The sequence below is a fragment of the Seriola aureovittata genome, chromosome 5, assembly GCF_021018895.1.
Source record: "Seriola aureovittata isolate HTS-2021-v1 ecotype China chromosome 5, ASM2101889v1, whole genome shotgun sequence".
In the NCBI taxonomy this organism is placed as follows: Eukaryota; Metazoa; Chordata; class Actinopteri; order Carangiformes; family Carangidae; genus Seriola; species Seriola aureovittata.
The window spans coordinates 25,041,528-25,329,885 of record NC_079368.1 but is presented as its reverse complement, the minus strand read 5'-3'; the positions used below and the strand labels follow the sequence as shown (position 1 = coordinate 25,329,885).

At 38.4% G+C, this 288,358-nt stretch overlaps 7 protein-coding genes and 1 long non-coding RNA gene across 11 annotated transcripts in view; 4 read left to right on the top strand and 4 right to left on the bottom strand.

The window, feature by feature from the left end:
- The first annotated feature begins 886 nt into the window (after positions 1 to 886).
- On the top strand, positions 887 to 31,691 carry c7a (complement component 7a). The gene is made up of 18 exons (XM_056377445.1): positions 887 to 1,033; positions 1,239 to 1,300; positions 1,433 to 1,511; positions 1,744 to 1,885; positions 1,978 to 2,122; positions 2,231 to 2,369; positions 3,169 to 3,312; positions 3,447 to 3,690; positions 28,309 to 28,422; positions 28,525 to 28,691; positions 28,848 to 29,076; positions 29,319 to 29,490; positions 29,652 to 29,739; positions 30,233 to 30,365; positions 30,447 to 30,635; positions 30,818 to 30,911; positions 31,027 to 31,214; positions 31,302 to 31,691. Exons 1-18 carry the CDS (start codon positions 1,028 to 1,030, stop codon positions 31,484 to 31,486), a joined length of 2,520 nt encoding a protein of 839 aa, XP_056233420.1. The 5' UTR covers positions 887 to 1,027; the 3' UTR covers positions 31,487 to 31,691.
- Positions 31,692 to 32,897: 1,206 nt separating this feature from the next.
- On the bottom strand, positions 32,898 to 41,820 carry rgs7bpa (regulator of G protein signaling 7 binding protein a). The gene is made up of 6 exons (XM_056375271.1): positions 40,682 to 41,820; positions 39,429 to 39,595; positions 35,477 to 35,607; positions 34,918 to 35,062; positions 34,132 to 34,202; positions 32,898 to 33,959 (listed from the first exon to the last, which is right to left on the bottom strand). Exons 1-6 carry the CDS (start codon positions 40,829 to 40,831, stop codon positions 33,868 to 33,870), a joined length of 756 nt encoding a protein of 251 aa, XP_056231246.1. The 5' UTR covers positions 40,832 to 41,820; the 3' UTR covers positions 32,898 to 33,867.
- A 12,216-nt stretch (positions 41,821 to 54,036) lies between these two features.
- htr1aa (5-hydroxytryptamine (serotonin) receptor 1A a) lies at positions 54,037 to 56,496 on the top strand. Its single transcript, XM_056375371.1, has one exon. The coding sequence runs from the start codon at positions 54,424 to 54,426 to the stop codon at positions 55,705 to 55,707; it is 1,284 nt and encodes a 427-aa protein (XP_056231346.1). The 5' UTR covers positions 54,037 to 54,423; the 3' UTR covers positions 55,708 to 56,496.
- Positions 56,497 to 56,759: 263 nt separating this feature from the next.
- Positions 56,760 to 106,079, bottom strand: LOC130168990 (uncharacterized). Of its 2 annotated transcripts, none has more exons than XR_008827765.1 (6): positions 105,569 to 106,079; positions 67,924 to 68,047; positions 67,028 to 67,131; positions 66,412 to 66,473; positions 57,717 to 57,760; positions 56,760 to 57,316 (listed from the first exon to the last, which is right to left on the bottom strand). It is a non-coding gene; the product is annotated as an uncharacterized LOC130168990 (long non-coding RNA). The 2 variants fall into 2 exon arrangements; XR_008827766.1 differs by lacking the exon at positions 105,569 to 106,079 and adding an exon at positions 68,715 to 68,792.
- A 4,581-nt stretch (positions 106,080 to 110,660) lies between these two features.
- ipo11 (importin 11) lies at positions 110,661 to 225,570 on the bottom strand. Of its 2 annotated transcripts, XM_056376128.1 has the most exons (31): positions 225,456 to 225,570; positions 221,388 to 221,537; positions 219,177 to 219,277; positions 215,728 to 215,800; positions 212,750 to 212,953; positions 206,914 to 207,046; positions 206,513 to 206,571; positions 202,618 to 202,666; positions 198,965 to 199,035; positions 198,606 to 198,798; positions 197,320 to 197,472; positions 196,553 to 196,596; positions 194,246 to 194,336; positions 193,128 to 193,175; positions 190,714 to 190,819; positions 181,270 to 181,396; positions 175,083 to 175,116; positions 174,824 to 174,864; positions 174,604 to 174,720; positions 171,596 to 171,709; positions 166,644 to 166,759; positions 164,492 to 164,568; positions 152,332 to 152,411; positions 152,150 to 152,230; positions 150,257 to 150,352; positions 149,721 to 149,834; positions 149,102 to 149,223; positions 141,383 to 141,478; positions 138,917 to 139,001; positions 115,807 to 115,827; positions 110,661 to 112,895 (listed from the first exon to the last, which is right to left on the bottom strand). In XM_056376128.1, exons 2-31 carry the CDS (start codon positions 221,523 to 221,525, stop codon positions 112,731 to 112,733), a joined length of 2,949 nt encoding a protein of 982 aa, XP_056232103.1. In that variant the 5' UTR covers positions 221,526 to 221,537; positions 225,456 to 225,570; the 3' UTR covers positions 110,661 to 112,730. The 2 variants fall into 2 exon arrangements, with proteins under 2 accessions (XP_056232103.1, XP_056232104.1); XM_056376129.1 differs by lacking the exon at positions 115,807 to 115,827.
- A 2,898-nt stretch (positions 225,571 to 228,468) lies between these two features.
- On the top strand, positions 228,469 to 237,569 carry hsd17b3 (hydroxysteroid (17-beta) dehydrogenase 3). The gene is made up of 11 exons (XM_056376376.1): positions 228,469 to 228,702; positions 233,841 to 233,887; positions 234,159 to 234,234; positions 234,342 to 234,449; positions 234,605 to 234,672; positions 234,844 to 234,888; positions 235,205 to 235,239; positions 235,360 to 235,441; positions 235,522 to 235,587; positions 235,740 to 235,889; positions 236,069 to 237,569. The coding sequence occupies exons 1-11, from the start codon at positions 228,552 to 228,554 to the stop codon at positions 236,168 to 236,170; spliced, it is 930 nt and encodes a 309-aa protein (XP_056232351.1). The 5' UTR covers positions 228,469 to 228,551; the 3' UTR covers positions 236,171 to 237,569.
- Positions 237,570 to 244,233: 6,664 nt separating this feature from the next.
- On the bottom strand, positions 244,234 to 256,912 carry ercc6l2 (excision repair cross-complementation group 6-like 2). Of its 2 annotated transcripts, XM_056376373.1 has the most exons (20): positions 256,638 to 256,912; positions 255,521 to 255,942; positions 255,290 to 255,406; positions 254,916 to 255,109; positions 254,654 to 254,747; positions 254,444 to 254,511; positions 254,074 to 254,281; positions 253,766 to 253,906; positions 253,149 to 253,265; positions 252,890 to 253,009; positions 252,735 to 252,806; positions 251,809 to 251,954; positions 251,557 to 251,652; positions 251,261 to 251,360; positions 250,859 to 251,011; positions 250,456 to 250,539; positions 247,858 to 248,821; positions 247,619 to 247,773; positions 247,030 to 247,187; positions 244,234 to 245,655 (listed from the first exon to the last, which is right to left on the bottom strand). In XM_056376373.1, exons 1-20 carry the CDS (start codon positions 256,663 to 256,665, stop codon positions 244,398 to 244,400), a joined length of 4,695 nt encoding a protein of 1,564 aa, XP_056232348.1. In that variant the 5' UTR covers positions 256,666 to 256,912; the 3' UTR covers positions 244,234 to 244,397. The 2 variants fall into 2 exon arrangements, with proteins under 2 accessions (XP_056232348.1, XP_056232349.1); XM_056376374.1 differs by lacking the exons at positions 254,916 to 255,109; positions 255,290 to 255,406; positions 255,521 to 255,942; positions 256,638 to 256,912 and having other exon boundaries at positions 254,659 to 254,704.
- A 27,824-nt stretch (positions 256,913 to 284,736) lies between these two features.
- ptch1 (patched 1) overlaps positions 284,737 to 288,358 on the top strand; it is a 51,910-nt gene continuing 48,288 nt past the window's right edge. The window contains exons 1-2 of the mRNA XM_056377069.1: positions 284,737 to 285,275; positions 286,884 to 287,076. Coding sequence (XP_056233044.1) covers positions 285,105 to 285,275; positions 286,884 to 287,076 — 364 coding nt within the window. The 5' untranslated portion in view covers positions 284,737 to 285,104. The remainder of the gene's footprint in view (positions 285,276 to 286,883; positions 287,077 to 288,358) is intronic.

Below are 288,358 nucleotides of genomic sequence, written 5' to 3'. Positions count from 1 at the left end.
TTCGTGTTTTTATGTCTCCTCTGTGTGTCATCCAAGCGATCCCCCGCAGGAGATCTATCTCTGAACAACTCCGATCTATAGCACTCAGTTGTCATTTAGACAAAATAAACTGTTAGTACTATGTGTTATTGAAAAAGATAAACTGAAATCATACATAATTATACAGAGCTAAAGTGTGGTGCAAGAATAGTAACTGTTAAGATGATGTTAACCTCAGGTCATTATTTTGATGTGTAATGTGAGTTTAGGGGGATGAATATTAGACAGTTGAACATGTCAGTACAGCATTTGAGCTTGACCTTGGAAACAATCTCAACTCAAGGTCCAATTACACACATGCTCTTGGCCTTTAGGCTTTTTCACTCGACCTTTTCTTTGCTCAGTTGTCGTGATTGATCAAACTGAGCAATAAGGAGTGAGAGTTCATTCGTGACCTTGGTAACAGCCTCAATTTTTAAGCCAAGGAAGTACTCCACAACAGGTGAATAAGTGGACCTTGAGTTGAGTTTGTTTGCCAGTTTATTGGGCAGAGGTTATATCTGAGGATAGCTGCAAAATATAGCCCTGCCCTAGCATCCAACTTGCTGTGTGAGGTACCAGTCCAAACATGAAGTTTCCTTCATCTTGTTCAGGAGTATCTCACAGCAGATATTTTCGACTTGTCAAGTTCAGGTGTACGGTAACAAATTACAATGACTGCATTCCATTTACATGTTATAGTGACTGGGTCATGATATTATGAACACTGGCTTTCTGGCACACCTAAATGGAAAACAGTCTAAGCTAGCAGATTACTCACTCCAAGAGGAATCTAATATTACAGTTTCATAATGATACCCAGGAGGAGTTTTTTGAGAGGAGTTACTCAAGATTTTTTTTTTTTCTTCCCCTTTTTCCCACTGAGTTCTGTGGAATTATCCTCTGAGAATTTTACTCCCTGAAAAGAACAAAACTTAACATAAATAACTGTGAAACTGTGCATCAGCGCCTGTTCAAGACGTTTCTTCTTTGCTGCTCTTCACTCACCATGAAGGTAAGTAGATTTTACACTCAGTAATGGGGAAATTACAAACACATTTCTCAGACTTTTGCAAAACATTTGATATGTAGTTTTGTGCAACTGAGATCTGACTTCAGAGCAAGAGTATTTTTACATTTACTGTGTTAGCTGTTGCTATGTCATCCTTACTTTTTTACCCATTTTTCTCCTCTCGTCTTTTTTTCTGTGACTTCTTTAGAACATTGCACAACTCTTTTTAGCAGTCTTGCCATGGCTGCTATTCCTGTTCACTCCCAAAGGGTAAATCTGTTTTTGCTTTACTGTTTTACATTGAAAGCATCATAACATCATAAATATGCAATGATCATTTGGTTCCTTTGGATGTGTTGGGTTTCATTTATTGAATTATTTCATTTAAATTTTATTTCCAAGGTTTTGCTACCAGAGTGTTCATTGCCAGTGGGGACCTTTTGGTGATTGGTCAGAGTGTAATCCCTGCACCAAACTACAGGTTAGGAGGATTAATTGATCAGTTTAAGATAATTTGTTGTTCACCCATATAATCTTGTTTAAAATTAAATCAACTCTAGTAATGATTAGTGCATCTCTCTCTTAAATGCACGATCTACCAGCAAAACTGCTGTTCATTATAATATTTTTAATTGCTTAAGACATTTCATACTGAAATCTTTTCATGTTAGTATTTTTTTCATATATCTTTGTTGCAATATGGTATGTTACAGACAAGAAGCAGAGCCATGGCTGTCTATGCACAGTTTGGAGGGAGCCCCTGTTATGGAGCACGAACTGAGACCAGGGCCTGCGAAACCACACAAGGATGCCCTCTAGAGGAAGGATGTGGAGACAGGTTTCGCTGTGTTTCAGGTTAGAAATAAAACTGTTCACTCCAATAGTCATATAGAATTGAGTAACAATTACTCAGCTTTCTGGTTTTCTTACTGTCTTTTGACCCTCAGGGAAGTGCATTAGCCGGTCCCTGATGTGTAATGGAGATCAGGATTGCGAGGAAGATGGGCTCGACGAACGTGTCTGTGATCTTGGACGCAATATTGTATGTCATAACTCAGTTCCTCTACCTGGCATTGAACTCCTAGGACTTGGGTAAGGGTTAAATCTTCATATAGTTCTATTTGCATTTGTGTAATCGAGCAAGCACACACAAGCAGGTACTATATGCTTACCACTGAGATTATGTTATTGCTTCTGCAGGATTGATGTGACATCAGGGGCGTGGAGGGGCAGTGTCATCAATACAAAGAGCTTTGGGGGTCAATGTCGCACCATCTTCAGCGGACTCCACAAGGCTGAGTATCGACTACCCCTTAGTACTCTCCACTACAGCTATATGGTTGGTCACTCTGAAAACACCTACATTTACAATTAATACCATTAATTCTGTTAGTCACTTATTTGAGGTACCCTTTGGCATTCATTCTCAGTTGTGTTTCTGCAAACCTGGCAAATGTAAGTCCAAAATTGACTCTCCATCTAGCTCTGCTTTGGTCTCCACCAACTTCTGAAGGAAGTCTGAGGTAAGTTTAGGGATTTGTGAGAATGGTGAGACTAGACCAAAACCATAACAATGAGCTGAAAGACATTAAACTTCTCCATAGAGCTGAGGGGGCCTTCAGAGTTGGGTGATCGTTTTCTGTGGGTTTGTCAATATGAATGAGCCCTATCACATTACACATAGTAATTTGATCCATTGTTAAAATTCCGATCAGTGCAGCTTTAATAAAACCTTGCCCTCATGGTTTAAAGACACCATTTTTGGCTGGTGGGACAAGACAGGACAGGACAACGCTATGTCTGCATTTGCTAATTCAAGAGAAAAGTATTCTGTGTCACTGCCACATGAGGTCATTTGTGAGTAAGGCATTAACATAGGTTATTTTTGTGTTTAACCAAACAACCAATGATGTTTTTTCTGGTGCAATTGTTGGAATATTTAAAATACACTATATTCAAAACATTACTCTGGAGAACCACTAGTGGTCACAATTGGTACTTGTTTTTAAATTTCATCTCCATTTGTTGATATACATTTAATCTGTCTGATTTGTTCACTCAGTTGGGTATTCTGCATTTCTTAATTATAGCAAATGAATTATTGAATGATATGAAATACCAGACACCTTTGTCCTCAGGTTAAAGCTGAGAATGATTTCAGTGATGAAATGTACAAAAGTGAATGGCACTATTCAAAGGAGATTACCAAAAGACATACAGCGTCTGGGACAACAACAGGATTTCAAAACTATGACTACCTACAGAGTCGTGACTGGACTCAGGTATGTATGAACCTGCAATTTTGTCACTGTATCTTTAACATCAAGGCCCAGTGACAAAGCATCTTATTTTGAAAAGGAAAAGTCAAAGTAGAAAATTGAATGTACTTTTTTTTTATTATTATTATTCCTTACAGGAACACAGGCTTTTGGTTTTAAAGAATAACATAGAGGTAGCTCAATTCCAGAGTAACTCTCCTCAGTACCTCCCAATATCTGAGGAGCTGTGGAGGGCATTGGCCAAACTTCCATCTGTGTACGACTACTCCGCCTACAGGAAGGTTCTGGAGAGGTTTGGAACACACTACCTGTCTGAAGGAAGCCTCGGGGGCTCCCTCAGAATAATCGCCAGGATTGATAGTGAGACTACAAAATACCTAGGTAGGATTCATAAGTTATCAGCAGTTTCATCACAGACTTAAACCAACCACTGATTGATTCAGCTTGTCACGTTGGTAAGATACTATACAATAATATTCATGATATGAAACCTGTTAGAAATTGGAACAATATAATATATTGACATAGATGTCTAATAATAGATAATGGAATAATAATAATAATAATAATAATAATAATAATAATAATAATGATGATAATAGAATTTCAATATGTCTGTTTATATTATAGTAATGTTATATAAATGTATATCTATCCCAAAGTCTTTCAGTATATGTTCATATTATATATGTAAATGTAAAAGATAGAAATATATATTTAAATTTAATGAGAAATTATTGAGAAAATCAGATAGCAACATATAGAATTTTAAAAAGCATGTTGTTTTTAATAAGGTTTAGTATTTCTTATATGTAATAAAATTATACCCTCATATATCCAAACGATTAATATATCCTCTTATAGGTGAAACAAACGGTGACATCACTCTTGATATAAGGACATATATGTCATATATATGTCATAAGCCCCAGGATACTAAGGCATAAAAGCGTCATAATATAGTTAAGCATAAAAACTCATAGTATAGTAAGGCATAAAAAAGTTGTAGTATAGAAAGACATACAAGAAGTCATTGTATAGCAAGTCATAAAAAAACACGATAGTAGAAAAATGTCATGAAAATGTCATAGTATAGTAAGGCAGAAAAAAGTAATTGGACAGTGAGGCAAAAGAAGTCATAGTATAGTAAGGCATAAAAAGTCATAGTATAGTAAGGTATAAAAAGTCATAAAACGACATAGTATAGTGAGGCATGAAAATGTTATAGTATAGTAAGACATAAAAAGTCATAGTATAGTAAGGCATGAAAAGTCTTAAAAACATCATAGTATAGTAAGGCATAAAAAGTCATAGTATAGTAAGGTATGAAAAGTCTTAAACACTTCATAATATAGTAAGACATAAAAAGTCGTAAATGTCATTGTATAGTAAGGTATAAAAAGGTCATAGTATAGTAAGGCATAAAAATTCATAAAAAGCCATAGTATAGTAAGGCATAAAAGGTCATAGCATATAGTAAGGCATAAAAAATCATAAAAACGTCATATTATAGTAAGGCATAAAAGGTCATAATATAGTGAGGCATAAAAAGTCATAAAAACTTCATAGTATAGTAAGGCATAAAAATTCATTAAAACAACATAGTATAATAAGGCATAAAAAGTCATAGTATAGTAAGGCATAAAAAGGCATAAAAAATCATAGTATAATAAGACATAAAAAGTCATAAACACGTCATTGTATAGTAAGGCATGAAAAGTCATATTATAGTAAGGTATAAAAAGTCATAAAAACGTTATAGTATGATAAGTTATAAGAAGTTATAGTATAGTAAGGCATAAAAAGTCATAGTATAGTAAGGCATACAAAGTCATAGTATAGCAAAACATAAAAACTCATTTTTTAGTAAGGCATGTAAAGTCTTAAAAACATCATAGAATAGTAAGGCATAAAAACTTCATAAAAATGTCATAGTATAGTAAGACATAAAAAGTCATTTTTTAGTAAGGCATGTAAAGTCTTAAAAACGTCATAGAATAGTAAGGCATAAAAACTTCTTAAAAATGTCATAGTATAGTAAGGCATAAAAAGTCATAGTATAGTAAGGTATAAAAAGTCATAAAAAGTCATAATATAGTAAGGCATATAAAGTCATTAAAACAACATAGTATAATAAGGCATAAAAAGTCATAATATAGTAAGGCATAAAAAGTCATTGTATAGTCAGGCATAAAAAGTCATTAAAACAACATAGTATGATAAGGCATAAAAAGTCATAAGGCATGAAAAGTCAAAGTATAGTAAGGTATAAAAACTCATTAAGACGACATAGTATAATAAGGCATAAAATGTCATAGTATAATAAGGCATAAAGAGTCATAAAAACGTCATTGTATAGTAAGGCATGAAAAGTCATATTATAGTGAGGTATAAAAAGTCATAAAAACGTCATAGTATGATAAGTTATAATAAGTTATAGTATAGTAAGGCATAAAAAGTCATAGTATAGCAAGGCATAAAAAGTCATTTTTTAGCAAGGCAAGAAAAATCTTTAAAACCTCATAGTATAGTAAGACATAAAAAGTCATATTATAGTAAGGCATAAAAAGTCATAAAAACGTCATAGTATAGCAAGGCATAAAAGTTCATAGTATAGTAAAGCATAAAAAGTCATAAGGCATAAAAAGTCACAGTATAGTAAGGTATAAAAAGTCATAAAAACATCTACGGAGGCATACAAACGTCATAGTATAGTGAGGCATAAAAAGTCATTAAAACGACAGAGTATAAAAAGTCATAAAAACCACATAGTATAGTAAGGCATAAAAAGACATAGTATAGTGAGGCACAAAAAGCCATAAAAACGTCATAGTATAGTAAGGCATAAAAACCCATTGTACAGTCAGGCATAAAAAAGTCATAAAAACGTCATAGTATAGTAAGGCATAAAAAGTCATTGTGCAGTCAGGCATAAAAAGTCATTAAAACAACAAAGAATAATAAAGCATAAAATGTCATAGCATAGTAAGGCATAAAAAGTCATTAAAACGTCATAGTATATTAAGGCATAAAAAGTCATAAAAATGTCATAGTATAGTAAGACACAAAAAGTCATAAAAACGTCATAGTATAGTAAGGCATAAAAAGTCATTACAACGACAGAGTATAAAAAGTCATAAAAACGTCATAGTATAGTAAGGCATAAAAAGACATAGTATAGTGAGGCACAAAAAGTCATTAAAACGTCATAGTATAATAAGGCATAAAATGTCATAGTATAGTGAGCCATAAAAAGTCATTAAAGCAACATAGTATAATAAGGCCTAAAAAGTCATAGTTTAGTAAGGCATAAGTAGTCATGAAAACGTCATAGTATAGTAAAACATAAAAACGTCATAAAAACGTCATAGTATATTAAGGCATAAAAAGTCATAAAAAGTCATAGTATAATAAGGCATGAAAAGTAATAGTATAGGAAGGCACAAAATGTCAAAAGAAACGACATAGTATAGTGAGGCTTAAAAAGTCATTAAAACGTCATAGTATAATAAGGCATAAAAAGTCATAGTATAGTAAGGCATAAAAACTAATTAAAAATGTCATAGTATAGTAAGGCATAAAAAATCAGAAAAATGACACAGTATAGTGAGGCATAAAAATGTCATAGTATAGTAATGCATAAAAAGTCATATTATAGTAAGGCGTAAAAACGTCATAGTATAATAAGTCATAGTATATTAAGGCCGAAAAAGTCATAAAAACTTCATAGTATAGTAAGGCATTAAAATTCATTAAAACAACATAGTTTAATAAGGCATAAAAAGTCATAGTATAGTAAGGCATAAAAAGTCATTAAAACGACATAGTATAATTAGGCATAAAAAGTCATAGTATAGTAAGGCATAAAAAGTCAGAAAAACAACATAGTATAATAAGGCATAAAAAGTCATAGTATAGTAAGGTATAAAAAGTCATAAAAACGTCATAGTATAATGAACCATAAAAAGTCATAGTATAGTAAAGGATAAAAACGTCATAAAAACATAATAGTATAGTAAGGCATAAAAAGTCATAAAAACGTCATAGTATAATAAGGCACAAAAAGTCATAGTATGGTAAGGCATAAAAAGTCATAAAAACATAATAGTATAGTAAGGCATAAAAAGTCATAAAAACGACATAGTATAGTCAGGCATGAAAAGTTATAGGATAGTAATGCATAAAAAGTCATAAAAACTTCATAGTATAGTAAGGCATTAAAATTCATTGAAACAACATAGTATAATAAGGCATAAAAAGTCATAGTATAGTAAGGTATAAAAAGTCATAATATAGTAAGGCATATAAAGTCATTAAAACAACATAGTATAATAAGGCATAAAAAGTCATAATATAGTAAGGCATGAAATGTCAGAAAAACGACATAGTATACTTAGGCATAGAAACGTCATTGTATAGTCAGGCATAAAAAGTCATTAAAACAAAATAGTATAGTAAGGCATAAAAAGTCATAGTATAATGATGCGTAAAAAGTCATAAAAACTTCATAGTATAGTAATGCATAAAAAGTCATTAAAACGACGTGGTATAATAAGGCATAAAAAGTCATAGTATAGTAAGTCATAAAAAGTCATAAAAACGACATAGTATAATAAGGCATAAAAAGTCATAGGAAAGTAAGGTATAAAAAGTCATAAAAACGTCATAGTGTAGTAAGGCATAAAAAGTCATTGTATAGTCAGGCATAAAAAGTCATGAAAACAACATAGCATAGTAAGGCATAAAAAGTTATAGTATAGTTAGGCATAAAAAGTCATAGTATATTAAAGCATAAAAACGTCACAAAAACGTCATAGTATAATAAGGCACAAAAAGTCATAGTATGGTAAGGCATAAAAAGTCATAAAAACATAATGGTATAGTAAGGCATAAAAAGTCATTAAAAAACATAGTATAATAAGTCATAAAAACTTCATAGTATAGTAAGGCATTAAAATTCATTAAAACAACATAGTATAGTAGGGCATAAAAAGTCATAGTATAAGAAGGCATAAAAAGTAATTAAAACAACAAAGTATATTAAGGCATAAAAAGTCATAGTATAGTAAGGTATTAAAAATCATAAAAACGACATAGTATAGTAAGACATAAAAAGTCATAGTATAGTAAGGCATAAAAAGTCATTGTATAGTCAGGCATAAAAAGTCATTAAAACTTCATAGTACAGTAAGTCATAAAAAGTCATAAAAACTTCATAGTACAGTAAGTCATTAAAGTCATAAAAACTTTATAGTACAGTAAGGCATAAAAAGTCATTAAAATGACATAGTATAATAAGGCATAAAAAGTTATAGTATAGTAAGGTATAAAAAGTCAGAAAAACGACATAGTATAATAAGGCATAAAAAGTCATAAAAAACGTCATAGTATAGTGAGGCAGAAAAAGTCATTAAAACGACAAAGTATAATAAGGCATAAAACGCCATAGGATAGTAAGGCATAAAAAGTCATAAATACATTATAGTATAGTAAGGCATAAAAAGTCATTAAAACAACATAGTATAATAAGGCATAAAAAGTCATAGTATAGTAAGGTATAAAAAGTCATAAAAAGTCATAATATAGAAAGGCATATAAAGTCATTAAAACAACATAGTATAATAAGGCATAAAAAGTCATAATATAGTAAGGCATAAAAAGTCATTGTATAGTCAGGCATAAAAAGTCATTAAAACAACATAGCATAGCAAGGCATAAAAAGTTATAGTATAGTAAGGCATAAAAAGTCATAAAAAACATCATAGTATAGTAAGGCAGAAAAAGTCATTAAAACGACAAAGTATAATAAGGCATAAAACGTCATAGTATAGTAAGGCAGAAAAAGTCATAAAAACAACATAGTATAATAAGGCATAAAATGTCATAGTAAAGTAAGGTATAAAAAGTCAGAAAAACAACATAGTATAGTGAGGCATAAAAACGTCATAGTATAGTGAGGCATAAAAAGTCATAGTATAGTAAAGCATAAAAACGTCATAAAAACGTCATAGTATAATAAGGCACAAAAAGTCATAGTATGGTAAGGCATAAAAAGTCATAAAAACATAATGGTATAGTAAGGCATAAAACGTCATTAAAAAACATAGTATAATAAGTCATAAAAACGTCATAGTATAGTAAGGTATGAAAAGTCATATAAACGTCATAGTATAGTAAGGCATAAAAAGTCGTTGTATAGTCAGGCATAAAAAGTCATTAAAACAACATAGCATAGTAAGGCATAAAAAGTTATAGTATAGTAGGGCATAAAAAGTCATAAAAACGTCATAGTATAGCAAGGCATAAAAATTCATTAAAACGTCATAGTATAGTAAGGTATAAAAAGTCATAGTATGGTAAGGCATGAAAAGTCATAAAAACGTAATAGTATAGTAAGGCATAAAAAAGACATTTTATAGTAAGGCATAAAAAGTCATAGTATAAGAAGGCATAAAAAGTCATTAAAACAATATAGTATATTAAGGCATAAAATGTCATAGTATAGTAAGGTATTAAAAGTCATAAAAACGACATAGTATAGTAAGACATAAAAAGTCATAGTATAGTAAGGCATAAAAAGTCATTGTATAGTCAGGCATAAAAAGTCATTAAAACAACATAGTAGAGTACGTCATAAAAAGTCATAAAAACTTCATAGTACAGTAAGTCATAAAAGTCATAAAAACGACATAGTATAGTAAGGCATAAAAAGTCATAAAAAACGTCATAGTATTGTAAGGCAGAAAAAGTCATTAAAACGACAGAGTATAAAAAGTCATAAAAACCACATAGTATAGTAAGGCATAAAAAGACATAGTATAGTAAGGCACAAAAAGTCATTAAAACGTCATAGTATAATAAGGCATAAAATGTCATAGTATAGTGAGCCATAAAAAGTCATTAAAGCAACATAGTATAATAAGGCCTAAAAAGTCATAGTTTAGTAAGGCATAAGTAGTCATGAAAACGTCATAGTATAGTAAGGCATAAAAAGTCATAGTATAGTAAGGCATAGAAAGTAATTGTATAGTAAGGCAGAAAAAGTCATAAAAACAACATAGTATAATAAGGCATAAAAAGTCATAGTATAATAAGGCATAAAAAGTCAGAAAAACGACATAGTATACTGAGGCATAAAAACGTCATAGTATAGTAAGGCATAAAAAGTCATAGTATAGTAAGGCACTAAAAGTCATAAAAGCGTCATAGTATAGTAAGGCATAAAAAGTCATTAAAACGACATAGTATAATAAGGCATAAAAAGTCATAGTATAGTAAGGTATTAAAAGTCATAAAAACGTCATAGTGTAGTAAGGCATAAAAAGTCATTAAAACAACAAAGTATAATAAAGCATAAAAAGTCATAGTATAGTAAGGCATAAAAAGTCATAAAAACGTCATAGTTTACTGAGAAATAAAAACGTCATAGTATAGTAAGGCATAAAAAGTCATAGTATAGTAAGGTATTAAAAGTCATAAAAACGACATAGTATAGTAAGGCATAAAAAGTCATTGTATAGTAAGGCATAAAAAGTCATAAAAACTTCATAGTACAGTAAGGCATAAAAAGTCATTAAAACAACAAAGTATAATAAAGCATAAAAAGTCATAGTATAGTAAGGCATAAAAAGTCATAAAAACGTCATAGTATAACAAGGCATAAAAAGTCATAAAAATGTCATAGTATAGTAAGGCATGAAAAGTCATAAAAACATCATAGTACAGTGAGTCATAAAAAGTCATAAAAACGACATAGTATAGTAAGGCATAAAAAGTCATAATATAGTAAGGCATAAAAAGTCATTGTATAGTAAGGCATAAAAAGTCATAAAAACAACATAGTATAATAAGGCATAAAAAGTCATAGTATAATAAGGCATAAAAAGTCAGAAAAACGACATAGTATAGCAAGGCATAAAAAGTCATAGTATAGTAAGGCATAAAAAGTCATAGTATAGTAAGGCATAAAAAGTCATTGTATAGTAAGGCATAAAAAGTCATAAAAACAACATAGTATAATAAGGCATAAAAAGTCATAGTATAATACGGCATAAAAAGTCAGAAAAATTACAGTATACTGCGGCATAAAAACGTCATAGTATAGTAAGGCATAAAACGTCACAGTATAGTAAGGCAGAAAAAGTCATTAAAACGACAAAGTATAATAAGGCATAAAACGCCATAGGATAGTAAGGCATAAAAAGTCATAAATACATCATAGTATAGTAAGGCATAAAAAGTCATTAAAACAACATAGTATAATAAGGCATAAAAAGTCAAAAAAACAACATAGTATACTGAGGCATAAAAACGTCATAGTATAGTAAGGCATAAAAAGTCATAGTATAGTAAGGTATAAAAAGTCATAAAAACGTCATAGTATAGTAAGTCATAGAAAGTCATAAAAACGACATAGTACACTGAGGCAAAAAAAAGGTCATAGTATAGTAAGGCATAAAAAGTCATAGTATAGTAAGGCATAAAAAGTCATAAAAACGTCATAGTTTAGTAAGGCATAAAAAGTCATAAAAACGTCATAGTATAACAAGGCATAATAAGGCATAAAAAGTCATAGTATAATACGGCATAAAAAGTCAGAAAAATGACATAGTATACTGCGGCATAAAAACGTCATAGTATAGTAAGGTATAAAAAGTCATAAAAACGTCATAGTATAGTAAGTCATAGAAAGTCATAAAAACGACATAGTACACTGAGGAAAAAAAACGTCATAGTATAGTAAGGCATAAAAAGTCATAGTATAGTAAGGCATAAAAAGTCATAGTATAGTAAGGTATTAAAAGTCATAAAAACGACATATTATAATAAGGCATAAAAAGTCATAAAAAACGTCATAGTATAGTAAGGCAAAAAAAGTCATCAAAACGACAAAGTATAATATAGCATAAAACGCCATAGGATAGTAAGGCATAAAAAGTCTTAAATACATCATAGTATAGTAAGGCATAAAAAGTAATTAAAACGACATAGTATAATAAGGCATAAAAAGTCAGAAAAACGACATAGTATACTGAGAAATAAAAACGTCATAGTATAGTAAGTCATAGAAAGTCATAAAAACGACATAGTACACTGAGGCAAATAAAACGTCATAGTATAGTAAGGCATAAAAAGTCATAGTATAGTAAGGCATAAAAATGTCATAGTATAATAAGGCATAAAAAGTCATAAAAATGACAAAGTATAGTAATGCATAAAAAATAATAGTATAGTAAGGCATAAAAAGTCATTAAAACAACAAAGTATAATAAGGCATAAAAAGTCATAGTATAGTAAGGCATAAAAAGTCATAAAAACGTCATAGTATAGTAAGGCATAAAAAGTCATAATATTGTAAGGTATTAAAAGTCATAAAAATAACATAGTACAGTAAGGCATAAAAAGTCATAGTATAGTAAGGCATAAAAAGTCATTGTATAGTCAGGCATAAAAAGTAATTAAAACAACATAGTATAGTACGTCATAAAAAGTCATAGTATAGTAAGGCATAAAGAGTCTTAAAAACTTCATAGTACAATAAATCATAAAAAGTCATAAAAACGACATACTATAGTTAGGCATAAAAAGTCATAGTATAGTAAGGTATAAAAAGTCATAAAAACATCATAGTATAGTAAGGCATAATAAGCCATTAAAACAACATTGTATAATAAGGCATAAAAAGTCATCGTATTGTAAGGCATAAAAAGTGATAGTATAGTAAGGCATAAAAAGTCATAAAAACTTCATAGTACAGAAAGGCATAAAAAGTCATTAAAACAACAAAGTATAATAAATCATAAAAAGTCATAGTATAGTAAGGCATAAAAAGTCATAAAAACTTCATAGTTTAGTAAGGCATAAAAAGTCATTAAAAAGACATAGTATAATAAGGCATAAAAAGTCATAGCATAGTAAGGCATAAAAAGTCATAAAAACGTCATATTATAGTAAAGCATAAAAACGTCAGAGTATAATAAGGCATAAAAAGTCATAGGATAGTAGGGCACAAAAAGTCATAAAAAGTTCATAGTATAGTAAGGCATAATAAGCCATTAAAACAACATCGTATAATAAGGCAAAAAAAGTCATCGTATTGTAAGGCATAAAAAGTGATAGTATAGTAAGGCATAAAAAGTCATAAAAACTTCATAGTGCAGTCAGGCATAAAAAGTCATTAAAACAACAAAGTATAATAAATCATAAAAAGTCATAGTATAGTAAGGCATAAAAAGTCATAAAAACTTCATAGTTTAGTAAGGCATAAAAAGTCATTAAAAAGACATAGTATAATAAGGCATAAAAAGTCATAGCATAGTAAGGCATAAAAAGTCATAAAAACGTCATATTATAGTAAAGCATAAAAACGTCACAGTATAATAAGGCATAAAAAGTCATAGGATAGTAGGGCACAAAAAGTCATAAAAAGTTCATAGTACAGTAAGTCATAAAAAGTCATTAAAACGACTTATTATAGTCAGGCATAAAAAGTCATAGTATAGTAAGGCATAAAAACGTCATAGTATAATAAGGCATAAAAAGTCATAAAAATGACAAAGTATAGTAATGCATAAAAAATAATAGTATAGTAAGGCATAAAAAGTCATTAAAACAACAAAGTATAATAAGGCATAAAAAGTCATAGTATAGTAAGGCATAAAAAGTCATAAAAACGTCATAGTATAGTAAGTCATAAAAAGTCATAAAAACGACATAGTACACTGAGGCATAAAAACGTCATAGTATAGTAAGGCATAAAAAGTCATAGTATAGTGATGCATAAAAAGTCATAAAAACATCATAGTATAGTAAGGCATAAAAAGTCATAAAAACGTCATAGTACAGTAATTTTAAAAAAGTCATAAAAACGACATAGTATAGTAAGGCATAAAAAGTCATAGGATAGTAAGGCATAAAAAGTCATAAAAACTTCATAGTATAGTAAGGCATTAGAATTTATTAAAACATAGTATAATAAAGCATAAAAAGTCATTGTATAGTAAGGCATAAAAAGTCATTAAAACGACATAGTATAACAGGGCATAAAAAGTCATAGTATAGTAAGGTATAAAAAGTCATAAAAACATCATATTATAGTCAGGCATAATAAGTCATTAAAACAACATAGTATAATAAGGCATAAAAAGTCATAGTATAGTAAAGTATAAAAACGTCATAAAAACGTCATAGTATAGTAAGGCATAAAAAGTCATTAAAACGACAAAGTATAATAAGGCATAAAAAGTCATAGTATAGTAAGGCATAAAAAGTCATAAAAGCATCATAGTATAATAAGGCATAAAAAGTCATAAAAACGACATAGTATACTCAGGCATAAAAAGTCATAGTATAGTAAGGCATAAAAAGTCATAGGATAGTAAGGCATAAAAAGTCATAAAAACTTCATAGTATAGTAAGGCATTAGAATTCATTAAAACAACATAGTATAATAAAGCATAAAAAGTCATTGTATAGTAAGGCATAAAAAGTCATTAAAACGACATAGTATAACAGGGCATAAAAAGTCATAGTATAGTAAGGTATAAAAAGTCATAAAAACATCATATTATAGTAAGGCATAATAAGTCATTAAAACAACATAGTATAATAAGGCATAAAAAGTCATAGTATAGTAAAGTATAAAAACGTCATAAAAACGTCATAGTATAGTAAGGCATAAAAAGTCATTAAAACGACAAAGTATAATAAGGCATAAAAAGTCATAGTATAGTAAGGCATAAAAAGTCATAAAAGCATCATAGTATAATAAGGCATAAAAAGTCAGAAAAACGACATAGTATACTCAGGCATAAAAAGTCATAGTATAGTAAGGCATAAAAAGTCATTGTATAGTCAGGCATAAAAAGTCATAAAAACTTCATAGTATAGTAAGGCATTAGAATTCATTAAAACAACATAGTATAATAAAGCATAAAAAGTCATTGTATAGTAAGGCATAAAAAGTCATTAAAACGACATAGTATAACAGGGCATAAAAAGTCATAGTATAGTAAGGTATAAAAAGTCATAAAAACATCATATTATAGTAAGGCATAATAAGTCATTAAAACAACATAGTATAATAAGGCATAAAAAGTCATAGTATAGTAAAGTATAAAAACGTCATAAAAACGTCATAGTATAGTAAGGCATAAAAAGTCATTAAAACGACAAAGTATAATAAGGCATAAAAAGTCATAGTATAGTAAGGCATAAAAAGTCATAAAAGCATCATAGTATAATAAGGCATAAAAAGTCAGAAAAACGACATAGTATACTCAGGCATAAAAAGTCATAGTATAGTAAGGCATAAAAAGTCATTGTATAGTCAGGCATAAAAAGTCATTAAAACAACATAGTATAATACGTCATAAAAAGTCATAGTATAGTAAGGCATAAAAAGTCATAAAAACTTCATAGTACAGTACGGCATAAAAGGTCATAAAAACTTCATAGTACAGTAAGGCATAAAAAGTCATAAAAACTTCATAGTACAGTAAGTCATAAAAAGTCATAAAAACGACATAGTATAGTAAGGCATAAAAAGTCATAGTATAGTAAGGTATAAAAAGTCATAAAAAGTCATAATATAGAAAGGCATATAAAGTCATTAAAACAACATAGTATAATAAGGCATAAAAAGTCATAATATAGTAAGGCATAAAAAGTCATTGTATAGTCAGGCATAAAAAGTCATTAAAACAACATAGCATAGTAAGGCATAAAAACGTCATAGTATAGTGAGGCATAAAAAGTCATAGTATAGTAAAGCATAAAAACGTCATAAAAACGTCATAGTATAATAAGGCACAAAAAGTCATAGTATGGTAAGGCATAAAAAGTCATAAAAACATAATGGTATAGTAAGGCATAAAAAGTCATTAAAAAACATAGTATAATAAGTCATAAAAAACGTCATAGTATAGCAAGGCATAAAAATTCATTAAAACGTCATAGTATAGTAAGGTATAAAAAGTCATAGTATGGTAAGGCATGAAAAGTCATAAAAACGTAATAGTATAGCAAGGCATAAAAAAGACATTTTATAGTAAGGCATAAAAAGTCATAGTATAAGATGGCATAAAAAGTCATTAAAACAACATAGTATATTAAGGCATAAAAAGTCATTAAAACAACATAGTATATTAAGGCATAAAAAGTCATAGTATAGTGAGGTATTAAAAGTCATAAAAACGACATAGTATAGTAAGACATAAAAAGTCATAGTATAGTAAGGCATAAAAAGTCATTGTATAGTCAGGCATAAAAAGTCATTAAAACAACATAGTAGAGTACGTCATAAAAAGTCATAAAAACTTCATAGTACAGTAAGTCATAAAAGTCATGAAAACGTCATAGTATAGTAAGGCATAAAAAGTCATAAAAAACGTCATAGTATAGTAAGGCAGAAAAAGTCATTAAAACGACAGAGTATAAAAAGTCATAAAAACCACATAGTATAGTAAGGCATAAAAAGACATAGTATAGTGAGGCACAAAAAGTCATTAAAACGTCATAGTATAATAAGGCATAAAATGTCATAGTATAGTGAGCCATAAAAAGTCATTAAAGCAACATAATATAATAAGGCCTAAAAAGTCATAGTTTAGTAAGGCAAAAGTAGTCATGAAAACGTCATAGTATAGTAAGGCATAAAAAGTCATAGTATAGTAAGGCATAAAAAGTCATTGTATAGTAAGGCATAAAAAGTCATAAAAACAACATAGTATAATAAGGCATAAAAAGTCATAGTATAGTAAGGCATAAAAAGTCATTGTATAGTAAGGCATAAAAAGTCATAAAAACAACATAGTATAATAAGGCATAAAAAGTCATAGTATATTAAGGCATAAAAAGTCATTGTATAGTAAGGCAGAAAAAGTCATAAAAACAACATAGTATAATAAGGCATAAAAAGTCATAGTATAATAAGGCATAAAAAATCAGAAAAACGACATAGTATACTGAGAAATAAAAACGTCATAGTATAATAAGGCATAAAAAGTCATAGTATAGTAAGGTATAAAAAGTCATAAAAACGACATAGTATAGTAAGGCATGAAAAGTCATTGTATAGTCAGGCATAAAAAGTCATAAAAACTTCATAGTAAAGTAAGGCATAAAAAGTCATTAAAACAACAAAGTATAATAAAGCATAAAAAGTCATAGTATAGTAAGGCATAAAAAGTCATTGTATAGTAAGGCATAAAAAGTCATAAAAACAACATAGTATAATAAGGCATAAAAAGTCATAGTATAGTAAGGCATAAAAAGTCAGAAAAACGACATAGCATACTGAGGTATAAAAACGTCATAGTATAGTAAGGCATAAAAAGTCATAGTATAGTAAGGCATAAAAAGTCATAAAAGCGTCATAGTATAGTAAGGCATAAAAAGTCATTAAAACGACATAGTATAATAATAAGGCATAAAAAGTCATAGTATAGTAAGGCATAAAAAGTCAGAAAAACGACATAGCATACTGAGGCATAAAAACGTCATAGTATAGTAAGGCATAAAAAGTCATAGTATAGTAAGGCATAAAAAGTCATAAAAGCGTCATAGTATAGTAAGGCATAAAAAGTCATTAAAACGACATAGTATAATAAGGCATAAAAAGTCATAGTATAGTAAGGTATTAAAAGTCATAAAAACGTCATAGTGTAGTAAGGCATAAAAAGTCATTAAAACGACATAGTATACTGAGAAATAAAAACGTCATAGTATAGTAAGGCATAAAAAGTCATAGTATAGTAAGGTATTAAAAGTCATAAAAACGACATAGTATAGTAAGGCATAAAAAGTCATTGTATAGTCAGGCATAAAAAGTCATAAAAACTTCATAGTACAGTAAGGCATAAAAAGTCATTAAAACAACAAAGTATAATAAAGCATAAAAAGTCATAGTATAGTAAGGCATAAAAAGTCATAAAAAGTCATAAAAACCACATAGTATAGTAAGGCATAAAAAGACATAGTATAGTGAGGCACAAAAAGTCATTAAAACGTCATAGTATAGTAAGGCATAAAAAGTCATAGTATAGTAAGACATAAAAAGTCATAAAAACATCATAGTATAGTAAGGCATAAAAAGTCATAGTTTAGTAAGGCAAAAGTAGTCATGAAAACGTCATAGTATAGTAAGGCATAAAAAGTCATAGTATAGTAAGGCATAAAAAGTCATTGTATAGTAAGGCATAAAAAGTCATAAAAACAACATAGTATAATAAGGCATAAAAAGTCATAGTATAGTAAGGCATAAAAAGTCATTGTATAGTAAGGCATAAAAAGTCATAAAAACAACATAGTATAATAAGGCATAAAAAGTCATAGTATATTAAGGCATAAAAAGTCATTGTATAGTAAGGCAGAAAAAGTCATAAAAACAACATAGTATAATAAGGCATAAAAAGTCATAGTATAATAAGGCATAAAAAATCAGAAAAACGACATAGTATACTGAGAAATAAAAACGTCATAGTATAGTAAGGCATAAAAAGTCATAGTATAGTAAGGTATTAAAAGTCATAAAAACGACATAGTATAGTAAGGCATGAAAAGTCATTGTATAGTCAGGCATAAAAAGTCATAAAAACTTCATAGTAAAGTAAGGCATAAAAAGTCATTAAAACAACAAAGTATAATAAAGCATAAAAAGTCATAGTATAGTAAGGCATAAAAAGTCATTGTATAGTAAGGCATAAAAAGTCATAAAAACAACATAGTATAATAAGGCATAAAAAGTCATAGTATAGTAAGGCATAAAAAGTCAGAAAAACGACATAGCATACTGAGGTATAAAAACGTCATAGTATAGTAAGGCATAAAAAGTCATAGTATAGTAAGGCATAAAAAGTCATAAAAGCGTCATAGTATAGTAAGGCATAAAAAGTCATTAAAACGACATAGTATAATAAGGCATAAAAAGTCATAGTATAGTAAGGCATAAAAAGTCAGAAAAACGACATAGCATACTGAGGCATAAAAACGTCATAGTATAGTAAGGCATAAAAAGTCATAGTATAGTAAGGCATAAAAAGTCATAAAAGCGTCATAGTATAGTAAGGCATAAAAAGTCATTAAAACGACATAGTATAATAAGGCATAAAAAGTCATAGTATAGTAAGGTATTAAAAGTCATAAAAACGTCATAGTGTAGTAAGGCATAAAAAGTCATTAAAACGACATAGTATACTGAGAAATAAAAACGTCATAGTATAGTAAGGCATAAAAAGTCATAGTATAGTAAGGTATTAAAAGTCATAAAAACGACATAGTATAGTAAGGCATAAAAAGTCATTGTATAGTAAGGCATAAAAAGTCATTGTATAGTAAGGCATAAAAAGTCATAAAAACAACATAGTATAATAAGGCATAAAAAGTCATAGTATAGTAAGGCATAAAAAGTCATTGTATAGTAAGGCATAAAAAGTCATAAAAACAACATAGTATAATAAGGCATAAAAAGTCATAGTATATTAAGGCATAAAAAGTCATTGTATAGTAAGGCAGAAAAAGTCATAAAAACAACATAGTATAATAAGGCATAAAAAGTCATAGTATAATAAGGCATAAAAAATCAGAAAAACGACATAGTATACTGAGAAATAAAAACGTCATAGTATAGTAAGGCATAAAAAGTCATAGTATAGTCAGGCATAAAAAGTCATAAAAACTTCATAGTACAGTAAGGCATAAAAAGTCATTAAAACAACAAAGTATAATAAAGCATAAAAAGTCATAGTATAGTAAGGCATGAAAAGTCATTGTATAGTCAGGCATAAAAAGTCATAAAAACTTCATAGTACAGTAAGGCATAAAAAGTCATTAAAACAACAAAGTATAATAAAGCATAAAAAGTCATAGTATAGTAAGGCATAAAAAGTCATTGTATAGTAAGGCATAAAAAGTCATAAAAACAACATAGTATAATAAGGCATAAAAAGTCATAGTATAGTAAGGCATAAAAAGTCAGAAAAACGACATAGCATACTGAGGCATAAAAACGTCATGGTATAGTAAGGCATAAAAAGTCATAATATAGTAAGGCATAAAAAGTCATAGTATAGTAAGGCATAAAAAGTCATTGTATAGTAAGGCATAAAAAGTCATTAAAACGACATAGTATAATAAGGCATAAAAAGTCATAGTATAGTAAGGCATAAAAAGTCAGAAAAACGACATAGCATACTGAGGCATAAAAACGTCATAGTATAGTAAGGCATAAAAAGTCATAGTATAGTAAGGCATAAAAAGTCATAAAAGCGTCATAGTATAGTAAGGCATAAAAAGTCATTAAAACGACATAGTATAATAAGGCATAAAAAGTCATAGTATAGTAAGGTATTAAAAGTCATAAAAACGTCATAGTGTAGTAAGGCATAAAAAGTCATTAAAACGACATAGTATACTGAGAAATAAAAACGTCATAGTATAGTAAGGCATAAAAAGTCATAGTATAGTAAGGTATTAAAAGTCATAAAAACGACATAGTATAGTAAGGCATAAAAAGTCATTGTATAGTCAGGCATAAAAAGTCATAAAAACTTCATAGTACAGTAAGGCATAAAAAGTCATTAAAACAACAAAGTATAATAAAGCATAAAAAGTCATAGTATAGTAAGGCATAAAAAGTCATAAAAAGTCATAGTATAGTAAGGCATAAAAAGTCATAAAAACGTCATAGTTTAGTAAGGCATAAGAAGTCATAAAAACGTCATAGTATAACAAGGCATAAAAAGTCATAAAAATGTCATAGTATAGTAAGGCATAAAAAGTCATAAAAACATCATAGTACAGTAAGTCATAAAAAGTCATAAAAACGACATAGTATAGTAAGGCATAAAAAGTCATAATATAGTAAGGCATAAAAAGTCATAGTATAGTAAGGCATAAAAAGTCATTGTATAGTAAGGCATAAAAAGTCATAAAAACAACATAGTATAATAAGGCATAAAAAGTCATAGTATAAAAAGGCATAAAAAGTCAGAAAAACGACATAGTATAGCAAGGCATAAAAAGTCATAAAAAACGTCACAGTATAGTAAGGCAGAAAAAGTCATTAAAACGACAAATTATAATAAGGCATAAAACGCCATAGGATAGTAAGGCATAAAAAGTCATAAATACATCATAGTATAGTAAGGCATAAAAAGTCATTAAAACAACATAGTATAATAAGGCATAAAAAGTCAAAAAAAAGACATAGTATACTGAGGCATAAAAACGTCATAGTATAGTAAGGCATAAAAAGTCATAGTATAGCAAGGCATAAAAAGTCATAAAAAACGTCACAGTATAGTAAGGCAGAAAAAGTCATTAAAACGACAAAGTATAATAAGGCATAAAACGCCATAGGATAGTAAGGCATAAAAAGTCTTCAATACATCATAGTATAGTAAGGCATAAAAAGTAATTAAAACGACATAGTATAATAAGGCATAAAAAGTCAGAAAAACGACATAGTATACTGAGAAATAAAAACGTCATAGTATAGTAAGTCGAAGAAAGTCATAAAAACGACATAGTACACTGAGGCAAAAAAAACGTCATAGTATAGTAAGGCATAAAAAGTCATAGTATAGTAAAGTATTAAAAGTCATAAAAACGACATATTATAATAAGGCATAAAAAGTCATAAAAAACGTCATAGTATAGTAAGGCAAAAAAAGTCATTAAAACGACAAAGTATAATAAGGCATAAAACGCCATAGGATAGTAAGGCATAAAAAGTCTTAAATACATCATAGTATAGTAAGGCATAAAAAGTAATTAAAACAACATAGTATAATAAGGCATAAAAAGTCAGAAAAACGACATAGTATACTGAGAAATAAAAACGTCATAGTATAGTAAGTCGAAGAAAGTCATAAAAACGACATAGTACACTGAGGCAAAAAAAACATCATAGTATAGTAAGGCATAAAAAGTCATTAAAACGACATAGTATAATAAGGCATAAAAAGTCATAGTATAGTAAGGTATTAAAAGTCATAAAAACGTCACAGTGTAGTAAGGCATAAAAAGTCATTAAAACGACATAGTATAATAAGGCATAAAAAGTCAGAAAAACGACATAGTATACTGAGGCATTAAAAACGTCATAGTATAGTAAGGCATAAAAAGTCATAAAACCGTCATAGTATAGTAAGGCATAAAAAGTCATAAATACATCATAGTATAGTAAGGCATAAAAAGTCATTAAAACAACATAGTATAATAAGGCATAAAAAGTCAAAAAAAAGACATAGTATACTGAGGCATAAAAACGTCATAGTATAGTAAGGCATAAAAAGTCATAGTATAGTAAGGTATAAAAAGTCATAAAAACGTCATAGTGTAGTAAGGCATAAAAAGTCATTAAAACAACAAAGTATAATAAAGCATAAAAAGTCATAGTATAGTAAGGCATAAAAAGTCATAAAAACGTCATAGTTTAGTAAGGCATAAAAATCATAAAAACGTCATAGTATAGTAAGGCATAAAAAGTCATAGTATAGTAAGGTATTAAAAGTCATAAAAACAACATAGTATAATAAGGCATAAAAAGTCATTGTATAGTCAGGCATAAAAAGTCATAAAAACTTCATAGTACAGTAAGGCATAAAAAGTCATTAAAACAACAAAGTATAATAAAGCATAAAAAGTCATAGTATAGTAAGGCATAAAAAGTCATAAAAAGTCATAGTTTAGTAAGGCATAAGAAGTCATAAAAACGTCATAGTATAACAAGGCATAAAAAGTCATAAAAATGTCATAGTATAGTAAGGCATAAAAAGTCATAAAAACATCATAGTACAGTAAGTCATAAAAAGTCATAAAAACGACATAGTATAGTAAGGCATAAAAAGTCATAATATAGTAAGGCATAAAAAGTCATAGTATAGTAAGGCATAAAAAGTCATTGTATAGTAAGGCATAAAAAGTCATAAAAACGTCATAGTATAACAAGGCATAAAAAGTCATAAAAATGTCATAGTATAGTAAGGCATAAAAAGTCATAAAAACATCATAGTACAGTAAGTCATAAAAAGTCATAAAAACGACATAGTATAGTAAGGCATAAAAAGTCATAAAAAACGTCACAGTATAGTAAGGCAGAAAAAGTCATTAAAACGACAAAGTATAATAAGGCATAAAACGCCATAGGATAGTAAGGCATAAAAAGTCATAAATACATCATAGTATAGTAAGGCATAAAAAGTCATTAAAACAACATAGTATAATAAGGCATAAAAAGTCAAAAAAAAGACATAGTATACTGAGGCATAAAAACGTCATAGTATAGTAAGGCATAAAAAGTCATAGTATAGTAAGGTATAAAAAGTCATAAAAACGTCATAGTATATTAAGTCATAGAAAGTCATGAAAACGACATAGTACACTGAGGCAAAAAAACGTCATAGTATAGTAAGGCATAAAAAGTCATAGTATAGTAAGGCATAAAAAGTCATTGTATAGTAAGGCATAAAAAGTCATAAAAACAACATAGTATAATAAGGCATAAAAAGTCATAGTATAGTAAGGCATAAAAAGTCAGAAAAACGACATAGTATACTGAGGCATAAAAACGTCATAGTATAGTAAGGCATAAAAAGTCATAGTATAGTAAGGCATAAAAAGTCATAAAAGCGTCATAGTATAGTAAGGCATAAAAAGTCATTAAAACGACATAGTATAATAAGGCATAAAAAGTCATAGTATAGTAAGGTATTAAAAGTCATAAAAACGTCATAGTGTAGTAAGGCATAAAAAGTCATTAAAACGACATAGTATAATGAGAAATAAAACCGTCATAGTATAGTAAGGCATAAAAAGTCATAGTATAGTAAGGTATTAAAAGTCATAAAAACGACATAGTATAGTAAGGCATAAAAAGTCATTGTATAGTCAGGCATAAAAAGTCATAAAAACTTCATAGTACAGTAAGGCATAAAAAGTCATTAAAACAACAAAGTATAATAAAGCATAAAAAGTCATAGTATAGTAAGGCATAAAAAGTCATAAAAAGTCATAGTATAGTAAGGCATAAAAAGTCATAAAAACGTCATAGTTTAGTAAGGCATAAAAAGTCATAAAAACGTCATAGTATAACAAGGCATAAAAAGTCATAAAAATGTCATAGTATAGTAAGGCATAAAAAGTCATAAAAACATCATAGTACAGTAAGTCATAAAAAGTCATAAAAACGACATAGTATAGTAAGGCATAAAAAGTCATAATATAGTAAGGCATAAAAAGTCATAGTATAGTAAGGCATAAAAAGTCATTGTATAGTAAGGCATAAAAAGTCATAAAAACAACATAGTATAATAAGGCATAAAAAGTCATTGTATAGTAAGGCATAAAAAGTCATTAAAACGACATAGTATAACAGGGCATAAAAAGTCATAGTATAGTAAGGTATAAAAAGTCTTAAAAACATCATATTATAGTAAGGCATAATAAGTCATTAAAACAACATAGTATAATAAGGCATAAAAAGTCATAGTACAGTAAAGTATAAAAACGTCATAAAAACGTCATAGTATAGTAAGGCATAAAAAGTCATTAAAACGACAAAGTATAATAAGGCATAAAAAGTCATAAAAGCATCATAGTATAATAAGGCATAAAAAGTCAGAAAAACGACATAGTATACTCAGGCATAAAAAGTCATTGTATAGTCAGGCATAAAAAGTCATTAAAACAACATAGTATAATACGTCATAAAAAGTCATAGTATAGTAAGGCATAAAAAGTCATAAAAACTTCATAGTACAGTAAGTCATAAAAAGTCATAAAAACGACATAGTATAGTAAGGCATAAAAAGTCATAAAAACTTCATAGTACAGTAAGGCATAAAAAGTCATAAAAACGTCATAGTATAGTAAGGCATAAAAAGTCATAGTATAGTGATGCATAAAAATTCATAAAAACATCATAGTATAGTAAGGCATAAAAAGTCATAAAAACGTCATAGTACAGTAATTTAAAAAAAGTCATAAAAACGACATAGTATAGTAAGGCATAAAAAGTCATAGGATAGTAAGGCATAAAAAGTCATAAAAACTTCATAGTATAGTAAGGCATTAGAATTCATTAAAACAACATAGTATAATAAAGCATAAAAAGTCATTGTATAGTAAGGCATAAAAAGTCATTAAAACGACATAGTATAACAGGGCATAAAAAGTCATAGTATAGTAAGGTATAAAAAGTCTTAAAAACATCATATTATAGTAAGGCATAATAAGTCATTAAAACAACATAGTATAATAAGGCATAAAAAGTCATAGTACAGTAAAGTATAAAAACGTCATAAAAACGTCATAGTATAGTAAGGCATAAAAAGTCATTAAAACGACAAAGTATAATAAGGCATAAAAAGTCATAGTATAGTAAGGCATAAAAAGTCATAAAAACTTCATAGTACAGTAAGTCATAAAAAGTCATAAAAACGACATAGTATACTCAGGCATAAAAAGTCATAAAAACTTCATAGTACAGTAAGGCAGAAAAAGTCATAAAAACTTCATAGTACAGTAAGTCATAATAAGCCATTAAAACAATATAGTATAATAAGGCATAAAAAGTCATCGTATAGTAAGGCATAAAAAGTCATAGTATAGTAAGGCATAAAAAGTCATAAAAACGACATAGTATACTCAGGCATAAAAAGTCATAAAAACTTCATAGTACAGTAAGGCAGAAAAAGTCATAAAAACTTCATAGTACAGTAAGTCATAATAAGCCATTAAAACAATATAGTATAATAAGGCATAAAAAGTCATCGTATAGTAAGGCATAAAAAGTCATAGTATAGTAAGGCATAAAAAGTCATAAAAACTTCATAGTACAGTAAGGCATAAAAAGTCATAAAAACTTCATAGTACAGTAAGGCATAAAAAGTTATTAAAACAACAAAGTATAATAAAGCATAAAAAGTCATAGTATAGTGAGGCATCCAAAATTTCATAAAAAAAAAGTCATACTATAGTAAGTCATGATGTCCTAAAAACATCCTTGTATCATGAAGGAATAAAAATGTCATAGCATAGTAAGGTATCAAAAATGTCATAAAAACATCATCGTATAGTATGTCATTAAAAATGTCCTAAAAACGTCATAGTGTAGCAAGGCATCAATAATGTAAAAAAAAAAAAAGTCATAGTATAGAAAGGCATCCGAAATTTCATAGAAAACGTCTAGTAAGTCGTCAAAAATGTCCTAAAAACATCATAATATAGTCTGGCGTCAAAAATGTTATAAAATCATTATCATATATTAAGTCATTAAATATGTAATTAAGATATCATAGTGTAATAAGGAATCAAAAACTTCATAAAAACGTCATACCATATTAAGTCATCAAAAATGTCATTAAACCATCACAGTAGGGTATGGTGTCACAAATGTCAAAAAAATGTCATTGTATAGTAAGGCATCAAAGATGTCATAAAAACATCATAGTATATTAAGTCACTAAATATGTCATTAAGATATCATACTTATAGGAAGTCATTAAAAATGTACTAAAGACGTCATAATATAGTAAAAATGTCATAAATATGTCATTAAGATACAGTATCATAGTTATAGGAAGTTATTGAAAATTTTACAAAAACATTATAGTATCAAAAATGTAAGGTATCAAATAGTAAGGTGTCATATGCACAGTAAGGTATCAAAAATGTCATGAAAACGCCATAGTAAGGTGTCAAAAATGTCATAAAAAGATCAGAGTATATTAAGTCATTAAATATGTCATTAAGATATATCATAGTATAAATAAGCATCAAATGCCAGAAAAACATCACAGTTAAAGTAAGTCATCAAAAATGTCATCAAAACGACATGGTATAATAAGACATCAAAAATGTCATCAAAACGTCATAGTAAGTATCAAAAATGTAAGGTATCAAATAGTAAGGTGTCATAGGCATGGTAAGGTATCAAAAATGCCATAAAAACGTCACTTCATAATAAGGCTTCAAAAATGTCATAAAAATGTCATAGTATATTAAAGCATAAAAAATCATAATATAGTAAGTTATAAAAAGTGATAGTATTGTTAGGTGTAAAAGTCATTGTATAATAAGCATAAAAACGTCATAGCGTAGTAAGGCATTAAAAAGTCATAGTATTGTAAGGCATAAAAACGTCATAGTATAGTAAGGCATAAAAACGTCATAGTATAGTAAGGCATAAAAAAGAAGAATTGCCAATTGACCTAATGTGCATGTCTTTGGACTGTGTTAGGAAGTCATAATTCCCAGAGAGAACCCACACAGGCACAGGGAGAGTATGCAAACTCCCAAACCCGTGAAGTCATAGGCATGATTTTTCTCCAAACATATTGTGCATTCGTTTGCTCAAATATTGCTAGGGGCAATTCTGTCCTCCTAAAATATTGGTAGGGACATGACCCTACTGTCCATATGCAAACCTATGCTATTGTTTATAATGGAACATGTGGTGAACAAAGTACCTTTTAATTAATGTTCTGGTCCTTAACATCAAGCCATTCTTTCTCCCTATTCCATATCTCTTCTAATGGTTTTGTCTAATGTCTTTCCTAGTAATATACTGCATAAAATAGTGTGTTTCTCACCATTTACCAATTGCAATAAACATGGAATCATTTGGAAATGAATATCAATATATTTTCTTATATATTTAGGAAAGAAAATGCATCATATTTCAGAAAATATATTCTGGATCATTTTTTTAATGCAATATGGCACCACTTGTTTCACACTTTCTATGAATTTTCAAATCAACACTGGATCTTTTTTATTGGATTTTTTATAATGTTCAATATGTCAGTGAAACTGTAGCTACTGTAGTTGGAGGCAACTGTACTGTATTAAAATAATTAGTAGTAGTAGTTTTCTAATGTCAAACCAAACCTCAGCTTGATATAAATTACTTCTCCATCCATAAAGCATTGCCTCAATCCTGCTGTTCATTTCTGCATCTAACTTTTGTTTTACATTTGTCTTTCCTTTGTTTTCAAGAGTCTGTGAGCACTGCATATCACGAATGTGATAAAAGTGTACGTTGGTATTTATTTATCCCCGTCCGAAAAAACGATTGCAAAAGTGGGAATAGCCATACATCTACAACTAGAGGTAAAATTTGATGTTAATTCTACAAACATACTAGAGCTTTTAAAAGCTCTTGAAATTCTGGATCTTTGACCTTGATTATCTCTGCTTACCTTTTTAAAATAGGTGATTCAAGACACAATGAAAAGCCGAATGTGCGAGTGGAGGGAGGAGACCCCCAATATGGCATACCACTGGAAGCAATGCGGCCCTATGATCAAAACAGGAACCAGGAACTGTACTCAAACTGGGCTGACTCTATCAGGTCATTTCCAAAGGTCACAAAAAAAAAGGTAAAGGAAAGTAAAATAAGCTCTTTGAACTTAAGAACCTTGAACATAATGTTAGATTTACTTTATGTGCATTTTAGTATATCATCCTAAAAAATTATACAACCTTTCGATCTCTCTTCAGTTTGACTCTCTCACCCCAACTCTTGTTTTCGGCAGCTGCGGCCACTGTCAGAGCTGGTGAAGGAAGTTCAGTGTGCTGGGGTAAAGAGGCTCTACCTTCGCAGAGCCATAGAGGAGTATCTTGCTGAGAGCGACCCCTGCCACTGCCGTCCCTGCAGCAACAATGGCCTGGCTTTCATGGATGGAAATGAATGCAAATGCATCTGTAAACCTGGTACAGAAGGACTGGCCTGTGAGAGGGGAACTGAAGACGAGGGTCAGCCAGGTGGGTGGTGCATATCAGACAGATTCTTCACTACTGCAGCCAGTTTGATCTCAGTGAATATGGTCTGATATGTTTAAAAGAATTATCTGACAGTTCGGGAAATATAGTATATAGTATATAATAAGTATATAATAAACTGTCTCCATGATGTCCCCTTAAGTCACTTGTCTCACTCTTGATTGAATAATGATATGATTCTTAAGATCTTACGATCTTAACCTTGTTTATTTCATAAATCTAAGGAGTGATCCATGGTAGTTGGTCGTGCTGGTCTGCCTGGTCATTGTGCTCTGGGGGTCGAAGGTCACGAAGTCGTTCCTGCTCTAATCCCATTCCTCAGAATGGAGGACAAGCCTGTATTGGAGAACCCACTGAAACGTCTGAATGTGAAGACCAAGATCTGCAACACTTAAAGTCAGAGCGAGTTGAAATGTTATTATGTAGTATGAATTTTGTAACATCAGTGTAACAGGCATCACCAGTCATTGCAATTGAATTCAACAGGAGGAAGTTTCACACTGATTTTTGTCAATACGCAGTTATATAACATCCTGTTTTTAACAACTTTTCTTCAGAACCATGGAGCCTCAGTGCTTTGATCGAACTCTCCCAGCAAGACAGAATTGTGGAACCCCGCCTGCTCTCATCAATGGCTACATCCTGGTAAAGATGAGGCCAAACTTGAGTTTACCGTACATTGTGAAACAAACTTTTAATATGTTCATAATCACACTAAATGCAACTTTTCTGGTATTCAATATTACCCAGAAGGCAGTACACAGTAGAGTGTAATTCATAATGTAATTTAATTACTTTTAATACACAGAAATTAAGTCATTTCGTGAACCTAACAATCTAGTCTCCAAACCACATTTGAGACCTAACATGGAAAAACAGGCACCATTGTAGGAGATGTTTTAGTGTGGGTTCCATGGAGGATTTATATTTACATTCAGATATTTAAAAGGATATTTTTACATAATAAGGCTATGAAATTAAATAATTAAGGTGTCTACTTTAAAGTGAAATGAACCTGGTTAAGTGACAGGGTCACATTTGATATTTATATTTTAGTATCTTAATTTTGAATGATTTTTACACAAACTTTCAGAACTAATTATGATGAACTGAACCACATTTTTACCATGTTCCAAAGGACCCTAAGGACATTTACCTTGTGGGTAGTAGGATTCAGTACACCTGCACTGAAGGTTACCATTTTGTTGGTCTCAACACCTTGGAATGCACTGCTGGTCAAACCTGGTCTTCCAGACCTGGACTGTGTGTGGGTGAGTGCCCATAACCAAAGTTTAACATTCACCACATTGAATGTAACACATAACCCTGTTAAACTCCAACTTTTGTCACAGTTTCAAGGTGCAGGATCGAGTCCCTCGCTAATGATGTCATAGCCTCTCCATTAAAGCAGGCCTATAGCATAGGGGAGACAGTCACCTTGTCCTGTCCAGAGGGTAGACAGCTACAAGGAGAAGCAACAACTATTTGTGACTCCAGTCTGAATTTTTCACCAAACCCAGCAGACGTTAAATGCAGCCCAGGTAAGTGTTACCCAGGTAAAGGTTTATATAATAGACAAGGGACTGCCGAGTAACAAGATTTGAGTGCAGTATATTCATTTATACTAAGACTTTATTGTTCTATATACACTATATTTTTATTTTGCATTCATGGATATTGGTCAGTCAGCAATGTGGAACAATGATTTCTTTGTATTCCACAGTCAGCATACAACAAGAACATATTCCTACCCAATGTAAACTGTGGGAGAAGGCTTCCAGAGGAAAATGTGTTTGCAAAATGCCCTTTGAGTGCGGGTATGTTTATTAAGCTTAAATTTTGACGTGAATTTTTGCAAATTGATCTGATTTATCAGATTTTCTTGCTGTTGTTGTCATATTTATATAAAGATAATGTTGTTTTTGTCACCAGTTCTTCTTTGGAGTTGTGTGCCACTGCTGCTGAGGGTAGCAGAAAAACATCCCTTCTGACTGTGTGCAAAGTGCACGCACTGCAGTGTGTGGGAAAGCAATTCACGGCAGCCGAAGACAGCAACTGCAACTGGCCACAGCGCAACACGGCAGGCTGCACCAACTGTCACATGTGGGAGACCTGTGACGGTAGGGACGTCCAAGGTTACATACAATCCATACTCATGTGCAGTATTGTGGTCATTCATTTCCTATTTCTTTACACCATTCTTACAGATCAAACCGATGAGTGCCGCTGCAAGGACTCTGCACTTTGCTTGACCCCAGGATTTAATGTGTGTGTCCGTATTGGGGAGGATGCAACTGCGGCCACTCAGACCATGAGTGAGTGTGAAGCAGGATTACGTCGATGTAAAGGAGAAAAGGTGTCAGTTGTCAGTATCCAGCCCTGCACTTCCTAAGGATGCAGGATGTGGGCTGAGCTTATGACCACTAATTTTCATCTTCCTTTACACATGCATCATCAGTTATATTTTTTGACTGAATTAATTTTTTTTCAAGTATAACTACTTAAATCACTGTAATGTCACGCTATTATGCATGTATGAAACAAAATGTAACAGTATCAACACAACAAAAAAATAGTAAAGTAATAGTAAAGCTCAATTCCTTCTCATGGTTGTACTTTTTTGTCAAATGCAGTATATTGAGAACTAGAGAATGGCCCAGAAAACATAATTATGGATGTACTATCATTATAGACTCAGCAGTGTTATAAAACACCTTAATTTCTTAAAATGTTATATACCATTCGAGTTGCATGCACAAAAGACTGCAAAAAGTAGGTCTTGGTTTTGAGGAAAATAGTTTTGTAATGTCTCTTGAGATAATGTTTGAATATATGTGTTCTGTACTGAGATGGACTATTTCAGAAGATCTCCTCTGCTTACTAAACGAGACAGCTCTCGCCAAGCAAAGCCCTGCTGACAGTCTATTCCTGCCTCTGGCTCGCTGCCCTCTCACGGTGCGAGTACATGTGTGTGTGCATGTGTGCTTGAACTTGCCTGTTAGAATGTGTGAATACACCAGCTATTTAATGTCTCCCCATCACACCAAAATGCTTTGTGCGGCAGATGTGCAGTTGCACCATGTTGCACACAAAGGCTGGTGTGTGAGAGGTAGGTATGTACAGGCAGGCTGTCACCCCCAGAGGGTGGACAAAACAGAGGGAAAAAACATCATTGGTAATATGTTTGGCCACCAAAAGATGCCAAAACAGCTTCATTGCACCTTATATCACACTCTATTGAAGGGATTCACGCCGCTCCTCTCTCCTTTGGTGTTTTGATGATGGTGGCGTAAGGTTGGCCCATAATCTACCAGGGGGTGTTCAGTTGGGTTGAGATCTACTGACTGAGGAGACCATAGCATACTGTATGCTTCAGACCATTTTTCATACTCATCAAACCATTCAGTGACCTCTTGCAAACTGTATGGAAGCATTCAGGTTAAAAGCTTTAGAAATATAGACAAATGATTACTAAAGTAGTTTTAACATATATAACTATATTTATATCCATCTATCTATCTTCAATACTGATTATGATGTTTGGGGTTGTGGGGGGCTTATGCCTATCCCAGCTAGGCTGAATTTTTTAATTCACCTAACCTGTATGTGTAAATTATAATAAGTAGAGTACATTTACAATTTGGAGGTTATTGAGGATTTACAAAGGAAACCATGTCAAACAATTTCTTGCAGAGCCAAAACACCAATATGGGTCAGACAAGTTTGTCTTATGGTAGTTTGTCTCCACCCAGTGGACATTTTAGGAGCTTACATGTAAAAAAAAAATCAAAGAGACACATCGATTAGTTTCAATAACAAAAGTTTTATTAACAATGTAAAATGACCTATATCAGCTTTGACTACTGTACCTTCACCGTGCCCTAAACATTGATCACTATCATTACTAAGCAAGACCCATGCTGCCTGCCCTCTATCTGCACTGATTGCCTCAGACAGAGGGAGACCCTCCCTGCTCATACCAACCGACAGATTCTTTGCTAACGAACTCCAACTTTTAAAATAATTCAGAGAGCATTGCGTAAAGAGTATGTGTATATACAAGTCTAATGTTTCAATTTATAGATAGATATTGTGTGCAAAGAAGTTTTCTTTTTGAGTATTGTATCATATATTCCATTTCGAAGCTGGAAAGTTAAAGTTGGGTACAGGTTCTTGGTTTATGGAAGACTAAATTAAGTACATTGAGAAGAAAAAACAGCAAGAAACAGAAAACAGAGACTGTAATACACAACAAACTTACTCTGCACAAACTTGTCATCTCAGCTTAGACTGACGAAGGTATAGCTTTGTCTTTGCAAGTGCCATCCTCAAATATTCAGATGGCGTCTATTTATAAGTTATCACATTATTTCTGACAAAAACTGACAATTATATTCCCTTTTTTTAAACATGAATCCTCACTTCATTCACTCAGGTTTGTGGAAGTGATTGAACATTGACATTATTTCAAATGACCTCTCATTCTCTTTTACATTGGACAAGCAGATATCTGACTTCATTTACCAAAACAAGGGAAAATCTGTTGCAAAATATCTTAAAATATATGTTCATGACTTTTGTTTTCATTACATTGCAGTTACAATTCTTCTTTGTATTACAAAATAAAATTATAAAATGGGCAGCCGTTAAAAAAAAGAGAAAGAGACAATTTATTTGAAAATGGCAGTAATAGATTGGTGGGAGACACAAGTGGTGAAGGACAGTGGGTAATGGTGTCTTTGTTGCGGCCTCCTACCCACGAAGGCGGGGCCCTTAGCTGGTTACCAGGCAACAGAGCCCAAAGAACCGCCTCTTCCTCTGTCGGACCAGTGGGTAGGGAGTCAGGTTCAGCAAACTGCTGTCATCTGGGCACAAGAACACACAGACACCATTGCCAAGTCAGGCATTTTTGCTAGTTTTAGCTGTGAAACAGTGTTTTTTCAAGCTATTTTGACTATAAAAAATCTGTCTGTGATCTATAGGGTTGAGGTGTGTGTGGAGGATGAAGGTAAATAAAGTATTTGCCTTATATCTTACCTTGGTTCTTCAATGGTAAAGGCATTGTCTCCCTGAGTTTACTGAGAAGGTTCTTCATCTCCCGCATATCTCTGCAATAACACAAATAAGGCCTTTTTTGTAGTTTTCCTACAGCATCTATAACATTGCACTATTGACACACACATAAACACAAACTTAGAGACAGACAAACTACACTGTAGCATCATAAGTAAAAACTAGTTTATATATAATTTTTTTTATAAATATAAAATGTTCCACACAATTATGAAAAACAACCACAAACACTACATTACATTGCATTATATTACATTGTTGTCTGCTCTTGTGTCTGATTTGTGTTTATAGAATGTCCTATAAAAATAAATATTCAGAATTAGAATCAGAATTTTATAATTCTAATGCAAAAACTCTTATGCAATTATATCTCCATAAAAAAAATCCATCTGTAAATGTATCAACTGCTACAACTATTTATCAACTATTACCTTATTGATGATGTTGAAAGGGCAAAGATGTTTTAATGTATATTTATATTTTAAATGAAGCTGATAATGTTGAAAATGTAAATAACAGAATGAATGGTATAATACAACATGTTAATGTGTTAATAATGTGATCTTTTCAATCCTGCAAAGTGTCATTATAATGTTACAAAAATTTAAGAACTTCCTAACACATGTGCTTTGACTGACAAAGACATGTACATTTCATCACACCATAATAAATAAACACAAACAACACAACAATTACTCACACATGAAAGGACACAACACACACTGCAATGCATTTTTTTTGTCCACTTACTTTTCTATGTTTTCTATGTCAGTGGCCACCAGCCAGCAGAGCTGAGGACAGTCAGTGGGGGAGGAAGAGGTGTCCTCCAGGATGGGGATGTCTGAGCTCTCCTCGGTCTTAGTGTCGACCCCGGGAGGGCCACAGGAATCCTTACCTAAAGCGCAGAGAGAGTAGCTAATCTTGTGTCACCACAACATCCATCAAAACATAAAGAAAAGGAGGGGGAAAAAAACAAAACAAGAGCTGGCCTAATACTATCCATCAGATCACATGATCATTGTAAACTTCATTAAATGTACAAAGTAGGCTACTGGTTTGTATTTGCACACATATATTCAGGTTTGTTGATTAGGCTGCTTGTGATGACATTCATCCGTTAAAATGTTTGTGATTGTTTGGTTGTTTATTTTACACCAATTAAAATCAAAAAGTAAAAAACAAAGTATGCGGTGTATAAATCAGCACACTTGCATATGCTCACAACCAAACACACGCTGATACATGCACAAACTCTATAGGGAAGCTAGTTTAAAGCAATAGTTCCAATGAGGCGTCTTCATGTAATAACCTTTCCTGTGGAGCTGCAGGGAGCCCAGCAAGCAGACAGATTTGAGCATCTCGGTGATGTACATCTCCAGACAGCACTGCAGCTGGATGAAGAGCCTACAGATCTCAGGGTGGATCTCCCCATCCTCTGGCCTGAAATGACACATAGTGGGAACACAGCGAGGTTATTGGAACTAGATGAACTCTGGATGCAATGACCAACTTCCTGACTCAAGATTAAAATGACAAAATCTGGAAATGGTTCAGTTTTTAGTTAGCAGCAAACAACTTTCTATTTACTATTAACACGTTTTCTATGTAAAGGTATAGTGGAGTGATGGTGTACACAGGACAACTTCATTCAGTTGTGCTTTTTCCTGTGAGTTTAGTGGCCGCTTTCACTGGGCTTCGTAACACTTTGCTGACTGAGACTGTGAGGAGGGGGTTGTAGACAAACAGAGGCCGCAAGTGTCCCCGAAGAAGCATTTGTTTTGGTCTGTATTTCAGAAAGATATTGTTTCTCTTCCATATGTTATGTCATACTGGAACCACTATGTTCATTATATCAATTGGAAGAAGGTCTGGATGATTCCTCATAACTACTTGATTGTAAATAAGGTGAAAGAGGTTTCTTTTATGGCATTGTTTGTACACACAAAAATTCTGGAGAGCCTTCAGTAGATTTGTCATTGTCATTGTCATTTATGGAAAATGTGGTGCTTTGTTTCTTTAGAAACCAAAAAAAGAATGATGAATACATTTTTATAATAAATGTATTAATCTTATTAAAATGTTGTATCCATAAATGTGGATTCAGTAATAAAAAAAATAATTTACATGTTTTTGTTGAAGATGTGGAACAATATATTGAATCAATATCTATATCCAATTAAAAAAAAAAGGCTTGCAAAACTTTGGACATATGTACCTTTATGTATTTTTGTATAATCCCACAATTAATTCCCCTGGTTGCTTTGTATGTTGCATGCTCTTTTGTATACTCTGACTGTTTGTTTGATTGTATACACTGAATGTATACTTTGTTCTTGCTTCTCTACAATAAATAATAATAATTTTGTTTTGGTCTGAGATGCTGGTGGTCTAGTGCGACATCTAGTGGCAGTGAGGATCGTTTACAGAACCTTTGATTGATGACATGATTTTGTCTTGTCTAGAGCGGTTATTGTGGTTTGAGTTGCCAAAGCTTGAGTGCAGCATGTGTTTGAGGAATATGATCACTTACATGTGTAAATAAGATTGCCAGAGAATTTTCAGCATGCACATCGTCTATGTCACAACATAAACAGCCAACCACAAAGGTCACTAAGATGTTTTTACTTTAAATTATCTTTACAAATAAGAAGAATAGCTATGGTCATACTGACAGTTTTGTCCACTTGTGTTTACATGAATATGATCAATAACCTGAATAACGATTACAAATCCTTAATAGTATTAGCTATGTAGAAGGTGTTGTAAATTCAAATATATAGAAAAAAGGTTGTCTAAACTTTACTGAATGAATGAGAGATAAGCTGTGCATTAAAGTTTGCATTAATGATGAGTAAATAAGAGTGATCTTCTTCTTCATACTTGTTTCTGTTACTTTATATCGAGAGCTGATAAGGTCAGCCACTGCATTACTCTTGATTATGTTATTGTACGAGCAGTGTGTTCATATTTTTAGTTTGTTTAACTGTCTGAGAATATATAAATAAAATGCACTGAGGTAGATCAAAGGTAGATTTCTTTTATTTACCCAGAGCCGATCGCTAGCTTTTATGAGACACCACAGTAGCTTCACAACCACATAAATCTGGTGTTCAAGGGGGAAACTACAGCAGGTGATATTCAGTGGGTGTGATATCGCATGGGAAAGTGACAGCAATGAAAGGTGTGAAACTTGCACCTGGTACAAATATTTCGCGCACAAATCATGCTGTTGTGCTCTCCCCTCTTCCAACAGCAAGCTTCTCCTTCCCATCCTTGTTTTGTCACAGTGCTGCCTTCTACAGTACTGTTGCTAAAGCACAGCTGTCATCAATGCTATCCTGCTTATCAGCTTTCCTCTAGCACATTGGCAAGGCCCTGCATCACTCAAACCATTCAGACACACGGGGTTTATTTGATTAAAAGGGAATGATCTGTTCTGTCTAATTCAAGCTCTGTGTCTCTAGTAGTGGAGACAGACATGGAAATGGCCTGTACAGCTTTTAGAGAGGGAGGTTTAGACTGTGTGCTTGTGATGATTATGACAGTGATGTTGATGCTGATATCAGTAGGAACTTAGAGTTCTCACTAAAGCTGCTGCACCATCTCTATTACTCTAGCAGCAGCAGCAGCAGAAAATTCAAGCACAGGGCCATAATGGATAGTACTCATTGTCTTGAAGGGACAGGTATAAGTACATCTAGTTGTGTAATTACAAGCTATATATTGGAAAGAGAGTCATGCAGAGCATAAGGGTGCTGCACAGTAAACTGCAGTTTCTCCACAGACTTAAATAAGATGTCATTAAAGCCTTGTTATAAAAAACAACTGAGATGCTCCTGTTCAATGGATCTTGCATGATTCATGCCTCTTCATGATAGGAAACATGCAAAAGACATATTTACTTGCTAACCATATGAATGTGTCATGCACATGCAGTTCAAAGCCTCTATAGATTAAATGGAAAGATTTTGCCATGCATGTAACAGACAGTGAAGGACATGCATTCTTAAATCACTGTACAATATAGCAAGTGAATTAATTATTGAGGCAGGAAATAGGTTACAGAGCAGAGCAGAGTACAGCCTAATACATTTTAAATTCATCTTTATAAAAGTGACTAGTGAGGGAACATTAAATGATTTCACAGGTCTCCAGCAAATAGTTTAAATATGCCATTTATAATGAGGAATATGGGCTATAGCTAGAGTAAACCTGAGGCTGTTATTGTTCCAACAGTGCCAGGGCTTTGGCACGCAGCTAGCACTGCAGACATCCTCCAAATCTCTCTCACCACTGGCTTCAGTCTGTCCGATTGTTATTTAAGTAAGTTTGAGGGTGCCAAGTCAGCTGGCATCTTAGCCTCACTGAGGACCTTCAAATCCCAAGCCTCACTTTGCCCTTCCTTCAAACTGGCACCAATGTAGAGGAGATGTTGCGTTCAAAGGAGAACACACTTGGATGTGACAAGTCAACGACATTGTTGTTTTCCCCCATATATTTAACCAAAAACAGAAGTCTTAAACAAACCACTTGTAATCAATTTCAGCATGAAAATCTTCTCTGATTTAGCAAAACTTCCAAACTAATCACTTCGCATCGACTCTTTCATCATGGAATATTTTCCTATTGATAAAAGAAAAATCCAAGGATTCAGATTCTTCTCAGCATTCTGCACACTAAAAAACAACAACATCCACTGTTGCTGCAGTGTTGAAGTATTCTAGTATGGAAATGTTCAAATATACACAACAGCGACACAACCCACAAAATACACACACACACACACACACACACACACACACACACACACACACAGAGCAACTCTCACAATACAAGTCATTGACTCCACATTATTGATACTATTATCTCAGATATTCTTATGCATTCCACTCCCATTCCACTTTATGCATTAACGCTTTATAGGACCAGCTAATGGGAAGTGGCCAGTTAGGCCACAGTATGTTGTTGTGATTGCTTCCTTGTAAGGTTGCCCCCCGTCCTCCCCCAACCCCCGTACCCACCCCCACCACTCAGCGGTTTCACGCTAATGGAGCAGACACTTGGATGATTTCTTTGAAGTGTAGAGGAGCGGGCTTAAGTTTACATGTGCCTAAAACGGGGATGCTTATGCAAATCATGCAGAGATGTACTTTGGTAAAATTAGCTCCTTTACAACTTCAGGCGCAGCAGTGTTGCAGAGCGGCCCCAGCTGGTGCGGTTTTACACTTTCAGCACCATGGACAGCGTCTGTGCCAACTCACCCCGATATCAAGGAGAGACTGTGGTGTGCCGCTCTCGCCATTTCGCAGCCTTTAGTTCGAGTCTTCAGCATTTCGGCCCGTAAGGAAGGGCAGTCGACAGTGATTTCGCCGATGGAGATGACCAGCTCACGGTACAAAGCCACAAGTGTATTGAATTCTTGGACGATCTGTGTTACAATGAGATGATAAAATCACAGAAAAAGAAGTTATTTCCTAAATAACCTAGTCATGTAAACACCATGCACACACATATATATATATATATAAATATATATAACCCTATAACAACTTTTTCTTGAATATGGTTTACTTATTTGGTCATTGCAGTGGAATAGCCGTTATACTGACTTGTCAGCCAAGAAGGAAATGCTGAGCATCACTATATCCAGCATTACTATTCTTTTCTTTCTTTCTTTTTTTCTTTTTTCCCAACACTAGGGACAAATAATCTGTTTGCGCAACTGCATTGAGGTATGCCTTCAGTAGAAGTAGTATTTCAAAAATTGCAACCTTGCACATATGCGGTCACAAAAGCCCATTGATGTCTGCGAGAAACGTGTGATTAAGCAAAAACGTGAAGCATTGCCATTAAATCGCTAGTCCGCAAAGTCAGAGTGCATGGTGAATGAATTGATTTATTATTGGCGCGGAGGTGGGGGGTTGGTGGGATCCCATTATGCTAACTTTGGTTGTTTGCACAGCCTCAGATCTTGAGATCTGGGCACAAATATTTCGTTCATTTTGTGCAATTTCTGCATAGCATCCTGCTATACCTACTCCTGAATACGAACAGCGAGTCTCCATGACGTTCACTGATGTATGAAAGGGAGAAGCACATATGATCATTCCTGCCAGCATCTTTCAAAACACAGGACATCTGTGCCATAATCACGAATACCCCCCACCACCCCCCTCCCCCCATAGATAATCTTGTAATTCAAGCAATTTTGAAATCTTGCCCAAATCACCAGCAGCTTTCCACACTCCACATGCAAATCACACAGACAATCTGCAAACCGAGATGATCTGTTTGGCTTCACTGTCGACAAAGCAATGCAAATGCATATAGCTATTTTTAGGCTTCCCACACCGAGTTACAATCTTTCTTTTTTTTTGCAGCTATTAACAGCTGTCGGCTGTGCATCCTGCATCCACGGGATAGCCGAGTGTCCTAGAACAAAGAAAGGTTGGGATAATAACATAACACTCCTTATCAGAGGCAACATGCAGGTATTGACGTGTCGCAAACCTACCATTCTGCAGTCGGCCACGGCGCGCTGGGCTTTGCGGGTACTCTCGGTGCTCTCCCTCCTTTGTGGGTCTCGATAAGGAGGCTTGCCGATCTGGAAGATGTTCCCGGCGGATCTGGGGCGGTTTTTGCGCCCATTCGATGCAGAACTCATGCATACACATCCACTAATAAAACAGCCCTAATACAGAACGGTTTGGTCTTATTCCCTCCCCCCCCAAAACTCCACCACTTTCTCTCTTTATGCCTTACAACCCTGCACCTTACTGTTCACCTTATTCTCTACTCCTTTACGCTCAATTCACCTTTGCCAACTACTGGCTGGGTTGAACCTCGATTATTGTTATTGCTCTGTTCACCTCTCCTCTCTACTGTGGGAGAGGGAGCGAATAATTTCCCAGACGAGCCTCAGAGCGCAAGAGAAGTACCGGATGAGCGCCTGCGACTCCTCTCCGCATTGCCTTGACTGCGACGGGGCGCAAGTCACCTTCACTCCAGCAGCACACGGTGCACAGTGAAGACTTCACACCCAACCCGGAGTCCAGCTAGCTGAGGTGTCTTCTCTGACGCACCGATGTCGGAAGAAGACGATGGCATTCACGGATATTTTCCAAATGCAACCATTTTTTATGATTGTGCGTTTCCATTAAGCACAAATAAGACGGGCGATAACGATCTTTTCTTATAGCAGCACAACCTCCTTACAGAGACGAAACAACGCTGCCAACGTCCCCGCTGACGATTTCACAGCGCGCAGCCGACACTTTAAGTCTCTGTGCCGTAGCTGAACGTTCAAAAAAAAAAAAAAAAAAAAAAAAAAAAAAAAACTTAACTCCCGGTGTCGCGGTCTCAATTCCAGCTTGTGTTTCTTCGAGTGTTTCCAGCTGGTCGTGCGGGCCTGTTTCTAACCTTGGAGAGGCAGAAGAAGACGAGCAGTTGCTACAGGCCTGACGTGGCTCTGTGGCTGCGCATCCAAAGGACAGAATACTAATAGGGCCCATCAAGTCAGACCCCCGCCCTGAGCTGTGTATGAGCTCCTAAACGTCTGAAATTCGGGCTACTGACCACTTTGTCTCCACCCAGTAAAGAAGTACAATAAAATTAATTTAACTTAAGCGTTGAATACCACAGTTCAAATTGACCCAATTGGAACCGTCAACTATGGTATATTTATAATGCTTATATGCAAGAGGGGGTATTTTCCTTTCCTTGCTTCTCGCAAGCACAGGGAGGAAAATGTGGTAGATATTCTGTATACATTAAGAGTCCATTTCTGTGTATGAGTGCTCTTTTAAAATCTGCATTACTATTTCATTGTGAACTCAAAGGAATGCTTTAAAAATCCATCTATGTATGTGTTGTAGACATGCATATTACATATAACACACAGAGACACACAGCACAGAGTGGTACAGGAAAGTCAGAAAATTACAGTGTAATTTCATATGATTATGTCTCTGACTTTGGAGTTGATCTCTTAGCAGCTATGGCACTGTAACCAAACTCCTAGTTTCTTAAAAAAGCCAGTCAATTCTTCTTAAATGGCTTAAAGTCCAATATTTTCATTCCATTTTAAATAAACACAATAAAACTTGGCCAAGAGTTAAATGCTACTGCCTTACTGACTTGCCTACCTAAAGTACAAACTCTGGGGCATTGTACATCTCATCATTGAAACTCCAGGAGTCCAGTCCTTATCCAGAACCTGTCCTTTCCATATAGTAAATCCAAATAGTATATTAGGAGTGCTTTATGTCCTGCACAAGCTCTGCTCTATAGCTCTGGGTGCTTCCCAACCACAGGGGAGATATTGTATGTCCCAGGTGCCAGTTTAATAGGCAGAGGTCATTCCACCATGGGCAACATATCTAACTCATTAGCTCACATGACTAAACACACAGCAACACATTATATACCACATTTGAACACAGGAAAGAAATGTTAATTATAGAAATTAAAAATATAATCAATAACTGATTATTATATTTTTTATTAATTTACCAATCATTTGATAATACCCACTTAAAATGATAAATATTTTACCACAGGTTCATCATATCAATAAATATTCAGAATATGTAAAAAAAAAAAAAAAAAAAAAAGGGAAATTATTAGCATATTTTATTCCAAAGTGTATAAAGATTGTTTTCATTTATAATAACTTTATCGTCATTATCAACTAATGGGCTATAGATGACTTGTTATACTAAACTGGGAACAACATATGCATTATTTTGACTATAACATATGCTTTCATATACCTGAAATGGAAATCACTTGTAATTTACAAATTCATTTTAAAGCTACATACTTGTATGTATGTGTTTCTATGTAAACTATTACATTTATCTTCTATAAAACACGGTGACTTAGTCAAACCAAACATGAATTTCCTCCAGGAGGTGCTTAGGAACAAAGAAAACACAAAATTAATTTTCACTGGAAAAAAGACATTCCATATAGTATACAGTAACTCAAGAGTCAATAAAAAGGTTTTAGTTGCAAGGATAAAGTGTATGGTGGCAAATTGGAACACAGAGGTTCGTAAAACCATAAACAAATGATGCAAACTCATATCAAAGAGCAAATTGTTAATTTAGTTTTCTGATGTCATAGCAACATGGAAATCCACCCAAAAAGTGCTCACTCCTGTTATTCCTTTATTTTTATTTGTTTGGTTTATTATGGTTTAGATAGCACTAGTTTCTATTAAACTATGATTTACATTTCAGTATTATCATAGGAATATTCAGTAACGGTTTTACTACTGAAATGTTATATTCTAGATTTTGGGCAAAAGTATGAACAAGCACTATAGAAATCTTCAAAATCTCTACTTTATTACCAGAAATCAGATTTTGAAAATGCTGTTTGAATGTTTAAAATTATTTTAGGACTCAGTATTGTTATACGTCATAGAGAATGTTTTACCATCACTTTGTACATCTCGAAATGAGGCCATGTTTTGGGTTATTAAGTATACAATTGAAGAAAAGTAAATTGGATTTTGCCATTCAAATAGTTATTTTATAAAAAATTCTCATTATTAATACATCATTGAAAGTAGTGTGAGTACGAATAGTCCAGTTGTCTGTGCTCCTAATCAAAATGTGAAGCACTAATAGATTGTAATGGGATTATGTTGATGGTAAAGTACTAGTACGTAGAAGCTGTTATATTAACTCCCATCCATACAGGAGCAGGACATGTTGTGCAACCCACATTACATCTGCATCATGTGGAGACAGAGAACAGAGAACACTGGATTCCCAAACATCCCCCTACACCATTTCCCCATTTCAATCATTTATTAATGAGAGACAACAAGCTGGCACACCGTTGTTTTCCCGCCACCACACCATCCCACCTGCTTGAAATTCACTCATTGTCTTCTCATTAAACTCTACAGCTCAGGTTCCCCCTGTATGTACTTCCCTGGCTTTTGCCTCATCTTATATTCCTCACTTTAGCCTCATCCTCGAGTGTCTTCAACCTTCCCTCATTCAGTGTTGCTGTCAAAATGAAGGGAAGAAGAGGTAGCAAAGGAAGCAGAATATGAAGAAGCCGATAACCCAGTTGACCGAGTAGATGTAGATGATGACCATGTCCATGTCAAAGCGCCAGCCTCGAGAGTCATCCTCAAAGTCCATAGCGTCCAGACGGTAGCCTCCTCCATGGGGGAACTGGCGTCTAGCAATGGGACTGGACTGCCTCTGGAAGCCTGGTTTGATTGAAACAAGTGAGACATCTCATCTGGCGGTTTTCATTAAAATGACACAAATTTCCACTGTAGTTAGTTTTCTTCTTACTGTACTGTGCTGTACCATGGATTCCAATATTGACAACATTTTCACAGTGAAAAAATGGCAGGCTGCTTTTAAGGACACCAAGGGCATGTGCTCAGTAACATTTCTGGGAATTTGGGCTTGTTAATGACATGAAGGGGAGTTACACATTTGTTTTTTGTTTGTTCAAGGCTGTTTCTGATGCTTTTTTCAAGTAAATGTCATAAAATCAGATTGTTTTAGGCAATGAACAAAATAAATTAAAATTTTGTTTTCTCCACTGGAATTGCATAGTTGACACTGTAGAAAAGGCTGTGAAACAACATGCATATCCTTATGTAGGAAGACAACAGCTACAGAAACTATTATTGAAAAGTTTTATGAATACATAAAATGTGAAACTTTTTGATTTATTTTCATTTGGTTGCTGGCCAGTCAAACATGTATTAGGTGGGTGCAAATCTGCTGAGAGAACCAGGACTCATAACCTCAGCATTTTGCCAAAATGTCAAACAGAAATATTTAATTCCACTACTGCAGCATAATCAACTTTTCAACTGTCCATCTGTATGTTCACTATGTTTCAGATAACTAGTATTTTGCCAAAGTATGGCTATATATAGTTCCTCCATGTCGTGGTACTGCCTCCCTCAAAGCTGTGAACCTTAAGTTGAATACAATGAGCCACTTATTTTTTGAAGTATTTGGAGTAAATGATACTACAAGATTTTGGATCTTCTATTTCATCAATTAATAGTACAATATCTGTGGTTGTACATAGGTAAGATACTAATTTTGGGAGATGGTAGATCACTGCTTAATCTTGTTAACTGATCCCCAGCAGAGAGTTTCCCTGTATGGGGGAATCAAAAAACTTGCCTCCAAAGATACGGAAGAGTTTTCTGCAGCTCGGGAGAGGCCACTTTGCACAACTTGCTTTCTGAAAATTCTGTTTCCGGGAAAGGTATTCCTTTGGGAAGAATGTTCTTGCTGTTTGGTTCAGCTCTGTAAGAAAGACAAAGAGACAAACATAATATTATCAAAAGGGAACATCTTATTCACACCTCTGCTTCTTGATAGCCTGGATAGATAATGTTTGATTTATTCAATATATTAAAAAAAAAAAAAACCAAAGCAGCAGACGCAGCATTAGTACTAGACTCCCTCATTTTCTCCTCGTTCTGTTTCAGTGTGACCTTGGCTTTGGTAATCAACACAAGAATCTAATCTACAATCCGTGCCACCTAATCACTAACAAGGGTCCTTAGTGCGTCTGCAGTCCTCATAACCATGGCCACTCTGCCTTTTCATGGCCACAGCAGTGTCCCTGCCGCTCACTTTCTCCTACATGCATCTAGAAGTAGGCCAACGCGAATCAGAGAACCTCATTACTTATTCATGGATTTGTCCAAATCAGACTACGTCCTATGTAATCAGTGTGCAGTGATTATGAGGTTACATAAAATATGAATATCAGTATATAGCATAGAGGTGCAAAAGCTCATTATTACAGTATACTGTGTAACATTGTTGTGTGAAGGCATTACAAACAGCATTAGGGTTTCATTTTCATCTGTTCTTATCATATCGCAATGCATTTTCCAGGGATAGTTCTTCTTATTTCTGTCAGAAAGCAGTAAATAAAAGTGTTCAGGTTGTGTTTGATTTTTGTCTTCACTGTCTGGGTGACTCATCTGGTCAGAGCTGAACTAAAGGTCTACCCTGCTCCCTATGGGACATCTGCAGCTGGGCCCTCTGAACACTCTGCAGCTTAGATCTCATCTGTGTAACAACCAACACACATAAGAATACACGTATAACTGCAAATATACATGTAATTCTGTGTGTTAACCATCATTGCATTTATATTAATGCGCTGTTACTGAGTCATGATGCTATTTTAAAATACACTTTTACTGGCAAATTTTTAAAATGCGTTTTATCTACCTCATATTATTGAATGTAGAACACTGAGCAGAGTCATAAGTAGAGATGTGACAAGTATTTCAAATCATGTGTTTAGTACAGCAAGTGCTTTTTGCCCATTAGCTCACCCTTCTGGAAGAAGACATGTGTGATGATTGTTCTGCAGAGGGGGCAGGGGGTGTTGGTGGGGCTGTTCTTAGCCAGCGTCCTCAGACAGGGTTCACAGAAGATGTGGTTGCAGGGGTGGCACATGTAAGGGCTGAAGTACACATCCAAACACACGGCGCAGATGTAACCTTCCCTGTCCCCGGCGCTCACGTCCTCATCATCCTCACTGCTGCTGCTGGATGGGTTCCCTGTTGAACTCTGAGTGTGGAGGAAAGGCAGAGGGAGGAAAGAGAGTTTTAAACAATGAAAGATCAAACGGATTGTCGAAGGTTGTTAGATATACAGTATCAGCACCCTTGTATGTTTGTATGCAAGCAAATATCTTCTTGCATGACTGCAGACCTCCTCGTCATGCACGTATATATTTATGTGCATACATTCAAACATGCGAGCAGATGTAGTTCTGATAAAGTGCTTGTTTTTTCCATGTTGTGGATCGGATTCAGGAATTTCTAATACTATTTTAAATGAATTGTGAAACCCATCTCTACATAACAGTGAGCTCTTTAGACAGATAGATTACGATCTGACCCTCATATGCGGTTTGAAGCATATATTATCACTGCAACATGTCATTGCAACAGATTGTAATAGATATATGTGAAAATGTCTTCTTTTGTGGTCCTCTTGAGATTCCATCTTTAATACACCCGATTTTGATGAGTGTAAATGTCTTTGACAAGCACCTGTCCAGCATAATAATATGTGTGAGACACAAGGGTGTCAGGTGTGAGCAGAGTGAGACGTCTATCTACATTTTCTCACATCTTACTGTACAGCATAAACATAGCAAGAGCAATCTGACCCTGAGGTTGGCCTTAATTCTAACTCCATTCACTTCACAGAAAACAGAGCAGTGGTGTATCTCAGGGTATTGTTGTTCTTGAGCAATCTATTGTAGGTTTTCCATAAGGCCCAGTATGAGTCATGCATACACAACTCTGTAAGATAAACATTAAACATTTTGTTTATGCTGCAGATGGCCAGTCCTTTGCTATTGTAATCTAGTTAACATCCTTTTATTTCATACAGCACAATACACTGCCACGCCCACTGCTCAAATCCCTCTCCTCTCCTCAGCAGTCAACTTGCCCTCCCTCCCAAGTACCTCTGCACCTAAATCCAAATCCCCAACTGTAACTCATAAGAGAGGATGTACCAAAACCGGTTTGGAGTCTGGGGCCCCTTAAGTCCCCCGAATCACCCTCAGACCTGTGTAACCTGACCCCCAGGGAATGGTGTCTGAAGCTTCATTCTTGAGAAAGCCTGGGGCTGAATCCAGAGTAATTACCACTTTCTCACCCAGGGGGAGCTCCAGGGACTTCCTCGTCGCACCAGCCCTGCCTCCCAAGGTGTGTCATTAACACAGAGTAGAGAACACAGAGCACACGGCTCCCAAGTAGTCATGAACACTGAGGTTCTCCCCTGGCAACATGCACACTAACATGGCAGCTTTGTCATGGTAAGTGTGTCCATAAATGAATACATACACCTACTCTATATCACAGAGAAGTACATGTTTAAACTAATAAATCAAAAACATCTTTTAGTATACATGGAGCAAACTTCCAATTCACTTGAAAGAATTATATTTCTTTAACTACTAAACAACTAACAACTAAAACCACATTTCTGCTTCTGTACAGCAGATATTGGAGCAGCTGGGAAAAGGTTCCAACACTCATTTCCTCTCCCTCACACAGGATGAAGCCACTTCCTGTGGGAAACTGGATGACAATAACACCCGCGCTGACCTTCGGGCTACTGCATACTGTATGCACAATGTACCGCTGCATATTGTACTCAGAAGTAGAGTTACATGACTAGCAGAGAACCTAAAACTAAAAAATCACATAGATGCAGTAATATGGACGATTTAGGAGGGGGGAGATAAATAAATATAACATTGTACTTGTTCAAACAAACTGTGAAATACACATCTGAAATCTAAACCAGGCTTTGTGACCAGAGGGTTGAAGGCTGAGAAAATATGAGAAGGTGAATTAGAAAAACTATTATTGACCTGCCAGAAGCAGTCCCAAGCGTTGCAGTGTTGCTCAGTGGTTAATAGCAGAAATGCTGTGGGTGTACTGACCTGCTCCCAACTGGGAATGAATGTAACAGTGCAAGTGCAAAGTTGGATAGAAGTGAGAAAAGACATATTCAATAAACCTTGATAATGATAAATGAGCATACAAGCTCATTCAATATCCCTTAATAAATCAAAGTTTACAGGAATAGTTAATTGGAAAAATGCACCTATTCTCTTTTCACCTTAGAGTTGGGTGAGAAAATCAATACCACTGTTTGCATTTGTGTAAAATATGGAGCTGGAGCTTGGCCACCATTAGCGTAGCTTAGCATAAAGACCGGCAGCAAGGAAACAGCTAGCCTGGGTTTCTCCAAAGTTCAAATATATGACTACAAGCAGTGTTAAAGCAGACTAATTATTATGTTGAATTTTGTTTGGTTAATAAACATACCAGACTATAACAATGACAAGCTGAAGTTGCCAAGAAGCACATAACAGCAGCACATAACTCCCAGTAAAACCATAACTTACATTACATGCTTTACATTTCTGTTTGTGTACCCATTAAAAAAAAAACAAAACAAGATATAACATGTTGATTAGTGAGCTTTAGATGTGATGATATTTTTGAACCTTGAAGAGAGCCAAGCTAGCACACAAACAAAAAACATCACTAACCACACATCTAGCTGATGCTGAACTCATCTGTGGCGGATGATGCAGTTTCATAGTGGGGGTGCTCAGAATAAGAAACTTGAGTTTCCGACATTTGGCTCTTGACCCTTAACTTACAATTGTGATAATTATGGGGCAAGTTGGGAAAAATTTAAAAACAATTCATGCGTTTTCCTCATGGTGGCATCTGTTCTCTCCCACAGTAATAATCCATCGCATAATAATAGACACAATTATATCTGCTAAAGCCAGATGGTATGTGTATTGTGCATCTACATCGTGGTTGAACATTAACACGCCAACTCCAATGAACGAGAGAGGGGAATATCTTAACTAAAAACAATATAATCAGCAGGGGGAACCAGAATTAGAAAATGGATATTCTCAGTTTCAAAGCAACAATTCTATTCAGCTTTCTCTAATACAGCAGTTAGAATAATTTCAATCCACCAACGTGACTGCAGATCTGCAGCAGCCAATCAAAACAGAATCTGCTCTTTTGTCTGCTTGGTTTTGAAGGGCTCTCTGCCCAAGCCTCATCATGCAACTAATTCAGATGTAACCCCACTTTAAACCACACAGACAATGGCTATTGAGATGAGCTGGGTGCTGATAGGGCTGTCGAGAGTCAGAGTCTAGATGAAATGAACACACGCACAAATACTCTATCTAGCCACACACTGACATATAAAGTGCCATAAATAAAATACAGTGAAAAGTAATGCAGCGCAGCTATATTTAAATGTGATTTTTGTTTTTGTATCTATTGTACACGTACACACACACACACACACACACACACACACACACACACAACTGAACTGCTCGACTATAAATCTCAGGATGTCACTTGAGAAACTTTAGAATTTGCTTCATCCACTTATTCCCTAAAAGTCATGATATTACCAAAATAAAATACCCACTGTAGGTTGTCTTTTCTTTTTTACTTATTCAATGTGAACTATACTGCTAATGCAAACTGATAAAGATTGCATTTGAAAATGGAGACATGTCATTCAGCATTAGGTAATTGTCCCATGTCTCCAGGTGTTTTTCATAAGACACCTAAAAAATTCACATAGCTTCACTGTTTAATAAATGATTTGCACTGTATTATCGAATCAATTGGTAAATGGGGGGAAAAAAATTCAATAATTTAATCACCACTTCACTGGCAAAATATTTAGCAAAAGAACAGTGACTTCACTGTCAGACCGAAGGCTCTGTTCATTGTGTCATTCACCTGTCTGCTCTCCTGCAGCTGACTTTGTCTCCACCTCTCTCTTCTCCTCTGCCTCCTCCTCAGACACTTAATCCTGTTCTTCTCTCTTTTACTCATCCTCCTCTCCCCGAAAGGAACACAAGGCGGCACCACTGCCGGGGTCATGGTTTGACTCATCACCTCCATCACACCGCTGCCTTCTTCCTCGCCATCTTCCACATCTTCCTCTTCTTCTTCCTCCTCCTCTTCATCCTCCTCCTCCTCCTCCTCTTCTCCTAACTCTGAGCTGGTGAGGGATGGGATGCGCGTCTGAGTATGATGGCTTTGCGATGGACGTCCAGTTGCTGCCCCTGTTCGCACCTCCATCCAGAATGGATCCAGCTCTCTGGGTGAACTAAATGGATAGCGGTCTCCTGCAGCTGTCCTGGATGAAAGTCTCTGAGGTGACAGAGGTGTGGATCTGGATTGGATAGGAGGCTGAGGGAGAGGGGAAGACATGGACCTCATTGCGGGCCGAGGGGACTGAGCATTTAAATTGGTGGTGTTGGTCCGGGAGAAGCCAATACTGTGTGGTCTAGGACATGTGTGTCCTCTCTGCAAGTTGTTTGATCCTTCTCCAACTTCCAAAGCACTGTTTAACTGGATGTCAGAATTACTGCTAGACAAACTTTCAGTGCTTCCTCTTCCCTGACTTTCCTGGGCTCCATCTCCACATGTCTCAGTTCTTCCAGTCTTTCTCTGCCTTTGTTTTCCTCTTTCCTTGCCTCCCACATGTTCCGCATATTGTCTTTCCTCATCCCTTTCTTCGTTTCCGTCTCTCCATCTTCCTCTGTTGTCCTCGCTGCAGGTCTTTCTATGGGCTTTCCTCCCTGGCAAGGCAGGTCTCACCAGATGCTCCACAGTGCTGGACCTTCCCTCTCCGGCTGGATCTGCACTCCGCAGCATAGGTCTCACAGCCTTGAAACACGGGGTGTAAGTCTCACCGTTGCTGTTTTCTTCACTGGCATCCTCAGTTCCACGACCTCCAACTCTGCTTGAGACGTTTACCCCAGAGGCTCCCACATGGGAGCTCATGACGGCGCGTTCGAGCCCCTCGGTCACCAGCAGAGCGTATCTGATGCAGCTTCAAACAGCTAGCCCGGTCTTTCCCCTGTCATCCTTCCTTCAGTCTTGTTTCTGCTTCCCACTTCTTCTGGATGTATAGAAATAAGCTTTTTTTTTTTTTTTTTTTTTTTAAGAGTTTGAGGGACTGTTCCAGGGCAGAGGAGGTGAGCAGTGTAGCTCTCTGGCCTGGCCTATCCTGCCCCTGTTAGCCCCCTGGGACATTCCACACTGTTGACAAAGACAAAGTCCCTCTGGTGAGCCCCATCACAATAGGTGCACTGTTCATGGCCTCACTATTGTCCTGTGTGACCTATAGAAAACACATTGCTATGCAACCACTGAACACACAAAAATAAGGTGAAAAAGCCAGAGCCACCTTTTTTCCCCTCATGTCCATTACCATGGTGTCAGCTTTTTTTTTCACTCTCCTGTTGATAAGCAGAGAGTGTGTACTTGTGGTTGTTTGTTTGTGTGTGTGTGTGTGTGTGTGTGTGTGTGTGTGTGTGTAGATGTCATAGAAATTTTATTCCTCAGACTCCTCCTTTATTTGATGTCTGATTTTTGTTTCTACTGGCGCCTCTGTGTTCTCGCACCTGTAAGTAACCTCTAGACCCTGAGAAAATGTAAATGTTCTTGATGAAAACGTGTCAGCATAACTTGGTCAACTGCGATTTTTTCCAACAGGGTGCTTTGTTGTTTCTAAATAGAGAATCTACAGGTGAAGAAGGGGAGGATCCTTTATCAGAATAAAAAAAAAAAAAGAAGGGGAAGGGAAAGTAGGGGAAAAAAAGTGTGACATCCAATATTATTTAGGGTTTATGTTAGGTTAGATTAAGGTAATATAAACATGGGATGTGCTAAATAAAGTCCAAAATTTTGATTACTGCAATGTCTAATTGTTTCAAAGCAGAATGACATGGATGGGTATTTTTGTACATCTTGGTCTTTGATAAAATGTGAATGTTCAGTCTTATTTACACAGACACTATGTACAAATACCTACAAAATATTAATTGTGAATAACACAATAACTCACTCATAGGCATAATCTGTGAGCTGTAGTTTATTGCTGGTCTCTTTGTCCACCACAGCCAGCAAAGGCTACATGACCAACAAAACAAAGTGGCCCTCTGCCCAGGAGCCCCAAAAGCCCCAGATCGGTTTTCAGACAGACTCTCCATGGTTGTAGCTATTGACTTTATACTTATAGGAAGGTGCAACTTAGCTGGAGTTTATTGACCAGCACAACTTACTGTCCACATATGGAAACTAAAATTAAAATATAACTTTATGGCTCAATAGTTAATTTTTTCTGTTTCCTGTTTTTACAGTTGTTAATATAAAGTTTTAAAGGTTGATTTTAGCATTTATATATCAGCTTTTTGATTTTACAGTTCTCTGGTTTAAATTTGACTTTTAATTCTATATTCCCTTTTCAAATGGCCATGCCACAATATCCATTTATCTTTTCAATATCCGCTCTCCTTTTTCTTTTTCCCTATTAATTTAAACAATTATGACTTAATTTCCCCTTTTTTAATACTGAGTTCAATTATGCTCAACAACATGCTCCAATATGAAGCATAAGCGATAACTGCCCCCCCCCCCCACACACACACATCCTAACCTCCCCTTCTCTCTCACTCAGACACACACACAGAAATTGCTTCTCACCGCTTCTACCCCCACCCCCCTCTGTCTCACATGACTCTCTCTCTCTCTCTCTCACAAACACACACGCACACACACACACACAGAAACTGCTTCTCATCTCCTCTACCGTCCCAACATTTCTCTCTGCAGCCCAACCCCTCATCCATCCGTTCCTCATCCTTCCTACAGTATCTGATTCACCCTATAACTCTAGTACTGAAAGAACAGTGTCCCTCGTGTGTTGCAATACCGGCTGTGGACAGCAGATGGCAGCAGCCTTCCTCTGTGCACTGTTGTGGCGCTGTCCCTGGTCCTGATACTACCTTTTCGCTCTTAGTGCTCTGGACATAGGCTGTTACCTTTCTCTCCATCCCGGTTCAAAATACAGAGTTGCATACTTAAACATTCTGTCTGTACTTGTTTCTCAGCTCCTCTTTGAGCTCGTTTTCCTGATTAAAAAAAACCCCGCTTCTTTCAGATGAAGTTGGGATTAAAGGAAAAGTTCATTGACGTGATGAAAGATCAAGTTAGGCCTGTTTGCCCGGTTAATATCACCACCTCGTTCACTCCGCCGAAAGATGTGCCTTGTTTTCTATTTTATTATTTTGTAATAAATCAATTAATAATTCTTTGTCCTGGCTGACACCTCACCTTTAAGATGTAAACTAAAAAAGTAATCCGCAAAGTGCTATACTCGGTGAGTCCAGAGAGTAAAATAGAGGAGATGGAGCAGGAAAGAAGAGCTCTGCGCCCTCATCGGCTGTCTGCAGTGGAAAACGGAGCAACAAGCAGAGCAGGGGCACAGAACTCCAGGGCGACCTCCTCGCGGTCTGACGTACCCAAAGCTGCTGGTATAAATGAATTCACGGCGTCACCAAGCTCAGATGTTTCGCAGTACCAGTGAGCGCACCCGACTGTCAACACTCACCGGCTACAACACGCACAACACCCCTCTCTCACTCTCTCTCACAAACACACACACACACACACACACACACACTCACAAACACGCCTGCGTCATGCGTCCTGGGAGCGACGGCACGAACTCGGTAACTCCGATGGACCCCGGTAAAACGCCCAGCAGCAGCAGCAGTTTGAGAGGCTGACTGTGTCGAGTTTGTGCGTCCAGTAGCGTGTCCCCCCACTGCACTGGGAAAAGTTGCGCTGAGTGTGGTTGCATTATGGATGTTATAACAACAAGCAGCAACGACAGCAACGCGACCAACGGTTACCCTCACGGGGTGGACGTGGTTACCGACTGGGACGGGGGTGAGAATGGCACCGGTTCTGGGTCTCTGCCTGATCTGGAGCTGAGTTACCAGATTATCACCTCTCTTCTCCTGGCGTCCCTCATCCTCTGCTCCATATTTGGCAACGCGTGCGTCGTGGCAGCCATCGCCCTGGAGAGATCTCTCCAGAATGTGGCTAACTATCTAATCGGATCCCTGGCCGTGACAGACCTCATGGTATCAGTGCTGGTTCTTCCAATGGCCGCCCTCTACCAAGTTTTGAACAAGTGGACACTGGGACAAGAGATCTGTGATTTATTCATCTCCCTGGATGTACTGTGTTGCACATCATCCATCCTGCATCTGTGCGCAATTGCCTTGGACAGGTACTGGGCCATAACAGACCCCATTGACTATGTAAATAAACGGACACCAAGGCGAGCTGCACTCTTGATTAGTGTGACTTGGCTGGTTGGTTTCTCCATCTCTATTCCGCCTATGTTAGGCTGGAGAAGCGCCGAAGACAGGGCGAACCCCGACGCATGCAGCATCAGCCAGGACCCGGGCTACACCATCTACTCCACATTTGGGGCTTTTTACATCCCCCTTATCCTCATGTTGGTCCTATACGGGCGAATATTCAAGGCTGCTCGGTTTCGGATTCGAAAGACGGTAAAGAAAACTGAGAAGACAAAAACAGTGCCAGATAAGTGCTTGACTGTGTCACCGGCCATCTTCCACAAGAAAACCAACGGGGAGGCCGGGGGCAAAGGCTGGAAGCGCTGCGACGAGTCTAAACCCAGCTCTCCGTGCGTAAACGGCGCGGTGAAGCATGGAGAGGAGGGCGAGTCGCTGGAGATCATAGAAGTTATCAGCAACTCAAAGACGCACCTGCCTCTGCCCAACACCCCTCAGTCCTCGCAGGGCTACGAAAACATGAATGAAAAGAACTCGGGGGCGAAGAGAAAGATCGCGCTGGCCAGAGAACGTAAAACGGTGAAAACGCTGGGGATAATCATGGGAACTTTCATCTTCTGCTGGCTGCCCTTTTTCATCGTCGCTCTGGTGTTGCCTTTCTGTGCAGAGAGCTGCTACATGCCCGACTGGCTGGGCGCAGTCATAAACTGGCTGGGCTACTCCAACTCTCTCCTCAACCCCATCATATATGCCTACTTCAACAAAGACTTCCAAAGTGCTTTCAAGAAGATTATAAAATGCAAATTCCACAGACCGTAACCACACACAGCGAAAACATTTGTTTACTTAAATGTGGAGTAAATAAACGGACTGTATGAAACTGCAAAAAAAAAAAAAAAAGTAATACAGACTTTCATTCAGGGACATTCTCTTTTCGGTGTGTGTTTGAGAACCGTGTAAAAAAAAAGAAAACCCGGGGTCACTGGCCGCTGATGAAATGAGACAAGACAGGAACTCTCGCTCTTAATGTACGAGCTCATGTTTATTCAGTGTTGTAGCTACAGTATATAGCCTATGTGAGACGGCAGCCATTGTTGTATTGCCATGCAAGACGTGTCATGTGCTGATTCCATCCATTTTATCATGAGACACGCGGGGTTTGCGTCCTACATCATGAGCTTTGTAGCCACTGAAACAATAAAAGCAATCAAAGTTTGTCCTTAAGAAATATGAGTCTATTTTTATTTAGAAAAAGAGGAAAGTAATGAGCCAAGGGGAGATTAGGGCCTACTATGAACAATGACAGTCTCACTTGGGACCCCTCTGGTCATACATCTTCATATGGATCATGAGGAATGAATCATTTACCCTGTTGTTGAGAAAACAAAGCAGCCTGCAATCTGCAATTTATCAATCAATGTGACAGGCCACACTGATGATGGGGGGTAGGGGGTGGAGGGTGATCAGGTTGTCAGTGCATGGTGTGTTTGAGGTATGACCACGCTGTCTATCCATCAAATCCATCTCATAGTCGAAAGCAAGAAGAGATGGTTAATTTGTTCTAAAATGGGGGCATGGAGGCTGGTATTACATTTATAATGTAATATGTTCACCCCCCCCCCACACCCCCACCCCCTTCTTACTCCAGCTCCCCACCACCCATTCTTTCTATTTATGACTGCCAGATTGCCCTGTGTGTGTGTGTGTGTGTGTGTGTGTGTGTGTGTGTGTGTGTGTGAGTGAGTGAGTGAGTGAGTGGGAGAGAGAGAGAGAGAGAGAGAGAGGGAGAGAGAGAGAGAGAGAGAGAGAGAGAGAGAGAAACAACAGACTGTGCAAGGATTGCTCCAGAGAAAAATCAAGGGAGAGCGTCAAACATTTTGTTGTCTGTATTAGATTATTGTACAATACCATTCTCCATATAGTCCTAATGTGCATTGAGTGTTTGAGAGGATGGCTTGTTACATCATTAACATCAAGAAAAATCTGTGCTAAATTTAGTAAACAGACTCACAAAAGCACATAATGTCAAAGTTTCAACAGAAAAATAGGCCACACAATACAAAGAGTTGCAGGAAACCTCCTCACTGTGAAACTGCTCTCATCTATCAAACGAATCCCAGACACAAATCCACTTACACATGATACAAAGATAAAGACTGTCAGACATTAAAAGGGGAAGGAGGAAAACAACTATCAGTAAGAAGGCCCAGCGAGGCCTGCATGCTTCACAAGATGGGTGGCTATTTGGCTCGTTGTCGTGGCAACGCGTCAAGCCCAAGGCATCATGGGTCAGTCACAGTGCCGGGCGGGCAGCCTGGCTGAGCACAGGAACAAAACCGCGAGACACAGTGAGACACAGAGATGACACCTGTAGCATGCAAACATGCTCCGGTGAGGTGGTGTCATACTCGGCCGGGTGCATGGAGGCCTGTGTCACAGAAAACACAATTAACAACTTGTTTGTTGTTTCATAATGAATCCATGGCAGCAGCACTGTTCATTTAGGGCTAAGCATTCATAAGCTGTAGACTTTATAAACCATTAAAAATGATTTATATCAGTACAATTTAGTTCTAGTTAAATTTGTCAACAACCATAACTCCTCCTGTGCAGCATCTGTAACCACTGTTCAAACAGTTAATGACTGATTGATAATACAGTGTAACACAGATATACGTGATTACGTATGTAAACAAATCCTTAATGTATGTTTTGAGTCATTATTGACATGCAGGTTTAAAACTGTTTGGCTCAAGACTCATGAGTGTGAAGCTTCAGTATAGTTTGACAAAAAAAAAGAAAGAAAAAGTAACTCAAGGTCCACTTACTAGATTAGATTTCTGGCCAGATTTCAACCATATCTTTTGCTCAGCTGTGATGGGGGATGAAGGAGAGGTTTTTATCAATCAATTGATTATCAATAAAAAATAATGATAAAAACTTATTTATTAATGATTACAATAAATAACTATAATATCATTAAATTGTTGTTGTAAATGTAAATAAAATAAATACATCATATTCATTTATTAATTATATTTATCATTAACAAAGACCTATCTAATATTACTACAACTGCATTATATCGTATCATATCAGAGTGATGGTGACGTCTCAGTATGAGCAGAAATGATGAGGCACTTAATTGATAGTCAATCAACATTTGGATCGAATCCAAATTACTCTTCAACTATTCTGACAATTAAACATTTCCTTGTTCCTTCTCAATTGAGAGGTTTTAATGTTTTTCTCTTGGACTGTTGATCAGGTAAAAAGACTGACTTCAAATAACATTTCATATTTTCTGACAAAATGCACTTAATGACACTGTGCACCTGGTTTTCTTGCCAAATGTTAAAGATAATCAAACATAGGCATTCATACAAAACCACAACCAGCACTGATTTTAGTTACAGGACCTTAACCTTAACCCAAATGCAAGTTCAAAAAACGCACAAGTCATAAAAAAAGTTTGAGCTTGTGTGTGGGGAAAATTGAGCTGGAAGGAGATAGTCATGAAAAACCCCTCGATTTCTCCAAGGGTGCCACGTGTTTTCTTTCTCCATCTGATCACTTTATCTCTGTGGTGCAGCATCAGTGCGACATCAATGCCATCAAAATGCTTTTGGGAAAATTAATCTCATACCTGTGACTTGTAGGTCAAGTTCTGGGCTTATGACGGGCTCAGAGAGGCCCATAGCGAATGTGGTGGGAGCTGATGAGCAGGGTAGAGTATATTTCTCAATTGTGAGTCAGACTGTGTTAAGACCATTAAAATCATTACATTTTGGTCGTGATAGATAGATATGGGATTACAAAGCAGCTGACCCATTTTGAACTATGTCGTAATATCAAAGGCTTGGATTGTAAAACTGCATTAATCCCACTCACTCTGGGACTCTTAAATGTAGTATAAGTAGGTGGGTGCAGTGTGACCATGCAGGAGATTTTCCTTCAACCATAGGAGAGGAGAGGAGAGGAGAGGAGAGGAGAGGAGAGGAGAGGAGAGGAGAGGAAGATTATATAAAATGGTACTACTAACATGGGGATTACAGGGTTATTGCATGTGTGCCAATGCCCTCTGGCCTAAAACTGGGGTAAAAACTGTATCAGATTCTGCCCATATACAGTGAGCTGTTACTGGTCCTATAGAAGCATCTTAGGATGGATGAACAGAGGGTTAAAGAACAGCCAAGTACAAATGCAGAGCTCTTGTTTCAACACATTTGTAGACACTGAAAAGTGGCGTCAACGTCGTCGTCTGACAACACACGAGATATTAAACAGATACAGATGTCGGGTTAGAAAAGTAGCACACAAGAAATAACAGATGTTATTCCAAAGGCAGCCCTGTTCATTTTAAAGTGACATTTAATTTGGCTACATAATTGTTTTCACTGTGATTGATTCAACAGATCAATATCAAAACAACAGCTGCCACCTGAAAATGTGGCAACTGTTAATCAGTCATTACCGGCATTGTGGCTGTCATGTAAATGTGTAAAAGTGACAAAAGTGATAACATATAATCTGCACAGGCACTCAAAAAAGTACATGTACTTAATATCAATTACTTTATTAATGTACTTTATTTTATATGTATTTATTTTATTATTAAACTTGCATGATCAGGCCTTTTTGAGATGGAACAGCAAAACAGTTGTGAACTAACCAAGGGATCCAATACTATAGATTTTAGGTGATCAGATAAGCTGTACTTGACTGTAGTGACCATTTCAAAAATTTAGGGAACCTGAAAGGAAATAGGCTCAGGTAGCATATGCTGTAAACTGACTCAATACGAATATTTATCTCCATTTCAAAATTAACATCACTAATTAAAATAGGCCAGTTGAGTAACTGAAGCCTGTCATAGTGAAGGGGCTCAAAAGGGAGTCTTAAAATAAACCTACAAATCTAGGCTGCTTTCAAAGGAAGGAGGACTGCTTTGGTGATATTTTCATAAATGATAAGCATAGTCTAAAAATACAGTATTTGTTGCATAAGGATTTCTTTCTGACACAGATGATGAAATCCACTGGAAAACATTTTTACAGTAAACAACAGTAGAATAAGAAGTTTGAGACTGTATCTGGTACCCAACAACATGATGTGTTTTTTAGGTGTTCCATTAAAAGTACACACGACACATTTACAGAAGTTATTTGATGCTAGCAAAGGACACACACATAAATGTGTAGATATGCATATAGTTTTTAAAAGCTTGCTTATATCATTGTCATTTGTTCAATGTATGTAATATATGACTTGACAACAAATCAATCTCAAACACCCTTCGTCCTGAAGCTGTATTCACTACTAACATTAGGACTTTGATTTATGCAGGTTTGTTCTTTTGAAAACAATCCTATAAAATACAGAAAGTTTGGGAAAACTGGGGAAGGGAAAAAAAGGTTTTAAAAGACAATGGGAAGAGGAAAGGGGCAAAGAAAAGGAGAAGGGATGAGAGAAACATGACTGAACACTCAACACAACACATGTTTCTGCTTTCCCTCCTACTTCAGGGTCTTTTTGATCTGTCAGAGTTTTTTTTTTTTTTTTTTTAAGGATCTCACAGCCCACGGCCTGTCACACGCTGGAGGCTCTCTCTCTCTCTCTCTCTCTCTCTTCTCTCTCTCTGTCTCTCTCTCTTTCTGTCTATGTCTGAGAGAGAGGAAGGAAGGGAAAAGCACCGGAAAACTCCTTTTGACGTGGAGAAATGAGGCTTTAGGGCACTCTCAGATATGGTGATTTTTTTTTTTTATTTTTTTTTTTTATTTTTTTTTTTTAACTACAGAGGTTAGTTTTCCTCATTTAGAAAAGCATGCATCCTTTCTGTTTTACAGTATTGTCCAAACATTGATGGATGATATTGCCTCTTTTTTTCTTGCACACACAAAAACTCATCCCTGTGATGGAGGGCAGGCATCATGTGCTCAAGGACAACAGCTAACAGAAAAAAAGGTAAGAGTTAACAATATCAAATGATCTCTGCCACTTGCTGTTTTAACAAACAATTCAAAAGCATAAGAGAATCGTGCTACAATGCCTATTGCTATTTTTTATTACAGCCAGTGAGGAACACTTCACCTCAGCTTTTGAAATTTGAAAGAACTCTGCATCTGCTTCAACAAGACTCAAACAATCACTGCAGCTTTGCCTATTCTCCTTTTTCTGCACTCCTCTTTTCCCAGAGGACCGCTTGGTGCTTTTTAGTAAGTGCCATTGAGCTAAACTTTGATGAGGTAAAGTATGTGAATAGACACAGAGTGGATGAGGTGAAGTACCAAACACCAACTGTGTGTCACAAACAGTGACTGTGTACCAGTGTCTAAATTAAGGCCACAAGCCCCTCTCAGTATGACTACTTTGCAGTTGCTCATCCATCCATATGTGTGTGTGTGTGTGTGTGTGTGTGTGTGTTAGGAAGGGTAGAGGGAAGTGGAGAGAACATGGGCTGCATGCAAACAACTAGGGCTGTGTATTGACAAGAATCTGGCAGTACGGGGCGCCTCGGCGGCTCACCTGGTGGAGTATGTGCCACATGGACTTAGTCCTAACCGCAGCGGCCATGGGTTTGAATCTGACCCATGGCCCTTTGCTTCATGTCAACCCCTCAGTCTCTCTCCCTGACTTTCCTGTCTATCTCACACTGTACTATCAAAAATAAAGGCAAAAATGCCCATAAAACAAAAAGAATCTGGCGATACGATACATATCACAATACATGGGTTACAATTCAATATATTGCGATACTTTAACCTCCTAGGACCTGGCGTCCACATATGTGGACCTCACATTTTGGGTTCCCTAGACCACAATACTAACTTTTTCTCAACAAGGGCCTGGTGACCACATATGAGGATATTATACTGCCACTCAGTAATCGAAATTTAAAACTAATGTCCTCATATGTGGACATTATTTTTCTCAGGTCCCAATCGGCCTTAATAGCAAAGAGAAATTAAAAATGCACGCCACGCAAGAGTTCGGGTCTTAGGAGGTTAAGGAAGACAATATATTACAATTTTTTCATTTGTCATAGTATAAAGAACACATATATGTACATATAAAGAAAAATGAACTTTAAATGCACAAAGAACAGATGGCTCTTGTCGATCTGCTTAGAGCCTTCTTCATTGTGGAAGCCAATACGAGGCCACATTTCAGCTCTGTACGCCGCAGGAGAGTTTGACCGGCCATCCGAGCCAGAGATGGGCGCTCAAGTTTGCGACTCTCAAGCCATACGTAAGTCGTTACACACAGTGACTTGAAATGTTCGGTTTGGTCCAATGTGGCAACGGACAGGAGCAGAGAAGCTATTTTACAGACTGAGTCCAGTTTTACACGGTAATGTAGCCTGAGTTTATTTTGCAGGATAATGTATAGTTTCATTTCCTGCTGTTGTTTCAGTAGAATTCCTAATACACTAATTAAGGTACCCGGATGAAGGGAGAATAACTACTAAAATTAAAATATGTCGGGTTTTGTGTTTACTGCTGTACTGTCCAGTCTGAACTCTAATCTCACACTCTTTATAGCTACTAACTTATACAGAGGAAAGTGAAAAAAAGAATTACAGTTTAATGCACATTATCTATTTTTTTAAAATGTTTTTTGGTTCAATAACATTAAGGAAATGTCTGACAAGCTGAATGTCTTTCCATCCCTTATTATCTTGTGTAACTTTACAGATAAAGGAATGATGACAATGTAGTACATGCTTTGAATTACCATGGCAGTGCAGAGTTCTAAGCCGACTGGATGACAAGCAGCAGATAATAAAACACTCACCACAACCATAAAAGACTTGAAACCTGACTTGGACTTGTGAACAAAGACTTGAGACTTGACTTGGACTCTATCTCAAAGACTTGAGACTTGACATCTCTAGCTGACTCATCAGTGGTAATGTTACCACTGATGAGTCAGCTAGGTTTACTAATGCTACCAATAGTGGTGCACCCTTATGCTACCTTCTGTCTCAGTTTACGTTGTTATAAAGGGTCAAATGGCTGAGGATAGATAACAACACTGCCATCTAGCAGCCAGGCATTTAAACATCACAAAATATACCACTGTCTGCCACAAAGATATTTTCTTACACCCACTACACACAACCTGGAAAGGCTATTTGAGTCCAGCTATCAGAAATAAGAGTCCAAATAATATTAAAAAACTTTGTTATTATTTACTATGCCAAATGACAGTCAAAATGTGGTGAACTGTGTGTGTTAGTGTGTCGGTGTCGGTGTGGTGACAGCCCACCTTCAGCAATCGATTCGACTTTAACCTTAACTTTATTGTCTTCTCTGGGAAATTTTCAAATCTCATATTCAAGTGGAACATAAAACTGACAGCTAAACCTACGATTCATGAAACATAATAAAATTCAAATAAAAATATAGCGTACATCCAGCCATCATCATCCAACCCAATCAACAGTGGTTACAGCAATACCATCATCATCATCTTCATTAGCCTGATAATCAGCTGACTCATCGATAGCATGAAAGATAAAACCATGGCTGACCTACCATTTGGTATTCTGGTATTCTTTCTCATCATCATCGGAAGGTTTTGATATTGATTTACTGCTCACCCTTAACTTGCCACCTGTCTGTATAGAAATGACATATATAGTACATACGCTACTAATTCTGTTGTCTGGACCCAGATAATCCAGATATGAGCAACAGTGTGAAGCAGGGGAGGGCCCATAACGAAATTGAGAGACCTGTAAAGCAAATGCAGCCTCATACATACCGTTTCACAAGTTCAGTATTTTCATAAAAGAATCATTTTCAAATATCCACCAACATACACTTTAGAAAATGTGATTTGAGCTACTGTGACTCCAAACTCTAAAGGCAAAATTTATAGTCTTTTTGAGATAAAGTTGGATGGTTCTCATAACTGCATCTTAAGGCACTTGTCATCTGCCATCATCACACTGCTGTAGTGGCTGCCGGGTCATTATTTCACATTACTAAATTTGCTTTATCATCTACTGACTTTCAGAAGGGAAGATAATTCCAGCAGCCATCTATTATTTTAACAAATTAAATACTTAAGTGCTGGCACTGGAACAACTTCACTCATTTTAAATAAATTCACAAAATGAAACAGAATGCTTGATGGCACACAAAAATGAAAGGGTCGGACAAACAAGCAGAATGACAAACCATCACGGTGCATAAAGCTACAACAACAGCAACACTCACTCTAACAACTAGAAACACGAAGAAATTAGCGTCTTGTCTCTCCTCTGCCTCCTCTCCTATCTGCAAAACACTTAACATATTTTCAACAAAAAAAACATTAATTACCATTTTTTTTGTGTGATTTTGCTAACATTTAAACTCTGCATTTGATGTTACTGGCATTTGCATGTTATACTCTTACTGTTCCAGCATAAATAAATACGATGTTGGTTTTAATCTGCATCTGCACTGTCATCCCAGCACACAAGGCAATTGCACTGCAGACTCTACACCTTTGCCGTTTCCTGTTGGTGGAACAAGCTACCAAATGCTATCAGAGCAGGGGCATCTCCCTCTCTCTTCAAGACTCATGTCTTCTGAGAGCACCTTCTGTCCTAACACCTTTAACACCCTGACATGCCTAACTAGCACTTACTATGCATTTTCAGTGCACTTCTTTACCTGATCCTCCTTGCACTTGTCGATTTGACAGCTTCATAATACAATGTTCTGACATGATCCATTATGCTGCATGAGACGTACTTTTACTTTTGATTTTAAGTAAATTTTGTGCTAATACTTTTGTCTTAAATTGTAGAATTAAGTATGTAATTATGTAAATTGTGACTTTAACTTGTAATGGAGTATTTTTAGAGTGTGGTATAGCTAGATGACAATACTTCTTCCACCACAAAATTTCAGCAACTTCATACCTCACACTAATAGATTAGGAATATTTACAGCACAACCTCTGAGTGTAATTAGGCTTTTTAGAGAGTTAAAAATGCCATTTGGGTCCACACATCCAATATTTACTTCATCATTCCCCAGATTTTCAGGGTCTTAATGGAACGTAACAAAATGGACTTTGTGTGTGGTAGTGTGTTCCTCCCAGTGACAGGATGTAGCTGTGAGTCTCACACAAGATGTCAACACAGGTTTTTAATTTGGACCTTACTGCCTCTGGCACCTTGTTGATGCTGTCAGGAGACAGAGTCGGAGACAGAGTGATAGAAAGAGATCTTGGAGAGGAAACATCACTTGGCTTATTGCATCATTTCCAGTGTGCCTGTCAGCGAGCAAAATACGTTGCCAAGAGTAAGATCTATTGCCTTAAAATGAACTCTTTAACACCCCCCCACCCACCCCCCGCCCCAGCTACTGTCTTCGTTTCATCTGCTGCCAATTCTTGCTCAACATGCGTCCTGTAAATATGTTCACAGAGAAGTATAAATAAAGTAAGTATAAATAACTTAACATGTCAGTTTTTTGCTTCAGGGACAACATCTAATTTTATTTATTTATTTATATTTTTTATTTTAAATTTCCTCCCTGTGTCTCTGTAGCTTAAAATTTACCAGTAAGTCTGCATGCTTTTTGGCAGTTAAGTGTCTGTGCCCATGGTTACGATGGCTTTATTGCTGGCTCATAGATAATAACAACATGATCTTCATGCTCGCCTTTTTATGTGCTCAGAGGCAAACTCTTTGCTTTCAGTCATGTTATCTCAATTGCCAACAGGATACGGACGCTGGCAGAAGATATGCACATTAATTGGGCACTTATAAACACACACACTCTAATGTTCCAACAGAAACAAATGCTGTTATTTCCACAAGCCCCACTGATAGTCAGCATGAGCATTTTGCAGAGCAACATTCACTACTGACTCTTACAACTGCAAGAAACATTAGGACTTCATCTTTTACACGGTGAGATACTCAGACTACATCTTAATCTGCTTTGTTTGTCTGCTTGTGTGTATTGTTTTTTTTCTTTTAATGTGGAACCAACCTACAGCAGATGAAAATAAGACCCCAGGCTAAATCTGACTAATTTTACAGAACATCATATACATCTTAATTAGGCTAATGTATATTGTTCCTGATGAATCAAATAATAAAGTAATCTAGATGAAGCAGAGGGAGGGGCTGATATTAGAAATATTTGATCATTTGCATTTCTTTGTTGTCAAATACTTGAGGAGCAATAAAATGGTGAATAAACAATTTTGATTCTTAAAAAAAAATCCCTCATTATATAACGCTCAAATATATCTCTGTCACCCAACATGAAAAAAACCATGTGGCTTAACAAATTTGTACGGCCCACTTTCATATGCATTGGCTTCATGTCTAAAATAACCCTCCTCCTTATATAGCTGACGGGTTCCTTACTGAGATAGTTTTAAGGTTTGTCTTATCAGTGGGGAGAGATTTAAAGATTTGTGTGGGTGAGATGGTTGGCTGACTAATGTTTGGTGAGTGCTACATTTACCATCACCACTGTTTGTCTCAGCTAATACAGTTGCTTCACTTACTTAATACTTTGTGATGGATGGGCCCACAAATTAAAGCAGGAAGACGGTGAGCAGGCTGTGTACTACATGTGAATGAATTAGAGAAAGAGAGAGAGAGAGAGAGAGAGAGAGAGAGAGAGAGAGAGAGAGAGAGAAAAAGAAAGAGTTAATTTTGATGTCAAAATACTGTTTTTGGCCTAGTGCCAAGAAATTAGGCACTACTACTGTACACTACTCCTCTCAGAAAGCATTTGTTACCAAAGAGAGAAATCCTCAGTATGGGGTATTTATAAGGATAATCAGAGTCCAGGCTCACAGATAAGCTGACAGCCTTGGGGCTTCAGATGAGGAAGCTGCCACTGTTTGCACATGTGTATGTGAAGTCAGTTCTCTTTCAAGCATAAGAATACATACTGCATGTTCCTATTTACAGCAGCGTGAACTATTTATTTTTGATCACATGTGAATGTGTAAACGGTACCTTGGTCATCTGAATGTGTCTGGACATGAGCAGACACCTTCAGGGTGTTTATATGCCTATATGGGATTGCAAGGCCTTGGTGTGTAGTTTAGTATAGCATGCTCTCATTTGTATTTTGCGTGTATGCAGTATTTGTGTATATGTGTGTACACTCACGCAAGTTTTGAGCTGTTGACTAATGATAGTGGACAGCAGCAGCAGTCCCCATGGCAAAGTCTGACCATTAGTCTCTGTCACAGCCCAGCTGCAGCTCCACGTATCTAAAGGATAAGAGCTCACTGACACTTAATCATTCGCAAACTGAGACTCTAAAGGAGGCCAATTAGATACATGCAGTGCTAACAGCAGCCAGGGGGCTTACATTATGATCCTCTGACCATGTCATTTAACAGAGAGAAATAGTATATGAGAGTGCATGCACAGTGTGGAGTCCTGTGGGGAGTCAAGCATGGTAGTTTGTGCAAAGAGGAACACATGTACTTGCACCCTGACATCAGAACATTAAGGATCCATAGATGAGGAACAATAAACATACACAGTGATTCTTTGCCTGTCCTATTAATAATGATACTGTGATGTGATTGAATCAGGCACTTGATCCTGCAGGGGTTCCAAGGTAGGATATGTAATTACTCCAGTGTGTTCTGGGTCTGCCCTGAGGTCTCTTCCCTGTGGGCAGAAATCCCAGAAAACTTCCATGGGTATCATCTTGTAGGCTTTCTGATCGATATCTATTTTTCAGTATTAACAAATTTCTGCTGTCAATTAAAATGCTTTAAAAGCAAAATGTTTGTCTCGGATGCAAGCATGCTAACAACTGCTAACCCCCCCTTATTTCCTTATGCATCTTTGCACCTCATCTCCCTTCCCTACCTCCCTCTCCCTTTTCTTTTTTGTGCACCTCCCATGCTCTTCAATTTTCACCTTTTTGCTCCTCTCTTACTATTCCCGTAGCAGCTCTCCTCTCCTCTTTCCACTGTGTCTAGTCTCATAGACTTACCACTTAACGTCAACAGAAAAAAAAAAACAGGTCAGAGAAGAGCAGCACCCACTTGCTGTCTGGCTGGCAGAAATCGTTGACCTTTCGCTCATGTTCCGTTTTTCTGAGCAGTGGAGTCTGTCAGATGACCTCTCGTCTTGAATGTTGAGAGACCCTTTAAGTGTTGTTGAGAGAGACTGAAATAGAAATTGACAGAGGAAGAGAGAAGTCATGATGGGAGCCATTTGATACAGACGTATCCAATGATCTAACACACTAGTAAAGAATCAAAACTGATTCAGTTCAGTTTAGCAGTTTTAATATTCATAATGATGTGGACTGAGGATTGTTGCAGCGTGTAATTTATGGCTTTGGATTTTGTTTTGTCAGGGAAGTATTTTGCATTTGAGGTAACTCAATTTGGTTCTTTGCATTCAGAGTTTTGCCTAAACTCTGTTGGGAAAGTTGAGCCATAACAACCATAAAATACTGTAATTATTACTGTAACTTCTAAAATACAAAGTAAATGTAAAAATTACCAAATATGCTTAGAAAAGTACCCTATAGGGGAAAGAAAGGAATATTATATAAAAAAATGGAATGGATACTGTATATACAGTATATCAATAATATATGCCCGCCTCAGCTCCTATTAATTATGTAGACTCGGGAAATACAGTATACTGCCAAACTTTGCAGACTCAGTGCAAATTCTGTATACCATTATGGTGATCTCTACTCTTAAACTGCCCCAAAACAGTTTCCAATCGTCTCCATCTGAGAAGATTCACATGAGATGTTTTGCGGACACAGCAGTTTGTGCATTCACATGTATGCATGCATAAGTGATGCATAAATACACACATAAATATGCTGATCGAATCCAGCCCAGGGCCCCTTGCTGCATATGTCATCCCCTCTCTATCTCTCTCTCTCTCTCTGCTTTTCCTGTATGTCCCTGAAAAAAAATTCAGTCATGATTTAGATTTCATAGTATCAGCTGGTCTGACAGCTTGCATGCTAATGCTTGTGTTACTTCTTTCATCTCCAGGGTGTTGCGTTAAAATTAACAGGCAGCAGGTGAATAACTCTGTTAGATCTACCACTCAATCACACATATGTACTGGTGCAAGACTCTCTGATCTCTTTCCAGTATGAAAAATGGTTTAGCCTGGCTCCATGGACTTGCTTGTGGATATAGTATCCTGCAAACAGCACAGTGTGGCATTGGGTTACATAAAGGGGAAAAGCTCATCTACACAAGAGTGTAATATGTGGTGCTATATTGTTGATGCAAAAGGCCTAAGAAAACAGCAGTGGGTGGAAGAAAGAAGAAGCAGAAGAACACAACTGAAGCTGTCAATAAGCGTGGAGAAAAGGGTCACAACAACATTTAATGAGAAATGGCAAAATTGTCACAGCTAGTTAACATATGAAGACGAAAACAACAAAAAGCTTTTGGCAAGACCACTTAATTTCAACTGCAGAAAAGTCTTTAACATTATTCAGACAAGGAACCCACACTGGAGGATATTTTACTCTGCAGAGTCTGGACTCACACATTCTGATGTTTTTGTTTTTTACCTTTCTCAAGTTGTTGTTGAAGTAATGTTTGCATTTAAAACTACAATGGCACTCAGTAGAGCACATACCTCCACCAAGGCCAAACAAATCTACACACAATAATTATCTGGATCCAGATAATTACCTGGATCTGCACCATATTGTACAATGTCATAGATCCCAACACCATAAATATGTTTGGGTTTTTTTGGGTTTTTTTTCACAGAGATCCTTACATTATTTCCTGAGAAACCGGTGAAAATGTCCTTATCCCACAATGTTTAGGAAAACCGACAGACGGACGGACGGACAGACGGACGGACGGACAGACAGACAGACAGATAGACAGACAGACAGACAGACAGAAAGTAAAAACATAACCTCCTTGGCAGAGGTAACAAAAGGAATACATTTATTTAATATATATGACAAAGGGTTAAGGTGATGGTTTATCAAATTTCACTCACCGAGCACCTATTTATTAATGAAGTTATCCCATCAATGTCATGTGGCAGCAGAGCAATGTATTAAGTAACGCAGATTCAGGTCGGGGGGTTAATGCTCACATCAAACATTAACCTCATGCGTCAAATAGTTTGTTATACAGTGTGCTACTTGACATGGACAAGCAACCAAAAGTTGTGGTTGTTTTGATGTCGATATCTGGTGGATCCACTCTACCACAGTCTACTCCCTCTGCAGTGTTTAAATCAGCCTAAGCAAGTGACAAGGACACTCTGGATCGACAAGGCCCCAGGGAATCTCCTCAGTGTTGAAAATATATCAACCCCAACTTCAGTAGCAGGTAAGCAAGTCCCATAGCAATGACAAAAAACTGTGTCTCTATGGAGACTATGAGAGAGATGATGTAACATCAGAGGTTATTCTATGTGGGAATGCTTACCAGACAAGAGGCGACTTTATGTCCATAACCAGGATGATCCTGGAACCTACAACCACTGGAATTTCTGGAGTTATGAAAGAGGCACAGGAGTTCAAATCCGGTCTTCAATTCTCTCAAGCCCAAATTGATGAGTTGAGAGAAACAGAGAAGAAAGTTGGTTCATTTGAATCACAACTGCAGTCTCTGTCCTCTCAGTGTATGAACTCTGAAAGCAAAGATAACATATCCAAAATTGATTATTTAGAAAATCTGAGTTGATATAAACAATGTAATTATTGATGGTCCGATACAGGACAGAGCTTGAGCAACAAACTGACAACTGACCCAAAGTTTATTGAAATTGAAAGAGCCTACCGCACTGGAAATATGAAAAAGAACTCTGGAAAAGCAAGACCGATTGTAATGAAACTCTTGTACAGAGACAAAGAACTCATACTTGCCAAGGTGAGAGTTCAACTCCAGAACACTACAATTTATGGAAAAAAGAGAGCGGACCTCATTCCTCCAATGAAACAGGCCAGGGTACGACGAAACCGGGCTGTCATTAAATATGACAGACTGGTAGTTAAATCAGGAAAGCCTGACAGAAACCACACGGCATGAGTGAATCTTTCTTTGTTTTTTCTCGATACCAAACTACCCTGACATTATCTCCACACAAGCAATCTGACACTCTTTTACCAAAACTTCCTCTTCCTCTATGCTGTCTTAATGTATGCAAACAAAGACCTACGTGATCAGGCTAATGGACTGATTATTTTTCCAATATTTTTTATCAAACATTTTATGACCCGAAGACAAACTGTTTTGCTCAAATGAAACAAGTCTCTTTTGGAATATCTCAAAATGAATTTACATCCTCTGTTAACCTCCAAAATTGAAGAGTGACTTTTTCCCTTATTTCTATCAATGTTTCCAGCCTATCAAAAAACTGTGATTCTTTGTGCCTTCCAAACTCGAATTCTCTTTTCATGTTACAAAAACCTGGCTGAAAAGTCTGAGACCACTTCCACGTTCACTTGGGTGGGGAATTCCAGCTTGGTCTGTGAAGAAAGACATGTCACTGCTGAGGCTGTTGTGTTGAAACTTACCAGACCATTATTGCATGTATTTATAGACCACCTACCTCTGTCTATATTCAATGCTGACTTAGCATTTATGACTTAGGTTCTTGTATTATCTCTGAAGAAGGGAGGGGATATTGCTGATCTTTGTCCGATCTTTCTAATAACATTGAAAAAGTATAAGTCATGATACATGTACACTGCATCCTAAATGTAAGTGAACTTTTAATGATGCAAATATAGCAAAGTTCATATTACTCGTCAGCTAGTCACTTCTGGTCAGTCAGAATGTATTTCCCAAGGCTTATCATCTGTCCTTTCAGTTTGGATTGGTGTCTCTCTAACCTCATCATAAACTGACCATATTGTGGATAACTTCAACCAACATTTTCCACATGGGCTGCCTATATGAGCTGGTTCAATCCAATATTTTCTAAATTTTTTTATAGATACATTCAAATTGTGTATTCTCCATTGCTGTAATTACTTCCTGCCAGGAGAATGCCACTTTTCAAGCCCCTGGAGGGGTTTTTAAGCAATGCTCCTTCACATTCACTTGCAAATTATGTATTGTTTTATCTTTTTTCTTAAAATGTGTAAAAAAAAAGAAACAAAACAAAATCTGAGCTTGACAAACAACCGCTTCCCTTGCAGAGCCTGAGTTACACGTTTGGTGAAGATGAAGAGATATTTAACACGACCAAAAGTTTATAGTACAGCAACACTAGTGGCTCTTTGAGGTTGTACTTTGCCACAATGGTGCTTCGAGCTAAATGCTCAAATAAAGTTTTATTTTCATTATTCCCGTTAATGATATGTAGTGTTTTATGTGTGTGTGAATGTGTGTGCTTTTGATAGCTTAGACCATGGAGATTAACAGCGATTCCATTTAATGCAAGAAAATATATTCAAATAATGCGTAATGACATGTGGTTGAACTCTTCGGGTTAAAGGCAGCGGGGATGAGGAGGGTCATTCATAGTTTATTATGTAACGAAAGCTTGCGGGGCCACATATGAATAACCATACTGTAAATCCACTTCAGCCATACACATCACATAATGCAACACAAAAAGAATGACGGGGTTATAAGATGCTGGGTTATACAGTGTATGCACCATTTTTTCTTTTTTATTCATGTGACCAAAAAAAAAACTGACTTATACCCTCGATCGTATCCACAGCAGCCTGGATCAAATGGATGAATATATTCTACTCAAAATCACTTACAGGAGATACAAAATTTCAGTAAATCTGAACAGTGACACTTTTATATTTGGAGGTCACGTTCCACTCGGCAGAAGGATGAATGTTCATTCCTGACAGTGTAATAAAGTGCCTAACGCAAAGATCTCCTTGCTATATGACACAAGAAGGGAAACTATAGACAGGAAGAAAATAAAACATTGATGAAATATGCTGTTTGACAAAATATGAATAATGTAGACTAGCTTCCTGACTGACAATCTGTCATGAATTATGCTTATGCATACCACACAACTACTTTGACTGGTTTACTTTGATGTAAAGCTGCAGACATCTTCCTTTACATATTGTCCTGCTTCAAAAAGACCAAGATCTGACATTTATCATGTCATCACATAACTGAATTGATCGGTATGTTTAAGAAAAGTTGGAATATGTCAACTGGGATGACAGGCAGTGCAAAGTTAGAAGAAAAATGGATTGAGGCAGTAGACAGTGAAATAATAATCAGATCACATTCCCCTCCCGCTAAGTCAGAACGTTTTCTCTCCTCCCAAACAACATCGAGTATCAACAAAGTTGAGACTCGAGTCCCCAGTGGAATCTCCTGCTCTAATCCATGAGGACAAGACCAGGATTATCAGAGATATGTAAACAAATACAATTCACTGATTGCCAAACTCAGCCACATACAATGACAAGATTTCACAGTGTCAAACTCCACAGGGAGAGTGAGACTTCTGTGAATCAGAAACCAAAGAGGTTTGGCTCTTAAAATGCTTGCAGGCTTTCTTACTGCACATTATGCAAGCACACATATACACTCTTAGAAAAAAAACATGTGGGAAAACACTAACACTGGAGGCTTAATTCGCTTTTTCAGGAATTTTTTTTTTTTTTTATCATTCCTGCTTTTCTATATTCTAGCTCCCTTACCTTCTAATCATTATTTTTCACTTACTCTCTTTCACCCTCTTGTATTCTCTTTTCAGGCAATGGTTATAGTTTGCAGTAGCTCATTTCAGGACTTATTTTCGCCCTATCACCAATTCTATCCTATTTTCCTCCCCTCTCCGTGTCTCTTCTACTTCTTGGTTCTCAATTTAAGCCAAATTATATGGTCCAAAATCACAAAAATGCCTCAAAGAGCTTTACAATATGCATAGCATATGACACCCTCTATCCCAGACCCTCAGTTTGGAATGAGAAAAAAAGTTTTTTCAGAACTGACACCCCTATTGGCAGCACGACTTCCTTTGCCTCGTGTCTACAAAAACTGTCACAAATTCATGTTGAAAAATAAATCAATTTTATGATTTTAAGGAAGCTTTAAAGGCGGAGAAAAGAGACATGCAGTATTTGTATGTGCAGAGTAGATAAATAGAAATAACAGAAATGTAAAGTTTGCCAGTTACTGGCAAAAGACAAATTTTAACCCCCCCTATTGTTTCCACTGCTAATTTTATAAAGGCCAAAGCCAGAAAATGTGCTCTTTGTTTAGATTATCAAAAACAGACAATCAAATGTTTGTTTCCGGATGCTAGCAGTAGTGTTAGCAACATGGCTAACTGCTATCAGCGTGACTACTGCTCAAAGCAAGAAACAACCATAAGAATCCCAATTTGAACTACTAAACCGAGATCTCAGTGCTATGATAAGAGTAAACTATTATTGCTTACTTTTACATTTGTTTCTTTGTTACTTAAGTCCAGGGATGCATTTCTGTTCCAGTCCGACCATGGCGCCCTGTTTTTATTTTGGCGGATGTTTCCACAGTTACTCTGGCCGTTCGACCATCCACCATTTCCACTGCTTGGGGAAAATGACTGATATCTTTTTGTCTTGGTTGCGCAGTGGCACACACACTTCTTTTGTGCTTAATTTTTCTGCAGAGCGAGACAGAACAACAGTGAAAGCAAGGCCTATAGGGAACCAATCTAAATGCAGATTGTGCCATTATTCTAGTCATACATTACAATCAACATTTATTTCATAATGATTAGCTACAACAAAAAAGTTGTCTAGTAGCACTTTAAAATGGTATTTTAAAGGCACTGAGAGCCACCACATGATCGCTACTCTCCTCTCCTATTTTTTCAGTTATAATAATCTCCACCTTCCTACTTTACTGTCCTCCTCAACTTGACACATTCCTTTCCTCTGCTATCCATCCCTCTGGTAACTCTCATCTCTCTCCACTGAACTCTATTTTACCCTAATCCTTTCTCCCTTCCCCTTACCAACTCCTTGGAGAGCCACAATCTTTCTCCTCTCCTCTGCTCTCCTCTCCTTTCCTCTCCTCTCGTCTCTTCTCCTCTCCTCTCCTCTCCTCTCCTCTCCTCTCCTCTCTCATTGAGATGCAGTGCAGGGAAGTGATTGCTGCTCCAGACCCCAGAGATATCTTTGAGGATCCACTGAAATAAGTGCTGCTGGTAATGGTTCAGCATACACAACAAGAAGCATGATGTGGGCAGATCTTTTGCAGATGACTGTAGACAGGGAGCAATTTCAAATGATATGGTTTCCAACTTGTTTAATGAAAATGTATGTTTCTGTGAGTATTTTTTTTCCTTTAACAAATACATCACCATCCAACTCTTCCTTAAATCTGAACCCGCTGTGAACTGCATTCTTTCAAATAACTGTAGACATTGCAATACAGGTGTAATATCAGTTTTCATTGTGTACAAAAAAAGAGTATCACCAAATACATGAAGCAGTCTCATAGTTCTGTAAATTCCTAGCTCTTGGCTAACTAGTTAAACTGTGAACTATGTGCTTCCTAAATCAATCAAGCACTTTACTATGCCTGACCCTCATCACCTTGTAGAGATACAACATAGTTGATGAGGCAGCTAAAGTCAAACCGAAGCTGGAAGTCATTCATTTTCTGCCATAATTACATTTGGCAATATCCAGTGGTGGTAACTGTAAAATGGGAGATAGCCAATTTCATCATTACACTGGAGTGTGAAGAGGATTGTAATTCAAAGTGCTCTGATGTATAGTAAAGTTTAGCTCAGTCATCAGGTCTAATACAGGAAAAGATGAGGGGGATTGATGGGGCTGAGGCATGCCACAGAATGACAGCCTCACAAATGCCTGAGCTCAAATCATTCACATTGTGGGTGTGTGCATTCATTAATAATAATATATGAGGAAAAGGGTTGATAAAGCAGGAGAGCACTGGAAGCAGTGCAGGAGAATAGTGGTGGATAATGTAAATAATATTGCATGTTTATTTTAATAGACATGTGACAACAATTTGTATCTGCCACCTACAGGTAGCATCTCTCTATCCATCCGTCTATCTAGTGTATCAATATCTCTCCTGCCGGGTTATGATCAATGCTCTTCACATAAAGATCCTTTTTGAATACAGGGCTGATGATCTCCAGCTCTTTTCTCTCTCTGAACAGTTCCAATCTACTCTAAGTACCTGTCTCTATATCTCTCTCTCACTAAATCACATGCACAAACGATATTTCTAGTTTGTCTCTCATCTCTTCCCTTCATCTCTTCTGCCTCACATTTCTCTCTCGCTTTATTTTATCTGTTTCTCTCTGGCTTCCTCTCTCCTCAGCCCCAGATGTGCAGTGTCTCTACTCAAAAGCGTTTTCCTCTTCCAGGATACAATAAACAGTTGTTTGCAGTGTGGAATAACAAAGATTGTCACCATGGATACTCTTCCATCCCGTGAGCGCTGAGTGGCCCTTTCCGAGTTCTAAAAGGAGCAATTATCTGATGACATCAAAGACAGGCGACGACATAAAAAAGCAAAGCGAGGGAATTGGGCCCAAGCCATTTATCAGACAGGTGGAGAAGGGGTTCAGTTCACCTTATTCAGACAGGATGGCAGCTTCAGGCAGCCAGCATTCACCTGAAGGGGTCGAGGCAGTTATATAAACACAGTCATTCTGCTTGAAATTACCTGGCATTTAATAAAATACAATAAGAAAGGCCCACAGGATTCAGAAAGTATTCAGACCCCTTCACAGATATGACTATTCAGACACTTGGCTATGACTCTCAATGAAAACCTGGTCCAGAGCTCTAAGGATCTCAGACTGGGCCGAAGGTTAAACTTCCAATAGGACAATGACCGTAGGCACACATCCAACACAAGGATGGCTTAGAGACAACCCTGTGAAAGTCCTTGAGTACCCCAGCCAGAGCTCTTTGTAGAGACCTGAAAATGTCCCCAACGGTCCCCACCCAACCTAACAGAGCTTGAGAGGATCTGCAGAAAACACGGCAGAAAATCCCCAAATCCAGGTGTGCAAAGCTTATCACGTCATACCCAAGAAGACTCGAGGCTGTATTTGCTGCCAAAGCTGCTTCGACTTAGAACTGAGTAAATGGTGTGAATACTTATGTCAATGTGGTATTTCAGTTTTTCCATTTGATAAATTTGCACTCTGTTTAAGGGTAAGGGCAATTGCACAATCACAAGAAATGGTTACAGGTATTACAGGGAGAACTTCTTATGTTAAGATACACTCAGCTAATCCAAGTAGACAACAAATCTCATAATTAATTCATTTCAACACAAATAACATCATTCAGTTTATTTTTAGACAATGTGTTAGAGGGATATAAAGTATGGTTCGTTTATCATGCAATAAATATGGAATGAGTTGCACTGTTCACGCTGGGGATGTACCAGTACAGATTCGGTTGTTCAATACGAAGATTCAAATGCTCCCTCTTTTTTTCATATAGGAATAAAGTTGCCATTTTGGTCATATCTCAGTTATGAAATCCTACCGCACTGCAGTATGTCTCTCCTGCCGGGCTGCTCAAATCATTGCCATAGACATTCGGGTTTATAGGGCTGGCCCCACTGTTGTGCAGTCCAGCCAAAACTATAAAATAATTATTGAACACAAAAGACTTCTATATTATATCATTAAGGATTTATGTTAAACATCATCTTTCATGTTTATTGAGACAATACCTGTTGCACTTTAGCCAAAGCCTAAAATTCACCTCAATCTAATATGCTGTTGTGTAAAGCTAGAGCTTGTGGAAGACCAATGTTTTCATTTTTTGAATAAAGGAAGAAAATTCTTTCAAAGAGATCACAGACTAGTGTTAGACACAGTATAGTTTTACAATATAAACACACTATAATGAGCTTCAAGTGAACTACAAGGGTCTATGGGCAAATCAACAATGAATGTTCTTGATATTCACTTTAGAATCAGGAAATTGATTGCAATGTTGCTCCCTTAAGAGCTAGGCTGGCATTTACATATATTAGGAGCTGAAAACTCCCAGAAATAATTCATATTCCGCGGAGATGCTATCTCATTATAACCACGAGATGTTAATCTTCGGCAAAGTTCAACATGAAAAATGAATTGCAATCCAGTTCCTTAAGGAGTTTTCCACAATAGGAATCTTTTTCATGTGTGACAAATCCATTGAAAAGTGACTCAGTGACACTAGTGCACAGAATTATTGATAACCAAATCGTTATTGCAGTTGAGGTACACCTGAGAGAACCAAAGAAAACCAGAATTACAGTATGAAGGCGTGATGCATGATATGCTATGGAAAGCAGTTTGTCAGCAGAAGCAGGTCAGCACTCAGGCGAAGTAACAGAGTGAGATCCTAAAACTGAATAAAGAGCGAAATATTTCCCCAGCTGGAATATCAGAGGACAGATGAGTCAGGGCTGGGCTGAGCAAAGCGGTTATGAGGAACTTAAACGTCAAACCGAGGCAGGCAAGGTGCAATGTCGTAGCACTGTAAAATGCTTTTGGAGGAGGTCAGGGTGGAAAGTTGTCTGTGCAAATTGATGGACACTGACATCCGAGTCCATAGTTCAGGTCTCATCTCCTACTAAAGGCCTCAGTATACTTCAAAAGAAATGCTCTCAACAATATCTGAAACCCTGAATCACTGGTGCAAAATGTATAACTTTCCAAATCAGATAGTAAAACCCACTCATTACACCGCAATTATTACAGAGCTACGTGTGCAGAGGTGTGAAAGAAGGCATGGTTAGAACTCAAGCTTGCTTTTTTTTTTTCATTCTTCACATTACTTTGCAACACTGTAAATGCCTTCAAGGACGTTTTACCCGTTTGTGTGATTTTTCCTATTTCCCACATGTTGGTTGAATCGTGGCTTTGAGGTATGGATGCTTTGGCCTTGGTCACTTTGTAAGCTATTGTGAAATGAATGCAGACAGGTGCTGAGAGTCTGGGAGTAAATATGTGCAAATGTAAAGCCCAGGCAACACTTCGTGTACAGCACCACTTCAGTCCAATGGTTTAGAGTCTACATGGTTTGCATTCCAACAACTGCCCAGTGCAGTAGAGCATACACAGTAAATATTCATATGCAGAGTCCATTCAATCCAAGCAACAAAAATAAAAAGCACTTACAGCTGGCCAACCTGTAATTGATAAAAACTAAGTAGAAGATACAATCAATCAAGTCTGAATCGGGATCTGATTGATTGAACAGATGTTGAAGAGCGCAGTTTTAGTAGAGGGAGCAATAGCTGCAAAGTGAGGCTTGTGGAACAGTTAACAACAAAGTTTTGGCATATGTTGAATATTCACATTCGAAATTTGATATCAGTGAGTAAGTAGCAGGACATGTATTATATTGCAAGCTGTAAATGGATGCGTAGAGTGTAATATATTGTCCAATGGCCCAGTGGACTGTGATGACACTTCTCTGAGTGGAATAAGACCGGTGGAATAAATTCGGAGGATTGGGTATCACGTATTTTTGGGGATGAAGTGTCATATAGAGCAGGGTCTGAAGTTCACAGGGTTTCACAGACACCTTCGCATTTCGAGTATGGGCTCAAGTCATGATAAACAGCGTGGTAATAAATGGTGACAGTATTAAGGTTTATTACTGGGTAAAAAGGAGGAGTCCATAGATTCTGGGGGTGTACAGGGTGTGAATCTGAGGAGAGCTTCGATGGGATCAAGACAGGCTCTGAAGGATTCTCAGCTGGTGAAATGATCATGGCTGAGCTTAATTTCACCAGCTCAGAAATCATGTTCAGACATCATTTCACCATCTTCGTCTTCTGTCAGCCTGTGTAAGAGAAATGGAAGATGTGGGTGTGTTGGAAAAAGATTTGTGCATAGATGAAATTCACAGTTGTGTGAAAGACCTGAAGTTGCACTATCACTCTGAAAATTTGTAAATACAATTTTGAACAAATTATTTATAAATAAGTCATAGTAAATACATTCCTCATCTCAGAAAACAAAAAAAAAAAGTTTTGATATCATTACTCAGTGCATATGATTACAACTCATGGGACAATAAAATCATTGCAAATTAAGTGATCACTGTTATTTGTGCAAAATTGAAATATTAAAATATAATTCAAAAACAAATTATGTTTAGAGTTATTCATCTTTATAGTTCAAAAGATTTCAAAATGAAGCATTCTGCTTCAGTGCGCAGCAGCAGTGATTTACATCTGTTCTCAAAGGGCTGCTGTGTTTGATCAAGCAAACCAGTCTATCTTGTGCTGCTTAAAATTGTTTGTTATTCATCTGTGATTGCTTTTTTTGTATCATTTAGGTGTTGGCTCTCTGGCAAACACTTCTCAAAATGTTATTAACAAAAAGAAAGATTTATTTATTCTGCACTCCTACAAAGGATAAAGGCTAAGAATATCAATTGTAAAGGAGATCAACTTAATAGTCACAGTGTGCACACAAAGGCGAAGTGTATTACTGAAGATGAAGATCAGTTCATCTGGCCTCAAGTACAGGCCTGACAGGCATGACTTCTGCGCAGAGGTCCGGTTTCTCTTTGAGTTTGAGATCTTACACCATAACATGCACGCTGCCTGCGGTGAGTCAAAGACTGACAGAGTAGGACTGTGGACTGTGGTAGAGAAGACTGTAGATGGACACAAAAGACTGACATGTTGTAGATGTACAGATACATCTACATATACAGGATAATTATATCTAGTCTGACAGATGATTTTCTTTCTCTGCATCTCATTTCAGTTCTTCTTACAATTCTAGCTTTTGTCTATCATCATCACCACCACCACCACCACCATCATTATCATCATCATCACCCTTTGACCTGGTTCTTTCTCTTCTTGCTTCTTGCTCTCTTCTTTGTGTCTGTCTGAGCTTCTCTTCTGATTAGCTGACTGCTTTATGAGTGATACACAGCTAGGCCAATCACAGGTAACAGATTGTAGCCTTGTACTATAGTGTGATAAAAATAATCAGTAAATGCTTATGGTGATGGTCAGTCAGTGCTGAAATGAGATGCAAAGACGGTCAAATTTGGACTAAAACTATCCGGTATTTCAGAAAAAAAAGAAACTTTCACCACTGGTCTCTGATATTACTATCCTTGGGAAGGCTGTCCAATGATATAATGGCTTGCTGACATCAAATGATTCCGCAGCACTTTCTCTGCTTTTTTTTCCTGTCTTGTAGCGACGGACTACGGACTAACTTAAAACAATTAACAACAGAAGGTGGGTCTGGGTGGGCCGTGCTGGGGCATGGCTGAAGGCGGTGACTGTATAGTTATGACATCACAAAATTATGCAAGCCCTGACAGCTCGTATAAAGGCAAAGTTTCCCAAATCATGCTGAGTGCATGTCTGTGTGTTTTGATACCTTCATAGTATTGATATAGCACATAGACCTGCTTTATAATCAAGAAAGACATGGAAATATCACTTTATACAATATGGGACCTTTAAAAACATACTGACATATAACATAAGAAAGACTAGCTAAACATATCTGAAGACAAGATAGATCCTATTATTATGCTGTTAGGATTGAAAACAGAGTAGCATTGCATTACATGAATCATTTTTAAATTATTTTCACACTGCATGTTTGTAGGCTTTTTTTCAAAAAGATTAATTTACCCCTGTTTCCTCCCAGTTAGAAACCATGTCTAATTAATGACTAATACACATGACCCCCCCCACACACACACACACACACACACACACACACACCCCACTCACCAATATAGGCAACAATAATGCAAGTATAACATGTAAAAAAAATTATATTAGTATGTACCATGGAGTGTTGGCTGCACTGATTGCTGTGTGAATGGACTGATGTTCTGTGTGCTAATCCTGCCACTCTTTGATGTTTAATCCATGGCCTCTTCATGTACTTATATTACACACTTTTGTATTATACATGTATTTGCACACACAAACTAACCATCTGCTACTGTGCAGCAACTTCATCTGGACCCCTGCTGTGCATTAAACCTCCTTGTTGACAAAAACCTCATCCTATCACCTTCATGTTTATATGACTTGCTGCAAACATTAATGCGTGAAAAATTTGGTGTCCTAAGAATGTTTGCGTGGGATGTGTCCAGATTACTTAATTTAAATGTGATGAAATTTTTTCTGCTTTGGTTTTGTATGATGTTTTTTCCATTTTACCCTAAACCTCAGGGTTAGCATTAAGATATGCATATGAAACACATATGAAAGAATATCATTTGACAGATGACCAGTTTTGTATCCTCAGATATAGTCTGGGGAAGATGAAGCCTCAGCATGCACACACATGCAAACACACACATGCACGCACATTTAAAAATACACTTGCTGTGCAAATTCTGCACACTTCATATTCACAGAGGAGTACACCTGCAGATCATTGTGTATTTAGAAACAGATTCATAAATAACTGAAGGGAAATGATCCATGTCTATGGCTTACATAAACCTCAACCTTCCTTTGATATGAAACTGTACTGCAGAAAACAGGAAGCTCAGACCTTCAGAGAGCCCTTAGGGATTTTTCACTTCATGTTCTATACATTTTAAGTACACACAGTTTCAGCCTAGATAGCATCTGCCCACTTTCACATACTCTAATGCATTCATAGTTCATGTACTGTTGATGTGAAAAAAGAAAAAAAAACTGTGGATTAAAAAAAAAAAAAAACATCATAAAAAAAAAAAAGTAATTTTTGCTCAATTTTTTCCCCCAGCTACTTCACACTCTACTCCCTGATGAGCATTATTCAGTAAATATTCTCCATCTTGATCCTTCAGTCTATGAATATATCTCGCTGACTCTCTTTGCATGCATGCCTCAGTTTTCAGAAGGACTTTAAGTTTGAAGGTGCAATCAAGTAAAATCTGTTTTCATAAGGTAGATATAAGGGCTGGCAATAAGAAAATAAATGAGTGGAAAAATAATGGCATTGGATACGGAAACCAATGTGTTCTGTTCAAACACACACACACACACACACACAAAATTGTGTCATCCATTCAGATATATTTAGGTCCTAAAAAGCCACATGCACACATGAAGCACATGCATATACTGCACAGTACAAATATTGTATGTACAGTAACGTCTCACACCCACACAAAATATAAGCTGACATGTACAGAACATATTCAGTATACAATACCCAGACATTATCACAGCGATTCAAGCTCTTTTGCCAGAGGACATCATTCATTACTTCATCAGCTCGTTTCTCATTCTAATCACTCTTCCTACAGTATTCCTCTCCCTGCATATCCCCCATGAGAATATGTCTTTAACAATTCTTTCATCTTATCCATGAGTCAGTCATCTTCTCCTTTTACTGTCATCTGTAATCTTGGATTACCTTTATTTTCTTGGCTCCATTCGCATGTCACATTGTATTCCTTCCTCTCTTCCTCACCAGCTCAGCAAGAGAAAGAGAGAAGAATAACCAGAGATCACATGCTCACGCTGCATTTGTCTCACATATGTGGATGGATGAACGTTAACGCAAACACACTGAACAGTTAACAGAAAAAGTCCACTTGGACAATGTGTTCAATCTATAGTTATCCAAGTGCATCAACCAATATCAGACAATACAAACACGGAGGGTAATATCAAAGTGTGTCTCAAAATTGTCTTTTAAATGCCCATGCCACCGAATACCCAGCAAAGTTGGATCCTTTAGGTTCTAGGTTAAATTCATCACAGTATAAATGTATCTTCACCGTCATACCATGACACTGACACTAGATGTGGGTTACAGTAGCTATATGTAAGTTTGGCTATTGCTACATAGCCCACACTAGCATTAACAAATTCGGCATCTAACTTCATTCCTTTACTCGTCAAGAGCTGTCTGCAACAGTAGAAAGCAACTCTCTTGTTCTGCTTCCATCATCCCTCTTCACAGCCGTGTTAAAATTATTTACTGGATCAATTGGCATAGCCTCATTTCAAGGCTGGCTCACAGGCCCAGCTGATCTGATTATTCAGATTATCAAAGTCCTGCCAAAATCAGAGGGGACTTAGTGGAGGAAAGTGAGCGGAGACAGTCTTGAAAGACGCAAGAGGTATAAAGTATTTTTAAACTGACTCCCTAGAAAAGCGAGCAAAGAGGTTGACAGGTATGAGAAGAAGTTGAAGTTCTATCAAAAATAGATTCTTTGGTCTAAAAATGTAGGTTTTATTTCAAACTGATATCTTATGGAATAATAATGGCTACAATTAGTTTTCAATACTGTCTTTCTAACTTCATATATTTTTTTGTCACTGCAATGGTTGATTCTTAATTGCTGTTGTGCTTGTCCTTTTCACAACCTATTGCTAAAGGCAAAGGCAGTAAGAATACCCATACAAAAACACCAGCAGAAAGAAGAAAGAAAAGCATAGTAAAACTGACCATCAGGACTACCGGGACAAATCCCGATGGGCCGTTGCATTGGTGCCCGGCCGACCGTCAAAGAATCCAGCACGTTTTTACTGGCCCTGTCAGTCTCTCAATTTTTTTTACCGGCCTTTTCTGTGTCCCTGTCATTCAGGGTGTGCTGAATTTATTTCCCAATCCGACCTTGAATAAAAATATAGTGGGCCATTTTGGGGGGTGTTACTGGGGATGTTTGGTCATTCACAGTATGAGCACGACTGCATTGGCAAGGATATGATTTACACAACTGTAAACATCTGTAAATGTCAAAATATCCCTCGACAAACAATTTGACCTCCCACCCCACCAAGGGTCACTAGCATTTCTGGCACAAGGTCAAGAGAGGAATACCTTTGAGGGTTGAATGACGTTTGTCACATCGATTGGTTTTGATTGCAGGAAAATATTATCATGGCCAAGCTTTGCAGTCAGATTTAAGGTCACCTCAATGCCACTTGCCATGTCCAAAGACGACTTTATGCCTATAGTTACAGATATGATTATTGTGCCTATTGAAAGGAGTAGAGTGATTAGATATGTTCTCTCACCATTGCTATGGTAAATTGCTGAGGTCATGACAGAGTTATCTTATCTCCAATCTGTATCTATGACAGCATAAAATTTAAACAAATACAAATGATTATTACTTTGATAAATACATCTCAGAAGATAATGTTAGTTGTATCATTAATGTCACCACAAACAAGCCTATACTGTGTACTGTCCCCTACACTGTGTGCACAAATAGGACACAATAGGATAGAAATCGTTTATCTCAACCAACTACAGAATTGTCACTTCTTCCTCCGCTCTTATTTAGTTATTGTAATCTCTAACACATGTAATTAAAACATAACATTTCAAATTGCATCTGAGAAATGCCATTTACTTTTTGATGATTTAGAGAGCAGAGTGAATAACAATAGCAGTTTGATTACTATAAAGGTCAATATCAAAATAGAACCAGCAGTCTTTCTTTATTGCTTTCTTTTAAAAGTGAATTAGCCTTTTGACACATGTACCATGTATCTGTCAGGGTTAAAGAACGCATCTGTCCTCTCTCATATGTCACTTTGGTGTGTGTGTGTGGCAGAGATAGATATCCATACATTGTTAACAACCGAGCACAGAAACTGCCAAAAATTGTAAAATTCATGTCCAATTCATTAATTTGGTTCTCAGACCTCAAGCAGCTGTATTGATTAGCTTCGCACACACAACAGGTGGCGAGCTTGGAACTAGAATCTGGCTGGTTTACACTACTTTTGCTTGGATTTTGCTGCCATCCGTCATTATTCACATCCTATGACTTTGACAGCAATTTATATCAATATTTATTACTGCACTGGAGGAAAATGTTTCTCCTTAAAATCCAATTACTTCTCCTAGTTATCATTTTAGTCAGGAGGGTAAACCAATTTGAAAATGGAGAGAGGCATTGATGGAATTGTTGATGTGTGTGTGCATGCAAGGATAACTCCATGCCAAGTTTGTGTGTGCGTGCTCATGCAATGCTCTCTACAGTCTTTATCAAGCATTCTCAGTCAGATGTGTGGCCTACTGTACGGGTGACTCCTCCAGCTGTCTGGATGGTTGGTTTGATTGTGATCAATAACCAACCAGTCCATGGCCCCCATGTCACTGCAGAATTATTTGTGACTGATGAACTGAGTTGTGTGAGTGTATGTGTCACAATGAGAGGTAGAGGTTGGAGAGAGTGGAGGGGCTGGGCATTTGGAGGTGGACTGGCCTGTTAAGATCATTCTCCTGTGACAGACCACTTGCTCTCATCCTCTCTGCTCTCAAAGTCAACTCATTGCGCTCTCATTTCACACTTGATGGCAAATGGGGGGGGGGGGGGGGCTAGGAGTGGGATGGAATGAGAAAGAGTGGAAGAAAAGAAGCTCTTGGACAGCAAGGAGGAGGGATGGGATGGAGAAAAGGGGTCAAGAGAGGTCAGATGAGGGCAAATGAGAAAAGCTATTATGGGCTGTAGAGATGAGGAAGATAAAAACAAAGAGATGACGAAATGGACCGAAACAGAGAAAATACTTATATCAGAGCAGCAGTTATTTTGTGTTGTTCTTTAAAGATGTGTGTGTGTGTGTGTGTTCATTTTAACACTCTGCCAACTTGTAGGTATGCCAATATGTAAGTACCTTGGTTTAAAACGTTAAAAAAATATTAACTAAGATCATCAACAAGAAATTACAGTTTTGATGTTAAAGATGTCTATGTATTGTAGAATATCTACTGAAGTTAGCATGCTAACCAGCTAGCCCTGACCCATCCAGTATCATAATAACACTCTGTACTTCAAGTGGCAATAGTGAGTCACTGTAATATGTAGTCTAATAATGAAGTAAAAACTCAGAGGTTCAGTTTTGATTTCTCACTGCTTTACTTATTTTAAATGTTGACAACTACCCCTACTACAACTGCTACTAATGTTAACAGTAGTGACTGACAACCAAATTTTACGCAGTTTTAGCAGTTCACCCAAACTCCAGCTTTAAATGAGCAATTTGGAAGTTTTGCTATTGCTACAAAGCCAAAGTTAGCATTAACAGCTGTTTACTTACCAATTTAGAGGAAACATTGAAGAAATGAAAGAGGAAACTTCATTCCTTTCACTCGCCAACAGTTGTCTACACCAGTGGAAAGCAACACCAATGTTAACTCTTTTCTCATACTGAACTTAGCATGCTAACCAGCTAGCCCTGGCCCATCCCCCTTCCGATAGCGATTCACTGTAGCGCCCAGTCTGCCCTGAAGACATAGCACTAATCAGATGGCCTATTATAACTACTTGTCTTGTAAACGCAATAATGGCCGAAGCTCATCAATAGGCAATTACCACCACCTGCTCCTGGCAAGAAACCACGTTTGGTGTCAGAGAAAACTTACAAATAGCCTCCTTAAAGGGCACTATAACAGTAGAGGTGCCAAACACTCAAAGGCTAATGTGAAACGCTGCTTTTGACATACTGTATATCAAAAAAAAACACCCTGTCTTAAACTACACTTTTCGATTCCAAAATACAAAAAGTTCACAAAATATTAAACAACACTATTACTAACTAATATATACAAGTAATCAGCCTCAGAACTTCATGGTCCACCAATTATATTAAAATACTGCTTGCGCGTTAACTTATCAACAATGTCACACCTGGAATGGGGCCAAGCTTCACAGTTGTTGTTGTTTTTTTTTCTTTAGATGCTTAAGTACATTTTTCTGCTAAAATGAATGTTTAAGAACAAGCCACTTACTTGTAATTGAGTATTTCTAGGTCATGGTATTGCTGACTTTGATTAAAGTGGCTCTTCAGTACAAACACAGTCTTCTCTTGTTGGCCACTTGAGAAATTTGGGGTTAAATACATTGATCAAGGGCGTTTCTACTAAAGTTGAAGCACTATCTGAATACTGCAGATTTGATCAACTTGTCCAGACTTCAGATCAACAGCCCTCCCGGAGCATTTTGTAACCTTTCAACATCACTCTGTTTGCATAAATAACTCTGCTTCTTTGGATATCTTCAGAAGGTGATGGCCAATATCTACAAAGGATGAATTTCCTTTTACTCACAAAATAAAAATTGTGTACTCTCTCTGGGGCTTTAATTAAACATCCAACAAAATAATTCAACTATAAAGTCAAAACTTTTGCTCACTGCAGACTGGCCTGTATTGATAAGAAAACTGCAGTCTCAGCATGTTCACTTAAGAGTTGCTGAACCCGAAACTTTAGGTATCACATCACACATTTATCATATATAGAAAATATGATTAAAGTAAAGAAAGTAATTATAGTAGCGCATACAATGTAATTCGCAATTGTTTTTAATCTCTGGTGACCAGTTTTATTTTCCATAACTGCATGCATAATAAAATAACATCTGTTGGCTGGAGTGGATCTCTACTTACATCAGAGCTTTATTCTATTACATCCATCTTTATGTATAACAGTAGCTACAGTTGGTCTGATAAGCAGCCACTGTTATTGCTAATGAGGCATCTTTACATGGCAATCAATATCAAGATCTAAACAAATGCTGTTTTTGCACCTTTTATAATGACCTCTTCATCCATATTTACAGCATACATAACTTGAGGAAGATGAGGCAGCACAATATTTTAACTACATCACCATCACTCATATTCAAACACCACACCACAAACCATGTTTACATATAAAAGATGTGCGACTGAATAGGGTATTCAAAAATGATACTTTCATCTATTTACTATGAAATCAAAATTCATACAGCTTACGATTAGTTGACTTTGGTTTTTTTAACAATGTATGGGGTTAATATTAATAATATTAATATATACAAATATATGTAATAATTTAAGCCATGGGGCTCAGACCTCAATTTATCTGCCTTAACTGCTGTAGCACTTCAAAAATATGTTGCTGATTTGGTCTAAAATCCTGAAACACTTCGTTAATTGCAGTATATTTTAAGAACATACACGGCACAGTGTGTGATTTAAAACATGCAGTAAGCAACATGCACTGTGCAGTTTTTCAAAGCTGATATCTAATTTGCCTCAAATTATCAATGCATTTGAGCCCATATAGCTCTCAAGATGGCTCAAGTTTCCCTCCAGCTGTCATTTCCTAATCTCCAAAAGAGTAAGTCTTTGAGAGGGGATCATCAGTCAGTGTGTGGGACACAGACTGGGGCCAAAGTCTCTGAGATTTATTCCTGTGTTCCCTCCATGCACATGCCACTGCCCTTCAAACTGCTTTAGACTTAGAGCTATACTGCCTACAAAATAGCAGTGACAATGGGTTAAATGCAGAGATTAAAGGATCTTTTTAGCATGTACTTTGTGAAAGTAATGTCATGCAAGTCATTGTCATGAAAGTCATGCATTTTATTTAACCTGCTGAAGCATTTTCACCTGTTTTTCATCCCAAGTAGAAGGGTGAGGCATGTCAGAGATGCTTTTGTATTTAGACATGGAGACACATTGAAAGGACAAGGCTGTTGTCTCATCTTAAGCTACCTCCTTTTATTTTGAAAAAGTGCATGTTAGTAAACTGTAATACATCTTGTCTTGTTCATAGTGAAGCTCTTTTTTTTATAATGAACATTTGTATCTGTGGAGAAAGTAAGACATGAGACAAAGAAAAAGGGACAATGGGAATAAGAGGTGTGTTTGTGTGTGCGTGTGCATGTTCATTTGTGTGTGTGTGTGTGTGTGTGTGTGTGTGTGTGTGTGTGTATAATTTTCTAAAAAACCGGAAGAGGGACTGTGCCAAGCTTCAAACGACAGGGTCTGCTCTTTGTTCTGTACCACATGCGTTTGCCCTGGAAGCTTTTTATGAAAAGTCTCTATGACTCAAGAGCTCCCACTCTGCTGTGTGCCTCCATCCCATTCGATTTATTTCAGGGTAGACTGACGGTGATGGCACTCTACTTGATCAAGGGATTCAAACCAAAACCGAACAAATCAAAGAAATTAAAAATTCTGCTAATTTTGAGGAGTATTAACTTCAAACTACGTCATCCACAAATGCCACTTTACTTCTCGCACACCTCCGGGTGGAAGTGTGAGATAGGAAAGCTGCGTCTTTGTTGTTAAGAGATACACACACAGACAGACATTTAGACAGAGATGCAGAGAGGGACGGTGATGAGGAGGGGGCACTGCTGCTGCTTTCCTCAGCCAATGCTTTTAGTGAGAGTGTGCTATAATTTTCTAAAACAGGAAGAGTGACTGCATCAAGCTTCAAAGTGCAGGACCTGCTCTTTGATCCATATCTTTTCATGAAAAATACTTCTCTATCTGTGACTTAAGAGTTTCCAATCTGCTTTATGCCTTTATTAAGAGAATTTGAATGAATAGACTAAAAGAAAAAACACTAAAGATTCTGTGTTTTTAAAGCGCACAATTACATTTCATGCTGTGCAATTAGAAACTCATTTGCATATTTGCCTGAGGCACAAATAAAAAATTGAGAGTACCTGAAAGTGTTGAACCCAAAAGGTTCAGAGGACAGGATGAGTCATTTGCAAATCAGGGATCAGGGATGCAAGTGATAAGGATGGACTCAAAGGGATGACTGAGGCTGGAATAAAACTCCCTGCTTTATAGTCCCATAAAAGCTACAGTCTGGGGGTTACCATTCGTAAAATTGCCAGTCATTGGCCTTTTCTTGTACAATGTAAAGAAAAACAGCAGTGCACACCAATAAAGTTCACCTCACAGTGATTAATAAGCAAGCCAGGGCTCATCTGCATATCCCACCAACTGTGAGAGGTAAGATATGTGAGCAGTAATAAACTACCACTCAATAAAAAGTAAACAACACTGTTCCAAACGTATTGAGAGATATAAGAGGAGAATCAACCTACAGAAATACAGGAAAGGTGTATCCTATCATTCTCCTTTTTTCTTCTTGTGGCTAAAAATGTTGTTTCTTGGATGACTCTGTGTGCTTTTAGCATTTTGCAAACATGTAATGTCAAAAAATGTTCATATCACTAGACACAGGTAACTGGAACATCTTTTATATAATCATCCCTTTAATGTATGAAGAGCATATTTTCTTTTTGCCCTCTCTTAAAGGAACTATTCTATTTGCTGTAGTAATAAGTAAAGATTAAAGTATTTACGCACTATTGTTTTTCTCTGCAGTAATAAATTCAGCATTTCAAATTGCAAAATAAGCAGTTGAAGGATGTTGTTCTTTATACATTCATAAATGTTTTGTGGATATGTTTTCACCTGTTACTTGGTGCAGATAGTTGTCGGAAGAAATTACATTTGGCCATAAATAACTGAACTCAAACCAAACACAAATCCACTAAAACAAATATAATTAGCATTTTTAAGACTTTATAGTGTTGAAATGACATGTTCTTTTACAAGGTCTACAACTTCTGGCTCTTCCCTCCAATGTATGATATATGAGAGATATTAAAGTGAGAATGATGAGGAATCAGAAGTGTAATTTTCGTGGTCAGAGTGTGCTGGACTCATAAAGTATCTGATTGATTATTAGATGACAGTCAAGGGCCTGGGACTAATACACAGCCTTAATCATTCTGAATTACCCCCAAGAGTCAGGTTGTAAATCTGAGAGTAGAACAGAAGGGTAAAAAATCACACCATGCTGCAGGAGTGTTCGGTTTGCCAATTGCCGATGGTCTATAATTTAGAGGCAGCCAGGCCACGCAACACATTAGTAATGGCACCATGTCAATGCTCAAGCATATGTGCTTGAAATGCAGTCTTAAATTGAGATTTAATGTCTTGGCTGAGGAGACGTGAGAATCTGGAGGAAGGGGATTAATTATCACTTTGGTTAAATGTCATTTGTGTTTGAGGTTTATCAATTCTGTAAGATGATGAGTGTTTTTCTTTCTTTATATGAAGATGACAATTTTGCCTGACTGAAAATTAGTGTATTATATTTCTAGAATTCTTCTATACAGTAAAAGGGATAGAGCTAGAAACTACACACTCAAATACTACTACAGACAAATCTTTGTGTTTCTCAAATTTTGCTTGTGAAATTCCTTTAAATAATGTACCTGACAAAAGTCTGCTGCTGAGTATATGAAAACACAAAAGATGCTGTGTGTTCTTAATAGAGTGGACCTTCACTTCAAGTCAGCAGCATCCAGCAGTCCCCGACAGCTGATTGCCTATCATGGTGCATCATCTTGTGATGGAGGTGGGCAAGGCAATTTTCATCACATCATTTCTGTCTGTCAGTCTGTCATGCAAAGCCTCCAGGTTCACCACTGCAACTGAATGGCACTGCCTCCAACCAGCAGCAGTACACATACACATCAAAAGAGACAGGTATAATGGGCATACATGTAGAAATACACACACACACACACACGCACGCACACACACACGCACACGCGCACACACACGCGCACACACACGCGCACACACGCGCACACACACACGCACACACACGCGCACACACGCACACACGCACACGCGACAGATGTGCCGAGCTCAGCATGTGAGAACTCAGACAATCATCCAGTAGGAGAAACAGCACCTAGGGAGTGAAATGACTGACAGGTTTGGTTCTCTCACTGACCCACACAGCAAATCATTTCACGCATAGTTCACTAAGCTCCACGGGGGCCCTTATCGAAATCTCATCCACCCTACCTCAGACTCGTAATAACAATTTTGACAATAAATCTGTCTGGAAAAGAGGATCATATCGTACAAGAGGCCTTGGCAAAAAATCAATAGGGATCAATTGCAGTCCAGTGTGGAGGCACTGTGTGATTCCACAGTACCTGAGCCCAACTTTTGGAAAAAGATGTTCCCTTTCCTGAATACAAATGAAATGCCTACCACAAAATTTAATGTGTCCCTTTGGCGGCCTGCCGGACACAGGAGCAGCGAACATTAGATAACTCAGTACTTCTGGCTTAAAGCCTCAATTTATAGTTTGGGTGAGCAAAGGTGAAACAGTTCCAAAAAAAAAAAAAAAAAAGTTCAAAAGGAGTTCATTTTAGATTTTACTGACAGAAAGATGTCCCCAAGATTAGGAAAGAATTCATGGTGCATTAATTAATAATAAAAAGCTCCTCAGAAGCATAGTCTTAACAGTAAAGGCCTGGTCAGCCTCACCTGATGATTAAGACTACATTTAGGCTCAGAGAGGTAGCTGGGGGCCTCTAGAGCGCTTTCACACCTATAACCCAAACAAAGCGAAACTACAGTAGAATTATCGCCTTGCAGTTGTATGCCTCCGCCAGTTCGTGCAGTTGCAAGGAAATATGGTCGCAATCTCCCCTTCTGTTTCTGAGTTACAGTGTTGAATAATGGCCAGAAGTGTTTTTGCAGAACAGTGAAGTTACCCTTTGACCGTTTGGATATAAAATGTCGCCACTTCATCATTTTATCCCATTAAACACTTTGTGGTTTAAATGGTTCATAATTAGCATATGAATTATTGAGTTATGGTCAAAAACATGTTTTGTGAGGCCAGTGACCTTGACCTTGACCTTTGACCTTTGAGCACCAAAACAGACAGACATACGTAGATACAGACGGGAAGACATCCCCTGTCACTGGCGCGGACGCATAAAAATGATACATTATGATGTTTTAGTTCTTGTTTAGTTCATGTTCATTCTAGATTTTTACAAATTAACCAAGAGAGGTAAACATGAACATGAAGTCATACACACTGAGAGTAACTTATTGATTGATCAGCTTTGGCAGTTGTCATCCAACATCATCAGCTCATCATCAGCTTATCATCAGCACCCGCTTGGGGAAATCAAATCCCTGTGACTGACAGTAGTTTATGCAACACTTTAATGCCTCTGTTTTCTCTGGTGTCACAAAGAAATAACTTTTTATGAGTAATACTGGTATTTTTAAACTGCAAATCAGGGAAAGATGAAAAAAAAGATATCTTGTACAGCTATGTTCTAGGGGGTATTACTGTAGGATTACTGTGTCTCACACTTTTTAATGGACTTCATGAACTGCCAAAGTGCACAGAGTACGATACAAGCACACCGCAGTTGTAGCTGCTTTTGAGAGAAAAACAAAAAATTATTAAAAAAATGCTCATAAAGATCTATCATAGGATCACTTCCTGAACAGTTCACGATCAACAGATGGATTCTTTCTGTTTGCTACCACAAACCACACCAGAGTCTGCTTGGAAAAGATCCCTCTTTTCAAGCAGTTTTGGTTAGTCTGTTTGGTCTGCAGCACACAAAAAATTGTACTAAGCAAATACATAAGGAACCATTTTAACAGAACCAAACAGGTAAGGTGTGAAAGCATTCCAGACCTCATATATAGCCAATGAAGGAACACAAGAATATATCTAATATAGGAAGTTGGAACCTGTAGAAAGTTCTGTGATATTCAGCTCTTAAAATTATGATAAACAGGAAAACATGTTGCCATGTTTTATGGATTTAATCTGAAATTCCGACCCATTTTTGCAGTTAACTGATTAAACTAATGTGATCTACTGTGCTACAAACTGAGATCAGATCACGAATCAATATGTAGTAGACGTAATCTTGATAAGGGAGGTTTCAGTGTTGTGAAATGCTTGGGAGCAGAATTGTAATTCCTCAAAAACATTATTAAAAATATAATTGGGCAAAATTGATCTATTTGATGCTACCTTAGTTATATTTCCCATAGAAGGCAATGAAAATACAGACAAATGGAAAATGATCGAAGTGAAGAGAAAAAAAACAGGTAATTGCATCAATACTTTGGCCAGTCGATGTAGCTGGCTTACTCATCTGCATTTAAAATTCACTTTAAATTCTGAGGCAATGGAATAAGTTAACGATCCAAACCTTAACTGTTAAAGCTTTTTATTCTCTTGCCCCAATGTCAGCAGTGAAGTCACAAAGGTCTTTTGGTTTTAATCACTTACTCAGATTTACTGAAAACTTGAATTGTTTTACGTTACCTGAAACCAGCAATTCACCACACTGTAGGCTCTGACAAGTGTCATTATATTGCTCAGCAGGCTGGGTATATTGAAATGGGGAGCATACTGCAGTGGTCCTAAACCCTCTAACCTCACAAGCTCAAAAATGAAGACAAAAAGATATGCTACATAAAAATGTAAATATTCATTACTGTAAAATAGAAACACATATGGCTAAAATAAAAGCATGGAGGACCTTACTGTCCATTTACTGTATATATGTAAGAGTTTTGTAACTCTATTGGTATTTCAGTCTGTTTCTCTCTCTCACACACACTCTCTCTCTCAGGCTTTGTTCTTGCTTTAACCATTTATTATGGAAACTCTTTCCTGCATTCGGGATCAGTTGGGGTAAATCTAGCAGGTCATGCTGCAAAGAGGGACAAGGGAGGAACAGCAGGGGTCAGCTGCTGTCCGATGGCGACAGGCACTGGATCAACAGGATGCTATAGATTCAACAATAAACTGCAGACAGCATTAATAGTAAGACATGCCAATCTACACAATTGTAATGAAAGTGACGAAAATCAAAACAGGAAGAGGTTTGTGTTATTTTGGAGAGATGCATGTGCACCTTCACCATTTGAAGCTACAAAATCTGTGCCTAAGGGATGGTTTGTCCAATACCATTTACCAAAACAAGAACCAAACTGATCTCCATAAAAACATCCTGAACTGTGCGACTCCACTCAACTCAACACAAGGAGGTTTGGTTTGAACCAAGAAATTATCTAAGAGCTGCAATACTGAACACATCAATGATAATGGTGGCTTTAAAATCTGTGTCTTTAAATCAAAAGCCCCCATTGTCACACATGAAAAAATAGAGCTGAACGATAAAAAAAATAAAATTCACATCATATCATATTCATAATCATCCTCATATTACTTTGACATTTCTATTGCGATATGTCACAATTTTAATGCGAATGGTAATTTCTGGGTTTCATTTTACATCTGGAGAATATGATTTGTAGACTGGGTCTCTGTAGCACCACAATGCTTCATTTATAGTGGTATGTTGTGCCAGATTTCACCTTTATCAAAAAATTGCAGCTCCTACGAATTGCATATTGCACTTGGCCATTTTGGGATTTTGATAATATTCCGATTAATTCTGCAGCCCTACCTACAAACAAACACACAACACACACAGACCTTGCAGCATTGCTTGGGTTAAAAGCTATCACACTGGGGGAAACCGTTTAATGTTGTGTGTTCATGAGCTTGACCCACGGTTCCTATTTCTCTTACTAAGAGTATTAGACTGTTCATTTATTTTAAAATAGCTCGGCAGCATGGCTGCAGGTGTAGACATCTGCGCGCACACACACACCATATAGAAAGGCTGGAACCTGATTCATCACTATTGATTGATATTGAGTCTCACGCACACTGGAATAGGATTTTTCTAATGTATATGATGTGTGTGTGTGTGTGTGTGTGTGTGTGTGTGTGTGTGTTTGCGTGAATGACTTAGATGGATTTGCACCCAGTGTCTGAAATCTGAAAGTAACAGTTTCACACACACATACAAACACCAAGCATCACAGAAAATAAATGGCTGCAAGTTTCCTACATCAGAAGAGATAGATGAGCACCATAAGCATGTTTATGCTGGAAAGTTCCTGAGACTGTCCATCACTATGTGGCTCAACTGAGTTCAAGAAAATGTCTTGAATCTACGGAAAATGTCCTTATTACCATCACATTCACTGATGTTGCCTAGATTCACAAACATCATTGGTATTCCATGACGCTTTTTTTTTTATTTTTACCAGCCCAGCTCTCTGTTTGACAGAAGGAAGTGACACATCACTTCATCATTCCGGGAGCTGCACATAGCCACACAAGCATAACCATGAAACATAAAGAAACCATTTACTATGTGCAGGTGATTGGACCTTTCCTGTGATGTACAGCTGTTTGTCACCATCTATCAGACAGTACTTACAGTGTGGCACAGCATCTGACAGCACCGATTGTGAAAAAACTCTTCAATCATCTCAGCAAGGTAAGATGCTTTATGTCTCTGCCGCCATCACTGAAGGTCAACTTGAGGTATTAGGCTTTTCCTGTCTAAAATATTGTAAGATTTTCCCTTTGATAATGACACCACGCTCGCAGCAACCTAGAGGATGTGCAGATGGAGAATGGTCTGTGGGGATACCAGGTGGATTCACACCTCAGTTTTTATCCTGGTAATGATAATGACGGGGGCCAGCTTCCCCATTACCATGAGTCACGACGACTGTGATGGTAATAGATGTCCATGTGTTCCTCTCGTGGCCTCTTCAGACCGGACAAAAAAGACAAGAAGTACACACAGGCTGCTATCATGATGCAGTATGCACCTGCTGCTACAAAGGGCTACACCTTACTAAAGTGAGAGTTCGATCCATTCTCATGGATCAACCAACAAGAGAACTGAGATTAGCAAAGCAAAGTCGATATTGATCTGCTTATTTGAAATTTTAATTTGCACTGTTCATTGTTACAGGACAAGATTATCTGATCCTTATCCTCCGGTCTGTCAAAGGCATCAGATGCTGCAATATGCCTTGACTCCAGGGACATAATTCAGCCAAGTGAAGAGTGTACAAGCCTAACTTGATTATCGTGACTCCCTGTGTGTCTAAGAAGTAAAGGAGTTACTGTACAGGGAGATTGACTGCACAAGGTCAGAGATCTTCTAAGCAAAATAGAGATTTTAGTCCCAAAGGACAGTCTTTTGGAAACTTCAGGCTTCCAACAATTGAGGAACAGAAAAGTTAAAAAGTTAGATAAGGCTTTTAGACTACCCTGAATTACTCCATGTGAGGGCTGTGTCATCAAGAGTGCTAAGGAATCAATACTCTGTTTGCAACCTGCAGGTATGCTTTTCTGGCATGTCAGCAAGTACTGCGAGTTTTGAGGAGAAAAGACCAGGGTTTCATCTGTGTAATCCCTAAGACACCAATATATAAGGCAGTGCCCTGCAGCCATCTTTGGAGAGGGACTTTTTTTCAGCTGCTGAAATTCAAGACACAGCCGTGTCAAACACGAGACAGCAAGACCTCACAGGACACAAGGAGTGTTTTGTTACAGTGGTAGACATTCCACTGCCTGAGGTCGCTAATCTAAATCTGATAAAGACAGGAGGAGTATGATTCAGAAGAAACATCCACCTGTGGTGATCACCACTGAAAAAAGCTTGAAAATACCCCCTATGTAGTCGCTACTGCGCTTTGACAATGTTTGTGTGTGTGTGATCTAGTATTTGTCTGTTTTGCTCCTTTTGCTCAGTCACAGGACGTACGACCTACTGTATTTCTGTGCTTTTTCAAATGAATGAAGATCTTGTTATAACCCGTAGTGTTCCTGCCACAGTACTCCTGTAATAGTCACACAGGCTTGTTGTCCAAATGTATTTCTCTATAAAAGCTTATCAAACAGGCTACACACAAACATCTCCTTTATCGAAACATATTAAAAACCAATGTCCTATACTGTTACAAAATATGGCCACTCATAACATGTTGTGTGCTCGTCCATAAAAGAATGGGGTGACAGTCACTGTAACATTAAATATGAACATCTTATAACTCATGGACACACTTTAAAGAGCCTAGATATGAGCAGTATTACTTTCATTGACAGGTACAGAGACTAGTGACTGGAATGCAATTAATGTGGAAAACCTAAAAAGGCCTTATGAAAGGAACACATCATGAGACGGAGCATTTCTGCCAAACAGTCAATATTCATTACTGGGGAACAGTACCTATTTATCCCAGCATTAATACAGCCAGTGTTGGTGGAGAGCCGGAAACTGTCATTCTAATAATTTCATCTGTATCCTTTGAAAGAACAAGGGATTATTGTCACAGGAAAATCCAGAGGGAGAAATAATGCATCTAGAAGAAAGCAGCAAATACCAAGCAAACTAATATTGGCCAATAATTCACCTCAAATCCCTCGATGATGTGTGCATCATTTCTCTTCCCAGCCCTGAGCTTATTCTATTGCCAGGTTTGGTACACTAGACACAGCTAAACACATACAGCATCCAAACTCTGGGACACACAAATAAAGTCCACATGTACCGCATGCGGAAACAAATATATATTACTTATATATATTTTCAAAGTAAGGCTTATTGTGAGATCAAAACAAAGCAGTAGCAGAAAAAAACTACAGATGAATTTGAAAAGGTTAGAAAATAAGTGATGATACTGTAGCCATGGGCAGAATCCAAGCTGCTGACTAAACGTGCAACAAAGATAAAACAGAAAATTTGCAGAACTTCACTGTTGTAACAACAGCGCAACCACTTGTAATCTCACACCTGGAAGTAACTGTGAACGTGAAATGCTAAATGAAAGCTTAAATCCCCGCTGTCGGCTTCAATTCTTTGTCCTAATGGCCATATGGTTGTGGAATCACTGTGATGTAGGCAGTGGAAACATGGGGAGAGTCAAATCTGGCTGAGTCAAATTCATGAGTCAGCCTTGCCATAGCGACATGGTAAGTATGATGTGTGCAATTTCTTTATTGTGTGGAGTACTGAGGGAAATTTAAAACGTATTGTACCATTCAACTGTAGTGGGTTTGATGTTACAGTAGTGTGTGGCTCTCAATGTCAAATGGATTGTTCTGACAGTTCGTCTACCTACAAATCATTCTATTGTCTCCTGCTGCGGCCTGTGCTGTGCACATCTGAGCACTTTAACACCATGTTAGAAATCCTAGATTTGTGATTTCAGTGTATTTGTACCCGGTGTGCGAGAGTGTGTGTGTGTGACTCTCTTTATAGGTATAGCTAATATTAAAGCATGACAAACACCTATTTCCACCCCTGTGAAGCATGGTGATGGAAAATTTCACTTCCCCTTGATGCTTACAACCCCAGAACAAGCTCAGCTCAATATCAATATCAAATTTCACACCAGGTTTAGAGGGCATGCACGCACACACGCATGCGCACGCATGCGCGCGCACGCGCACACGCACACACGCACACACACACACACACACACACACACACACACACACCAACAAAAGTGAGTTTGGATGTAGTTCACAGAGTGGCAAATACTTTGTCAACCTTTGTAGGTTGAGCTATATTCAACTGAAAATGGAGGTAAGACTTAAAAGAGACATCCACTTCCCTTTCTATCCTGTAATTCATAGAACATACACTTTCTTGAAGAAGGTATAAGTTAAAGTAAACTCCCAAAAAAAGAAAACAAGAAATAGATGAAAAGCAGCTCGCGCATGTCTGTGAATTGAAGTCTTGTTTTCCTCAAAGGCTTAGTTTGTGATTGTTCCTTAAATCCTCTAAAGCTGATTTGACCCCATGCTGCCCAAGAAAGACCAACTGCTGTTAACCTTCCACTGTGCATGAGTGTTTATGTAAGTATCTAAGGAGGACGTTGATGCGAGGGGATTATGTGTGTTGCCTGAGCAAACGTTGCAAGACAGGAAGAGAGGAAGAAGAAAAAAAAAAAGGACAGACGGAGGAAGCTGTGTGTGAGTTTAGGAGTCTAGATCCCTTGTGCACTCTTCGTATAGTTTACTGCATCACTGAGACTAATACCATCTGTTACATGGCTTTAAACTGTTGAGCTTGCATCCATATGCCTGCAGTTCGATGAAAAGGAGTTTTAGTGTACAGTATCTGTAACCAGCAAAAATATGCTTATCGTTTCACTCCAAATTGCAGCAAGGTGTCAACGACATCACTCCAAAAGTAAAGAAATCACTCAGCAGGAATATATATATGTTATGATAAGCGGAACAAAGATTTGCAACTGCCGAGCTATTCGTTGTTATGTATTTCATAGCTTCAGACAACTTTCATCAAAGTGCTCCAGCTTTTAATGTAGTCACTTCTGAGATTGCCTCTCCTCTTATCTCAGCCCTCCTTCTTCTTCCTCCGCCCCGCATCTTACCACAGAATCACAGATGATCAATGATCTTCCTGCTAACAACTTTCTTTGCCTTCTTGGCCTCGCCTCACAGAGCACTGTCAAATCTTTTTAGCATTTTCTTTTACCTGTCAGTTAGTAAAAGAGGATGGGAAAGCAAAACGGGGTAAAAGGTGTGGTGGTGAATTCTTCCATAGACAATGTAATCAGGGCAAGGATTTATAGCTTCTAATTGAGTAGCATGAAAGCTGAAAGGTCACTCGGCGTGTCATTTCATACCTTTCTGCAAGAAACTCTGCCGCAGTAATCCTCCACACATGTCACGCACACTCTTCTGGCAGGTGGGTGGCCAGAAGCTGTGTGCAGAATTAACATTTCTGCTATCAAAAGGCTTCAAAATAAGAGACAGTTACACAGAGGGAGAGGGGGAAGACAATGAAAGGGAGGGCAAATGAGTGCAGAAGGGAGGTGGGAGGAACAGAAGAAAAATGGTATCAGTATTCAATATGTAGAGAAGCATGCACACGCATATTTAAAACAAAATTAAGTAGAGGTGATTGTGACTAGATTAAGTAGTAGTATTAGTGTAACAACAGTTTTTCTCCAAGATCTGTTACAATATATTTGATGTCAAAGTGCTCCATTAGTTGTAGTTTCAAGTTTGATCTGCCCTTAACCCCTTTGCATCTTGTTAAAAAAAACAGCTTTGTTTCATTATGCCATCACGCTTTTAAACAAACTTGAAAAGAGCAGGGTTAAGAGGATCAGGTCATGACGGTCTGCGTTGTAAATCTGAGATGGAGAGAAAGTCTCTCCAGGATGATGAAGTGAGAGGAATAGCTGAATATTTTCTAAAACCGCTTCCTATTTTCTCCTCAGTGCTTCCATAAGTACATAGGTATGGTTTCATTTGCACAGTCATTCATCCCTCTAGTCATACTGGACACGCAGCCCTGCTTGCCATTGCAACTTTAACGTGCTTAATAGGGGGACAAATCCACAATCCTACAACAAAGCTGACTCCACAGTTCAAGTTTTTCCTGAGATAAATCACACCATTTATTCTTAAATTTGGCTGTCTTCTGTTAACCTCTTAAAATCAATCTTTCGCACTTCCTCATCCATATATTTTCGTTGGTTACAGCATAACAAATGACACAAACTTTTTAAAATTACCACTCCAATGCACCATGACACAATGTTGTAGCAGTTATTTGCATTGAACAGCGACTGCAGAGTTGTAGCCCATAAACTACTTTGAAATTTAGATAGACAGCCTTTGGCAAGCTGGTCTGGATGATGAATAAAAATAAAACCTACCAACATGCTTAAGGAGAAAAATCTGAATTTAAAAAATAGTTATAAACGATTAGATTTCTACAAAAGAATGACCAAGGACAGACAGTGGTTCAAAACTGCTTTGGCTTACACACCCTTAAAAATGTCGTTGGGAAACACTGACAAAGGATTTCTAATGCAGCGCAGCGCAGAAACCTACATGTCTCTATTTTAAACATAATCCACCGCCATGTGTGAAACACAGTGATAAGGAGTTCATACTGAAGTAATCATTTGCAAAGAAATTACGACAGAGCAAATACATTCAAGCATAATGACATCCCTGCTGTGTGACATGTATATCAAACAGGCAGCACGCAGAGCCATAGTATCACAAGCAAATGCTGCCGCTGATCAAATCCTTTCCTTAACTTATAAATCCCCTATAACGCAAAATTGAAACCACAGGCAATCAGGTCATCCAACAAGGTGTCTGGACCTCCAGGGCACCCATAAATCTCTCACTGTGGATTCCTCCCTGTTGTGGGAGTCTGACAACTGATGTGTGGGAGCTGGAGGCAGCCAACAACTTTTGGAGTGCTGATCACTTTACTGAAGAGAAAACTAGAAGGTTACCATGCTGTTCTTGATATTTTAAAAAAGAAAAAAAAGGGTGACAATGTGAGCTGTTCCTCCACAGTGAATTTCTCTTTTGAAGCTGCAGTGATTAGACAGGAATTACAATGCATGAGTTCTGCCATGTTATTAGTTCCATTGTGGATTGAGATGTGGCTTTGTACATGCAGCCTTTGTAGGGAAATGCATGCATAATATTCATATATGCAACCTTATAATCTCTTTCCCTCGGTAGGAAAAATGATGATAGCTTTGCCATCCAATATTAATCAGCCACCAGCAGAGAGACAGAGATGGAGCACGATAGAAGGGTCGAACAGAGATTTGGGGGGGGGGGGGAGTGAGGACACAGTAAGAGCATGTTTGTGTGTGTGTGTGTGCGCGTACGTGATGGTGTGTGGGTGATGGAGATTTTACACTCCACATACTCTGCTCTCTCTCTGATCACGCGCTCCAGTTATAGGTACTTCTGTGAACCTGTAACCACACTGTCAAACATGTGTCAAGAGACTGACAGCGTGATTATCAACAGTCATATCAAACAAAAACTCACAGTCATCATCGCTGCTATGCCACGGTTAAACTGGCAGCCTATTAGGTATGAACCGAATTAACCGATGACAATTTTATCCTAGGCTTTAATGAACGACAGTCAGCTAATTATCGTCAACGCATACAGCACATGGATAATGGAGTGAAGCCACATTTTGACTATGAACACTCTTTCAGCTATGATGGAACTGTGCCAGTAAACAGCTACAGCAGCTGAGTGAAACTAGAAAGCAGAGTATCCCTCTGCTGACCTGCTGTTTTCTACTCAGGGTGGACACAGTAGCTGGTACACCTCTGTAGTATAATTGAATCCAGTACAAGAGTGCTGCAGATAATCCTTATAATTCCTTTGCCAGGCTTATAATGTTAAATTTTTGGGGAGAGAGGTATCGATTCAGCTTTATGGGGACAGTTATATTGCAAAGTTTTCATATTATCCTGTTGTGTGAGGTGCTCCACAACCAAATGCTTGAGGGAAATTTCCCTGATGCCGTAAACATGAAGAGAGATGTTTTCCACATTTTGAAAGTGCTGTTATATAAACTCATGCAGAGCATATATGTACAGTATGTCTGCCACTCTACTTGACTGCACCTGTGTACAGCTAGAGCTGAACAGACCGGATAGTGGGATCGGGGACTGTGTGTGTGTTTATGGGGGGGACGACACACACGTACATGTCCACTAAATGGACTGATCAGAGTCTTTCTGTGTCCTTCCTTCACATGCAGGAACAGGGCTGCTCTATCTTCTCTGTGCATTATTTTCCCTCTTTTTTCACCTTGCACTGCACTGAGTGCCATTAAACAGTGAATAACTGATAAGAGGACATTTTAGTTTTATAATACCACTGATAAGAGGCTGTGTCAGTCTTTTTAGATACAGGGCCCTTATCTACTTTCCTTTATGGCTACCGCTTATCACTGATTCCTTTCCAGACATTTCAGGGGATTAGTCCAGATTGACTTTAGGATTATTTCTCTTCCGGAATTCCATCCGTTTACACTATCATGTCAGGGACAATATGATAACACTGACATTCTGAAACATCTATTTTTGGGAAAAGGAATTTAAATGAATTTTACTCAAGGGAAGCACTCGTCCATTCAATTTCCCATGTACAGAACAACTGATTTAACCCTACAGCAGAGACTATAATGGTCAGTTTCTCCATCTTTGACGTCAGTGAGCATGAGCCTTGGGGCCAGTGGTAACGTCATCTCTTTAACTGCACTCTAAACATGATTTTAGTTGTTTGTATGAAGAAGATGCACATCCAGTTTTTGATATCTAGCCTTTGCTCACATTCAATTTGAATGTATTTTCTTTTCTTTCTTCTAAGTCATTTTAGATGAATGCATCAGCTAAATATCTTTTAATGAACACCATCTTTGCTTTGCTTTTCATCTGCAAAAGTTTGAGGAAGAGTAGGTGTTCAAATTCTTATCCATCAGGCAATACCATCAGGGACGCATCTGATCAGTCCCAGCTTCATTCTGCAGCATTACAACAATCCCAAACACACTATCCTCAGTAACAATAATAACAAGGAGTCATGCAACAGATGGTATGGTCCCCACAGAGCCCTGATCTCAACAGCATAGAGTCAGTCTGAAGAGATAGAAAACACTGAGACAGCCTAGATCCACAGAATTGTGGCAAGTTCTCCAAAATGCTTGTAACAACCTACCTACCAAGTACCTTGAAAAACTTTACACTGGTGTACCTAGAGGAGAACTGATGCCATTTTCAAGGCAAATGGTGCACACACCAAATATCGATTTGAGTTTGTTTGTTTTTTCCTGTTTGCTGTATTTTGTATGAAGTTACTCAACAAATAAAACCCTCGCTTTACTTTTAGTTCCTAAATTTTTAACACAGGGCCATACATAAAAGATAGTGGCGACAGGCATCCAGTAAAGGATAGTCTGCATAAGGAAATTAAGGTTGCAGAGGCTTCATCCATAACTAATGTTTTAATCAAATTAGCATCAACTGAATATTACACTTCACTGTTTGAGACAGTGTATCCTTGATCCTCACTCCTACAACAACTGGCAGTGTCTTTAAATGGGCACTCCACTAATCATACACATCCAGGCCAGTTTACTCCAGATAGCAACAGCTCATATTGCGGTTATCACATAGAAAATCAGGTGGGCCTTGCTCCAAGAAGCTAAGGTACGAAATCAGGCAACTATCACCACATGATGGAGGGCATGGCAACAAGGCTTGGCACTCTGCAGCAGTATCGGAATTAAACAAAACAGATGCAGTAAATAAAAAACAACCAGGCAACCGCAGGCACAAGAGTACAACAAACCTGGCACAGCGGCCAGATAACCACATTCACACAGCTACAGAGTCGCAGAAACAACACCATAAAATGTGCACCCATATACACAATATGAGCTAAAGCAGGCAACAAATAAATGTAATGACTTACCTGCGGGAAGGACACCATTCATCTTTGGAAATGAGTCATTGGGGGTTAACTTTATGTCCGTAGACTCTATGAAGTCCACCACAGGAGAAAGTATGCTGCAGGTTGATTTGGGGCTGAATTACCATTCACATCAGTTACTTAACCGTACACTGATGATAGCCCGCGTCACGGTGCCGCTTTGAAAGCGACGGCTGACTTTGAACTTTTTCTCTTCCCCACGGCATTGTTGTGACAGACTTAATGAAGATGGTCTGTTTGGCCGTTATTTACACTGGAGGCTAGCTAAAAGCAGCTAGCTTGACGGGCTCTGCTGCACGCGGAGTGGCGGAGGGGAGTTGAGGTCCTTTTACAAAATGTTGCCGTTGCCATTCAGAAACAGAATTATCATCAAGTGATACATGACCCAAAAGCAATTAAATGTTTGAATTACAACAGTCACATAATCTAAACAACATTGAAATATAGTTATTGACCGGTATTCATTCATCGTGTGTGATTGGGTGGGCCTCTAGGCCGCCATGTTTACTTCCTACTTAGCAAGTGAAGCGCAACACGGAAATTGATCATTATTTCACTGTTCGTCATTACTACTGGGGTGTTGACTAATGTATGATGACACACATTTCAAAGAAATTATTAAAATATTAAATAGATGGATGGTTTCTACACTACCGGATTCACCCGTCCACCTTGACGACTTATTACTGACATTTTCCTATTTTAGCATTAATTGCAGCAGCTTTATTAGTGTGTGAAACACCTTTTAAAGTCAGCTGATAGGATGAAGACATGCCAGGACTGATGAAGACTGACTACTTTGTCAATATATAATCTAATCCAGTGAAATGTGTGCAACAGGACTCATTACAGAGCATCACAGTTTCACATTAGGATAAAAGAAGACCATTGTGCTCAAAACAGAGATCTCCTTAGGAAATCAAAAACAATCAGGAACAAGCAACTTAGTTTGAAAGAGAAAAAAAACAAAACTTGGCATACTGTGCAGCAGAACAAAAGAACAAATGTTTAAAGGCATCAGCAGTCAGATGGAAATAGGAAATCCCATAGGTCACAAGCACCCTCAGTACTCACACATGATCAATACATTCGTCACTTCCATAGATCACCAATGTCTAGTGGCAGGGAAACCTTTACATATGTCCCCAGAACACACAACTCTTGACAGAAATATATTTTAACCTGCAAGGCCTTGAAGTCAGTCATAATTAAATAAGAAAATATACCTTTAGGACACTGTAGGACAGAGGACTGCAAAATTTTAAAACCAGTTTATTCAAAAATATTAGCCAAACATCTCACTGCAAGCAGCCACACAAAATCTTTCCCTAAAAAAAGTCTAGAATTAGCCATTTCCTGTTTTAGATCAAGAAATATTTGATAACAGAATAAGAAAATAACACAAAACATCTATCCAAGCATGTCCAAGTTACTTTTGATATTTGACCTGTTTTTGATACTTTTCATGCTACAGACATATTTTAGTTGATTTTCAAAGGGGTTGATATCCAGCTTGGCATCACCCCAAGAAGTGTTGCGTCATATCCTGAGATATCTGGCACTGTAGTGATAAAAGTGTGGCAATAATCCGATTGAGTTGCAACTATTAGTCAGCACTATATAAGCAGGGGGAACACAAGAGACAGAACCAGACTACATTATTACCAGAGGAACACCTGTCTGATTAGTATTTGCTGCACTCCTGACAGTCTGCAGCACATAATAAATACTGCAATACTCTGAGATGAGATGAATATTCAGGCAATAAATCAATTTTCTCTGCTCCTGTCTCTGCTCTTCGACAGAATATGACATTTTATTTTTGTTGTACTCTCTGATCAAGCATTAGTTTTACTTTTCATCAGATATTTTGTTTATTTCATTATGCTGACATTCTGCTGCAAAAAGAGCAAGTTCTATGACAGCATTTTTTCACTTGTAATGATGGTGATTTATGAAAGCACTTACGGGCTCGGTTAGACATTTTGATGAGTATCAAATGCTTTCCAAAGAACTCAAAGACTTAAATTTTACAGTCGTAAATGCAGATATAGATAAACATCTGATGATTATTTTTTCAATCAATGAAATGTTTAGTTTTTAAAATGTAAAAAAAAAATGTCAAAATGTACATTCCACTTATATATATACACACACACACACACACACACACATATATACATATATATATATATACTGTATATGTGTGTGTGTATTTTGTCCATCGACTAATTATTAATCAAGATATCATTTCATCAGTCAAAGTTAAACACACACACTCCACATGGTGCTATTTATGCACAGCATGTGGTAATCTGTCAGTGTTATCTGAATAGAGAGAGAATGGATAAAGGCGTTTAAAAGCCATTGTTGGTTGCTTCCATACAAGTGTCTCATTTACCCTATGAAGCTCATTAATCAGTGGACTAAAGTGTGACACTTTAATCTGTGGACCTCTCACATTACTGTAACACTCCTTCGTGACGAACATCAGAAAGATGTTACGCACACATTCGGGTTCACACAGGGACATTCAAGCTTGAATACCCATGGTACCCATAACACCTACTTGAAAGGTTTGCAGTTAGGCCACATAATGATCACACATGCTTGGAGCCTCGGCTTTTAATTACAGGCTTCCACAGGCAGACAAAAACCGCCACTTCTAATCAGAGTCAATACAAAGAGACAAATAGGCAGTCACACACACACTGTCACTGATATTTTTCTGCCACAACAGCCTGCACACAATCAGAATGACAGGTAACTGTCAAAGCAGAGGAAAGGAAGGACAGATTCAAAGTATTCCTAAAGCGTGCAGATGACCTGCTTTAGGCTCAAAGACGCAATGAAAAGATTTCTGTGACTTTGAGAGATGTCTGATGTTTTATTAATGTGTGGGTGAAATGAGGAGACAGACATTGACGTGGATGTCACAGCAGGCATCTGTGAGCAGAACTGCACATCTACACTTGTTCAACATGGAAGGACAAACAGGATCCAAACAACTAGCAAAGAAAACCTCAAACAGTGGATTGAAGTTCAGTCTGTAGAGTTATCACCAGTATTTGGGTACAAGTCAACTGCATTGGCTCAAAAGCAAAGGATGTTTTCACTATATTTTATAGACATTTTATAGGCAAAAAGGTGAGAGGAAATCTCAGATTAATCAATACTTAATCATTAGTTCCAGATTTGAAGATGATTATCAAATACAGCAGATACAGAGTGAAAACAATCAAGAAATACTGAACTCTTATTGCTTGAACACAGTTGGCTTTGTTTTCCTCACGAATTGTAACATATTGTTGTTGTTGTTGTGGGACAGCCAACATTTAGAAAAAAAATATTATTTAATCCTTGCTACTTGTAAAGCTGTAATTGTGTAAGGTTATTGATTTACTATAAGGGCAAAAAAGTATACTGTCAGCATCATACTGTACACTGTATATCCCCCATAAATGTAGGTACCTAAAAAGAAAAATAAACAATTACCCAAAGTTTTAGAGAGAGGGACACACTGCTTTGTAATGACAATCTTTGAAATGGGTAACTAATCCAATGAAGAACGCAAGTTATAGATTAAAACTAATCCTCCCGCTCTCCTCTGTCATCCATTCCACAGGATAATTAACACAAAGCCCCTCCAATAGTCTTACCATTCTCCAAAGGATTACACAGGTAGAGTACAGGTAGAGTGGGAGAGTAAAGATGAATGGCCGCCAGAGTGCCATTGATTAATTGAAAAAGCAGAGCGAGAAGTGAAGATGGTTGTAGAATGTTAAATTGTCTCTTTGCACTCTATAAGCCACTGAAGTGACCAGTTGCCAGAAGAACATTTATACTCGAGCACTTCAGACAAATGGGTCGATGGTGGCCACTGCTGCCTTTATTTTTCTTGGCCTTTGGCAAAAAAAAAAGAGGTTTCTAGGAAAACTTATGGGAGAAGTTGTCAGCCTGTGTAAAAGCGTACTAGATTTATGTGCTTTGGGGAGCCTGGAGTTACTGAGCAGCACTGCTGGTTCAACAGCTACATACAATTAGAAAACTCTCCCACGTGTTTATTACTGCAACATTTGCTGACTGCTACAGCATTTGCAGAATTCTCCCTAAGGCAAAACAATGTATGGAAAAAAGTAATACTGCTTTTTATCTATCCGTCAGATAATATATGGTCATCTTTTGTGGGATAATACACTGATTTGTGCTATGTAACATTCATGAGCTGCTTATGGTATTAGTAAAGGAAATATCTTGAATAAATGCTGACCATCTCTGCTGAAAAGAACACCGATTATCAGATTACCAAGAAAGTAGCATGACGCTCTTAGTGGTATTATTTCTAAAAGACAGACAGAACAATGTGATGGTACTATAGATGATATTCAACCAGGAATCTCCCCTCAGCCAGCACTTGTCACATACACATAGCATTTTGTTTCTTCAGTCATTTGCCATGCCAGTACCATGGCTTCAAGAATGGCAGTGTTGGTTGGTCTGCCCGGTCATGGTGCCCACATAATGTGTCCTATTGGCATTGAGTGCACATTAATCTAATGAATGTCCCCTACAGGTAATCACTCAGCTGTACACTATACCTGCTAAACATCTGTGTGTTAGTAATGCTGATGTTACCATTTTGCTAAAAGTACCATTGTAGTACAGCCTTACTGTTTCCCAATTCATTTAGCTCCCTTACTCCCGGACCACTTTTCCTATCCTATGTTCCTGTTAGATAATCATCATCGTAATCATTCCTCTTTTTCTGAGGTCACTAGGTCATAGCATGCAGATCAAGTACAGAGCATGCATGTTACTGCTGACATGCCCCCTTTCTCCTGCTATCAGCATTTAGGTTGTCAGTGATGCAGTGTCCAGGGTAACAGTCTGTCTTCAAGTCTTGAGGTTTGTGTCAGTGCCATGATGGTCCGATCTGCTTTAAGTAAACACACTCTAAAGAACTGGGCAGCAAATACTATACTTTCAGAAACAATATGAAGGACTCAGTAGGATCGGTGTTTTCGGTCTCATGCATCTTAAAATCAAATCAGTAACAGAAATACACAGACTAACATTTTGCCTTATTACTGCATTTTATTGAAGGCTTTGGAAAAAGCAACAAGGATTATTTCCCATCAAAACAGAACCAAACTTATAACCAAAAAATATCCCTCTACTGCCTGTTCAGTTCAAAACTTCATAATTGCCGTCATTAACAGAATACGAGTACAGAAATCTTCTACTGTCAAACTAGTTAAGAAATTAACATAATAGTAAGAAAGATCTTTTTAGTTTCAATGATAGGTAAGGCTGAAAGCATAAGGCTGTAATTCTGACTGCTACTCAACTCTATCACAGTGTCAAAGGAGCTAGTGTCAGGATTATCTCCTTCCCAGGGAGGTGACCAACCTAATAAACCACGTTAATCCATAAATTCCAGAAGAATTGATTATAAAGGCAGGGTGTATGCTAACTTCTCTTTTTTTATTCTTCAAACCATCATTTTAGATGCAAAGTAAATCACATTTTTTCTTTATACATGTTTCAAATTAGAGCAAACAATTCGTTTCGACCATATTCAGATTCTGCATGAAAAAGATCCACATGCCGCTTGTATAAAGGTATTCTTTCAACTATTAAAGAACTTAAGTGCCAATATGCAGTAATTTATTACCTTTCTGCATAATATGTTTGCAAAACTTCCAAATAATCAATTGTTCTGAGGAAACCTACGAGGAGAACTGGTTCTTCTGTCAAATCAAAAATATCAAAGCTTAATTTCTACCACTATAAAGTCATCAAAAACTGGTCAAATCAGAAACAACGGCAGGGCAGCAGTACAGCTACACACAACTTTCTCTAAGAGTGACTCAGAAGAAAGTCACAGTGGCTCACAAGGTGACTTTTTAACAGCCACAAGTCAAAAATCATCAAATGTGTGTGGACACAACCTAATAGCATGTTATGTTTGCAGTGAGTTTTTTCCGTAAGGTAGCACTGAGACATGAAAAATGGCAACAACTCAAGATGAGGGTCTTAATGCAACTACAGCCTAAACTGCACAATCCCGCTGCACTGCTCCAAGGCCTTCTATGACTGTGTTTAAGTATGATGATGTGTGAAGATGTACCATTGAAGAAAAGATGAAAAAATGTGAAACAGTTTTTGGTTATTAAAGTGCTCCGACACACCATCAGTTAGCAGCAGTATGTATATACATAAAAATGTGGTTCAGCACTCTTACAAATCACCATTTAAAAATTATCCATTCTATGGTCAAGAAACATTCCCTCTAACCCAACTCAAAAAGAAAGAAAAACACTCTTGGGTTCTCTCAGTAGTTATTTCAACTTGACCTCTGGTTATGACAAAACTTTTTAGTATTTTTTTTTTTTTAAATGGAAGAAAAAGTAACACAACGTAAAAACAAAATAAAAAGTAAAATTTCATCATGCAGAATATCATCCATACTTTACATACATACAAAATTACATTTCTCTTTTTTTTTTTTCCTTTTAAGAATAGATTGTGTAAACACTGCTTTAGGTCCTTCAGGTTGGTTTTATCCACGTTTAGATTAGAATCAACTTTGTCATTGTGCAGAGTACAGGTACAAAGCCAATGAAATGCGGTCTGCTACAATCTGTACGTTTTTCCATAGAAAATTGTCCGAGGCTCCTGCTCTGGCACCTGCAGATGATTTTTGCTATATACTCCTCAACCCCCCCAACTTTTATACTATCCCTCCGATTTTCTACCCATTCCACATTAAAACCACAGAAAGAGAAGAAACTAGAAGAAATGAGTTGAGTGGAAGCTCTAGTGTGGTGATGTTTTATGTGGGCATTTTAAAAATGTGAAAGTACACTGACATTTTTAAGCACTCACATAAACCCCATCTTGATAAAAAGGGATGTAAAGGAATCCAGGTACTATAGAAAGGGACAAGGGGTGGTAGCTGAGGACAGTCGACAAGGCTAGGTCTGAATATAGATAAGGCATAGCACGGGTAGAGGCTGGGAAGGTTTTGATCCACACGTCGGGCAGATTGTTAGCCTTTCCAGTACATCTTCAAAAAATGGGGGGAGAGGGTAGCATTAGGCAAAGACGCTTGTGTAAGGTAGTGAAGGATTGTAGATGTGATTCAGAGGCCTTGTAGGAACTCCTGGAGCTGCCTGACGAGCTCTGTGTCCACAGTCTCCATCAGGACCCCGAAGCCTTGGTCTCCCATCAGGGCCTGCTGCGCCTTCAGCTTCTCATAGACAAACTGCTGGAGGGAAACGCTGTGCACCGGGTCCTCCAGGGCCAACTGCAGAGGAACAAAAGAAATACAGGAAGTCAACTTTGTGAGAAAAAGAACATGGTTTACAAAGATATTAAATTTACTGACAGAAAATGAGCTGCTCATAGTTTCTCATGCACTGTTAGACACTGTTATACAGTATTCAACCACCTTGAAATTTCCTGTCATTGGTGGTATCGCACACCGAGTTCCGAATGAAATAAGTCAAGGCTTTTTGTCAACGGTCTAAATAAAATACATTTCACAGAATTTCTTGAATAAATGCTGCAAATCTCATGCAGGCATCATTTCCTTCTCTGTGTCCTCCCCTGAGTAAATGCACAGTGGCTGAATATTTTAGCAGCAAATAAAAGTTTGATTGTTCTTGGATATGCCTGCGCTGTTGTAGCAAATCTGGATTTGGGGATTTCCTTCTTTCTCATTCTGCTCAAGCTCACTCACAGTGGAAAAGATGGAGGGATTCAAGTGTAGTTTGGCCTTTCACATTATTGTTCTGTGGATAGTCCAGGTTTTATTTTGTATGTTGCAGTAGCCTGAATGTGTTCTCTTTACTTCACAGTCTGGATACTACGCCTAGCCTTTCCCAAATCTAACACTTTGCATTACAACTGAAGAGACGGCTCTCAATCTTACACACCTTTTTTCTGTAAACTCTGCCCTCCTGTCAAGTTGAGTTTGTTCAACGAGTGATCCCCTTAGGTGATTCTAAACATTCAGCCCAGTTATGCAATGCACAGAATGTTAGGTCAACTAAGATGAGGGAGAGCAGATACTTACATGACTTCAGTTTTTTGGGTGGATTACTTTCTAATGTCATGCTCAATTAATGACTTTCTTTTGAAGAGGGTGTACATGTAACTCGACCTAAACTGACTTCAAAACTGCCATCTTTGGTTTGCTGTGATGGTAAGGAAGCCCTTTTTGTAGTGTATCTGCTTACCTCATGGTCTAGAAATATGCAAAGCCTTAAGATATATATATATAATATATATATATATATATATATAGATTGTTTGAAATCTACCTTTAATCTGGAGCAAAGCTACATATTGCTTTCCCATGGTGCAGGGTTCTTGTTATTGCACAGTAAAAACACTGAATATCGAGATAAACCCTAAGCCCTGTACATTAAGTATATGACAGGAACAAATAGATAAAGCCATGTCCATACAGAGGCACTCTCTGACTATCTGAGCAACAATAAAGACATTTCTTTAACAGTAAAGGCTGTAAACTCCAGTTACCTTCATTTTAAAAAATATACTTTATTATATAATTAATATAATATATAATTAATATAATTAGACTGCTTGATAACTAATTATACTGTTAATTCCTGCTAAGGGTGACAATGCAATGTACCTGCAAAAGTAGCTGATTCACCAGTAACATCCTCACACTGCTTTAATAATAATATTAAAGGTGATAATAAATAATAATACTACATTTTATTTATAGTGTTTTTATTTATGGTGCTTTTCAAGAAACTAAAGGACCCCTTACAACACACACACTAAAAGATAAAATAGCAAGTGCAAGGCAAAAATACAACACAAATGAATAAATACGGTTGTATTGAACGCAAGTGTTTGAGTCAAACAGTATAAGCAAGTTTGAAAAGGTGTGTTTTGAGCTGGTATTTGAAGATAGGAAGAGAGTCAATATTATGGATGTCTTGAGGGAGTAAATTCTAGTCGAGGGACAATACGGCTCAAGACTCTAAACCCCACGGTAGTCAGGTGGACAGGAGGTGCAGTGAGATTAATAGAAGAGGAAGATCTAAGAGTATGGGCAGGTGTGCAAATATGGAGTAGATCAGAGAGATACAGAGGTGCTAGGTTCTGAAGTGACTTAAAAGTGAGAAGCAGAATCTTGAAATCAATACGATGTTTAACAGGGAGCCAGTGCAGTTGCTGGAGGAAAGGAGTAATATGTTCTATTGAAGGGGTTCTGGTAATGATTCTGGCTGCTGCATTCTGAACCAGATGAAGTTTGTGAAGGAGTTTGTGAGGAAGACCAGAGAGGATAGAGTTACAGTAATCAATGCGTGATGTGACTAAAGAGCGAAGGAGAACAGAAGTGCTATGGGTTGTAAGTGACCGTAAAAACGATTGATATTGCGTATATGGAAAAATTCAGCCCCAGTTATGTTAGTTATTGATATGGGCTTCAAGGTGCAAGGTGCTATCAAGGGTGGAAGAGTGAAATTTGGCTTGGTAGACAAGTAGATATGCTTTAGAGTCACTTTTGACAAAAAAGGGAAGGAAAAAACCAACTCAGACACGTTACCATATTTGACGTATACCTCTGACAGAACACCTGCGCTGGAGACAATGACTCAGTACATACAGCCGCTGCCATTCATTTTACACTAAGTGCAACGCTGGGAAAATAATCCTTGACAACAGAGTAAACAAGCAAGAAAAAGTTGGATGTCTGACTAGAACCGACACATTTCTCAGAGCAAGCACACCGTCATTTATTTTCTGTGGAGTTGAGCAAGAGCAGAGGCAACCACAACAGCACAGGAAAGTTTGAAAGCCTGCAAATCAATTACAGAGGCATAAAAGTTTTGCAAACACCATTCCACGATAAAAACTCTCCTATGTACAATGTGGTCAACTTTTTCAAATAATTTATTGTGTTAAAAAGATAATTACATGATGTTTTTAATAGTATGATGTAAAAATTCTTTTATGAATTTGAATCTGAATAGATTTGTGTAGGTGTGTGTATTTGTTCGTGTGTTTGTGAACCTTGTTTGATTTCCCCAAAGATTAATTATAGTTATTATGTGATGTTACTTGACTCTCCTCGTCCAAACCATTTCAAAGCAGTTCAGCATACTCAACTACACAAACACATTATCACGTAACACACAAAAACTTGACATTTGGGCAAGATTGTGCACACTTACTCGCACAGGCCTCAGAAGAGCCTGACAAACCACCAGAGACAAAAAAAAAAAGGAAGAGAAAGGAGAAAGGATAAAATTTTTTTGTGTCCTTTGAGAAGCACAGTATTGTAATGACAACTCTTGGTCTCTAGCCAATCACTGGAAAGAATACTTGTCATGCTAATTAGTTCTTTGTCATTACAGTGCAATCAAACTATTGAAGAGTGGCTGTTGGAGAGTGGCTTAATGGAAAAGCTGTCATGTAACCTGCATAATTACCTTCAGCACAAGAACCTGCCGGAGCTGTGTAAATGTGTGTGTGTGTATAAGATTGTAGCCTCTATTGCTTTACATAGCATAAGCAACTCTAGTGTGTGTGTGTGTGTGTGTGTGCTTTGACTCAAATATCAAGGCCTTTGTAAGCATTTTTAATGACTATTATTCTCTTTAATGTGGAAACATAAGAGGATACACGTCTGCATAAATCCCAATGAATATTAGAAGTTAATTCTGGTTCTACAGGATTACAGGCAAACAGAAGTCTGTAGGTAGAGTCTGCAAAATCTGCAACAGTGCATCAAAGGCACTGTGCATTGCATATGGACTGAATTACCTTCTACACAATGCCATAGGAACAAACTATATAACTCGGAGATTAAAAAAAAAAAAAGCGTGTGCATGAGTGAGCACCTCTAAGAGTGTTGGAAGAAGTAGTGTAAATTGAACAGGTTAAGATGTAACAGATGAATACACAGTGAAATTGAGGGAAAAAGCGGGATGTAAACAGGGTGTTATGAGTAAACATGAGCTTACAAGTTAAATGTTTTACATAGCCGACAAAAGAGTGCTGAGATAAAGAACAATATGCCGAGGACACCTGCCGTGCTGAGACTAATTAAAACAGATATAAGAGTGAAGCTATCAGTAAGATCAATAAGTATGATGCACCGACATCCCTGGGGAAAGAAATAGAGACATAGATGAGAAGAGGAGGAGGAGAAATAAAGGAGATGCGAGGCAAGAAGAAGGCAGAGGAGAAACACGAGAAGGAGAGTTAAGAAAGTGGAACACAAACAAAACACAAATGTAACAGGAGAAAGGAGCATTGTCTTTACCAGGAAGAGGCACGATGACGTTGTAGTAGAGAACACCATAAAGAAAGCTAATGAGGCAAAGAGGATGACGTGGGACGCAGAGAGAGCTGGCAATCACAGCTGTACCTCATTGTTCAGGACCACAGAGGAGGAGGACAGAGAGGAGTGGGCAACATGAGAGCAGACAGAGAGGAATGAAGAGAGACATGCACTGACAGGGCCTGTGGAAGCCCTCATCTCTATCGTGATCCCCAGACTACTGCTGCCCTTTTCCAAAGCAAACAAAGTGAAGAGTTCCAATGGCGCCATCAGAGCTGTTCAAAATTGGCCGTTGTCAGGTTTTTTAAGCATCTCCCACTACAGCGCACGCACACATACACACACGCAAAAGCACATGCACACAGGTGCACCGGCAACTAACATATGTTTATAGCTCTAAGTTGTCTGAGTGACAGGCCCACAAAGGCAAACAGGGGTATTCAAAACCAGGCACATGCCACTACTGTTTCTCTGGGATTAATCAGCAGCTACAAATTCACTGGTAATCAACTTACAGAATTAACACGAGTAGGCATATTAAGAATTTTTTTTTTTAACTTTCTGATCTCTCACACTTTTTTTTTTTTTAATTTCCACTCCTCTCTCCTCCTCACTTCATTCCTCTCACAGTCATTCTTTCACCGCAACAGGCTGCTCTATTAAGCAGAAAAGCATGTTTGCACTGTAGCAGAGGACATTAGAGGAAACTCAGTCAGGCAGGCAATTGCTAACTGAAGTTCATGATGCAACAACCTGTACTTTTCCAGCTCTTATCTCATATCCCATGGTGCCTCATGTCTGACTCCAAACACACAAATACAGTACACGAGTTTGCGAGTGTGAGAGCACATGCAATCACTTCAGTGTGATGTAATGAGCTGTGGGAGTGTATGATGTATTGAAGTGTAAACCAAGAACTGTATTGTGTTCAGTGGATTACACTGCAGGCAGATGTTAATTTCATCAGCTAATTTATGACACATCATCTGCAGGCCTCGCCAGCCAGTCGCCTTCAGCATCGCTGACTCGACCTGCAAGCTGCTCTCAAAGGATCATATTGTCCACAAGTGACTCTCTGTACAGGTTTTAATGATGTGAGGGACAACAAATCCAAGCGTTCGTAAGAAATGCAAGAAGCATTTTTTTTGTGGATTTCAATATAACATCAGCATAATCAGTTTAATCTATCTGAAAGGTGAAAAATACGACTCAAAAAATACTTCCATAATTGAATTGCGCATTTTTGTGATATTCAAATTGCTATTTACTATTACCTTAATGTTAATATTTGAAATGAGTGACCACAGAGAAAGTTAGAGACGACAGACGGTTGTCTACATAACTTTGCTGCTATACAGCCCCGACTGTGTCTGAGCAGCTATATAGACACAGCTGGTTACTCAACCTGTTAAACCTTCTTTAAGTCCCCTTCTGCTCTCTGTTCACAATATAGTCGATCTCAATATATTTGTTTCTACTGTCAGACAATGGGATAAGGAAGAAATAGCCCAGCAATATAATTGCGTTTTAAATGTCATCCCCAAGCTGCAGCGCCATGCTGGTAGATACATCAAATCTTTATTTTATCATTGTGGCACTGTCTCACAAAATCAACAGAAAAACAAGCTAATGACAAAGCGAGTAAGAAATAAATCTGGTCAGAGCTCATAAATGCTATTTATCAACATTTAAACTGAATAAGCAGGAGGTGTCTACATTACGTTTAATATTTTCACAACTTGTGGCACCGTGTTAACCATGTCCTAGCAGTCTTTGACTACATTTTCTGCAACCCTGTGTGTAAGATATTGTGACTCTGTCTATCCAGTGCAGCGCCATGGGGGAGCTGCAACCAAACCACAGTGAAAAATTAGGACACTTTCAAGTGCTAATGCTACACTGTTTTATTACTTAATTTAAAAAAAAAAATAAAACAAATAGAAAAACTAAAATAATGGGTTAGGTTGAATAAAGAGCTGCTATAGAGGACTGCCTAGTGTTGAAGGACATATGAACATGTTTGATATTACAACTGGAATGGAGAGGCTACTGTAATGTTACATGAATGAGTGGGAGAAATAATAAAAACAAAGGTGACCAAAAACAGTGTGCAAACAGCAAACTAGTGTGATGTGTTATGATTGAGAAAAGCTATTATTTAAGGATCCATTGAAGTGCAGAGCCACAGTTAACATTAAGTTCACTCCGTATGATTTACAGTGGTGTGCCGCCCTCGTCTCGTCGTCCAGCCAAATGATGATTGACAATTGATTAATGCTCACTTCTGTTTTTCTGTTATCTGCGTAAAACAACTATGCAAGCATTTCTCTTCTCGCAGCATTTCGGCAGTTGCCTACTTTAATCATAGCCTTCATGTCTCTGTTGTTAATGTTAACCTTTCTGTCTGTCGAAACAAAACATACAAAAACAAAACACTGTGCAAGTTGGTGGAAACATAAATTAAGTCATAAATGAAGTATTGTTAATCATTTCATTTATATACTTGTTGTTGTGTTACTTCTTACTAAACCCATTCTATACACATACAAAGCACCTGTCAAATGTTCAGTGGTCAGTGATGTTTCAAAGAGCCAGATTACTGGTGTCCAGGATTTCAGTTAATGTCTTGTAAATGGCGGACTGGACTCACTCATGCACAAATCAGTTAATCAATAGCCTAATTGAATGACATTGAGACCTATAAAACCTGCTGCTGTCACACATGGATACCATGGTTACCATAGTGTCTTCACAGCCATTTCTCCAGTGTCATTTCACACAGAAGAGATATTGGGTCAGGCTGTACTTTTCTCCTGCTCCTCTCCTGGGGCAGCAGGTGGATCTTATTATTTTACTTTATATCAGACATCTGTTGAAAGGTTAATGTGGTGCCCAGCATGGTGTACACGCCTACAACTACACCATCTTTACTTCATACTTTTTTCTAGGTTGAAAGGCAGGTAAGTGCAAGAATAATTTCATACACTGTTTGAGTTTTCCTCACTGCAACACTTTACTGTCATTAAAATGCAGCAGTTGTGTGGTTGCACCTGTTTGTTTAGTATTATTTCCGTTTCTGGAGCATACATTGCCATGCCATTGCCAATGATAAATGTTTTACAATTCTGAATTCTCAGAGGCCCTGCCCACCTAAAAAAAAGTGGGAGGAGAAATGCTGGCAATTACATCATAGCACTCACCACAAATAAGAACGGATGCATAATTTATCCCATTCCTCGGAGGTGCAACACAGACAACAGGGGCGTCAATGATTTCAATCAATAATAGTCTGCACACTCTTCTCTTAAATATAACTATATGTCTTTTTAAGAAGCAAGAGTATATATATTTCTACTGTAAATCCTGTTGGCAGCAGGTACTGACACACTTCACCCAGGTGTGGCAAGATGGGAGTAGATGTGCAATGAAAAGAAGAAAGGAGTGTGAAGAACTATAGCTACAAGAATCTTGTAAGTGGAGTGAAAACAAGGGAGAGGGAAAAAAAAAAAAAAAAAAACCCACCAAGGGATGAATTGAAAGTACAAAAGCAATCTGCATAAAGATAGGGAGCACAGTCAACCAGATATTCCTGTCAAGGCAAAAATGCAGGGATAGGAAAGACAAAACCAATCCAGGATTGAGTAAAAAGAGAAATGGAGTGAGGATGATGAGAGGAAAGGATAGAGGGAGAGTGACATGCCCCCTGCTGCGGCTCACTGATAAAGAAGCAATGGTCTTCATGCCTCAGAGAGAGTAGAAGATAAATGAGAGGCAGAATGGAAAGAGAGAGAGAGATGAGATGTGAAGAAAGGGGAAGGGGTTTGGTAGTTGACTAGTGAGCAGATGAAGAGGGGGAAAAAAGAGCAGAGACAGAATGTAGAAGTAGGCGACATGTGCTGAGAAGAGAAAACTGTGCTTATGACAATGATAATGATGATGATGCTGTGCGCCCATGGCGATAAAAGTTTTATGCGCTTTTACCTGAAGTAAATTGCCTATTAAAATAAAAAATAAACTTTATTCATTTGTATTGTCATTACTAAGATTGCCCTGGTGTAGGCTAACATTTTTGGTGTTAGCATTTTTTTCTATGACCAGTGTTGTCATGCACTCAACTGATGTGAGGCTCCACAGCTTCATAACTCCATGCCAGTAATGTGGAATTTACACTCTACTCAAGATTTACTTGCAAACTAAGTACGTCCCTTTGTCTGTGAAATAAGCCTGTTGGTGCCAACTGGCTGGATAAGAACACAGCCTGGACGCAAACAGGTGATAGTGTGGATCAAGATACAACAAACAAACAAACAAACAAACAAACAAACAAACCAACCAACAAACAAACAAACAAAAGACAAATACAGTAAAAGGTTTGTTGCTCCAAAACATAAAAAAGATGTTATCAAACACATTTCATCAAACATATGGTTTAAAGAATAAGTCCAATGCTAGTCTGTTTTTGTAATTAACAAATCCAACAAAAAGACCAAAAGCAACAATGAGGTGCTGCCAAAGTCTGATACAGCTTATTCTGTGCCAGACACCTCCATTTTCCAAAAATGATTAAAAACAAGTAATTGTGCCTCATTGTTGCACTGTGTGACTTGTTCCTTTATTCCCGTGAACGTGGGCACCGCTGGTCGTTAATTTTGAGTCGATGCCACAAACACCGTCTCAGTAGCAGATCAAATTCAGGGCTGAAAAATGGTCCCCAGCAAATGCACTGTTTACTCCTGTTTGAGTAACAATTCAGTAGGAACCAACGGGCTTGGCGGTGAGTGCCAGAGACAGGCTGAGGAAGTTGGGAAATACTGAGAGGACTGACTAATGCATTGTTGGTTTTGCTCTATTCATGGGATTTGTTGACAGTAGAAATGCAGCATATTGCCAGCCTTGCCAACATTTGAGGTGGAGGAGAACTCTAGAGGCATGACCGTCTTTGATTATACATGTTGAAGAATAAGGGATACGAGGGATTGTTCGTATGCATGTATGCCAGAATTTAGGGAAGCATATGTGAGACTGTAGCCAATGGGTATTACGCATGAGAGTTGAAGTCTCTCTGCATGTGTGTATGTGTTGGCAGAGCTACACTGGCCTGGTGGGAATGGGCCTTTATGAGCATCCGAGTCTGACATTAATCCTATTACCTAAGGCTTCTCCCACTCCAACTCACGCAGATATCAGCTATCTACTGGTGTCCCCACATACACTGCCCGGATTGAAGGACACCTACATACTTGTACATACAGACGCATATCTATATCTATTTGCCTTTTCTATTTTCATTGTATTTTAAATATAAAGGAGAGATCACAGAAAAACCAACCAGGTGCAGATGTTCAAACATAACTTCACTTTTACAATGGAAAATTCAGACTCTCAGATGATTAATTATTAGGGCTATATACAAGGATATGTGGCCAATTCGTCAAGGATAATGACAAAACTGGAGTTGCTTGTATGAATTGTTAGCTAGGAATGGCCTCAGCAATTTGACCCATGTTCATCCGTAAGTTTCTGTCGCAGTCCCCTAGGCCTGGCCGAGATAAGCCTAATGACATCACAGGGGTCGTTTCTTTAAACCTGACAAAGCACTGTTTTTACAGGCTGTGAAAACCATGCCATGTAAACTGAAATTGGTGGAATCTCCCTTTATAATTAATCTAAATTACAATAAGCACGATTAACCTCATGACTGGATTACATGGCTTCTAATTGCCCCATTTATAACTTAGATTGCCATTTCTCATTCAATGATCATTTAAATTATTGCAATTTAGACTCATTTGGCCGCTCAGACATTTTTAGCTAATTGTGTGAAATGGATTTTTTTAAGTGAGAGAAAGTGATATATATGTGTGTTTTAGCTGTACAGTAATGTGTTGATGTAAACCCCCTCAGTCAGGATCTCTAATGACTGTGTCTAGGTTCATGGCTCAATGAGTCAGCTCAGAGGACACGAGGAAGACCTTTAAGTGGGAGAGGTGTTGGTAGTGAGTAGTTCTAGAGGCCTTACCCCGACACAAAGTTCACACTAAAAACACCCTTAAGAATGGGAGGTAACAACTGCAAAACCACCACTGCTCTAGGGTACATATCGCCACAATTATATATCAACAAAGACGGTGGTCCAGAAAGTTGGACATGAGAAAATGGGAAAATACACATTGTGTAACAAAACTACCTCCATGATCTCACTAAAGTAAAATGTGGCTATGGGACACTTTCCAATCTGGGAGGGCTTTGAGCAGTACTTTAATAATAAAAAATAAGTAAATAAAAAAAAAAACATTGTTTCACTGCTGAACATTTAAAATGTGTTGCTCCTCTGACCAAAAAGCAGTATCACTGCTGGTGTGGTCAGAAGTGTGCTCTGTTGCGTCTGTAACCACAACCAACAGTAATGCCGCAGTGTACCAACACACAGTGGAGAACACACCTTCATCACAGCAGCAAGGTGAGATGTTAAAGCACTTGAGGTCAGCAAAAACAAGATGTCAAGCTGGTGTTAATTTAGTGTTGTTTTTATTGTAGTTTTGTCCTTCCACTCAAATTACACCAGCCTTTTCCACCACTGATCTTTATTAGCACGTCTCTCCAAAGTAAATACATTTGAAAATGCTGGATTCCAGTATTGAAGAAAATGTTTGTGTATTACTGCCAACCTTTAACAAACATGGCAGAAATACTTTTGCTTAGCTGCAAAACTGACAGACTATACAGACTTTTATCAACGACAGTATTTCTGCTGTCAGTTGACAGCACAAGAACAAAATAGTGATTTGAAAGGCCCTGGTTTTTCCAGTTTCTTGCAAGTACAGGTTTTGAAGTACCAAAATCCAAATTTTTTATACTAAAAAAAAAAGACAAAATACCCTTAAAAAGCCAGAACGCTTTGTTAGTGACAACACCTATAATTTGTGATTAGCCATGCTGAAACATGGAAGAGGCAATCACACAGGTGGAGGCAACAGAGCAAAGCTTTACCCTGATAAGACGAAGCAGAAAAACCACCCATGTTTGTCAAAACACCCAATCTTCCCAAACATGCTCTTCAGCAGATGATAGCAGCACTACAAAGCAATGAGTAGAGATTTGTCAACATTTCCTTTGTTCGAAAGCACACTTTTCCAAGACATTGAAAATGCTAGTGTGGATGTAGAGTATTTCAATTTCAAATTTATTCACATTAGTGTTGACATGGTCTAAATAACAACTTGCACGGACCAGATAGAAGAGAAACCAAACAGAGTGAGACAGAACAGTTAGCCGAGAGCTCAAGGTCATGTACATTCATCAACGTTATTTTCAGGGACAAAGGCTGATCAACCATAGAGAAAAAAGACAGCAATATTAAATAGCCATCGGGAAAGATATAGGAATTCAAAACAAGTTTAGGACAGGAGAGGTCAGTGCAACAGTCAGAGAAACAAGAGCAAGAACCGGAAGAGAGAGAGACCCCCACAACCCCCAAACACACACCTCACTCTCCTTATCTTAGGTTTCATTAGTTCATGGTCTCTCGACTTAGAGGGGGGATTAAAACTTGATTGCAGTAATTTCCTCACCAAATGAGGCAGCACAAATTGTAATACCCTAATTAGTATTATACTAGAAGGCGTAAATGTTAGAACCCTCTAGTAGTGTGTCATAACAGTGAATGGTACCAACCAGATATCTTTAAGTGTAGCAGTGAGTGTTGTGATTATTGGTGTTGTGATGGACAGTAGAAAAAAAAAAAAGAGGAAGCTGCATTTTTGATACAAAGTCAAGTGAATGTTTATTACCCTTTGAATGTTTAAGTGGTTTTTCAGTGCACCTACTGGTCAAAAGCTGCCAGTTAGAGGCGTTCCCCATCTGACATCAGCTGTGTTTACAAGCAGTGACTGCCCGGGCGTATTTTCCAAACTTACCACTTTCCTTTAGAGCCTCTCCTTTCTGCCTCACAACAACACAGAATAACTCTGAGTTTTTACTCAAGTTGACGGTTAACATTTCTTTGCCTCAGTTTGCAGTGTCTGGAGCAGATGTCCTTACGTTTCTTTCTGTACACATCTTTCCATTAACAATTCAATTTCTTTTCGGTGTAAAACACAGCTGAACAGCTGATTTCATCACATTGGCATCAGTGACCAGGGTCTGTAGTTAGCTTAAGTTTCTGGAGAGTGTTAGTCCAAAAGCACAATGTATTTGTGCTGAAATGTATTAGATAAACTATTAAACTGTTTTTTTTTTGTTTTTTTTCACTTTTAATGCCTTAAAAGGAATGCATAAAAAACTTTCATCGAGGCAGATATTGTCAACTGCACCAAATCGCATCAATACTGTAAATAATAAAATATGAGTCTGGGGAGATGCCTATGTTTATGGGGGATTGTAAATTAATATGTGCACCAGTGTGACAACATAGAGTAAAGTAAATGTGCCGAGTCTTCAGCTCAATGATCTTCAAAGCTGTTTTTCTTTAAATAATTATATAGTGATTGAATGCAGGACATGAAGTTAGCTTCTTTATTTTTGTTCCCTTCAAATCTACACAAATGCCATTAAAATTAGTTTGAGGACAAAGCTTACAGAGTAAGAACCTGAAGGATAGTCATAGACTGTCAATAAACAAAGGGCTATAAATCATTCTGGCATCAATCACTTGGCTGAGAGATTGGCTGTGACTCTTGCAACTGAGGCTTTGAGCGACAAGCTGGGTCAAACAGTGAAATGCAACATCCTGTCTGAAATCTGCTGTGCCATCTGCCAGGCGCTCAAGGACCAATTTCTGCTTTTGTAAGATGGGACTCAGGGGTGGAAGAATGCAGTCAGCGATTTGGGCAGTTTGGAACTTTTGAAAAACATAATAGTTATAACGAGGGAATGCAGAGGAAAAAAGGGAGCGCTCAGACAGAGGAAGAGCATAATAACTCAATTCTTTGTATGTTATTGTGATATAAACTTGAAATCAAGATTTATTATTAATGACATCAACAGATGTCTGCAACACAATTGACATTTGTGATACACTGTGACAACTATATTTGTGCTAAATTGATTCACTTCAATTTATAACTCGGGATTTTGAGGTTTGCAAATATATACAATATACAAGTCAAGCTAAATTTAATGTGTTAGATATTCATTTATTTTGACACAGGCCAACACAAGTGCAAAGCGGTAGGACTTGGGCGGGGAGACTGTGTGGGCATCTCCAAGGGCACCTGCTATTTTGGTTCATGTTGGTGCAGCAGCAAAAATTGAAAAAAAAAAAGAAATAAAAAAAAGGAAAAAAAGGCTGGCTGAGGAAAAAACATAATTTGGCGGGTGTGCTGATTAATGAATTCACAGTCACATCACTGGTCTCATTGCTCTGAAACAGCTGTGCCAATCCCAGTGACGCATGACGACAACAGCCCAACAAATGGCAAGAGGCTTCTCCAGAAAATCATATTGTTGCCTGGATGGTGCTGAGCGGCGTTATATGAACACATAGCACCTAACTAATTTAAAATGTTGATGAAGCCAATTATGTGACCACATCAATCCGACGCTATTTCAGTTTTATTTCTATTCTAGCTTACGTCATAAACACAAATGATAATTTTCACTGTAATAGATTTCAAGAATAAAAGATGAAATGCTACATTTGCTAAAAAGTTGAGAATACGGCAATGACGCACAGGACTGATTAGCAGTTCTCAGAATAGAATACTGCGTCATAATGGACCAGTCTGATGTATGCAGTATTGTATGGGCTTACTTTGTAGCAGCCTGTTGTCATTCAATAAATGGTGCCGGGGTGTGATTTGAGGCACGTGTTTTAATAAAGGTGAACACAGTGGACAGCCACACATGATGACACTGCGCTCTGACGTGGAGGGTGCAGATTTATCAGCATATCCGTCCTGCTGCCTTAAATGGCTGCAGCGATTTTGAACTGAAGGAGAAGCTTTTCAAGCAGTATGAAGCAGCTGTGGACAACAGACACTGTAAGAATCAGTCATGCTCATTTACAGATAGATGGAGATTTACAGACATTCCTTCTTCCAGATGATTGGTTAAAATGGTTCATTTACCTATTCCACATTATTATGTAATTGGTCGCTTGGTCACAGGAGAAAAAAAAAAAAAAAATCAAACTCCACAAATGCTGTTGACACTCAGTCATGCAGTCTGTTACAGACAGACATTTTTTACTTGGCTGGTCTGTGTGGTTATTAGATAATAATGTAACCGAGCGTCTTGGGTTTGCCTAACTAATATTGTTAGGCGAACAATATTGAGACTAATATTGAGTAATAAAATAATCAACGGGACATAAAGACATAGTGTGATGAAGAGCAGCAACACCCTCTTTATTTTGACTAACACACTTCAATTACAGATGAGGTCAAGAAAGTGATGTCTCAAGGCACTGAATTCTCATGGAAAGAAGAATGAATCATTTCATGAATTTTGATGAAAAAACGACTTTGACATTCAATCTCAAAGGTATCCTGTGGAGTTTGTGACCACTAGTAGCACCTTGGAGCAGTGTTTAACGAGTTTTCTCTGTGATATACACAGAAAATTCCTGCAAAACATGCATGACATGATAAACATCCCTTCAGCCAGTTTCACACTATTCCACTGATCGACAGTTGGCCAAAATCGTTGCAATGAGCCGACAAAGGCACTCGAATGCATTCAACATGTTTGTTAGATGTAAACGATACAGTGCATACAATACATTATGTAAACATAACTTTCATTTGTTTACAGGTCTCCAACAATGGGTTGGAAACTGGTTGCAATGCGTTTTCCTCACAGTAACACCGGTATGGTTTGCTCTATCTGATTTGAAAAGTTTTTATAAAACTAAACTGTGACAACAAATAAATAAGAAAACATATTTATGGAGTTTTTTTTTTTTTTTTTTTAGGTCAAATAATTTTTCTTACTGTTTACAGAGAGAGAGAGAAATTAATTATTGCAGAAAAAGAAATAAGATCAGACTTCTCTTTCTTTGACAATACCACTGAGATATCTGCTTTCTTATTCTGCCAGCTCATTTCAAGAGAGAATCTTATTGTATGTGTCAATTATAAATAAATTTAACAGCTTAGTCATTAGTTAGAGGTACAAAGAGAAAATCTCTCCACAAGTAACTCTTTTGGTAAAACTGTTCTCCAAGAAGTATAAAATTCCATGAACCAGGTCTGGTAAAATGCTAGTGCAGAAGCTGTAAGCTTTTTGAGGTCCCGTTCAGGTCAGAGATACACTGGATTGACGATTCCACAATGCTGGTGAACAAACACTTCACGTCAGACAGAGAATATGTGCAAGTCTCATATGCTTGCCCGAATCTGGCCAAATCATGACACAGACTGAGAAATATCCTGAACAAATAAGTGTAGCTGCTTTTATGCATGAGATTTTGAAGAGGAAACAATATTAAAAAAGATCAGACTGTGGATGTTGTTGCTTTGACATTTCCACTGTGCAGCATCCTTTGTTCAGAGAGGGAGAATACACCTCTGATCTTTTTTACCTCCACAAAAAACTAATAAAAAAATAAAAAAGTAAAAAAAAAAGAAATTTAGCGATTTATCAAGTTAGTCTAAATTATTTTAATGATTTATTATCATGACTTTGCTTGGTGGTTTTGATCTTTGCGACACAATTGCTTGCAGTGCAGTTCTGTACTTTTGAAAAAAGTAAAAGTTTGAAAACGTCGGACACTCAACCAGATACTGTCAGAAGTGCGAAAAGTAATTTTCAAAAGTTGAGCCAAAAGTTTTGCAAACTATCCAGTGGGAATTTGCTATATTGTGCTGGACACCTCATTCTCTGCGGACTTTCTGGTTTAACAGCATCTGTTGTGCAGCTGCCAGCCTTACACTTGCAGCTCATTATCCCTTATCAGACAATACTGTTCAACTGCCGGCAATATGCCAATGATTGTTGTACTGTAGATTAACATTTGCTCTGTCAATTCAGGTTAATGCTTTATTACTTTATTTACGCTTTGTTATTATATTAATAAATCCACCTGTCACAAGCAGAGACCAATAAGTCTGGCATTTTTTTCACCTGTCTGACAAGCCCTGAATCTGAGTGAACAGAACTAAGGGTGAGAATAAATAGGAAGCAGCGTGAAATCAGACTAATTTTTCAGCTCTCCCAGCAAACAATCAAAATCACAGATTGGTTGTAATGAGCCACATGCAGAATGAATGAGCTTCACACTGGTAATCATGATGTATTAGGATCAATTTAACAACTGTGAATTGTCAGACCAAAGATCGATTATCCTCATTACTTGAACTTGAAGACTAATTAACTCCCAATAAATCCAAAGAGCTGACAGTTGAAAATACTAAACACACTTTTGGCTGCGTCATCATGTGATCCACTCAAACGTGACATTAACACAATGACAGGCGTAATGACTGCAGATGTAAGTGGACAAAATGATTCTAGCATTCTCTGAGATGCATGCTCTACGTTTTAATATCTGGCTGCTCTTTATAACAGCAGGTTCCAGTCTTGTTAATATGCCACCATGGAACAGTTTAATCAGTATGGCAACACTAATGATAGATGATTAGGAATACTCTAACAGTCATCTCAGAATCCTTAAAGGCCCTGAACATCCTCACAGATGTTGTCATTTATTCTGGCTGATTAGACTCTTGTTAAGGCTGAAAATGGGCCAAACTATGTTGGAATAACATGAGGCAACCAGACTCCATGAACATATAAGAATGATATTTCCCACCCTAAAGCCAGGCAGACACTGTACAGATTAAAAACTATTTTAACCCCGACTGATTTTAGAATCGGACAGAATTTCAATTAGTTGTTGTTTGAAGTGCAGATTGAGGGGGGTCATGACCCCCAATTAATTACCCAATAAATCAATGATATGGCTCTCAGACAAGCGGTTGGATTTCTAGCATGTCAGAAATTTTGGTTGGCTGTCTTGTAGTTTGTTTTAATGTTATTAGATTAGTATCAACATTTCAACATTTTTCTTTTTTTTTTTCCTTCTTACTTTCTATTCATAAACGAATGAACATAAAACTGACGCTGCATTTCTCTCTTTTTGTGAACACTGAAAACGCGGTCATCTTGTCTTAATGAATATTATTGGAATTGTCAGTGGACAACACTGACGGTGGGTTTAGTGTTTCCGTTCACTGTGAGCATCCACGATGTTGTTGGTCAACTGATCTGTACAGTGTGAGTATAAAATTGCAGGTTCTGGATGTGCAGGTTGATTAAAACATGTAGTCCGAGCTAACACACTTTCCAAGATTGATCAAAAGGACAGTGCCTGTCCAGCTTAACAGGTGCAACAGAGATGATGAGTGAGCCTGAGCCTGAGCGGCGTAATCAGCCAAATTAATTAAAATCACCTGTGCAGGTTTACCACAGGTGCACATAGCCTTTAATGGAGCCTTGTCATGGCAGACACTTTGACATGAAAAGTATTTAAGAACATTAATGATGGCTGCTTTCTACTCCAGAGAGGTCCATTTTGTTGCATGGAGATGCATGCTGGCTTGCAAGTTACCGGGATGTTTAATAAAACTGAGTCATCATTAATGTTATTAATAACACAGGTGCTTTTCCAAATCAAAATGTCTGCGGTGAAAAAAGTTCCATTTCACTGTGAAATGGTTGAAAAAACACTGCAACTAAATCAAGAGAATAAGCATTGTACTGCTGTGTATGGTCTCTGGGTTACCTTGCTCCCTATTGCCGTTATCCCATGGACACTCAGTTGAGGAGAGCTTGCTCTAGGCATTGCTATATTTTTTTTAGGTTTAATAAGACTGGCCTTATTGTAGCCTACATCGAGGGACATTCAGTGCCTTAGACATGCTCCTGTACCCTTCACCTGAATGGAACTTGCTGCACATCGCCAGTAAAGTTGCCACACTCACATTTGGATTTTTCCTTTCTCTTTATTATGTGGATGCTGTAATTTCTTTCCGTAAAATTCATTCAACAGTGGTTATGACCCTCCAGATACAGTTATGTTTCAACACTCAATATGTAATTTTCTGCCACTTGGGGTCTCTCCATGAAAACAATAACAAAAGACTGAGTTTTGATACATTGTGAAGGAGCGTGGAATCAACTCAATATATATATAACAGGCCGAGTCATTTTTAGGCATTTTCATGCAGAAAAGTCACATACTATAGATTTAAACATAACTCACATTTAACCCTGAAATCACTTGCGATACCTGGAGATTACCTGACCCACCTGGTCTGTCCAACCAGTAAATAGAGTCAACACTCGGACAATCACTCAGTTTATATTTCATATTTGTATTTAATTTTCATTATGCTTGCTTTTAGAACTTGTGTCTTTAAATGATGGTTGAACATCTGCAGTGGTTCACTTTAAAAAAAAAAAAAATCCATCCATATATACAGAGTACAGTGCCTACACTGTATATAACCCCATTTCTTTTGCATGGATTAAAATCTAACTCTACTAACAGCCATTTATAAAGCTACACTGAGCCTGTTCTGGTATAACCCCAATAACCGACATACAAGCTAGAGTCCCTTCAAAGTCTGTCCATGTAATAAGCTGTGTTACTGAGTAACCCTGGAAGCAAGTTTTCCCTCTGTACTTAACTTTTGGTTAATTTAAGAAGTGGTAAACTGCAACATATTTGCAATACTGTATTGCCATACTCTAAGAGCCTACAACTCCCAGTACTCTCAGGGACAAATGGCTGTAAAGCTTAGAAGCGACAGAGATGGAAACTAATTTTGATATCTCTGTATGCCTTAGGCAGCACAGAGAAGAATCTTTATATCTTGTGCTGCAAAATAACACTGTCACTGAGGTCTGTTATTCAACAAAACCAAATTATGCTGACACTGATGGTCTGCTTGATTCTAGGAGCAATAATAAAGCAAGAATGGTAAGTCTTCATTACTAATGCTTTGTGTGGCCCACAGTGAATTGATAACACTAACACTGAAACTCATTTCCTATAAATATATACCTCAGAGGACCTCTGGAGTCAGTTTGATTGTTCATTAAAAATGAAATAATGAAAAGCTGTTGAATGACAAAAACAATTTCATGATTAATCTGTAATTCATCAAAGCTTTAAAAACATTTTTGGTTCACTCTGAGCAATAGGAGCTACTCAGTAATAGTGTAAGTGGTATCATTTTCTATCATTTCCTTTATTAAACATCAAAGCATGCGCATTTAATGGGATTGCCATTTAAGGAAACTAAATCACTCTTATTGCTAATCTAAACAAAATAATGAAAATGAAAGGACAATTTCATGACTAGAAAAATGTTTTCCATTCACCCTGAGCAATAACAGCCACGGGGCAGCAAGGTAATAGGTATAATTCCTTATCTTCCTCTTCTCAAATTTCAAAACATGCACATTTAATGGGATGCCCTATCAAAGCCATTAAATCATCAAAAGTTTTACTGGAGGAGGTCTTCTAATTGGAATTTTAACTGAAGTCCTATTTGGATTACAGGGCCAGGTGGCTGACAAAATATTTGTCACGCTGCATATTCCACACAGGAGTTGAGTTTTCCTATGAATTTGGCAATTTCTGATCCTCATGATCAAAACCTGGTTCAAATTCTTGTTAGTTTTGTAGGAAAAGAAAGGAATTTGCAATAAAAGCATGTTTTTGCACATTTTATAGATTTAGGCTGCCAAACAACAAAAGGTCTACCGGATCTCAAGCTTTCTTTTAGCACATTCGTGAAAGTGATGTGCAGACAATTATTTGACCCAGTCTCTCTCTCCACGAAACCCACACTCCCTTCAATAACACTGTCTAAGGAGTTTTTGTCTGAGATGCAGAAAACTACTTTTGCTTTAGGAATCACCAAATGTACACTTTTGTTTTTATCAAAATCAAAATAGGCATGATCACCTTTAATGACTTCTATTATTATTATAATATTTCACTACTTTCTCATCTATCAGGCTGGCCAACTTGCCTTTTTATCGGTGCTTTTCCAACTCCTGTGTAATGTCTTGTAACGGTCTCACATTTATTGGCCTAAATATTTTTGACATGGCAGAAACAGAATGAGAACCTTCAAGCCTTTTCAAGATGGAATAAGCTACAGCATCCCCATTCTTCAGTCAGTTAAGGTCATGATAAAAGCGGATGAGGACTGCTCTGTAGCTTGTACATGTGAGTAACGGTGATGTAACAGTGTGTGTGCATGTGTGTTGAAATGAATGGGAAAGAGGTCTCAGACTTTTTGGACCGAACTGTAGCACTCTGTATTACAAATAGTACCAGGGTTGTTTATGTATAAAGTTATGCAAACATCCACATACCATTCATTCATTCTCTTTCTTTCTAGTTTCTCACAAAGGACTTGCCAATACAAAAAATTCACACCAAAGTCTGTTGATTATCTTAGGTGAGTGGGACATTGCATTTGGTTTGACATGCTTTTTTTTTTAGGTTTTTTGAAAATGCAATTTTTCACTGCTTTGTGCACCATAAACAATTCAAAATTTGAAGGCCAATACCTCAATCCTTTACAAAAAGAAAAGAAAAGAAAAAAAAAAAAAACACAACATGAAACCATTTGCAAGGCTGCACAAGATACCACTGAAGTTGTGACGGACACTGCTGGATTGTTTGTTTCGGATCTCCCCGTTCAATCAGTTGAGACCTGGCTTCACATGAAAGTAGCATGATGCAGTACAATAGTTTGCATTTTGTTACATGATTCAATACATGATAACACATCTGGCCTGTATCAGTATTCAATGACCAGGTTTAGCAACCTGACCCTTTATTATATCTCAGTTTTTCTCGCACTATTGTGTTTAACAAGATATCTGTTTATCTATTTCTCTCTATTTGTCTAAGCAGTCATTGGAAAACTACTCACACAAATACAGCACCATAACCTGTGTGTGTGTTGTGCATGTACAGCAGTGTGCAGTAAAAGAAAAGAAGAATAAGCTGAAGTAGGTGTGTGCCACCAAGGCACAACAGACATGTCATTAGTACCCAGTGGAGAAAAGTCTTTGATGTCGCCTATCCTTCCTCTTGTTTGATGGTGCTGACCTTGTAGATGAAGCACAAGAATCAAATGATGCATTACGTACCAAGACCCAAGCACAGCATCAGTTAGCCTAGTCTAGTTGCCTGGAACACTCAGATCAAAGTGAGGGGCCTTACAAGACCCAGACAAGATAGAGTGAAACAGTCAAGAGCTTCCAAAACACAAACGCCCTTTCCCACCCACGCACACACATACACACACACACAAACACATACACGCACACATACACACACACACAGAAAAACAAAGCAAGTCATATTTAGTGACAAATGAGAAGATGGCAGCAAGTGGTGAGGCAACGTCTGAATGAAATGATAGATGGAGAGGACCACTGAGCTGTGCAAGACATTTTAATAAGAATCAAACTCAATTATTTAAATTAGATTTTCTATTTTATTTATTCTTTTTATTTTTTCATTACTCTTTTATTTATTTTTTAAAATTTTCATTCATTCTAGGATTATCAAATATTAAATTCATGTGTTTGTGTGTATGTGCAGTGGAAGACAAGGTCCTGCTATTCAAAACTGACGATATCCTTCATCCAACATACATGTGTACAATGTGTTTGTGTAAAATGTCTGCAATCAGTGTAATCACCATAATGTCATCATGGTTAAGAAGAAAAAGCAGTGTCCTTACTTCCTTGGACACAGTCAACAGCGGTGCTTACTCACAAATGCACGCACACATATCACATATCTGACTGTGTGTGCGTGCAGTGTCAGAGGACTCAGATCACACTGATACAACAGGAACTCAATAGGCTTTCACAGTTAGCTTAAAATTATAGATTTTTATAGGGCAAATGATATTAAAAGCCTATATTAAACTTTTGGGTTAATCCCACAGAAAAACACTGCTCCTGAAGTGTCTTAAATGCCATGTGTGTATCACTATGTAACACTTTGGCATAATGCTCGCCTAACAGCTAGTTTGCCATGCCCTCGAAAGTTATTAAAGTGGAGGCCGGGATGAGTTTGGTTAGTTTTATCCTGTCACCATGTCGTAAAGACGCCGTTTTTTTTCCAAAGCGAACACAAATTCCCTTTGTATAAAAACAACAGACGGTGCAGGTTTACTATAAAGTCATTTGGTAACAGAAGAATAAAGTTTAACCTCGCAACAGCTCTGGTATTTCCTGACAGTTGGTATTTTAGCTCCTTTCCCCCATGTACATGTATTAACAGAGGCATATGTAGAAAACTTTTTTACATACGGATTGTGACTGAAAAACTAAATCCACCGTCATATCACACAATAGCACAATAAGCAGGTGTTGGGAGTAATACTTAGTGAACAGCGACGTCCTGCTGCAATCTGTTGCTGCGGACATTCATGCTGTCCGCTCTCATGTTCCTGGATCAGATTCGGGCTCGCACATGTACGGATGGATTTGAAAAGTTGCTATTTACAATCAACTATGTTATGCTACTTTGTTTTAGTTAATAGTTACTAAGTTTCTAAGTTTTTCTACAGTTTTCTTTCAGTACCTCCACACCGGTAAGAGGATGAGGCAGTGCTCACAGGTGCTGAGTGTGTTGCCCCTCAACAAGCTTCCAGATGTCCAGGCAATCAGAAAAAGTGGGCTTTTCAGGACACCTCTTAAGGAGACCCGAGCTAATATTCCTTGTTTCATTCAGAGGCTTTACTAAGGGGCTGCATAACAGGCAGTTTGAGATACATAAGGATTTTTTTTGAAAGCTACTAAAGCAGCATGGCTACTGCTACGCATTGATAATACCCCAAAGACTGACAGACACACACAGACACACACAGACACACACACACACACACACACACACGTACTGTATAGACTACCTCTCTTTTCAACAGAGATACAAACATCTCCTGGTGGCTTGTTAGGTCTGACTACCAGCCTCCTACAGTCTGTTGCTCCCTTACTCCTCTTAAAAATACACTGGGAAGGAGGAGGTTTCTGGCAGAATTTGAAGGTGTAGTCAGTGTTTTAAGTATAGAGCTGCTAACAGTTTCATTTAGCTTTAATATCGTCAAGCAAGACTCACTGGTAATTTCTCACTTTCTCACCAATTCATCAATTTATCATCAACAAATACAGCTAATGTCAGTTGACTAGCAATTTGTTTGTTTAGTGTGATACTGGTTCAATGTTCAAAAGATAAATGAAGTTTCACTTTGAAATCGAGTCCTGGGCAACAGTACATTTACAGAATGAATTAATAAAGATTTATAGGGGAACCCTTGTGTCTTAGGGGTCGGGATGCCAACCATGAACCACAATGTACCTGGTTCAAATCCAGTTGAGGAATTTGTTGTTGCCATCTACCTCTCACTTATTTCCTGTCATCTCTATTATCAATAAATACTAAAACCACATTTCTTTTTTTTTTTCTTTCTTTTTTTTACAGTATATTTTAATTTCTGACTACAAAGTACGTACATATGCAATAAGCTGTGTTTGAAGTCGTTCACAGTCGTTAAAGAGCTTTGCCCTAGAAACATCCATGTTTGAGTCTAGAAAAATAGAAAAGAAAAATAGAACACATCGTTTGCTACGGAGTTGTGAGTCAGTCACTTTTCTCAAATTTATCTGGCACAGTGTCTCATGAGAGTCAGACGAGATAATAATCAAGATGTCAAACCGGACATAAAAGGCAAATAAAAATCACAGGTGCAGCATTAAAACACAAAGATAAAAGAGCGACAATAGGAACTGTTAACTAGAGACAGAGTATTGAGGAAAATATTGGGGCGAGTGATTTGAGGCCCAGTGATCAAGGTAATTTCTCCTTATATGCAGGATTGCAGGTGCCCCAAAGGAAGCAGCAAATCTAATTCAACAAGACAAAACAGCACAATCATACAAATATCACCTACAGGCAGAGGACTGTGGTAAGACTGCTTGATGAGCAGAGGCTGCACGAGTAGAAAGTGAGGAAGCATAAGGACAGATGAAGGAGGAATTGCAGAGAAGAACGACAGAAACTCCGCAAATCCAGCTGTGGAAAGCTTGTCGCTTCACACCCAAGAAGACCCGAGGCTGTACTCCCTGACAAAGGTGCTTCAACAAATATTGAGTAAAGGGTCTGAATACTTATTCAGTTTTTCCCTTTTAATAAATTTACACAAAGTTTTATCTTTGTCTGTACAGGGTATTGAGTGTAGATTGATGGGAGAAAATGAATTCAAACAGTTTTAGCATGAGGCTGCAGCGTAAAAGAGGTGAAGGGGTCAGTCTAGCTAGACTAAGCATTAAATTTGTTCTCTCTCTCACTCAAAGTAACTTTAATATTCATTGAATAACAGCCAGTAAATAAGCAAGTACTCCACAGCACACTTATTATCCACATGCACTGCATATAAAAAAGAAATCCCAAACACAGTAGGGTTCTGTAAGGGAATAGCAACAATAAACACACCTCCCTAGAGATGGAGGAGGAGAGAGTCCAGTCTCTGTCATGGTTGGTTCTAAGACCAGTGCTGTGTGTAGAGGTGAGTCCAACTATATGTAGTTGGTATTGCTTCACCTCTTTCACTACCTCAAGCTCCATCATTCCCAGGGATGTGACATTTCAAGTGCCAGTGTTCATATCTAGGCCTCCTGCCTTTACCTGCTGCGTGACCGGCAATGCACCAGACCCATACACCTAACCCTGCACATGGTGGACATACACGGCAGCTTCTGATGAAAGCTGGCTAAATGAATGCCAGTGAGTGCAAGTACATCTAAAAATAATTAACCGATGTGGATGTGAGAGCTTTAAATTTATTCACATATAATGCATGGTCAGTCCACTGTCTGAATAAATTTATCAAGGTGAGGCATTGATGCATAAACAAGACAGTTTGAGGTTACTATTCATTATGAAGTCTCTCATGAGCTCTTTCAGCCTGGCATAAACATACACATTTTCATGCACATGAATGCTTTTATACAAATATGCTCACACCTGCCAAGGACAGAAGCCATAAAACACAACAAACTGGAGTCAATAAATGTCACGGGTCCACTTCCTCATTAACTTTCTCCTCAAGCTCAAAATCGTCTCATGTGGGCGCACCCGTCTCTTGCACACATGCATGCAGGCACAGCGCCAAGCACGCACACCCACACACATTAAGAAGCCAAGAGAGGTGCGAAGTCTCCTCTTCTCTATTCCCTGGAGCAAAAAGTCAGGGTCTGGACTGAGGTGATAAGTATAGTGGAATACCGCCCAGCAAAGGCACACATACACACGCACGGAGAAAGTCACACAAAGTCACACCAGGAAGCAAATACAGCTGCATTTCCTCATTCAAACACCAGTGAAATCTAATTTGTTAATAAATTTAATTTTGCACAGGCACTCATTTGGAGAAGCGCACATACACAGAGAGGCGCCAACATCATAATTAAACAATATTTTTACAATGTGAAGGAGTGTTACAATTTGTGTGACAGAGTAGCAGAGGGATGCATGCACATACACACATGCATCACTGTACTGTTTAATTGGTATACATCCCCCACCTAGAGGCCATTTATGGGTACTCAACAACGTCCATGCTTACCTAAAGTGACTCGCAGCGGGCTACTCTGATACATTCATGTATCTGGGGGCTGTGCTTAAGTGATTACATGGTGCTGTACCTGAAAAGCTGCAGCAGCTACTGAAGCTGAGAGGTGGCTCTGAATTGGCGCCTGACTAACGAATGTATGAAATGACCACATTTTCCGTGCTTACTGGAGAAATAAATTTTCTGTGGGCCTCTAAATTATGGGGCTTATTTCTGTTGAGTGTTTTAATGTTGTATTATGAGAAGTGTTCTCTGTAGTATTATTATTGGAGCTATTCATCAAAAAAAAAAATCTAAAATGAGAACAGCACATGATAAAAATGTTTTAGTGATTGCGAAATTAAAACTGTACTGTGTGCGTACAATTGTGTGTGATTGACTCACCAGTTTCTTTCTCTTGTCCTGCTCAGTTGGTGGCTCCTCATCATCACTTAGCTTGGGCTCCTCAAAATGGCTCATCAGCATGCAGCTGCAAACACAATAATATTCAACTCAATTTTAATAAGAGCACACAAACCTGAACAGTAGGAGACAATTTCAGAACAGGCAGCATGCACACACAAAGGCAAATAAAAAAAAAAAAAAAAAAAAGGCTGTACCCTCTGGCACTTTTATACACAGCTCTGCCTGGTATTCATATTAGTTCATCTGCATGCAGAGAGAATTACAAGAGAAACCATTGTGTTGAGTCCATAGTCTGTGTATGGTCTTTTATTTCCTTTGTCTTTGTTACTTAATCCACATTATGAGCAGAGATAAGGTAGGGGATGTCACATGAATGTCATATTACCTGACTTTGACATGTAACACTTGATGAACTCGTGATCAGAAATGTTAACTAAAATTTTACCTGAACTCTTACTAATGAAATTCAAACTAGCAAAAATCAACTTGCTAGAATTAAGTGTCAGGAGCACAGGTCATTTTTTGAGAAATGCAGCTTAGTAACTACAATCCAATCTTTTTCTTCTGGGATGAGCAAGTCTTTAAAGCAATAAATAGTATTCATAGCAATGTATCACTGTGGCAATGTAGAAGGGGTCTACGGAGAATCATCACCCAAGCAGCTCCGTTCTGTTTCACAGAGCTTTATAGTGAGTTTCAGGTCCTTGTTTAGCTGTCTCGCCTGCACCTTGACTGTTTTGGTTCATTCTCATCTTTCTCATGAGGTTATTTTCAGCTGGAAAAACTCTAAAAAAGCAACATTACACTACCTGCTCCAACCCTGTCTCCTAGAAGTCGCCTGGACATGGTCGGGGTGGAAGGTGGGTGGAGAAAGCACATGACCAGATTTTGCATCCCATCTATGTTTTAGGTTTAAGCAACAAAAGCACTTTGGTTAAGGTCAGGGAAAGATTATGGTTTTGGTTAAATGTAAATAAACCTGTTGTGTCTGATTTCACTGTGAACTTTTCCTATATTGAACCAGACCAAGCTCTTTCCCTAATTTTAACCAAGTGCTGTGAGTGCTTTAACATACCCATAAAAAGTTTAATATTGCTGTAGTAGGTAGCTGTAGTAGTGGATATAGAACTATTTTGGTTGGGTAACAAATAAGCCGTCTGTGAACATTTTTCTGATATGTTCATTGATGTTACTTCGCACAAAACCTATTTGCTGTTGCAGTTTAATTGTATAGAAATGAACTTTGCAAACAGACTGACTGAGCAACTACCCGGTGAACATAGTGGAGCATTTAGCAGTTAAAGATCCAGATATTTCCCTCAGCAACTGCAACTTTTCTGGATCCTCATTTCCCATTCGTCAGAATTGGCCCTGTACAGTTCAGTACAGTACAAAAAGCATTTCAACTTTTAATTTCTTTCATAGTAGTCACGTGACAAGGGATTGATTTTCTTCAATAACACTGGAGTAACATGCTGCATTGGCTTGCTAATTGTCTTGTTATTGTATTGAATTTATAAATGGCAAAAATGACTCTCATTCTTATTCCACACAATGCAGGAATAATTTCAAACCACTAATGACAACAGGAGTAAAAGGAAAGTCCATTTTAATTTTAAACTTAATTTCTAATACAAACAGGAAGATTGCATTACCCACTGCTACCCATCTCAGTTGATTGCATTTCCAAACAGTGAATAAAACTCAGGGGAGGGAACAAGCATTCACAAATATGTTTTTGTGTGTTATGGTGCACAGCATGGAAGCATAATATTTCCGCACACAATAATAAATAGAGAAACACTTAAGACTAATCTTTCTACACAATTTAGTTCATTTTACACGGGCACATCTAAGATCATTTCACACTGGCACATCTTAGGAGGGTGCTGAGGATTTTTGACAGCAGGAAAAAGAGGTGTCGGCATGCAGGTTAACGTCTAAGAAGAAATGAGTACCATGCTACTGGGACAGAGAGCCAGAGGGGAGAGTGATGGCGCAGAGAAGATTCAGAGTCGAAGTAGGGGCTGCGTTAGTGTCTCCTTCCATAGCGAGCCAGTGTTTTCTGGGCCATTTCACAGGCCATTATTTTTGTAAAGAAATGTGTCCTGTCAAACACTGCAACTCAGCCTCCTTCAGCGCACTGACACGATCCATGAGTAAGTGGCTGCTTTTGTTTCATTATTTTTCTATTCTTTCTTTGGAGCTTTGTTTTTGATAAGTTGGATTATAGCAGCACATCTGCAAATGCACCGCTTCAAGTAGTTTCAGAACGAATACTTCAACTGTCTCCGCTCATCAGGCACAATCTTTGTCTCTTTTACAATTACAAACTTCTTTCACTTGTGAAGAAAATGACAAGAAGGTTTCAACTGAATGGTTTAGAAGAATTCATCTAATTTTGTCATTTTTGTTTTTCTTTCCTCTCTCTTAATGCATACTTACTCTTTGAAGGTTCCTGTTTCGGGGTCTTCTGTCATTACATCATGCAGCGCCTCAACGCAGATGTTGATGATGCCACAGAACTTGTCCTGGATCACACTGATAAACACACAGATGACACAGACTGGTTATTCATGAGATCATTAATTCACCGGCTGTGTGTTTGTGTGTGTTGGTGTGTTTGAATGACAGAGCGATATAGAGAGAGGTGGGTATTTGTCCAAAGAAGCAAATTGTCATCAAGAGCAATAGAACTAGTTAAATCCTGGCAAACAGTGGATATGATAAAGAGGCTGTCAAAAAAAAAAAACAACATACAGTCATCCAGAGAAAAGGGTATTTGTGGTTGTGCCATCTAACAACTCGCCTCACAGCACCCATGTCCAGATTGCTCTGTTTTTATGCATCCCTCCCTCACCATTTCACCTCTGGCTTTTGGAAATAATATACTTTTCTATTCCCTGTGTGCACAGTCTGAGGAAACTTTTACTACAACAAAGCCCCCCCCAAAAAAAAAATGGGTAATCAAAAGAGGCCAACCCATAATGAGATTAACGCTGAAAACATTTCTCTACTTTTATGGTCCTACATAAAACATGCTTCCATTGTATGATCAATCACATACAATGAGGGTGATTTTCCAGCTGTAAAGGGAGTTTTTTTGTCTCATATCAAACATTCAAGTGTGAAAAACCTAAAGCACTTCAGCTTATTGTCTTTTATTTTGCCAAGCTTTGAGACAAGCGGCAGTCATTTATGAATTATTTCAGTCTTTCTTTAACACTGGAATGAAAAGTGGGTTTTCCCATGTCAATAGGAATAAAAAGCAAGGAGGGGAAAAGAATGCAAAGACACAAAGACTGACTATGTGTGGGTATGGGCAGTGATGCATCAAACGTTCTGTCAGTTCAAGTACTTGGCTAGGTGGACCCAAGGCAATGCTGCATAAAAGTTCACTGAGCATGAAGTCTGGCAAAAAAGAAGGAAAAAATCTGTGCAAGATCGACACACGCCCAGCCAGTAGATATAGACAGTTCTAATGTGTGGGGATCTTTTCCATGTACACTACTCAAGTATACACTCATGCTGTATATATTGCCGTCAAGACTGAGACAAAGTGAAAGCTGAGCTACGGGAATAGGGGATCCAGCATATGGCTGTGCACTACAATCCTACTTTCTACACTGGTGAGTGAGAAAATGTATGTTTCTCCAACCAACTACAAGACATTGATGAAAGGAAAAATTATATCAAAGGCTATTAAATACTGTAGGCAATATTTGATTGACTCAAACAAGAATGAAAAACTGAATTTTAAACAGTTCGTTTCAATCAGTCACTACTAATGTCCTGGGAGTGTAAAATACATCAATGAACACCTCTGCCCTCAATTCCCTAATAATAGTCTCAAACTGGCAACCATAGCAACAACTGAATGCATGCATCATATTAAAGATCCACTATTACACTTTAAAATATGCCTGTCAATTCTAATTCAGTCCAGCCCAACACCTCTCCAGTGATTATTTTCTAATGGCTGACTACGGCCGCTGCTTCATGCCTGTCATTCAAATCAGTGTCAGTGGAAACCTGATCTGAGAGCTGATGGGCTACATGCAAAGACAAACTACTCACAGCAACAAAGTGTCTCGTCCTCACTCCATAAACAAGAGGCCGCTGCAGGGCGGCACGTGACAGTAACCAGTGAAGGCTGTGCCCAAAATGAAATTTTCAGTGTGAATTTCTGCCCCGCAGTTTGTTCATTCAAAACGGAGGGCTGAATTTTCTTCAGCAAATCATTTTTTTCATCATATTGCAGTCAGATTTCTTTTCTGTGCTCAGTAGCAATTACAGATCATCTGTAAAGTTTTCCTCCTCATAGAAGCAGTGCCACACTATTATAATACCTCCTCCTGACACGTCTTCCTTCTGGTTACATCTCTCTTAAAATAGGCATATATGTTCCCGCTGAACTTGCTGCAAATGGATTTCCAATAAACATTACTAATTACACTTGATGCTGTTGAGCATCACTGATTTAGATCATTAGAATAGACCCTAAATAGTCAAAGTGCATTGGTGATATAAGAGGAGAGTGCATAACTCCAGGGCTGGAGACGGCGTACAAGTTCCTAGATTTTGCTGCAGCTGTGGCATTAGTATATTGAAGCCATGGCGTATTTAATTCCTATTAAAGCTACCAATGGCTTTGGTGAATAGTCTAAAAGTATTGACAAATTACTCTTACAGACAAACAATTAAAAATTAAAATCAACTGATTTCTAAAAATGTATAAGTGAAAAAATGCAAAATTAAAGGCAAATGATTGCAAAATTTAAAAAAAGGGGAAGAGGTTGATTTAGTGATAACCTCTTACATGCAAAAGCAGAAACTCACACACGTATGTATGTGCACGTATGCAAGCTACAGCCATGTGTGCTTCAGTGTCTTATATCTTCATAAGCTGGATAACACCGTTTAATCATAACCTACATTTGTGGTACTCTGGCGCTACAAAAAAAGCATAATTCAACAGCAGACTGAATGTTTTTAATGAAATATAATTACTAATGAAAACTTTGTAGAGACAAAAAGTACTTGCAGTCTATGCAGAGGGAATATTTGATTCTTCACATGATGCACCAACTTTGAGATAAAACTGTTGTAATTCCAATAAGACAAAATGTGAGCACAGAAGATCCAGGCAATAAAAGATATGCATATTGATTTATTCATAATAATAAAATAAAAACGTTTCAAAATTCAAATTGCAAAGTGCTACAGAACGAAGCAAAATAAACCCCACAAGTCATAAAATCATCGGATTATAAAAGACAATAGTTAAAGTAAGGTTATTAAAGTCCTTATTCTTGTTGAGTATTGGCATTTCTTAACAGAACCTTTGCATTTGAAAAGCAAACTGTCAGTGATGATGAACTGGTACTGCAAAAAAAAAAAAAAAAAAAAAAAAAAAAAAAAAAGGCTGAACAAGAGCTTCTGATGACTTAAGCAGTCTTCTGTGAAAACGACCTCATGGCTGTGCATGTTAAATACAAAATAAAACATTCCCTGCCCTGAGACTGCACAAAAGTTAGTTTTACTTGTATTCAGTCTTTCAAAAGCTGAGCTTAACAAAGGACAAACAGGACAGTGATGCATTCAAGGAACAGAACTAATCACAAAAAGCAAGGAAAGTAGTGGACGAAGTGAATAAAAACAAGTCATGAAAGTGAAAGAAGTATTATCTGTCATAGCCTACAAGCAGTTCGTCTGAACTTGATGAACAACAACGCAGCCGTATGAAGACAGACAAGAATATGTGATCAAGTAAATGATCAAAGTCGGAAGCAACAAAGTAAGCTACTGAACACTGCTAATAGTGTTGTAATCTAATTATATTCCATCTAACTTCAACTGTTCTTTATCCATCCATGACTCAAATGAGGCTGACACAATCTGCATGATTTATAAATGGAAGCTGGTTTCTCCTGTGATATCCTTGACTGGTCCATCAGAATGAAAAAAAAACTGAATACTGAAACTGAATACTTCCACACTGTATGTATCACATGCCGGCAGCTGTTTCACAGCACTGTGTTGGTGCCTTTTCACTTTATGCTTCAAGGCATAAAGTGAAAAGCATTAGCATTACTTCTACCACTAGTATTCAAATTTTGTTCCATTGCTAAATATTGTATCACAAAGCACTTGTGTGATTCAGGAACAATTGGGAACTATGTGCTGCTTTTCTAAAAACTCGTAAGACAAAACTGTGGTCCAAAGAATGACACATGAATCAACAATGAAGCACAGACGGAGTGCCATTAAGTCCTCCCAGAAAGAGCACTCTGTGATTCTAATGTGGTAGCCAAATAAGATCAAAATCAACCATTCTCACTGCCAGGGACAAACTCAGAAATGAGGAAAGATCTGTTGTTTATTCAGAAATATTTTATGCAACAAATTTATACCATACCAAGATTGCGGAGCCCTGAATGCCAAAATATTTTATTATTACCCAACACCTATCTGGTTGACAATGACTCCTTTTTTGAATCATCTTAATGTCCAGAAAAATATTAGCCACTGACATCCTGTTAATCCTTTTTCCAGATAACATCAAGTTTTTTAAAGACACGAGAAAAAAAAAAAAAAAAGGAATATGTGATAAACTGATAAGAATATCCCACCCATACATACAGTGTGTATGGAAAGTATTCAGACCCCTTTAAATTTTTCACTCTTTGTTTCATTGCAGCCATTTGCTTAAATCAAAAAAGTTCATTTTATTTCTCATTAATGTACACTCAGCACCCCATCTTGACAGGAAACAACAGAAATGTAGAAATTTTTGCAAATTTATTACAAAAGAAAAACTGAAATATCACATGGTCATAAGTATTCAGACCCTTTGCTGTGACACTCATATTTAACTCACATGCTGTCCATTTCTTCTGATCCTCTGAGATGGTTCTACTCCTTCATTGGAGTCCAGCTGTGTTTAATTAAACTGATTGGACTTGATTAGGAAAGGCAAACACCTACCGTCTATATAAGACCTTACAGCTCACAGTGCATGTCAGAGCAAATGAGAATCATGAGGTCGAAGGAACTGCCCAAGGAGCTCAGAGACAGAATTGTGGCAAGGCACAGATCTGGTCAAGGTTACAAAAGAATTTCTGCAGCACTCAAGGTTCCTAAGAGCACAGTGGCCTCCATAATCCTTAAATGGAAGAAGTTTGGGACAACCAAAACTCTTCCTAGACCTGGCCGTCCAGCCAAACTGAGCGATCGTGGGAAAAGAGCCTTGGTGAGATAGGTAAAGAAGAACCCAAAGATCACTGTGGCTGAGCTCCAGAGATGCAGTAGGGAGATGGGAGAAAGTTCCACAAAGTAAACTATCACTGCAGCCCTCCACCAGTCGGGCCTTTATGGCAGAGTGGCCCAACAGAAGCCTCTCCTCAGTGCAAGACATATGAAAGCCCGCATAAAGTTTGCCAAAAAACACATGAAGGACTCCCAAACTATGAGAAATAAGATTCTCTTGTCTGATGAGACCAAGATTGAACCTTTTGGCGTTAATTCTAAGCGGTATGTGTGGAGAAAACCAAGCACTGCTCATCACCTGCCCAATACAATCCCAACAGTGAAACACACTGGTGGCAGCAATGTGCTATGGGGGTGTTGTTCAGCTGCAGGGACAGGACGACTGGTTGCAATTGAATGAAAGATGAATGCGGCCAAGTACAGAGATATTCTGGAAGAAAACCTCTTCCAGAGTGCTCAGGACCTCAGACTGGGCCGAAGGTTCACCTTCCAACAAGACAATGACCCTAAGCACACAGCTAAAATAACAAAGGAGTGGCTTCGGAACAACTCTGTGACCATTCTTGACTGGCCCAGCCAGAGCCCTGACCTAAACCCAATTGAGCATCTCTGGAGAGACCTGAAACTGGCTGTCCACCAACGTTCACCATCCAACCTGACAGAACTGGAGAGGATCTGCAAGGAAGAATGGCAGAGGATCCCCAAATCCAGGTGTGAAAAACTTGTTGCATCATTCCCAAGAAGACTCATGGCTGTACTAGCTCAAAAGGGTGCTTCTACTCAATACTGAGCAAAGGGTCTGAATACTTATGACCATGTGATATTTCAGTTTTTCTTTTTTAATAAATTTGCAAAAATTTCTACGATTCTGTCAAGATGGGGTGCTGAGTGTACATTAACGAGAAATAAAATGAACTTTTTTGATTTTAGCAAATGGCTGCAATGAAACAAAGAGTGAAAAATTTAAAGGAGTCTGAATACTTTCCGTACCCACTGTATGTCCACATAATAATGGCCAAACAAAGTTTGTAAATAATGACAGAATATCGAGTGAGAGGCCACACTCATCAGGCACCCCTTTTATTTAGGCTATATTGTTCTCTAACAAGCTCTTATCTTCTGTCTGATACACATAAAAGCTCATTTGTGTTGCGAAACAATTGCAAAAAAAAACTTTGTTAAAGTTAACTTTTTTATTATGACTGCTAATTATTTCAAAAAAGCATTTTATTCTAAAATTATGTGTCATTAGGGCGAAAAATTATTCATCAGCTAAATGATTGAGGTTCATTACTCAATACCAGTAAAACACAGTATTTTTGCTACTCATAATCTCAACTAAAAGTGAAAAAAAAAAACTGTTATAATATATTAAGGCAGCTATGGACAAGATATGGACCTCCTCTAATTATTGTTATGATATTATGTGAGAAAGTTGATTTGTCATGCAGAACTTAACCAACCAGGGCTGTCATAATCAATTGTTGTTCCAGACCAAGGAAGGGGGTGTAACAAAGGATTTCATGCCTGTCGACATCTCAAGTATGATTACCATATCTGGATTATAGAATACTAGCGCTTCGCAAAATCTTGATAAAAACATGCACCACCATACAGTCAGATAGGACATCACAAGTAAAGTTTATCATTAAAACCCACAGTGACTCCTTTGAACCACTTCAAGAGAAGTCCCACTGAGAAAATGAAATGAGAAAATTCTTTTGATGGCAAGTGAAAAACAATTCTTTTATAAAAAAAAAAAAAAAAAAAATGTTTGGTACTTTGCCTTCCTGTACACCTATCACAGTCAGGTGTAGGTAACAACGTGTAATGACTCAGGCAAGAAAATCATTTTTTGTATCTTAAATTAAATTCAATATTCCAACTCTCTCAATTATAACATGTTGGTTGAGCTCAAGTAATTTGATTGCATAGCAGTAAGTAAAGATACATCAGGTTTTATCTTTATCTGCACACTACCATCACCATGTGCAGATTCAGAGGGTACACAGTAAACACTTTTATTCTCTGGTTACTGTCAAGCTTAGATTTAACCGACAGTGCTGCCGAGCGCTGTATCATGAATCTTTGGTAGTGAAAGGAACTTTCTGGGTGCAACTTTTCTAGCATTGCAGAGAACATCCAGTCTGACACTGAACAACATCCAAACTTTTGATCTAAGGGGACTCGTCTTTTGTCTGTGTGCATGATTGCTTCTTCATTGACGTGGTAAGAGATGTTGGCTCAGATGGTTTTGCCTTTCAGCACCATAATCCTTAGTCTCCGATTTACAGATTCATGCCCTCAGTCTGCATGTCTCTCATTATAGACGGGGCATCAAGAAGCGGTAAATTAGACAAAATATAAAATCATAGAACATATTCGTGAGCTTGTATGTATAACTGCATGTCACTAATTGTCTATAAAGTTGTCTCTCTTACAACACTCTATACATCTTGTTAAGCATGAAAAAACAAACCCTGTCAGTGCATTCTTGTGCTGTGCATATACAGTATGTCTATGCTGTGTCACTGTGAGACACTCCCCCCTCATATGGTGCTAATGCAACACTGGCTGTTGATTTTGTGGAGCATATTATGGCTGTAGGGCAAACATCTGTTATATTTCTCAAAGAAATTAAAAATAAAAATATCTAATATCCTCTGTTGTCAGTGACAACACATGCAACATCACAAACCACACAGAGAAGGATAATACCAGCAGCTAGAGTCTATAAAGCTAAACAAAAGATGAATAAATAATTTGTCAAGTGTGTCTCTTCACATTCCTCTTATGTCAGCTGGACTGACAGGGGTAGATGACAGGTGGATGCTATCCACCTTTCATCATCTCAAAGCCCCATCAGCTCATAAATGAATGATAAATGTTTCTCACCTGTTGTCAGATGGTAGAAGGGAAAGCAGAGCCAGCGACGACAGCTTCCTCCTCTCAGGCTGAGTGATGTTGTCCATGCGGTCGACCCACATCTCTATCACACTGCCCAACAACTGGTCCACCTGAAAGATGGACAAGAGCGATGGCATAAACAGAGTTTGACAACTCAAGATACACTATACTAATGGATTTTATTTTAATGTTTAAAAATATGGTTTTTCTAAAGTCATAAAAGTCAGAAAAACCGACCTTCCCTGCTTGTTCTGCCTCATTTACCTCCCTACCTTGTCCTCTATCGTTAAAAAAAGAAGACTTTGGCATGATGGAGAGACAACCACTGGCCTTTCATCTATTTAGATTAAGGCAGCAATGTCAAAATCTGCAAAATTAATTTTGCTCTGGGTCACAAATAAAACCGTGCCGGAGTTTCACAGTGAAGAGAGGCGATTCTAAACTTTAGTGCTTGAAAATGTTACCATTTGCAATTCCTTGGCTCATTACTTTCAGCCTCATTCAGAACGATTCTCTTTTAACAGGCACTTTGCAGTTATGTTTCTCACAGACATTCAAAGAGACTGTGCTGAGAAGACAGAATTGAAGGTTAGACATCGAGCCTCACCTCCTGGCTGCATTCGGAGGCCATTTGAGTGAGCAAAGAGGAGAAGAAACTGGAGTTCTGGAGCAGGACACGGCCCATGATTCCTAGGTAGGTGGACATCACCACGGGATATCTCTGTGCAACACACACACACGTATCATGAATGCACAATGACACGCAGATGCAGAAACATATACCCACGCACAGGCACAAGCACAGGTCATTAAGCATGATTAGGGAGAAAAAAAAGAAGCCCACTGACACAGCAGTATCCTGGAAAGGCAAACTGTGACCTTTATCTGAGTTGATCAATAAATGCCACGCTATAGCCGCCATAAGAATTAATTTTATGTGACAGAAAAGGACAACCTGGAAGAAAACACAGCAGCAGGAACAGTCTCATTTGGAGGAAATAATTTAGGGTTTAATAAAGTTACTTATCAGTAACAGAGTAAGGATGAGGAGTAAAAATGCCCCACAGCTGATATAACATGTTTTAAGTTTCTCCTTTTATTTATATAATCCCAAGCCAGTTCTGTGCAAAATGAAAGACTCACCTCGCCGTCCACAATACCTCTGAAGACAGCTGGCAGCAGGGGCTGGAACATGTGGGCTCCCAGTATGGGGCTAACCTTTAGAGCTATCTCTACCACCTGCAGAGAGGGAAAGAGTGAGGGAGGATGAGGGACACAACTCAAGAGAGGGGAGTAAGGACCAGTAGCAAGTCCAAAAAACAAGCAAGAGGAACATGTAGGGAGAACTCGGGAGGGAACCAGGAAGGAAGCAAAAAAAAAAAAGAGTGCGAAAAAAGACAGTAAGGGTCAAACACAGGACGATGTGTGGAAGGCACAAAGAGGCAAAAAGGACTTAGTAAGAGCTTCTTTTTAGAGAGATAGTAAAAGAGTGCAGAAAATCCTCCTTTTAATTGAGGGTCTGACCTACAGTATGTGGCATACAAGGTTAGTCCCTTGGGTTTTAAATTTCCAATAAATTTGAATGAGCTCTCTCAGGAATTAAAGCTAAAATGAAAACACTTGAATAAAAAAAAATCAACAGCTTCCACCGACCAGCAAAAAAAAGAAAACCAATAAACAAAGCCACAATGTGACTAAAGAAAACCTTCAGAGTAAAAGATACAGTGACAGAAGCAGTGGGGCGTGCATCTCCGGGCTCATACATAAAGTACTGTATGTGGACATGCACTTAGCCGCCACTATATATGCTATACTTGGTTAAACCGATGCAATCTAATACAACAAACCCTGCGATAAATCCCACATTCATGAAGGTTATAATGCTAGCTGAAACTATTTTAGAGATGAGATTATGTTCAGTAAAACATGTGTTATTGTTCAAAGAATTTTTACATCCTCATTAGGCTTCCCTTAGACTACAATATAAATCCAGACTGCACCATTTGTAACATTACAAATGACATTTTGGCAAATTAAAACCTCAAATGAGAATATTTAACTTAAAGGTTAGCGACCAAGCCTGAAGCACAGAGACAGTGAGATACTCACATCTGTTTCTACAAGGATGCATGCATATGAACTTTTCAAAGAAACGTGCACTGATTACTCTGATCCCTCTGCTCTGAGTGTGTCAACATGCGTCGAGCCGTTGTGTGTTCAGGTTGTGTAGGCTGACAGATTTATTGTTTGCCTGCTCTCCTCTCCTCCGAACAAAGGATTAGCAAGGGCCAGATGTGCAGTAACTCCACTGTGCTTTACCAAGCTAAAGCTCTGGTCTCATAGCTACTCCGCATACACATACCCCCCCCCCCCGTCTGTGAAGACAACAAATGCTGAGGCATACATGCACCCTGACATATACGCGCATACATTCCAAGCATAAGTCACAGACTACACCAGGATAAGAGAAATGACAATTTATAGTCCTCGTCATTTTAACCCATCATGCATCACACCTATTGAAACAACAATCACACATGCAAAACACATGATGGTGTGTTTGTTTCAATAATTGATGAAAACTAGGTCAAAACCTAGAAGGGTCAACAGTATAAAAAAACACTCTAAGATCCAGCAAGGCCAAGGCTGATGTCAGTATTCAGACACTTGTCATTCAGAAAGTCGTGATCAATCAGCTCAGGTAACACCCTTGTTAGCCGCTCTGTAAAGTACATTATTTTGATATACTGTAACTGTAGCTGGCCAGAGAAAACAAGTTGGCACATAACTCAAATAATTTAATAGCTATAAAAATGTCAAGGATCCTCCTGCATTACAATCTGGTGTCGAGTCACAAGCAGCACTGTCTAGTGTAAACAGCATTTAACGCCACTTCCAGTGCACTTACTCTTCACCGGGCCACACAGCCAAAACAAACAAACACTGTGAATCCTGAGAAGAGAAAAAGAATAAACAATAGCAATATAGGTAGGTGTGTAGGTGTGTGTGTGTGTGTGAAGCAGATAGTGACAGTACCTTGAGCACTTGGACCTGTCCCTCATTTGCAATGTCTTTAAGCAAATCACAGAAGGATCGACACAGTGATTCTGCATAGCTCTGGAAATACACAAATCCATACAGAATGAGGTTAACATAATGCACATAATTGTATGTATATTTATATTTCACTTGGAATACAGCATGTTTGAGTGTCTCACCTGCAGGAACTCTGTGGCAGACAAGTATATGTAGGCATTAACAATCTGAAAGCAGGTACGCAGGTTCTCGGAGCTCATCTCTGAAACAAAGCATCAGATATTACACTTTACCAAACTGGACTAGAGGGTTTACGTGATTGATACAAGAAGGAACAGAAGAAGCAGGCAAAGAGGGAGGATAAAGGCACTTAATTATAAATATATGATACAGCCGGACAAGACTGTTTAGTTGTCTAACACACTGTGACTGCATTGCATAATGGATGGATCATCTTACTAGCTTTGTTCACTCAGAATAATAATTAAACACACGTTTTACTCAGGGAAATGTTCAGTGTTTACAGCATGTGGTTAAAGATTGTGAAATATTACAAATTCTGTACACTGTGACTCAAAGCTTAATTAAAAAAGAAACTTTAAAAAACACAAGTCCATGGGGGAGGAATATTTTTAACAGGCATTATTTCCATTGATCTTTAATATTGGTGCAGAACAAACTAAACCTTGTCCATGAGGCATCTGAAACAAATAAATTATCCAAAAAGGTGCAGGATCCTTTTTGGTTTTCAAGAAGACAAGATGAGACAATACATTCACTGGATATGTACGACTATGTTGGTGTAACAAAAGCTTATCAAGAAGAAATATTCAAGCACACAGAGCACAGCTACTTCCCATGTTTCTTAAAACATGCATTTGAGTCCCTCTGGTTGTGCTCTTACTCGCTGAAGGATGAAAAGACGAAACTGACTTAACATGGCGATTTGCAGAAAAGTAGTGCAGGTTTTTTAACCACATCAGTTCAAGATATCCATGATGCAACATATGAACATTGCGGCAATAGCTTTGTGTGCCTAGAAGAAAGATCAAGTGGTCGCTTATCTAGCAGCATTAATGAGAGAGGTTGTGAGGATCTTTAACAAGAACTGAATCTAAATTATTAAGCATGCTGTTTCCTATGAAACATCATTATCTCAGCATTAAATATGCTCTACTTTGTCTCTGATGTTTGTCTGACCTATGCTGTCTAAGTTCACATTAACACAAGATACAGTGAAGACTCACAGATCAGTGCTGGATAGATATGTGGATTTACTGTATTTGCAGTGTATGTGTAGTATTGTTTCACATTTTGGTGTGTTACAGATTACATTATAAAATGTGTGTTAATAAACACCAGCAGGAGCGAAAAGGTTATAACACACGAGGCGACATTCAAACAGGATTAAAAAAGAAAAGAGCCACAACCTGGGGATAACAGTACAGACACTGGCTGCTGTAAAAGAGCAACAAAAGAAGCCAGAACAGTTTAATATCATAAAAGAGGAGCTATGTTCTAACAAGCTCAGCAAGTATAACTTTGACAAAACAATTCACTCTGAGAAAGTTGACCATGAGGCAACAGTTACGGTAATGGCTGAAGAAAGAAAAATCAAATGCCCTCAAGGTAACACTACAAACGCATCACTTTTTGGGCCATTTGCAGAAAAATAATTGACTTTTGGCCTGTGAATATGAGAACTGGAGTCAATGTAGTACCATTACTCTAACTGTTAATGGCCTCGCTTAATGGCCACCAGATGTTTATACCCAAAAGTGGGTATATAGCCTACCCAATCGGCAGACTTTATACCCACTTTATTGGGCGCCTATTTGAGGCAGCCTTCTCTCCACTTTCCGCTTGCCCTGTCTGTAACCGTTTTTTAAAATTCCCTTTGCTACAGGAAACAACAACAACCTTCAAGTTATCGACCTACTTGCTGAAAATGGCAAGCTTTGATGAAGATTTGATGCATGCAATCACAGTCGACATACGTATGTCCTTGCTGTTTTTTGAGGTGTTTTATATGCGGGGAATTAGCCATTTCAATGGCAATGCTCACCTCAGCAAGTGCAAATGTTCCCCCAAAACAAGTTCCCCTCTGACACTATTTCACAGGGGAGCTGTCACTGCATTCCTGGCCCAGCGCCACCAAAGATGACTGTGGTTGGTTTAAATTAATGCAAACAACCCAGACTTTTTTCCTCCTAGAAACATAATGGGTGCAGCCCAGTAAAAGTTTAGTATGAAAGAAGGGTAGAGGAAACAGAGCAAGGAGCTATGGTCTGGCCCAAAGAAAAGGGCAGTAGAAGAAGGGTGGGAATGTTTTAAATCAATAATGCCTAATTATACACTACAGCTAACATATACACGGTAAGATTTACACTTGACAGTAATATAAGCTGGCAGGGTAACAGACCATAACACCTTGAATAGCCTTTGCGTGTAGAAACCCTTACACAATAAACACACAGACAGGGGAGAGGTGAGGAAGAAAGAGAGGACTGAAAAATCCTCAGTTCCTCAGAAAGATGGGAAGAGAGGAGCAAAAACACTCACACGTACACACACTCACCTGCATACTGACACTATTGCCCCCAAACAGTCACCCACACAGCATCTACAAATACACCGAGACTAGCATCTGCATGAAAAGTTTGAAAGTAACACAGGCTGACAGGGTAGCTGACTCAAAAACGTAGAATAATTATTTACTTCATACAGGTTGACAGGGTAGCTAATTGTAACATCTAGAATATCAGTTACTCCCCCGCATGCACAAAAAAGGTAAAAAATATAGTAAATCTATGTAAATATTTGCATATGTAAAATATTAATTTAATTCGGGTTAAAATTCAGAAAAATTGATTGTGTAGAACATTTTATTTGGGTCTGAATGAGGGTGCAGTCATTCTTTTCTTTTTTTCTTTTCAACTGTTACTTAGTGGTAATAAAGGAGGTCCAGACTGACCGCACTGGTTTATACAGGTGAAATTAATGTTGATGTATGCAATATGTTTTCTCCAGCTATCTGTCGGCCACAGTAAGGTAATGAAGATAATGTATGCTGCCATCTGTTATCATTGCAGGTACACAATGTATTCCAGGGGCCTATTTAGTCGGCACATCAGCCAACCTGAATATTCAACACTACAAACACAGTATGGAGTTACATTACCCTAAACACAAGCAGAAACAGGAATAAGCAGAAGCAACAAAGACTGATAGTCAAAAACGTCAAAGGGACATCAGATGTGCAGTAAGGCAAGTGATCTGCTGTTTCCACTGTCATTTTGCGCAGTATACTAACTGTAGCATTGGCACAGAGAGGTTGAGCATCATTGGGAAACAGACAGGAAAAAGACGAGAGCTCCACTACAACAAACACTTTCCTGTGGTTGGGACAGGCCATTCATTTTCCTAAAGAATAAAGCTAAGGCAACAGATTGCTTAACAGTTGGTGAACAAGGACACACAGATTCATCGGACAAGGAGAAGACGACAGGTCTGCAGTATTGCAGAGCAGGTAAATGAATGATCATGGTCCCTCCTTGTGTCTGTAGACACTGAAATGACTCCTGATGAACACTAAGGGGAAAATATGTAAACTGTGAATAAGAGTGACGAGTAAAGAGTGAGCGATTTAGTGAGTGAATGATTGCAATTTTTCTCCTAAAACTTTGTTATAACCTGGATAATCAGCAGCTCTAATGCGTTCATATATATTTTTTCTCTCTCACTTAATATTGCCAGAGGCATCTACCAAGCTGCACTCATTTTAAGTGGTTTACTGTAAAATAAACAACATTCCCTATGAGCAGAAAATGACAATTTTTTAAATATGCAATTACCTCGAACCTGATGAAAATCAGTTCAAACAAATCACTGAGGTGCATCCTCAATACTGCAGCTAAAGTTAACAAAGAATTTACAGGCTCATTTAACCTTTTCTGTTGCGCCTGAAAAAACTCCATGTATTCAATTGATTTAACAAGGAATGAAATTCTTTTGTTTTGTCCCATTCATTTTTTTCCCTTCAGGGGATCTAGAAAGCTAAATGAGGCAGGTGAATGGCTGAGTTTTTTTCCGTTCTATCGACACATTCATCATCAATTATTATTAAATCAATTTCAACTGAAAGTAATTCCCACTAGCTTCACAATACCTGCGCACAGTGCTACGCTACACACATGTATAATTATTCAAACAAACAAACACACACCCACACACAAGAACACACCCTTAAGAAATGGCAATATAACATAGTTAGAGAGGAGCATAATGGAACAACTGGAGTGCAGGGATGTCACAATACCAGAATTTTGATAGTTGGTACCAATACAGTTGAAATTCCACAATTCACAATACCAAATTCTACAAAACCACATTGATTTTCTATTTTTTTTTTTTTTTTTTTACTATTTCAAATGGGCAAAGTATTTCATTTTGAAGCTGTATGCAATGCATTGATTCACTCAGCACCTCTCTCCAACAAACATGTTGACAAGGGACCCATCTGCCATAGTTGGACTGTTCCATCAGTAGCACCAGGAAAAATCCTGCTGCAATGGTGGGCCAGTGGACCGTCAGAAACATTAATGAAGCTTTTACCTCTTTAGTCTCTTTACCAGCCATCTCTGTGTGCCTTTCATTCAGGGTGCACAGGAGAGCATGCTACATGCATGTGCCAGGACTGGGCTCAGTGGCCAATCACAACATGTGATCAACCTTCATTGAAACGACCTAAATCAGTGAGGGCTGTTATTTGTTTGACAAACATGAAGCAAATGAGCTGTATTGTTCAGTTATTTGTCATTAATTACTTTTTAAAATATTTGGAGCATCTTATATCCCCTCAGTAGGAAACACCGGAGCTTTGATTGAAGGTGGCTACAATATGAGTTACCTGAGAAGCTCATTCATATTTTGATGAGTATCCACGATAATCTACATTGTGTACCTTCTAACCTCCAGCGAAAGCTGATCAGCATCTAATATGATTTCTTTGAGCTGAGATGACAGTAGTGTAAGTGGAAACTTACTGAAAAAGATGAAGAGCCCTGTCTGTATGTACTATACTGCAACCCTGGATATTTCCTAGGAGGATAAAAAATAGTTTAGAAGAGTAAGTTAAATAAATACCTTTTATTTTGGTTCATTGGTTTATCTCAGTTGGCAAAGCCAAGTACTACGTGCTACACCCGCATGTGTGCTACAGGGCTGGTGCTGCCCTAGTTTTGAGAGTCTTCTGTGTATTATTTCACTTTTTTTTTCATGATTTTCATGCTTTTTACTTGCATTTTTTTTTCTTTTTCTTACTGTTTCTATTTTTTCCCTTCTACAAAGATATTGCAGGCTTTCATCCCTAATATGATAGAATATAATGGCTTATGACCTTTAGTCCATCCATATTTAAAAGTACAAGCTGATTTCTGTGTAGCAAGGTAGAAAAGAAACCTAGACCACAACGAAAACAAGGTACTCACTCTTAAACAAAGAGAGACTCTAATTTGCAAACATAGACAAAGATGTGGAACGACTGACCTCAAAGGCATGTGTCAAAATCTCAACAGTTAAATGCCATGAAAAAGAGTACAGACTCCTAAGATTCAACTAGCACACGTACAGAACAATATACAAGTGGTGTTTGTTTAACAACTGTCAATAAAGTGGGGAATACTACACTATTGTGACTGAAATCCTCAACTGTTGGACAAAGCTTCATAATTCATGATTAGTTCTTAATCAGAAAGTCATTAAAAATGAAACAAAATGTATAGCTCTGATTCTGATATTTCACCTCTTTATAATTGATCCAAATGTGGATTAGAGAACACACTGTGTTGTCTATTCCTGTTGAAATATTGTCATCATTTTTTCACATCTGAGCAAGGCAATATGATTACACTCAAAGCTACTTAATCTTTTATCTGCAAGTGAAGTTACACATGGTGTACCAGCTTTTATTACAGAGGCAAAAAGGGAGGTAAATACATGATTTTGACCGCTTTCTGATCTGCCCCTCCATAATGTTGCTACCACAACCACTGTCATTACTTGCCTTGCTGATAAGCTGTGCACATACTGTGGCAATATCCTCTGAAGGACAGTTTTGTATGAATAGCAGAGGGAGAAGCACAAGTATTCATATAAGGAGGGAAAAAATGAATTGAATTCTCATTCTGGGCTGGAGGTAGGTCAGGCAGCTCAGAGCACTGAGACCTGGGCTTGATAAGATACCCCACCCCACTCCTCGCTATTGCAAATGAACCCGATGCACCCGAAGTGTCCGTATACAAATACAAACAGCCTGACAAAATAACACTGTTCCTGGCTATTGGAAGTGAATTTAAGTACCCTGCTCATTCCCACCAATTTAAAATATACGCTCAGTCCAATAAAGATTTTTTTTTTTAAAGTATGGATGGGACTAAATTATATTGAAATGCATTCTAATATTTTGTTCTCCCATGCATGCAAATGACCATGGACAAAATATTAAAACATGCTAATGAATATTAGTCTAAAACAGAATAGCCTGTTGTGCCAAAATCAATAAAATACTAAAAATACTATAAAAGCAATGAAATTTTCACAAAGCCACAACAAGAGAGGAAACAATCGCCCCCTCTACACGCATACATACACATACACTCGCTATAATCAAATAGTCACAAAAACAGCTGCTAAAGCACTGATTAAGCTTTAGTCAGTACATCCTTTATAGCCCTGGGCATATACTGCAAAATCCGCTTTAGTTATCAACATTAACAGGAAAATGAGCCTCACATCTGACTGTGATAACGGCCCCTGAAGTGCCTCTAATGGTTGCTGGGGACACTACTAAAATTTTGGTCATCGCCCAACCCAATTTTTGCTTTGCAGTACGTGATGGGGTTAACAATGTCATTCAAGCCAGCCAGCTAGATAATGTCTGAGCTGAGTAAAGCCCTATGATGGAGGTGAACAATCATAAAATGCATAAATGCATAAATCTAAAAAAAAAAAAAAAAAAATGGACTTATTTTTATTTCTATTTAATTTAACCAATATGAAGAAAAGTGGAGAACGGTAAGAGATAAGTCACATCATGTTTTATTGTAAGGTGCTGTTCATTGCTTGCTGCACTCCTTTAAAACTTTCTTATGAGAGCAAAAGTACTGCAACAGAGACAGCTTACTTTTGCCAAGTTTTAGTGTACACAAAGGAAAAGCATAAAAACAACATGGTCAACAGCAGCCTCGGCTACAGCTGCAAGATGAGAAGCCAACTCCCTTTAGTGCTTGAGTGAGTAAGTCTGGGATGAGTAATCACGCTTGAGAGAAGTGAGAAAAGCTCAGCAAGGAATTCAATGAAGTGGCAAAAATCAACTTTACTACGACACCTCCATGTATGAGATGACAGCCATGATGAGAAAGCAGAAAACTCCCAGCAATGCATCCAGGAAAAATTAATCTGAAGAGATTTGGAATCAATGGATCATGGAAGATTACAATACCAAACTTTAAGAAAATATATAAATAAATAAATAAACTGCTACATATATATATATATATATATATATATATATATATATATATATATATATATATATATATATATTGTATATATACTGTCAAGTGTGACTAAATATGGCCAAATATGTCCAATGTGTGCGAGAGCTGTAATCAATGCCATTACTTCAAGTTGAGAAGCCGGTAATAAGTTCTCTGATGGGGATGTCCGGATTGATCCATGGGGGACATTAGCTGGGCAGTTAACTGTGAGACTACATTCTGAGGATTGTTAGTGATTCCTGCAACGAGCTTTCACATGAAACAGATGAGGCCGAAACCTCTCTCAATACAGTGTCATTGATCTTGTGGGGATGGTCTGACACATCTTTGGCTGCACCAGTAACTGCTGACTGATCAGATGTTCATTAAGTAATATTTTGCACTTCCCAATTTTGTTCATTTATTACTTTGAAGCCACTTTAGCAACATCACATTGAAACTGTCTGTTCTAATTTCTTTACCTTAAAATGCAAAGAGACGAACTATTACTTCAGAAATGATAAGTCAGAAATCAATCACCAGCTATTACGATAACTATTTAGTCATTTGTCAACAAAATTCTGCAAAAAATAATTGGTTCCAGCTTCTTAAGTGTGAAGATTTATTGATATTTTTCTGTGTTATATCACTCTAAATGAATTATCTTTGAAATTTGGACTGTTGGTTGTGCAACACAAAGTATTTGAAGAGATTGCGGACTCTTCTACAGGTAATGATGGTGAAAATAATCATTAGCTGTAGCCCTTAAGGGTATTAATAGAGACAGACCTTTATTTCTGACCTCTCGTTTCACAAGAACAAGAATACTTAAGTAAGAAGCCTCCATGTTTTCTGATATTCTCCAGTTGTTGCTACTCTTTATTCTTTCAAGGAAACTCATTATTTCCTCCATCTGTTTCAGATTGAGGCCCTGTAGCAGTTCAGTAGCCATAATGCCTGTGACAGTAAAACAGCAATAAGTGTTTCTAGACATTCAGAAAAACAGGAAAGTAAAATAAAATGGCATGGTTCTATCACTTGCTCACACTAGTTGGTATAATGCCAACAAAGACAAAACTTCCCTGCTTACTCTCCATCATCACTGGTAAGCGCAGCTGAAATGTGTCTTAGTTCAGAGAGTGGTGACAGTGATACAGAGCGTAGTCTCAGAATTTAGCCGATGCAAGGCTCTTGACATTATAATTAGGGAATTTGTTGCTCCAGTTTAGCAATGATGGAGCAAGGCTCTTTATCAGGCAGGCCAGGCCACATACCTGGCAAGCTGCAACACCATGTCGAGCCAGACTCTCTCAATGGCCCACATCCCTCCACTGCTCTCCATGGACTAAATAAATGAACAACCGGATGTTCTGGCGAAAACCTGCCAAAGATGATGACTGACTAAAGTTCGCCTAAAAAAACCCAAAACAAAAGCCAACTGAATTTCCACTATAAAAATTTTCATCAGTACATGTAAATAAATGCATGAGTGTTGAATGGAAAATGTTCCTCCACTTATTTTCATGTTCAGTGTTAAAAGGACAAATGTATTTAAAACTGTGCTAATTTGTTCTGACCTGTGACCACACCTGAGCTATCATCTTTCATCACAACTGCTTTGAAATTCCCCTCTAAGACTTGTGCTGACAACATAATTACATAAAATGCCATTAATGTGCTTTAAATGTGCTAATGCAAACCTTGAGGAAAAAATATGTGTTTTTCATCATAAGAGGGACAGAGACACAGGAAGAGGGAACAAAGGGTGGAGAGAGTACTAAGTGCTGACAAGTGGTTGTAATTTTAAAGTCTTGTGGACCGGGTTATTCCAGTAATCAACATGGAAACAAGCATAGCCTATGAACAACAAAAATAGCTGCACACATGCAAATGTTGGAACTCATAAATGCTACGAAGGTAAAAACATTTCCTGACAGCAAAGGATTATGTTAAAATAAGGGATAATAATTAAAAAAAAGCTGTTATGATAGTGAAAAACAAAAGCATGCCCCCACAGTCCTACAGAGTTTCTCTGGAGGGGAGAACAAGGGTTTGGGTTCATTCAAGTGGAGATGAAAGACAGTCTGAACTCTATTCACAAAGGTTCGAAGATCATTCTTGATGCTGGAAACAGCAGCTGAGAAGACAATCCCAGATTGGTTCAAAGGTGATCAAAGGCTCCAGAGCATCTATTAAATAGATCCAGTGCTCAGATTGTTTTTCTCAACTTCTGTTTGGGAGGTCAGGAATGAACTTTGAAACTTAACTTTTAATCAAATAAGAAGTCACAGAAGTAGAAGCAGACATTGACAAACGGTACTACAGTAAATAAGCATGATGTAAGTGCAGCATCAGAGCGTGCTGATGTGTGTGTACATAGTGGTTGAGATATTGCAAGCACTGGAAGGAACTGCAGTGAAACTTGCTTGAACTGAGCTCAATTTTTTCTCATGAATATACAAATGTGACTTGCACATTAAAGCAAAATGGTTGGGACAAGGGACAAAATACCTCCACTATGCATTTTCCATTTTGTACTTTACTAATGGAATGCTGTTAGCTTGTATCTGGAGAGGTGTGAAAGCTTTTTCCTTTTCTTTGCTTTAATGTGTCCATCATAGCCAGAGAAAAGCAGCACTCTTCTCCACTGAGCCAAATATTGAAAAAGGTAAGAAGTCTCCGTAGTAAACACAGAAAATGATAATAGCAGCAAGCAAAATCAAGTCACAAATTCCCAATATGTTATCTCACCCAAGATGGAACGTGGGCACAACAGGATATCTTCTGAGGGGAGTGCAATATGTTGCCAGGTTTGATGAGAGGGAATTGTTTGTTTGAGAATTGAGAGTTGTTTTTACAATCTGATAATTGTAACACAATGTTGGATCACTGACATATTACAACAACAAAGCTCTAATTTGAGCAGATATCTGTAAGACCTGAGGTGAATATTGCAGACAATGAGCGCAGGTAGATTTACAAGCTCTTATCAAAATCTCTATCATTATTACATATACTCATACAACCTTCAACTGAATTCATCTTTTCTGTACACCCTTCCATCCGTCAACCTCTAACCCTACATCATCTTTTCTGTCCGTGTATTGTCACCTTTCATTTCCCTCCATCCGGCTTTACACTTTTTCTGATCTTCATAATCAAACCTTCTTGACAATTTTATGTCCCTTTTTCCCTCCTTCAATCCATCATTAAAGCCACTTACATGGCAGCTGATCAGTGGGCACTAATTACTTGACAGATCTTCATCAGTCACGCTGAGGTAATCAGGACTGACGTTCTCTCAGTCCCACGGGGAGGCGACTTCTATGATTTTATACATGTCATTTGTCTTATTTGTCAGATTTTTTTTTTTCTTACTAGGTTCATGTTCTTTGTTTGAACAAACAAATGAAAACTGTATGCTGTAAATGTTTCAACATTGCTGTTGTGTGGATACACAGTGTGATAACCCCTTAGCACAAACCTTAAAATTAATTTAAAAAGCTCAGTATTTATTTTAAGGTTGCTTATTCTGGGATTTTTCACACCTTTGTGGCAAGGCTTCTTGAATGCAGTAGTTGTTCTGTGTAATTGTCTGTGACTGAACAAAAATTTCAAACGACTAGTTGTGCTGCTTTGTAAAACAGAAGGAAAAAAAAGCTTCCCCTTTTCTGCTTTGGTTCATCGCCTTCATTTACCTTTTTTGTTCAGAACTAGATAAGAGTAAAAAGGGCCTCTCTTATCTTTCCATTCATCCATGTCCAAGCTCCTCAGAGCACACCTCCAATGTATAACCTTTCTTTTTATGTCACTTCTTCTTCATTAACTTTCCTGCCATCACTTCTTTTTCATTCATTTTCACCCACCACCTCCTTGTTATGTTTCACCCATCGCTCCCTTTTCTTGATCCTCTCTAATTCCTTCCTCCTCCATTTCTTCCATCCGTGACCGTCTTCCTGAGTCTTTTGCTCTTCTGTGTCCCATGGATCCTCATCCACGCTATAAATGATCAAACGCTCCAGTAAGCCAATAAGGCTACACTAGTGTTCATATTAGTCTGACTCACTCGTTATGTGCAGAAGCACCAAATCAATACTGTTCCTCATCACACTAAAGGCCACACACACACACAGACACACACTTTCCTCTCCACACTACAGTAAGTGAGGTGTCCCAGTGCTCCAGGCCTGTGATAAATCATCCAGCCAGTTCTATTCACTCTGCCACCACTCACAGCAGCCTGCAGACCAAAAGAAGTGAGGCTAATGCCTTGAGGATACCGCAAACCCACAACTGTGATCTTTACAAGCTACAATAGCCCAAAGTGATAAAGCTATGAAAATTAAGTCCATGTCCATGGATTGCATCAACTTTCTGTCCTCATTCTCTCAGGTTCTCTGTGATTTGAAAGTATTTGATCATTTACTGATGGTTTGTTCTTTCAGATTTTGCAGCTTTTTTCCATCTCACAGACTGCATTGATGTGAAATGATTTCTGTGTCTCTTTTCTAAACCACACAAAAAGTCAAACACATATTCCTATAACACAGGAAGCTATAATTTTACCTCGTGCTAATCACACTATGCAGAATGCATCATAGTTGCATCATTCTTTATGTTATCCTCCTTTCCTAATAATATACAAATTCAGTGTATATGTTATGCAAAACACACACACACACACTCACAAACACACGCACACACCCTCACAAACAAACACACACACACACACACACACACACACACACACACACACACACACACACACACACACAAACAAACAAAGAAATTTCATTGAGCTCACCCCACAAAGCTGACATGTTCTGGAAAATTCTAAGCAGCTCCGGTGTGACGGCTGGGCTGTTCTCCAAAGTCACCAACCTGCATGATGAGCGGGAGGGAAGGAGGAGAGCAGGCAGAGGGGGAAGTAAAAAGAAAGGAGAGGAGAGAGAGCGCAAAGGAGAGAACAAAACAGACAATGGTAGAAGTTAAACACATAGATGAGAGGTGGCAAAAGAAAATGGGAAGAGAAATGCGGCGGGAAAAATTACAGAGACAGAAGGAGGAAGAGAAAATGGGCACCACGAAGGTGGAAAAAAAATAAAGCATGGTGAAGTGGGTGTAAAAGAAAAAAAGAAAATTGAGGAGGCAGAAGAAAGCAACGTCAGGGATTTTCTCAGTGTAAAGACAAATCTGAAAAGAAACCTGTTACATAAATTTGTTGATCAATCAATGATAAAGTGTCGACAGTTTTACACATTTTGTTCTGAAATAAAGAAAAGTAAACTGATTTTTGGAGAGTCTCTGATTTTTGGACAGGCTCAGTGAGCAATTTTACGTCAAGACAGGTTTCTGTAATCTATGATAAGCTTTTTATATTTTAACATTTTGCATACAAAATAATCAGTCAAAAAAGATATAACTTTATATCTTTATTATAAATATGCCGATGACATGAATTCACCAGGCCTCTTTCCTCGTTTCTAGTCATAAGGCAACGGAGTGTCAAAGTAATGTATTCATTGAGATCTATGAACATGCTCCAAGCTGAAACTATTGACTTTAGCAGCAAAAAGAGCAATCCCTCATAAATGGTTCTAGACCAATCCACCTACAGTAAAATCATCAAAGAGATGGAGAGACTGAGTTTCACACTGAGACCGACATAAGATTTATACATCGCAAGATGGACAAAATGGATAACATATTAATTGGAATAAAGAATGTGGTTGGTGTATTTCTCAGTTCCTCCTGTTTAAAATGTCATTTCCCTTCCTTTTGCTGTATACTCTTCCATTCATGGAGACAGACAAATTATGCAGTGCTATATAATAACCCCATGTCCATAATCTATACTATATAATGTTTTGTGTCTGAATGTGCTGGGTTTCGGGGTGCCTGGTAACAATGTTGTTTGACTGTGCTGCTGTTCTTGAACTAACACAATCGAAGTCTTAAAAAAAAAAAAAAGAAAATGCTCTTAACTACTTCAAGTGTATGTTTGTAAACCTTTCTGAAATGTTACATTTAATGCCTATAGGAAAACACTCAATGATCAAAGAGACTGGTGGATTTCACCTGCAACTAATCAAAAAGATGAGACATGAAGAACAGATTTGACTCACACAAACTAATAGGAAAAAAAGGACAAGATGCACAGATACTGAGAGAGATACAGAGAGGAAAACAAGCTGATAAAAGCAAGAGGAAATGACACTGACTTTGTAAACAAAGCAAACAAATATTTAGGGCACAGCTGATTATCAGACAGGATAAACGACAGGACAGAGACATAAGACTGGCTTTGTGCTACAAGCACACACGGCATGCTGAACAGTGCGCCTCTCCACAGGGACAGACAGAAAAAAAAGAGATTAAGAGGGGAGTTAAAAAGCAAAGAGACGATTGGAGCGGAACAAAAGGTAACCCCAGCAAATTCTATTCAACTGAAGCAACCCTCTTTGTGGGCGCTGTGGATACGCAAAAGTGAGCATACTGTTGTGCAGCAGATTCTTGAGATGGCATGTGCCCAAAGCAACAACATAAAGGCAGGATTGTGAGCCACATAAACTATCATCAGCTTCATCACCCACCTAGAGTGGTTGCCTGAGAAAAAGTCAATTCAAACAAGATGTCATGGTCAGCCTACTTACGACTGCTTATCCGCGTTGTAAGTGTTTACATTTTATCCATATATGTATATATACACTCAACGTGAGTCAGTAAATGAGGCTGATGACTAATATGACAAAAACAGACTGAGTGCATTGAGCAACAGAGAAAAGAGTCAAAGTATGCATGTGTAGGGGTGTGTAGGGGTGTGTAGTGTGAGTGTGCTCTGAAGAGCGAGGGAGGAAATGAGATCACTAAGTCCTTCATAAATTTGTTCCTTGGTTCTGTTATGTTTTTTTTGTCTATAAATTCTAGTGCACTGTATGTACAAGTGTGGACCATACCAAAGCTCCAGTCCGTCCTCCAGCAAATACACGTGTGGTGGCTGGGAAACGTCAGTGCTCAGCTGGATGACGGGAAGAAGGAAAGGGTACAGGTTCTTACTCTCTGCCCCCAGGCCCTGTGAGAAACACACAGATGCAGAAAGTCAATGCAGATTTAGGAAAACCTGACAAAGAATGCAGACAAGTGGCTGAAAGACCACAATGTGTGTGCTCTAAATGATCACCCAAAATGCCATTGCTGACCCTTTCCATACACACTTTGTATTGCTGAGTGAGCACACTGTCCCCATGCTCCACAACTGTTGCAAGAGGATGCCTTGTTCTTACAGTAGATAAGATGCATGTAGGAGAGCCAGCTCACTGCAGGCTCTGCCCAATTGTTCCCACTTTCAATAACAAGAAGGTGTCATGAACAGTGGCTTTTTGTAATCTAACGACTTGTGTTTGACTGCAAAATATTTGCCTAAAAGTGCAAGAGTTGTTAAGGGATTTTTAATGTTCTTTTTACTGTCCACAGTGGGGGCCCATTTACTTCAGCTGGTTGAGAACAAAGCTAAGGTCTTGCTGCAGGAGCCAACTCACTGTCCATCTGTGGGTCATACACATTTTAACAGCCTTTCAGGTGACACGGGGCTAAGTAGCAAATGACAGAATTTTCCTTTGGGAAAAATTGCTCCTAATAGTCTGATGCACAAACCGCTTTGTTAACACATGAACACTCAGTGGACATGAATGTGTGCCTTCACCGTGAGATGGAGAAGGGGAATGAGCAGCTGAGCAGTGTGTCACCTTGACCTCTACAATACCACGTGGTTTTTAACTCGAGGAGGACCACGGATGAGAACATTGCTGCTGGGAACACAGCTGAAGACTTAAAAACCAAACCAGTTCTGAAAACACATCACATCAAACACTGTGTTGGATTTTACTACACTGGTCTATTATGTTGAGGCTGAAAGCCAAAATAAAATCTGTCTACTCACCACCACCACACCTTAATGGAAACTCAGCTGTAACTGATTATTAGATGTCACAGCACTTTGGAATAATCTATGATCAACTAGTATTTTGTGTCATGGATATACAGATAGATAACTGTGTCAGTTAGCTCCATCAGTTTCATCATGACATCACCACAAAGACTGTATCCATTTGACTACATAAAGTATAGACTATCAAAGCTTCATTTATGATAATAATTTACAAAAGAGCAAGAAGAAGAGATCTTACATTTTTCAAGCCATTTTGAAAACTGGTATGTTATTTTTACTTATAAATTTCAACAGTGATTAAAAAAAATATATATATATATGATTATATATACACTATAAGGGAATTAGCCACTGTGTTTATAGACTGATCAGCGGGCAGCAGTTTGATGTTAGCACTGTTGCTTCACAGAGAGACGGGCCTCTCTGTGTGGAGTTTGCATCTTCAACATGTGCCTGAGTGGGTTTCCTCTAACAATCCAAAGACATGCAGGTTAGGTTAACTGGCGACTCTAAATTGCCCTCAGGTGTGAATGTGAGCATGAATGGTTGTTTTGTTCTATGCGTCAGCAACTGGTGACCTGACCAGGGTGTACCACACTTCTTGCCCAATGTCAGCTGGGCTTGGCTCTAGATCAACTCCCACCTTGCAACGCTCAAAGTATAAGTGTTATAGCATAATTAAAGGAACGATTAAATGTGCAACCATTATTCATTTTCCAATCTTGTGCTTGGTTTTGCAACATATTTTGAAATTACTTTCATTATCATATAATCTGGAATGTCCTAGATCACCCAACACGATTGAGATCCCACAAAAAAAAAGTATGCAAAGTTTAGAGTGTACTTCATAAAAGGCAATGGATAACCTTCCCCGGAGTAAAACCGTCAGCACAGTTACTGACAACACAGGCAAAGTACACACACAAAAAGCTTGAAATCACACATATTTTTTTTCATCCACAAATATTTTTGATACACACATGAACACAAGCACTTTCCAAATGTAGCACTGACAACCATGTTTAGCCTAGTTTATGAATTATGCCCTCTGAAATATCTTTTCCCCTTGGAACATCACTTCCATCTTCTTCACACATACCCTCAAACGCTTGTCTGTCGATGGATGAAAACTTAACTGCTGTCTGACACCCTGCCCTTTCAAAGCACCCCATCACTTCAAGTTTTTCTCAGTCACTTTGTATATTCACAGAAAACACTCACAAGAGAATGTGAGAGAGGCTAACAAGGAGAAGACAGTGTGTGTGTGTGTGTGTGTGTGTGTGTGTGGGGGGGGGTAGTTTTGGAGGAACTAATCTGTCTGATGGCCCAGATGATTCGAAGTAGTGTTTCAGAACTGTCAACATTGCTTCACTTATGGCATGACATTATTTGGTCTAAACACGCTCCCTCCTGCATCTACTTAGTAAAAGAGTAAAAGAGAGAGAGAGAGCCAAGCATAATTCCCACTTGGCTCGACCCTATCTCCCCATCACAAGCAACAAGTAACTAGTGTATTGCAAGCAGAATTTATATACAAGTTTGAAAACAAGCAGGCCAATATGCTCAGCTCTTGTGAGCTTAAGAGTTGAGTTAATGCTGCCTGATCATTCACAGCTTGACACAGACTGGTTCATGCCTGTTCCAGATGGACTTAAATCAAATAGTCAAAACACACATTTGGCAAGGTCTCATCTCCAGCCTGCCGAGAGAAGGTCAGTGCCCCGCTGTCCCTGAGCTCCGAAAAACCGCCCATTAGATCAAGCATGGTTGATAGTTGTCACGCGTCCCAAATTCTGGCACTCTGGACAATAAGCATTTAGCAATACATCAAGTCTGCCTGGGCGTCGTTTGCGTTGTGTGCATTGCAGTTTGCATTAAAACCACGACAAAAAACAGTTCAGTTTGAGTTTCTGCTTCGTTTATTTTGGTCCTCACCGGCTTTTGCATCCTTTAATTCAACTTTTTAAACTAGGTAACAGTGATTATTTGTGCGTAGAGTGGGGGGATAAATAAAGGTATCACCCCTAAACCGGTACATACATGAAAGGTAAATCCACTGCTTTGTAGTCAACTGCATACACAATGTTAGAGGGTATAGTAGAAGCAAACCAAGCTAAATCAAGAAGTGAACTCAAGAAAACCAACTATACTTTTTTCTTTCTTTACCATCAGCATTATATTGTGCAGTATATATTAAAATTTCCGTTAGTATATGGCAACACGGTTGACTATCCAAACCCCTTCAGCTGCACACCCTCGGTGCCTCATGCAGTTTTCCATATGTGTACTTATGTTACTCTCTCAAAGGGACTATGTCTATTACTGAGCGTTTCATCTCCGACTGTGAAGTAATTTAGCTGCGTTCAAACAGGGGTGCATTCTTACTGCAGGCTGTATCAATGCTGTGGGGAATGGAGCGCCCGTCTTCGACCATTTTCTTCCTATATTCAGTTAGTGATAAACCTGATTGATATTGAGGCAAATGGCTGAAAATAAAATATTGCACAAGCTGCTACACGAACACAACTGAATCTTCAAACTGCTAAAAGCAAAAAAAAAAAAAAAAAAAAAAAAAAAAAAAAAAAAAAAGCAGAGAAAAAACACTTTTGACATTATAATCTGAGGATTCAACCATATGTAATTGTGTGAGCAAGTGATTCTGAGAAATATAGAGCAGGAAAGACGAACTGATCTCCTCTCCAGGTTATTTAAAATTTTTCGCAGGTGAGGGAAAGATAAAAAAACACACACACACACGCACACGCACACACACAAATTCGTCTGTTTTGGTAAATGCGCCTGACCCAGGTCTCCCTAGCAGACATTTTGGAACTCAGCCTCAGCGACATGTGGCCAGACAAGTAAAATCACACTTGTAGCCAGATCCACTCAACAGTACCACCTGTCACACTGCAGAACCTGGTAATTCCACTCAAAATGAACAATGAACATAATAAACTTTGAATGAAAATAGCTATCTAAGAACCACTGATTAAGTTAACCGTCAGTATTATTCTTGGAAATAGCTTTTTGTTAGCGCTTTGCTTATTATAATTCCAATAATTTTGTTAATGGGCTCCTTTCTTGTGATCCTGGAAGAGACACAAGAGCTGGCTGGCTGGCTGCAAGAGCAGAAGGAGCCAGCCAAATTTGTGCTCTGGATCAAAATCATCACAGTAGTGCTTTTGGTAAGGCAGCTCATTCAGGAATTAAACTTCTAGTGAACAGCAACATATGAAAAGACTGCCACCGACAAACACCAAGGCTTCAGCTGCTCAACAGTGCTCTTGTATAACATAGTCAAGTAAAGCTCAACACTGTGCACCCTTCACAGAAGACTAGAAAGAAAACACATTTATCAACACTTTGGGTGTTTTGCAGCCACTAACTGAATGGCACTTCTATTTATTTATAGTGACGCAATGACTTATCTTATTCTAGCCAGCAGGTGGTACAGGTATTAAGTGTGAAACAGACACAGAAAGACAACAGAGGCAAGACAAAACTACAGCTGTAACGCTCGTTGTCCGCAGGTAGTGCAAGTGTCAGAAGTGCAGCTGCTGTTCCTGTCTTGCCTGCAGACACTGCCCCATCTGCAGGTCTAATTTCCCGCTTATGCTTTTTTCAGTGGATGGTGTAGTTCGCCAACTTCACTTCGGCATAATCTACAGCCTGTTACACTCATGTGAATTTGTGAGCTAAAAGCTAGTTCAACGTGATGGTTCACATCAACACTAAGCATATGCCGTCTTTAACAAGGAAACAGGGGTGCTGCTGTAGCCTAATTGTTAAGGCGAATACCTCATAACCGCAACATCTAAGGTTTGACTCCCGGCCGGTGTTAGGTGTCACAACCTGCTTTCTCTTCCCACCTTTTCTGTCTATACTATCACTGTAAAGGCAACAATGTAAAAAGAAACCAGTCTCTAAAAACAACTTTGAGACAAACATGTACCATACCTGTACTAGGTGGATGAGTGTAGTCAGTATGGCACACCGAAGCATGTTGTGTTCTTCAGATTGCTTCCAGAGCAGGGGTAGGTACTGAACCAGACAGCCTACATATGGCCGGATCTGAAGCAGAAGAAAATTATGAAAAATGTCAAATAAGAGGTAAAGCACGTAATACTATTCAATTCAACCGGCATCATCTACTAACTCTCAGGCAGCTTATGTTATGAGCCTACTTTGGATGAATTAGATGTCTCATTTGGGAGCAAGGAAAGGGAAAATGGTGATCTCTGATTTGTTGCTCTCAGCAAAGTAGAATGTCTATTCATCAGATACCTAAACACATACAATGACCACTCAAAAGCAGCTGTTTATTTGACCTTGAAAGTGTTATTGTGCATAAAAGATTAAAGAAAAAGAGAAACTATGATGCATTTAGTGCCTCCGCTCAAAGCTTTGTATGTTTTTCTCAGCAGTGAATTCAGCCTCCATCAACCCAAATCACCTGCTTCAAAAAATGCTTCAGCTGTGGAAAGAAAATATTGGACAGGTAGTTGAAAATACAGTAAAACAATATATTTATTTATTATTATTTTCTGCCATCTCAACTGAGATGATCTCTTGGTGTGTCAACTCTACAGCTAATTTGGTTGACACATGATGTGTTTGTAGATCCAGAGCAGCAGCAACAATCAAGAGCTGAAATTGTGTGTAACTCTACCACTATAAAATGAGACACAGGTTTGTGTGTCTGTTCTTGTAACTCCTTGATCTAAGAAGCAGCTAGGGGCATGACATTTCGAAGGAACCTATTTGCTCAGTTCAGTTGGTCCTTGTTCTACTTCGGTAGTCCCGTTGTTTTTCCCCTCGCACATATACTCTGTATCCAAGATGATTTAGTGTAGGTCTCCTTTTCTCCTGTTTTATTGGGGGAAAAAACAGGCTACATCATGCCTAAAAAGAAGCCAACAACATTAACAGCACAGTCGGCAAGACGTGAAGATCTCAAACGCATGAGATCTGCGCACAGTGCCGAATCTCCAGAGAAGTCGGGTAATTATTCTTAAATAAAAGAAAATGAGCAAGTTGCCATCCACGTCTTGAGACCAGTGTTCGCTCTCTGCCGGCTCTACACAGCCTCCTCCAGGGGGAAAGAGAGCCGGCAATGTCGCTGAAGGAAATGAAGAATGAAAAAAACTCTTAACCTTATATAACAACATGTGTATTTAGATGTTTCACCCTTTTTTCTGTCACAGGCACATGTTTGCCTTCCTTCACACTGAAGTCGTTCAAACAGATACAAGATTCAAATATACAACTTACTATTCCTACACTATTTTATGACAGTTGTGTGTGCTGTTTCGAATATGTTCCACGCACTGTTTGCCACATCCCTTCCAAATTTTTTCATTAATACTGCTCCACTGTTTGCCCTTTGCACAAAATATATAAAATGGGTGAGACAAGACAAGAAATTCAAGGGAAATCAGGGACACCAGCGGTAAAAGCAATAAAAAGGACCAAAGCACAGGTTAAAAAAAATCATACAAATCCGGTAGGGAAGACACACATTGGATCACACGATGGACAAATTCATACATCGTCAGTGGTTTTTTGATGGTGGGCGTAGGAAGGATGACAACTGGCTGAGCTAAGACTTGATTTGTTCTCTCTCTTCCGAGTATATGACACTGCATTCTATTACAAGAACCTCATACCCATGTCCACAGTTGATCTTACCCAACCTACTTGTATCTGAACCTGTGCTCCATTAAGCAATCTCCAAGAAAATCTGTTTCTACAGTCTGTGTGGTCTGACACCAAGCGGATGCCATCACTCTCCTTCCTCTGTGATATAGGAGAACATGATGGCACACAGTGTAATTTAGGTACAGCTGTTGTGCAGCCAGCCAACTCTTGAGATAACCAAGTATGGTACTGAATTACAGAAAAAAGTTTTATGTCATTTTCTTGTGCTGACTTTTGCTAACCCTTCATATTCCCTGTAGCGGCTCTGTGACCGAGCTGCGGACCCCACACTGGAGTTTTTGCTCGATTACACCTTTATAAGGAGCCGGATAGGAGTAGACAGAACAGTAAAAATGAAACACGACACACAGCCTCACGGAGGAAGATAAAAAGGGCGAAAAACAGACCCACAAACCCGCCTAGAATGACATTTGTGAGACTGACAGCAGGAAAAGGAGCTAAATCTCATCATATCTGTCATCACATTCATTTCAACTCAAGCTGCACTCATGGTTTTAATGGTTGTCTTAGCTGCTGCCAGTCTTTGTGCATTCAAAATCCCTTGTGAGAAGGGTTAGAATATTAATGGGACTTCCACTGACTCTAGAAGTTGAGCCAGGGCCAGTGACTAGGGAAGACTTAACCAGACTGACAGCTCACAAGGATGAAAGCCATTTCTGTGACCGATTTAAGTCAAGGGATCGTTTACGGGAAGGTGCTTAAAATGGATCTGAAAAGAGCCTGAGGGGTCAAGAGGAAGGTTAGTTTTTTAAGGGTTGGCAGTTAAGTGGATCAGAACGACTTATTGGATTCACAGAAAAAATAAAATAAAATCCATACGGCCACAAAAGCACTGCAGTGGCAGAGGGGAGACTGTATCATCATGATTAATGAAAGAAGACATCAGAACAGGGCCTGCCTGAAGCCTTATGATTTCCAAAGAGTAAAGAACTGGACTTCACAAAAGCCAGTGTCCGAGGATGTGAAAAATCATTAATGTCTATCTATATCTAACCACAGATGGCTGTTTTACCTTGGTGGCCTGGGGCTAGAACAGAGTGACAGATGTTTTGTATCTCAGTTATAATGTTACTAAACAGCTTCACATGTCACTTGCAGAGTCCGGGTCAATGGCTACAATTTGTGAAGTGCTATTCTTTACAAAGCAACATGTTAAGAGTTTGCCTCAAGTTCACGTTGAATACATAGGAAAAGTAACATGTGATCTATATCCTAAATACTGCTTTTTTTGATATCTCTGATCTCACCTGGATGTTTACCCTCTCGATGACACAGGAGATGACATGGAGCACTTGCATTTTAGTGTCGCACTCCGTCACCTGCTGCAACAACTGGAAGAGCAGCCCAAAGATTGACTCGAGGTACTAAACAGAGAGACACCAGAGTGTAAATGTTAAAAAAAAAAAAAAGGTAAAATGGACAGCTGAAAAGAAAGATTATTATATATTTTTGATTTCATGTACTCACTGGGAGGAATTGTTCTGTCCGGAATTCAAAGTCATCAACAGGTGGTGATGAATTAAGGATGAAATCAAATTGCTTTGGATGAATATGCAATCGCTTCACTGGCATATGTGAAAACATTCTTCAATTGCTTTGCCATAGCCAAGGAGTGATAAAGCTTATATGCTGTTAGATGCAGTGAGGCTTAAATAACAAGTATAATGTGCAGAATTCTTGTTTTACCATGCCTGTCTGAAAAATAATATAAGTATAGGAAGGATATTGAGCTTCAGGGTTGTAGCTGTCTCAATCCGCACCTATGAGGAAAAAAAAAAATAAATAAACAGTTCATTTTGAAAAGCATTTTAGAAATTAGGCATCACAATTTTACCCAGAGAAGGTTTACTGAGTTTGCAGAGAACTCAAATAAAGAAAATAGACTGAGTGCAGCTGCACGTGTAGCAATCCAACCAAACACAAAAACTATCATTATGTTTTCCTTGCATGGAGCGCAACAACCAGCTCTCACCATTAACGAAAGCTTTTCATGACTGAACACTGTGAGAATGTGTGCACGCAGGAGGGTAGCTAAATATATGCTGTCTATTGTTATGAAAGGGAGCGGCCCCTCCACTCTTAGACTCTAGTGGTGTTATCTGGCAGTGTCTGACTGATGGAGGTGGAAATGTTCACAGGGGAAGAAGTGATCAGATGGAGGGAAGGAGGTTAATGAAGGAAAATGAGTGAAGAATAAGGTGAGGGACTTAGAACTCAATTATAGGTGAACCTTGTTCTCAACAATTTCACAACACATTTAAAGTACAAAAGGCATGAGTCTCTATGGGTGTATCAGTGTGTGCGTGTGTGTGTGTGTGTGTGTGTGTGTGTGTGAGAGAAGACAAAAGTCATAAACACTATCCACTCTGCCGAAGCTATTTGCAAGCTTTAGTCAAAATACCTTCAGGTGTTTTTGAGATTTTCTCTATTTCAAAAAACAGCTACATTACTCCTTTAGTCATTAGTCTTAGTCCCGTAGTCTAGATCCCATGGTCTATTTCCTAGTATTTCTGAGCAGTGTTTTAATGTTTTATTTAAGCTTGCCACAAGATTCAAAACACAAGAAAAAATGTTTGGAAGCCTTTTTTGAGGCATTCTGTACTCACTGTAGAAAAATTGTACTTTTTATTGTCTTGATTATAGCGATCAAATATTAAATAAAGGCTGTTTGAGCAAAACCTCTATGTAATAATAATAAAAATATTTTGTTCATATTTATCCCTAACTTGTTAGTCGGGTATAGTTTTCTCTACTTTTTTTATATGTCTATTAAATATGGCAAACCCTAGATTAGTATTATTATTATGTTCTTTTGGGTGACAGCATACATTTGCGGAAGGAAAATGTGTTTGTTGAATATTTTATTTTCCAGTCCATAAATCATTTACATTTCCATATTTGTGGCTGAGTTTCTTAAAATACACAAGCCTTCTGCATTGAAGTGGTTGGAGCTTCTTTTCTCGTACTCTACTTTTTGCACTTGTACACTCAGTTCACTTCAAAGGGAAGTCAGCTTTCAGGAAGTTACTGATTTTGCACCATGCTTAATATTTTTGAGCATCAAACCAATAGTGGGATGACGCTTTACTAGCTGCAATATTTTCCCAATTTTGAACTGACCAATTTAAATACATAGCAACCTTTTAAACCTCCCACAAAAAAAAAACTTCACCATGTGTGATGCAAAATTGTCACTAAATTAAAAAAGACATTTGTACTTTTTATGACTATGAACAGTATGAGTCAATGAGGCACCGTGATTCAAAAATACTCTGGATGCTGCCATGAGACTATCTGTCTAAAACAGTAGAGCAATAACACTGCAACAACTTTCATTTAACACAGTTTTGTCAAAGGAGTGCATGTCATCAATATTTAACACTTACAACAACAACTACAAACAACATCTACTTGCCTTGCAGTGACTCAATTCTAAGATCTGGAGACCAAACATAAAAATACAGCTACTTTTCCATAGAGTACAGCACAGTATTGAGTCATTAAAAACACATTTGACACATTAACCTAAATTAAATTATTTGCACAATCCATTCATAATGACCTTTAAATCACTTTAACTCTTTTATATTGAACATTTAACAGGCAGTTTGGTAATGTGGTCTTACCAAGTCAAAATTTCACCCTCTCTCTTAGAGGAGCACCATGGGAGAAAAAAGCCAATTATTTCAGACAGAAATGAAATGTTATTTCATATCATTGTTAGTGACATCACATGTTCATCCTACGCTCACAATATAAAGCATACACAAAACCGCTCTAAAATGTACTTTGAAGGTATAAAATACTTAAAGTCGATTTTGAAACATAGCTGGATTTAGACAGGTACAAATTTCCACCCAGTCTCCAAGATCATAAAATCCTGAATAATGTTTTAGTAATGCTGCATACATTAACAAGCAACAAAAAGAGTATGTTGATAAACGAGGCCCATCAGTTGCCATCAGCACTGGCCTTGTTGGCAATTCAAACACTAATGAGAGAAACTGCATTTCTAAAGCAATGCGTAGAAGATAATAGATTGTGTGATGAAATACTCAGATGGGTCTCTCACGCACCAATACACGGCCCGACAATGATTCAGTCAAAACATTTGCTTCACATTATTATTCAGCCTCAAACCGTCTTTGAGGGATCCTAAAAGAACAGCTGGTTAAAACTGAATTTAAAAGTGATTGGAGGTTTAATCCAAAAACCACTGATAGGGCAGAAACTTAGAAACTCGTGGATGAAGCTATGTCCCACCGTGTGCATGTTAAATGCACAAACTCTTCCCTGAGGAAAATGATTCATCCACTGCTCCACTGGTAGAAACAAATGACGATTATTACCTGGACCTTAGATAAATTTAATATGGATAACATCGGCTAAAACAGCCCAAGAGCGGGTCAAAGTTTCACTGTGACCACACAGACGCCAACCACAAAGGCAAAAGGGAAAGCTATAAACAAATATTATCTGGAAATTAAAATCAGAGCAGATAAACAATAATAATTTGCACAAATTGTAGCTCCAGCTGGCTTATCACTAAAATCACTTGAAACAGAGAGCAACCTCATAAGCTTTTCCGTGACGAGAAAGAAACGATTAATGTTTTGGATTTACTTGTCTGTCTAAGATAATCTAACTACAAAATTAATGATTTTACACTGATTGTTATACACTTGATGGCAAATAATACACTGAAGACAAAAGCAGCATGATATAAAATGGATATCTGAGACAAATTCTGATCACAAGAAAAGTCCATTACAATTCTCTCCGATTTCATGTTTGCTATGGTCTCTCCTTTCTGTCAGGTTGTAATCCTCACTTCCTCTAATAATTTGTGGTTCAAAATTGATGTCAGTCAGGATAGTTCCTTTCCTGTACACTAACTAAAAACATGATAGGATTTTAATTATGAGGCACAAATCCATATCTATTATGACTCAGAGCCTTCCTGCAGTTGAGAAAAAGTGAGCCGTGAACTGTTGACTAAAACATCACAGCTTGATGCCGTCAAAGCTGGCTTAACAGCAAATTCTTGAAAACATTATTACCTCCCACTGGGAATGCAAATGGCCTGAAAATGGAAGGAGTTAAAACTTGCCACCGAGATTATTTTTAGCCTTGAATCCGAATCTGAGAGTAAACACCAGAGAAGAATGCAGCTGTTAGAGAGCAGGGTATTGGAGGAAATGAGGAGAGAAGAACTGGCACAATAGTAGGCTGCGAGCAACAGACACCTGTGATCTGTGATTCAGTTTACTGATAGTTGCCAGCGAACTGTGTGTGTGTGTCTGTGCGCGCGCATGTGTGCGTGTGTCTCATATACAAAGCTCCCACAGTGTGCAACGCTACAACAAAAATTTATTTATTGTAGATATCTACACTTCTCAAAAGCATGGCAGTATATTAGCATCTTTAATAATGAACTGAAATGAAATAAGCAGTAAAATCAGTTGTAAATCTGTTAAATTAAAAAATCTAAATTTAAAACATTTTTCATTCAACAGGTTTTAGTTACATAACTCCTGGATAAGTTCTGCAATCCATCATGTGCTTAACAGAATATACCCTTAACTAGAATCCCATCATAACAGAGCACCGGAAAAGTATAATACATTTATTTTAGCCACTTGAGGGTTTATTTGACTAATCACATTTAAAGGAGAGGCTTGTCTATCTTGCCTATACCTACAAGCCTATTTCATGCTTAAGACAGTTGGACAAGACACATAAATCTAATTTAAGGACACAAGGTGACTGTGCCTTTCTTATTACATTGTTAGAGTTGTTACAAAAGCAGACTGTACTATACATCAGAAATGAAAAAAAAAATTAAAAACAGTGTCTCATCAGCTTCAACATCTTTTTTTTACATTTACTGATGTAATTCAAGAGACTAATACTAATGAAACCGAAACCCATTCAGTCCACATGCAGTTGAATGACCATTTTAATAAAACTTAATCTACTGACGCTACATTTTTTTCCACATAGGGCCAAATTAATCGAGATCTAATTACTCCAGACACCCTACCATCTTACTTACACTGAATTATCCTGTTTCTCTCATTAAAATTCACCTCATAAGACAAAAAAGAGCAAAGCATTTACAAGCATAAGTGGCCAAGCTGAAGCATGCTCATAAGAGGAAATCAATAAGCGTCTATTGTCAATTACTCCTTCCATTGAAGTACAGAAAATGAAATATCACAGATAAATGTAACTGTTATTGTGAGTGATTCACTTCCAATCTGAACAACAGGGACAACAGAATAGCAATGGAGATATTGATAACCAATTGGACTGATGGATAGAGGGCAGTTTCCTCCATTAGTCCATTAAAACTTTATGATTCTGCCCAGGAGGCTCTAATTGTCTGATACAGTATTGATCAGAAACCACATCATGATTGGTGAGCTGGTCAGTAATGTAACAGCAAGCTTGTTGCAAGTAAGAAACTGTAAGAGCCACGAGTTCCCTAATAAAGATTCCAATTTTGTAATATTAGATTATTAAAAAAAAACCTGTGTTCTGAATCTAATTTTTCATATTAAACCAATAATCTGTAAAACCAACGAAAAATATATTTCTTTGAGTAATCTCCATATCCATTTAGCTTCACTTAGAGATTAAATAAGTGAAATGGAAGTGAAAATGAATATTATTGGTTACATTTGAATTTGCCCAATAAATACAAAGTGAAATAAAAATCAAATCATATTCTGGGGACCTTTGTGACATGTATGTTCAAGGCACAATAACGATGATTACCCATTAAATGTGCAGTGCATGGACGGATAATTGGCTACATGTATACAATGCTACTTACACAAGTTTAATTCCAGCGTGTAGCTCCCTGCTAATCATTTTTACAGCAGCTCAAATGAAATGAAATGTGGAGAGATGTCACTTGCCTCAGTTAATTGGTATCCATAGCAACAGGTGGCATTAGGTCCCATGGCAATGTACTGTCGGTTATGACCATAAAGCAGGGTGGTACAGACCTGTCTATACTATTTTATATTCTTACTGTCACCACGTGTGCTTCTGTACACTTCTTTTAATTAAAGCACCCAAAATAGATGATGCATCACATATGTTGTAACTGGGAACACGCAGTTCATTTCAGACAGCAGAACACATTACATCACATTAGTCTTATCAGAGCATGTTGGTGTGGGCATTACCTAAGGTGTATTATTATCTTAATTATATCATAGACCTAATTACATTACAATCACGTTATATGTGTACCGCAGCTAAGAGGAATGCAAATCACCTCTCATCTAATAGTTCCTCACACAAAGAGGCAATCAGACGCAGAAAGATTGAACCCAGGTATTCATAAGGGTGGTTTGCTAGTGGTGAGATTATCTCGAATTGAATTCTAAATAATGCAAAGAATTTTCCACATTCCTTCAAAAAAATTCTGTTAAAAGAAAACACATCAATCAAGGGCACGGCTCAGGAGGCAAGAAAACCAACCGTGGTTAAATGTAATTTGAATTTAGAACGACTACAGAATAATAACAGCCACTTTTCCAAAACAGGATCAGGGCTTTATCAAGACAAAGACTGAATAGAAATGTTATTTGATAAATAAGAAGGTTGAATTTTTTAATCAAAACAATATTAAAAGAAATTATCTTTTGTAAGAAATACAAAAGAAAATATAAAATAGTATGTTCCTTCTTGCAATCCCTGACTAACTATGTTTGGGTTTGTTTGTAGAAAGTTGGCAGCATAACCGCTGCGGTTCCATGTTGTTAAGCTGGGAACAATGTTTATGTAGCTGACTGTGCACTTTCACTAACGGCCCAAATCAGTCATTACGAATCCAGTGTTTTCGGAGGAAACTGGCGCTCCAGCCATCATAAGCAAAAGAAAAAATGTAGCTGCCTTACCACCAAGTCGGGATCCTGCATGAGGCTCAGGATGACCTCATACAGTAAAGGTCGAAGGTCAGATTTGAACTTGACGGAGATCCACTGTCCTATTAGCCAGATGACTCGTCTGCGAATCAACTTGTACCTGGAGAGGAGAGGAGAGGAGAGGAGAGGAGAGGAGAGGAGAGGAGAGGAGAGGAGAGGAGAGGAGAAGCATAAGTTGTGGTAGCAGAAAAATACTTTAACAGACTTCTCTGCACTTCTGCACTTTTCATCATTATCAATATTTGGAAAAATGAACCAGCAGGCTCTCTAATCTTATCTCCACAATGTACTCACAGTGCTTATGGATCCAGTAGAAACAAATGGGCCAGCTATTCAAGTGATGAAATCAGTTCTGTCATTATCTATGACTCATCCTGAAATTTCTGTGGCTTATGTGTACTGAAGACAGCAGTAGAATTTGTGGTCTGAGGAGAGGCCCATATCACTGTCCCTCTTTTACACATATCCAACTCTCACACTCTGGCTATGCACATTTCAGTGTGCATGTGTATGTCACCAGAAAAGAGAGAGAAAAAGTAATGACACCACTATCTCTACCTCAGCTGAAGACCACAGCAGAGTGGTCGAAAACACGCCCCAATAGACAAATTGAGAAAAAAGGCAATTAGGTAAAGAAAGGTTGTGTTAAGAATGCTTATACTGTATTTGTTTTCGTTTAAATGAATGCCTGAGCAAAAGACGGAAAGCCTGAGGGACACTGATACCAGTGTCTAAAGACTCAATAAGGGACATGCCCTGGTTCGAAAACTAGAATGATCAAAAAGCCTCTGGGGCTAAGTAGTGTGTGATATGAATTAAAATGGCCTAAGTTGCATGTCTCAAATGTGAGGCACTGAAAGTTGGGAGCTAATGGTTTTTCAACAGTTGTATTGGGCAGGCAAGAAGTATCCCCCTGCATCTGCCCTGGTTTGTATCCGCAACAGAAACTTTGTCCGAGGACCGCCTTGACAGAAATGAGCAGAGGGAGGAATGAAGGAAGGGAGAGAGGATAAAGGATAGGGGGATGACACTCTTGTTGGCATCTTGTCAAATATCCACAGGGAGCCAGAGACCAAAGTCTGGGCCACAAGCCAGGAGACACTAAATAACAGTACGACTCAGGACTTGCAGTTGGCAAACAATAGTGTGTGCGCGTGTGTGTGCGTGAGTGTACAAGAAGTGAGTTGCCTGTGTGAATACGCAAAAAGCTTGTTTTTGTTTCATCAACTGAAAATTTGCTTAATGGATTTCCAAATCAATTTCAAAAAAAAAAAAAAAAGATTGTAAGTTGCCATCACTAACAATATTAAGCTAAATGTCACTTGAACTTGATTTTTCATCTTAAAAGAACTTGGACAATCCCCGGCTAAACTGCTCAGCAGCAGTGGCGCATGACAGGAAAATAAACTAGAATCCAATTGCTTTAAAAAAAGCAAACAAATGCAACAAAACCTTATTTTCTACATGCTTTAGGCAGGTAGCATATGGGATGGTTCCGCCATAATAGAGTAGGTACAATAGTGCCAGTGGACAACAGCCATGGGCACATTCCCAGACTCCTCTCTACAATCAGGCTCCAAAAAACTGCTTGGCACCAAAGCACGGACACTCGGATAGCAAGTCCGTTACATCAACAGTAAACAATTAAACTCCTGATGATTATTTGTTGTCACACTAACAGACAAGGTAAATCTGGGACACATGCTTTTTTTGGGTATTCTTTAAGACAACAAATAGTGGTTCCTTTTCTACAAAGTGCAGCAGCAAACCATTGTGTATGCTCAGACTTGAGCATACACAAAATAAATCCTTACAATCGTCTGCATTATTTCTCACGGCATCATAATCGGTACACTGATTATTATTCATTCATGCCCTCTTTTGGAAATGATTAAAAGATTAGTGTTCCCAACTCTGCATACAATATAAGTATATAAGTGCAGTGCACGTCTGCTGCTTTAGATGTGCAGACTACAGCTGGTAGTGGTTTTTAATAGTGCTGCTGGCAACGTGGAAGAAATGACTAGAAAGGCAGATGGACAGGCAGGTTGACAGGGGTGTTAGTCCGTCAGTCAAAACTCAGTCAAGACATGACTCATCCCACTTAACCTGTCTCTTCCTACATAACTTCACACAACTGTCAGTGACCCCGCTCATCCGTCTGGCAAACAAATGGGAAATCCATGTGTCAAAATGTGCACTAAATGAAAACCGTAATCATAATTTTAAATTTTGCTTTAACACTTTTCCTTTCCTTCTATTTTGCAGACATTACGGCAGGTTTAGGACAATGTGTTGTAAAAGAGGTAGCTGTGCTGGACACGGTTGGACAAGTCTGAGGCTTTTGTGCGATGCTTCTTCCTTTTCATATTTTGTGTTTTTGACAGCACTTCAGTAGTGTTACTGCCATGTTTGTGTAGTGATCAGAATTTTTATATGCCTTGTGAATGGGAAATAGAGTTTCCTTAATATGGATGAAGCAATTTGAGGCACATAGTTCCCAGGCTGAGGATAGGAAGAGTCTCTTACAGAGTCTGAGCTAATAACCATGAATAATTATTATTACTGGGGCACAAGGTATGCTGCTTACATAAAAACAAAAAGAATTGAAAAAAGCACTAAAAATGTAATTCTTTGGTTTGTATTTTGTTGTATATTTCGTTTTTTTAAGTCATTGTAGGATTTGTGCATGGGGTCAAAGGGTTTTTCAGATTGTGTTTAAGTTTTTGATGACCAGATATGTACTGATGCTGTTTCTACAATACTTCTGTGTAGCCTTTTAGCTCCAGCACTGTGAGCAAATGTCAGTATTCTCACTGGGGCTCAAAGCCTATTCACTTAATGGTGTCAACACCAGGTGAAAGATGGTGTGTCACAATGGGAGCTGATTCAAGAGAAGCAGAGGTAAGCAGAGTTACAGTACACTAAAACTAGCGTAAGGAGGGAAACCGCTAAAAATGCTGACCTCAAACAGGTAAAATTTATCATCAGGGAACTTATTATTAGGGCATGAACCCAAGCTGTGTGAAAAATCCAATGGGATATTTCTTTTGTGTCATAACCCGACATTTCCTGTGTGTACATGCCAAACTCGATTATGTTTGGAGCATAATGCCAACAAAAACCCATTCATAGTGGTAAATATTAGCAATAAGGGAGAATAAAGTTAAAGAGAATCAGAGGACATAATTTCATAGCATCTACTGGTAACCCAGGAGAGTGACCGGCTTTTCTAACAAAATGCTACACAAAAGGTCAAGCCACAAAAGGCAATGTCAAAATTGTCAAAAGTGCTGTCTGACAGTAGAATGATGGAGCACACGCTGTGTCTTTATCTGTATGTATGTATGTGAGACAAAGAGCTTCTTCTGGCAATTCGGAGATGTCAGTGTGAGTGATACTATGGGTGTGTGTGGCTGTGTCCAAGTAAAGGTCACATGCTCATTTTGCTTGAGTGCATGTGCATGTGTAAACAGTATGTGTACTCAAAGATGACATACTGTCATCACTCTAAGACAAGGGAGGAAAAGACTGACAGCAAGTCAAAATTTAAGCATGTGTGGCGGTAAGTACGCAAGTAAGACTGCATACAGCATGTGTTTGTGTAGTCATGTCAATAAGCAACAACCAGCTTTCTGTTTTTTTTTTTTAAAGGGGGCTTACTAGCGGCCCGAGGCTCAGCCACAGGTGTAAGTCACAGTTTTGCTGACAGATACGGTAATTCATTTTCTGACGGTTATTGCTTCATATTGAGTGATATAAACAAACTTACAAAGGGCTAAAACTTAAATCAGTGATGTCCCTCCATAACATCGATTACAATTATGAAATTTACAAACCTAGGTAAAAGGTATTATCACACTTATATCATGACCACTTGCCAACAAAGTGTAATTTGTTCTGAAATTAAAAGCTTCAGTTGTTCAGTTACTCATACAAGTAATTCTGATCTCACTTTTTAACATCATGAAAAATAGTTAATGAGTTCAGAATTGCTGATTTTTGCATTACTAGGCAACAGATGATACCTTGCTTTCATTTTCTTGCTTTTTATCCCCTAGTTTGCAGGAAGGCATGAACATTATGATGCACGTTTGCAGTGCAGGCTCTATAAGCTTTTATTTGCATCATTATAACATGTAACAGACGGCCAAATATGCTGTTTTGCAAACACTTTTAAAATCATGAACAATATCTTTGCAACTCTGGAACTATATAATTGAAAAGCTTTAGATTAATTATCAATAAGCCATCGGGTGTATGGCTTCTGTCATTGACAAGAAATTTAGCTTGAATAGACTTGATTCCAGCACCATGTGCAGATAAGAGAGTGATTGCAACATGGAAGAAATTCCTAGTAATTGACTCAGAACCAAAATCTCTGAGTAGAATCAGAATCAATCAAATCTAAATGATATCCTACTCTGATGAAACAGCATGGTAACTGGGACAGACAAATTGTGAGGTTGGAGGTAGGCAGCTGAAAATCCTGCCTCTGTGGGAGCAGGTGGGTGCAGACTTGTACTCTAAACCCGAGTCTGTCAAGGACAACATTCATTAAGCTGCTCAAATGACACTGGTTTCTCCATAGATACAGGCTTTATGTTCTGCTTTAAGCTCTTTTTTGTAACCCTCTTGCTTAGCATATTGTTGCCAATATCTAGTCTTTTATTGTTCTTTGTGATGTGGATCAAGGTCCAAACAAGCAAGCTGTATGAAACGGCCAATACCCAGAGGGCCAAGGAAGACAGGCAGTGCAGCATGATCTGGGAATGCTCTAGTAACGGCATCAAGTGCATTAACCAGAAAATCTGCTTTGAATGCAGCTTCGGGCAGATGCAAATACAGGTATTGTTCTTCTGCTTCTCCAGAGACGCTGCCATAGTTGGGAAATATTTCAGCCTTACTATTTTCACAGGGTTGCAAAACTAAATTTGATCAGAGCAGACTGGGAGTACTTTTATACCTAGGTGAAATATATACCTTTAAAGTAGTGCTGACAGGGGTTGAATGAAAACATACAGTGGGGTCCAAAAGTCTGTGACCATTTTCAAGTGGTCTCGGACTTTGTGTACTCTTGGATAATCACCCTTGGACTCTGAAAAGCTCTTTTTTTTCTCTATTTTTGCATAGAAAAACTAAATTCTATTATAGATAAATTTTTCACTTAACATCCATTACTTTCATTATTATATAGAGGGTTGTGTGTATAAGTGTGTGTGTGAGTGTGAACATAGTATGTGCTAACCGGTCGGCAGTGGACAACAGCAATAATGCGACAATAATGCACTGGCTCCATCAAAAAAAACCCAAAGGAACAACACAACATTGCTCATATTAAGTAAAGAGACTGGTCAAATAATCCATGGGCTGAATTCAACTCAACTCTCCCGACATGGGCTTCCTCCCAGCACACTCAGGCATGAAAACAAGAAATCGAAAACACAAGATTTCAGCAAACACACAGAGAATAAATACATAATATACACACATTATCATAAACACTATAAACAGCCACTTAGAAGCCAGAGGGTGGACTTTGTAAAGAAACTAAAACTAACAATTATCAAGAAAGACATTTAATCTTTTCTGTTTTTTTTTACTTGTGTTTGTACACTCAATGACTAGAAAAGGCAAAACTGTGCCTGTGCAAAAGTAGAGGGCCATTAAACATGATTTGAATACAGTATTTGTTGCCTAAACATACTGTACAAGCAATGGCCACTTCATTTTTCATAAATAGATTACAATGAGAAATCTTAACGCCTACTGAATAGAGAAACAAGAAATATTGAAAATCCATTAGTTGTGCGCCAGAAATGATTATTTGATGACTGTAGAGTGGTGGTGCTTGAACACTTGAACAATAATAGAGATAAGACAGGTGGCAAGGGCTATTACAAGTAATCACAAGTCTACAATATAAGACTTAATGACCTGGTTCTCGCAATTCCCCAATATCAATCTACCTGAGCACCTTTGGCACGAAACTTGAACGCAGTATCAGTGAAAAAGAAACATCCACCCATAGACAGTAGTACAAAGCACCGGTGTGTGCATGCTTAACTTTGATACCGAGGCACTGCAGGTCCCTTGCTGAGTCACTTCCACAAAGTGTGACGGCTCTTTCAAATGGGGGCCACAGTATGGAAGAGAGAGTGTGGCAAAACATGTCACTTTAAAAATGATCTTTACAAGATAAAAAGGGGGAAAAGGTGGAAAAAGAGCTGTGGGCTGAGATTGAGGGGTCACCGCTTGATTTAGCTACTCTGTGATGGTGCATTTTACTTACAGTTGTAAACGGAAATATTGAACCCCCAAAAGAAAGTAAGGATCTATACCTTAAAGACTTAATTTAAGCAAAATCTGGGTCTGCGGGAAGGTTTATCAGTTGAATAAACAAAGAATGATGTAGTATTTTAGAGTATATGTGTCCCCTGTGCAAGTTGTTTTTTGAGTCTTTATTTTTGGTTGTATTTGTTTTAAACAGCCTGCACTAGCCCCCTTTCCCCCTTTTAGTTTACCTCATTTGTTTATTTTAACACATTTTCCTTAAGCACCTTAAATATAAATAACAAGCTGGTCGAAACAAACCCCTATACAAAATTGTTGATTTCAAAACCTACTGATAGTCTGACCTAAAGTTGGGTTAAAACACTTACCCAACCTTAATTTGTTTCAGCTGTGATGTGTTTATATAAACACCACACAGGCATGTGTTCAAGGTGTGTTGCAACCATGTTGAAGACAAAGGAGCTGTCACAAACGTTGAGAGAGGAATTTCATTGCACCAATAAGGACAAAGGGTATAAAAAGATTTCTAAGACCTGGAACATTCCTAGAGACACCATTGGGAACATTGTATGGAAGTTCAAAACTTACAGCAATGTAATTTCATCAAGAGGCCTGGAATATCCTGGAGCGGTCTACTCAGTCTCCAGATTTAAATCCTATTGAAAATCTTTGGTGGGATTTAAAGAAAGCAGTTGCAGCGTAGAAACCATCAAACCTCAATGAGTTGGAAGCTTTTGCACAAGAGGAATGGGCAAAGTTTCCACAAGAGAGGTGTCAGAAGCTTGTCAGCATTTACTGAAATCGCTTAATAGAGGTTATAAAGGCAAAAGGATGGTCCGCCAAGTATTGAGGTTGTGGGTTGAATAATAGTGTACATGGACATTTGCCAAGAGAACTACAAAATGAACTTCCTCTCACTGAGGGAGATCATCAGACATGTCCCTGCTTTAATATCCATGCTGAATCTACAGCCTCTTCAAAAGACAGTGCGAACATTTAAAATCTGACAGCCTGATTCAGCACCTCAGGACAGAGAACTCAATGGGAGTTGAGAAGTTTATGGGCTGTCCTTGGCATTACTAAACATAAAAACTCGAATGGCACTCAGTACAGCGCATACTTTCACCAAACGTCTGTCAGACAGACATATCAGATTTTTTTCTCATCAAGACCCATACCTTAATTCCTAAGAAATTGACGAAATTGACAAAAATGACAAAAAGTGCCCTTCTCTCACAATGTTAAGGAAGAATTGCTGGATTCGTCCTTTCAACCGGATCCAATCATTTTATGGGTTCCTCCTTCACCTATGCCCCATCCCTGCACCAAGCTTGGTGCAAATGGGTTCTGAACTTTTTGCTGCTGACAAACAAACGAACCAACAGACAGATACTGGTGAAAAACCTCTTTGGCTGAGGTAAAAATCCTCTTTGCACAAAGCCTTATCAGTTATCTGTTCATAATCAACAATTTCACCGAGGAGACTAAAACCAATAATGGAGATAACATAAGATGAGCGCAAACAACTATTAACTAAGGAGCCACAGGCTCACTTGTGCCCTGAGCCAGACAATTGAATGGGGGATATTTCTTCATAGTCATCAACACATCCAGAGTATTTTATTTCAAAACAGTTGTTAGTTTCCCTCTATTTTTTTCATCTGCCATTGAGGGAGCAGAGTTAATAACTACAGGCTCGTGTTTGCATTCATGTGTGAGTGCATGAGACAAAAAGAGCAACAGAGGTGGTGTTTGGCTGAATTCCTGTGCATTTGTATTTATTTCTCATTTATTTCTATTCATACACCAGTGACCTAGGGTGACATTCCCAGTCATTTTAGCTTGTTCAAATACAAAATAATCAAGTAAAACTTTTAATATCAAAAACTAAAATACAAATTACATACTGTGGGGGTGAACTGGCTTTAAAAAAACAAAAAACAAAGTGGGGGGGGGTTGTTCACACCTGCAGTGTGTGGGAACAGAGCCACAGTGACATCAACAGGCCTGCACTCTGATGTCAGTACCAACCTGAAGGGCCGACCTTTTGAGTGCTGCAGGCTTTTTATTTTTATAGTCTTGTCATTTGTGTGTGTTCTTTGTTCTTCATATCACTCACGCCACCTTCCCTCTGGCCACTCTCCCTCTGGCCACTCTCCCTCTTTCCCATCACAATTTAAATGATTAATCCATTTAAATGCATTAATCTATTACCTCACTGTTTATTGTTCCTGCAGCTGAGTGTAGACTCATGATCAGAGTCAAGTTATTTCTCAGTTTGTAGGACAGTATTTCTTGTTGAGTGATTGTGTGAGTGCAAGCAGCAGTTGTTAATGTGACGGTGACAGACGTTGGCTCCAAACATCAGCTGGCTACTTATGAGCCTTTTTGGCATGCAGCAACTGTGCTGATGACTGTAATTAATAGCTGGACAGAGGTTAATAGTCAATTACATTGACTTACGCTGAAAGGAATGTTAACTTTGCAATGTATCAGATGCCACTAATATCTGAAAGGCAGATAACATGCAGTAAAACAAACACTCATTTAAAAAGACCTCCCGAGTTGCTCTAGGTTTCACTATTATTGTTTCAAGCCTGCATTACATTGGTGATGACAGAAGTCATCCCCTTCCTAACAATGATGCAGTTAAATATACTACTGCACACAATGAGGAAAGAGGAACTTGTAGAACACTAGCAGTTCAATTCACTTCAATGGCTCTGCCTTGAGGAAATCTATTACATTCAAATTTTTTTTTTTTTTTTTTTTTTTTAAAGCTGTGTCAGAAAAGAGGTGACTCAACTCTGATAATTTCTTAGGCTGTTCAGAAAACATTTTAGGCGTTATGTAATGTTGTTCACTCACTAATACTTATAGACTTATATACTTATAGAACATACATACTGTGAGGTTGTATGAAGGCAACTGCTCTAACATTACAAACTTGACAAACATGATTTGTTGGGATTTGAGTGTTCATGTTTTCCTACTGTAGGCAGAGCTGGCATTTTTATTTATTTTTTACTCTGTAATTCGTGTTACTTGTTAAACACAAAATATCATGACAAAAGGAAAAGAAATAAAGATGCTAAGAAAAAAGTGTCACTTCCAACACAATACCTGTGATGGCTGACTTGCAGCTCTCCAAGAAGCTGATTCTTGAACCACTGGTCAAAGTCCACATTGTCAAACAGTTCATAGGCTGCCAGTCCCACTGCATTGTATACTGCAGATAAAACAACCACAGTCAGAAAACCAATTCAATTTGGTCACAATAAGATTGATAATATTAAACTTCTAAAAAGTGCAATACAAAAAAGATAAGTTAAAGTTATGAAAGAAATAACATACAAAAGACATAATACAGCTTCATAGAATTAGAAATTAGAAGCAGAAGACTAAGACTCATTCATTCTTATTGGGCACTTTTAAAAGTAAATTGCTGCATTTTGCCACAACAGGAGTAGTGGCAAGAGTCATATCTTATTAATCACACTACACTGCATCACTTGTCAGGTTTGATTTCAATGTTTAAAAATTTGATTGTTTTATGATGGTGCAAATCCTTTAAAATTGGGCTCTACAGTTGAATAAAACACAAAAAGATAAACCGAGTCTGCTATAATTCTGTCCTGCAAAATAATCACGGCCAAGATAAAATAACACAAAAGAAATTTTAGCAACAGTTCTTTCTTGGCAAATATATAAGGAAGGAAAGTAAAAGGAGATCTTCAGGCAGAAACTGGTGTAATAGAGGCAGAAATGTAGAAGGGGCACTAAAAAGACAACAAGGTGAGATCAGAAACAGTATGAGAACAATATAACATAGACAGACAAAAATAATACAAGTGGAAGAGATGTTTCCTGTTACGTTTTATATTTTATCTTTAAAAGTAATGAATTTTGAGATGGCAAAAAGAAAAGAATGAGAGAAAGGGAAAAGAGCAGAGACGGAGAAGGGAGGAGACTTAACAGAGAGAAGTTTTTCCATTACTTTAATTCTCTGGTATTATGCAAGGCTGGCACTGGGCAAGAGTATATTGTGATCTAAAGAAAGTCTGTGTAAGTGTGTCTGAGAGAGGGAAAAGGAGAGAAAAGCCAGAGAAGAAAGCAAGGGAAATATATAAAACACAATAGGTGTCTCTCAGCAGAATGATCAAAAATCTTATTAAGCAGCAAAACGCCTCACAGACATATTTTCTTTCATTTATCTTGGCAAAAAGATGGACAGATGGAGGGATAGGCAGAATAGATGGATAGTCCAAAGGTACTAAAGCAGTGGCCTTGATGCTTATCACAAAAGCCAAATCTTTGAGGAGTTACTATTTACAGTATATAAAACAGACAGGAAATTGTAAACGCTCACAAAGAGTAATGTGCAATTTTCTTTTGCTTCCCTTCCCCCTTAGACTGAAGGGTGAAAAGGCAGCTAAGAGTTCTGTTGTTTGTGGATCCTCACTATTCTTTACTACACTATTAATACTATTCTTAGTATTTTGATTATCACATTTGGTGGTGTTGTTTGACACAAAGACCTTATTTTGAATAATATAGCAGTGCTGTGGACCAGCAAAACCACAAGTTTTCAGGTGTATTTTTAGTCAAGAAAGGACTAAACCCAGAGTGCTAATGTTGCACCAAAATAAACAAACATACTCAATTTTACTGTTAAATATTTCACAAAGGTAATGCTGCTGCTACTTGCTGATACTTGGTTGAATGAATTATCAACTATAAAAAGAAGCTAAACAGGTAGTTGTGGTTTTGTAGCACTGTCTATTACATGTGACAAATATCTTTACAGCACACAGGATGAACTAATGTGCCTGTTCCAGTCTTCAGCTCATCGACGTAGGTTCCGGCAGATAATTTTGAGTTAGGGACTCAAAGAAACACAGGCCCTTCTTTTTACAGCAGTATATTTTAGGTCTAAGTCCATTATCATTTTTGATTTATTTATTTTTTGAAAAGAATCAGCCCCTGCGGTTATTATGCGCCCCTTTAACCTCTTCAACCAGCTTCAGCTGTGCCACAAATGATCTGCCATTCCTGCTGCTGCTACCCCAGCACAGCTTGATCATCCACTGATGTGTGCCGTTTTATCAACACTGTCAGCTGACTGCTGAGATCTCTACAGGCATCCAGCTTCAACAGAGGCCATCTTAGCAGGCAATCCAAACAGTCTGTGATTTAGTTGTGTATGTCATAAAACCCGAGTTAGTCACATTATAAAATGCAACCAAAAAAGGGAATCTATGAGTAAAATGAATATTTTCACTTTATATCTCATTTTAAAATGATTGTTTTGCATCCTGTAGCTCTCTTTGTTCAAATCTATGTCATTTTACCCTGCTCACCCTTCTCCATCGTTTTTCATTGTGTGGAATTGTAGCAATATAATTTCCTTAAGAGAGCCAGCCTGACAAGCTTCGTATTTTGTTTTAAAAATATAATGGGAATGTCAGGGAAATCAGGCTCATTTGAGTGAAGATCAGTCATTTGACCAGAAAGAGTAGGTGAAGCCTGTGACTCACCTGCATCCTTCATTAGCAGCTGGACGGGATCTTCCACATTGGTGGGACCTGCAAAAGCACGCACATACATTGGATGTAATTCCAGTAATAAGACAGACTGTATTTGTAAGGTAAGAGTTCTGATAATGTGGAAGTTTTTCAATGATAACAGCAGATATTTAGGATTTAAGAGACCCAATAACAACATCCTGTCACAGTTGCAACATTAAGAAGCCTGGGCTCCACTATAACAGTCATTTCACTGTTCACATTTTATCGTTCTCGCCTTCTCCATTAGTCCTTGTTGTGTACTCAGATCTCAAAATCCATAACCGCCTCCTTTCAACCAAAGAATAGCCCAATCTGACGTCTTCCTCGCTCCAGCAAAACCCATTTCCACTCTGTCTCTTGAAAACAAGAGCAGCTTGGGAGACACGCTGGAAGCAGACCCTAGGATCTGCACGTTTGAGCAGCAGCACTGCTAATTCAGCGACAGAACAAGAGCTACACGCCAGTACCACCAGGAGACCAGTGTGTGGGTGTTTGTGTGTGTGTGCATGTATGCGACTGACAAGAGAGTTGAGAGTGGTTGTAATGGTGGAGGTAGTCACCAGGGAGCTTGATGGTGCTGTCAAGCCTACAGATTGCAAGATACACGTACTTTGATTGCTAACGGCAACATGAAGAAAGCTGCATGCTTTGCTGTTCATTTCATGATGGGAAATAGGGTCTGAGATCTGAGGCGTATTTTGTTTTACAAGGGATGTATACATTACAGTATGTGCGAGGTGGGGCAATTTTATCTGCAGAGCATCTCTCAAGACACAAAGTCAATTTACTTAAGTCAATTTATAAGTACTTTGAATACGGTTTATAAATGCACTGAAAAAGCATTAAATATATATAAAAAAAATGAAATAACACTGCACCACAAACAGCCTCCAAAACGACCATACATACAATTTAATCTAAACTGCTCCAACACAAACTTTATAACCTTTATGAAGACAGGATTTGTTGCACAGCTGTATTAGACAGCACATTGTCCCTTGTATTGAAAGAATAACAAAGGTTTTGCTGAAAAGGAAGCAGACTTTGCTTTTGGCATGTAATAATATTTGAATTGACATTTAACTGACCCTGGAGATTTTGAACCATATCCAGTAGCACCGGCGTCAGGGTCTGGCTGTAGTTGTGGAAGATATCCAGGAACAATACTTCTGTACAAGGCTAAATAGGAAGGAACAGAGCAGAGGAGACAAAAAGAAAGTCACTTGATTGGCAGAATAGATGGTACACACATGCTGCCACTGTATGCGGAAGTCATCACACAATCATTCATTTGTTTTTCACCCGGTATCAGTTCTCCCCATTCTTTGCAGCCACCTGCAGTCTTGTTGGGCACTCAGTGGTGGTGAAGGGGGGAAAATATAACATGAATAAGTGACGTCAGTGCATACCATCTATAAACACAAAGACAAATTTATACAAAGGGGCATGACAAACACACACACAAACAATGACAAAAAATCCCTTGAGCTCCTGGTTCAATGAAGAGTCAGTGTGACTGTGTGTGCTAGTGTGTTCGGACAGAGAAATGTTAGTCCAGCCACCCTCTTTATTGGTTTAAGATGTCATCAAAAAAAAATCAATATCAAATAACAGGTGTAAGAAATCCGACAACGTGGGCTGTGCCGGTTCATGAATACATGCTGTGTGCTATAGTAGATGTGCATGTGTGTGACATCTCACAGCATGTATAACCTTTCCGCCTTGTTGGCTAAAGGTCAGAAGATACATGGCACTTCTGAAAAGCCAATCCCGCTTGATGAGATCAGGACAAACACAAAACCCTTGTTTAGCTGGGAAAAATATAGACGGACAGTAATATTGATAGGGGACCGTCATCTACAGATCAGCCATTAGAATTGGTGATCAAGAGAGAAATAGATGGACAGTGACATGTGACCCATGAACATCCTGAACATGAGGATGAGCTAATGTGTCAATCAAGAGATATACATAGACAGACACCAAAATGTGTGCATTTAGATGCTATGTTAGTACTAAATATAAGTTGATATTAGCCTCTGTAATCTATACAGTTCCTTTTCTCTGCTTAGATCCGCAGAGGTGTTCATGTTTATCTTCCCAAGACTTTCAGCCTTAATGACTCTCATCATTTTTATATATTATTTCAATGTTTTTATTTTCACTTACACATTTTATCATCTACCGTCTTTCTGTTGATTGTGCTTCTACTCACCCTTATTTTATTGTACTATTTCATTTTTCATTGTAAAGCATCATGAGCTACATCTCTTGTATAAAAAGTGCTTTCTCATTATTATCATTATTATTAGTAGTAGTAGTAGTAGCAGCAGTACTATAAACTCTATCCATATTTCAATAAAAAAGCAGCAAGATCTTATACTAAAACAGTGTACTATTGAAAGTTCTAAGAACACTCTTATATTTATAATTTAATCACTTTTAATTAAGCACTTCACGTGTATGTCTGTAAAATGTTCATCATTTATGTATGTTTATGTATTCTAACAAAAACACTGTAGAACGGAGAGATCAAAAAGGAAGAATGATTGAATAAAAACAAAACAACTTAGAACTGCTCAGTGTTTTTGATACTGAAAATTCTAAATCGTATCTCATAGACTGTTATGCCGCATTTCTTCTACTGCTGTGCTGTAAATGAATTAAAACTTTTAAAACAGGACCTCGAGGTCCAATGAAAGAATGCTTGAGTGTACTTCAAAGCACCGGCAGGGTACAAGTTTGTCATCTGAAGTGATGAAAGTAAGTAGAACGGGGCTCAACGCAGAGCTGGAAGGGACGAAAAAATGAGGGGTAGACGGAAGAAAAATACAACAGTGGATAAGAAATGATGTCATGACTCAGAAAAACAGCTGAAGATAAGCCTCTGCCAACTAACTAGACACAGGCACAGAGACAGGCTATAAAGCCCCGGGGACCACTAACTGTTTTATGATGCTGTAGTGATACAATCTGCTCCGTGGCACCACATAAAATGCTGCTTTGAATTTTAGAAAATACAGAATACACTAAAACATATTTGTGACAATTAATATTAAAGCAATTACACTGAAATTAGATCTACTGCTGTTACGGTTGTTTAATCAACATTTTATAATTTTGAGAAGGGATGTTTACTTTTTTTTCTTACAGAAGTTAATCTTTAGTCTTGGTAAACTAGACATTCAGCTTTACCCAGAAATGCACGAGGCAGATTTAGTTTCTTTTCAGTGTTCCTCTTCAGGTTGGGGGTGTCAGTGTGTAGTTGATGTATTGTTTTTGTGTGATGGGTTGAGTCTATATTTTGCTCATTTTTGGTGTGTGTGTGTGTGTGTGTGTGTGTGTGTGTGTGTGTGTGTGTGTGTGTGTGTGTGTGTGTGTGTGTGTGTAGTTACCCGTAGACTGTATTTCCAAGAGTCGCCACCTGTTTCTTCAACAGCTGGAAAATGATGAAAAATGGTTTTCTATTAGGAAATGCTGGTCTGGGGTTTATGGCTGTAAATCTTGTCTGAGCAGTGGTTCTGTCAAACTAAATACAGTGTCAGTTCAACACTGAACTACCACACTGGGCCCTGGTGCTCTCAGCTAACAAAATGTTGTGTCTGAGTGGTCAGTGCCAGTTTCAAAATGTCAGAAAATAAAATGTGTTACTAAGATCTCAATTGCTGCCATTGCTACAACCAACACCAAGAGCTTTACCTTGTAATCTATTTCACTGAGCACTCTAAGGGGAATCCACATCAGCCTTTCATCAAACATAGAATATTTCTGCTTTAGATAAATATCAGCCTCTGATCACAAGTTAGGATGTTTGATATACATAATGAAATGCTCCGTTACATAAAAATACCAACACATTAACAACGTTAATGGAACATTATTATCACATGCACAATCAATTCAAGAAACTACAGTTCAACACTTCACCTTCCTGCATTGATGCAAGATCACTACTATATGAATACATCAGTACATTAAAAAAATAAGTTCTGTTGAAGTCTGCAGCCAAACCAGCATTGCTGACTTCAAGAATTGTAGAACTGGCTAACACTCGCTGTTCTGGACAGTTCCAGAGAAGATGCCTGTTAACTCGGCCGGTCTGCAAGTCTAGATAAGCCCAAACATTTGCATTCAGCCTGTTTATCTGGGGATGTGCTATTACCAAAGCTCTCAGGGTCCTCTTCCCACATTGCCAGCTCTTCCTCTGTGAGAAGGAAGTAGTGTGAGACGAGCCGACGTCCAATCTCTGTCAGTGTAGGGTGTGTGAAGAATGCTGTCTTGATCTTGTGAGCCTCCAGACTCTCTGGTTTACTGTCTGAGGGAGGGAGGGAGGGAGAGAGGAGTGACAGTGTAAGAAAATGGAAAAAAGATATTTCACAGTTTACAAATAAACATATATAAAATAATCCATACATTGAAGCATTGCATTGCTTTGCAGTATATAGGATTCTTAAATCTAAAAGTAGACTGCATGCTCAAATCTCTTAATTTCAGACAAAAACAAAATAGCAAAAGGAGCAGCTTAAGTAATCTTGTACTGAAAGAAAATCTCTTCTCTGCAGCTCATCTTGATTTTCAGTGAAAATGTGGATGATCTAAGGATCTCTATTTTAACATCCAAAACGCATCAAGCATTTTAGTAAAAAAACAATATCCAACTAGACAGACTGTGAGTCATTTCCACTTTACCTGTGGCCCTTGACCTCCATGCCACTACCGGTACAGTACAAAGGACGGACCAGCTTTTAATACTCTTAGACACACATAAGTCATCCTGTCTGAATATCTGACAGACAACATCGGCCTAGTAAATAAGTCAGATGGCCGCTCTGAGCTAAGCCATGTCAGTCAAGGCTCAGTCTTTATAAGCTTGCTACTCAAAATACTTTTGTTTTCCTGTTTGGAAATAGGTAAAAAAACAAACCCAAAGTCGAGCTTAGCACATTCAGACATTCAAATGAAAGCAAGCTATTAACACAAGAACCACAAAAATGTGGCTATGTTCTCTGTCAACTAACAATTGCTTAGGAGAAAGATCTTTAGTGAGGCACACCAAAGACCATGCGAGCCTGCAGAACAGAGACTGAGCGTTGTCCTCCACAGCTAATGAAGCACTGGAGGCCCTCTGACAGCTTGAAATAAACATGAGCCATGGTGAGGTACGGTGACGTTGATGGTATTACAGTGTTGTGCTTTTTCAAAACCCTGTCAGTGATCAGCTTTGAAGAGCTAGTGGCATTTTCTTTGGGTCTCTGAATCATAGCCCTAAAATTCAGATTTTCTTGTTACGCTTTAACTCCAATTTTCTTTCTCCTCATCTATCTCTGCAATTCTTATCACTCGTCTGTCATGTCTTTTTTTTTTTTTTGCCCCTTCTTTCATGTCTTCATTCATCCATTATTTTCCTCCCTGCCTGTTCCCCTGTTTCCCAAAGCTCTAATATCCTACCATCAATGTTCTTGGCAGGTTTGTAGGCATCGTTCTTTACAATCATCTTGATGAGGTTCATGCACTGAACAATGAAGCGCTCAAAGGTCACTCCCTCCCCTGCAGGTGTGAACACGTAGCTGACGGCAAATTCCAGGGAACGCTGGATTAGGGGTATGAATGCACATGGATGGTACTCCAGGAAGTCTAACAACTACATGACAGGGAGGTAAGAAAATTACAGAAGAGGAGAAACATAGGGAAGGAGAAAGAAATGAGTTAGTCTGTACTTACAACCATACCAACATACAACCTACTCATTAATAATGAGACAGACATTTGGCATTTATTATTATATATCAATATGAAAGTTAACTCACAACTTTAGTGTATAGTATGATTGTCTTCTCCAGCTTTTCTCTGCATGTGCTATCTGGACCAACCTGTCGACCTGAAACACAAACAAACCACACACCATTGTTACTTAGCAGCAGTGCACGTAATAACATACAACATCCTCAGGCAATTGTCACATACTGGCAAAGAAGATCCATAGTTATTTCATTTAAATCCAAGTAATTCAGTTTGTCAATAATGTGATATAACACTGGAGGGTAATCGAAATAAGGTGATATAGTATTGCTCTAACCTTCATTTATATCCATAAAGTTATTAAAAACACTTTTAGAGATATATAATTATTATTATTAAAACATAGGTACAATGTTATTTATATGACCATAGACAATCAGTCAGCAACTTTTGTATTACATTTTTTTTCACAAAATGGATTTTTATAAAAAGGAACTTTGACATTTGCTTTTTTGCTCTTTTGACAAGGCAGCTTTGCTTCATACCTTTGGAAAGAGGCAGGCTAGCCGTTTCTATAAGGTCCAGTCTTTATGGTAAGCTAAGCTAATCATCTCCTGGCTCCAGCTTCATACTGTATATAACAGACAGATATGACTGGGCTTTCCATTTTCTCACAAATTCTGGACAAAAGAAATGAATACCCATATTTCCCAAATGTAAAACTATTCCTTTAATAGTAATGAAATGTTGCCCCCAATGTCCACAACAAGTCATTACCACTTGATGGAGGAGTGTTTGGCTCTTCAGAAACACTTTATTTTCCAAAAGAAAATGAGATTCTTAACTTTCTGCTCCTGGCGTATTTTTCAGCCTATGTCTTCATAAAAAGATAGACTGCATATGAAGCCCACATAAGAAACGACTGCATCAACTGTTGATATTGAGATTTTAAAATGAGTCACAGTTAATTCAGAGGAAACCTTTTCAGTATGATATGAAACATTAGATGAAAAATCGTCTTAACTGGTGTCTAGTCCTGTCTACTCAATACAGTCATCATTGACCCTCTGTAAAAAGGTAGAGAAAAACTGAAAGAGTAGGAACAAGATTAGAGGGAGGACAGCAAAAGAAACAGAAAATTCTCTGGGACATTAACTTAACTTGGCTTCATGGCTTGATTTACTACAACAAACTTTTCCTTTCTTTAAGGTCAAATGCCCACTCCACCCTGCTACCTTGTGAGAGTCCCATGGGCCCATTACAACCTTTGGGGTATATAATAAAGTACTGTAATAAAATCATTCAAAAATGACCATGAGTATGGCTCCCTCCCTCTGATGTAAATTTTGGCTCCATAAAGCCACTCATGATGCTCGAGCCAATAAAGATGTCCCATGTAGTTTACTTCCTTGTCAACCTCGCTGATGAAATCGGCAGAGACAATAACAGTCTCTGGCGTTCCTCCAATCACTTGTGAACAGCCAGGGTCATCTTTTCCCGTCCCCTTATACACACACATTCATTCCTTTCAGCAACCATTGATCTACAGCGACACAGGATTGATTTAAAAAAAAAAAAAACTTAACAGGTTCAAAGATTGCTTTGTCTTCCTTCTTTGGGATTTGTCACGGATAAGGGATGATCAAGATGAAAACACCATTGCATTGTAATGACTGTGTCTCCATGCCATTGTTTCCTTGTTTGCAAGTGTTCAACAGCTGATAAACATATGCAACATCTTCTTGCATTAAGTATTCATAGATCTGAACCACTCCAATAAAATTCATAGACATAGATAGATAGAAAATGAAGACAGTAAATAAAGAAAGAACACTTAAACTAAAGGGTATTCATTATTTCTGACTGTAGCATAGCAAGAAAGTTTTCAACAATGTAGTGACTGACAGAAATAGACAGGTGACCTCAGATGGAGGACAAACATCAAACAGGAGGAGCCAGACATCTGAATAGCCTGTCCCAAAAAACACCAGTGAATATAGCTGACCTTATCAGGCTGTGCAGAGATGATATTTCTCCCCAGCCCGGCCGTGAGCTGCCTTGGTGCTTTCCCCTATCAGCCTGGCAAAAATACCAACAGGACCCTGACCCTGTCTCCATTGCCATCAGCAGAGTAAATATTGGAAGTGTTAGTAGCGGCTGATTTCTGAAATGATATTTCTTTTCTAACATCTGCTGCTATGGCAGCTTGTGGAGTCTCTCTGTGTCTGAGATTTATCTCACTCACTGGGCGTTGCTATGACAAACTTGCATAGAAAAGAAGAAAGGATCATTGATAGTGAGATCTGACAGTAAAAGTGAGCTAACATAGCTGCCACTGAACTGGGCGGTGACCACTCAAAAGGTGACACTCATTGGCTGTTTTCACCACATAAACTTCAGAGAGAGTGAGTGAATGAATGAGTGACAGGGGGGGCAATGAAAGAACAAAGACGATGAACAAGAGAAACAGAGCTTAAGTCACCCATTGTTTGATTGAGGTTACAAGCAGAAATTAGTAACAACACAAGACTTAGACTGTTTATTTTTAGTTTTCAGTTTCTTTTCCCACTTCTGTACATCTCTTCATTCATTAATTTCATCTGCTCAAACATCTGAATGACAAATCACAGGATGACTTTTTTTACAATTCCATATTATTCTTATTTGCCTAATCTTCACAGTTCTTCAGATGGAGTAGAAACACAAAAGAAAAGAGGACTTTTAGTTCCTAGTTAAGGTCCTGAGTGTAGTTCCTGTGGCTATTTAGTACCTGGAACTATTAAGTCTAATACGGTTAATAACAGTCGTTGAATAGAGTAGTTACCACTCAAATGGTGTCACTAAGTAACAGAGTAAGATGACAATAAAGTCTCCTTGTATTTTCTTTATATTAAGAACTAAGACTTCCTTCATTTCACAAGTGCAGAAGAGGAACATGGTGTCCATACTCAATAAACAGGCACTGTAGACAGCTCATTTAAGACACCACTAAATGGCCTCTTTCATTTTTGAGTTTGTGATTTCAACTGGAAAAGAGAGTTAAAATTAAATATTGTTCCTTCAGGGCCAAAGAATAAAACTGACAAACGGGGGAAAAAACAAAATATCTTAAGTGTGTGTTAATATGGGGTAATTCCTGTTAAAGCAAGATGCTGGGCGGTGACACGACACAGCAAAGCAAGGGATCCTTTCCACACATAAACCAATGAAATACAAGTGAGGGAGACGAACATTGTTTGATTTGATGGGGGGACCAGAAGGGTGAGATTGCTTAATATTATTTGATAGCTTTATGGCTTAGATTTTATGTTCACTCCTACTAGTGTAGGATGAGGTCAACATGAAAGATTTTCCAGGAAGACACATTTCATGGAGTCTTTAATCTCCTCTCTAAAATTACAAAGATTCTCATTCTTTGAATCAGACTCGTACTTTTAAACAATAGTACAGTGACCATAAGGTCTTCTGTTTTCTATTGGTTTACAAGAAAAATCCTTAAATCAAAAACAGAACCCCTTAGATTAACTGAGGCTGAACTTTTAATTTGACACCTACATTATGCTATGCTATTATGAGACCTAAACTTAAAGTATCATAAAGTAGCTTAAGATTTTTAAGTAGGTGCCTTCTGCATGCATTAGATCAAGCATCGGTGACCAAGTTTGTTTACTAAAGGGAGATGCCATGGATCAGAGATTTAGAGAAAGAGACAAGTACTCACAGCATTCCAAGAACTGTTTTAGCCTTTCAAACACTGCATTCAGGAAACCCTGAAAAGGAAGAGATGAAGAGAGGGTGAGATAAAGTTTAATCTCTATGGCATTTCTGCAGATGAATCACTCATGATTGCTTCATCAGTATGGCCCAGAAGCAGATGTATTAACAAGAGAATAGCTTTAGGATATGTGTGTTGTGTACGTGCGTATATGTGTGTGTGTGTGTGTGTGTGTGTGTTTGTGTTTGTGGGCACACTTGCCTCTGTATTCAGGGTTATAAATAAAAGTGCCAGCTACACAGTATGAACTAGAATCAATTTTCTGTAGCCTGGTGTAGCTGTGGCTTAGCATGGGAAATTAGATGATAGATGGAGATGCAATCTGTTTAGTTCTGCATTAATGTTCAGCCATGAGGTCAACAGCAGTGTCATTAATCACACATCCAGCCAACACAGGCCAGCCACCAACTATAGCTCCAAACACAGTTAGTGAAGAAAGAGAAGGTCAAAAGAGGAGGAGGGGGTGGTGGGGGGTGATGGAGAACAGAGTTCGCTCCAGACATTTGTTAAGCTAATGGTGGGAAGTTTAGAAAAAGAGGAAGGGAGGCAAGGTGGATGGAATAAAAGAGGAGAAAAATACCTAAACAGAGCACTCGGGAAATTAGAAACAACTAATGCAAAAGGAAGTGCAAAATAGAAGTTTTCAGCTGAATCATTAATGATGGAAAAAGTTTAACTGACTGTGCTTTTTTATCATTTAGAAGATAGCCACACACAGAGAGCAGAAACATATCTAGAGAAAAAGCGAACCAAGTGATTTTTGTTTCTGATGAATACAATCTATTGAGATGTTTATCCTAACCTCCCTCCTTTAGTGTTTGCTTGACAATTTAGCAAGGAAGATAAACAGTCATTCAACTGCATAATATGATTTAATATTCATCACTGGCAGCCTGGGTGAAAGCTGACAATGTCTTTCACTTTTTGTGTCAGTACTTTCCAAATGACTGTTGTTCTTCCTAATCACTGCTGCCACTGTGCTGATTAGAAAATAAACCACATCTGTCCAGAATGCTTATGTCATCTGTGAAGAAACTCAATATAAACAGTCCCTTGCAGAAGAGTGTGAATGTCATAAACCACTGGCATTGGGCTGTGACACACCAACCAGAGTTTAAAGTTGTTTATCTTCACCATAAAGACCTTCAATGCAAAACCTTCCCTCATTCCAGCAGTGCACATCAAGTGACTACAAAAGCACAATTTGATATTATGCATAGTTAGCAGATATGGCGCAAGTTTATTATCAAGATTCACTGTTAAAGTTCAGGCCTGCTGTGCTATAGGCCGCACAGCATAACTTAGTTAAAAATAGTTACTCTTAAAGTTGGGTTCAGTTTTCTGCAGGGTGCTAAATTACCTCTTCGGTAGGTAACCTGCAGAATATTTTCTAAAGTCCCTGACGGAAATAAAATTAAATCATGTAAAATGATTTAATTCAAATTATTTAATGATTTATTTAGTTTTTTTCAGCATCAACCCCATGACCAAAGGAAGGGTAAAATCAGAGATGACAAGCCCTCAACATTTTGAATACCTAATCGGTAAGTCACATAAATAAAGAGTGACACATCTTTAAACCATCACAGGAAATATTAGAAAAAAGGTTGTTGGTATTTTATCTGTCCAAAACACCTAAACTGAAAAGAAACCTCAAGAAGCAATCAATAACAGTCAAAATTATCCCTGTTTGTCTCACCTCACCTGTTTTTGGGGAACTTTTTAACACTAGTTATGATTACATACAAACTTGTGTCAAATCAATGGAAAGACAGAAAGTAAATTTACTCTAGGCAATGCCAACAGAGGCAGAGATACATCGTGAACTGAAAATCTTTCCGTTTGAACAAAACAAAAAACAAAAACTTGCTTATCCTGAGGCTGTAGGACTCCACTGCACAGAGATGTACAGAGACAACAGGAACAAAAACAAAACAACTCATGTGTAAGTTATAAAATCACTCCGAGATAAGCGAGTAACTGGATGTTGACGCATGATGGCCTGATGTCACTTATTTGTTTTTATACAGCAGCCAGAGACAAGAGAAAGTCACAATCTTGTTTAAAAGATTATACCTCCTGTTTTATACAGTGAAATAAATCAACAAAAAGAAATGCATTTATTATTATTAATTAATTTTAAAATAGTATGAAGTTTACCCATGACCTGACCATTCCGAAAGGAAGTAGGTCACGGTAAGCATATTTCTGTGTTAACTCAGCAACAGCTTAATAATAAAGGAGGATGAAAAATGGTATCGACAAGCAAAGGCTGGAAGTAGTGAGTCTGAGATATTAACAGCATATACATCTAAACATCAAATATTAACTCCAAACCATTACGTCTGCCCACTGAGCTGGAATAACCAGCCACAGCTCAAGGCAAATGACATTTTAATGTGAGTATTTCAACCATTATACAACCTACAGCCTGCAAGCAAAAAGTTGTCTCATTAGTGGAATAATCGACCACAGAATTCTGTCATAAAATGTCCTTGACTTGGAGAGAGAGAAAAAAACACAGCTAAACCAATAAAAGAAAAGAAATAAGAAAAAACACTACAATAGAGAGACAGAGAGAGGGGGAAAAGGAGCACAGCAACTTGCTGAGCAGGCTCATAAGGTTAATGATGTGCTCATTCTATAAATGTCAATAATGAAATAATAAATCAGAACAAGCAATGTTGCCACAATATTTTAAATTTGATATTTTGTTCAACCAAGAAAATAAAACCTGATCAATTTTAAAGTGATATGAAACTGAAAAAAGCATGCCAATTCTATTTTTAGCATTTTTACTTAAATGAGGTAACAAGTGATCACCACACTCTTTCACAGGATGTTAGTTAGGAGTGGGAACCTTTGGGTAGTTCACCATTTGAATTTACCTTGGGGCCATAATTCAAGTCAAACACTGATTTTTGTGCTAATTTTTATCCACACACGTGTTTTTATATTTGTATAACAAAATGTTGTCATTTGTCTCATGGCTGCTTGTTCACAGCACTGAAGTTGTGCAGTTTACATGACTATTTTTAAAGCAAAACTCCTGTATGCTCTTCACATCTGCATATATGTAATTCGACAGTGACTTCAATCAGTCAGTCAATCAATCAATCAATCAATCAATCAATCAATCAATCAAGAGCAGTTAGCTTAACTGCCATTGTTTCATACTTCAGAGTAAATCCATAGCATAGTTGGCAGCATCATGGGACTCCTCACGACACAGTTTTAGGCACAGACTATATGGCCACAAGTGCAATAGTGCTACCCGTTTTCAATACCCAATCCAACCCTGCAGAGTTCTACATTGCAAATTACAAGCATAATCCATTTGTATGTTTCTCTTATTTAAAATAAAAGAATAAACCAATGTCCAAAGTCACTCCAGCTCTTACCAGTAATAACGTTTTACCATTACTCTTTAAAATGTCTCAAGGTATTCTTTCACCAAACCTTAACTAAACGGGAACAAAACAGGAAGTAGTCACGATGCAGCTTGAGTTCAAAGGACTTGGACAGTTTGTACAAATGATTCCATTAACTCTGAGCCATGGGGGAACAAACCCCTACCCAGACATGCATTTAAGATTTTTTATAACCTGAAAGAATTTGACTAAATTGAATTAACAGTTTCATGGATTTGGACTTTCTTCACACTGAGTGCTCATACAGAACTCTTGACTCTTTGAACCGAGACAAGGCTCAAAGCACTTTCAATCATCACAGCCATCCACATTTTGCACGCTGTGATTGGTGTCACAAAACACCAAAAGAAAAATACCAGCTTTTCCAAAATATGAGCACTCCTCTAGCAGCCACAGCAGAAATAACTCACCATCACTTCCATATTCTGTTGTGGCTCTTGAAATCCATGAACAGTCAACTTGCGAAGCACTGAAAAGGGGAGAAAAAACAAAAACAAATCTGTTTACAGGATTGGTGCTAATTTCAAATTGACTATAAAGAGAACTTAATTTAATTAGTGTGTCACAAAGTATCAGCACATATGAATATTTACCAAAGTTCACAACTTGTCCCTCTAATTAAGTTTTTGTTAAAAGGTTGAATCATGTGCTAAAAATGACATTATGCAATATGCAGCCAGTTATTAATAATAACCATGATTTACTTACCATTTTGTATAAATAGATCATTGCACCTCTTTGCATGAGAATGCAGCTGTGCTGTGTGCAGTCTGTATGGGCATGTATGAGTGTGCACTGCAAATGTTGCTACCTTTAAGCGAGAGCAGAGTCCTCTCCAGTGAGCTGAGCGCTGCAGCCTCATCTCTGGCATAGATCTGTTGGAGGAAGCAGTCGGTGTGGTGGCTCCACAGGGAACAGGCAAAGCTGTAAATGCCCGACGCCAGCTGCCAATATACACATAAACAGTACAGTCAATCACACACACACACACACAAATTATTCTGGATCACTGTTCACATTCAGCAACATATATTTGAGGTTGTTCTGGTGAACATATTAAAATGAATTACAAACGCATCTGCAGACCAGATTTAAATGCAAAGTGCACCTATAAAAGCAAAGGCTCCCAGCCAGTTACACTAATGCCGATGCAAATACAAAAGCACACATAATACACGCACATAAAAACAAACACACAGGGAGTAAAAGGGGGACATCCAAGCCACAGGTCTAATTTAGCTCTGAATGAACATCCTATTACAGTCACTGCCATAACATTATCTGGGCCCAAAATAATTACATTTTTTAAATGAAGGAATTCTCCTGTAGAAGCAGAACAAGATCATCAAAAGGTAGACAAAAGAACTCTCAGTCCCATCAACGGTGTCATATAGAGTCTTGGCCCAGTAGCTCAGGAAATATAATAAACCTGCCATGGCACAATAATGAGCTTTGTTTTCATAAAAAGAATAAACAGAACAGAATTGAGAATTGTCTCGGTTACCATTCAAACATGTTGGCTCAATATTCAAGCATTTCAGTGTGATAATGCTTAAGGACAAAAACACTAAGATATTGTGGCGAACAAACATGAAAAATTGAAAGAGAAGTTTCAATGATATCACAAGAAAGAAACTCAACAACTCATCGACAAGCTGTGCCTAACACCAATGTGTCAAGAAAGAACTAGTGGTTATGTTGGTGACGTATGTCTGCTAAAAGAGAAATCCCTGCTTTGACAGCACAGCAAGTGCTTTGATAGATGCTTTATGGAAAACTGCAAAGCTGGCAAGTTTTTCTTTGGAGAGATTTCTCTGAGGCTTGCCACTTTCCATTCCTCAGATTAATCTATCACACGGAACCTAAAAGTGATGAACCAAGTACAGGAAACAATCTCAAATTCTTCTTTTGACTTCCTCCCTCTGGTCAAAAGCAAGCCTGAAAACACACCTACATATGCCTAAAAATGATAGACAGGTTTTCAAAATGCTATAGGACACATTTGTGTGTACAGGACAAGATGATTTATGTGCTGAATGTTTTTCCTACCCCATGAAACAAATGCAAAAAGAACTTTACGAGGTACCTTTAAGTCTGCATAAACTTGAAGTCTGACACAGTAATTTCTGAAGTAGCTGTCACCTCTCTAATGCTTCTTTCACACCACACAGATATTGGCAGTCTGTCACGCTCCCCGACTAAACACAAGTATATATATATCCAAATGGAATAAATACATTACATAACTGTTGAGTGTAATGAAGGTGTCATGAAAAATTACAATCATCATCCATCCAGAGACTATAATTATAGCTCAACCAACACAAGTTTCTTTAAATATCTCTATGACAACTTTGTTCTAGTATTCAAAAAACATGTTTGGGCGTCATTGCAGTACATTAATCTAATTTCACCTATAATCTTTTCTCCTGGAGCACATTAATCAAATAACCTTAGGAGGACTGATTTAGACACTTGAGGAAATGATAGGAGCTGCCAACCAAAAACGGTGCCATGATCACAGTTTTGACAAGACAACTTTTGGTGAACCAACCAACCAACCAACCAAACCTGCTGTTTGCTATCAAGCACAATACAGACAATCGCACAATAGGGTGTGTTTTTCATACAAATGAAAAAGGCTTGATCAACATGGCTGAGGGTGCGGGTTTTCAAAGCTTGATGCAATTTACTGAGCTGGACTACAGTCCTTATCATGACCCCAGGTGGCACAATGCACTGAAAATGATGAAACAGAACAACAAGAATTGAAAGAGTAGCCCTCACCACACACTACTAGAGTCCCGTGACAGTAGATTACATCACCATAGCACCGCAGCTTCATAACAGTGGTCTGACAGCTTCAATGCACTCTCATGATAACGAAGGCCGCGCCAATTAAGTCTCCAATTTCAATTTTTTGTGCTACAGTATATAAGAGGTGGCTGCCAGATAGAGAAAAGCAGTGTTATTCAGCTGGCAGCCAGTGATTGGAGAACCATCTGAATTCCAATTAATGAGTTTGCTGAATTGTTGCTGAATCATTCAAGAGCGAATTCTGATGCATCGAAGAATCAATTATTATTTCCCACTCATGCGGTGTGTGTTTTTTTTCTGTGTTTGAAAAGCTCCATAGTTGCAAGACCTGTGTATATCTGTGTGTATGCATCATGTGGCCGCTCCCTTTCACAGATGCAGAAAGAGACAACAGAGAGGCAAATTTCAATAAAAGCAAATAATTTCCTCCATCTTCACGCTGGGGGGGGGGGGGGGGGGGGGTCGCAAACCAAAGCCATCCAAGTGCAGTTCATTTCATTTGACAGTCCGTTTATGAATACCCTTGCTGTCAGATATTGCGCCTCTATTGCTATTCAGAAACACAAAGCCAGACACTGGTTATCACCTGCCACATTCCTCTCTCAACTTATTGCATGTTTGAAAGTCACAAAAAGCTAACAAAACAATGCAGCATCTTTACAGCTTCTCCATCCTTCCCAGTTCTACGCTTTTCACACCAATGACTCAAAGTTCTTTAATTTAAGCTAAAATGTTCTTGTATATACTATAAACAAAACTGTGGTTACTCTGAACAGTCGCAGCACCAATAAAACTTTTATATTTTCAGAAAGAGCGACCTCCATTAGATGAAGCATCACCTTTTTAGAATAAACACTGTAGAATATATTATTCCAGAACATACAAGCCATGTACTAGGTGGGTAAAGAGAACAAAAGAGAAAACAACTGGGCAGCCTGGGTCAATGATTCATAAATACAACTGCTGTGTTATGAGAGTAATGTACTATTCTAAGTGGCAAGAATAAAATATCTATGAAAAGGCACAAACACATTTCTTTTTTGCAGATTTTATGGGTGTGTATTTGTGTCAGTCTGTGGAAGCATTTATATTAATACTGTTGGCTGAGAAAATGTATTCTATTGTTGTGTCTATCTCTTAGAGTGGTTTCAAATGTATTCTGATGCTGTTAAATTCAACAAAGTAACAAAAATGTGGGTGTTTGAGCATTACAGTGTACTTGCCTAACACGTGAACTACTGGCCTCGGGGGGACACCAGATATACAGCATGTACACTGGATGAATGACAGCGGCTGATATCAACCGGGCTGTTGCGATGCAGCTCAACACACCTGCATTCAGATCTGTTTTGATATGGATGTCCGTGAGTTACATCCGGTTTGATATCTCCTTTTCCATACTGCTGCTAAGGGCAATATCATTCACAGCTCAACTGTGAGACTAAGACTGCACAATGATCCTTTTTGTGGCAGTAAGAGTCTGTCCCTTAATAATATCATTTTCAGTTTAACAACTGCATTATGAGACACTGCTATTCAGACACGTCCTATTCAGCATGTATTTTTCAATCGTTATTTGATCCTTGCTTACATTCAGTCTACACTTTACCAAAAGTATACTGTTGTGACTTTCTGAAAATGTGTGGTGTGAATATTTTTTCTTTAATATTTCCATTCTTACAGATAAAAGGGTAGCAGGCACTGAGCCTCTCTCCGTCATCCAGTTCTCTCCTCACTTCTCCATTTCTTTCTAAAAGTCAGTGCTTTTACTAATTCACATTCTAAAAACTGGAAGGCAGAAATCACTTCCAAAAACTGTCCAAATCCCATCCTCCCTCTCCTTGAATACAGCCTCGACTTTATCTTTATACCATTTTCTTCATTACTCCATAACTTCCTCTTATGTGATCCCTCCTCCTGTCACCAGCAGCTCTTAGTTACTTCAATCACTTCTTCTGGTACACACCCACAGTGTGCCTCTTTATCACTCCCCTCTTTCCCTTTTTCCTCCACTATCTGTATGCATCTGGTGAATTTGAAGAGTCTGCAGCCCAAGCCTCAGCAAGTGTACCAGGAAAACAAAGAGCTGGTTAATGTGCTGTGCTGTCAGTGCATCATCTGCCATCATGCAGTCAACACACTCTACCAATTGTTTTAGCCGGGACGAGGGACTAGAGAGAAGTGCAAACACTCATCGTGTACGAAGACATGCTCAAACACCCACCCACTCACTCACTCACACAACACTACTTATGCACACATTATGTCCATACTAAATAAAGTAAAAAAAAAAAAAAAAAAACTGTGTAAACATAGTAGGTAAAAGAGTGAGCTTAGAAATAAAGAGACACTTAGCTGTCCAATGCAGACACTGTGAAATGTGAATTTTGTTTGAATACATTTCTATGAACAAATGGCAAAGGTAGCATCCAGGAAACCAGTGACTGATCACTTTGCTCTTTCAAAAACACAAATCAGTGCAACCCACTAAAATACAACGGTTTTTCTTTGGTTGGAAAATCTCAGTTCTCTCAGGTAATGAAAACAACGGTAGGTCATGTGAGGTCATAATGAGTTTCTTTCTGCTACTGTGCAGCCCATAATTGAACAATTAGGTGTGGTATTTGGGATTTGTGAGGAGAGCCTTACCACAAGAGATGGTATTCAGCGATGCTGTGGTGTATACAAATAACCAACATGAAAAAGACAACAGCTAGCTACAGAGTTACTACTGCTAATGAGTTCATTTAAGGTTCAAAATCAATGAAGAAGTCCTATAGAATTCACATTACAAAACACTCGAGCATGCCATTGGTACTGAAATTAACATTGTCCTTTGTGTTGTCACCTCTTCACATTGTATGGTGTGCACACGCGCTGGCCACTGAGCCAGCTCTGATGTGACAGGGGAGAGAGAACACTGCATACGCCATTTAGCATCAAAGTCATCATTGCATCATTTAAAAATTGCACGGTTTAACGGGGCTTGGTGTGTCTTTGTTCCTCGTATTGCCCGAGGGCACATATTTTGGCATAGAGGATGCCTCTGCACGACATCCAACTATTTGGTCTCAGTCACTGTCTGTGATGTCCACTGGTCTGTCTCTGTCACTCTCGTTCTCCCTCTGTTGGTCTGTTTGATCATCTTAGTCCTTTAAACCCCTTCTCTTCAGGACTGTCTTTCCACTCAAGTCTTATGTTTTTTAAAACCACAGATGGCAAAAAAAAGAGCATTTGTTCTGAGTCACTGCCTCTTTGAAAGAAACATTAACTCACACAAAACAGCCTTCCCTCTAACACAATCTCTATTACACACACAACCAGAAACACAGAAAAATCTATCCCCAAACATGCCAATCATGCTTGAGTCATGCATGAAAAGATATACATGCATGCACAGAGAATCTGGCTGCTATAAATCTTGTATTTGACATGTCTCTTACAGTAGCTGAACAGCATCCCCTACAGGCCAAATGCGCAACCCTCGAGATAATATTACTATTCATCTATTCATATTCCAAAGGTTTTGTAGGAAAAAGAGACACAAAAAGGAACATGACAAAGTCAGGGGGCTGAACACGAGAAGAGAAAAAAGAAGGCAAACTGCAAAAGGCGCAAAGTTCAGGAGGCAGAGTTACAGTTTTTTCTTTACTTGTTGACCCACAGTCACCTTGTATTTAGGTTTGCACAGCTACTGCATTAAATGCAGAGGACAAACAGACAGAGAGGGATGCTGACTGACAAGCAATAAGATAAAAAAAAAAAATCAGGTTGTATAGATGTTAACATGAGTGCAAAATAACTCACAAAAACTAAAACCGTCAACTTACATCCTGGAAAAGCCGCCTGTCTTGCGCCAGACGTTTGGATGCGAGAGTTTTGGTGACATGATAGAAGGTAAGCAGCGCTCTGTGCTGCTGCAGGCCATCCTGACCCTTCACGGACTCGAGCAGAATGGGGATGAGCTCTGGCCATTGCCTGGGGCAGTCCAGACGGGCTACCTTGGCTATAAGTACTGCGATCTGTGTCGCTATCTGTTGGGGGAAAAAAAACGTAAACACAGCAGAAGGTGGTTATAACGGAAGCAAACTTGACGAGTATTTTACTACATTTAGAACTTTCTGAGTCACTTAAGACATTTAATTTGAATGTATCATTTAAATTGAGCTGTTTAACAAAATAAACACAACATATGAAAGTATCATACACAATCCAGGGTGAATAGTATTTCTCTCCCCTGTTACAGATGGAATCAGTCACATAGATTAAGTTACTTTCGGAAACAGAGTGCTTAAACAGGTTTGCTACAAGCTCATGGCTTTTACTATTGGCACTATAGTGACCTTGACACAGCTTCACTTGTCATAATATTTCTTGACACAACATTAAGTGCACTTGCTAAGCCATTAAGATTCAAGTCTGCCCATTTCTCTGACAATGACTAGGGGCAAGACACTTAATCATTTAAGATAAATGGGGAGGTCAAGTGTCTAGACTGAAAAGGACGCTTTATATCTCAGCAGGTAGTGGACATTGTATTATGATTTAAGCATCTGTCACTTCTTGAGCACCACTTTTAACAGCTGTGTTCTTTTCAATCATAAGCACATGCAGAGATTAATTTGACAAAATACTTAGCTTTTTACAGTCCATACAAAAAATACAGTATTAGCATAGACATCCAGTTGAATCCACAGATTAAGTTTATTTATATCCACATCAATTAATATCAATAAGAGTAGACATACAGTTTATAGCACTAGAAATCACACAGTTCCCAAACTAAAACAGTTAATTTATAAATGATAAGAACACGGTTTGTTGTAGAAAAATAGTATAAAGTATACTTTATGACATGTTTCATCCGACCTAATATCCGTTATGGCATTTTCTCACTTAATTCCCAAATCCATTAATCAAGCCCATTTTTAAATGTGTATGATAAAGATTAAAGCAGCGATGGCACCTTGTTCACTTTTATCTCTTTTGATCCCATTATCATTTCACTTCTACCCACAATTAGTTAGAAACAAAAGAATGAGAATTTATTGCACTTTTTACAGAATGCATGCTTTGATAAATATATTTATGTGTGTGCTCAACACCTATAATACTCTAGTAATAAAAATCAATGAGCATGCAAATTTAATTTTCAAGTATCAATAAGTCATTATGTTTTCTAAGAAAGCAAGGTGAGTTCACAAAATTTGTTTGGATAAAGCAACTTCTAAATGTCAGCTGTCCACACACTGCAACGAACATGCACGAACACGCCATACTCCCTTCTGGAGCTGTGATTCGACAAGGAGAGGTTCTGACATGAGAGACATATGGAGTTTAACTGGCATTCACTGCTTGCCATATGGAACCTATCAGTCATCATGTTGCTGGGCTGCACCTCAGGGACATACAAGCTGTATAAAACCAGGATGGATGGCCACTATTCAGGCCCACCTTCCATGTCCTCTCAGACAGATGAATTATACTCCACTTCATTCTTTGATTATTTTGTTTAATGCAGCATTCTACTGGACATTATATTGGCTTATCAAGAAACTTCTTAACCTTCGTTTTGATAAAAAACCCCATATGCACTATCAGTGCTTTTAAACATCCTTTCAAATCTTTATTTTAGTGTTACATGTCTTTACATTTATTGTTGAAGATTTCTTTTTGCATTTTAAGAAACAATTTGACCTCTGGCAAATTATATAATTTTTATAGAGCATATTACCTGTCGGTCAAAATAGTTTACCTACATATTATATTGAACACTGTCCAATCACCAAGTCCTAATTAAAACATCAACAAAGTTGATGGCTGCTTCACTGATTCAGTGTGTGTCATTTATTTCAGTCTGGCAATAATCAATCACAGTAGAGGTGTGAAAATATAAAAGTACCATGAGAAATTTACAATTGCTGATCCAGTGCTTGTGTCAGTACCCTGGCACACAAGGCGAGTGGGACTGTAAAACAGGATGTTGTGTGATGCCACTAAATGTATTTCAGCATGAAGACTGAAAACACTCATCATTACATAAACAGACAACTATCCTACACATGATGGGGATTCTGAATGCAATATATAATGCAGCCCCCTTAACACCAGCGTTGGGTGCCAAGATTTTATAATCTCCTTTTCTATGGGAACAGTGTGTTTGCAGAGCATTTATTACTATTTTCTTCCTCTGGGACTAATGGGAGTGCAGTGACTTTGTCTGCATTATTGCTTTTTAATTTCCTTAAGATAAGAATAAAATCTGCCATTTAACCTCCCCTTCTATCTGTGATCAGATTCATTTGTTTGGATAGGAACAGCTTGTCTGATCTAACTCATTTTTTATATGAGAAAAACCATAACAGTTTTTGTGTCGACACGTGGTTGAAATACCAGTGAAGTGTGCAAATCGCTCCAAATGTATTTCATACCACCTGCCTTCACACCACTTCCTTAATGAGAACAACTGGGTGTCCAAGGTTCACCCCACCCCTCTCACTTCATTCCTTGACTGCACAAAGAGGCAGTGTAGGAAACAAAATCTGGTTACAGTCTTTCCAATGATTACAGTACTATACATCAGAAAAAAGTTAACATGTGAAATGGATTAAAACATGCAACAAAGTGTTAAAGTGTTTTTTTTTTTGTCAATTTCCTTGTACATCATATGGATTTATACAAAGTAGTTTAATCAAAATCCAATGTACTCTAACCCAAATCAGTGAGTTTCATTCTACCAGTATCTGATGCATTAACAGATTTTTCTTTCTTTAATATTTCATAGCACATCACATTTTTTGCTACCAACCTGATTGACAGGCTCATTGAAGTTTGTGATGAGACCAGCACGCAATGACGTCTTCTCTTCTTCTGATAATGCACTGTAAACAAACCAACCAAAAAGATGTTCAGAGGAAGTAAGGACTGGGGTAGAGAGGAAAGAGCAAAGTAGAGAGAGCCAAGCTTTGAACTTAATACAAAATAGACACACAAAAAAAAAAAAAAAACATAGAACAGTAAGTGTAGTTAAATGGATAATGCCTCTCAGTAACCACATTTACCCAAATTGAGAAAAGTAAAAAAGCCACCTTTTAAAGCCAGGACCTTCTTGCTGAGGGCGACAGTGCTTGTCACAATATGTCAGCAAGGTGCCAGCTGCACCGGCATTGTAGAATGCAGCTCACATCCTAAGTGACTCCTTACACTTTAATTTTAAATTCTAGACATGCAAAGCACAAACTTTAATATCGTGAAGATATGAATATGACATCAATCTGCCAAGTTGTTATGGGATCAATTAAATCCCTGTGTAACACTCTATAGTACAGGACATGCCAGCTGCCTGATTTAATCAGTAAGCTTTGAATAAACCCCCCGCTCCTCTCCAACTCACATCTTGCAGCCTGCAAAATGAGTTTTCGCAAACAGAGTCGGGGGTGTGTGTAAAATAGTGACAGTGTGAAGAGGCACATAAATACAATGTTTCACAAGATGTATAAGTAATATCGTTTATTTCAACTGCTGCTGAAGCCCGACATGGGTGAGTGTTTGATGTGAAGAAGAGGGAGGAATGAATCATGCTGTAACCTTGGGCAGGGAGAGAAGAGATATGGGTAGAAAACAAATTACCAAGAGGGAGAGTGTGAATTAGTGAAACAAGATTTACTACGCACAAATATTTCAGGAATGTCAGAGTAAGGCAAGCTTTAAAGAAATATTGGGTTGAAGATTAAAAGATATATTAACATCAAGGAAATGTGTGCTTGAATCTTGGTTTGCTGTTGAATCTATCAGCTTGTCAGTTATCTGTAAGACAATTCGAATTGCACTCGCTTGTGTGAAAGGTGCTATAACAACATACATTTTATTGGCTGACTAATACTGTTGTTTATACATGGATTATAATTAACATAAATTCCAATCTCATAATTACAACATTATGGAGAAATGGCAGGCCTGGGCACAGCCCTGGAGATCATTAATAAATAGGAATGAGAGGGGGCTTTTCAAGTTATAAAAAAGCAGATGACCTTTTTTCACAGCAGAAACAGTACAGGTAGAACTAATAACATTAATGATGGCCCCAGTAACATTTAAGCGACCCAGGAAGCCCTGCCAGTGGTATGCCAGTATATAGTCATTTTTATTTTTTAATCTATTAGTTAGGCTACATGTTCTTTTTCAGCTATGCAGTATGAAAAAGGTCTATTTAGCCAGTATCACCTCCCTGTTTTACAATTAAAAGCCCTTTAATAACAGTATGACCAAAGTGAAAGCCTTGCAGTGTGACTCTTGCTCACTGAGGGACTGATGCAAAAAACCTTTCACTATCCAGTATCAAATAAATGACCAATGTACCTGCATAAGGAATGTGTTAAAGTCCAATTTAAAGTCCAACTTTAAGTCTAAAGTCCAAGCTCAAATCTAACTGAAGTCACATGTACTCTCACTACTCATTACTTTTCCTTTCTAGAGTCAAAAACAAATATTAATGGTAACTTAAATATTAGGAGGAAGAAAAAACATCTTTGGGGAAATATCAGCCGTCATCTCAGCCATGTCACTGTCTGTGTTTAACTGACAGTAGCTGGCAGACTGCCAGTGTTGGTCTGACACACGTTGGAAATGAGAAAGTAAACAAACTTGCACTTTATGACATGGGCAGACAGTGTGTGGTTAGTGGTATTGAAGAGTAAGGACATTAGTGACATTAGCAGCTACCTCTACATGCTGTTTAATGTGCTCCTGCAGAGCAGCTAATTAGCTACCTAACCTGCATTAGCAATCCACTTTTCTTCAGAGAATGTTTGTTTGGTCACTCCTTCAACAAGCTAAGATGCAGGACAAGATGTATGTTCATGTTTGTAGATGAGAAGGAAACTTTAGCAGGAAAGGTAATGTGGGTTGTTGTTGTTGTTGTTGTTGTTGTTGTTGTTGTCTGCAGCTCTTGTATTCATTAATTTTAATTTCAGTTGACCAGTTACTCACAAAATGAGTATCCAAATGGACCTAAGAATTCAACATGCATTTCTCACGATGCATGATGTAATGAACAATATTTTAGCCTGTTAGATTTGTTGTTTTTGTATGGTTAAAGCAAAAATAAATAAATAAATAAATAAAACTAATTTAGCTGCAAGCAGAGCTGGAGTAATTCATCAATTAATCAATTAGTTAGTCGTCAGAAAAATAATTGCAAACTACTATTTTGATAATTGAATAATCATTGGACATTTTTCAAGCAAAACGCCAAAAATTTGCTCTTTTCAGTCCCTCAAGAATTTAGATCACAGTGCAATTATCATACTCAACAGAGTATCTTCAGGTTCTAGACTGTTGGTCAGACAATACAAGACATTTGAAGCCCTCACCTTGGACTCGGACTGCGGCCGTAATTGCAATGCATTACTCTAAATTACAGTAATTAGAGAATAAAAATGCTATGTAATGTAGCCTACGCTATGTACAGTGACACCACATTCATTGTGCTGTCCCACACAGTATCCAACTCCTCGATTAATGGCAACGGTCCAAAGGTAATCACATATATAACTAACGAGCAAAACCCCTTGCACAGCACTCTAGCAAATGAAAGTTTACTAAACTACTGACAAGAGTAAAACAATTTCGGTAAGAGGAGAAAACTTTAGAAAGAAAGAAAATTGCAATAATCTATTGAAGAAATCAAAGAATGGCCACAGAGTGCTGAGGCAGAACTGATTATCTACAGCCAGCCACTGTCCTGCAAATTTAAGAGCAAATGTTCAGTTCAAATCTAACAAAAGCCAGTTAGTCAGGTACCCAAAGACAGGCTGTAGGCTTTGAATACTAAAGTCGATCAGTCACCACACAAAAGAGACACAAAACAATAAACTTAGTATAAAATCAGAGCACAATGATATGAATAATCAGGATGGAAAGTAAAAAAGAGAAACAAGAAAGCTGTGAAGAGTGATGGAGGCAGAACTGCAGACGTAAGCTATAACTGGTAAAAGACAAATGAACACAATGAGGAGTAGACAAAACAGAAAAATGCAACTACAAATCTGTTACAAAAAAGATCTATAGAGAATGACAAAGCCTCAAGAACAGGCCGAGAGATTATGGCTGATGAATAGAGACAGAATAAGAGTGAATGAGAAAATAAATGAAGGAATAGAGATGAGTAGGAGAAGAGACGAAGAAAAAGCCCAAGATGGAAAAGTGAGAGAAAAGGCTGACAGAAATAGGGAACAAGAGAGACAAGAAGGTACTTACTGAGGCGCTACTCTCCTCCAGTATCTGTCAATGCCATTTTTGAAGTACAGCACAGCCAGCCACCTGACATTCACATCCAGCATGTGGTTATTGAAGATATTCTGTGGAAAAATATATAAATATACGCTTAGCACTGTTAACATTGTTTTGTTATCTCAAATGGCTAATACCAGGCAATTGATGGATTGAGTTAAATGAGGCGTGACAGCTCAGACTACAGAGAAAAACAGTAACTCTAACCAAACTGAAGAGTAATGACATATATGTGATGATATCAAACCACACTTGCCGCTGCTCCATTAAAATACAGGACAGGCTGATATTTAATTGGTAGACACTAATGTAGTTTAATTTCCTATAAGTGCTTAATTTTCTGATGTGCAAAATGTGGCCATAACCTGAGAAAAATCTGTCTGATTAGTGTCACAGTGTTCTCAAAGTCATTCTCCTACTCACTGCAGAGGCAGGAGTTCCATAAAGAGCAGCACAGTAATATCAGAGATTGGAATCTTGGCTCTCATATTCTCAGGTTTAGGGGCTGTGGGAACAAACGTGAGTTAAATGAAAAAGGACTCTAAGTTTTATTTTTGCTTTATTGCAGACACAAGACATCCCCTCTGTTGTATCAAGGGAATAAAATGCCATTAGCAGAGCTGCAGAGTGTAACTATTCACTTGATTATGCAAGTAAAAAATCTGTCCGCTGTCACTAAACTTTTATTAGATGCATCAGTGCAACTGGAATTCAGCTGGCCAGGCTGAAATTTAATGTACTGATGCTGTCCCTCCTGTACCATCCTCAGTAGTGAGGTGCAGATATAATTCTCCTAAACTAAATGAGAGAGGGCACAAAGCACACCTTGCTTTAGTTGTTTTGAACCATAGCATCACTGGCAACTAACAATTTTCTAAGTGGCTTTATGGAAGTTTATAGGGAGATAATGATATCCTCGGGAAACGTAACACTCTGAATCTAAAAATATATGTATTATGTCTGTGTTCAGATTTGACCGAGTTATGACTTTGAGAGAAGGTACAATTTTTTCTTTGACACAAGTTGCAAACTACTGACTGTGTTGATAAGTGAGCCAAACTCTAATAACTAACTTACACTGTAACTCTTTGTAAAGAGTTACAGGAGCAGTAAAATTCAGTTATTATGTTTCTCTATGTTAAAAAACACACACACACACACACACACACACACACACACACACACACACACACACACACACACACACACACACACACACACACACACACACACACACACACACACACACACACACACACACACACACACATCCCCTTATACTACACATTTTAAATAGCTGATAATGTGTATAAATAACATGCCGGATTTCAGACCAATTAAATGCTACAATTAGTTTGATTCAATCTCAGATGGGTGGATTGGATACTTCAAAATGTGTTTTTTATGATTTATTTTGACTTAAACAGAACATTGTTTTCTCTCTTTTCCACAATGTATTTGTGACAAAAATATAGAAAATAATACATTTTCCTGTGAATAGGTCTTTGTGCTTAGCTGGGCAGAACACATCCTGAGCCAATTTCACTACTGAATGCAGAGATGATACTGAAATCCTATCACTCAATCTTATCACTTAAGCTCGAGTGAGACAGTAAACAAACATATTTCCTAAAATGTCTGAGTATTCATTTATGGATCAACATAGGATTTGTGGGTACACTAAGCTCTGTTGAATTATTTTACTGTTCGTCGGACTTTTCAACTACACTTGGTCTTACACGTTGAAAAAGATCTGTGTACTCCTTTAACACAAATCAATCCCCAGCTGGCTGCCCTACACTGCCCTCTTTCTTCCTCTTTCCTTACTGCTCATAATCTTGTGAATTGTTGCTGTGATTATAGTCATTGTGTAAAACTTCAAGGATGAATCGTAACACATGAACAGAATATATAACCAATCTGCTATTGATATGCAAAATATTCACATCCTATTAATAATTAATCTAAAAGGAAACACCCCCCTATTACCGTTTGAATTAAGTTACATAAAGACTCAGAACTTTCTTAAAAACTTAACGTGCATTAGAAATGAACACAAACCTGAAAACACCCTGCTTTCTTCAAAATACACTACATTCATTAACATCTCCATTTATTAGAGATTTAATAGTTTTCACTAGAGCAGATTTATTCCAGTTATGTGATATCATCTCTCACCAGAAGAACTGAGTAGAAGCCTGGCTGCGTCTCCCACTGTCGGAGCTGCTCCTCCGCAGGCTTCAGCACAGATGTGTCCTGACTGGTAGCTTGGGTTAAGGCCTGCAGCACCACTGAACTGGCACTGTCCATATCCATAGCTGGATATATCTGCAGGGGAATATGAGAGAGGAATGGGTAGGGGAAGAAGCAGACAAAATTAGAATTTCATTGCTCTTGTTGTGAAAAGTTCTGGTTGAGCGAAAAAAGAAAAATAACTTTTATAATACTTTCACCATAGGGAAAAACAGCATAATAAGACATCAACTCAAAGATGAGGGAGTCAAATTACATCTTCAAAAAATGTCAGAACAAGGAATCTTCTTTTTTTGTTTTGGCTGGTTTTATCCCTTTCGCCCCCATTTTATTATAGATCAAGCGGCACTGAAATCACTGTCAACCATCCTGAGAAAGAAACAAATCTTTCTGAATAAAGAAAACCACACCTGATAGAAACACTGCAAGTCATCTCTACCACACAAAGAGCTGTTCTATGTCCCAGATAGTATTCAAGCACCCCAGCTTCACAGGTCCAAAGGTGTTTTTCAGTTTCAAAGGCAGTACCTGAGTCAGTACATCAGTCGCCTATGTGCCTAGAAAAAAAAGAAAAAAAATCTCGAATGGAATAATAAAAAAAAAAAACACTGCCTTACCTACTTTGGCATCACAAATCTTTCCTTATGAGGTCATATTTCAACATTTCCTGAGGTGTGTCAATAATAGAATAACAGATAAGAGAAAAACAAAAAGGTTGTTTACCCCCACCTCCCTCACTACAAAACATAGTCAGTTCCTATTCTTCAGCTAGAAGAGTTTCCCAATAGTGTCAGATAATATCTCTGACAAGGAAGAGATGAAAAACTTTGCACTACCAAACGTTATTTAATTATTTGTCTTTCAACTGATCACATGTCAAGAAATTGCAGTCAGGAACTTTTAGAGGCAGTTCATTCCAGATAGAAAAGCACAAACCGGTCAGACAATTAATTCTCCGAAGCAACTGACTGACAGGATAAACTGCCATCTGTGGGACAAGCAGTAGTAGTGTGGTAGAAGTGGGCCATTGTTAGTAAGTCAAGAAAAATGGGGGGAAAAATATTGAACAAGGCTGCCACCTACAGCCCAGAAACAAATATTCAGCATCATCATCCATTGTGTGCTTCTGTAATTGCATTACAGCCATATCCACACAAGAACACAGTAGCAGTGCTTTGGACACAGCCATTGTCACATAACAGATGCTGATTCTTTTAATATACAATACATGAATTATTAAACCAGTAACAAATCTATTAGGACTCTGTTGAGGGTTTTTGCTGTACTTTTAATGAGATTAAAGACGGGGATTAATGTCTCTGGTGGCTGTCACACAACTCTTGGAAGCCTCCACAGGGATCATTCTCCATGTAAAACGACAGAGATATATAAAAAATAAAACAAAAAATTGACCTACAAAATGTAATATTCCGCATATTCTGTTTTCATACATCTCTATATGCGTTTACTCCAGTTTTGAGAAACCCAAATATGCTTGATGGTGTACTTAGATAGCAGCCAAGATATTGTGACATGTAAAGACTTACTCCAGGTTTCTGAACTGTCTCTGCCACATGTGCAGATGGAGGGTTGGGGGGTTGGTGGATGGCAGTACCATCTTCTGGTATAGTGACCCGAGACTGTGTAGGTGGTGTCAGTCTCGTTTTCAGAAGCGTTACTACTACAACTACTGAGTTACGTCAGTTGGTACAGAAATGACAAAGAGAGGTTGGATGTGGAGGAGTCAAAGACATACTTGTAATGACACATGATCAGAAACCTGGAAAATATTATAATTATGAGGATATAAATAACCAGGTATCTTAATGTTCCATGTAAACGTCATACTTCAAATTGATCAAAAGCAGGATAAGACTCTTAATTCACACACTAGTATGCATGTAACCATGGTGATTATAAACTTTCAAGTATGCCTTGGGCTGAGCAATGTTAACATTTTCTGGCATCACAATTACCAAATAAGTTAGTGTCTGGGATATTATTGTCCCTAAAAAAGGATTTAATTAAAAAGGGGAGAAAAATATAGTAGTGAAAGCAATGGCTACCTTTGTCTCTCACAAGAGCGCAAATTCACCTATTTGGCTATATTTGGATTTGTTCCAGAACAAAAAAAATGACTGGTAGATACAACCAAGACTTGCATAGGACAGACCATCACACAGGAGTTCATTTTTCTTCCTTCTGCCTGATCTTGTTTTGTTTGTTTCTATTCCTACTTGGTTCTGTGACCTATGTTATTTGATTAAAAAGAGATCATTTAGAGTTGTACCACATGCCTGTGACACATTTTGACACTGTCAAGACAAACAAACAGGAGAAGTCATTATCATATCAGTGCCAACTACGTTTATGTTGAACATTAATACATAAAAGTTTTAACCCAGGGACTGATATAATTTAAAGACTCACTCATTCTCAGTGCTGAAATGGTCACTGAAAGACTCTCAAGATGGTCATTTAGGCTGTTCAAGTTGTGTACTTCACACAGAGTAGGTGATTCCCTCAATAAGGACAGGCAGTAAGTGTTAAGTGTCTCCGGTCAACTGCAACAGTCTGCAAGAGTCTCTGAGTTCCTGTGCATGATGGTACAGTCAGTCTTAAAATGGTGTCAAATCGTCTTTAACAGGCGAAGGAGGATACTTGCACAACATCAATATACAATAGAAATATGGTCTGTTATTGTTGGTGCTGCTTCTCTAGCTGTACACTGGATCTGTAACATCATAGGCCTCTTTCACTATATACATTTTGACTTGTCATGGTAGGAGAGGCACATTTGTTTCTAATAACATTAACAATGGTTTCTCTCTTTTAGTGTCTCACTAAGCCCTGATGGTGTGACAGCAAGCCACCATGCCTTATACCAGGAACCTGAAAACTGAGGAGCTTGATGGAATACAGCCATCCTTAATTTCATTTTTTTACACCCATGCTTTTCCTATAATAACATATAGAAATGTCCTCTGTGAAACAGGCCTATTGTCTGTTTTTATATAGACTGTGCTGAGGTATTTCAAGCACAACATGCCCCATCTGTACACCTGTCATTCGCCTTGCATACTGTCCTTTTTACCAGGTGAGAACTGAATACACTCTCAACACATGCGCTAACAGAAAATCACAACATAAAACTTGATTGTTGACGATCTGCTATGACACTCTGTAGAGCAAATATGCAAACAAGTAGCTTGCTAACGGGGTTACAATTACAATTCACTATTGTAGTTGTATTTTAGCTCAACTCAACGCGGCTGGGGGTCTTATACGACGTTAGCAAGCTCACGTCTTGTGTTTGGCATATGCCATGGCCTCTACCGCTAACACTAAGCTAATTGTCAAATGCTGAGTGAACAAGCAAGCTAGCGGCAGCATAACTTTATAAGCTAATGGACGCTAAACGATGATAGCGTTAGCTGTACCAAATAAAACGTTATCAATGATGTGGCTCAGATTTGACTGACTGTATGTTATCCTTTACCTGACAACTGATTGTGCTATTAGGGTTCTATCACAGCATAGAAACGTTGTTATAATGGTTTTAACACCGTAATGCAATCATACCAAGCAAGAAACGTCCATGAAGTGGGTTAGTTTGTTTCTGAGGCGCACAGAATCAAAACAAACTCGGTGATAAGGGGTCAGATTGAGGCAGCAACAACACTGTTACATTTTAATCATTCTGATTGAGAGTTGAGTTTCATTAGCTCTGAAATATTCGCAGTGTGGTCCAGCTCCTTTTAGTGGCCCTCGGGGGTCATCTGTTATTAAATACGACAACCGCTCATTCACTAATGGAAACGGGCCACACTGAGTTCCCAAATCATGCATACACAAAACACCAAAGCTAACTTTAGGGCTAGCTAGCAAGCTAAACTTATTCAACGCGAAACCAAGCGTCGACAACGTCCGTGGTGTCGAATAACGCCTTTCCTCTCATGATTAAGCAAAGGATAAATATAAAACTGGACTCACCTAAAAGAATGACGGCAGAGAAGCAGAATATATGCTTGTAACAGTGGCTACTAAAGCTCTGCCAGTGTTAATGTAATGAGAGATGGAAACACACGCTTGTAGGAATGGCGCGAGCAACACGGCAGGCGCGTGCTGATGACGTTTGCGGTGCATAATACATCCATGAAGCATGTGCAGATCCCCATTATTAATCCGTTTAATAAAAACCGATTAACATATTACATAAAAGTATGATTGCCTTTTATTATTAATCCTTCCTCAGGCTTATTCTCTTCTTAACCAAATTTTATATCCATAAATGTGACTTAATGTGTTCTTGACTATTAATTTAACTTCCATCAACAACTGCAACACTTTCAACATATTTAAAGTTATTGTAAAATATGTAACACATATTGCATTATAATACTATAATCCTCAACTATTATAATGTGCACTTTAGAGAAAGTAAAGACTCAACGCAGATTTTTTTTCTAATAAGAAAATCTGAATTTCTTAAAGCTATTAGGGGCAGATCAAATGGATAAAATTGTTGTTGAAACTCACAATTATAGCAATTATCGATTAAACTGCCAGATACTCTCTTGATTAAGTGATTAAATGTTTGGTCTTTGAAATAAAAATAAAATTACTTGTCCCAATTTTCGAAAGCCCCAGACAACGTCCTTAAATCGCTTGATTTGTCCAACCAATAGTCCAAATCCCAAGAGTATTCAGTTTACAGTGATATAAACCACAGAAAAACTGAAAATACTCACTATTAAGAACCTGGTACCAATGACTGTTTGGAATTTTTGTTAGAAGAAATAATTAATGAATAATCCATTATCAAAACAGCTGCAGTTGGTTAATTTTCTGTTAATTGAATAAGGGATTAATTGTTTCAACTATAAATAAAATCCTTTATCACAGCATATGTAATTTCATTCCAGAATATCAATATAAATTGTGTTTAAAAAAATTATTAGAATGACCAGACTGGAATGTTAAATCGTATACCTGAAAAAAACAAAGCACTTCATCACATTAATACAAAAATCATATAAATCATCAAATTTGGGGGGAAAAGTTATTCCAAAACAATACAAGAATCCAGTTGGAGTCATGTTTCTGGTCATGGAATAAATGAATACGCAATATTCACCCCTCCATTTGTTCTGCTTTGAGTACAAAAATTGTTCTGCCAGATGAATGTCTAGATATGGAGTTTTCTTCACCAACCACATGTTTACTTTTCTCGCAGTATGCACATTTACAGTCCTCTTCCTAATTCACCACACATAGTCCTCCACACAAACTTGTCAATTCTTGTCATTAACGTATTGATTAAAGTAAATATGATCAAATATGGTTTATTGCATACAAGATATTCCACATCAGCTCTGATCCTTACATTAAGGACACATGTAGGACACGTGATATGGTGCTCACGACAGATTGCCTGCTTGTTCTTGCCTGCCTGATCCTGTCCTTTCCCTCTGTCTGTTTGTTGATCACCTGCTCCCTGCCTGATTTGTATGCCTTCTCTGACTGCCTGTCTGTTACTAAGTAGAGAGCTTTTTGTCTTGAGTCTTGTTTTTGAGTCCAAACATCAGTGTCTGAGCTGTTTAAATTAATGGTTTGGCAAATAATCATTCATCATTCAAAATGGCTTTTAACAGGGCTTTGTAGAACCAAGACAAAATAACTTTAGTTTCAGTCTGTGCATTAAGTAACACACAAAACAGAGTAGACATAGCCTGCTCAATGCAAGAGTGGCCTCATACTGCATGTGTGCCATTTCAGCAGACTTTAAAACTTTAAAACTATTTTGGAAAGTTCCACACCATGCAGAAAGGAGCTTTAATATGTGTTGGGCAATTACCACACATACAGTATGTCAAAGAGACACAAGAGAAAAGGCAAATACTGAGGGCAAAGAGTTTGTGCTATTTGCACAAAACTCAAGGATAGGCAGCTGAAAGGGAGGGGATCATCTTAGAAAATACCTCTATCAAGTGACTATAATACACCAGCTGCATTGGCAAGTGACATTCAGCTGATTTTCAGAACACAATTTCAAATGAAAACATTGCAGTTAAAAAAAATACTTCTTCCGACTAAACTAATCCTTATCTTCTTTTGGATTCAGTAGCACTTTGCCAGATAGTGGAACTGGCACCACATAGTATACAAGGAATTTAGGTAGCTTATCAAGTATGTCATAGAGAAATGTGTACATAAAATTGCTTATGTACTATTTTTAAGAAAAGTGTTATACAGTATATAAAGTTATCATTATACTTATAGCAAAAGGTTATACCATTTAGGTTCTGAAAGTGTCATGGTTTGCCACGGCAGACACTTTTTGTTAGTTTTGGTTGGACCTTTCTCACTTCCTGTTTTATTTTGTAATTTGTTTCCTTGTGTGTCTCAGTGTTTTGCTTCCTGTCTTGGTCCTGTTTCTATGTGGTGATTTTCTGCCCTGCCCTAATGTGTTTCACCTGTTTTCAATCACCCTTGCCTCCCTTGTCTATATAGTCTTTGTGCTTCGGTTCATCTGTTGTCTCTCTGTTGTTCTCTGGGTATGTCCTCGATCTGTTCACGTAGTCTGTTCATGTCTGGTTTGTTTTTGGTCTGTTCATGTTACCTGTTCATGTTGCCTGTAGTCATCCCCTGTGCTTCTTGTGTTTTGGTCTGCTGTTCCTTGTGGTTCCCTGTGCTTGTTCTTTTAAGTTCTTTTGTGTAATAAACCTCTCGGCACCGTCTCCCCAAGTGTTGGCTGCATTTGGGTCCACCCTTACCCCTCAAACCCTAACAGTCCGTGACAGATTCCTAATGTGCTCCTAAGAAATCACTCTCAACATGTTTCACATGGAAGCTCGGGAGTTAAAAAAAAAACAAAAACATTGTGGCTCAGTACAACATGCTGTTTTTGTGTGTGTGTGTTTGCATGCAGAGTGAGAGCCTGTGGTTGAAATGGGAGTGTCCTCTGGCAGGGCAATTCCTTCTGTCTGTCATTCTCTACTGTTAGTGAAGCACTGAACTAAAACGCTCTCTCAGAGCAGAGACAAACACAGAGAGGTTCAAAGCTAGAGTTTTTAGTACCAGAAAAGCATGGATTTAATGGAACTGTTTTTAATTTCTCTTGGTGCGGCAGTTGTTGTCTACTATGGAGTGAAACTGCTGCTTTTCACTAGAATGCTTTTTCCAAACCTGTGGTTTCCACTGTCAAAGACATTCTTCACGTCTATGGGAGAATGGGCAGGTGAGCTGTGTGTGCATGTGCTGTTTGTCAGACCTACAGAAGATCATACTCTGACTAATAACTTCTAGGACTTTGATGGATTGAATATGTAGCCCCAGGACAATTTAGATGTTAGTCACCGTCATAACTGCATACTTTATGTAATAAAACACCACTTATGTGTATTTAATTTGACTACTATGGTCATATGAGTACACCAATGTATGAAAGTGCATGTGTCTAGAATTTGTCTGTGCCTGAAAAACTTGTTCAGACTTTTCACTGTTACACAATATGACAGTCATGTAACATCTGAATGTAAAGAGCCATGTTCTGACTTTCCTTTAGAAAACATGTGTTCACACGTATAGAGCCGCTGCTTACATTTGCAGAAAAAAAATCTCATCTGTGTAATTAAATCCACAAAACATATTTCTGCCTTAAATGCGTTTCTCTATAAGATAAGAAAACATTAATTCTGAGTTTATCTGCAAAATGTTTTTCACCCAATGTGTTTAGGGTTAAATCATAATAACTGTGTGACAAGGGAGTCAAACTGGCGTCACTGCTGACGAAGAGGAACATTTCAAGTACAATACTAAGGATACAGTATAAACTGCCTTTCTTTCCTTTAACATTTTACAGTGAAGTGCCTTTAGGATAAGTTGACAGAGGGGATTAAGGATAAGCTGGTGCAGCGAATCTAATTTGTAACCTTCCTATAAACTTGAGAATGCCCCTGTTACATTCAAACCTAAATACATCCGAGGAAATATGGTCAGCTCGCCCTACCACCTTCCCATAATTACACGGAAACATTGCTTGGTAGGTCCCAGAGCTCGGTCATCAATTTACAAGAATTTCTTTGGCATCTTCTGAAGAGGCTATTCAGTCATCCAAAGTGCTAACAGATGCCTCATAAAAAATTTAAAAAAAACACACACAATACTGGGCTGATCTTTTCTTCATTTCCAAAGCCCACAGTATGTTCAAAGCTGCATCCCTGTGCATTCATTTCTGTCTTGAAGATTTCAAACCACATTTGCATGTTTGTGTCTCAATTAGACTTGAGTCTTTTCACTGTCAAGTGCCCTACAATGTATGGTGTGGTGCATGGGTCTACTGAAGTCAGCATATATATGAAGTGAACGTTTACAGTTTATATACTTGTAGTGTGTCATTATTGTCAGTATATGAGCATTTGAGGGCTGCGGAGTATTGATTTAGACGTGGTATTCACAATTTTAATTGCTATGTCATTTGTAAAATCCCTAAAGCCCTACAATTGGCATATTTACATAAAGTATTAATGGTAGAAATGGGTGTCATTAGGATTTCATTGCTACATATGAGTGGCTATCAATAGTCATTAATAATACTCTCTATAACTATGTAAAACATGTTGTGAAAACAGTACTAGCCCCAACTATTTTCTTTGTTCAGTGCGGTAATAACTATTGAACCAGGTTATATTGACTAACAGTGTACAAATACCAAGTGTACAAAAAACAACAGGGTATTCACTCAAACTACAAATCTTTCACAGATATTTCATTTATGTAACAGTAAAGGAATTGAATGTTTATGTTATTTTTTGGGGCTTTTGTGCCTTTATTGGACAGGATAGTAGAGAGTCACAGGAAATGGGGAGGCAGAGAGAGGGCGAATGACATGCAGCAAGGCCGTCCGATGTGGGATTCGAACCGGGGGCCAACTGCAGCGAGGACTGAAGCCTCTACACATGGGGTGCCTGCTTAGACCACTACGACACAGTAACTGTTGCAACAAGGAAACATTGTTCTGGCACATAGTGGACTACATTGTGGGCAGACAGGTCAGAGTACAATCTCAGTACTCCAATACTTCACTTATTATTTTATACTGAAACTAAATGGACAGAAACTGTGTTGAGCAAACTGTCTTAAATTGGTACCAAAATAGAAGCAATTTCTGTGACATAAACAAAGTAGAGCTATCAAAATAAAATGAAACCTGCAGTATATGTATTTTATATTAGAAGAGATAATGAGGTCTTGTTAGAGACTTTGGGGTGCTTTTATGTAACACTGACTGACTGAAAAATTGCCTCATTAGGCTGTTTCCATTCACAGAACTCATTTACATAAAAGACAATGGCTGATTCATGTCTGAGACAAAAATGGTCTGAAAGATTTTTATTGTCTACTACTCATTAACTTCACTCAGTCTGACACTGAACCATTACAATATTATATGACCCAGTGTTCTATTTGAGAATGTATTTCCCGTAATGCAGTACTTCCTGTCAAACTATGTCTACAGAGGCTACAGAGTTTCTCTAACCTAGAGTGCACCTAATGTGCAATTTGCTCTGGTTATTGTTTAATGGGTTGTTGTTGTGTTGTAACACACAATGTTATTTGCAAATGACCACCAGTGAAGAACATTGCTTTGACTAGTAACATTTAACCACAGAGGTGGCAAATAGGTGGCACAGGGGTAAAATTATACATTAGCAGCCTTTGCTACCATTTTGACCTACACTCAGCTAACAAGATGTCAGAAGGATTTCACAGCTGTCTTATTTTCAAGATCCATCTGTCTGTTATTTTACACTTCTCCAAGTTTGGGTTGATGGCATCAGGACAAGCAAGGTGGCCCAAGTGTTTCTCTCCTCAGCCGCGTCATGGAGCTTTACCTGAGGGGTACCATTGCTGCGTGAGATGAAATATGCACAGTAATATACTGAGGATAATCCCACCATTGTGTTATGGGTGTGCCAGGATATCCTCCAGCTGAATGTGCCTCCAGAAGAAGGAATCCTGATTAGATGCCCAAAGAGAATCAATGTGATGGAGGAGCAGTTCTATATTGAGTCCTTTCCCAATATCTGACTTCCTTGCCTTGAACGGACAGATGCGAGAGTAGCCAGAGTCATCTGTAAAGAAGGAGAGATACAATGCTGAAGTCATGAAACTGGGTCTTTACTGTGTAACGTGTCTTATCATTTTTGGGGGGCATTGTACACCTTAGGATATTGACAGTAAAGCAATAACAGGAAATGAGGACAGAGGGAGATGGGGAACAACATGCTGCAGGTTGTGAACCGAGGACACTGCAGGATGTGGTCAGCACCTCAAACCTCAAGGCCACCCTTCAGGTTGCCCCTGTATCCAATTATTACATAGTGCTTCACTGTAATTAAGACTTAGTAACTCATATCATAAAATGTTAATATTATGTAGTACTATGTAATGCAACTGTAGGGAATGCAGATGTCAATGGTTATATTATTATAAAAATGAAACATCAATAATGGCATAATACTGGCAGGAAACAATTTTTAAGTAAAGACTGAATTAGAAAACAAAAGAAAAAAAACACACTAAGTATTGACCCCTGTGGGACTCCATATAACTTGTATGTAGCAGACAGAAACATTCAACAGGAAATCTAAACTTTCTCTTGGATAAGAAGTAGGACAATCAATTTAGAGCAAGTTCTATTATGTCAATACAATTCCTGACCAATACAATGTTATGATCAGTGATGTTACGTTCAAGCAACGCCTGAGAGTCGACAAAGATTGTAATAGAGTAACTACATGGTTGTAACACAGAGGACAGCAGTTTCAGTACAGTGTTGATGGCAAACCGAGTGAACACTGTCAGAAATATCGCTACCAAGTATTTCAAGTACTAGCTGCTTGGCAACCAACTTGTCAATTATGTTCGGAACAAAGAGTAACCGGATATTGTTGTTATGAGGGAATGTTGGGTCAAGACCAGGTTTCTTCAAGAGTGTCACAATTGTTGGTAGCAGCACAGGAAGGGAGGACCCAAACACGGACACAAAGGCAAATTCAGTGAAGCTACTTTAATGGAGAAGGAAACAAGATTAACAGGCAGATGGGTGAATAATCAATAGGCAGGCAGGCACATACCGTCATACATTGCACTTGCACTGAAAGAAAGAAAAATGGTGCAAAGAAAATGACCGGGGAGGGTCCAAAAAAATTTTTTTTCATTTTACCAATGAGCTCACTATATAGTATTCCCTAGATAGTGAGTAGGGAGCAGTGAGCACAACCTGGGAACAGGTGTGTGTGTGTGTGTTGGCAGGGAATCTTAGGTGATTAGATGATAAGTGGGACCAGGTGTGTGAACGGGCAGGTCAGTCACGTGAGTGAGGATACGGAGAGAAGTCTGAGGGCATCTGGAAAATCTAATTGGAACATGGCCTGAGAACTGAGCTGAGGCTGGAGACAGAGGAGAAGATCATGTCAAAGAGAGGCTAAGTATGCACCATTAATCCAGTCACAGGGATATGACAGTGATGCCTAAAATCACACACAAACAAATTTTCTAGGTGTAGCAATGATAAATTAAAGGGGCAGGGCTCGGCAAAAGATCAATTAGTATGTTAGAGTTGCTGAATCTCACAACACTTGTTGTTGCCAAAGTGATAAGTGAGCAGCGTGCCAGAACTGATCATTGTCTTCCAGAAACTGTTCTGTTGTGTTGTTTTTAGGAATTCAGAGCGCAGCATGAAATCAATTCTCAACATGTCAGACTTTTACTGAGGTTTTGGAGCTCAGAGCTTTGAAATCTGATACTGTTGGCATTTTCTCAGGAGCAAGGGAGCGCATACACATTTGTAAGGACCATTTAGTTTGTTGAAAAGGGACTAAGCTGCTGCTTGCATCTGAGCAGTTATAACTCTTCTGCTGACAGCATTTTAAACCAATGCATCTCATCTAAAGCCCTCTTGTCTGTACTTAATTCATAAATCCCATAATCTCTCTAATAAATTTACTATGGATACCTATCACTCCATGTCTGAAAATGGTGACAGAGCCTGTGATCTTTGTAATCGGGGTTGGGAGGAGATAAGAGAGTAGTCAGCACTCAGAAACAAGCAGTTCCTGCTTGTTCTCAGCAATTCTTTATCAGAAGTGGGGAACATGCTGTATTAGTACAGTCTGTTAGAACAGGATGGGTTGCGTAAAGTGTAAACAAATCAAAAACACAATTCTCTTCCACCGTCGACAGCAAAGGCAGAGCGATTGGGTCACGTATCTCTGATTCACAGTGCCCCCAGTGTTTAGAGTGGAAACTACAGGAGAATATGACAGTTGATGGAATTGATTTCTAATTCTAATCCCTGCATCCCTTTTTCAGTGGTGACTGGTGCTTCAGAAGGCATAGGAAGATCGTATGCATTTGCAGTAAGTGATTGTTTCAATACAGTAGCACAGTATGACAAACATTTCTCTACTTAAAACTGAAGTGTGTAGGACACCAAAATAAATGCATTTTCAAAGATAAGACACCTGCTATACATTCTAATGTTGTCTGTGTAATCCAGTCATGAATACATTGTAATTAATGTTCAAATATTTACTCTTTAGTGGATGCACATATGATCATTTTTGTCTTCGGCAAATTGCTCATTATTATTTCTCCTCCTGTCCATCACTGTACCATTGCTTCCCTCAGCTGGCTGAACAAGGAATGAGCGTGGTTATCATGAGTAGAACCAAAGCAACATTGGACCAGGTAGCCAAGGAAATAGGTAAGAACTTACTTTCTATATTTATATTGTGTCTGCTATTAAAAATGAGATCAGATCTACATGCAGTGATGTTTGTCATCTGTAACAGTAGATTTCATTCTTCATAGGTGATAAAACAGGACAGAGAGTGAAAGTCATAGTGACAGACTTCACACAGGAAAATGTCTTCAGTGAAATTGAGGGTCAACTTAAGGACCTCAACATCGGGATTTTAGGTTGGACATTTTTTTATTTTTCCATATAATATTTGAAACATTAATTGCTCCCACACACACCAAACGCAAGAGAACAGTCATCATTTAAGATAGTAACATCTGCTTATTCCCCTCCCCCCTGTAATTGGATATTCTTCTTTTTTTCTTTACCACAGTCAATAATGTAGGCATGCTGCCCAGCTTCATCCCCAGCAAATTCCTTGATTTTGCAGAGTTGGATCAAGTGAGTGGTCCTTCAGCAGCTATACAAGTTTTTCTTGTCAACAACAAAAAGTTATGTTTACATTCAGCATTAACCAGCAAAATGCATTGTGTGAATCTGTGTGAATTTTCTGTCCCTTGATTATCAATAAAGATAGCTTACTTGGGACCCATGTTTATTTTGTGCTTTCAGACAATTACAAAGGTGATAAACTGCAATGTGAAAACTATGGCCAAGGTAAGAGTACATATTTTCTTTTACTTTTTTCAAACAAATGAACTCCTGTCTTAGTGGCAGGTATGTAGGATGAAAAAACACTCTTGGCTGGGAACAAAACAAAGAATCTTGCTCACAGTCAATCATTAACTCACTTTATCAACCACATGTCAGTCCTCATACCTTCATCAGGCCATGTTCCTATAGACATTAGTTAATGAAGGTCTGAGGACTGAAGCATCATTAATAACTTGAGTTCAAATGATGGAAAGTGTGCAGGATTCTTTGTTTTCCCCCTTTCTGACTACCCTCTGAACATATTTTCTTTTTTCCCCAGATGTGCAAAATAATCCTTCCAGGCATGGAGAACAGGTTTCCTACTCATGTTTTCTTCATTAGATGTAATGTGTAATACAATAAAAACACAATATGGTGATTAACATTGAGTTAATAATGTAAGACCACAATAGTTTTTTGTTTTTTCCTCCACAGGGGAAAAGGGGTGATTTTGAATATTTCGTCTGGAGTGGCTTTTATTCCATTCCCTATGTACACCCTGTATGCTGCATCTAAGGTCACCAGGTCACCAGTACACCTCTAGTCTTCCTATATCATGTTGTATAATCACTCATGCTCTAATTCATCTTTCTGTAGGTGTTTGTGGAAAGATTTTCTCAAGGTCTTCAAGCTGAATACAAAGATAAAGAGATTATTATACAGGTACTTCACTTCTTTTTGAGAATGAGCCTCAAGGTCTTTAAATCAAAAGAAGAGGGAATGAGTTATTATCTTTTGAGTAATTTTTTTTTTTCTTCAAATCTCGAAAATCTTGTTACAAATTTCTCTTTCTCTCTCTATTCTTGTTTTCTCAGGCAGTATCTCCATTTGGGGTCTCCACTCGGATGGCAGCTTACCAAAAAAGCAATTTAGTGACTCTGTCACCAGAAGACTTTGTAAAGAGCTCCCTGCAGTACATCAGAGCTGGAGACAAAACACCCGGCAGTATCTATCACATAGTCCTGGTAAGACTTACAAACATCTGGTAATTCCAAATAATGCAAAGTAACATGGCAGGAGACTAATTTGTCCTTGTGATTATTGGTCTCCCTCTGTGTGTGTGTGTGTGTGTGTGTGTGTGTGTGTGTGTGTGTGTGTGTGTGTGTGTGTGTGTGTGTGTGTGTGTGTTTATATGGGCATTCAGGGCTGGTTACTGCAGACTATTCCTCTCAAAGTTCTCCATGCAGAGTCTATGCAACACGGCCTAAAAGACTATGTCAAGAGGAGAGCAGCAGAGAGATTGTGAAAATGGTAGAAATTAATAAACAGGAAGAGTAATGTGAAGACATTTGGTTTTAATTTGGTAATTGTAAATTGGTAATTATGGTAATTATGTTTTCTGTTTCTCATTTAAACATAGTGATGAATCATGTGAAAGTATTATTAGGTACTGTAGTATCCCGTAGTATTTTCTGTTTTAGCTTTTGTAACACTGTGTGTAAACCACCTTCAGGAAAGCACCTTTATGAATGATGCAAGTTTCCCACAACTTGTATTTGATCCATCTACTCCATTTGGTTATAAGATAATATTTCAATTTTCAATATGAGTTATACTGTGACTGTAGCTGCTGATGAATTGATGGTGAATGCCCAGCTGACTTTTTTCCTCAGTGATAGAAAACATTAATGAGACATAACAAGCCATGACATGACATTTCATTCACCAACCACACCCACGTCAAATAAAAAAAAAAAACCTTTACTTCTATAAACACGCCAACCCACACAGTCAGCACTGTCAGTAGGTCTTTAGTCAGGCATGTCAATGCAATAACCTACTTAATATTTTCAGACATTTACATTAATACTAATATGAATTCTAATGTCTTTCAAAGCTGAGTCCTTGTACTCAACAAATGTGGCTAATCATTAATGCTGGCAGGTTTGTGTGTGTGTGTATGAGAGTGTGTGTGTGTGTGTGTGTGTGTGTGTGTGTGTGTGTGTGTCCAATTCCCCATAGTCATAAATCTTTTAGAGGAATATGAGCGCTAATGAGTCTGGCGCCTTATCTGCTGAACTGAAGGAACTGTCCAGTTCTGTTAGTCACTCCCATACACATCATGTTGTAAGTCAGACAGGCACGCACACACAAACACACACACACACACAGACACAGACACAGACACATACACACACACAAAAACCTGTAACTGTCATTAGCATCCTCCTTTCCCCTCTGAGATGGTGGAAACATTTGATCACATGATGAATACAGCACCAAACGACTTGGTGTCAGTCACTGTTCTGATCTCCACAAAACCAGTTGGGGGCAGAATAGAACTGATGAGCATCTACCTGATTCCTGAGAAATGAGAATTCACTAGAGACCGGGGTTTGATGGCCTGCTGCTTACAGGTTGATGGACAGTGTTTAAAGCATGCAAGCAACATTCCCTCATCTGTGTCCACACATTTGCAGATGCACGCAAGCATTTGAATTAGTATATGCTACTGAAAAGTCTGACCTAAAAGAGTCACTAATCAAATGGTGACCGGGCTAGACAGGCGTGATGAATGATCCTGAGAGAGAGAGAGAGAGAGAGAGAGAGAGAGAGAGAGAGAGAGAGAGAGAGAGAGAGAGAGAGAGAGAGAGAGAGAGAGAGAGAGAGAGAGAGAGAGAGAGAGAGAGAGAGAGAGAGAGAGAGAGAGAGAGAGAGAGAGAGAGAGAGAGAGAGAGAGAGAGAGAGAGAGAGAGAGAGAGAGAGAGAGAGAGAGAGAAGAAATGAAACAATAAAAAAAACAGCTAAAAATGTCCAAAGGTTATTTAAGGAGAGGAAAAGGATAGAAAGGAAAAGACAATCAGTGAGGCTTTTTGTATTATGGAATTCTGAACTATAATTTATATTTATAAATATAATAATTATAATTTATACTTAATCTTCTTGAGGCGAGGTAAATAGGATCTTTGGGATACTTTAAACATACTGTGATGTGATGTACTGGTTTTGTTTTATGTGAACAGTTAATCTCTGAATGTACTTTTGTATATATTTCTTTATAACTGATGAATATTTACACATGAACATCCTTTATTGTCCCCTTTATTTTTTTTGTTTGTTTCTTGTTCTTGCATGTTTCTTTTAAGCTGGGATTTGCTCTTAATTTCCACTAAGTAGTGTGATCAAAACTTTTATAGGCTACTACGAAATTTAATATTGCAGATTATTATTCTACCTGCTAAATCATTTATACCAAATAACCTATAAAGATTTTGAGATAAAAAATGATTTGCTTTCATGTCTTTTTCAAAGTGGATACAGAAACAAACTAAGGGTCAGTTAAATCAAGTTATACAACTATTTTTAATATTGCTCTATCAGCAGTAACACAGTATTATCTCAGTATTATTTGAATCACAATTAGCCTACAGCCACAGGAAGACTTCAACATGTGGTTGTGAAATGATCTGAAAAAGCAGCTCACAAATAAACAAACTGATGACAAAGACACTTGCTTTATGACTCTCTTCCTCTTATTGTATTCTGAAGGTGGTTCTTGATTAAACTATTTGTTAATCACTCAAACATAATGTTTGAGCCGTCACTCCTAACGTCAGCAATGATCTTTTTTTACTAAACTAATCAATGTCCATCTAGATGTTGTGTATAAAATGTAGCATTGTCAAGTCAAGTCAGTTTTATAGTATTTTTATCTAATTTATCCTGAGAACACTGAGGATCCTTTACAGTTTGTATGACATAATCTATAAACAAGATTTATGATGATATATTCAAATGTAACCATTTACTTAAAGCACATTAAGGGTGTTTTATTCATCAATACAAAATACTCCTATGATCATGGTAGCTTTCAATGGGGCCACTAGAGGGCACTAAATGTAAAGGTTTCATAGTGCCTTCTGATTACTGTAATAGGCATACACCTTTGGCAGAACACACACACACACACACACGCACGCATGCACGCACACACACACACACTCGCAATTACTTAAGCTCATGATGTAAGCCTTCATATTATCAAGTACACAATTCAAAAATAAGAGATAAATTGTTTTTTTTAAGTGTAGTCAAGGTGGGATTGTAATTTAATGTAATCTCACTACCGGGACTTTCCAGGTGTGTTTTTGTAATGTTCCTATAGTTGTACCTATCTTAAAGCCACAGTCTGTGCAGTCTGTGTGTGTGTGTGTGTGTGTGTGTGTGTGTCACCTGCAGTGGAAATCAAAAGTTGTTTACCTCAGAGAGATGGGACTTTCCTCACCTCAGGTGCTCTGCAATTTAGTGGTGCAAACACATTATGACACCTTTTAATTTACCATTTTCAAAGTCTTCTTGAAAACATCAAATGATAGTAATAATAGTTAATAATAATTCATAATAGTATGTTATAAGTGGCAAGGGCAGTTCTCTTCCTTTACAGACCATCAGTGTGAGAGAGCTTCTCTCCTACAGTTGCACAATAATGGTTTTACCATCAGTGGGATCATATTTTAGCACAAATATTAAGTAAAAGTGGCTTCAACATGTCTAACGCCTCTAGCAGATGAGAGATTCATTAAGGAGGGGGTCAATGGAAAGTCACTGTTTTCATTTCAGTGGATGGCCATTTCTTATGTGGGTGGTCAGGGCTCCGAGCTCGGCCCTCCTCGTGCAGATTGTATGTGTGCGTACGTGTGCAGGGGGAAAGAAAAGGAGAGAGGTGCTGCCTTTGAGGATGCTCCCTGTGTGACTCCTCTCTCCTCCCTGGACACTGCTTGCTTGTTGTTTCAGTAAACAGAAGGGTCCAGGGATGATCCAAGACAAGCACGCAGCCACCGCGGCCCACCCAGGAGCCAAGGTCAGGACCACTAACCTGCAGACACATACGCACACTCATACACTAACCTCACAAATCATTTTCCAGGTTGAACCAGGAGTTTCAGTTTGAAACTGGAACTCATTCATCTTGATGCTTGAAAAAAAAAAAAAAAGTCCAGTCTAACATTGTAATTGTTGAATCAAGATAGCTATTTTCCCCCAACACTGGATATTGCTGAACTCCCAATAAAAATATTTGAGCGAATTATCGGAAAGATATTAAAACCCCAATAGCCAATTACACACACTATGCATTTTTGACTCCATATTTCCTTCAGTGGCTTTCTCTCTGAGCGTTTTCCATCTTGTGAATGTGCTGTGCTTGTCAGTATGACACCCCAGCATAAATATTTGAATATTTACACTAGTTGAAATATTTCTGTGACATAATTACCACCTTGTCTCTCAAACTTTGTTGCTGAGCACAGAGATTCATTCTCACAGGAGTTTTAGGGGTAATTATTTCTCGCAGGAGTAATAATACCTACCGCTTCCCTCCTATCCAGGATGGAGGTCTTTGAAACTCAAGAGGATAATTCCAACCCTTCATCTTCTCTAAAAGAGTAGGCTGTCAGGAACAGGCTGCACTGTCAGCAGGGGAAAGCAAACGAGATGAAGGAAGAAGGACAGAGGTAGAGAGGATAAAAGAGAATAGAAGGTACGGAAGAGAAAGGGTAAAAAAAAAGGAAGAGTTTCAGAGAGAGATGGATTGAAAAACGGAAAAGAAAAGGCCAGTGACTTCTCCGACAGCCCAGTGCTCACATATGGCCAAGCTTTGCTTGTATAGCCTCACTTCAAGGCGAAGGGCCCTGCAAACATAAACAGTAGAGAGGCTGCAGCTGGAGCGGGGAGGCAGCCACTTGCTTACTGAGACTTCTCTACACTAAACAATGGATCAAGTGACGCACAGGCCTTTGGCAGTGCAACAGAGACGCAGGCGGGTCAGAAAAGCCTTTCTTCCTTACGTTTATATCTCTGCTCTCTCAATATTTACCCCATGGGAAAACACACAATTTTCCATTCCTTTTGTTCTGAAGTGAGCAAAAGAGTAGACCTCCCTCCATCTCTGTCTCTCCCACCTTCAAGACAGGACAAGGTCGGAGAGGACAAGTGTCTTTTCATGCAAAATTTGGAAATAAGCCGCTGTATTTTGAACAGCTGTACAACTCTGTCTAGAATTTCAACGCTTTCTCATCGCTGGAGCTCCATACAGGTGTTAGTAATGAATAGATTTAAGCTTAGTTTAGCACAGCCTCTCCTCCAGTGCAATTCATTGATATTCACACGCACAGCCTATTTCTAGAAGCAAACAAAATGAGGATTAGTCTCTCTTACTGAGTGCGTTACTGCATAAGAAACTTAGTTTGTACAACTGTGTGTGTATGTGTGTGTATGTGTGTGTGTGTGTGTGTGTGTGTGTGTGTGCATCTGTGTTATATCTCTTTTATGATGGGGCACAATGGGGAACGGAAGGGCCCAGGAGCCAGTGAATTAACCCAAATTACAGCTAACAGTTGCCTGGGTAACTGGATAGGAATGAGGGGCAAATGGTGTGTAATTTCCTAATGAACGGGGGGAGTTCTTCTTTTTCACATTTAGATACCTCCTCAGCCTGTTACCGTAACAACAGGAAGACTCGTACCCCCCTAATGTAGCTGTTTGCTTGCTGAGTCATCTAAAAGTTTTTCTTTATAGGCCATAGATACAAAATATTTATCCTGTTCCCTCATAAACACCTATGATGGTCAGTTAAATACATCTAATACATTTAATGGTAGCTACATTATTACAGTTAACCTGAGATTTATACACGAAACATTCACGTTTCTTGAGCCTTAAAGACCCGTAGAACAAATTTTCTATAGCAGCTCCTTACCATGCGTGATGGGATTGCACATGAACAGTTTTATGCCTTTTCACAAGAGATTTCTGTATCTGTGTTTTTGTCTGTGCTCTTCTTACTAATTTGAAGTGGGTGGGGCTCAGTTAGAAAGGTGACGTCACATATTTCCATGCAACAATCAGGATTTAGCAAGGTTTAAATTAGAATTTAATGACTGTTACTTGGTTGTTTGGTTGCTATTGATCAAACAGGATTAAACCGCACCAGCACAATCCTGATGAATCAGATTAGCTGATACTTAAGTGTGTCAAAGGAGTTCTTCTATTGCTCCCTGGCCAAAGTTAGCATAAACAGCTGTTTAGTTCAGTATCAAGCTCCCTTCCTTTACTCAGCAAGAGCTGTCTTCAGCACTGGAAAGTAACGCCAACGTAAACTCTCGTTTTGCTTCAGTTTCTATTACTTCTTTTCTTCTACTGAGGTTAGCATGCTAACTGGCTAGCTCTGGGCTGGCTGGACTCTCATCACTTTCCGATAGTGAGTCACTGTAGTTACCAGTCTGCCCTGAAGAATTAAGTAACGCTGCTCAGAGAGAGTATTATAACCTATTATATTGTAAATACAACAATGACTGAGTGTCTCGGCAAGTGACCACCACAACAGCCCGCTCCCAGCAGCAGAGAAAACTTACAAATAGTCTCTTTAAAGTCACTGAATGAGGGCATTTTTTAAAGTGGCTAAAAAATGTTTCTGTGGCTGGCTCCGTCCACAGCAAAAGAGAAGAAGAAATGGCACCTAAAGATGTTTTATATTTTTGTGTTTGTTTGTTTTTACTTTTCTTGTTTCTTATTTAGACACAGACATATAATGCTAGAGCTAAATACTTTGAATTTGAAGCCTAGTTTTACAGTGCTTTTATGTTTAATGCATTTGTACAAGAGCCAGTTCTTAATCAGTGACAGTTTGCAGACCTTCTTAACACATTGCAGAGTAAGCGTATGGAAACCTGAGCCTGGAGGCCCAGGTCAGCATGGGTCAACACTCATTCACAGCTTTTTACTAATCAAATCAAACTTGGTGTCACAGTCTGACTTCTGCAAATAAACCTACAGGGCCAAGGCCTTCCCTCTGCCGCTCTGTCTGACTGTCCAGTTTCTAACAGACTTACATACACCCAGGTTATAGTGGCAGGAAATATAAACAGACTTCTCACCCTGCCCTTGACACAAAGAGACAAGACACTAATGGGAGAACTGGAAAAACACGCCGTCTCTGTGGTGGTATTTCTCATCACTCGTTCTAGGTGTGGGAAATTGCACCACACGGCATGTAATAAAATAAAATACACTCATCAGACTGACTTGAGACATTGTCACTGATCACTCATGCTGGTTATAAGTCTCACTCCAGATCCTTGTCAGAATCCTGCAGTTAGCATTAAGGATAAGCTTTGTTTGCCACTGAGCCATGTTAGCTGGCCTCCATTAGCCTCCAACCACCGTCAGTCAATTGGTGAGACTTTTCTGTTGTCAGTAAAATGCTAAGCCTCTCTGCTATCTCACTTGAACCAGACTATGACTACAAAAAGACAGATAGGGATCTGCAAATCTCAGTTGTGGGTGAAACAGAAAGAGAAAAGTAGAGAGGGAAGGGTTTGTGGTTGGGATAAGAGAAAGGGCTTTTTATTCTCCTATGTCTGTGATTTGAACAGGTGTGACAGATGTGTGGCCTCAGTAATGTGTGTGTGTGTGTGTGTGTGCAGATACTCATGATCCACCACCCACAAGGTCTACATGCATACGCACGCACACACATACTATTTACCGAGCAGAGAGTTCTGTTGAGGCACGAAGTCCTTTCTCTTGTTTATTGATAGCTATCAGCACTTTCTCATTTCTGCTAAAGAAAACAGAACACTGCCACAGAGCAGCTCTCTTTGGGGTTCTATTTACTTCAGTGCGGCAGCTGAAAGAGGTCAAACACAGCTGTGGAGTTCAGTACATGCACGCACGCACGCACACGCACACACACACACACACGTGATTATTTTCATATTACTGTAAAACTATGAATTTGATATGTCAATCATTTTTGGAGAGGTGCCTCACTATGGGAAAGTTAGATACACACATCAACTAATTGCGTGGGAGGTAGGATGAAAGGATGGGTGTGAATACTACTCACCACCCCTCCTCTCCCAGCTCCACTGTCTTCAACTGCTTATTGTTATTTCACTAGTAGCGCAGCAGCTTCCACTCTAAGGGGCGTTTGAGGCGCAACTGAGCAGAGCCGCAGACTATCAGATTACTGCGCAGGGGAACCACACCATCTACACAATATGCACACTCTCATGGGTAGTGGGAGGCAGCGAGGGGGTTCAGAGTGACAGAGATGTAACAGCCATTAAGGAGTTTTTTAAGCGATATCTCAGCAGGGCCACCAACAGCTCTGGGGTGGCAGTCATGGTATCCGATAACGATAATGGCTAATGCCAACAGCTGGCTGGTTTCCTCTGTCAAATCATCCACTTAACATCATGTCAGGTGCAGCAGGAGTTTGTGAACAGTGACGCTGCAATTTTTTATAAGCTTATTAGTTGAATCAAGCAGTTGATCGACAGACGTCATTTTTCAAACAAACAAGGCAAGCATCTGCACCCTGTTTATACAAGTCATTATTATTTTCTCTTAAAACAGTATAAATGATGTACAATTCTGGAATAATAAAATATGCTGAGAAAATCTGATCTATTTAAGTTTTTTCCTCCCTTAGAACCTAAAAGTAAAAAAAAATCCAAAATGTATCTTCTGTCTTATTTCTTCCACAGGAACTTTTCATTAGTCTTCCAGAGACTCTTGCTCTCCTCCTCTCCAGATCTACTTCTAGCTGAAAAGTTGGTGTTCACACAAATTCTCTGCACTTCTGCCAGGTCTGTTAACCTGTTGATACTCTCCTCATTACCCTCATTCAGGATGTCCCAGAAGTCTTTGCGACCGGCCTTTGATGCCTGCACCGGTGTATTGACCTGGTGTGTAGATGGTGTGTGTGAGCTAAGAGAGGAGAGAGGGTCTAAGAGGCCTGTTGAACCAGAATTATTTAAGAGAGTTATTCTGGACGGAGAAAGTTTGGCGAGACTTGTGCTCGCTGACACTGAGGATGTAGGGGGTGTTTTTGGGGTGTTCCTCCGTTGTGCACCCCGGGGTTTGGGTTTTAACAAATCATCAAGGATTGAGGTGTCTCCTATCAGATCTGTGAGGAAGGAATGATTACTTGAGGCAGAAGGGGTCTGAGAATTTCCTCTCTGCCCTTGAAAAGTGTCTCTGGTCCTGGAAGACGATTTCTGCTCTCGCTCCCTCTCCTGTGCTGTGGGTTTGGATAACATGGTGGACCTGCCATGGCTGAGGTCCGGAGAAGAAGGGGTATCTCTGTCTGTGTGGTTCAGGAAAGCAGCAGCCTTCCCAGACCCCAGACCACTGCTGCTGGCCCCGTCCACGCCAAGACCACCACCAGCTCTGTAGCCAGCTCCAGAACTAGAAACACTATCCCTCTTTGTACTCCTGTGTCCTCTGGCACTGTGGACCGTCTCCTCCTGCTCCTCTGACTCAGGGTTTGGAACATTACTTACAGGTTCTAGAACATCATTTAGTGGGTTTTCATGGTTTGTCTGGGGATCTGAAACATCATTTTGTAGGATTCTAGACTTTTTCTGTGGCACAGAAACATTGTCCTGTGGGATTTCAGGCTTAGTTTTGTGTTCCAGATTCTTCTGAGTGTATTTAGGCTTCTTTGTGGCTTTTGGAACATCCATTTGTGGCGCTCTGGTCTCTGTGTGAGACTTTCTGGCAGCTGTTTTGGTGGATCTTGAGGAGGCAGCAGCTGAAGTAGTCTGCCCTGAATCTGACTGGGGGAAGTTCTTTGTGACTGTATTAGCCAGGTCCTGGTGGTTCAGTGAAGTGTAATACTGTCGTAGCCAGGCCACTCTCTGAGCTGAGTTTCTTCTCAAAATCTCCACGACAAACTGATGAATTGAGGGAAATTTGAATTTTTCCGCCATTTCCTCCAGTTGCTGCCTACACACAAAAACACAAAGACAGAAATGAGAATAAAAAATCATCAACGCCCAAAAGATGCTAGACAATGAACAGTAACGAGATGTTTTATAACTAATATCTTCTGATACTTGTCTTCAGTTTCCTGTAAATATACATCATATTCACACATGTACAGTTAGTCTGAGGCCAGAATTTGGCACACATGTGCATACTGTAAAGCAATTCAAATCACACGTAAAATGTCTTTAAAAAGCCACAAGGCCCATACTATTAATCAGATATTCTGCGGGTCCGTCAGGCCCAACCTAAGATGAATAGTTCTCCACATATTCAGGCTCATATCCAAACAGCCATGCAGTATGAGGTGTTTTTCCTGAGCTCCTAGGCAGTCATTAAAACTTTGGTCTAACCAGACTCGGGGACAGAAATACTTCAAAGTCACTGCTGGTACAGCAGCATTATGATGGTGTTATTACCATTTGTGGCTTTCACTGGAAAAACAATAAATAACGGTAACAGCAGTAAAACACGACGTGCATGTGGATTTACATCATTAAACAGCGAGGTTAATTGAGGGGATATCAATATAACTAGTGTGTATTTTTTACTTCCTGGTGAGCCTCTGGGCAGAGATACAGTCTTCCCCTTGGGGAGCGAGATTGGAGCCACAAAGGTGTCTGTGTGTCTGTATATGAGTGTTTGGAAAAGTAGGGGGCGGAGGTGATGCAGACAGAGGTGTGTATTTGAGTACTGTGTGTCTGTAAGTGTGTGTAAATGCTTGTTAGGACGTGTGTGTGTGTGTGTGTGTGTGTGTGTGTATCAGTGTGGGTTTGGAAGTCCTCGGGCGATCATTTTTGGTTAGTCTCAGGAGGTTCTGTGGTTGTGGAGGGGAAAACTGCTGCACTCCTTGGGCATGAACATAACTGCGTAATCTACGGCATGATGCTGGGAAATAGGTGGAAGGGAAAGCTCAGAGGTGGTCTTTGCTAAACACACACGCATGCACACACACACACACAATTCCTGAGGCCCAGGTGGGGGCGCTAAACACTATATCTGTGGTGAATTTTGGCCTACTTCCCTACACTGCCAGGAATTCCTGCCTTCTTTCCTTCCCTCCCCACTACTCCACTTTTTACAACTCCTCCACTTACCTTCTTTATTCCCACCCAAGCTTCCTCTTTTGTTAAAGGCTCCCTTATCTATAGTAATTTTCCTTTGATAACCTACCACCTCTTTTACCCTCGCTTTTTCTTCCCATGGTAAATCCATCATATCTCACCATCTACTATATGCTTCTTTTCTTTGTCTCTCACCTTTTTGCTTTATCCTAGCTACTATTGTCTCCATTCTTTTTTCTTCACCTCACGTCCACTGACACCTTTTCAGTACCTGCGTATGGCTTGGGGAGTCTCTCCAATGATGAAGGTGGTGTGTCTGGTGTGGCACATGCTCTTGCTGGTGAAGGTGACCGGATAGTCCACACTTGGCTTCTCCACCCTGACAGCGGCAGGGTAGGGCAGGCTGTCTGGCGGGGTTGCTGACAGGCTCTGGTACAAGCAAACAACAGGGAAGTTTTATAGAGGCAGTGACCAGCACAAGGGTGAGCTAGTTATTTTTTTGCCTCTGACCCAAACAATGAACACACAAATGATGCTGTTTACAGTGAGGTCTGTGGATTATTGAGTAAAATCCTCACATTGTTTCTTGAAAAGTACATTCCTTTTACACCTTTTCAAATGTAAATATATGGATCTAATCACATTTCCCTCCAAGCCCTGTCAAATAAGCAAAACTATATAACATTCCAGGAAAAATATATATAATTTTTTTAATTTTTATCTTGGGTGAACTGATCCTTTTACTCATCATCAATGCAGCAGTATAGTGCTGGATTGAAGCTGTGGCAGATACAACCACAATATCATATGCCTGAAAAAAAAAAATCACTGAACTAGACCAATGTTACGGTGGTATGTACCTCTGGGGTTCCTAGAAGGTGATTGGCTGGGAGCTGAGAGTACATCTTGCGTTCAAACACATCTCGTATAGCAGCTCTACTGATCAGCTCCTCTGCTTTGCTCCCACCCACCACGCGCTGGTTGGAGTGGGTATACGCCACCTCCTGCACGCCCCCTTTAAACAGAAATATACATCATTCGTTTTGAAATTAAGTTTGTAAATAGTTATTAGCATATTAAAATAGGTATTGACTCTGACCTAGCACACTATCGATTGTTCCATCTTTTCCTTTGGCTGCTGGAGATGTTTGACTTTTCATACTTGTAAATGAAACAGCTTTGGTCATCCCTCTGTCTGTCCTCTGTCTCTCTGTCCTGTCTGTTGTTGCAGCTCTTTGCCCATCTTTTGGCATCTCGACCCTAGATCGTTCTGTCTGTGGAGATGTGAAGTGACTTCCTGTAGATCTCCCTTTCTTAACAGGAGTGTGTTCATCCTCTGAAGATGTGTATGTCTCTATGGCTTCTGTGTATTTGGTTCTGGTATTGTTCCTTACACTAGAAGTTTTCCTCACTTTACTGTTTGAGATTAATGTGTCCTTCTTGGGCCGTGTGCTTGCCTCCAGGTCGAAATCCTCGGATTCATCAGAGTAACCCTCAAAGCAGTGCCCCTGGGGAACTGTTGTTTTAAGTTTGTTGGGCTTTTTGTCTGGTGAGGAGTTGTCATCACTCTTTTTTAACAGAGAAACCTTCTCGTGTCTTACCCCACTCCCATTCCTTCTGTCTTCTTTGTCTAAACCACTGGAGATGTCCAAGGTTTTTGTTCCAAGTTTCGGGAGACACACAGTTCCATTCCCTGTATTGGAGGTACACTCATTCTTTCTTAATTTCCTGTCATCCTCAGCGTCTGTATCAGAGAGGCTTTCTTCGACCCCCGGACTACTGTCCTCTTCACCCAACTCCGGTCTCCCTTTGACCCTTTCGAGGAACCTGGAGAAGCCGTGCTGGAGGAGACTCATTCGACCAGGACCAGTGGCAGCATTCCCTGCCATGTTGCCATCCACTGCACTGAGGTTTGAAGACTTCCTCTTGAACTTATGCTCATCCTCTTCACTCCCACTGCTGAAGTCCAGCACCCCTCTGGGGATCTTTAATGCATCTCTGTTCTCCTTTGCTGGTTCATCTTTTGGTACAAGGCCCTCTGCAGGTGGAGAGTCTCCAGGTTCCTTAAATATAACAGTTGAAACAAACGGCTAAAGAAAAGTGTGGACAGATTGGCACAGATTGTGCAAGAACAAGAAACTGATATGAGAAATGATAATAAACTGTATATACACTGTGGTTGAAAGACAGAGCTACAAATTGCCACAAAAGGCTACGAGTTCTGCACTTGCCTTGTTCATGCCATCTTTCAATGGCCCAGCCCATGAGGCATTTCATTGTGTAATACAAGACAGATGTTTGCAACAATAAATCATAATAAACATCAGTGCGACACATGCCCTCCATCATGATGTAATATGAAGAAAACAAAGGGGTCATAACATTTCCTGGAGTTATATGAATGGGCTTTTATGAGAGCGGCCACCAACAGCGTTTCTAATTTCTCAAAATTTGCCAACTAGATAACTTTCCTCCAATTCTGCAGTGCCCGTGTGTTTACACGCCTCAAGCCTCTTTCTGTGCGTGTTGAAGCACCCCAGTGTATTCTACAAGAATCTGACTGGCCTCAGTGGAGCAGCAGCCTTGTAAAAAGGACAGTGTGCTGAACAGCACAGGCCTGGCTGGGAACAGGATGATAAGGGGTATCGCTGTGTAAATAAATAGCTGAAAAGAGATGATAGACTTCGGTGTGGTCTGCCCCTTCCATTAGGACAAGCAAGTAATTATATCCAGCTGTTTCACACAGCATCAGTGAGAAAGTGAGAGGCAGACAAAGAGAACCTCATCCTCCAGTTTCGCTAAAATACAAAGAACCGAGTGTAAAAATGTTTTCTGTGAGCCAAGGTCTTACAGTGGTACTCCACCCAAAATCTACAGCACTGCAAACTTTTTGAAGTATTAAATATTCATGCCCCAAGTGCTCAGAGGGTTGCAGTAAAAATGTTGTAAATTTTCACACTTACAGGGAACAAGGACTGTGCTCTGCTTCACCTCAGTAAGTTAAGATGGATTCCAAAAGCCTCAGGTTTTCATGCCCAAAAAAGAATCAAATCCTCAACAGAAATTTATGAAAATAATAAACTACTGCTAAGTATATTGTCAATAGTCTTAGCTGAGGCAAAAACATTACTTCTGGGGAGCTTTCCAGTTTTAACATGACATGAAATCAGTGTATTGATCTTTTTCTTCCTTTTCCTCCACCACATCAAACTATTCTAACTGCCCGAACTCAAGTTAACCACAGCTGCTGTGAGGAAACTACAAACTTTTTACAGCTACCTTAAAAGCTTAGCATGGGGTGACTACATGATACTGACGAGATATATTTTGGAGGGGATGAGGGGACTTAATACTTTCTCCATGTTCTTCCTTTAAACGTAACATAATTTATCTAATTTCCTCAGAGTGGGAGCTGTTATTTCTCATAAATGGAGCATATCTCATTTTGGAGTAAACCCCTTAAATGGAATAGGAAGATGATAAGCCACAGAAGAATGGAAGGAAATGTTAAACGAGAGTTACATGAGATTTTGTGGGTTGGTTGACTGACAGACAGGAAGGTCCCTGTTTGAGGTATCCCCTCTTTCACATGGGAAAGGGAGGATGAGTGGGCTGCCTGGGAAAAGAAGACGGAGTGAGGGATGGGAATGATGTGTGCCCTATGTTCTGGGTCTCTGAGAACAGCAGAGTTACTCACGCGAACTCCTTTCCTGTCCTCCTCCTTCTCTTCGCCTGTGTGTGTGCTGGTTGTCATTACACCAGCCTCCACTTGTCCTTCTCGCTGAAAGAGACAGGCAGTCAGTAAAACTTAAATATTTCGCTGTACAACATCAGTTCAGTGTTGATATTCAGAGGCAATAATTGTAGCTGCAACATGCCTCTTTACTACTAATATCAAACCAAAAACATTTTAAGTTAAGGGCCCCTATTACAACTCTTGTGACCATATAAGAGATAAAAGGTGAAAGTTTTTTGACGGCTTTCTGACACCTTGTAGTGTGACTGGAGATACAAGTTAGTGGGGTCAGGTGAGTTGAGGCAGTACACTACAGTAGAACACATCATCAATCAAACAATAAAATGCATGTGAGCTATTTAACCTTTAGTATCTTGCGTGTGAGACATGTCCCTTGGGTCTGCAGCCTGAAGAGGTTTTCAATCCCAAACAGCTCCCCCTTATGGACACCACGCCCCTGCACTGCCTCAAAATACCGCCGGGAGCTCTCCTTGCCAACAACGGAGCACTGCAATTGCTGGAAGGTAGAGGGAGAGGAAATGTATGGATATGTGGTTATAAAAATATCAAAATAATAAATTTATAACCACATATCCATACAGGAAATGTATGGATATGTGGTTATAAAAATATCAAAATAAGGCACTGAACTTAACTACTTTCTGTTGAAAATAAAATCATCTTGTGGAATAGTATTCAGTATATAAATGTAAAACTTAAGAAAAGTGTCTTGTTGCTGAGATTATGATTATATGGTCATAAGTACCTGTTTGTAAACTTGTCTGAGGTAGATCAACTCCTCAACGGTCCCCAATGAGATCAGCCTGAGAACAGTAACATCCCTGCACTGACCAATACGATATGCCCTGACACACACACACACACACACACACACACACACACACACACTTATGTAACATCAATCAGCACAGAATGTTATCAAGTTTTTAAATCCCACAGGGGGAAGCTACAAGAAAATACTCAGATGCAGTAAAACAGCTGTAGCTGTGTAAAAGTGTGTGTAGAATTGTAAAGTCTGTCAAAATGAGGCCCACAGCCTACCTGTCAATAGCCTGGAGGTCATTTGCTGGGTTCCAGGTGGGGTCAAACAGCACTACCACATTGGCCCCTACGAAGTTAAGACCAAGACCACCCGCCCTGAGGGAACAAAGAGTCAGTTATCAGCAGATTCAAGGTTTTGTATTATGTTAAAATAAACACTAACTGAAAAATTTAAGATCTTCACTTTAGGTAAAAGGACCATGAAAGGCCTTATATACTACTTCTCTTTCTAATTTTTATTGGTCTACTAACATGGTGGAAACCAAGCAGAGGTTGATATGAGAGGAGCTGTTGAATTCTTTGACAATCTGGACTCTGTCTTTGGATTTGGTGGTTCCGTCCAATCTGCTGTAGTCCAGCCCCTCTGCCATACAGTAGCTCTCCAGCACATCTAGCAACTGACAGGTCAAAAATACATGAACAATTGTAAAGGGTTTCAAACACATTAATCAATGTTTAAAAACTGACAGTGTCAACCTCTAACTCTATTATGTGAATTATTCAACACCACGGTGAAGTGTTTGTATGAGCGATAAAATGTAGATGCTACACAAACAAATGTAATAAAGAGTAACACCCCCTGGATTGTATATTTAGAGATACACTGTAGGGGTAATACTGAGCCTTGCCCTGTATAGACTCTGGTTCCCAAAAAAGCAAAACATAGTCCATGAAAATATGACCTCATAGCATCCACAAATATCATCATACCGTTTCAGGTGACAGCAACCATTAGACTCTGCAGAGTCTAATTATCTTTGAGACTCTAATCACCCTTAAACTTATAAATTCTCAAGGCTTTACCTATTAATCTATGTCATGAGCAAACCATGTCTCCTGCTACTATTAAGTCATCTGCTCTAACTGCAGTGGCATTTAAGAGTGAGAGTTCAAGCCTGTTGCCTTGTTGAAAAAGCAGAATCAATGTGACTGGGCGTAAAACTCTAAAACCAATGAGTGTGCTCCAGCTCAGACACCATCTAAAATCTCTTTTGGATGACATCACTGTCTGACAGCACTGACAGAATCAAATAATTTTGTTAACGGATCAAATCTTGCCCTGCTGCTCATTCAGCTCTCACACAAAATATCTCTGCTATCACATGTGCACAAAAAAAAAAAATCTATATTCCCTGATTTCAATACGCACAAAGCACCCACGCAAACATGGTACTTACCTTGGTTGAGAGAGAGAAAAGAAGTATTTTATCTTTCTTTTGCAGATAATATTTGAGCAGCTTCTGCAAAACCTGAAAGGAAAATAGATACATTAACTCACACTGAAACAGTGTAATAATCAGCTGATGACTGAGGTTTTGCTCCTAAACTGTACCTTCATTTTTCCACTGTAAGCTGGGTCCGACAATGCCTCAAATGATTCATCTTTGCATCTTTGCGCAAAGTCTGGAAACTTTTGGAATACCATCTGACAAATGGCACTCAAATACTTTTCCTAGAAGAGACAAATTAGCCGTGTTAGTAAACCCAATGCGGAAAATGTGGTAGGAACTACTGGAGTCTGGAGAATTTGTCCAAAAGATAACAGTAATGAACTAGTACAGTAAATCAGTTTCAGTATAACAAGTTTCTACCTGATTCTTGCTGGTTCCTGCAGTGGACCGAAGCAGCGCTACATGGTTGGCAACCTTCCTCAATATGGCCAAGTAACTAAAGTATAACCCTTTCATTTTAACACCTTTGGAGTTTCTCTGCAACAGAAAACAATATTATAATTTAAAATGGACACACTGATATTTAATCAAAAGAATAATTTAAAGGATTCCTCCTTGCATTTTAAGGACCTATCAATCAAATTGTGAGTAACAGAAAGATCTAATGCTGTTGTGAATTTGTATTGTAGTGCTCTGTATAAAAAAATACTATGCAGTAATACAAAACTTCGATACTTGAAGGCTCAGTTCACCTATATTACACACAAAGTTGGTTCCAACTTTATTTCAACACCATAACAGATGAAAACAAATCTGATCTGCACAGCTAGAGAACACTACAGGGAAGTGGGAAAATGTATTTTGTGTGATTTAGGTTTGATCCTTTAAAGTGAACAAAAAAACTATGCAAAGTTAAAAACAGCATCAAACACACTCCCTGAAACTATGTCAAAAATAGCTCAACCCCAACACTCAAGGTTGACCCAACACATTTCACGGCACAGAAGGGCACATGATGGTACAAGGCGGGAACTGACTTCATAGCAGCAGCTTCTGCGAGTGCGTCCACTTTCACAGTCACATTTCTCTGAAGACCTCAGCAGCAACTTTACATCTTCAGTGTCCAGCACTGTCTGATACACAGTCTGCTGAAAGCTGGTCAAAGAGCAGTACACCACCTGGGACAAAACACACCACAGCGTTTCTTTGAGGGATGCTTTGAGACACCAAAGACCTTCATCTCAATATTATGATAAATGGAACATTGTTGATGGTGAACTGTGAGATTCCAAAGAATAGAAAGCCACAAAAACAATAAAGTCTGGTTTGACTTAACCAATCTTACCCTGTCATCCTTCTTAGGTAGTTGTCCTTTGATGAGAGATTTAGTCCTTCTGAGGAACCAATGAGCAATCCTCCTCACCAGGGCTCTGACAGTCTTCCTCCCTGTGGCGAGGGCACGTTTGCTTGCACTGTGCCTCTGCCCTTGCTCAATTGGATCTGAATACTTGTTCTTGAAATGTCCTAAGCTGCCAAGACAACCAGGTACGGCCCTAAATAGAATACAAAACACACAGTATGAAAGCTAACGGGAACTGTTTGCAGCAACAACTTTCAAATTTCTATCATATTGGTTCCACTACAGGGAACAAAATGACTTAATTGTGCATGTAAATATGCAAACGTGCAGTGATATAACAAATCTCTTAAAATACCAGTCCATGACACACCACAGCTCCTCGAGGTTGTTCTGCAAGATGGTGCCAGTGAGACCAATTCTGATCTGATGGAAACACAGGTGCAAAGCTAGCATCAAAAGCTGGCTCCAAATGCAAAGATAAGCTTGATGGGTTTTTTTTAGCAGCTTATTATGCTGGTGGCACAAGTCAGTGTATTTTCTATAAAGTAGAATGGGGACTTCTGACCTTACATTTCAGCTCCTTCATGGCCTGAGTGATCTGAGAGCTTGGATTCTTTATCTTGTGGGCCTCATCCACAACCACAGCAGACCAGTCTATGCTGCAGGGATGGCACAGGTATATTTTTAGTCAAATTCCTTTAGTACCAAAAAATATAAATCTCAAAAAATGAATTTATAATGTATTTTAAAAGATAAATAAAATGCATGTATACAGAAAATATGTTGTTTGTGGTATTCGTTGCTTGTGTGTTCAGTTTGATTCATACTTGTTAAACTGATCCAGACAAAGGCGCAGAGTTTCGTAGGTGGTGAGAGCAATTTCAATGCGTCCCTTCTTTATGCGAGCCAGCTCCTCCTTTTTTCTCAGCCCGTGGACCACCACACACTGGAAATGACCCCATGTGTCCAGTTCTTCTTTCCAGTTATAAAGCACTGACAGTGGGGCCACAATGAGGAACACCTAGATCAGATCACAGAAACAACAAACTCAAATAAATATTTGTGGCTTTAAACTATTGCTACACTTGATTAAATGCACCTGATATTTGAAATTAGAAATGTGTTTGTTTTTTATTTCATCAAATTAGCTTTTTTATTATTTATCAAATTTTTCATGTTAGTAGCATATTTCAGGACCCACCTTTTGGGGTTTACTTTGTATGGAGGGGATCTGACTCTGCAGAAACTGAGGCCTGTTGTTCTTGATGTCCTCCCATGTGCCTGTTTTGTGCAACACAGCAGCAAGAAAACCAATGACCTAAGACAAGATCAAAGTGGTGAAGACAAAAAAAAACCAAGAGAGACATGTGAAGAGGAAATGAAGACCTTTTAACACTTCTTAAACTAGTTTTGCAGCCAATGTACTTTTTACCTGTACAGTTTTTCCAAGGCCCATGTCGTCCCCCAGGATACAACCACTGGAACGGACATAGTTGTTGTAAATGAACCTGATACCTTCCCTCTGGTAATCCCTCAGGTATCTGTTGATGGTGTAAGGGACTCTGTCTTCATCAGCATCGCTCAGCTCTAACGAGACACAGAGCCTGGGGTCTGTGACGCTGCTGGGAAACACTGGTTTTTCCTGGGTGAAGTGATTCCATTCTGGTCTAATGAGTTTTGAGACAGGTATGGCTTCCTCTTCCTCTTCGGCATCTTTATCTTGGTCAGTAAATATCACCCATGCTGTGGTGTCGTTACTATGAAAGGTGGAGGTCAGTCTCTGGATAATGGCTTCTTGCAGGGTGCCATCTCTCGGGTTCGGAGCCAGACAACTGTCACCTTCATGCCACGTTGCTGTGAAATTATGTTGATACTGTATTAATTTACTGTGCTTTGCAACACACAGCTTTTTAAAAGTATAACAATACTTCCCTCTAGGGCTGCAATTAATGATTATTTCCAATACCGACTAATTGATGGGAGCAAATTGTGAGAAATGCCTGATATAAACTCCCACAGGCCAAAGTGATGTCTTCATATGTCTTGTTTTTTAGTGACCAACAGCCCAAACGCAAAGATATCCAGTTTATTATCATATGTGACAAAGAAAAGCATTTGAGATGCAAATACTAAAATTTTTAAAATGATTATTCGATTATAGTTGGAGATATAATTTCTACTTCCCTCATCAAAGGTTCAAAGAGAACATGGCTATTTTTGGGGCGTGTCAAAGAGCATGACAATCAGTACTTCAAGCAAAATGAATCCAAATTTGATATATGAGATAATATCTTTACAGGAGGGGATTCATGGACTTATACCCACAGCGATACACCGATATTATTTCTGTTAATTCCATCTGATATAGCAATTTGTCCCACTGATCAAAAGTCTATTCACTCACTGGTGTGTATCATTGAAAAGTAGCTTAACGTTAACGCTAGTGGGTTTATATTATGAAAGGTAGCTACAGAGGCTTTATGCATCGTCACATTGGAAAACAGTGACCAACAGAGATGTGGCTATAACAGAAAACCCGCCTTACAAACCTTTTTCAGCTGCAGAAGTGGAAGCCATCAGGATGCATTGTCTTCTTCCTGGGGAGGAGAAGTCACTATAGCTTGTTAGCTAGCTGGGTTAGCTTAGCTTTTATTTGCAACAAACGAAAACATCGCAGGTAAAAAAGAGTAGAAACCCATGTGCTCATGTAAAATTCATTCCTGAATCAGTCGCTCATACTTTATCCTCCGTTTATGTTCATGTATCTGAAAAAAAGGCTCAGACAGACACAGGACCTCAGCCGCAGCTGCAGCAGCTGCTCAACTGCAACTTGCTGAATGTTTATGTATTTTCACATCGAGTTCCGCACTTTCCAAGCATTTCACCGCTCTCAAATAAATTTAAAAAGTCTACGCAACGAATTATACATCACTTTAAGAAATGTTTTTAAAACAATTAATGTTTTCATCTTTCGATATATTTTTTCCCCATTACAAATTTCACTTTTGAACATTGCATTGAAAGTGCTGCACAGAATCTAAATTACCTTTCCATTTAATAAATAATATACATGAAGTATAATTCTTCTGTAGTTCCTCACGTTGTATAATGAAAAATGCCAGATTAGAGGGTATTGCCTAATTTTATTGTCCTACTTGTGCTGAGTGCAGATGTGGTCATTGAACGCCCTAATGAGTAACAGTAGCCTATTTAGGTGTGCTAATTGTGAAATTTCATAATGCCACGTTTAATTTATAATACAACTGCACATTTTAATGTCATGTGCAGGTACGGTTTGCCTATTTTGGTGCTCTTTTATACTTATTCTTGGTATTTTGAGTGAATAGCTTTGAGTGTGTATGACCTAATGCGTCCATGCATAAAATATCAGTGGATAAAATGCATAATTCGTGGTCTGGTTGACATTTCATTTCACTTCAATGTAAGTAATGATAGTATGCTATTTTTTTTCTTTAGGCTACATGGATAATGTAATTAAATACTTGATCAGTTTATTTACCCACAGCTTGAAAAAAAAGATGTGACCACAAGGCTGGGGTAAAAGTGCAGAGTGCAGATGCTGCCAGCACTGACACCGCAGAGATTCTTGGAGGGGAAATACAACAGCAATACCATATCAACCAATGTTGCTCAACAGTCAAGAGAATAACATGCAAGTCTTGACAGAAAGTGAAAGTAAAGGAAAAAGTTAAGTAAACATATGTGAAAGACCTGAGGCTTGGTGGTCTTTGGAAATACAATAATAGCAAGGCAAGGAGATATGTTTGTCTGTCGTCTGGGGTTGATATGAAGGCAGTCAATAAGCTCTCTTTAAGGCTGTCTGCTGCTGTGCAGAACAGATTTGTAAACACACAGGAACACTGTCTCAGTTCTCCATCCCCGATTTGACTTTCCCTAAACGCTGGCTGTGGTGCTCCAGATGAGGCACGACAAGGTCCGCTTCTCGCCATGGTACACTGCCATACAAAAATGGAACTTTTTGTTCCTGTTTTCTCAACACTGGGAATTTATAGGGCAGCTGCCGCAGATGTTCTCATAAAGAAAGCCCAAACACTGATGTCAAGCGGTTTACATACTGCACTAGATCTCATACACACTTGTTCTCTCACTGAACCACAAGGGCCTTCCCTGGCCTCATTTGCAATAAAACATTACTACTCAACCAGATAGAGTTGGGATAAATAGATCATTGGCTGCAGATAACAAGTTTTCTTCAAAAGTCATTTTCACAGAAGGCGAGCTGATTTTGTTGAGTGACTGTATCAAGTGGGTTGTGCTGGGCTCTGATTTGATTTTTTTTTTTAAATGAGGTGTTAGTTTTGAAACTTAAAAGTAGCTTTGCTCCCTTAATTTGGTGGAAACTCTAATATGTTCAATTTTATGAAAAACCGTAAATATTTTTGATTTATAAAGTGACACAAGGCTGACAGCTCTCCAGCAGATAAAGATAAAAAAAAAAAAAAAAAAGAAAAACACGCTACAGACGAAGAATCTAATGAAAATTGAATAGATTTTCTCTGGTGTGGTAAAAATCAGTCCATGGCACAAAGGGTTTCAGTTTATATACAAGTTGAAGTCACTTTGCTGTGCTCTTCTTTTGATTCTTGAATCTTCAACCCTTGTCACAATGAGCAACTTTTCACAGAATCATTTCATGATCACGCAACAAATCAGAAGAAAGGCAAACATGCATCTATTGAGCTGTTCTAGAAGAAGTCTTCAGATCCTTTACTTCAGTAAAAGTAGAAACAGCACATTGTAAACTACTCATGCCCTGCATTCACAGTTTTATTCAAGTAAAAGTACAGAAGTATAATCAGCTAAGTTATAAAATTTTGGGATTAGTGTTGATGTATTAAAGTGTAAGCAGAGTTTAAATGTTGTATTTGGTTGAACTAATTCATATATTCTTGTGTAGTTTATATAAATGCATTATATTTTGTTTGTAGATTTGTTTGCCAGTGAGTGTAGCTGTGTGAAATAACATCTTTCTCTGAAATGTGGTAAGTTATGCGTATGAAGAAACTTTTTTTTTTTTTTTTGAGGTGTCTCTTTATGTTAGATTAGTTTCATCATAATTCATACATAATCACTAAAGACTGAAAGGGAACTGTTTCATAATTTATTCTAATCAGGTCAGGAGGGTGCGTTCTTTAGCATCCACCATGAAATTTCCCCACTGGCTTTCCTGAAACCCACCTGGATTGACTTAAACAAACTTATTTTTTTCCCTGCATGAGGTGTTTCCTGCAGCCATAACTTTTATCTCAGTCAGATTAATCGAGGTTTGATTTGAATAAAACATAGTGTTGGACCTGAGGTTCGCTAAACTTCTGTTGTTGGTCATAATCAGTGGTTGGAGAGGAGGACCTGAATGGAGGTCTTGTCCTGCTCACGGGAGCTTCGGAAACACTCCATCTGTGTTCCAGCGCCTCTCTCTCATGAGTCAGAGAGTCTGCCATGGGCCAAAAGCAATTACAACCATGCCAAAAATGACAGTTTCAGCTTCATAAGCATTGATTGCAGAGATGGAAAATTAGGTTGATAATTCATGCTTTTCCTTTTTTTAAATTCTCATTTGTCTTCTCTCGCATTGCCATTTCACTTGCTTTCCTATCCATTTCATTAGTTTCTAACAGTTCATTCACGGTGTGAGTGTGTCTCCACTTAAAGAAACTGAAAACACTTGGATTAATATGATGTCACATGTTTAAAATCAACATAGCCCACATGGTTTTTAATCAAAGGGACTGAATCATATTGGTTATGATGTTTTGGCTACTTCCCTGTCCTCTCATCTCTTGCCACCTAACTTGACTACAGTAGTTGGAACATCATCATACTAAATACACTTGCATATGATTAAATGTGATGAGTTACAAAGGAAATGGTGTGGATTTTTGTTTTTTTACATAATGTCACATTTTCTGTACTAGTTACTCCACAAAATGGAACAGTTAAATGTTTTGCCCCGTTTGTTTGGTTTTTGAGAAATTATGCTGCTTTTTTGCTCCTTTTTTTTGTTGCATTGTTTGTGTCCATGACTTGTTGACATGACGACATCTCTTGAGAATGGACTAGTCCAAGTCCCAGTGTAAGTAAGTTTCATGGTAACTTTGCATTGTGCTGGAAGACTAATAATTTCTGAGATGCAATGATCATCTTAACTCTATCTTATTTATCACCCTCAGCAATTCCTGGGATTCTCAAAGTAATGGCTATTTGCTGTAAATAGTGCCTATTCAGCAAGGCTGGAGCCAACAAAAGTGCTGCAATGCTTTTTAATTGAGTTGTACAAACCTTGAATCTCTTCCAAGCAGCTCTCAACATAATGCAGTTTGTTTCTATCGCCCCCACTTTTTTTCCGTCACACACTGTCTCAGTCTTTTCCTCTTCTTTCGAGGCACTCACTTACACACCAGACATACTTACCATTGATGCTTGAGTTCTTCTGAAAATGTCACAGAGCTTTGAGACCTACAACTACAAGCAATGAATTGAGAGATCAGAAATTTAAGAAACCACTTGTTTGCTCCTTTGTTTATCCTCATCTCTGTCACTGCTGTTGCAGTAGCGGCTACCTGTGGCCTGGGAATCCTGCTACCTCTGGTGACCACTTTTAGGCCGCAGACGGCCATGATGACACAACTGATTCTGCTCAGTGAGCTGATTTACAACGTGGAAGCCTCTGATGACCTGAATTTGATGGCTTGTCCCTTTTGTCCTGCAGTGAGATGGAAAACTTTGTAGAGCAACATATTTACGATCAAACCGCCTCTCATTACACTGCAACCCCATAGAGGAGCCTTTTGTTTGTCCACTTCGGCCACACTAAGCACATCAACCAGAAAATATAACTGACTGTGGCGTCTGAGCATGTGTGTGCATGTCTATACGATGTGTGTGTGTCTTTGTGTTTGTGTAGTTTGTGTCTTACTATCAAAGGCTCCACAGGCCCCTTTAAAACAGCTGATTAAATGGCTGACAACGAGAGGACAGAAATTCATCAGAAAGAGAGAAGAGCCTCTGATTTCTGTCTCTGTTTTACTCCATTCTGGTCACAGCCACCCTCTTCCTGCCAGGCATGGTGAACAGACACAAAGTGCTTGGTCTTGGAATGAAATATCTGGCTGCTAGACAATATTTCCCCCTCTTCCACTCTTCTGAACCACCCCTAGCCCAACATGAACACTGACAGGGACTCAAAGAGCTGCATGACTGCACGTCCCAACAATGAGGCCACACAAAAAGCACCAGCTCAGCAGAACTGGACGTCCGTTTCTCAGGCGTTTAAGCATGCAATTATGTTCCCCTCCACTCCCCACTTCACAATCAGGATCGGGGGAGTACAACGTGTTGTCTGTAGTAGTTCAGTTCCTACAGGGGAGATGTGGAGACAAGGGTACATTGCTGTCTTGATTGGAAGGATTTTGTTTGCAGGAGATGTTGTGTGTGAAGAGAGATAGAAGATGAATGGGACACTTGTGTGCGTGGGTGAATGTATATGTGTTTAATATAGCTATGTGTTTGTGTGGCTGGGAGATTATACAATTTCATACATATATGTCTGTGTATTTGCATATAACTAGCTTTAGTAAACAAAATTCCAGGAAACAGCATTTAAGACCGATAATAGTCTGATAGATGCAGATAACCCTGTAATGTATATGGAGCATTTTTTTTTTACACTGGTATGCAAGATGCCCTTATGCGTGTGTGTTTGCATGTGTGTGTCAGTGTTTTATGGGATGTTATCTGGTGGGGAGCAGTCCTGCTGAGGGCTAGGCCATGCGTCCATGCATGTAGCGCACACACATTCACCATATGGGGTCCAGAGGGGCTTGCAGGGCCAGGCCAAGCCATGCTTATGCACCATTTAGCACACATTGCTTTCTCTTCATAGCTGCACTACACTCCCCCTAAGACGCAAGTCAGAGCTGGAAAATTTTACAGTGAATCACAGAGAAAGGCCCCTCAAAGGATCTAGCTCGAAGAATATACAAATCTGTATTTATTGGCATATTTGTCAATTTTTCCATTTTCCTTTACGCTATTACTTTGATACTGTAGGATATCTTCTATTTAGATCTGTCAGTCATACTGCAGTGGGGCCTGTCGAAGCAGACTGTAAAATATAATCATACACCAAGTTTAAAGAAATATGGTTTCTATGTAGCAGAGCTGTTTTACAGGATAGCATACACTGATATTATCCTATGCTTCTATAGGCTTCTTCTTCTTCTGGACATCTTTTGACTTTTTGTGCCACTTCTCCTCCTACTGTTCTGAGGCTCTCTGGAAACATTTAGTTTATTGTCATATAACTTATATAGGCTCCTCATACAATGTGAGGAGTACACATATTTTATATCATGAGTTGAGCAGAAAATGTTAGCAGCCACCTAGCAAAAAGATAGCAAAACTTAATTATTGACGTGGGGGGAAACAGATTTATTATTTTCCCTGTATAATATGCAATGTATAAGATCAACAGGCTGGGCTTTGCAGTCCAGTAAGGGGCATTTCTAGAATGCACTGTCCATCTAACACACTGCATGCACTTTTGCCCAAGGTATTGTTGTTCTGTTTGCTAATGCATGATGGAGAAAAATAGTGACATGTGCTGAACCTGACAACCTGACCAACTCAGTAACATTAACCTGCAGCAGAGGAGCCACAAATCAACAGCCTTAATTCTGCAGTGTAGTTTAGGCTTCGGAGAGTTGGGTTGTGTTTGAAATACTGTACCTTGATGGAATTATGTGCTATTTCTTGTTTGTTCAAACTTGATTTTTTTAAGCTGGTGATGTTTATTCAGGCAGTGAGTAAATTTAGTTCAGAAAATTTAGAGAGAGAAAATTCTGTATAATTTAGCAGGGATGTGGGCATTGGTTATGAGCACCCACTCATATATGCAGTGTACACACACACACACGCACACACACACACACACACACACAAACACACACACACACACACACACACACACACACACACACACGCAAACACACACACACACACACACACACACACACACAAACACACACATATACACACACAAACACACACATACACACACACACACTCACAATGCCCTGGTGCCCATAGCGACTTACAGCAGTTACTCCATAACTCTCTCCTACCATCCATCTCCCTTTCCCTGCCCTCCTTTTTTTTTCTTTTTTTTTTTGCAACTTCTCCCATATCCTCCCTCCCTTCATCCATCCCTCCCTCTCCCGGTCTGTCTGTGTGTGGTCTGGAGACACTGTAAATCCTCAGCTCACATATGGTGCCACCCAACACGATGTTCAGGCCTCCTTATCCACAGTATCAGCTACCATGTCAGACCAACCGGGTCAGGGCCATTTATTCCTTTATACTTCCTCTAAGAAGCCTTAATGAACTCTTTCCACTTGCATAAAAAGACAAGATCTAACTACTTTGACATGTGCTACATTGTGAATCTGGTCATCTATCTTCAATTGGTTTGTGGCTGCCCTTGCAGTAGTCTCAGAGATGCCCTCAAGTGCAATACATGGCGTTAATGTGTTAGAATCGTTGACTGTACATAAAGAGGTATGTACTGTGAGCGGGTTTTGATAGCTTACTGGTCCCTCTCACTTTACTAGATTCAGATTGAGATTCAGACAACTTTATTTATCCAAGGAAGGGCAATTCCTTTGCAGCGTACCCAGTCCATACACACAACTGAAAAACTCACAGGCAAAGTAATCATATGTCAGAGTCAACAGATCAGCATACTTGGGTCAAGGAACAACAAGCAGCAAAAAGTAAAATAAATAAGAATGAAACAAGCAAAGTAGATTTTTAAAAAATGACATATGTTACAGTTTCTATATTAATAAATAATATGAAAAAATAAATGGCTGAATTAAAAAAAAAAAAATATATCGTATAAAATGAGAACTGTCGGCATCTCGTAGCCTGATAGCAGAAGGAACAAAAGACTTCGAGTAGCGGTTTGTTCTCCTAAAGATCAGCATCATGCAATTCTGTAATTCTATTTTGCTGTTTATTTACCTCCGTAACACATATGTATATGAGCATAGTTTATGTGGATTGTATTTCAAATTAGTCGAGTTTTCCATGTGCCCCCTCGCTGGCAACTGCAGAAGAACCCCCTGATGACATGTACCCCTGGTTGGGAATCACCTGCCTATACCACTGAAATTCTCAAGGAGCTTAGGTTTCCTTACCTTGACTTTTCATCCACAGCCACTAGAGGGAATCGCTTTAACAAATCCTACTTCATGTGACTCACACTTTTCTTTCTTTCTCCCTGCTTAATCAATAAGGACACACTCTGTTTACATATCCCGTCTTTCACCTGGATGTTACACATCTCAGTACTATCCAAGCTGTGTCATAATCACACATAGCCTACTGGTGACAGAGAGGGATTAATCTCATTCAACCCTGAGGCCCTGGGAACAGCGGAGGCGTTGAAAAATAAAGCCTTAACTCCCAGTGTCTTTGCCTGGCTGGCTGGGTGGTCTCACAGGCACAAATATCACACTAAGTGACCGTCCTCTCTGCAGTTCACATCAGCATTTTCAAACAAACAGAGGAGCAGAACACACTGCCAGAGTGGAGACACAGATATGCAACAGCGGGCACACAACCTCTACTCAGCCATGGTCAGGCTGGGGCTGAGAGGTGGTGAGAGGCGGAAAGGTGTAGGGAGAGAGATCTACGATGAAGTGAGAGTGATAGAGAGAGAGTGACCGCATAAAACAGTGGGAATGAGATAGGAGGTAGGGAGGAAGGAAAGGAAGGAGAAAAAGAAAGAAAGTCACTGCTCTGTGTGTGTGGTCTGAAGACCTCCAGGCTTGTTCCGGGGTGAGTGTGTGAGCGCAGCACTTCCCCAGGCTCAGAGAGGGGGGGGGGGGGGGGGGGGGGGAGTCTGCACAATAAAGGGAATGTTTGCCTTTGCTTGTGTATGAGAGTGAGCTGTTCTTTTATGTGGAATAAGCAAGCAAACAGTGGCATGTTTGGCCCGCCATGGGGAGATTACCGTGTTATTTGCAAATATATCAGCTCGTCCGCCAAACAGCATGCTTTTCACCGGGCCATCACCCAGCAAGAATGAAAACCCTTTCTCTCTGACACATGTTGTCATAGGATTTTCAAGACACTTGTGCACCTGTGAGTACGCTGGTGTGTGTGTGTGTGCCATTATATGATATATGATGAATATATATAAAATTAAATATATAAATGTTGCATTGTTTTCAATAGTGAACTGAGATTGATTCTTGGTTCACCTTTGGGAGAGTTTTGTTATTACCAACAAGTAAGCGAACCTTTCACAAATGTCACTTAATTATCTCTAGAACATCATCACTTTAATGTGATTTTTCCTTCACATATTTATAAAAAAATGGAATTGTTTCATAACTCATTGAATGGCACGCAGAATACAGACCTGGGGTATATGATCATTAAGTACCAATGAAGCTGCTGGATGGAAACCTACAAAACAAATTGTCACATACTGAACTGTGAATAGGCCTCATGTAGCTCAGATTCACTTCAAGCAAAGATTCACTTCAAAGGTGCAAATACAAGGTTCGATAAGTCCCTCCTCAAGGTTGGTTTATTACCATGAGTCTTATCATCTGTGTGAATGATCCTTTCTCTTTCGACCCCACACACACACACACACACACACACACACACACACACACACAAGCACACACAGAGACAGATGGACACCATTTATCATGTGTATGCACACTCACATAAAATCACAAACACAAATGCAGATGCACAAATACGCTGCAGATGTGTCTCTGTGTTTGTATGTGTGGTCATTATGTGTCACAGAAACACTGCACATTCATAGACAAAACCTATAAATATATATATATATAACACTGTCTTGTGGACAATGTAATGATTTGCAAGTTTAGTAGTATGAGTACATTTGTAGAAATGGCGTCAATGTATTACTAACAACCCCAAACAGAGCACACGCCTACATACATCAAGCGCACATACTTGTGCTCAATTAAAATCAACACTCAGTGAGGCCTCAAACCCTGAAACCATTTCCAGAAACATTTTGTGCCCCTCCAGTGAAATGTGGTCTGCGTCTCAGTCTAGGGGACTGCAAAGACTTGGAATGAGGAGGTCTGGTGCTGAACAGACAGGGTTACATATAGGTCCAGTGCACTGTGCCCCAAACACAGAGACCTACATACCCTTCTTCAAATAAAGATCCTGATTGGACTCCATCAGTCATCGGGTAGGGTCGGACCAGAGGTTTTTCCACCTTCGACCTAGAAGGAAACAGATGTCTGTATATACTATACACAATACACACGCGCTCCTGCAGACAAACCACTTCAGATTAGGGAAAATACATCAGTTTCTGTAAAGCCAAGTGACTGCTGTCCAGATAAGGTTGGTATAATGTGTCTATGCCGGCCTCTCCCAGTTATTTTACATTAAGATTTTTTCTGAAACAAGATGAAGGAAGTACAGAAATGTTTGAAGGTTTTATGTTATGATATGTGGATATTGCTGGGATCTATATAGGTAGCAAATAAAGAAGGAGATAACGGGCATTCATGCCTTGTTCCCCAACAAAGTGCAAAGTTGTATGTGTGATGATCTCTTTAATGACTCCATCCTTATCCAATTAAATTATACTCTCCAAGTGCTTTATAGAGTTCACCTAATCATCTTATCAAATGCATTGATGTGAAGTTTGGGTCAGTTTGTAGCTTAGAAACATTATCAGAAGAATGTTTTCATTTTCATTTTCTCAAATAATACCTGTCCCATTGGGATGATTTAAGATAAATGTGAACAAAGCTTCAGCTACAGTAATGTTCATTTGAGTCAAAGGGTGGTAGAGGGTTGGTTTGGGCCTCTTTGGGGTTTAGCAGAAATGATATAATGGTTGTTGAGTGTTGAAGTGAAGTGGAAATAATACGTGCCAAAGTGGTTTGCAGAATTTCGGATGGGAAGTGTCAGATCTGGGTGATTTGTTATTTGGCATCTGCAGCCAAACATTGATGTATGCACGGAGTGTTTATTGAGTCAGGATTTTTTTCTCCCAGAGTCACAGCATGTGTTGAGGTCGTCAGCAGCAGCCCCACATGGCCCTCAGGATGCAGGATGTCCTGTCTGACAGCAAGAAATAATCAGCGTCATTAGTCACTTTTGCCTCGGTGACACACAAAGCTGCAGAGACACGGAATAGCACACACACACTCACCACAGGCGAGGATACCAGACCCATGTATGGCTGCACATACGTAAACATGCAGATGTATGCGCAGACATACATAAATACTCTCTTATACACATGTACCAATGCTCTGGGCCAATACCCATCCATTTCCCCTGCCCTTCACACAAAACCTACTTTCTATACCGCACACGTTCTATTTATTTTTCTATCCAAAACCAGTTTTCCAGCCTTCCTTTCGTCCATCCACTCCAAACAAGCAATGCAGACCCGCTGATGAGGTTCTGTTTAGCAGAAACTGTGCACAAAGTGGGTTTCAGACAATGATCATTTTGTGACTTTGTTTTATTTGGTTAAGCCAGTGTTTGCTATAAGAAGAAGAGAGCAGTTGGTAGAAGGGGATAGAGGGTGCTGAATGGATGTCTTTAAAGTCAAAAGTGCCATTGATACTTGTTCTGCGACACACTCACACGCACACACACTTGTTTAAAACACAGCTACAGTCATACACACACAGAGGCATGTGCTCCTCCTTCAGGGCCTCATCTTTACTGCAGTAACCCACGGAGATGTAGAGGCTGGTGACGGCTCAGTGACTTCTCTGCATGGGTGTTGTTCACTCGACTAGTTCTAAAACATTAGCAACATCGTCAGCTCAGCGCGTACATTTTATTAGGTACACCTGTCCAAACTGATGGAATACAAAGCCAGAGAGGATTTCATTCAAGTCCAAGTCATTTTCAACTCCTAGGTAGTGGTGGTTTTGTGTCATAGGAGGAGCAAACTCTTTATTAAACTGTCGACCACTAAGCTGAAGGTTTGATTGACTGTGGAAAGACACTGTCTTCTTACAAGACAGAGAAATGTGTGATGATGTACCATTATTTTCGAACATTGTACGGTACATTTGGTTTTGAGAATTTAACTGCAAAATTTCTCCACATGTATGTGATAAAGATTGTAAATTGTTTTAATGATCCTGCACCTAAATCTTCACATGCACAACTGTCTTTAAGCTATATAACAGTTAGCTTTCAAATAATGTTGAAATATCGAAGGGGTGTCAGTTAAAACCTTATTCAAGCGTGTTGTTGATTTTTTGAAGGTTTTGACCTCCATTCATACTTTATCCCATTTGGACCTATCTGTTTTAAAATTGTCCTGGAGACTCAACTTGTGAAAAAATTAAACAAACATAAGACACTGTAGAACAAAATAGAATATCAGACTCATACTGTGCTAAACGACACTGTGGTTGTGTTCTGAACAAACCGTCATTACACAGAGAAAGAAAGAGTGATGTTTTACAAGGCTAGCTCGTAGCCCAAGGTGCATTCCCACCAATGCCTATATGATTCATACAGGTGTGCCTGCGTTGACAATCTGACTGTGTATATGTGTGATTTGGAAGGTCACGTCCCTGTGTTTACCCACCCGTCCATCTAACCAGACACATTTACCATTCACATCCAGCATGCAGGAATGTTTATGATGCTCTGTTAAATATAATGATGGCTCGGTTTGTCTCCATGAATTAAGGCCTTTCCTATAAAAAGAAGGAAAGGGGGGTTCCCCTGGGGCATGTTTGGGGCTCTCTCCTCGCAGCACAATGGTTTTTATACACAGTTCTGGAGAGCTATAACTGTGCTCTGTGTATATGCTTTGACTTCACGCTGTCTGCTAAATACAAGCCAGGAAGCCTATCTGACATTCGCTGGGGTTTTATAGTGAGATGTTTAAAACGGAGTTCTGTTCTGTTTCATTTCACTTTAAAGGGCATTGTGGTGAGTTTTAGTGCAGCAATACCTCAGAAAATAACAGAAGACAACACCCCAAAAGTTACTACTGTCTTAACTGTGACTAATGGTACAAACATGTATGAGAAGTATTCATTTCCCTCAACAGATGCATGAAACTCTGTGTGATTCCACAAATTATGTTGGCACCGAAACCTCTGCCTCCCAGTTTATACACAGTGTAATCTTTTATCTCTGTTGCTCACAAGCCCCTCTGGAATAAAACCAAATGTTCTTCTGTTGGTTTTACAGACTTTGCGGTACATTTCTGATGCCAGTAGTCATTTTTGGGTCACTGATAATAACATTTTCTTTTCTGAGGACGTTTTCTGCTGTGTAGAGGATCTATGTGTTCTGACAGTAATTTGAGAGCTGATGTGAACATCACTTGAAATCAATTCCTGTCTCTTTGACAAAGAAATATCAACCAGGAAATAATTAAAAAATGTAACCTCCAAACAATAAATTGATAAAGTGATAAACAATTGTTGTATAATGTCATAGAATTGTCTGTTTCTCTCTGCTGCTTTCAAGATCTATTCTTCTGCTCAGATGTCTGACATATGCATGTAATGACCTACAGGTGAAAACACAGGGAAAAAATAAATTTGATGCAAATGAGACCGCGGGTAATTGAAATCTACAATTCCCTTTTTAACAATAGCCAATATTTTAGGCATTTGTTCCACAAAATGGCCACGTTTTACACAACATACATTTTGTTTTTCTCCTTTGACATGCTACAAAACAACTCTGAGGAAACAATGTAGCCTGCCGGGCCTCTCAATCAGAGCCCAGGCTCAGCTCGACCAGAGCCAGATGTGGCTCTTGAGATGTTGATTATGTTTGTCTTGTTTACAAATGCAGCTCAGAGCAGATTCCTCATTTTCTGGCCTTTCTTTTTCTTTTTCTTTTTTTTTTTTTGCTTCTCCCTTGGATCTATATACACAGACTCTCATTCTGACATAAACTGCAAACAAAGAGCATTTTGGTCCTGTCATATAAAAGACTCTTGTTTGTTAGAAAATGTCGCTCAGGGCCACGGTTTATGGCATCAGCGCAGCAGTGCTGACGCTTGTGTGAGTTCGCTCAGATCGCTTGTTTACTCATGAGAAAAAGTACAGCGGAAATTTCTGAGTGACAGTTAAAACTACAGAGATGACACTATTTCCCATAATGTCATTTTGAGGACAGAGAGAAACAACTTCATCTGATTGTTGACAAAATCAAGCTGAACTTTCTGAGAGTATACATAATACTGTCATCTGCACTCAGTGGTATTCCTCTGAAAAGTAAAATATCAGCTAATGCTAATATATATATTACATGTAGTTTTCCATATTAGTCCCTATGCGTTGCTATTCGATATGAAATACACTGATAACCTGAAAATTACATGAGTAGGAATCTAGCCATGAGGCTCATGGGAAGAATATAATAAAATACATTATACATTTTTCTCACAAAATATTGTGAAGTCCCGCTGGGCTGTGTCCCACATTATCAGGCCCCCCTGCTGTGCCCCCACTCAAGGTCAACCAGTATAGTTCACCCTTTCGCCCCTCACAGTCACTGCGGCAGGAAATGACCTCACACACAGAGAATGAACCCACACCATCAGACAACGACCCCCTTCACCTAAGGTCAAAGGTCGGCGGAGTCATGAGGGAGTCAGGGTGTGTGTGTGTGTGTGTGTGTGTATGTCTGTGTGTGTGTGTGTGTGTGTGTGTGTGTGTGTGTTGGACATGTGTATGAGGGCATACTCTGATCAGTTGTCAGTGGTGGACAGTCTGAGTGACTCATGTATGTGTGTGAGCGATTCTGTGGTATGCCAGGCATGTGTGACTGTCCGTGTGTGTGCAAATATGTTTTCTTTTTTAAGTGTGTGTGTGTGTGTGTGTGTGTGTGTGTGTATGCATGCGCATCCACGAGCAGGTGGAGATACAAGTACACTTTTGATCAGTGGTCTATGTTGTGTGTGTCAGGGGGGCAACAGAAATGAGAGGTGTCTACGGGCTTTGTGTGTGTGTGTGTGTGTGTGTGTGATTAGACCTTCTGGGTTTCCTTTAAAGTCTCGCATGACCTGTTTTGGACTGATCACTCAAAAAACGGCGCAGTGAGGCCACTTGCATCATTCAGATGTCACAATAGTTACTGGTAGCGCACTTCTTCAGAGCAGACCTGCCTTTTTCCTCCTCTCTTTAGGATGCACATCCATGTGTCTGTTTACAGTTATGTAACTTTTCGCTGCTAGTCACTGCTAGTTAAGACTTGTTGAGCTTTGGAAATGATTTGCTAGATTAATGCATAAATGGGTTGTATCACTCCAATCTCAAGTTTTTTTTTTGTTAGCTATTACTCAGGTCGTCCTGAGTCATTAAAACCTCAAAGTAGGTAAACCAGAATTCTTTTTAGTATTACTGCAGATGGTTTTCTCACTGAGAAAGCAGGAACTCTTCAACTACATAATTTACAAGTACTGAACATAATTTAAAATGACTGGTAAATCATATATTAACAAGTACACAAAACAACATTAATGAGTAGTTAAAGTACAGTTCTGAGATGTCAAATTACAATTATATTATGTGAAGATCATGTGGTGTGATTGGTGTGAAAGCTCCAGAACAGCTACTGAATGGACCTTGTGGTGAGATTGTTTCCACATCTGCTGTTTCCACGGTCAGGGATGAACGTGGTGCCAACATGGTGGAGAAGTCCTTAAAGAGCTTGGAAACAAAACAGAATTTTTGAACATCTACACTCCCACCACGAACAAACTTCATCTGCTCATGAAGACCATGTGATGTGATTGAAAGTTCCATGAAACGTATAGCAACCTTGTGGTGAAGTGGACATGTCCTTCCTGGTTTATGAGTCCTGTTCTTTCCCTTCGATGCACGTGCTTCAACAAATCCCACAGACTGTTTTTTTATCTGTATTAAGGTATGATGGTTTCATTGTGATGTTTTCAGTCTAAAGAAACCTATACAGTCACATTGCCACACTAATATGCCCACACACACGCAGGAATGTTCTATGCACACACATATTTATGTTTGGTTTACAGCTCAATCCACACCCTGTGAACAACCCTGCTACATCACCATCGTTTTCTTGTTGTGTGAACCAGCTCATCAGCAGAGTTCTGTTTTCCAGCTTTTTTTCCAAATAACGTCATGGTCTCAGACAAGTTCAACTCATCCTTGACAATTGTATTTTACTATATGTCTAGACACTAAACAGAAATGATTCATCTTGATTGGATTTGACCAAATATTGGACAAAATATCGCTTCGTCTTTGTGTCTTTCAAGCTTGTTTACACATACGGCTCCACATTGTATGACAGGATCAGGGCGGCTCCAAAATGTGCTGAGCTTTCCATTAAAATGTTATGAGGACAGATGAATGCTACAACATGGGTAATTAGGATGAAGCAACTAAAGTTCCTAAACTTTATGTCAGAAATCTCTTTGTCATGCCGTCCCTCACTACTTCTCCACAAAGCAGAGACATTTTATTGAAAATAGCCCATGTGTATACAAGCACATGTTGACTTTGTTTCTGACTGTTTGATATTTCTGCTCTGTACACCGGCATGGTGGCGAGAGGACAGATGAATGTGTGTTTACTGTATCTGATGCTTGCAGTCCCAAACCTGCAAACAAGTGTTCTAACCATTCCCCCGCTTCAACTCACATCCAGCGTCCTCGTGCATATCAAGAGACAGACATGCACAGAGCACCAATTACATCACACTTGACTTCACCATGTAAATCCCAAACAATGCTGCTTTTGAACGGAGCAGATGCATTTCTCAGCGCTGCCAAGACTTCAGAGCTCGCACCTTCTCTGTGAAACACGAAGCTGGATTCAGATAAGCTGTCAACGGCACATTCTGTGTATACACAACAGACCCTGGCAGTCCATGGAAAGTCAAAGCAATAATTAAAATGCGGCCAATAAATGCTCTTCCATTACATCCAGCTGTGTTTACATTCAACCCTTCCATTTGGAAATGTCAAGTCAATCTCTCTACTCTTTCTCCATATACTGATGCTGTCACCGCTTCTATCCTGTTTCAATCTCATTTTGTCATTATCACCTACTCACACATTCATGTGCACCTGGCTTGGAAACGCTGTTGCACATCATCCTGTGGTTCCATGCATAGCTGTTAAAGGTTTTAGCAGAGAACATTGCTGACTATTCACCGCTAACACTTTTGGCAATGCTGCAGGAGAGTTAGAGGAGAGACAGTCCACATCTTGACCAATACGCATAAATTAGGCAAGAAGATTGTTTGCAGGCTGTAATTAGGAAACAGGGATTTTAGCTTAAAGATACAGGCGTGGGTAATTATGACAGCTATTTTCCCCTGCTCAAGTCAGACCTCACAGTAAGCCCACCAGACATTCAACCAAAACAGCCCAGACGGCCACAGACATGAATCACAAAGTTCACACAAAAATGCAGGTGTGATAGTACGATGACAGGGATTAAGTAGGCAGGTTTCACAATCCTCCGTTCACAGATGTCCTGCAAAAGCAACCATAAATTCCCTCGCTCCTTCTGCTCTTGTAATCTCTCTTGAGATGCCCCAGATTGAACTGTGTTTGGGCTAATTGGCCACTTACGCTATGACCTCATGGTATTGTGGGGGAAAACAAGCAGATGAGGACTGTGACAGCGCATTGATGAGCCAGAAGAGAGTCGATGCAGACGCTGTGGTTTGGCTGCAGGTGCTCTCAACACACACTCTACAGGTCTGCGGCACATCTCGAGCAGTCATGTTGAAATGAATAAAACCTCTGTTATTTCCCACCTCTTTCCTCATCTGTCTCTCTTCCACTTATTCATCCCCCCCTTTTTTTTTCTCCACTCCATACACGTAAGTAGGGAATTATGAATATGCACAACACTTGTGAAAATGAGACTCAAACATGACTGGAAGAAGAGCTTTGACTGTGAACATTATTATACCCCTGATGTATCTACTTATTTCAACCAGGGAGCAACAATTTATAAAAAATAGAAATAAAAAAAAAAAACGATCCAAGTTCTAACATTTCAAGGCCAATGTGTCCTCATGGTGAAAACAGTCCAGAAAACCAGAATCAACTGTGGCTGCACAAAAGTGTGTTTTCCAGCAGAAATGTCGTCATTCTGTCAGAATGCCCAAATTCCAACACAACTGAAGCAAATAAACAGCATCGTAATTAAATGTTTTAAGAACATCCCAACCTCTGTAATGAGAGTGTTTATGTCAGAGGAGCTCTCAATTGTACGCTGTCTAATTTAGTCCACTGTGTATTGAGTTGTCTCTTAGTGACAAACTGTGCTTGTCTCTCTTTCCTCAGTCTTTGCTAAATTTACTTTTATTGTTTTGACTCCTCAGATAGTATTTTCATGCTATTACAAACATGGTTGAATTTAAAAAAAAAAACAATTACTGTATCTACTGTATGTTTTCATTGGTTTTCCTCTTTTGAGACATAAAGCTTTAAATCTGATTTCATAATAGAATGAATTTTCCTTGACAGAATGATTTCAAGGAATGGAATTTCAAAGTGCACCTCATGTTCTCCAGTCAAACTATTATACTGACACAAAATCCTATAATTATGGGTTTATTATGCTATTAGGCACACCTCAGAATAGCTCTGGTATTACAAACACTGCTTAATACCATTTAATCCCATAATGTATACCATAATACATCTTTTTTTTCAAAACTGTAAGCAACTAGCCATGAAAAGCAGCAGTCACTGACACACCACAAACAATGGCTTTGTTTGAAGAAAGTTATGATAACTGATACATTTGATTTGGAACATTGTCATCATATATGATATATTGTAGATTCATTATGGACAAACATAACAGTAACCTTTTACCTGAGTTTTATGATTTTATGTCCATTCTTCTCACCAGTCATGATAAAATAATTTCACGCTGTGATTTAAATTTATGTTCATGTCAAGGGCTATGGATTTACTGGATTGTCTTGCCAGAGTGGGACCCACATCCTTGGGAATACATTGGATTCTTTAAATTTTTTTTTAACACCAAATAACTGTCCAGAGACCATCGTGAAGCACAACATTAACAACGAAGCTGTTGACAGGTTTGCAAATCTTATGAACATCTTTCCTCCATTCACTACTGACTTAGTCAATGAGTTTGATGACAGTTTAAATGATATATTAAGATTCTCGAAACAAATTCACAAACCGCCATGGAAAACTGTTGCAATTTGGCCAGCTGATAAGGAACTGTCAAAAAGCGGAGAGACAATGGAAGAAAAAATCAAATAACATGTTCATTTAGGCATTGTTAAAGATCGAATATTAATTTACAACAGTGCAGTCAGGAAAGAGAGACAATACCATTTCTCAAAAATTATTTTGCAAAACCATAATAATCCCAGTGTTCTTTTCTACATTTGATAGTCTTTTAATTCCATCACTTTCTCTCAGTCCTCATAATAAATCAGTTTTCAACTGCAAAGACATTTCCACATTTTTAAAGGAAAATTGTATCTACTAGCATCATAAATATTAACACAAAGGGGCATCTTCCCTACTGCTTTTAAATCGCTCCTCAAGAAATCCAATCTGGACTACTCAGAGTTGAGTAATTACAGACCCATTTCTAATCTGTCCTTTCTCAGTAAACTTTTAGAGAAAATTGTTTTTAATCAACTACTTGCTCATTAAACCAATACCGATATTTTAGAACTCCAGTCTGGTTAGTCAAGCAAACCACAGCATCGAGACACTCTACTAAACAAGATTTGTCATGGATTGTAACAATGTGGCTGTCCTTATTTTAGACCTCAGAGCTGCATTTGACACATTCAACCACAAAATTTTAATTGATAGAGTGGAGAAATGGCGGAAATGATTAGTGGGTCTCTCTGACCATGTTTTAGCCTTGGTTTATAATTACTTAACTGAACGACAATTTTTTTTTATCAGCCTGGGTTGTCATGTATCAGGGACCCACAGCATTCTTGGCCCAATTTTGTTCCCACTTGGAAACATTATTAACCATCAACATGCCAATTATCATTTTTATGCTGATGATATACAATTGTACATCTCTGTTTCCCCAAATGACCCCAGTGCCCTGTTTTCTCTCATTGCCATTGTCTCACTGTCATTAATATATCAATGGGTAAAAACCTTTTAAAATCAAACAAAGAAAAATTTTATTCTGTTAATAGGATCAACATCTACACTCTACACATACTGTATGCTTGGAGGTCTCAGCTAACAAATTCAAATTAGTTCAAAAGGCTGAGGCCAGAATCTTAATAAATCACACTACTCCTCCACACTGGCCTCACTCCTCCCTATATCAGAGATTTTCTTACATTTTTTGTTCCATCCAGATAAATGAGGTGCTCCACTGCCTCCCTTTCAAATGTTCCTAATTTGTCCCATAGAAAGGACCCTTCTTCGTTTTTATGCGTCTAAACTGTGGAACACACGGCCTCTGGATATTAGAACGGCATTTTCAAAAAGAAATTAAAGACCTCTCTTTTTGATCTGGCTTAATGTGGAGTAATTTTAATTCAGAGTAATGTAATAGCTTTTCCTTCAGTTTTTAACTTTTTATCATCGGTTTTCATCACTTATCTATCCCTTATGTTTATTGTATTTTATTCTATTTACTTATTATTGGCATTTATCCAGTATTTAATGTTTTATCGTAGTACATTTTTCATCTGCACATGTTTTTTCATTTATTTATTCATTAATTCATTTATTTATTTATTTATTCATTAATTCATTTATTTATTTATTTTACGTGTGCGTGTGTTGTGTTAATCCTGCTCTGTGGAGCACTTTGGGCTACATGTTTGTATGAGAGGTGCTATATAAATAAAGTTGGGTTGAGTAGCACAGAGGTATGCATCCATGCTCTGCGCTGTTGGAATAATTTCTCTTAATGAAGGTTGATGCTGCCTGTTTATGAGCTTGAATTCCATTGAGGAAAGTAACAGTTCCCGCTGCTGTTAAGACTCAAATGAACAGGAGGTCTGGGTGAGTAAACAGAGGTCTGGACAGCTTATGAGGTTCTTACCTTTAAATGTGTCACTTTTTCCAGTGGGCCTCCCACAGAGACCCACCTCAGGTCAAATAGAAGTAAGCAAACCTTTCGCCAAGGTGAACGCGTGCAGTCAAAATGTGCAGGACTGCAGATGTTAGAATCTATAACAAATATATTTATTTGTGAGTGTGTGTCTGTGAGTTAAAATTTCCTGTCTTTACACAATTTATAAAAATGAAATTGAGACGCTGGCTCCATCTGTTTGACTGCTCTCTCTGCCTATTTTGGGTTGCCTCACTTTCCTTGTTTCTTTTCCCTCATCTTTCTGTGGAGCCACAGAATTGATATTGTATTATACTGCTTATTTGTTGAGGCCATGTGTATACATTCAGAGCAGCACACGTTTCCTGTTAACATTGGAGGCTGAACTCACTTCCAAAAATTACAGCTTCTCAGGCCATTTCTGCAGACCAGACCACTGCCTTGTCTAAATATCAGCCCAGCTCCAACATTGTCTATCCCAGACAGAGTCTTGAAAGTGCTTAAATGTTCTCAAATCAAACTCAACATTCATGTGAAATTCACAGTTTTGCATTTGCAGTAACACTTTTCTTTTCAGTTCTCCATTTTCACATATCCTGCCAACTTTTTTTGGTGAAATCTGAAGGTGCGCATATCAAAATATTAATCAGCATAGAGTATGAAACACACACCATCAAATCACATCCAAATTCCTTTGACATATCAGTATGATTGCATTGCACTGTGTATTCAACTTAATAATTTTCACTCCTAAAGGAGCACGAGAAGCCCAAAATCAACTTGAAATTTTTCAAATATGTATTTCAAGTGCATGAGGGCATGAGTTCACTTATTCTGATTAAGACAGTCAAACGTGAGCATTTTCTCTATCACATCATGACGCCTTCTCTGTTCCTGCTGGATGGAGAATGATGGAATTGCCCTCTTGGATCCTCTCTCAGCTGCTCTGATTTGTGCATACAAAGCCAGTCGGAAATTGGGAGTGGTAAACAGAGGCCAGGCGGTGCTGCAAGCTGTCAAACAGCTCTGTGTATGATTGAAGACAACCTTGAGCTGGAACATAAACATCCCAGCAGGCTCTCGACCGTGCACTCAGCCCCTACAGCTTCATGGGCAGCCATGATGGATCGGGGGGGGGGGGGCAGCAGAACAGTCAAGATGGAAGAGGAGGGGAGAGTTATATGACTTGGCAGAAATCTTGGAAATGGTACCTGCATGGGGCTTCCAAATTAAGGGGGGACACTGTGGAGGTGCACCCTTGCAGATAGGAACACACACCTTAAAGGATAGTAACACTTGAGTACCACTAGGGTCTTATGTTCATAGGTTTGGCAATCATTTCTGTCACTTATGAAAACGCTGTACTCAATAAAAGAAATGTTGACATCAGGGAACATGCTGACATTACTACAACATAATCTATCAGGGCAAGAAACATGAGATTACCCATAACCTCTAAACCATTTCATTATGATGTAAAAACAAAACTGAGTGCACCTGAAATGTTGGTAATAATAACAGAAAACAGTTTTCTCCCTTATTATTCAGCACGTACACATTTATTTTTTGTCAATTTTCACTTAATGTAAATGTTGAATTATTGATTTCTTTGTTTTTTTATTTCTTTATTTTATTTTTCTTTCACTTGTTCACCTTGGATAATGTTCAAATCCCGAGGTCAATCCTTATACCGTCATATCATATGTTTTTATAAATGCGAACGTAATATAATTTTATAATGCTTTTCTATTATGAAAATGAGCACTGAGACACTGATTGAACGAGGCGTTCAAAGAGTAATAAATGAATTTATTTGACGTAGCACGACAGGAGAGACTGAAGAGGTATGCGAGGAGTCTTTGATTAGATCAGACCTTATTGTGATGTAGTCATTTTACAGGCGTAGTCACATTGTCTCCCCCATTGGTGTCCAGACACCGGTGGTGGTGAAGGAGTGGAGGAGTGGAGGAGTGGAGGAGCCTGGATGAAGATCTGGAAGGTTTGGATGGGGGATTTCTGATGAGCTCACTGGTTGTGATGAGAACCGGAGGTGAACAAAGTGGAGTCGGGCTGATCTGACACTGAAATGACAGCTGACAGCAGCCGAGAAAAAATACGACAATGAGTGTCTCACAGAGGTCATGGAAAGATCTGATTTGTTGAAGTGTGAAAGTTCTCTGTCAGCTGACTGAGTTGAAAGTGTGGAAGGAAAAAAAAAACTCGAAATTAATGAAGTCACCATGAAGACACTCCTCCAGATTGTACTTTTTCTAAGCTTCATTAGGCTCACTATGTCAAAGGTGAATCAGACAGCTGTTATTTACCGATTTTTACAAAGGACAATAAACATGGATAAGAATTTCACCTTTTTTTCTCTTCTGAATATGTTTGGCTAACCTGGATTTTTATGTATAAAACTTCTATGACTGTCTGAATGTGCGTATGTCTTGCCCTACTGGACCTCTCTTTACCAATGTTGCCATGATTTCAGCTTTAACCACAATACAATAACAAACACAGAAAATAAGTTGTGATGTTCAAATGACATGACATTTAAACACACACACACACACACACACACACACGGTCTTAACTACATGCATGTAAAAAGTCATCTTAACAAGGTACAGCAGTTACAAAAGTGGAAACAAGGTAGTGCAATGTATATTTCTTACCATCAGTACTGTGCAGCTAAAGCCACATAAATTCTGTATAGGCGAGAATCCCTCACACCCAGGCATCCATATTGTTTGTTTTTTTTTTTTATTCTTGTCTCCTTTTTTGGTCAGTAGAATGAAGGAGAGACAGAGAGAGAGTGAGAGTGCGAGAGAGGACATTCTTACTTAATTGGGATCCTGAGTGCATTTGTTTTCAATAAAGAGGTGTGCTTTGTTTGCATTCTCTCACACTCTCTCTCTCTCTCTTTCTGCCGCTTTTTTTCTTTGTCTTTTTTTTTTCAATACACTTAATTGAAAATGGATCTAAAACTGACTGACCACCCCGCACCACTCCTCCACCTTCAATAATGATGGCTGGCAAACAGCTGTCCCATCTTCTCCACCCATAACCTTTCAGCTAAGAAGCTTGTTGAGTGTGGAAAACAGTGCTTCTTGTACGACTGGGGGTTTTGGATACTCTTGCCGTTCACTACGGCTACAGAGACAAACGATTTGAATCAAAATGTTGTGGTTGTAAAAATAAAAGAAATAGGAGTTATTGAGAGATAAAGTAAAATCAAACTGATCCCCACATCCAGTCTGACAATGAACTTGCTGAGAGGAGACTCTGCTGTTCACCTAAGGATATTAATGTGTATGCACACTTCTGCTTTGAACTGTAATCCACCTGCAAATCATAAATAAGTGCCTGCACTAAACAAGGTTTTTCCGCTTTTTCCCATGGCCGTTAGCCAGCCACCAGCCTTGAGGGGTGTGAAGGGCCCTGCCAGGGGTCACAGAAGGTGATTGGCTGATGAAGTCATTCTGGGATCAATGCCCAATTCCTCCAGCTCCTAAATGAATACTTCATCTCCTTTTTCCTCATTAAGGAATCCATGTGGATCTGGAAGAGGACTTGACAAATATGAACGATTCAAAGAAAGGCAAACGATAATCACCATGATCCTTGGAGCCACAAAACAACCACTACAGAGAATCACCCGACAGCAAGCCGATAGCATTGTTTGCTACCCTGACACTGTGTGGCTGGTTGTTAAGCTGCCCTCTATAAGACAACGCACAAAAAGGTGACAGTTTGCTCTGATGGGGGCACGCAATGAAATGTCTGAACATCACCAACAATAGTCTGATTAATCATCTGGAAGTCACAGCTGTAGCCGTACCCCTTGCTGTGAATCAAATAGTTGGCCTGACATGTCGTATTAACTGATATTTGAAAGCTAAATACATGTAATACAATATAATGTAATACAATGTAAAAAGGCATGTCTGCAAGTGTAGCAACTACTGTTTGTTGGATGTTGAAGACACTACAGGTGTTCATATTCACTTCAAGGAGACTAAAAGATACAGCAACCACACACACACACGCACACACACACACACACACACACACACACACACACACACACACTTATTTTATAGCAATCAGCATTTAGAGTGTGTAGCATGGTAAGAATGCAGAGAGAAGCAGTGAGTGTGTCTGGATCTGTAGTGTGCCAGCGTAATAGGGCTTCAACTAACAATTTGTTTCATTGTGGATTAATCTGCCGTTATTTTGTCAATAATCAATTGGTCATTCTGATCAATGAAATGCTAGAACATGGTGAGTAATGCCCATCATGCTTAGGAGCTGATGTCTTAAAACTGCACGATTTGTCTGACAACCAATGCCAAACATTCCATCACATCATATCACAACGGAGAGGCTGAAACCAGGGAACACTGTTGCTCCAAAAAATGTATGAATCAGCGACTCCTTTCAGCTCTACAGTGTACTGTGGCATGTTTGTTCAGTAAGACGTTTAAAAAGTAAGGCGCAGCTGATGAATAGATTGAGCTGAGTAGGTCCTGTCTCACAATAAATCCTGATTCTTTTAATCAGCGACTGTGTTGCTGTTTCATGTTGTGTACATATTTCCTACAAAAAGAGAAGCTAAGATAGTTGTGACAAATATACACGAGTACTATCCACTGAATCTTTATGTCTTGCTGCGTTTATTCAAAGAACAATCGTTTAAAAGCCTGAATAAACTCATTGCCCTCATTGCTTAAAAAAAGTCAGAAATCTAAACTAGTGCCTGCAACCACAAAATGGAATACATTTCTCAATGCTTTGTATAATTCTTGAAGTGAACAATTAGTCCATCTGATCCATATTAGCACATGATGGTGAATGAAAAAAAAAAGAAAAAGGAAATATGCTCGTGTTTGGTCAAGGGTGTTTTGGCATCTTATGTGCATACGTATTTCATTAGTTCACACAGATGCTTGCAATATAATCTCCCAGAGCATTTTTACTGGCATATCTTTACAGCCTCTACACTACAGTATTCGAAGGGGAGGACCATTTTCCACAATGACCTGTGGCACTTTGTTGGAGTCGTACAGTGTTACCGTCATGACAACAGCTTGAACATGTCTACAGCACAGATACGGCGCAGCAGCTATGACTCCTGCTTGTTTCAAGGACATGTTCCGCTGAGACAGGCCTGGTTCTATTCAGGGGCATTAGGGGGCATCGCAGCCTTACTTTGTTCCCATTAGCTGCTTATTTTTTTTATGCTCCCACTCAGACACCACACCAGGGATATCTGATGCCAGTGAAGTGATGTTGTTGCAGTCAGTGTCCACCATCACAAACTTTCCACTGATTCCAAACAAATGCTGATGGGACTGAATAGATAAGGTATTTAGTTAAAAACCGTAATATTTACCAGACATCATCTAAGCTTTTCTCATAGAAAAACATATTTTAAAGCAGAGCTGGTTAATAGAAACAGAGGAATACTGTTGATTTAGGTTCTTAACCAAACAAAACAAAAACAGAAAAAGTTGATTTTATCAAAAGGAATTTAGTATTTGAGCAAATATATATCTCTGTTTTCATGTCAACTGCAGTCAGCTTTCAGAAGCTAACGTGTGCAAACAATTGTATGTCTGAGCTTGCGTGCATGCCTTCATGAGCATACAGGTGTGTTTACATATTTGAATGTTTGTTTGTACACAAATGTATTTGTGTGTGCACCTGTGCATATACAGGTGTGTGTTTCCTAACAAAGGTATCGTTGCGCAGCACGTAACTGTGTTACTCTCTCTTTCTCTCTGAGTGTGTGCATATCATTGACCGGCTGAGATGATGGCTGCTGTGCATGGGTTGGTACTGTTTACAATTTTGGGCGTGACAGTCAAAGGGTCCTGCGTACGGAGCGAACGGGACTGGACCACCCACGTGGCCAAAAAAAAGAAAAAAAAAGAAAAAAAGGAACAACCATGTAATTGTGAGTGAACCTTTCCCCGACGCAGAGCAGGATGCCTGAGACCACGACGCATTACGATTCGATCTTATTTCTCCTCACAGCACTAAAGCAGTTCTTTTTATCTTCATCATAACTGACGCGTTTCCATCTCCACGGGGGGCGGATATCACGGATTTGTCCGGAAAGCTCTCCCCACCTGGACTGAAGATGGTAAGTGCGCGGCTGGCAGCCAGACGAGCTGCTGCTGCTGCTGCTGCTGCTGCTCAACACGGGAGGCTCAGGTGTGAAGTCCGGGCTGCTGATACACTGGTACTCTGGTGCATCAAGTGGCTACACGGGCTAGTTACCACTCAGTTCCTTTACTGTGTTATGTTGTATTTAAAGTGTCAGTTCAGTGAGTTCCCTTAAGTTTAAGTCGTGGTTGAAATATTTCCTACTTCTTAGATTTTTAAGCTGACTTTCTCGCACTTTTTTTTTTCTGGGTCATGAAGCTTTTTATTTTAAAGATAATTGGCATTTTGGAAAAGAAAAAAGAAGCTGAAGCTTGTTTCTTTCAGCCTTTTAAGTCCTCGGCTATAAACGTGTCCGCAACAGTGAACAACATCTACAGGATAAATGCACTGACATTAGCCGATTGAAGTCTGTAGCATGACAATCGCTGAGAAAAGGTCACCTGCCTACTGCGTTAGGCTGGGTGCACGAGGACACACTGTCAGGCAATATAATGCAAAACGACTGATGTGTTCATGACATATTGTGCGCGTTTGTATCTGCCACTGGTCAGTGTGAAATATGGAGTTATTTATTTTACACTACATCTACACGAGCACACTTTCATGTCGTCACACTGATTAGTAGTAGGTTCATTAATGAAGTGTATAATTAAATGAATGAGGAGGATAAATTACACACCTTGAATACACTGTGATTTTAAAGGGGTCATCCACGTGTATTATTTGTATATTGGCTATTCGTGTATAATAATGTCAAAATATGATTATCCTGCATCCTATATGTTATAATGGGGCAGACATTGTACAGACACTATACCGTGGGACCTCCCCTTTAACCGCTGTAATCTGAGGCTCAACTACCACCATCATGGTGGTGGTAGAAAAAAAACAAAAAAAAAAACATCAAAGTTAGAAATTTCAGTTCTGACATTCCTCTGCCCCCTTCAGACTCACGGACCGTGTCTACCTTGCCTCAGACTTTCAGGTCCTCTCCGGGAAATGCTTCTTTCAGGCGACAGGGCGCTATGTGAAAACCCAAAACACCAAACGCACCAAGTTGGTTTGGCTCTCCGCGAGCCTCCCCTGAAGTTGGAGATGCACACATGAGGTCTCTCTGCCTGGGTGGTCTCTCTACTTTAGTGAGCTGTTGCTAAGCAGCTAATAATAGTCGTGTTTGCTGAGTAATTTTTGCCCTTCTGGAACCAATCAGATGCAAGAAAGTCCTGCAATCTGACAGCCCCAGAGGCGGGATCTCGAGTCCCCCCCTCCTCCTCTTTCACCCCTCCTCCTCCTCTGCCTCCAAATGGAGAGAGGTCTTTTCTCCTCTTCTATTGAATCTCAGAGTTGGCCGTGACGCGCGGCCCAGGGGAAGACCACATAGATCTCACCAGAATGCCACGACCATCGAGGTTTCTTACCCGACGACTCGTGTATGGGAATCACATTGAGCACCTCGCTTTTTGAGAGAAACTTACTTTTTTTAAGAGACACGGTGAGTGCGGTGAAAGCGGCGGAGACCTCCGGATCACGAAATGTTGGGATGGAAGGCGCAGACTTTGACTCGCCGTCTCCAACAGGAGTATGAAGTCCTACTTCACGGGTGTGAGATCTCCGAGAGTGAAACTCTGTTGCCTCTGGATATCGCTGCACGCTTTCGGGGAAACACTATAAAGTGGGAAACGGTAACCATCTCGCAGTCCCCGCAACATGGCCTCGGCTGCTAATGCGCCCTCCGAGCAGGAAAACAGAGACCCCGATCGGCCGAGAGTAACGCGGAGGAACAGGGGGAACTATACCCGCAACACACCGCTGGATTTGGAGTATTTGCAGCGGCCGAGTTACTGCGATGCGGGCTTTGCTTTGGAGCAAATATCCGAGGTGCTTATCTCTCATGTTAACCTGGAAACTTTTATGCTCTTGGTTTCATTGTATTCGCTAAAAAAAAAAGTGGCCAAACTATGTCCAGTCGCTGCTAGGTAACGGGACGGGCTGGGCAGGGGGACGCAGGGGTAAGGCAAGGTTGTAGTGATCCGAAAGTTGTTTGGTTGTGTTTTTTGTGCAACATTTCGACTCTTCCCGTGCAGCCGGCTTCTGTTTTAGGATGCGAGACGAGTTGTATCTGCACATACAACCACCCGATTGCTCCCACTACAACATCCCCGACCTATAACGGTCTCAGACAGGGCAGAAACATGCAGCTTTCACTCAACAGTCAACACTACCGCTGGCTTGTTTCATAACATACAGCTTGACATTTCTCTGCACATGAGCTGCGTTCAAGGTTTAGGTGGCTAAGATAAATGTTTTGTGTGACAGTTTCTCGACTCGCGTAAGAGGAAGAAAAAAAAAAAAATCCATGTGGCTGCCCTCTTTCGTTCACAAATATTGTGAGTCCCTCCTGTGATGGCTCCTCCACTCCCCATGCAGGCCGGAACACACGGGCTGCTGGACGGGGAGTGGAGTTGTGTGTGTGTGTGTGTGTGTGTGGGGGGGGTGGTATTTGTGGGTTTTTACCACTTGCACCTTTTCAGGGTATTTAATATGTTAATACAGTTTGATGTGAGTGTTGGGTGTTGATGTCGGCTTCCTCACTGCCAAATTACTCAAATATATTACTTGTTGGGGGGGGGGGGGGGCATAGCTTTTATGGTATTTTTCAGTTTATCCACAGGGACTGTATTGTGTTATTTTAAAGGAGTATTGTGCATGCAAGGCAGAATTTGACCATGTAGGCTACAGCTTTGCACAAGGATAACTCTTGTGTGAAATAGAGACACAGGGGAGGTGTATTATCACAAGGCCACCTACTGCATAATTGTGTCTTGACAGCTATCTCCTGTTATTTACCTCCATCCGCTCTGGAGGTCCAGCTGCAAACCTATTTTGGAGCAGAGCAACACAGACCTGTCCTGTCAGTTTTTTTTTGTTTTTTTTTATCAGCATCTTCATAAGTCATCACTGTAGCAGTGAAATGACAGCAATGGACCAGGCTGTGTGTAGGTGACCTGCAGGGGATGAAGATATCTGTCTTTTGTATGTATCCTGCTACGGTTACAGTTTATACATGTTACTGATATGACAGAACCTGTGGCTCTCACTCTGGGGAGTCTCCAGTGGTTTCCAGGCGTTCCCGGGCAGATGTGTATATTTCAGTCACTGAAGGTTAGCAGAGTGCGACAGTGATTGTTTCTATATGGTGATCACAGCTCCCATTTCCCTCAAAGCCTTCATGATAGAAACATTTGCAGTCTCACGGCGAATCATAACAACCTGTCTCCTCAGACGAGTCTTCTTGGGCCAAATTAATGATTTAAATGTGTTAAGACTCTTTGATGTGAACACATTTGGGACCACCTGCACTAGTTATTTCTTTGCCTGTATAACATTGAACCTTTTCTGTTAAACCCTGTAGATTCACCTGTCCAGGTAAGTACAGTGTCTTGCAGTGTAATTGACAGTAACATCAGGACTCTTGTCTTGTTGTAGGGGAAGGCGACTGGGAGGAAAGCACCTCTATGGCTGAGAGCGAAATTCCAGAGACTTTTATTTAGGCTGGGCTGTTACATACAAAAGAACTGCGGAAAGTTTTTGGTTGTGGGCCTCATGATTTTCGGAGCTTTCGCTGTGGGCTTACGGGCAGCTAATTTGGAGACGGACGTGGAGAAACTCTGGGTGGAAGGTAAGACACTGATTTATTATTGACTGTTTTTGACAAGTTATACAGTTCATCTGTTTTTCCTAGTGTCAGTGTTTAAATATAAGATGCTTGGACTGTTCTTTATTTCAGTGCTTTTCAGTCTGTCCAGTTTGATATTGCATATTTGGGAAGGGCATAGGATGGTTTAGATTGGAAGAAGACAGGGTTGGTGGGTGCTGCTGAACAAGCCAGGGGGATTGTTTATTGTTTAGACCCTGGCAAGTGGCCAAGTCAAACTTGCAAATCATTTTATGTATCCTAACATACTTGCACCTTCTCAAACCGTGTTGGATGCCCACACACAAGACGTGCAAGAAGTGACTGTAACTTAGCTCAGAAGTAAAGTTGTAATTAAGTTCATAAGCAACTTTTGGGGTAGAGGAAATTTTTGTCAAAGCCGCCATTTTGTGAGAGTGTGTGAGTGTGTGTGAGTGTGTGTCTGCCTGCCCCCAGCAGTTGAATGCTCAGAGACTGTGTGTGGTCCCCTTTTGGACAGCTCTCAACTTTCCAAAAAGATTTGTCTCCGGCTGCAGGGAAAAAGCGGAGTGAGGACAGGAACTCGTGTTTGTGGAGTGGATGGGCTACTCACTTGTTTTTTTTTTTTTGCTTAGCTTTTTTTTTACAAACAACTTACAAAGAATGATTTTTTTTTTTTTTTTCAAAGGAAAAAGAGAATGGTGCTTATGGGTGGTGGTGGGGGGGGTGTAAGGGGAAGGGGTTGTGTGCTTTTTTCCTTTCCTTTGATCCGCATTCCTGCACTTAGGGCTAGAGTGTGCTGTGGGAGTCATGAATGGAGGAGCAGATTGTGCTGCTGTGAAATTGAAGTATTTTTATAGTCACAGAAAAAGGGGGGAAAAAAAGCATAGTTAATGCATAGTTGTCGTTGTTTGTGTGTTCCCCATGTCTGTTTTCTCCCCCATCTTACCTACCCTCCCTCAAATGAAAAAAAGTGAGATCAAACGGTAAAAGCAGGCCGATTCCATGCGCAGATCAAACACCCCACCTCCTCCTCGGGTTGGCTGTTCTCTCCTTGCGTGCTGCTGCAGGGGTCTGACAGACAGCATGTTCTTCTAATGTGTGGCGCAGGCGCACTTGGCAGCAGTTTAAGCAGAGGGGAGCCTCTTCAGTACAGGACTCCTGACTGTAGTGAGGGGGAACACACTGTTTTCACACCCTTTTCACATGTCAGGCCATGGTCATGTGTGCTACAGTGAGGGGCACCGTATTAAACTGAATGGTGCTACAATAATGCCGTGCAACCTTT

Bases quoted from the DNA above. Each gene is read 5' to 3' on its own strand.
- c7a (XM_056377445.1), top strand. The intron at 2,370-3,168 runs GTTGGTCACTCT...CTTTGTCCTCAG, and splicing joins CTCTCCACTACAGCTATATG to GTTAAAGCTGAGAATGATTT. The intron at 29,740-30,232 runs GTAAAGATGAGG...CATGTTCCAAAG, and splicing joins TCATCAATGGCTACATCCTG to GACCCTAAGGACATTTACCT.
- rgs7bpa (XM_056375271.1), bottom strand. From the start codon at position 40,831: ATGAGTTCTGCATCGAATGGGCGCAAAAACCGCCCCAGATCCGCCGGG. The intron at 35,608-39,428 runs GTGAGTTGGCAC...GTGTCATTTCAG, and splicing joins AGTCTCTCCTTGATATCGGG to GCCAGAGGATGGGGAGATCC. The intron at 33,960-34,131 runs GTAAGATATAAG...TCTTGTGCCCAG, and splicing joins TTTACCATTGAAGAACCAAG to ATGACAGCAGTTTGCTGAAC.
- htr1aa (XM_056375371.1), top strand. From the start codon at position 54,424: ATGGATGTTATAACAACAAGCAGCAACGACAGCAACGCGACCAACGGT.
- ipo11 (XM_056376128.1), bottom strand. From the start codon at position 221,525: ATGGATATGGACAGTGCCAGTTCAGTGGTGCTGCAGGCCTTAACCCAA. The intron at 202,667-206,512 runs GTGAGTTATTTC...CTTCCTTTTCAG, and splicing joins AACAGAATATGGAAGTGATG to GGTTTCCTGAATGCAGTGTT. The intron at 112,896-115,806 runs GTAAGTGTGCAC...GTTCCTCTGCAG, and splicing joins CTCTTCTGAGGCCTGTGCGA to TTGGCCCTGGAGGACCCGGT.
- hsd17b3 (XM_056376376.1), top strand. From the start codon at position 228,552: ATGGATTTAATGGAACTGTTTTTAATTTCTCTTGGTGCGGCAGTTGTT. The intron at 233,888-234,158 runs GTAAGTGATTGT...TGCTTCCCTCAG, and splicing joins GAAGATCGTATGCATTTGCA to CTGGCTGAACAAGGAATGAG. The intron at 234,889-235,204 runs GTAAGAGTACAT...TTTTTTCCCCAG, and splicing joins ATGTGAAAACTATGGCCAAG to ATGTGCAAAATAATCCTTCC.
- ercc6l2 (XM_056376373.1), bottom strand. From the start codon at position 256,665: ATGGCTTCCACTTCTGCAGCTGAAAAAG. The intron at 253,010-253,148 runs GTAGAAACTTGT...TGTCTCTTCTAG, and splicing joins CAGGAACCAGCAAGAATCAG to GAAAAGTATTTGAGTGCCAT. The intron at 251,653-251,808 runs GTTAGTAGACCA...TTGTTCCCTCAG, and splicing joins CTCTGCTTGGTTTCCACCAT to GGCGGGTGGTCTTGGTCTTA.